We start from the raw sequence: 222,962 nt of genomic DNA, 5'->3' as shown, positions 1-222,962 counted from the left end.
CTTTCAGCCTGTGTTCCACTCAGACAGCCACCTTCACAGTTAGAAGTATTTCCATTTGTGTTGATGTTGAGCTTGTGGGTTTTTAGACTGCATTCATGATGATCTATTCATGTCTTATACAGTAAAGTCTTTTTCTAGAGCAGTACTTTAAGCTTGACTACAGTCTGGCTGTTCCAGCACCATTTGGCCAGCAGCAGCAGTGCATGGCAAAGTGAGAAAGAGTTCCATTCCAATCATTTTTTGAACTATTTAAAAAGCGTTCCTAGTGATCTTTTGATTGTGATTATGTTGTTTTTAGCCAAACAGAAAACTAGTTTTCTAGGAAACAGTCTCTGCAGAGTGGCTGTAGTTCATTAGAAATTCCCCTCCGAGTTGTCGGTGGGACTGTTTGCGTGTAGTAAACCTACCCTTATTTCCCATTATCCCTTACTTTACACCCTCTCCTGCTCGCTTAGCCCTTGTGCTATCTTAGATGACCCCACCCTTACATTGACGTGTTCTCCCTACCATGACAAAGGTGGATAAAGGTGGAAAGATTTCATGTAATCCATGGACACCAGTGAAGATCACAAATCATTGAAGAAAAAAGGTTCAGTGCACTGTCTGTTAAAGTACCTAGGATAGCACAAGGGTTACAGCCCCTTACAACTTACAACTCCAAGTTAACATTACCGGTGCAACAACAATGTTGAGCAATATTGGAGCATTCCAGCCGTGCAGTTTTGTGCCAAAATCTAACTCAGACGAGGAAAACCAAGACGTACGTGGATCTAGTCATATAAAAGTGGATGCATCGGAACGGAGCGGAGCAGGAAGCTTTGGCTTGTCGTTGTAGATTCTACGTCACAGCTAAAAGCTTTTTCCAACAGCATTTATACGTTTTCTCCTGATTTACGACAATTTGAATGAAGAAATACTCAGAAATGCCATTTTACATGGTGCTGTACTACCTTCTCACAAGGGCTTTGCAGTCACAGTCCCAATCCCCCCAATCACACACTGATGGCTGCTCTGCTGCCTAACACTGGCGCCAACCTATAACCACCAGGAGCAATGTGGGGTTTAGTGATACGTCCTCCATCATGAGAGAAGTGCAACAAGAACATGTTAAAAACATCATTTTCTTCAGAGTGGACCATTTGAAGACTTGAACTGCAGTTCTTGTCACATGATTGCCAACATTTTTCACATGATGTGGGTGTTTTTTTTTTAAAGTACTGTGGAAAATCTACACACTTGTATAAAAAAGCATTTAGGCCACATATTTGGAAAAATGTTCTGAAATAGAAGCAAATAAGTTTGTGCTTCAACTGCTGCAAAGAAAGCATCATGTTTTTGAAATTATTTATATCCTCCCTTTCTCCAGAGTGAGACTTGCAGTCTCCTCTTAGTCCTCTCCTTCCACACTCATTGAGAGCTTAAAGTTTGTAGTTCCTCCTCCTTACAAGAAGAATGTAATTCCTTTAGAATATCCACAGTTTTTCTGTGGCCTACTCCACTAAACGCGTTGTGACCCTTGAGTTTAAAGGGAGGAGTGTGTTCCTCCTCAACTCCTTTCAAGCTTTTGCTGTTAGGCGTTGGAAGAGTGTCAACCCTTTTGGCTCTTGAAGAGGCGGCACAGGAGGGCAAATGGCAGATAAGCTGGTGCCGCTCGCCTTTTCGTCTGTACTTGTATATGAAGAATGTGACAGGAGCAAGGCAGGGCTCAACAACGGAAGGCTTTGGCTGTCACGCTCAGGCAGATTATTGTCAGACTCCGTGACCCCTGAGGATTTTTTGCGGCCAAAAGGCAAAACAGCAGCCGGAGTATGTGTTTGGCTTGCAAGAACTGATTTAATGGGCCTTCAAAACAAAATCTTTAAGGCAAAATACTGACTGGAAAGGAAGAAACTGGCATTATCTGATGGAGAAAACACGCTTGGTCTGATTTCTGCATTATCAATTTAACTAAAAAGTACAAACAAAATATGTTTGAACTAAAAAAGGAAACCTTTGCTGTTACTTTATTTCATTTCTTTTTAAATATCCAATTTTTACAAGGTAATCATTAATAAAAAAACACGGTGGAAAAGACACATTTTGCTTTTAATTTGAGGATGTTGGCCAAGCTAACATCCATCATGGACAACACCTCTCACCCACTACATCAGACAGTGGAGGCGCTGAGCAGCTCCTTCAGTTGCAGACTTCTACACCCCCCATGCAGGAAGGAACAGTTCCACAAGTCATTCATCCCAACAGCTATAAGATTGTACAATGCCACACTTTAACCCTTGTGCTATCTTAGATGACCCCACCCTTACATTGACGTGTTCTCCCTACCATGACAAAGGTGGATAAAGGTGGAAAGATTTCATGTAATCCATGGACACCAGTGAGGTTCACAAATCATTGAAGAAAAAAGGTTCAGGGCACTGTCTAGTGGGTCTAGATGACCCCACTCCCAATGTTCAAGTGCCTAGGATAGCACAAGGGTTACATATGCATGTACAAACCGGTTATCATACATCCATAGCCCATCTGTATATTCTGTGTTTTTACTTTATTTATTTAATTTTATTATTAAGCATAACATAAGTTATGTCGTAATAGTGTACATAGGCTATTACTATTTCGATTTTTGCACATTTTGAATTTGTATTTTTGCACATTTTGTATTTTATATTTTTGCACATTTTGAACACCCTCCATTTTTTGCACATTGATGTCATTCTTCTTTGCTTTTTGAAGTGCTGTAGCAATTGAATTTCCCCAATGTGGGATCAATAAAGAATATCTCTATATAATTTGGGAAAATTATTATTGAATTACAGAAATGACACTTCATTCTTCATTTCTTTTTTGTGGAATGTTACTGGAAATAATTGAGTTTGTGTTCTCATTTTGCACACAACTGACATAATGCTGAGGAAAAAGTCTTGCCCTCTTCAGTGTTCTATTGCAAAGTAATGGAAACTGACAGTCAAAGCCAGAAACTTGTTGAAAGCTTCACAGAAGTTCTGGACTTTGTCAAACAGTAACTTAACCATCAAAGCTTGACTGAACACTGGAAGTCTCAGTCATGTCAGGGACTCTCAGGGGGGCCAAAATAACGTCATAGATGTGATTTACCTGGTAATTTTGTGCAAATAAATATTTTACAAACCTTTTGGGTTATTGTCTAAAGGAGTAGAAAATAAAAACTCATTTATTTTTCCCCAAATCGGCCACGTGCCTCGTCTCCTGACTGCACGTTTTTAGGAGAGATTGGATCAATGCACAATGCAATTTTCTGCTTCTAACAAATCACAAGCAGGACTGATCTGATTACTGGGTACCAAAGCAACATTTATGGCTTCAGGAAGGCCAGAAAGTTCAAACACCAGGTAAACAAAAACATAAAATGGCAAAAAAAAAAAAATCCTTTGGACTGCATTTAGTATTGTACTTTTAGAATATTTTTAAAGTATTTTTTTTTTGCAAAAAAACTTCTGAGAAGAACTAAAACAGAATGAGGATTTTTAATGATAATGAACTCCACTGTTATTTCAGATCCTGTAAGAGGGGTTTTTGGTTGTTTTTTCTATAATGGTTTCTTAAAACTGCTTGATTCCTTTTTCACTTCCTCTTACGAGAAATGTAATCAACTGTTTTAGTCAGTTATGGGGGAATTTTGGTGAATGTTCAGAGTTTTGGAGTCATTACCGCAATTATAATTACAAAAAAATGGCTAAAAAGGAAAAAAACAAGGATTGACTTGGTTGTTTTTTATTAACCAAATCAAACCTTTACCAGTTTGTAATGCACTCAAATGTAATCTCTTTCTGCTGAAGTTAAAGATAGTTATAAAACTTAGAAAAGGAGAAAAAAAATCAGCTAAAATGTTAATACAGTTTTTGTTTAACGTAACAAAAAAAGGCAAAGAATAGAAACGCATCTCTACTATATTTCTACAATTGCATTGACTTCACTGTGTGATATTGAAATTTTCATCCCACTTTAAGCACATGTATGACAGCGCTGTACAAACATGAATGCTCAGCTGTCACAGAGCAGGAAGCACAGAAATGTAAAGCAGGAAATGCAAATTGCACAGATGCTGCATCGAATTCCCTTGCTGCCATTTGGGAAAACCATTGCTTTAACTTTGAATCCAGACAAATTGCAAAGAAGATATTACTGGGAAATAGACATTGTGGAGGAGTGAGTTTATTTAATAGATTTAGTAAGGCTATAACTGATCAGGATGCTCAAGGCTGCCTCTGTGATGACCGATGGAGATTGTCCATTAAACTGCATCCATTTTCTGTTTCCACTTCACCCTCGGACCTAACCATCACAGTTTTGGGGGGGTAAACCCTGTAGAAGACCAAATCAGATCGTATTTCATACACAAAGATTTACTGTGAGATGTTTTCAATAAAATCCACCAGGAATGGTAAAGAAAACTGCAAATTCCTGCTTGGAAACAACAGGAAATGTTGATAACTTATAAATAAATGAAAGTTGGGGATGCCAAGGGCTGTGTAATGTATTTTTAAATTTGGGGCTAAATGAGTTTGGATGAAATCTAAAGGAGGTTTCTTACAGAAAAAGTTTTAAAGAAGTGGCAAATATCCATGCCATTTTTGCAGTGACCACCAGCTTTGCTACTGACTGGTCAATTTTCACCCGTCTAGTAAACCGAAGCACTGGGGCGCTGGCGGCATCAACTCCAGAAACTATTGTCACACCACTGACGGCGTAAAAGCTGCACGAACATCCAGCAACAAGCAGCAAAGGGGTTTTTCTTTGCAGAAATGTTTCAACCTCCTGAGTTTCTGTGTCTGATAGGATCAGATTATGGACATGTTGTTGGTGGGGCTGGGTCGGCTGGATGGAACCCATTGTCAGAGTCTCCATCAAAGACATAATTTGACACATTCAATTCCTTTTGCTCTTGTCTTTTATTTATGTAAATAAATAGTCTGCATCTCATCACCAAAAATGTCTTTCTTCACTGCCAATCAGGTCTGGACTCTTACAGGCTTTGTCTAATAAAGTATACGCATGGGGGGTCTGGAATGTGTGGACTGTAAAACAAATGGCGGTCTCCACGAGCTTTTCGGTGAATGGGCTATTACTAAAAACGTGTTAACTGCTCAAAAATGCCAAGTATCCCTTCAGCCGCGCCCTTTTGCCTTTGCTCAGCTCTCCCACAAAGACTTATCGGACCTCCTGCAGAGCTCTGCTGCTCAGCAGCTTTCCTGAACTGTACACACTGTAACTGCGGCCGATACCCCCTCCTGTCTGCGGGGAGAGTAAGTTCAAAGTTCAACAGCACGTCTGCCCTTCAGTGTTAACATTTAACGATTCGTCTGCATGAAGTGTCAAGAAACAGCATATTAGCGTCCAAAATTTGCTGTAAATCCCACTCCCTCTTTTGTTTTGAGCTAACCTGTGACGCTGCTGGATAGATTTGATTTCTTTTGTTATAATAAATCACAGACGAGTAAATTCAATCTTTTCAACTCTCAAAATCCACACCAGGTGGTAATTTCTGGAGTTTAAAGATGCCCTGATGAAATAAGATGCTGGCAGAAGCGCTTCCTCTCATGTGAGGCGTTCACTTGAAAGGAAATTAAAACTAAATTTAGCAAATAAGCCAGGAAACAACATCAGGCGCAGAGTTTGCATGACTCATCCCAGTGTTATAGGTTTTGATTAGCAGAATAGGGGCTCCTTGGTGACGAATAGCATCTGCGACTTCTGCATTTGCCCCTGATAGCTGCTCCCTAATTGCGATCCTCTGTATTCTTACATTTAATTTGCTTCATGACACAGCTAATAATACAAACTCGACAAATGTTCGTCTGCTAATTATATCAAAGTCTTCTCTGTTTTTTTCCCTCTACATCCCATCATTCTTTTGTGGCTTGGCTTCATTGAGTATATCTGTTCTTCTTTCAAATCTCTTCCTGCTCTCCTCCTTCTGTCTCGTCTCTTCCTTGTATTCTGACCTTGCCTTTTCAAAGGTTACCTGTGTTTTGCTAAAGCCTTATCTCTGGTAGATGCTGATAATGTGACTTCTTTGTACCGGTCCGTTTGATTGACCTTTAGATTTGTTAGCTTTGTATGGATTGATGACCTGTGAGGCGATCACCTCCTGCCTGATGTGTCGTTTTAATCGGTGTGTCGCGGAGAACATCTCTCACCTGTAACCCCCGTTTCTATTCAGTCATTGTTACAGATCAGCTGCAGGGTTTTGGAACTATTGTTTCGCTGCACAATTCAGTTTTCACCAAACGTCACCTCTCAATAGACTTTGAATTATATAAAGAAAAGGCTCTACTGTTGTGCTTAAAGGTCGAGTCAGTGTTTTTGGCGTTTTTAACATGCTTCTGTGGCACTTTTCTGATGATGAAGGACATACAGCATATAAAGAAAATTAAGCTTAAAATCGCATTTCTTGCACTCATGTTTTAATAAGCTCTTTCAAAAATAATATGCAATGTTTTTATAATTAAGTATTAACTAAAGCCTGTCGATTTCTTTGCCCCTCTTTTTTAAATAATTTGCGCCTAAAGTTTCTTTGGAACGTCAGAATTCTTCCGAGTGACATTTTTCCTGCCTGGAATTGTGTTTTCACATAGAGTGTAATCTAACTTTAAGACCTGGAAGTGATCACACTAACCCATTTCCAAAGGCAGCAAAGAAAAACATACTGTTCTTCTGTCAAGCTGAAGGACAAGGATATGTCTGGAGTTCAACATCCATGTGCAGACATTAAGTTAACAGGACTTGTCTCACTGCCAGCTACACCTCTGCAGGGGTCTGCTTTTTATGTAATATTCCTCATAAATCACACCAGAAAGAGGGTCACTGCAGAGTTAATGCGCTTAGCGTATTATGAAATGATTAACTTAAAGGCTGCATTAGGGTCACACAGCAACAAATTATTATGGAATTTTCTATTTAAGTCTACAAACTCTTTCCAAAAATGTAGAACATCATGTAAATGTACATTCGTTTCCATAATTCAATTAAAAAATTTAAACTTTCATAGAATATATACTTATATATTTAGGGCCCACTGTTCAATTGATTTAAAATATTTTGACTTTTAAAAATTATTATCTTTTACATAAATTGGAGTTCCAACCCCAAACCTACTTAAACAGGATTTTAGAAAATTAGAATAGTTTGGAGAAATCCCATTTTACCTCTCAGTTCTGGCAAAAAGATAATTACAGATTATGATTAGATCAAATCAATCAAAATAAAGTATTTTCAAAATGACATGAACATCTTCAATAGTCTGGGCAGGGGCCAGTTCCTGCTTAAAGATCTGCATCTCCATCCAGATCCTCAGCAGCAGGAATCATGAAGTCCTCAAGAACATTCTGCTGGACTGTTGCAGTGATTTTGGATTGAAGAAAGCAGAGTTTACCAACATTAGCACTAGACATTGTGGCCCAAATCATGACTGGCTGTGGAGATTTAACACTGGACCTTCAGCAGCTTGGGTCCTGCTCCTGACCAGTCTTCCCCCAAACTCTTGTAGATTGTCCAAATTTGGAATTGAAGGCCAGAAATACTAAAAAAAAAATCAGCTTCTTCAACATGCATATGCTCAAAGAGTGGAGAGTAAAAAAATAGTATTGCTTCTTTCAAACACTAAAACTTATAAATGTTAGAAAAAGCAATTGATCCTTTTCCATTGACATAACAACAGCATTTCCATTTCAAAGCAAACGTTTCAAAAGAAAAACAGCATAAATAGCTGGTTTTAATTACAAGGTTGTTGAATGAACTTCTGGCTTCACAGTTGGGGAGGATCTGATTCTTCAGCTCTGTATGGTTCTCAATTTGGCTCGTGGGGAAAAATAGAAAGCACCTGGAGGAAGCCCACCTAATTACAGAGTGGAAAAAAGGAACGTGGAAATTTTCCTGCAGCGTGCTAACAGCACGAACCCAACAAGGTAATTCAACGTGAGCTGCTTTCAGTTACATTTAAAACCATTTGAAAAATCACTTTTCATTAAAGTAAATGACGATCATAAACTATAATTTTAACATACTAGAAAACTGTTGACAGGAGTTAATAGAATACATAAATGATGAAGTCCAGCCATATAAAAAAGTGACAAATGAAATATGCTTAAAAGCCAAAAAAAAGAGGTTATCCTTGTATGTATACCATCTATAACTATTTTTAGTCAATGCTCATGCAAAAATATGATTGGGTTTTATTATCTTTGTAAGGATGTCTTTTTAAAGTTTTGCAAAAAAAAATAAACCACATTTGACCTTAAAACTCTCAAACACATCTCTACAAAATATTGAATACGCAATTTTAATAGTGACCACTAGAGGGAAGTTTTGTGCAAAAAACACCTCTGTGTTCTTTTCTTTTGCTGTATTTTTCTTTCCAAGCTTTTCTTTTTCTGCCTTTCCTTTGCCTCTCCTAGAATCCATTTTGACATCATTTTAGACCAGCGCTCGCTTAGGCAGCTCATTTAGCTGTAGTCATTATTTGAACAGTGTGAAAATACAACAACCTAAACAATTTCAGATGGCCACCACCAACAACAGAGTTCATGTGTGAGCAGCACACAGTTAAATTGCGTGGTTTTGTTGGAGAAAAACAAATTAAGGTCGGTGCATTTCCGTGGTGCTCGTGTGCGGGTCTGGAGAGAAGCTGCCGCATGCGGCAGAAAAAATTGACCTGCTGAATGTGGCAGAGAGCAGTGGAAAGCTGACAGCAGTGGCAAAGGAGGGTTGGCATTGGGTCTGTATTCAAACAAATGCTGCACTGCAGAGTGTACATTCTGAAAGCTAACGACTCTCTGCGAGAGTTCAAGTCCATGGCATGGCACATTGAGTGACATTCATAGTGGAGGTCAGGGAGGCCAGATGAGAGCCTCACTCTGTCAGCATAGTCATACTTTCAATGACATTTATAGCCTGAGGAGAGAAGCCTTTAGATATAGAATTGACAGAGACATGTCAAAGGCTTTCAGGTTGACAGTCTGTGTTTTATAATGACCTAGTTACCTGGTCAGAAGTCGTCATTCTGTATCTGTTTTTTCTATTAAAAAAAGGTTTGAATCCCTATAAAATATATATTAACCTTTTAAAATATTCAAATTCTCAAGTCCTAAAGTTCAAATATCTGCATTTCTTAAAGTTTACTGCTTTGTAGTTTTACAAATAATGTAATTTTACATGTAGATACACATTAGTGCAAGAAAACGTTTCCGATCTTTATGTTTTTTTGGCCAACCTGCCTGTTTAAATATTGTCATGTATAATAAAGCAGATATTTGAATTTTTGCAAATGCTTTCAGCACAAACATAGTGAGAAAGGTTTTTAGGTTCACATGACAAGAGGACCCACTGCAAAAACTTGCAAAGATTATGCAAAGTGTGTTCTTTCTTTAGTTGCTATATGGAAGTTTAATCATATCAATCATATTAAAATGTCTGCCATGAGTTTGTACTCCTCTTAGAGGAGTCATGCAGCGATTTGCCTTCTGAATTGCTGGTTTAATCTGATTGCATTAAGTGTAAACAAAGGAGTTCATGAAGCACAGAATAGCCTGAAACTTATGCGAAAAAATAAGAACAATGAAGTCTTCTGCTGTGATGCCCCATCACTAATGCGTAAATTGTCTTTAAAGAGATACTTTCACGTATAAATACAGTGTTTATAGAGTCATTTTTGTTTTGTTAGATTAGAAGTGTTTTTTCTCTTTTTTAAAGGTTAACATGACACTGGTTTTGTTTTTTTTCACATCACATTATGCAGAATCTGCTGCTATGTGTTCCCTTCAGTTTGCAACCATCACTGCTTGCTGATCTTTTGCTCAGTTACTGCAAAAATTGAATATTAAGAAAGTAAAAAAAAGCCTTGAAAGAAAAATAAATACAAATAAATACAAATACAAATACAAAAATTATCTTAACAAGATATCAAGAAAGTTTTTCAAAAGCAACGTCATCTCAGTTTAGAAAATATTTATTAGAATTCTTAAATTTTCTACCATATTAGCAGTTTTAAGCAAATGTAAAGATTTATTTTTAATCACAAGAACATTTTGACTTGTTTCTAGGGAGCTTTTTTTGTAGTATTACTTCTGTCAGTTGGATCCTGATGTGTGATGGTCTGTTATCTACGTATAATTTTTCAGTCAGATGAGGGTTTATTTATTTATTTTTGATTATTATCTAACTAATAAACAGTTTTAAGTTGCTTCTCTCCTGTCTGTGATGTCCTGCACATGGATCGTTAGGTTCTAACAACACACAAGCTTGTGATAATGAGATGAAAACCAATCAACGCCTTCACCAAAAACTTCATACCAGCCATTGTCACTTGTGAATTCATCTCCACCTTGTGGCCACATTTTGTATTGCAGGCAAAAGAACAAATCTTCCTGTCCTGCTCTGTTCTGTTCTACTCCCCTGTGTTTTGTCATAAATCAATAATAGACGCTTTGGCATGTCCACGTTCTCTTAAACAAGTCTTTGTTGTTCTGATGTAAATATTTTTTTTACCTTTCATTCAATTCGAATGAGAGAGCAGCTTTTTAAAGGATTTTTTAAAAATAGAAATGAGTGACACAGGTGGGAAACCTTACACGGCAAAAAAATTGAAACAGGCAGTCATTTGCTGCAGCATCTGTGTCTATTTCTGCTTTCTCCTTTATGCCACATCATCAACAATTTGAAATCTGGCTCTCTGAAGGTTTTCAGCAGTGTGACTTTCAGGAAAATGTTCCCTGCCAAACAAAACCGTATTTATTCTGTCATTCTTTATTTAGTGGGATATCGCAGCAAGCCATGGCTCCAGTTTGTTAGAAATCCACATGTCTGCTGTAACTCTAACTGCCTCAGCCTGCTGTATGTCTCCTTTTGCCTTTTCCTTTATTTTTTTTTCTTTATTTTGTCTTGGAGAGCCTAAAAAAACCCAAAACGAAACCAGATGCACTTCTCCAACACACATTTGATTGAACCCAATCAATTTGGAGGTCACATGACTCCAACAAAACAAAGTCCTCTGTAGCACTCGTCAATGTCAAGCTTGTTTTTCCAAGTCCTCCTCAGTCGCCCCATTCTGTTCTGAGCTCTCTGGATGCTCCTTAACCTTCTTGAAGGATCTTCTGCTCAGCCTACCTTAGTTAAGTCAATTAGGTCTGCTCCCTACCAAGCTCATTTCTAAGGGACATCGGGGAGCTGGCCCTTTTACGGCTTTACTTCTGTTTTGCATATCTGTTGACAATGTAAAATGACAAACCTTGGTCCTTGAAAGATCCATTGTGATTTTCATACAATGACAGCCGTTCCTATCAGAAGAATTAATAGTTTTCTACTGTGCGTTTGCAGGAGCTTATAGGGTTTTTGTTGGGGAGAACCTCAATGCAGAACTCCGGAGGAAGGCAGCAGAGGGTAAACTTCATTTCCAGCCAAACATGCAAAAGAAAAGTCTGGATAAACTTCAGCTGAACATGGAAATCAGGAAAAACAGAGTGTGAAAGAAGAGAAAACATCAGGATAAAGGCCCGATTCCATGTGTGTTTGGACCTCTGCACACAGGAACTGAAAAGAGGAGGAACTCTAGTAACTCTCTAGTAAACCCAAAGGGTTCAATAAGATCCAGTGGATCCTGCCAGGATTGACCCTCCACTCTGCTACGCAGGAAGAGGCTCTGAGCCACTGGGAGCCTCTACGGGTAGAACTAGCTGCAGCAAGTCAAACACAAGAATGGTCCACAGAATCTGCATGATTTAGAAGAAAAAATGGTATGAACCTTAGTCTGCAGCATCAACTTTACTTCAAGGTGGACAAATACAAGAGTTAAGAGCATCTGAGTATTTTCCATAGTTGAGCATTAGTTTGGTATTATTATTTCTGTTCTCAGCGAGTTGGGATTTTAAGTGTCTTGAAACCTTTGGGTACATTAGAAGTCCGGGTTAATGTCTGCTCCGAAACGCTCTTAGTGACTCTGCTGAGCAGAAGTCCACGACAGCGATGGCATTTTATTCCACAGAAATCGAGAGACGGCGCGTCTCCTGAGCAGGTGGGCGTCACACATTTTATTAATTAGTTGGGTCTGCAGTTATTGCGTGAGGCAACCTCACCATCTGACACCTGCTCTGTGCAAGATTGAGCAGCTGGGACATGATTCAGCTTGCAGACGGAAAAACCACTTTAGCGTGGCTCTCCTCGTGTTCTTTTCCTCTTCTGCTGCTTTTGTTTAACACTGAAAGGGATGTGAAGAGCATTGTGCGACTCCATTTGTAATGCATTACAGATTACTGATAACTAAGTAATCCATTTTCAGAATTATTGTCACAGATTTGTAATACATGAATAATGCACTAATTGTAATTTACCGGTACTTTTTTTTGAGACCTGGCGAAGCAAAAAATCATTTAAAATGACAAATAAAGTTAAAAAAAAAGTATTTTACATTTAAATGAACTATGGGGTATTTATACCCCATTATATTTGAATATTATTTTTTATCCTGGTAAAACAAAGACATCAGACAAATAAATGGAAGTCCATAAAAAAGGAACTACCCACTACCTCAAAGAATTGAAAGAAATTTATTTTATTTTTTTAACTAAGATATTATTTAAACCCTTTGAAATCCGCAAAAAGAATTTGTCATATGACATTCCAGAATTTGTTGTGTGGATTTCATCCAACATATCTCGTTTTTTAATTAGATATATGTCATATTTTCAATTAGATTAAAATTAGATTATAAAATGTTGAATGATTTGGTAAATGCTCACACAATATTTGTTTAAGATACAAAAGTATTGACATGAATGTTCAGGAAAAAAACAACTTATTTACCCATTGCCTCAAGTCTGCTAATGGTGTAACTGTAAAGATAAAGGGTTCAGTCAAATTTTTTTAAATCCACCCAAACTACAATTCCCAGAATCCCACCCTACCCATTTGGTATCATTGAAAAGCCCCAAATGTCCTATAGATACCAAAATGAGTTCATTTAGTAGTTTGCAGTGGTTGGGACATCCGCAGATTTAGAAATGTCCTCTACAGAGGATGCATTTGCATTAGTGAGGAGCAGAAATGACTCCGATCTGATTGTGACATTGATCCACTGCATGTAACTGTTAAGTGAATGAACATGTTTACTTGATCTTTTATTCTTGACAGATAAACTAATTAGGATTAAAATAATTTCATAAATGAAATAAACAAAAACAGCGTAAATAAAATATAAAAGGGGACAAATTTTTCTCTTTTTTTGGGAGAACTGGGATTTTCTATCAGAGCGCTGCAATAAAAGGTCAACTGATTAAACCAAAGTGAAGGATTTAATCATTCCTGTAATGTTTTTCATCATTCAGGCACGTTTGAGACTTCAGTTCTACTCATTTTCTATTTGACTTTCTCCTAAACAGGAGCATGAGAGTACAAAAGCTTTGATAGGAGGGCAGATACCGGTTCACCACAAAGATCCCCCACTGCTGAGAGAAATCTGAGCTGACGCGCTGTTCACAGAGTGTGTGGTTTAAAATTGCACGTCAGAGTTTATAAAGAAAATCTGTCTCCTCTATCTGGGTTCACATCAAAGAAATGGACTGCAGTTTTCTGAGGATTTTCCCTTTTTTTGTGATTTTCTTTTCCCCTCAGCGAATAATCTATTCATCTTCAAAAGTAGATTTGCAGAAACATTTTTTTTTAATAACCCAAAATTATCTTTATTTTCTTTCGTCCATGCAGGTTAATAAAATCTATTCAAGTGATCTGACATTTAAGGTAGAAAAAAAAACTGCACTGCCCCAATTCTTGATTGTAGTTAATGGACTGAACACACATTCAAATCTTTAAACAAGTAAAACAAAAGCGGGGTAGAGTGAAGTTTCTCTTCTTCAAAGAAATAATTAACAATGGAGATCTGATAGCAATATGTGTGGGTGGTTTTATTTCAGTTTTGGAATATGTCGTGTCTAATTGAAGTTGTCTCTGCAGTTCCTTTAAAAGAAGAAGAAAAAGGAAAAACAAGAATACTGCAGCGTTTCCACACTTCAGTATTAAAAATGGGAACACATTTTACTTTTTGGATGCTTAGTGAAATGTTTTAGTGTTGGTTTGATTTTGCTTTATCCCAGGTACCAAATCCTATTTTGCTTAAGATAATCACTTAGTAAATAAAATTAACAAAAATAAACAAATTTTTGCCATTAAAACCAAGGTAAACCATAGTCTGTTGTACTTGATGCTCATTTCTCAGTGAGTCTTTGGACTGCACCTTCCTGCTCCCACCTCTGTGGTTAAAAAAAAAGGTGTTTACTTAGTAATAATCACACAAAGGTAACATCAAACTGACACTGTTTTATGTACGTTTTTCCTAGAATTTGTCCAACTACATTTTCAGGAAACTGTCAGTCTGTCAGAGCAGGACTGAACTGTCATTTCAGGTCTGTCTCTTTGCTCCATCTCTTCACATTCTTTACCGCAGGCTAAGCAGATTTTTCTGCTTGCAAACTGCGAGAAGATGAGTCAGACAGTGATGAGGAGCTGAAAACTACATGTGTCCGTTAAGCCACAAACCTTTATTTCAACTCATCCAAAAACATACCCTAAAACTAAAAATAAACAGTCCCAGTATTTTTGTGTTTTGTGATTAATAGGAATTCCCAGTTCTGAATAAAACAAGACAAATACAGGTTTGGTGCAATTTTCCTTTTGGCTGTATTTATCTCTGGTGTAACTATATGTGATTTACTGTGCAGAACTCTGGAGCAACACAAAACAAAGGGAAGCAGGAACCAAACACAATGGTTTTCAAATTATGTACTGTACAACTATGGAATGTGATTAGATTATAAAGTCCAGGAAAGAAATCGAATAAAACACTTTTTGTCCAAAGATTTAAAGTTTTATGCATCTGTGTGTGGGTTGGGCTAATGCTGGACTAAATGACTGACACAATGGGCTTGTGTACGAGGTCAATGGTGCAAAAACTGTTAATATTGAGATTGTATTTTATGTTACACAGTTGTACTTAATTTGCCAATATTTCCTTGCTCCCAGTACCCCATTCAAAATCTGATTTATCAGGAAACTTCATTGTTTTGTGAGATTACAAGCTGTAGTCCAATTAAACATTGCAGTACGCTGGTCTTGTCGAACAATTTGTTGTTGTACATAGTATACATGGAAATCATGTACATTTTATGGTTCTTTTTTATGTAGCAGCAACTGAGACTGAGTCCTACTTGTTAGTTCTGTTTTGTGCAGGCTGGTTTTTCCGTTTTCTTATGAATGTGATGGTGAGCTATCCTCTAGACCTCCAGAAGAAGATCACAGTCCATTAGTTGAACTCTCAACATCACTGTGTGTTCTTACCCAGATACTTTTTTATGATCATCAAGTTGTGCGTTTGTAAATGATACATTATTTTTGTTGAGCTGGTGTTGTTGGTTGTGTTTTACCATCACCTTGTTCTTTCAACCATGGAAGCGTAATTGAAGGGTGTTATGAAAATCCCAAATGCAGTGGTGGTGGTGGAAAGCATTACAGTAACAGACAGCAATGATGAAGTGATTGATTTTTTATGCATGGTAAATCTAACAAGGACAAAATAATTACCTGTTTGACAGTTTGATATCAGTGTGCCGGGCTCACCCAAGTCAGGTATCAATCTAGGACCTGTGCCACATCAACCATAATTTCCTATTTCACAACCACCTCTTCCACCACCACCAGCCGGGATCTTCATATACTCGAAGTTCAGTGCTATGTTGTGGAGCACATTGTAACCAGTGAGGACACTCCAACACATCATCAAAGACTCAGTCTGTTTTTAGGAAAAGACCCCAACAAAATCACTGAGCAAACTTTGAAACCTAAACATCTCATGTAGATCTATTATTAAAAGATTCACCGTTGTCTGATTTACACTACTCCAGAAAAATAGTGGACAGTCTCTTAGCAGTTGACATTGTGGGGCACTTAAATCTAGACACACTGCCAGCTGTGTATTTAGACACACTTGATTCTGCTTATGGCATTGTGCAAGATGGTGAAGAATTGTTTGATAAATTTATGGACACTTTTAGAACGCTGGGTGGAAACCATCGTCTGTCCTTTCCTGTTCAGTTCATGCATGTTTACGTTGCATGGCAACTACAAAGGTTTTATACATTTTGAGCTTTCTGCTGCAGAGGCATGATTAAGTGCCTCGGTGCAGGCATTAGAGACACCCTGAAACAATGTTTGAACAACAGGAATGAGTGGGTTACCTAGCACCGAATATTTGAGTCTGCTCAATAGCTTGTGTTGCGAAGTACAGCATCTGAGTGCTGCTTCAGTATCAAAGGGTTTATTAGGGTTAGAGTTGACTACCTCCATGGATGATTTAGATTGATTAGGCTCAGGATCTTCAACCCCGTGCTCTAGAGACAACCCAATAGCTGGTAAGTCTTCAGAAACATTGGCGAGTATTTCTTATTTCACATATTGTTCTGATGGATGGCGATGCATCTTCATCTATGGACAACGTTCTGGACTCCTCCACCTCGTGTAAGCATTTCTGGTAATTTCACAGATGAAGAATCTGTGGTTAGAAGTGATGACATTTGAAACTAGAGTCAGTGTCAATGATGACAAACTCCCCACTTTTATGGGACTTGCAGTGGTTATGGTTGGCAGGCTCTTTCTTCAAACCATTTTGCTGGATAACCTCCTGAAAATAAAACTATTAAATATCTTCTTCCTCCAGAATAGTTGCAAGGTCAGAGTTTCTCTGATTTTGGGAAATAGTCTTTGACGGGAGCATCTGCAGTAAGATGGTTGATTGGACTGACTGGGAGGAAGCTACAATGCAGCTTCAAGTCTCATTCAAGTGTGCAGGTTGGCCCATGGCTAGTCTCAGGTTTGATAAAGTAGACGGGGCAGTCGCCTGCTATGTAGACCTCTTGCTCTCATTTATCCTGCTGCTTGTGTTTTCCACCAAGTCAAATGTTATCAAGAGTGGGAACGACTGGATAACTGTCAGGAAGCACTTTGACAGCAGTCAACAGAGACCCAACTAGAATGACAAAGCGAGAAGAGTCTAATAACAAGTTTGTTCTCTTCAGGCAGCCTTTGTAGATTGCATCCACAACACCAGGTGAGATCTCTTCCTCATTGTCAAGCTCAACCAGCTGCTTGGTAATATGACAAAGCAGGAATAGTCCTTTTCAAACACTTCCTTGTGTGAGTGTTTTGAACGGGCATCAGTGCTGATGTTCTGATGACCAGCAGGGTACTGGAATCTGAAAGAATTGGTGGAAAGATCAGCCCCCCATCGATGACTGGTGACATCAAGCCTTGCTGAGGTCAGGACATCTAGAAGGGGATTATTGTTGGCAATGACAGTGAACTGACACCATAGAGATACCCAAAGAATGTTTCTATCACATTCCACTTCAAGGCCAGAAATTCCAGTTTGCAAGCTGGGTACCGGTATCTCACTCCCTCTGAGACAGGTCATGGCTGGCATGGGCAATTACTCAAAGTTCACCTTTCTGCTCTTGGTACAACACAATAGCTAGTTCATCAAGGCTTGCATCTGTTTGCAGAATGCAAGGCAACATGGGATAGGGAAGTTGGCAGGATGATTGCACACAAGTTTGGAAAAACCTGGATTTTTCAGGCGATAGTTTTAATCCAAAGTCTTATTAGCACTCATAATATACGTCTTTTATGTTCTTCAAGAGAGGCAGAAAAAACTGTTAGGTTATTAATGAACACAAGTACTTAATTGAAGTGTAAATCTAAAATACATTTCTTCATCAACGTATAAAAGTCCTAATGGGGTAACAAATGCGATTTTCCCCATCTTTATCTCTATCTAGTAATACTCAGGATTGTACTCTAACACACTCAACCATTCGGATCCATTTGATTCTTCCAGGTTTCGTAGAGTGAATGCATCCTCAATTGTCTGGAGATGTAATTTTCTGCAGTGGATGCATAGACTTAAGTTGCCATTTTGGAGAGGCAAAAGATGACTAATGCACTTACGATTCTAGCTTCAACCAGATCATGTAGATATTTCCAAACAGATTCCAGTTCCAGGTGAATTGGTCCTGGGCAGTGTTTAACCCTTGTGCTATCTTAGATGACCCCACCCTTACTTTGACGTGTTATTCCTACCATGACAAAGGTGGATAAAGGTGGAAAGATTTCATGTAATCCATGGACACCAGTGAAGATCACAAATCATTGAAGAAAACGGGTTTAGCGCACTGTCTAGTGGGTCTAGATGACCCAACTCCCAATGTCAAAGTGCCTAGGATAGTACAAGGGTTACAGGGAGGCTAGAACTAAAAAGAACCATCCAATGTACATACATTTCCATTTAAAATATGCACTGCAACACTGATGACTCAGCAAAAGTATAGCTAACATATTTCTAATTATAGCAGTCTTACTAAATACAAATCTGGTTCAACGCCATCTTATTCCCAAACAAGGCACATTGTAACATTATAGTTCAGTGCAAACCACTGTCATAAAGCAAAATTAACAAGTGCGGCAGAGTTATATCACACATGAATGAGTAAGATTAGAGCCAGGTAAATGGTGTATACTTGTATAGCTCTTTTTTACCTTCTACGAAGGCCCAAAGCGCTTTACAGTCACAGTCCATTCACACACGCATTCAGACACTTATGGCAACCTCCGCTAGCGCCAACCTTCCACCAGAGGCAAGGTGGGTTTCAGGCTCTTGCATGAACTACTGCTGCTCTGCAGAAACTATGTCCTGGAAAAAGACAGGCATTTTGATTCAGATGCAAAATAGTATAATTATAATTAAAAGAAATGCTTTTAAAATAGATCCAAAAATGACAGGAGTAAGACTTTAAAGATGATTTAGCCACTGTGTCAGGTGATCGGTGCATTGCAGCAACATGTATTTCTTCTCAGTGTGTGTCTGACACAGCTTTTGTCAAAGCAATAACCACCCTGACCTAATAATTGCAGATGCTCCCAACCAGGAGCATTATGAAGGACCTGAGTACAAGTTGTCTTATTCCAAGAAATTATTGAAAAGCTACAGTACAACTGACGTCACTTGACGCTATGCCTCCACGGGGGTCCTTGGATGCAAAGGGGGCTCCTGAGAATGGAACATACCATCTGCAACAGTATGTTCTGTCCAGCTGAACATTTAAAGAAGTCTTGTGAATTCTTGTGTATTCTTAAACACCCCTCAGACGCATGCATTTTGCAAAAAATACACTATAAAAAGATGCAACATCTAAAAAACCTGGGATAGAAAATATTGATTTAAGCGGCGTCAGATATGACTGAATTATGAAAAAGCATGAAAAAGCAACCTTGTGTAAAATTGTTCAAAAAACAGTAATCAAGTCAAAAAGAAAATAAAAATCCCTCCAGGGGGTACTTGAACCTGAGGAGGAGAGGTGAGAGGTACCCCAGGGCTTAATATTTCTTTTGATGATCTATACTCAACTGACCACCAGAAACCCCGAAAGGCCCTTTCCCTTCATGCTTTTTTTTCCACACAAACATTAGATGTCCTTATAAGATGTTGGAAGAGCTGCCAGAGCAAAATCAGGCGTCTAAAAAAAAGAAGTCTTAAGATGGATCATTTCTTCTCAAGTTGTCTTTTCTTTGTTTTATTAAGGACCCACAATGAAAATGGTGTTTTTAACACGTTATTGGGACATTTTTCTCATAAATGAGGACAATATTAAAGACCATTAAGCAAAAAATTGCATTTGTAGTTTTTTTTCTATTGTTGTGAATCAGAAGCAGATACAAAATGCCATTTAAAAAATAGCGTATTTTATTTATTACGCTGGAAGGGCCACAAGCTCCCAGCTTTGAGATCTTAGTAATGGGGAGGGGATGAGGGGGTGTCGTTGCTCCGCACCAACAGAGGAACTATACAGGAACTATGTCCTAGAAACCAACCGTTTTTGTGGTTTGGTCTAAAAACAGCATAATCATAATCAAACCTACTGGGAACTATTTTACAAGAAAATATGATTGGAGTGGGTCTTTAAGAAAAGAAAGGTGTTTTTTGCATTTCAACCATGCGTTTTAATTTTTGATCTTAGTTTGAGTATGTTTTAGAGTGGATGTTGTGCATTCCACAAGTCTATTTATTTCTGTGACTTCTTTGCACTTTGTTCAACTGAAATGAAAGTCAGGAAATCCTTGCATATTGCCTGGGTCACACAGGGACTTGGGCTCATAAACCTTTGGAAGTGCGTCTGAATACAGAATATCATATCTCTGATGATTGCTTTTTCTGCTTTTAGACATAGGCAGACAATAAAGAACATAATCAGGAGATCAATGCCGAGTCACTTCAGGAACACACTCAAGGTTGATTATGGTGCATCTGATTACAACCATACTGATGCATGACAGCGCTGACTTGTGGACTTGGTGAAGAAGAAAACGTCAATTCTAATTCCTTCTAAAACCTATTTCTATTCATGTTCCTCTATAAAAGAACAGTAACTTAAGGAATGACGTCTGACTTTCATGAACTTTAAAGTGAAAGAGCGCTTCAACTTTGGGGTCATCTTTGAAAAGAACCCCCCCCCCCCCATTTATAAATGTTCTGTTCAGACATGTCAATATAAAAACACTTTTTAATGGCTTTACTTTTTACACTTTGATGTTTTATTAACATTTCTCTCTTTTTCTCTTAAAAACATTACTTCCTGACACGTTAGTGCTGTTGATTTGCATATTGCTAAGTACAACTGCATTTACATCTGCGCTTAAGAAAGCAAATCACGAATTTCGAAACATTCTATAGAAGATGCAATTATCCTGAACAGAAGCACTTTTGAACGGCTAAGAAATAGAAAAATTGTGGTATTAAGACAACTCTGGTTGGAGGAGAGAGAACAGCGGCTAAGTGAATCATTCTCCACACGAAACATTTACATGATTCTAGGTGAATACAAACATTCAAATGTATCTGCCACTGAGTCAAGACACGAATCACAATGGCCTCTATGAACAAACATCTCTTCTTTTTTTTTTGTTGTTGTTTTTTTTTGTTTTGTGCATCTTTCCCCCCATGCTGACCCCCTGCTTCCCCCAAAAACATAATCTTTCAACTGAATGTGTGAGGTTGTCATCTGCAGAAAACAGATACTGAGCAATCCATTTTAGCAAGATGTGTAGAAGCAGAAAATCCCCAAGAACATCCGACCAATGGATAGTCTTATTATATAAAAAAAGCAAAACAGACAAGACACAAGTGGTTGGGTAGCTTCTTTGTGGTTGAAAGTGTGCAAAATAAGGTGAGGTAACCATGGAGAGCATTTGTGTCCCTGGTACTTAATGCTTTTACAACAATTGTGACAGCACCGGTGATACTCAAACCTCTTTTCTGTGCTTCATTTTCCTGCCACCAAATGAAAAGTGAGCCACAGCCGCTTTTTCATCTCAAGACGTGTCTGCTGGTTAGCAACAAATAAAGTTATTTTCTCTCACAGATGCAGCAAAAATAATAGTTTACAAAGAGACCAAAAAAAAAAAAAGGAAAAGTAGCACTCAAGCACTCAAACTAGTGTGCGCTCTCTGATGAGACACACGAGTAATACTGCCGAGAGCCTGATTTCTGAAGCCATCGTCATGCAAGAGGCAAGGTGCGCTGTGGGTTTAGTCCGTGCTGGTTTTTATCACTTAAAGGCCCGTACACACCGGGACGAACTTCGCGCGCGATATTCGCCGACGTTTAATGCCTCGTGACTAAACAAAGGGCACCAATGTGAGAGTGCACACCGACGCGAAAAACGCCACGCGTAAAAGCGTCATTTTTTAAAAAACGCCTCGGGTTCGTTTTTTTGGTTTGACGTGCCGCGTCAAAAACTATACGACCAATGAGAATGGCGCTTTTGTCTGGAGCTTCTGAAGTTACAGTAAAACACAACTTGGGGGCGCTCAAACAAAAAACTGTCTTGCTGAGCACACATACGTCACGGCGAAGAAGACATATGCCAAGTAGCGTCTACACTGCCGCGAAGAAATAAGACGAAGAAGATGCACTCACTGACGGACATTCTAAAATATCCCCAAAAACGCTCATGATACATTTTCAGCTCTTGTACCAGTCGATAAAACTCCCCATGTTCTTCTCTTCTCGTAACTATGGGATGTACCCAAAATCGGCGTCTTTTCCGGCGTCTTTCATCATCCAACAGAACAATAATTTCTTCATCGCTGGAACTGGAGCTGGAGCTACTGGTGCTGGAAGTATTCATGTTTTCTTTGTATGATTCTGACAAGCGCGTAAATACTTGCTCTCTTCTTCTGTGTGAAAAGCGACTTTAAGAAGCGTAAAGTTGCACACGCCACCTTGTGTACAGGGGGTATTTCTGTTTTACATTAAGCGCCATCTAACGTCATGGAATGAAATTGCATGTTCGCTTGGCTCATCGTCAGCGAAAATCGCCTGGGTGTGAACACAAAAAACGTGGCGAAAAACGCTGGCGAGTATTCGTCCCGGTGTGTATGGGCCTTTAGATTTGTAAATTACTTCTGCTGTGCAAAAATAGCTTTCCTAAATTGCATAAATGTTTCAGTTAATTACCTGAAGTGCGAATCTTACCAACAAATCACTCGATGCAAAAACATTTTAGAGATCACAAGTTAAAAAAAGCAGTAAAACCAGAACACAGTTCCAAAAAAAAAAAAGAATGAAATAAAAACGCAACATTTCGTAAACAAACGTAATTTCCAGAAATTAAAATAAAATGTTAAAAAAATGAAACAAAAGATGAAACCGAAAGAACCCGAGTGATTTGTTGGTGGGATTTGCACATCAGGGTCACCGTGGCTTAGCTTGTTGCTATTAATTATGGAAAACTGTCAGCACCGTAAGAGATGAACACTCTTCATAAACTAACAAAAATGCTGCCCAGAAGAGTGGTCAAACATCAAATCAATCCTGTAAAGCTCGCTTCAGCTCCTTTTAGGCTCAAGGAGGACGGCTGGAGCATAATCCATCAGTCAATCAGGAAAAAAGGTGTGCACACTAATAGACATATTGACATCTATTGTGAGACCACATCTAAAGAAACAATCGAGCTCTCTCCTTGGGGATTTTTAAAAATCACTTTATATGATGTTGGGCTGTGGGAGGAAGGAGGATCACAGCTCTGAGTCGATGGCAGAAGTCTGAAATTCAATTCAGCCTTGGTAATGGGTATTGATGCAACCAAAAAAGCTCAACTTTTAAAGCAGTCTTTAATTGTTTAATAACCTGTCGTGTAGCTGTCACTCTTATTATGGAACATCTAAGTGCACCAGACACAACCTCTGAGACACTCTTGAATTAGGTGCAACAAAGTGATTAAAAATATGAAACTGTGAAATGGATGAAACAAGAAGTGAAAAGAGAGTTTGATCAAGAGGAACGGGATATACAGAAGTAAAAATAAACAGACAGAAACATCTATGGTGATAACAAACCCAACCTGTGTGAGAGAAAAGGCTCTTCAACTGAACACGATAACCTGAACTCCCAACCAAACCAGATCAAATGAAAGCTATAAGGAAATGAGTCAATTTTTTGACTCATTTAACATTTAAAGTGGTAAATATACAAATGTCCTTGTGTCTTAATAAACAAGTTTGTGAATCACAGTCAGGTGTTGGAGTGCAGGTGGCAAAGACAATGAAGGCATGTAGCATTACAGATCATGATGATGAGGATTAGAGGGATGATTCATACGATATCTAAAATGAGAACAGGAGAAAATATCAGAACAGATTAAGTTCAAACGAGCCATTTGTTACTTGAGTTACCACTATTAGCAAACAAAACCAAAATGGTCCTATTGTATCATAAGAACACAGAACTGATTGTTTTATCCTTTTTTAACACAAAACCTGAAAGAGGAGCATATGAGAAACTATAAAAATACAAAATGGCTCTCTTTTTTTTTTAACTCAGAACTATGAGCTGGAAGTCCACAGATGAATTGTAAGCTGAATAATTCTCCAATCATTATGTTCTTTTCTTGAGGCCCAGCAGCTAAGGATTTTCACAGCATCAAAAAATAAATAAATAGATAAATAAAACAGCTGTTAAACTGTATTTAATGTAATTCATATGTAGACTACATAGGTTACATGCAGCCATAACCTGTAATCATGGATGGACTAATTCAATTCAGTTTACATAAAGGAATGCTTAAAAGTTACACAGAAAGTACAAACTAACAGTTCCTTTAAATTCAATTCAATTTAATTTTATTTGTAAAGCCCAAATTCACAACAACAGTCTTCTCAATGGGCTTCGTACCGGTAATTGTAAGGTAAACATTCAATCAAAAAGGATCAAAGGATAAATGTCATCAATTATGTTTTGTTCACTTTATTTTACTGATGTCATCATAGTTGATGCCCTTTGGCAAGATGGATCCCTGAAAGCTGTCAAACTTTAAAGTCCCACTCCGATCAACTTTTGATCTGTTGTAAAAGTGTTCCCAGTGTTTTTTTTTTAAATTATGATTATGCTGTTTTTAGCCAAAAACAAAAGACCTGTTGTTTGCTAGTCTATTGTTCATTTACTTTTACTTTATATTTGCATGATATATTTTCTAAGGTTCAAGTTATAAACTGGACAATAAGATGCCTCAATAAAAGTTTGTCTCACGTCCAACGTTTAAAATGTTACACAGGTTCTCCCGAGTGGTAGGGGTGTGAACTTCCAGCAAGCTCACACCTGATTGGGAAGAGTGGTTACCATAGAAATTATATAACTCAGACCGACTTGGACGAAACACTGCTAACTGACAATTTCTGGTTCCAACACGGCGGCATCCATATCACAAAAACGTGTCGACTGAATTCATTTAATTTGGTTGGAGCTGGAAGTAAGTCATTTTCTGTGGGTGATGTCTCTCTGTCCAGTTCTCATATACAGTTGATGGGCTGTCCTCATTTTTATTACGTCACCATTCAGAGAGCATCTTTGATGCTTCAGTGGAGAACGCTGTTTATCGTCCTAGCCTCTGTGTCTCTGGTGAACCTCTTCACCTGTGCAGGTGACGCCGTTTGGTCTTGATTGGGTGTTTCCAATACCAGAGCGTTAAGCTACCAAGCTGTTTTGATGTCATCACGATGTCAAAACGAGCCATCAGGATTGTACATAAAGCCGGATATCTTGATCTTACAAACATTTTATTTTCTCAATCCAGACTTTTAAAATTGTATGACCTTGTTGATTTTTACTCCGTGAAACTTCTATACAGAAGTTCTATACAGAGCTACCATTCAATATCCAAAAACAGTTCTTAGAAAATGAAGGCGGCCACAAACTAAGGGGATGTAGGAACTTCAAGATCAAATTGATAAGAACCACAAAGAAGAGTTTCTGTGTGTCGGTGTGTGGCACTAAACTTTGGAACGGGTTAAGTAATGAGCTCAAATATTAAAATATCCACATATTCAAGAAAACGTATAAAGAAACTCTGTTTTTACAATATAAAGATATGGGGAGTTAAGGATCAACTGGTGTTTGAATTATTCCAAATACATGTGTAAACTTGATTGTGGTGAAGTAATCAAAACTCTTAATTAAAACCAATGAGTATTACATTATGTAATGTGCAGTACCGATTACTGAAATGTTTAAATTACAATCAATAAGCTATTGATTTTCTTTACTTGATCTGCAATGTGTAGCAATAATTACTGGTTTAATTTGAGAATGTGTTCTAATGATAATCAATGATTATAATATAATTACCGTTACTTTTTACTGAAATCATGAATGAATGTTTTCTGAAGATAATCAATCATTACTAGGCATTGGATTTTGTGACTTGAAAAGAATCTGATCAGAACCGGATTACAAAAACTATGTGAAACTATGAAATGAAGTGAGTCAGTAGGGGTGGGATTATATAAACTCCCTTCTTCCCACTCCTTTTTAAGCAATAAATCAACTACAATACTACAATACTTGTACTTTAGTTAATGTTCACTGTTTTTAATTAAGCATGAGATTTACGTGTCTTTTTTTGTTTTATTTTCTGTCTTTTTACTCTATGCGTTTGATCATTTCTGTAATGAGTTTGATAAATCTGTGTAAATTCTTTATTGCTTTGATCACAATGCTTGAAATAAATCAAATCAAATCAATCAAATCACATTCTACTGGGAAAACTACCAGGATTCAGGTGTTCCAGATGAAAGAGCCAAATCCTACTGCTACCACACATTTGTGAAGAAAAACTTATTTAACAGTATTTGCAAATAGTTTTAAATCTACAAAAAAAAAACAACAACAACTGGATGTTGTGCAATATTTCATCAGTTTTTTTTTCATTATGGGGTCATTCAAAGAAATAAACATGAAAGCGTTTTTCCAACTTTCTTTGATCTTTCTGTGCATTTTGCTTTCATTCTCGTGACACAAAACTCGCCCAATACACATTTGGAGCATACATATGACAAAAAATACATTTAAAAAAATCTCGTCTAACTTTGTTTTGGCTGAAATGACATTTCACCGTCCCACCCCCCTGCTTTATGTATGGGAGAATCAAGCTTGCAGTCACAGTGCCAGTCGTTACGCTGTGCGTCAGAGCGCATGGATGAACTGAAAGAACAGCGGCACTCACCGTGGAGGAAATGCGCCCGGAAGATCCTAGAGACAACACTTGTTCCTGTTTCCAGGTGAGCTCTTTATTTGTATGTTGCTTTCCAATTTATTTTTTCATAAAAGCAAAAGCAGTTAGCAGTCGACGTGAAATTGCCTTGCAGGGAAATTAGAGGGAATGATAAAGTACAATTAGTCTGATGACAGATGGATTTTCTGACACTCTATTCTGCTATTTTCCAGCTTTATTGATTGAATAATGAACTTTTGGAGTGGCACAAGTCGATGTTTTCTGTTGAAAAATAGAAAAAGGATTTAGACAAACATGTGCGAAGGAGACATTTGTCTGGTGTAATGAAGTGAAGACACACAGTCATATGTTTGAGACTGAGAGAAGTAAAGTTGCTCTATTGATTTTCACAGTTTGAGATGGATGAAAAGGACGGAGTGTAGGTGTCGCCGCGTGCGTCTTTCTCTTGCGCGTTCCCCCCGGGGGAAGTCTGGGCTTCATTATGTTCCACCACCTGACGGATCAAACGGTGAATGGCAGCTGCCTGGGAGCCTCCACAGACTGTAACAAGAGCGCTGACGGAGACGCGCTGCAACTGCCCACCTTCTCCACGGCCGCCAAAGTCCGCGTAATCATCACCTTCACCCTGTGCGCAGTGTCCGCCGTCTGCAATTTGCTGGTGCTGTGGGCCGCCGGGAAAGGTGGCAAGCGCAAGTCCCACGTCAGGATCTTGATCATGAACCTGACCGTGGCGGACCTGCTGGTCACTTTCATCGTGATGCCCGTGGACGCGGCGTGGAACATCACAGTGCAGTGGCAGGCGGGGGACCTCGCCTGCAGGCTGCTGATGTTCATGAAGCTGGTGGCCATGTACTCGTGCGCCTTTGTAACTGTGGTCATTAGTCTGGACAGACAGTCAGCCATTCTGAACCCGCTGGGGATCAGCGAGGCCAAACGGAAAAGCAAAATCATGCTGACGGTGGCGTGGACCACGAGCGTCATCCTCTCTCTCCCCCAGGTAGGAACTGTCCACTTTCTCCTCACCTTTAACTCACTTTGTTTTGCACTTTTGCTGCACCTTAGCAGCAACATTTACCAAAAATAATCTAATTTGGCACAAAAAGAATCTATAAACTCTTTGCTCTTTTAAAAGCTTATTTAAAAAATAATAATTTTAATTTTAGACATTAAGTGAGTGTATATCGGGCAGTTCTCCTGTTAAACACAGCATCTTATTGTTTTCAGAAACATTAAAGGTCACCCTTTATAGTCTGGAGTAGATGGGTTCATTTTCTGTCACAGGATCTGAAGGTCAGGCTGTGTTGCATTGCTGCTGCAGTGTTCCTGAAAACGGCTGCATCTGCTCTTTTTGCAGGGTCAGACCTGAGTTTAATGCAACAACACACGTGTTAAACTCCTGCTTTGGTGATGAAATCTAACATTTTTGCAAGGCCATGGATATTTCTGAGATTTGAATGCTAATTGAGGCAAATATTCAAAACCTTTGCTTTAAAGGGGGCATTCTTCCAAACATTTTATAAAGATTTATTTTCATTCAACAAGACTCTGAATACTGAAAAATCGTTAAAGGGTTTGAAACCTACTGTCACTTACTTATTTCCTCATATACAATGAAGAGACAAGAAGAGTCCAAATGCAATCACAATCTGCTGGGGGTATAACAAATAAACAACTTAATTGATGAATCGATTTATATTCCTATGATCCAACCAGTTCAATCTGTCTGAGGCAAGTTGTTAATCGAATTAACCTATACCATCATAAAATCATTTCAGGATTAAATAAATCAATTAAATTGTTAATGGATTTGGTCATCACAGCAGACAACACACATGTGATGTCAGCATAAAATGATTAGTCCATCATTTCAGTCCAATGTGTGGAAACCCTTAGAATTTGACAAAGTCGTGACCATACAGTGTGGTAGAGTGTTTTAATAAAGTTCCATTTGGATCCTTTTGATGTGGAAAAACAACAGTGGGCTGAACTTTATAAACTAAAATGTGAATGAATTTGACATTCATTCTTGTTTACTTGTTTGTTTGTCCGTATATCTGATTTACACTTGATTATCTTGCAAGAAATGAAATAAATCTGGAAAACTTCCCTGTTTTTTAGATAATTTAGAGTTGATAAACCTTTTATTCTCACATCATTAGATGTCCACCATTACACAGAGTCATATGTTTTTCTGTTACGCCCCTTTGCTGGCATAACAGAGCAGACAGAACACTGTTTAAGTATGAATGAAGCCCATCATCCCGAAAAGACAGTCATCACTCAGATAAGACACTTTATTCATCACAGTAGGGGACAGTCTGTGTTTTGTTTCTGTGATGTCCACTAGTTGATTGTTAGGAGGACACAATCACGATGCACTTCTGAATGAGGGATAAAAGCAGGGGGCGATATTCTTTCCTTGATTTAGGGCTGAAGACATCTTTAGAAAACAACAGAGTGAATTTAGCTTAGAATGTAAAATAAACCCTGTAGTTTTTGGTTCTGGTGGTTCAAACTTCCATTAGTAACACATAAGTTGATAATTTCTCAGCTTTTTCCAAGGCTTATGTGGTAAACACAAAAATAAGCCTGTTGGTTTTAAATGCACAACTTAAATTTAAGTATCTAAAAAAATATATATATATTTTTTATTAAATGTGAAACGCACAATTTTGTCTTATGTTTAATTTTGGAATTTAACAAATGCAGAACGGAAGGAACAAAACTGATGCGGACAGTTGTGTGCTGGGTTGTTTCTGACGGTGGGTTTGTGCATGAGCACCTCAGACGCAATCTGGACGACGACAGAGAAGCATCCTGTGTTCATTGCTGTGGCATTTTCTTCTGTTCTCAACAGGTTGGTGTACCATAAATATGTTCTTTTGATCACTTGATTTGACATAAAATTAGTATATATTATTTATGAGTACTTTGAAAGAAAAAGGGAAATATAAAGAAACTTTACGGAGCGGACGGCAACTTGAAAGACATCTGGCTTAACTGCCGCTGCGAAACCGTTACGCTGTGATTCTGGCGCGTCTTTGCCCTGAGCGCTGCCTGGCAGGCACCGTGTTTTGCTAACAACGTATTTTGCTAACAATATGCCCCGTGTAAGAACTTGCAGGCAAAATGTTAAAACACAGATTTTCAAGGATTTTGATGTGGTTTGAGTTTATGTGAAGAATGTTTATTGAGTTTAAATCAGAAAAGTATTATATTGAAATTGATTTAAGCTGTCCAGACTGAACATGTTAATGTTATTGAATGCAGAATGTTGCTTCTAATTTTGTGCATCATAAAATGATGGGACTCAATGGTCAGACACTGGCTGATAAGGTGTATTTGTATATATGTTTATGTAAAGATTAGAGATAATACACCTGGAGAATTGAAAGATTTTATTTAATATTGAACTGGTATGTAATGATTGTATAAAGACTGCAGTTTTGAAAATGCTGAATGAAAACTTGGTGCATATGAACAAAGGGTTTTATGTTAAGTGACTGTAAATAAACAGACGCAATCTGGACGACGACAGAGAAGCATCCTGTGTTCATTGCTGTGGCATTTTCTTCTGTTCTCAACAGAAAATCTATTTTGTTGCTTTGACGCCACTCCTGGTGTCGGTAACAAATTGTGGGGGCTCGTCCGGGATCTCTCTCCGGCGCCACTCAAGTGTCCAGGGGAGCAGATCCAGTAACAAAAGAACCAAAGCTGAGGTGCCGCAACGTGACTACAGCCGAAGTGACAGCAAGTGAACGTCCACGAGGGAAGATTGAAGCCAGAAAGGACCCTTTCTTCCAAGGGAGCCGCACTGCTGTTAACCAAGAGCAAAAGAAGTCATGTCTGCGCCACGTAAAGAACTCACATGGAGCATCAAGAAGAGCCTGTACCAGCTCACCTGTGATGAAGTTTACCAGCTTGCTATGGAGGTGTCCAGAGACTTCCAGGAAGCAGTTAACTTTGATTCATCTGATGAAGAAGGATGTGTTGAGTATATCCTTCAATATATGAAGTCCAATGCATTGCTTGACACTGAAGATGAAGGGATGAGTCATTTGTTAGCACTAAATGATCTTGTAAGCAACATTATTGAGAATCGTGACTTGATGGTTATCAGGGGTAGTTTAACGCAAGGGGAAGAGAATGTCACAGCTGCATCAGCTAGGACATTAGCTCAGGCTGATGGTAATGTGACAAAACCAGCTTCACTACCCACTGTCTCCATACCAAGAGTGACTCCACCAACCAACAACACAAATTCTTCCACTCAAGACATAGAACAGCTGCAAGCAATACATGAAGAATTAGGGAAAAAGCTGCAAAGTTACAAACATGGAGCCAGACAGTACGATCCACAGGAGACATCAGTTCCTCATCTGAGAAACCAAGTTACAGCACAAGGTGACACAGAGAAGGTGGTATGCTTGAAGGATCTGCCCTTCCTCCAGCGCAGAGAATTCAAAGTGCATGGTGGGCAGATAGGAGACCAGAACTCTGATATCACCTACAATAACATATGTAAACAACTGGATGAGGGGATCAAAGAGGGCTTCACAGAGACTGAAGTGATTCGGGGGGCTTTGAGAATAGTCAAGCCAGGAGCCTTTAGGGACATGCTAACCAACAAAGAGGAAATGGCGCTTTGTGAGCTCAAGGGGTTCCTTAGATCGCATCTTGGTGAAAAGGCAAGCACAGAATTATTTCAGGAGCTTGTATGTGCAAAACAACATGAGCATGAACCTCCTCAGCAATTCCTATACCGCATGATTGGGCTCAAACAAAAAATACTGTTCCAGTCCAAACAAGGCAACTCAGATATATGCTATGATCCAAAAACAATCCAGGGAGTTTTTCTGCACACAGTCTACCAGGGCTTAGGTTCAAAACACACAGACATAAGACAGCAACTGAGACAACTCCTTTCTAGGAGTCAAGTGACTGATGAAGAAATTCTTTCACAAGTAATGAAAATTATTGCAGATGAAAATGAACATCAGCGTAGATTGGGCTACACTTCCAGACAAAAGCCTGCACACATGCACAGTGTAAGGGTAGGTGATGAGAATCATGCCATGATGGAAAAAGACCACCAGGCCATCCAAAAACTCAGTGCACAGGTTGAAGCACTAACAACCATGGTTGCTGCTTTAATGGACCAGAAAACAACAAAAAACCATGCAGCCTCTGCACAGGGCCTATCTTCCCAAACGCTGGGCCAACCCCACACACAGTGCCCTCCTTCAGCCAGTAGAACAGCTGTCTCTCAAAATCTTCTTCCTCCCCAAAGAAAGGAAAAGCCCTTCTGCTGTATGAACTGTATACAACAAGGTTTAGAAGATTGCAGTCACTGTTTTGTTTGTGGAGAGCCAGGCCACAGGGCTATTGGTTGCCTAAAAAGAACAAAGAAGCCTTTAAACTAGGAGCGGTCTCCGTGGAGGGACAACAAGAGGCCGTTTCACAACACAAGTCCCACAGTACCACCCCAAGAAGTAACCGCACTCACTCAAGCAGAAAAAAAGAAAGTAAAAGACTAGGCAGAGGCAACCCCTCAGAAGAAGCTAAAACTCTTCAGAACTTCTCTCGCACAGTACCACTCATTGGAAAAAAATGCCTGCTCACTTGTTTCATCAATGGCTTTGCAACAACTACACTATTTGATTCTGGATCTCAAGTAAGCATAATAGATGGGGCTTGGAGAGAGATGTTTGTTCCAAACCACTTTGTGCGGCCACTAAAAGAGCTTCTCGATCCAGGTGACAGCCTTGACCTGGTTGCTGCAAATGGACAATCAATCCCCTATGATGGATGGGTGGAGCTTACAGTCAACCTTATGGGGAATGAAAATCCAAACCTTGCTATACAGGTCCCCTTTTTGGTCAGTCAGCTCCCTCTGCCCCAGCCTCTATTAGGTGCTAATGTTCTCCAAGCTATGATTAACTTACAAGAGTCTCCTGCTGAAGCACATGCTATGGTTTTTGAGCTGCTCAGAAAAACATTGGGTGCTGAAGAAGAACAAGTTGAAGCAATGGTGAACTTTATTCAGCTGAAAGAGACACCAGACTCCATGGCAACAGTGAGAGTTGGAAAAGATGACGTTATCATAGCAGCTGGAAGAACTGTATATGTAAAGTGCAGGGTACCTCCCAACTTTGACACCTCTGATCCTTTTGTTCTGTATGAACCAACAGACAATGACACAACACTGGATCAACTGAGTGTCGGAGAGAGCCTTTTAAAAGTCAACGAAAGTAAAACCCCTCTTCTTTTTGTGCCAGTCTCCAACCACACCAAACAGGATATCACTCTTCCTAGAAGACACCCAATAGGATTCATCCAACACATCAGCAAAGTTATTGAGACAGGAGATGCAAAGGCACAACAAGTTGAAATATCAAAACCAACAAGCCCGGCTGAAGTCAACAATGTCAACGCCCCTGTCACATCCTTATTTGAGCTATGGCAACCACCTGTTGACCTCAGTCACCTCAACCCAGAACAGCAACAGATTGTTGAGAAAATGCTGTATGAAGAGAGTACGGCTTTCGCCAAAGACAGCACTGATATTGGGTGCATTCCATCCCTCCAAATGCCCATTAGACTCACAGATGACATCCCCGTGCAAAGAGCGTACTCTTCAGTCCCAAAACCACTCTATAAAGAGGTAAAAGAATACATCCAGGAACTGCTATTGAAAGGGTGGATTATTAAGTCACAGTCTCCATATGCTGCACCTATTGTATGTGTCAGAAAAAAGGATGGATCGTTGCGACTCTGCATTGACTACCGTCTCCTCAACAAAAAGACAGTGCCAGACAAACACCCTCTTCCACGCATACAAGACTTGATCGATTCACTCGGAGGCTTTAGCTGGTTTTCTATCTTAGATCAAGTCAAAGCTTATCATCAAGGTTTCATCTCCGAAGGCTCAAGACATCTGACTGCCTTCACTACACCCTGGGGATTATACGAGTGGATCAGGATCCCATTTGGATTATCAAACGCACCAGCAGCATTTCAGAGAAGCATGGAAGAGATGCTACAAGACCTGAGGGACGAATGTTGCATTCCTTATTTAGATGATGTTCTTTGCTTTTCCAGATCATTTGAGGAACATGTTGAGTCTCTGCGCCATGTACTCCGAGCATTGAAACGTCATGGGGTAAAGCTGAGACCGGAAAAGTGTGAGTTTTTCCGCAAAGAAGTCAGGTATGTGGGTCGCCTTGTTTCCTCAGATGGGGTGAGAGTGGATCCAAAGGACATTGAAGCAGTGCAGGCCTTGAAAGAGAAGGCGCCACAAACAGTAGGAGATGTTAGAAGACTGTTGGGCTTCCTTAGCTATTACAGGTCATATGTCCAAGATTTTTCTAGAATAGCAAGACCGCTGTATGAATTGCTACAGAAAAACCCCAGTGTCCTGCAAACAAAGTCTCAGAGAAAGAACAACAAAGGTCCGCAATTATCCTCTTCTACCCCAGTGGAATGGAAGATTGAACACCAACAGATCCTTGAACATCTAATCAATATCCTGACCAATCCACCTGTCTTAGCCTACCCAGACTTTGACCAACCTTTCACACTTCATACAGATGCCTCTCAAAATGGCCTTGGAGCTGTGCTTTACCAAAACCAAAATGGGAAAATGAGAGTGATTGGGTATGGGTCCCGTACATTAACACCAGCAGAGCAGAGCTACCACCTTCACAGTGGTAAGCTTGAGTTTTTAGCTTTGAAGTGGGCAGTGTGTGAGAAATTTAGAGACTACCTCTTTTATGCCCCCCATTTCACTGTCTATACTGACAACAACCCTTTGACATATGTGATGGGCACCGCCAAACTTAATGCAGTTGGTCATAGGTGGGTGGGGCAATTAGCAGATTTTAACTTTGACATACGCTACAAACCAGGAAAGCTGAATGTTGATGCTGATGTTCTCTCACGCTGTCCTCTAGATATTAACACCTATATGAGTCAGTGTTCGGAGAGACTTTCTGAGGAGGCAGTGGGTGCCAGCTGGGATGGTAGCAGGACAGCCCAGCAGAATGATGTGGCATGGGTGGCCTCCCTTAGCATCACATCCGAACAACCAACTCACACAAAGTCTTTTCCTGTGATAGACCATGAGGAACTGGTGAGAGAACAACAGAGGGACCCTGTAATCAGAAAGATTCTGGAGTTGAAGAAAAATTTCACCGAACTAACAGAGGAAAAACGCAGATCTTTGGACACAAACACAAGAAAGCTCTCTAGAGAGTGGAGCAAGCTCCATGTGGAAAATGATCTGTTGTACAGGAAAACCCAAGGACGGAAACAGTTAGTGTTGCCAGACACCTACAAGCAGGTTGCACTGACACACTTGCACGACAATATGGGACATATTGGCGTAGAGAGGGTTTTAAGCCTGGTAAGAGAGCGATTCTTCTGGCCATTTATGAAAAGGGATGTGGAAGATTATGTAACTCGCAGATGTCGCTGCATTAAACAGAAGAAACCCGCTGTCCCTGAAAGAGCACCCATGGGGAGCATCACATCTAGCTCGCCACTAGAGCTAGTGTGTATTGATTTTCTACACTTAGAGGCCAGTCGAGGCGGATATGAGTATGTCCTGGTAGTAGTTGATCATTTCACCAGGTTTGCCCAAGCCTATCCCACTAAAAACAAGGCTGGGAAAACTGCTGCCGACAAGATTTTCAATGACTTTGTCCCCCGTTTTGGATATCCACATAAACTCCACCATGACCAGGGTAGAGAGTTTGAGAATGAACTCTTTAGAACTCTCAGACAGTTTGCTGGTGTGAACCACTCAAGAACCTCACCTTACCACCCCCAGGGTAATCCTGCTGAGAGGTTTAATCAAACTTTATTGCAGATGCTCCGCACACTGGGTGAGAAAGAAAAAGAAAATTGGAAAGATCACTTACCCCACATTGTGCATGCATACAATTGCTCCAAACATGAATCAACAGGGTTCTCCCCATACTATCTGCTTTACGGCCGACACCCTCGACTCCCAGTGGACCTCATTTTTGGATTGGTTGGAGAAGACAAAGCCCAAACAGGCACAGACTATGCAGACAAGTGGGCAGAGAAGATGATTGAAGCATATAAAATAGCCAGCACTAATAGCCAACAATCGAGTGCCAAAGGAAAGCGCTATTATGACAAGAAAAATAGAGGTGTTACTCTTCAGCCAGGGGACAGAGTACTTGTACGCAATGTAGCACAACGTGGAGGACCATGTAAGTTGAAGCCCTACTGGGAGAAGACCATTTATGTTGTCAGAGAACAACTAGGTGACAACCCAGTCTATAAAGTAAGTCCTGAAACAAACAGCCATCCCATTCGAACTCTACACCGAAATCTGTTGCTCCAGGTGAACGACTTACCTGTTGAACAACCACCACCACAAAAAGCCCATGCTAAGGCGAAAAGGTCAACAAGGCTCTTGTTAACACCAACACAGTTCCAGTCACATAACTCAAATGAGTCTGATGAGGAAGAAGAGGAACCGACTTACTGGCTGAGATTTCCAAGGGAAACACAGAGGACAGCTGATTGTTTGGTTGATCAACCAGCTTACTACAATGAACCAATATTGTGTGAAAATGATAACGCTGACTTTGAAGAATCGGAACCAGCTGAACTTGTATCTGAGAGGAATAGTTTCACTGTAGGAGAACAGACGAGGCAGAATGAAAGTCTGCCATTCATAGACCAGCCTTTGCAACAAGATGACAATGTTCCTCAGATCGATGAGGAAGAAGATATCCAAAGTCACTCATCACCCGTCTTGAGGAAATCTACCAGAAATAGGCGCCCTGGTCAGATATTCACCTACAACACCCTTGGCCAGCCATCCTATCAACCTTGTGCTGTCATCAATGCAGTAGCAACTCAACTAACACCCTACAATTACCATTTCCCACAAACACATTTCTATTCAGTTCAGCCTAGTACTTTCACCTCACAAACATACCCAACGTTTTACCATCCAGTCTACTGCTTTTAGTTTGAATATACATGCTTTTTTTTTTTATTATTTTGAATGTTTCATGGTTCTAAAGAGTTTTGAAAAAAAAGTTAATCCAAGTTGAGGCCATGTGCAAGTGTCGGGAGCCACTTTTGTTTGTAGGGGAGTGTGTGGTAAACACAAAAATAAGCCTGTTGGTTTTAAATGCACAACTTAAATTTAAGTATCTAAAAAAATATATATATATTTTTTATTAAATGTGAAACGCACAATTTTGTCTTATGTTTAATTTTGGAATTTAACAAATGCAGAACGGAAGGAACAAAACTGATGCGGACAGTTGTGTGCTGGGTTGTTTCTGACGGTGGGTTTGTGCATGAGCACCTCAGACGCAATCTGGACGACGACAGAGAAGCATCCTGTGTTCATTGCTGTGGCATTTTCTTCTGTTCTCAACAGGTTGGTGTACCATAAATATGTTCTTTTGATCACTTGATTTGACATAAAATTAGTATATATTATTTATGAGTACTTTGAAAGAAAAAGGGAAATATAAAGAAACTTTACGGAGCGGACGGCAACTTGAAAGACATCTGGCTTAACTGCCGCTGCGAAACCGTTACGCTGTGATTCTGGCGCGTCTTTGCCCTGAGCGCTGCCTGGCAGGCACCGTGTTTTGCTAACAACGTATTTTGCTAACAATATGCCCCGTGTAAGAACTTGCAGGCAAAATGTTAAAACACAGATTTTCAAGGATTTTGATGTGGTTTGAGTTTATGTGAAGAATGTTTATTGAGTTTAAATCAGAAAAGTATTATATTGAAATTGATTTAAGCTGTCCAGACTGAACATGTTAATGTTATTGAATGCAGAATGTTGCTTCTAATTTTGTGCATCATAAAATGATGGGACTCAATGGTCAGACACTGGCTGATAAGGTGTATTTGTATATATGTTTATGTAAAGATTAGAGATAATACACCTGGAGAATTGAAAGATTTTATTTAATATTGAACTGGTATGTAATGATTGTATAAAGACTGCAGTTTTGAAAATGCTGAATGAAAACTTGGTGCATATGAACAAAGGGTTTTATGTTAAGTGACTGTAAATAAACAGACGCAATCTGGACGACGACAGAGAAGCATCCTGTGTTCATTGCTGTGGCATTTTCTTCTGTTCTCAACAGAAAATCTATTTTGTTGCTTTGACGCCACTCCTGGTGTCGGTAACACTTACCTACAAAATTTACTTAAAAACCTATACGTTTCCTAGGGTTTTGAAGAGTCAGATTTTCTTTTTTGGTTTTTTTGTGGGCCACCACTCTGCAAGTTTTTGACTCGTATCTAAAAAATGGATGAATGAATCCTCTTCACAAAGCTTTTGTGTGGGAAAAAAGACTCAATAGGTCCCCTGCTTTCACTCCCCTGATGATGATGAAACATGTCAGTAAATGTACAATAAATATGTAATCTGTTAGTTTACTAAATCAATTTATTTTATTTTTGTGATTTGCAATTGCCTATTTAAATTAGTAGCTACTGTATAACCATTTGATTGTCCTACCTTATCAGATATTCCTACCAATATGAACGAGCCCACCGTTTGGATGTTAGCTCGTAAACACAGCAGGGTAGGAAAGATTCATTGCGGTGTTATGTTGTCCACACAGGGGTGTCGTGTGCAGGTGGAAAGTGTAAAAAATGTGTGTGGCTGGAAAGCAAGTGTATTACAGTGTGAACATCTTATTTATTTAAAATGACGCTGGAACTAAACCACTCAGCCAAGGTTTAGTTCAGATTCAGCACCGGGCTGAATATAGCGCCGTTTGATTCGAAAGACCTCTGGGATTTTTAAAACGTTCATTGCGAGAACAGAACGGTTCTGTAGACACGGATCTGCCGCAGACTTATGGTGCGGTGTGAACACAACTTAGAGTCCCAGAATTCAAAAAGTGAGCCAGCCTTGAAAGAGGTAGCACTGATGTATGGGCGGTCTGCCAGAACAGAAAATTATAACATAATTTCGGTCTGCGCATGCGCATTGAATGTGGGTAGGAGCATTTCCCAGTATAAGAATAAACAAAACAGTGCACAAAATGAAAAAAAAAAAGAATTAATTGAGTTGTGGATGTAAAAGCTGTGACCAAATTAAGTGGGTGCATTCGCCACAGTTGGCAAACACCTCTACTCTGACATTTCAAACCGATGTGCTTTCTGTTAAACAAGCCAGTCTGGCTGCACTGCAAAGAGCTTGTTTGAACTGTTAGTTTTATTAAACCTTTTCCTTTGTTTATTTCTTAACCTAGGATCAAAAGAAAGCAAACCCCTGTGACTGTTTAATGCATTTGGATATTACAGCAGCAAGTCTTCAGACTCCCATCTCAGTCTGAAGAAAATGAACACCAGGAGGTAGTACATATATAAAATTAAGATTTCCAGACGTGACTTTGTAGTTTTACACATGTAATTATTTCAAGTTCCTTTTATAGCAAAATATTGACATTTGAGAGCTTTCTTAACAACAGGTTTAATAGGTTTTCTGAACTTTTGTTCTTATCGCCTGACAAAGTTCCTCCTGTGGAAGGTCATCGTTTTACTCTTATTTTACAAGTGTAACGACACAACATTCAACAAAAGGTCAGGAAAAAAAGAATGAAACAAAAACCAATGGTTGTGTTTGATGTGGTATTTTGAATTATTGTAATTTCTACAGGGTTGATAGGAACTAATCAAAAAAAGTTCTCCAAAAAAAGTGGTCAAATCAGAAAAACTTTGTTGTTTCGTAGCTTCCGTGTATTTTCTCTCCAGCTGCTGGATCTGAGTGCAGGAGGTGTGCTAAAGTTGTCAGTAGCTACATTTCCATTGGCTATGACATTGCATAAATTGGATTTGCCACAATAAATTTGCCTAATGGAAACAACACTTTTGAAAAGACTCGCGTTTATTGAAAAAAAAAGTTTTTTGCGTTTGGTGGTTTTTGAAAAGTATCGAATACGACATATTTGTCAAAACTGTAATGGAAACTCTTTTCTTTTTTAATTAAATGAGTCAGATAGCAATGGCAATGCACTTCTTGGTAGGAACTGGCTCCCCTGTGCACTGGACAGCGGGTGCCATAAGAGGTCCCACAGCTCACCAAAAGTACAGCATGTCATGTTGAATTGTTGAATCCACAGTTCCTTAGTAAAATCACCAAGCAGGATTTCCACAAATTGCTTCACCTGTAGCTGCTCCCACGCCGCTCCAAGGCCTGAATTAGACGCAGATGTCTCCTTTGATAGATGATGATAAGCGCTAGTGCTGTGGCAGAAATCTGAATGTACTGTATCTGCTGTAAATGAGAGTATTGTTCAGATTCCTCACCAAATTTTTGAATGACTTGTTGCGCGAGCAGTGGTTCTACACTGAATTACCCTCCGGGTGAGACTCCCCAATGCTCAAGATGCACCGCTACTGTGCATGAGTTGGTTTGTGTTTATTCACATAATTATGATTAAATGAAAAAAGTGCAATCGCCAAAATTTTGTTTTTTTCGACATTTCTAGAATTTCGATGAAGTTTCGCGCACATGTGTAATAGAAACACAGCTGGTGGTGCTTTAAGACTGTGAATGCCACATTTAACTGATCTGTGCAGAGCTTGTTCAAAAGAAAAAACTTTAGGCAGCTGATCTGGATAAACTGAACACTGTTTGGAGCGAGTCATAGCTCGAAAAAAGTACTTAAGTAAAAGTAATGTTATAGTTTTCAAAACAAACCCCAAATACATCAAAAATTTAGTAGTAAAAAGTCCTCAAAGACTGCTCAAAGTATGTGAGTAGTTACTTTTTCTTCAATGAGTTTTTTTTCCCTCATTGTAATACATTTTTTTTAAAAGAGTTAATATTTAATTCTTTTTAAATTAAGAAAAATAGCTTTTTAATTCATTCAACCAGTTTTACCAAATCTCCATAACAAAAGTGACCTGCGATACATCAATAAACCCATAAAAAGGAATTTGTATATTCGTAAAACACAAAAGTGAATATCGGTATTTGTTTTTAAAAGCAAGCTTGGTGAAGTTTGATACAACCAAATAAACAGAGGCTGCTAATTGCATGATTTTGGCTGCATGGTGGTCCTCACAGCAAGGGGTTACTGGTTCAAATCCCAGCTGGGACCTTTCTGTGAGGAGTTTGCATGTTCTTCCTGTGCATGCGTGTGTTTTCTACAGGCACTCCGGCTTCCTCCCACGGTCCAAAAACATGCATCTTAGGTCAACTGACGTCTCTAAATTGTCCCTATGGGTGTGAAAGTGTGTGTGTGTGGTTGTCTGTTTCTGTGTGGTCCTTTGATGGACTTGTAAAATGTCCAGGACGTACTTAGTCTTCACCTTGCAGTGGCTTTAGTGACCCTGAAAGGGTTTCAGTGGGTGTGGAAAATGGAACGATCTGGTCATTGTGATCATATTCAAGATTTCCAGTCCTCTTTGAATGTTTAAGGATGCAGCTGCTGAAATTCCCTAAACCTTTTTTTGGGGTCTTTTTTTACTTTTTTGGAACTAGCATCTTAAACTCATGATGTATAATTTTTCAATTCATTTCAGTAATTTATAAATTTTTCAGATTGCCACAGACATGTATCATTCTCTGCCAATATAGTAGACATGAGATCAAACTTTTTTAAAGTCAAAACAAAAATCAGGGATTCAGTGAAATAAATGTGAAATACCTGCGTAAAACTTTAACTATAAAATTTACTTTAAATATATTACCTGCCACTTGACTTTGGAAAACTTGTGTATATCAAAAAACAGTAAATGGCATAAAATAATATTTTATTGTTGTTAATGTTTATATTATACACATAAATGTATTTATTATGAATAATAAAACATATATTGTAAATAAGTAGCTTGTTTTTAAATATTTTTTGAAGAACACCTATCTTAATTCAATATTTAAAAAAAAGTCAGCTCTTAAATACTATTTAAATAACACTAAAAGTCTTGGTTTGTCAAAAAAATTATCATAATAATCTCATTTTTCAGTGGATGAATGTGATTTAAGTTGTACTTAAAGTTTTGAGTATGAATAAATTGTAGCAACAAGGACCAAATGACAGACATTTAAACCAAATAATTCAACTGTTAACGGAATTTTCAACCATTCTGTGTCGTGGACGTAATGTGGAAGTAATATTTGCAGATTTTACAGTATTTTGTCACATTTAAACATATTTTAGTATTACCCTATGAGGCCAAGTGCCTGTCAGTGTAATAAAAAAAGCCTTAACCAACTTCTGATTTATTTTGTAAACATAAAAGAAAAGATTCATAACAACCCCAATGCATCAGTTAGAACTAATAAACAGACTTCCAACAGGTTTTTTCTTGGAAGAGGAACTAGACAGGGTTGCCCACTCTCCCCCTCTCTTTTTGCAATATTTATCGAGCCTCTAGCTGCAGCAATAAGACAGAATGAGAGTATTAAAGGAATTAAAACCAAACACAGCCATCATAAAATTAGTCTCTATGCAGATGACATATTACTGTTTTTAAGTAATATACATTCTATAAATGAAACGGCAACAATCATTAATGAATTCTCTTCTATATCAGACTATTCCATTAATTGGAATAAATCTGTTTTATTACCACTGAACAGTAATGCGGAGCAAGGACTCACAATACCAGTTAAATCAGGCAATATAAAATATCTAGGTATTTATTTTTCCCCCAAAATATCAGAACTGGTGCAGCTAAACTACACCCCATTACTGAAAAACATACAGGACGATCTAACACGCTGGACCAACCTGCCTTTGTCCCTTATGGGCAAGGTAGCCACGGTAAAAATGAAAATCTTACCCAAAGTTAATTATCTCTTCTCAATGATTCCCACACAACCGCCATTAAAATGGTTCAAAACATTAGACTCATCCATATCAAGCTTTCTATGGAACAACAAACCTGCAAGAATTAGTCTAAAAACTTTAAAATCTGCAAAAAGCTGTGGAGGATTAGAATTACCTAACTTCCACAATTACTTTCTTGCAAATAGATTACAATACATCTTAAAATGGTTAAAAAATAATCCAGAAACCAACTCATGGTTAGACTTGGAACAGGCGTTATGTGGAAAGATCAACCTGTCAGATCTTCCATTTATTAGCCAAATAGTTAAAAAACAGGATTGTTTCAAAAGTATTAATATAAATGCCACTTTAACAGCCTGGTGGGAATTTCTCAAAATATCAAAATCATCAATTCATCCGTGCAAAATGACACCCATCTGGAACAACCCAGACATCCTCATAAACAAAAAAATTATCCACTTCCCAGCTTGGCAAGCAGGGGGCATAAAACAACTAGAGCACATAATTATTGATAGAAGATTCATAACTCCCCAGGAACTTCAAGACAAACATGGAATATATAACTTCTTGGAATATCAGCAACTTAAATCAATTTTTACTAAAAAGTTTAAATACAGAGACAACGATTTAAAGCTACCAGATGTAGTTACCACTCTGATCAATTTCTCAATGAATAAAACTCTCTCCAAAATATACAAACTTTTATGTAATTTAGATAACAATATTTCACTTCCGACAACAAAATGGGATGCGGATTTGAGCATCAGCACAGATGAAAGTTTTTGGTCAGAACTTTGTCTAAACACCTTTAAAATGACAAAAAGTCCAAATCTGCAGCTAATCCATTTTAAAACTCTTCACAGAATTTACTACACTGGACAGAGGATGTTCAAGATGGGTCTCAGTAACTCAGACATTTGTCAGCACTGTGACAGTAATCTACCCGACAGTTACATGCATGCACTATGGTTCTGCACGCCTGTCCAGGCTCTCTGGCAGCAGGTATGTGCCGATCTATCAGTCTGGCTTAAGGTTTCAATCACAGCTTCACCGTCACTTTGTGTGCTTGGTGACATGAGTGCCATCGATGTAGAAGGAGGATTAGGCTCTATCATCTTCATAACTCTTTGCATTGCTAAAAAAACTATTTTAATAAATTGGAAAAGCAAAAAATATATAAATATAAGTCAACACAGAAATCTGCTGCTTGATCATATCAGCTTGGAAAAAATGTCAGCCCAAAGTTCAAGTAACTTTGAAAGAATTTGGTCTCTCTGGTCTCCCATAGCTAACTCCATGACTTAGGGGGTGGGGGGGGCCTGGTCGTCGCTGCTCCTTGCCCTTCTGCCGTGGGCCGGGGGTGGGGGTCGGGGCCTCCGGTGCCTGGCGGGGGGTGGTGGGGGCTCCGTTGGTCGGGGGGTCAGGTCCGGCGCCTGGGTGGGGCGGGCTGGGGCGCTGCGTGGTTCTCTGGGCTTGGGTGTGGGGGTGCGTGGTGGTGGGTGGGGGGGGGGGCGGTCTGGCTTGGCTTGGGGGGGTGGTCCCTTTGCCTGTGCTGGGGGGGGGGGTTGGCGGGGTCGTGCTCGGGGGGGGGGGGGCCCAGCGGCGCTGGATGGGCTTCCCATCTACACCTGGGGCTGGGATCGGCCCTTCCCTGGCTCTGGGGCGGGACGGGACAACCCTCTTGGGGCCCCTGGTCGCTCTGGGTGTCATCCGCTTCGGCTGCGGGGTCTGGGGTGGGGTGGGGTGGGGGGTCTTGTCGGCCCTGTCCTGTGGGGGGGCATTCTGGGGGAGGGGGGGGGCACTATTGGTACGGGGCAGGGGGGGTTGATGGGTCGGGGTCTCCGCTGAGGCCATCGGCGGTTTCCCCGGCCGGTTGGCTGCCTCGGTCCCGTCGAGGCCTGACCAGAGCTCTTCTAGGGCCGGCGTTTGGGGGTGGGGGCCTGGGCTTGCTCTGGGGGGGGCCGGCGCTTTCTGGCTCCTCTCTCTCTGTGTGGGGGGGTGGTGCTGGGCCTGGGGTGTCGGCGCCTCTGTGGGTGGGGCCCCTGGGCTGGGTGGGCCTGGCCCCCTTGCTGGGGGGGGGGGGGGGCGGGGGACAGCTGTTTGACCACCGGGGGACAGTCTATCAGCTGTCCCCAACTTACCCCCTTCCTCATATAACCTCATAATAGGGTGAGGGGGTGGGGGGCTTAGCCTGCGATGAGCCTTGGGGGGGGGGTTTACTAGGCAGTGGCCCCGCTCCTGTGGTTGCCGTATGGAGTGGGCCCCCCCTCTTTCGGTTTTATTTGCACCTTAGACATGTAGGGCCCTTGGTAGGGGGGGTGCTTGGACATCACTGTCAGCAAGCAGCGGATGTCCTCCTAGCACCCTACCCGCCAATTTTAACCGCACCTTAGACATTTAGGGCCCCTTGGTGGGGAGGGTGAGGGGACGTCACTGTAAGTAATCAAGAGATGTCCCCTTAGTGCCCTACCCGCCAATATTAACTGCACCCCCCTTAGTACACACACCCCTCCCCCCTTAATATATACATCCCAACATAAACACACACACATGCACACACACCCCTTCTCAAACACACATACACGCACACACATGTTGCAAGGAAGGTGGGACCTGGGTCCATCTGTCCCCTGCCTTTTCCCTGGTGGGGGGTACGGGCCCCTTTGCAACGGGGGCCGTGTCCCCGGGGTGCCGGCTTCATGGGCCCGGCGGTGCTCTCTCCGCGCGGTGGGGGGGTTCACATTACATCTGAGTCGGGGGTGTCTGGTCCCTGGGGGGTGGGTTCTGGTCCTTGCTCCTGGGTGCTGGGCCCCGGCAAATTTCCAACTGTGGCCGAGCCTGGTCGGGCCATATTTACAACACCCCTTGTGGGCCCTCTTTTTTTCCCGGGGTTCCCCCCTCCTGGGCGGGGGCGGCGGGCCCCCTGCCTCGCTCCTCCCTGGACCAACCGTGGGCCGGGCGGGTGGCTGCCTGGAGTGCGGGGCGGGTCTCCCTTGGGGGGTCCTGGCTCGTAGCTGGGGTTGGGGCGGGGGGATGCCCGAAACTCCTGGGTGGTGGTGGGGTGCTCGTTTGGGGCTGTGGGCGTCCTTCTCCGGTGGGGTCCTGCGTTGGGTTCTCCCGGCGCGGCGGGGGGGCTGCTCTCCTGGTTGGGCTGGGGCGGCGCTCTCTTTCCCTCCGCGCCTCCCTGGCCTCTGGCTCTGGGGGCCTTGCGGCGGCCCTGCTGGCCCTGGCCTGGGTGGCGGGCTTGGTCGCCCGGGCGGCGGTTGTTCCCTGCCGGTTCCCGTGTGGCGTTGGGGGGATTCCGGCTGCCGCTGCTGCTGCGGTGGGGGTCTTGGGGTGGGGATGGCTGGGCACTCTCCCACCTTCTTTTCACGTTCCACCATCCATTTTAGAAGAACATAAACACTCACCTGAGCACTGGTGTTAGCTCACCTTTGCATTAACAGTTTGCATGACTGAATGACTGAAATATTTCACACTAGTTGGTTTTAAGGCATAAGTATGCGTGTGAACACTATCTGTTTTGTGTACATGTCGACAGGTGGACATTTTTTCAGCTAGCAGGTGTGTTTATAACATTTGAGTGTGTGTGTGGACAGGCCCCGCCCTTTTTGTACTACATTTAAACCTTACCATAATGATTAACAACCAGTAAACTTGTTGCTTTATGCTGATTCATGGTCTTACCCCCCTTCCCCTCCTATTATCACCCCTACCCCCCCTCTCTCTAACGTCCCTCTCTCTTCTTCCCCTCTTTCCTTTCTCTTTCCGGTCCAACACCAAAGATTTTCAGACATGATTGAAATCAATAAAGTTTGGCCTCAATTACAAAAGGGTATAACCCCTCTTGTTAAAGTAAAATATGTCCAACACAAGAGGCCCTCAGCTCTCATCTGTCTGCCCAGCTGTTGGACAGGACAAGTAGAAAAAAAAAAAAAAAAAAAAGAAAAGATTCATAAAACGGTGGCATTAACTAATGGCTTTTTTTTCCTGCAATGCAGTCAGAGCAAAAATACAGCACTTCAGTATGACGCAAATGACATGCAGGACTAAAAGACATTAGATTTCAATTATTCCACCAAGAAATACCTGTCAAACGTGTGAAAAGTTCACAGCAAAAAGAAAAAAAAAAAAGAAAGGGTTTTGACATTTTCTAGTCCTGTAGGTCAGTTTCCTCTCCAAAATCCACCAAATCCATATATATTTGTTCAAAAACACGTATCCAAACATTCAGACTACAATGAGTCAGACTCATTTAAAGAAGTCTGAAGCCAAACAGGGCTGCTTGAATCACATCAGACAGCAGCATATTGAAAAACAGAAGCTGTTAAAGTAAGAGAATTTCTTTAAACTCTATACTGTCATTGGTCTGCAGATGAGTTCCTGCCTCTGTGCTCTTCAAAGAATCACAGCAGTCTCAAACCGTTTAAAATATCACGGTCTTTGTTCCTCCATGACCTGTTTTGCATTACAAACTGTTTTAGAGAATGTTTGGATTATTGAAGGCTGAATAAATTTGTCTTCCAACTATTAAACCTCCACTTTGATGGTTAAGGGAAATGTTAGGAGGGAAATTACATTTCTTGGTGTGGGGATGGCTGGGCACTCTCCTTCCTTCTTTTCACATTCCACCGTCCATTTTAGAAGAACATAAACACTCACCTGAGCACAGGTGTTAGCTCACCTTTGCACTAACAGTTTGCATGATTGAATGACTGAAATATTTCACACTAGTTGGTTTAAAGGCATAAGTATACGTGTGTGAACACTATCGGTTTTGTGTACATGTTGACATGTGGACATTTTTTTTCAGCCAGCAGGTGTGTTGATAACATTTCAGTGTGTGTGTGGACAGGCCCCGCCCTTTTTGTACTACATTTGAACCTTACCGTAATGATAAACAACCAGTAAACTTGTTGCTTTATGCTGCTTCATGGTCTTACCCCCCCCCCTCCTATTATCACCCTCTTACCCCCCCCCCCCCCCCTCTCTCTAACATCCCTCTCTCTTCTTCCCTTCTTTCCTTTTCCGTCCGGTCCAACACCAAAGATTTTCAAACATGATTGAAATTACAAACAAGGTTTATTAAAGGGGTTTATTCGGACATACCTTTGGTTTGTCTGAAGATTAATAACCCCTCTTGTTAAAGTAAAATATGTCCAACACAAGAGGCCCTCAGCTCTCATCTGGCTGCCTAGCTGTTGGACAGGACAAGTAAAAAAAAAAAAAAAAAAAAAAAAGGAGGGAAATTACATTATAAAAATTCTAAACAAAAGGTACAGTAGAGTAAAAAGGTTGTTCATTAAAGAAACATTTTTTTGTTTTTTACCTCGCAAGTCTAAACTGTCATCTTAATCCTATGAGAAAGCTACAGTATTGTGACAACTTTACTAAGTTCTAGATCATCATGCATGAAAAACAATAAGAAAACTGATCTGTGAAGGTTCCTTCTGATTTATGAAAACTTGATAAAGTGTCAAAGAATTTTCTTAAAAGATTATGAAATGTTAGCTCTGAAAATATTTCTTTGTGATAAAGATAAAAATGTATTGGCTCAGTATTTAATAAAAAAAGGATCAAAATATAAAACCTTTATTGTTTTCTTTCTTACATAAAACCCAAACTGTAGGATATCGCTCTCAAGAAATAGCTTCATTCACTGTTGCTTTCCTGTATTTGAATCCATTAACAGAACCGTGATAAGTTGAAGCATGTTTTCTGTATGTGTAATCCTATCTTTATTTTTAATAAACAATTCTACCTGCATGAATAGTTATGTACTGGTACAACAAAAATGCATTTTTATTTTGCCTATTAGAACTTTTAGTTAAGCTTTAGTGTTATGTTCACATTATTTAAATTTAATTTTTAAAATTGAATCTGTGTCTTTAATACACAGTATTTAATCATGTTTTTACAAATCAGAAAAAAACTTTCATGTATCAGAAAGTGTTTAATAATTTCCATGCTCTGCAACACAACGTGAGGTTGGATTGAGTTGTCTCAATGCTGTAGTTTTCTCCCAGATACCATCCAATATCTGTTTGTCCACCTATCAATACATACATCCAATGATCCGTCAATCATCTAAACCCGCAAAATCCTATTTGGAGTTGCTGGAGCTTATCCCAGTTACTATCGGGGTAGATTGTCGGAAGGTCGCCAGTGTGTTGCCACAGTGTGTTATGATACCATTCAATGAAAAAAAAATGGTTTCACCTTGGATAAGTTGTCGCGAATGACCAACTCTGTTTTATTGAATCTTCATCATTTGAAAAACTATTTAAACTATCTTTACTAGATTTGGCACTGGACAGATTCCACCTTCTAAAGCCTTTCCCTTACCTTTTCCATTAATTGTCGTGGGAAGAAAAAAAAAAAAAAAAAATCAACTTTAGCCTCATGTGACCTGAATGGAATTCAAAATAAAATGATTCAACCAGCATAAAAACTGGTATTTTCTAATATTAATTAGTGTGAATCCATATTTAACTCCTAGTTTCGTCTGTAAAATGCGGCTTTGTTTTCTTTGAATCAGTAGGTTTGGGGTTTCCAATCATCGGTAATGTATAATATGTTGCTGGCTGAAGTGGCCTTTTTGAGAAGGTAGTTGATGTAGGTGAGACACATAGGGCTGCATGATATGAGGAAAACTCAGGATTTGAGATATTAGTGATCAATATTGCGATGACTGTATAACTTGCGATACATGAACCAATAGCTAAAGAACAACACACATAATTTCCATTTCCCTGCAACAGTTTAATTTAAATAGGAGTCAACATAATTTAAATTATACTCTAAATTACCCTCGTGTTCATAGGAGGTGAGCATCTAACATAAAAGGGTTCCATCCGATTGGTCAAAAACGTGAAGGGGTCCATCCAATTGGTCAAATGCAAAAAGGGATTTATTGATTTGTCAAATACTTCAAGCTGCCATGAGATTCTTTTAGCACATTTATCGCAAGTTTCGCTGTCTTTTGCTATATGCGTATTGCAGAGTTTGATATCGCGATACCGATGCATTTGCGATTTATTGTGCAGGCTTACACGTGACTGAAGCAAACATCTTGGCATTCATGAAGAGTGAGTCACAGACAGATGTGGTGGAGAGAATCTAGTAATTTTTCCAAAATAAAACATCAGTTAGAATTAGATGATAAATAAAATAGACATTAAGTGAGTCATTTCTGTATGTATCTGTGTGGCCCGGTACCAAATAACCTACAGACCGGTGCTGGTTTGAGGCCCAGGTGTTGAAGTACTCTACATAATCATTGATATCAGCTGATCTTTTCATAGATACAGTCTGTGTTCTAGTAAAGCTTTGATGTTGTAAATGAAAAACACCCAGAACTTGGTGAAGGCTACAAAAGTCTGCCTGGTAAATAGAGGTGATTTCAGTGTAACAAAGAAAATCTTTACATCAGCTTTGTGCACAAGTAAAAGTGCAACCTTATAACTATATGGAAAAATTATAACGACTGAAAAAAGCTGTCTTTATTACAACAATGTGAGTATATGTAATGCTTCTGTCCACCCCTGCTAATATCATCTACTGTACAAACTCAAGGCCAAGTTCCAACAGGCGATGTCAGAGACAGGCCACAACGCCCCCTGAAAACCATTTTCTCTGCCTGTCAGCACTTAAGCACAGGACAGTATCTTCTACACATTTACAGTTGAAGTTTGCAGCTCTGCCTCGAGGAGGCAGAACAGACTCCACACAGCCAGTCCCTGGTTTCTTAGACTCATCATGACTGTTCTTTATCTTCAGGTTCATTTGTACTGCTGTTTGAAACAACTGGAACCTGAACCTGTTCAGTGATAAGTCCAGTTTCTACCTACAGTTAAATCAAAGGGTCAATGTGTGGAAAAAGGCATACAGATCATTATGCAGACTGCTGCACATTTTTACCAGTAAGGAAGTCCCGTGGTGCAGAATTTAGCTCTTTAATAGTTCTTTTATTCTGGTGTTGCCTGTCTTAAGTTTAAGGACTGAGATTTGCCTTACTTTACTATTGGAGAATGATCATGCCAGTGGGGATTTAAAATTTTGGTGGAAAAAACGAAAGCCATGGTTTATAGTAGGTGGAGAAGAAGTGTAAAAGTTACTCTAAAGGAGGTAAACATATTTTTTTATTGTTTTGGAATTGCAATTAAAATTGAAATGGAAATAGTATATTTATTAAAGAGACAAAATATGTTAAAAAATCATTAATGACGAGCCTGAGAGGTTCTGAGTTGAGAGCCATCATCCAGGCATTAACGCAAATATATGCAGCAATGATAAAATCAGTTGAAGATTCTGGATGTACTTTCTACAATTAAGAAAAAAATGGAAGTTTTAAAAAGTTTGGCTTTAAATTCCCACTCCAATCATTAATCCATTTTAAAAGTGTTACCAGTGGTCTTTAATTATGATTAGGATTTTGCCATTTTTAGCCACCTCGACCTAAAATTAGTGGTGGAACAAAAAATGTTGAACAATATTGGAGCTATCTAGCTACGATTTTTATCCAGATGCCAGCTCGGACAAGGAAAGCGAAGACATACATGGATCTATTTGCCTACGAGTGGATTCATCAGAATGAAGCAGAGAAGGGAGTTTGTGGCCTAATATATTATCTACCGTACTTAACAAATACAAACTTTTTCAAATGGAATTTTTTTGTCTGCTCCTGATTCATAAGGATCTGAGTAAAGAAATATTCATGAATGCAATTTTCAGCTTCATTTTCTTAATGTATGTCCTTCTTTATCAGAAAAATGCCACACAAACATGTTAAAAATACAAAAACTACAATTTTTATCAAGGTGGGTCTTTAAAAGCATGTTGTGGTGCAAGTTGATCCACTCCAACAGTACCCATTCAAGTAAAACTGGGAGAAATCCCACTACACTTCAGACACAAATGGTTAGTTTTAAATAGTTGGGCAACTGTGGAAAGATGCAGAGATGAAGATCATCTTGTCATAAAAGCTTTCAATCCCTGCTTGGGGACTGACAGAAAAACAAAGGTGTGGGTGGAAAGTTGAAAGTTTTTGTTCAAAAGTACCTGTGTTCGCCCACTCCATTCTGGTTCTTCCCAACAGTATGCATTGATTTCTATATCCATGACAGAATGGAAGATGGCAGAAGAAAAGAAAACTGGGACAAGGCAGCGTAGATTAGGAACTGTTAAATGTCCTTTCACTCCAATTTCCACAGATGGGTCAAAGGGTTTTCCTTCAGCATACCTCAACTAGGAAAATATGTAAGGACCAAACCAGTTTACACAGTTGAAATGTTGGCAACATAAATGAATTTACAATGGTTAGAATAGAAAAGACACAAGAAAAGTTTCACGGGTTCTCATGTTCTCCCAGCTTTCCTACCAGTGAAGTTAATGTCGACAAGCAGCAGATTAGACATATGAAATATCTGAAAGTATCTTTTGATTGCATCAATCTGAAATTAAAATCATATTTCTTTGGGTTCCAGCTCACAAGGGAATAGAGGGAAAAGGGATGGCAAATTATCATGCAAAAAAATCCTCAGAACAGAGAATAATAACAGAAGTTTCACACAGTTATACTGAAATTAATGATAATAAAAAGGGAGACGAGTAGGAGAAGGAAAGAAAGGGACATCCTCTGTTTCCGACTTAAGGAAAGAATAATATAGTTTAAACGCATAATGGAGACTGTAGCATCAAGGAGAACGGTGCTCATGGGACTTAACAATACAATATATTCAATATTGGATTTGTGTGATTGTGGCAAAAAGAAGAGATGAGTAAAAAGTCATTGTCATAAAAACTAAGCTTTGTGGTGACACTGATAGCTGTGTTTTAGGTCCACAGACTGTAAGCATTACTACACATCAGCTGCCAGTAAAGCCTTTGTCACTGATGCACCCATACAGGAACCGATCCGTACAGGTGCAGTGATGAGGAGACGTCGGGTATGAAGGTTAAGCCGATAAGAGGTTGTGACGTTCAGATTGTTGGGGAAAACAGTGAGAAGCAATGTGTTTAAAGATTTTTATTAAAGAGCCTGCATTCATCCGACCACACTTCGATGAGTTGCCATGTCTAATCGTTGTGGTGTTATGGCATTGTTTTTAAGATAATTCTGTTAAGGAAACTACAAGGTAGCTTTTAGGATGACATCACAGTGGCGCAGAGCGGCTACAGTGGACCTTTTGGTTCAGTTGCTCCGCTCCGGGAACGGATTGGGTTCAGACTGAGGAATCTCAGAGCGAACCGAAGCTCAATCCGATTGGAAAGGAACCGAGACCACCTCCAAAGATGGGTCAGAGAGCGGTTCCTGTTCCCGGATCAGGGTCTGACTAAGTCTATTTGGACTGAAAACATTTTCTGGGTTATCGAGGGAAACGAACTCTGGTTCACTCTAAGCAAACCAAATGTGTTCAGTCTGAATGCCAAAAGTCGGAATAGTCATTTAAAAAAATTGAATGAACGGAGCCAAAAGCTTTGGCTCTGTTCATTCAAGTTTTTTTAAATGGAAACACTGAATCAGCTGTTAAATATCAATTTGCAGATTTAAAATAATAGCTCCTGAGGCAGAATAATGTGATAATATTAAATAAAGGAGCCCTTTTGTCCCTTAAGCAGGTGTTAAAAATAGCTATTCGAACAATTTATAGAAAATCTGACACAGGGGTTAAAAAGTTTTGACTTGTTTCTAAGGGACCTGTTTTTGCAGTGTAGCTATGTAAGCTTGTACTACCTAAACAAGAGTGATGGAATAAAATGTAATTTAATTTAAGTCTTTTTAAGCAGGATTTGGCACACTTCAGCATCTATAAAAGTTTTATATATAGTATATTCACTTTATCATACATATCTGCTGTGACAATAGCATACATCCGGGTGAGGTTAACATGCATTCATTTTCATTCTTTATTTTGATAAAGAGAAGTACTTTGTTATTAGAACGCTTCCACTTCAGTGAAAGCGCAGGGATTATTTCAACCGGCTTTGAAGGACACCGCCGTCTTTTTTTAGATAAAAAGGATAATTGTGTTTGGCGAAACCTTTATAGTCCCTCACCATCTTTTTCAGCTGAGTCGTTTGAAGAAAATGTGGTTTGTTTGTGGATTTTAATGAAGTCCAGCATGCAACACCGAACATGAATTATTGTCAGAACAATATGAGAATATTTGTTCTCTCCTTTTTTCTTCTGTTTTTAAATAAAAAATAATAATATTTTTTGTTACAAGTACAGTTTGGACAGAATTCACTTGGCTCTTAAGCACGAATAACCACCTTGACAGAAACTGCCCACTTACCTCTATTTATAGGAGTGCAGAGGATTTCTTTTTTCACTGTGAGCCCCTCAAACAATCTGCAGTGAGTGTCTTAATACATCCGCCTGCAGGTATACAGCTGCTGTCTCTATTTTCTCCCCTCAAAGACTGCCAGGTATTCAAATTCAACTCACATTCTGGCTGTAGGGTTCAACTTTTACTCAAGGTCTCTGTGAAGTTTGCCCTCAGTTTTAATAATTTCTTCTCATATGCATATATATGAGGTGCTATATATCTTCAGGACATGCTGGAAAGATTGTATCTCTTGGCTGACCCCAGAACATCCTCGTACCTTTCCAAATGAGCCATTGGAGGCAGGACCCCCTTTGAAAGCTTGCAGTTCCTAGTTAAGCTAATCAATACTTATATATTATATTTATTTCTTTTGGAAAATTAAGCCAAAGGCCACCATTAGTAGCAGTATCTTTGGCGTAAAAATAATCTCATATACAGCACATTTTCCACAACACCCTTGGTGTTTTTTTTCTGATTTTTTAAGATTGTTTCTTCCCTTCAAAGAGTTTTGAGATCAAACGCTGGTCAGGAAGATCTCTTCTTTCCCCAATGATCTCTTAAGCAGCTGTGGAGAACAAGCAGGTGCCTTTAAACAAATGTGGAAAGGGGAAAAAAACTGACAAAAAATAATAATAAAGTAAAAAAAAAAAAGATAAATCCAAGAAGTGATGGAGGAAAAAATAGTGAAACTAGATGGCAGCAATTATAGTAGAAATACTCCTAGAAAACTTGAGTTAGTAGGAGGAAGTTTTAGGTTTATTCCTAAAAACTGATAGATTGTCTTCCTCTAAGGCCCATAGGGGTAATAATAACTGAAGCAAGGAGGGTGAAGGGTGAATGCCGTGCCTTTCTTCCTACTTTTTTCCTGCCCAGACTACAGTAACAAAAAGAAAAAAATTGCATGTAAAATTATACACCCCGGGCATGTGACGCGTTCTTGAACATTTTTTGAGCCCATGGTGCTGACACGGGAGGGAGGGGCTTCTTTTTCTACTGTTTAGCCCCGTGTGTTCCGCACCTACAGTTGGAAAGGACTTGGTACAAAATGTTCAAGCGGTGTGAAACTTGCAAATCTTTCCTTTCACAGCTCTATTCCAATAAATGAAAAAATTGGTGTGATGTAATTCCGGCCACGAACAAACCACAATTATTCATTTCTCTAAGAAATCTTAGATTGTTCTTGAAACAAAAACAGGAAACAAACAAAATATTTTTTTGAGGAATGTAAGAAACATTATTTACAAGACATAGTTTTGTGTGCAACAATGGTTGTCGGGCTTGCTGGGAATGGAGGACACGAGTGCAGGAGACCAGAAACAGGTTGATGACATGAAGTGGAACAAGAAGTGTAACCCTGAACCTTTGTGACCAAACTAAAATGAGTCAAAACAAAAAAAACAAAGGAAAACAAAAAAAGGACTATCTGACCAGGAGAAACTTCTCCCCCTCCCCAAGTAAGTAAGTAAGTAACTAAGTTAGTAAGTAAATAAATAAAAGACAGCGAAGCAGTGTAATAAGTGGTGCAAAAAAGATTGCAAACATAAAAAAACCTCAGCAAAAAGTGAAGCCCAACTTCATCCAAACATCCTAAAAAGGCCTGAAAATGCAACAGAAAAGCCACTAATCCTCACAGGGAAAACTAAATATTTATGTTCTTGTATGGAATAGTCATCATGCTTAACCCTTGCAACATACTTTTACTGTCTAACACGTCTAAACATGTCTGCTGTATCTGTTCCTTTACATTAGGCATTTTCTTAACCAGCGTGGAACAAACATCCCTCAGATAAAAACAAAGGCCAAAAATAAAATATAGAATTTAACAATAACATTTTTAAAAAGTACAACTGGCTTGGTTTGTCTAAAGAGAGAATTTTCTAAGCTGTTCCTGTCTTAAATGTGACACTGATAATAGCTGAAACATTTAAGCAAAAAATAAAATAAAAAATCCCTCCCCCAGTGACTAAAATTAAAATTCAAGTTTGCTTGACATTTTTATTCCTTGCTTCGTAATGACCAAGGATAAGTGCAATTTAGAAAAAATAGTTTTGACATTTTTGCACCTTTCAACACATCTCTTCAGTGAATCAGCTTTCACAGATTCACACAGGTGGTTTGGCATTGATGATCACGTTACCCTAACCCTGACACAGCCCTGTGAAACAAATGTAGACAGATATAAATGTATATAACGACAATCAAAAAACGATGGTAGATTGTTTTAAACATTGAAGTTTAGAACCCATTTTATGGATTTATGGATTTTTAACCTTTTTCCACTCGTTTGCTCGTTATTTTGGAGCTGTTGATGTACATGAGCCATTTAAAAGTACAAACACAAGTTCTATAGTATTTGCGCACTACGACAACACATACGGAGACCTCTGAAGAACACTTTGAAATTCTGTCAACGAGTTGATTCTTCATTGTTTCTACACGCCATCAAAAACCAGCACAGACATTGTGGGACATGTTCAGCAGGGTTACCAGAATTGGATTTAGATTTTAAAAAAAAGTATGGTATGTGTGCCAGAAAAGTATCAAGTTTATCAGTTTTAAAAGGAAAGTGCACTTCAGTAGAAGTTGACTTCTTTGTCTTTTTTGGATGCTCCAATAAAGGGTCACCACAACGAATCATCTACTTCCATCTGACCCCTCCTCTGCATCCTCGTCACTCACACCAATCACCCTCATCTCGTTTTTAGCCTTCCTCTTCATCTCCTTCCCAGTCTCCCTTTCTCTCAGAAGCATTTTGCATCTGTTATCTCTGTTTGAGATTCAAATATTCAATTTACTTTTGATTTGACATCAATTCATTTCTGACAAAACTCTTTACATTTACCCAGATTTGGAATTGCCATACAAAACAGATGGAATAACTTGGGATCCTTCTTTAAAAAAAATAATTCCTCATTCTTGCAAATATGTCAAAACTAAACCAAATAAAACGCTAATTATTAATTTAGAGACATTAAAGTTTGTCCTGCATTTTTTTAACCCATTTTCCTTTATTTTACTTATTCAGATGTTTATATTTCACAACGTGACCATCACAGTCCCAGAGAACTTCACCCAGTGCACCACCCACGGCAGCTTCGTCCAGCGCTGGCAGGAGACGCTCTACAACATGTTCACTTTTGTGTGCCTCTTTCTGCTGCCTCTAGTCATCATGATTTTCTGCTACACTCGAATACTTGTTGAGATATCAAGCCGCATCGCTCGGAATAACAGTAAGGTTCCTCGTTCATTAAATGTCGGTTTGAAATATGTTTTTTCTGGAAGGAATACATAACGTCAGTGTTTTCTTCTTTTCCAGTGGTGTCCAGAGATATTCATCTTCGTCGCTCTCACAACAACATCCCCAAAGCTCGGATGAGGACTCTAAAGATGAGTATCGTTATTGTGACTTCATTCATCATCTGCTGGACTCCGTACTACCTGCTCGGTCTGTGGTATTGGCTTTTTCCGGAGAAAATGGAGGAGACCGTCTCTCATTCACTCACCCACATGCTGTTTATCTTTGGCCTCTTCAATGCATGTCTGGACCCCATCACCTATGGCCTGTTTACCATCCACCTGCGTCAGGGCGCGAGGAGACGGCGGCAGATTTCGAACGCACAGACCGAACTTGAAAACAACTCCTGTCTTATGCAAATGTCTTGTTTGTCAGCTCATAGGCAGAATGTGTCAAGTGGCCTCAGTAAACACACAGAGGAGATAAATGACAACAGCAGCACAAAAAACGCCTCAAGCCCTTCCATTTCAGTCAGCAGAATTTAAAAGCTTAAAGAATTTTAATAGGATAAAAAAAAAAAAACTATCCTGTCCGTTTTCGTTCTCTGGAGTGGATTTTGTGACAATGATGCCTAGGAAAACTTAAACCTTTGATTCATTTTTCAGCTGAGCTTTGTTTTTTATCATGAATGTAAAAATAAGATACTATTTTCTACATGAGTAGCTCTTATATGCTCTCTAATAGACATGTTAAAGGAAGCCATGTCTGCAGAATAACAAACGGGAAACCACAAAACGCATCTTTTTCACAATTTTGAGAGAAAAAAAAGGCAATTATCCACAGAAGACGTGTGAATTTTGAACGCGGAAGTTTGAAACATACATGGACTTTTCATTGGAAGCGACCGGGAGATCTTTGTTCTAATACTCATTGATGGTCATGAGCTCAGGGTCATGACCGAAAGAATGAGGTCCCGAATACAAAATGAACTTCCTCCGTAGGGTGGCTGGACACTCCCTTAGAGAAGCTCGGCCACCCAGAGAGAGCTCGGAGTAGAGCCGCTGCTCCTTCACTTCCAGAGGAGCCAGTTGAGGTGGCTCGGTCATCTGGTCTGGATGCCTCCTGGACACCTCCCTGGGGAGGTTTTCCAGGCATGTCCCACTAGGGAAGGCCCTGGGGAAGACCCAGGACACGCTGGAGAGACAACGACTCTTGGCTGGCCTGGGAACACCTTGGGGTCCCCCCAGAGGAGCTGGAGGAAGTGGCCAGCGAGAGGGAAGTCTGGGCATCTTTGCTTAAACTGCTGCCCCCACGACCCGGTCCCGGTTGAGCGGAAGAAAATGGATGGATGGATGGTGATCGCTTGAACAGCCATTGCAGAGGGCGATGTGAACGTAGCTTCAGTTGTGTGCGCGTTTGTTGACGCAGACCACTTCTACTCCCAGATGCTGGGAGCTTGGAGCAGGAAGCTCAATTTCAGCATAATTTCTTTATCACAAATACCATTGTTTTCAAAATGCATTTTCCTGATTTACAATAATTTGAAAAAGAAATACTCAGAAAGGCAACTTTAAGCTGATCATCAAAAAAATGCCACAAGAACATGTTAAAACCACCAAAAACACCATTTTCATCAAAGTGGGTCTTTAAGAGGATTTGTTGAGCACACACATATCGCTGCCATTCTTTAGTTTTGCAGCAGACTGAGCTTGAAAATGATCAATATTGAACGCTTGACAGGTACAATGTTTAACCCCTGAGGAAAGTTAACCTTTAAGGAATAAAACTCAGCCCAGGGGGACAGCCTGTTTCATTGCTAAATGGGTAACAACAGCAAACTTCATTTTATTCTTCAACAATTTCTGTTACCTTACGTTTCTTTTTTTTTATTTATCAGAATCTCAGAGGCTCCCCTTTATTATGAAGGTCACATGCCAACTAAAACCTTCATAACAGAATTCTTTTAGAACAATTTTGAAGAACATTCTGAAGAAGTTAGAAAAATACTTTTTTCAATCAGTTTGTTATAATTTTTTTTCTATGTCATTAGTGGGATAGTTTGTTCTTCTAGGCACAAGTTGCAGCTGGGATGATTTGTTAAAATGTCCATCTCATCTTCACTAAGATCAAATGGGTGTAAAATCTAAAAATTGAGACAGGAAAGCAAAGCTCATTGCCTTCAGAGACAAAATCTTATTTTCCTCTTGGGTTCAAGCATCCTTGGATTTTCACAGATTTCTTTTTTTCTGTGCCAGCTTAGGAAAAAATACTGAAAGCTGTCATCACTTTTCCCGTTACAACTAAATTCTGTTTTTCCCCCTTTGGAGCTCAAAAGAGGCTTATTGCTGCCACTTTGATGTCTGTGCATGACTTTTGCCGTGTGATACGTATGCATGCATATTCTTTCATGCCATTTCATGGAGGACATATACATCAGGATCCAGCTGTAGTATTTTGAAAAAGCTCCCGTTGGATGTTCTGACTTGTCGGTCCTCGGACAGAAACACTGTTGGTTTGAAGCAGATGGCGATGCCCTTCACTGGCGGGGATCCCCCCCGCTGTCTGTCCCAGAGGTGCACGCTGAACTGGGATAATTGACATTCAAAGTTGCTGCTTTCTCAGCTTGAAAAGAGAAAAAGAAAAAAATCACCAAATGAGCTGCAGCTTAAGGAGCTGGTCTCTGTGGACACTTTCTGAGTCATTTTAAATGACCTGAAAGCAAAGACTCACACCTGCCGATACTTTTACTATTTTAGTTTTGTTGCAGAGGTTGACTATTCTCCTGCTTTTTCTGAGTTTTAATGTGGTTTGATATGTATTTGTGTTGCTTGTGTACATGTCTTTGTGTACAATCTGTTCGTGTGTGAACTGTGTTTAGTTGCCTGTTTAAGCCTAAAGCCCCTGACAGAGTTTCTTGATGTATATTTTTGAGAAAAGAGACAAAAAAGTGAAAGAAGCACATAAGGTTTAAAAAGATTTTGCTTTATTATTTCCTACAAAGCTATAATTAAAAAGCTGTAACTGTCTACGACTAAAAACAGGTGTATCAAACATGATATGATGAATGTTAAAACATTTTCCATCTGTGATTGTAGTCACAACTACCAGGATCTCACTTTCTTTCTCCTTCTTATTTTTTTAATCCAAATCTTTAATTCCTGCAAGGTTGACCAAAATATTGAAACATTTGCTAACCTTGTTTTTTTATGTAAACAAAAACAATTTCCTTCATTTCAAAGCAACACAAAATTGATTTTCCCATGAACTCAACAGAATTCACACTAAAAACACTAAAAATCCTTTAAATACTGTCTTGTGTTGTTTTGTTTGGTGGATTATATCAGAAGTGGTAAGAGGTTATAAAAAATGTATTATTGTGCATCGACTACATGAATGAAATCTATGATAAATAAAAATACAAAACTATTGGTCCAATTTGAGTTGTTTTTATTTATCTAATAAGAACATTTTTTAGTTCAAATACATTTTTTTTTAGTTGTGTAACTTTTTTTTTAATTGTTTAGATTTAGAGTATTATAAGCGCTTCCCTTAGGATACTGAGAGCCTCATGAGAGGGTCAGTCAGGTCTTCGTCTGATTGTCAGGACTTTTTGGATGGGTTCCATTTAGGATCAACTTAAAGTTAAAAGAAAATAAATTGATTGTAAATTTGCAAACAATTTATATTGTTTAATTACATTTTTCCCAATATATTTTCTCAATACAAACTATAGATTTGTGTATTTCATTGTAATTATGTGCAAGTTCCTGTAAAACTTTCATCCTTTCATTGATGGGCCATTCTTGTCAAGGTCACCGATTTAATTTCTCTTCACACAAAGATTTATTTGGGAACAAGAACATTTTCTTCAACTTTTCATCAAAAAGCATAATCTCTTTTTTTAAATGGTAATTATTGATGATCCTTCTGAGGTTTGTATGTTTTTCATATCTTAACCCTGATCAGAAATTCATTTCATTACCTAAAACAAATACTCAAATTGAAAAAAATTGTTGACAGCACTAATTACAATATTAGAACCTGTTTTTCAGAGAAATGAGTGATCTCATAAATGAAATTTCACATTGACATTTAATTTATAATTATAGAGGATTGGAAAAAAAGTGTGGCTCATTTCCAACACTCTTAAACTCATATCCAAGATATAATTTAGTTGAAGAAGTGTCTTTCAAACCAACTAACAAAAACAAGTGTTAAAGATAAATTCAAAAATAGACATGTTAAATGTTCCATCAATGAAAACACAACTGGGTGTGTGAAATTTGTTCTCCGCAATTGACCCATCGGCTCGAGGAGAAATGAGGTGTAAACACAGTACTTGTGAGCCATTTTAACATCCAAAAATCCAGCCCCTTAATTCTGATCAGGAAGTCATTGAACATTTTTTCTTTATTTGGTATGAACCAATTGTGAATTTGAGCGCACAAGGTATTGATCCCAGGTTGGACACTCTTCCACTGGGCCACTGATCGTGATGAATTCATACATTTGAATATTAAACAAAGTTTTAGTTTATTTTGAAGGGATGTGTTTGGTTTCATGTGCCATTGGGGACGGACCTAAAACTGTAGGAGACAGGCAAAACACAAACTGTGATAAAAAAAGATCAAAATGAAAAATCCTATTAAAAACAGATGATCTGACTAGGCTGAACTGCAGAGCAGACACTGAGGATGATTAACCTAAATGAAGACAGCTGTGGATAATTAACAAATGTAACCAGGAGAGGCTGACAGACAAAAAACAAACCTGAAAAAGGAACCAAGAAAACAAATTAAAGGGCAACATTCCTCACAGTTTGTGGTCATGAAAACGAATAAAGCAACAGAAGTATTTTTTTTTTTTTGTAGACCATGCCATATTTAGTAACCACAAATGCCCTTTTTTGGGACAAAAGCCAATCAAGTTTAGCAACAATCAAACAGTCAAAACTTTTTTAACCTGCTTACAAATTATTAATCACTTCAAAAAGTATTTTTTATGTCAGATTCATATTTCTCTTCTTCTACTTTGCTTTTAATATGGAAATATACTTCATTGTAATATATCTGTGAATGAAGCTTTGATAACAAAAAAAAAGGAAAGAGCAAATTGTTTCTAAATCAAAATAGATTTAATAAATTTTATTCTTATTTGTAAATAACGGATCATGTAGGTTTTGTTTTAACATATGGCCAAGAAACCTAAACAGCAATGACCACTTTAAAAAAAAAGAAAAATTTATTTAAAATGACACACGAATTAGTCCTGACATTTCTGACCCTCCTTTTGCTCTTTGTTCCTATTCATCCAAACATCGCTTGATGGAGTTTCTTGTTGAGGAAAATTATTAGCACAATAAAAAGGAAAAGAATCCTGAATATCTGAGCGCAACAGTCACTGATTTGATGTGTTTGGAAAATTTGTTTTGAAGTGGAACTTGTTTTAGTCATCAGAATATTTTTCATGAAAGTGGAACTTTCTAGTTTTCTAATCACAAAGAAAAAACAGTTTTTTAAAATAACGTTGTGGGTACCTTAACCATTCGGCCTGCAAGAACCCCTAACGGTTGTTGCAGGCTGAATGGTTATGGTACCTACAACGGTTCAAATGGACAACTGTCAATTCAGGCAAAAATTTCTATTTTTCTATTTTCATTAAATTTTTCTAAAAACTGTTCTCCTCTGAAGATTTACTTGGATTTGACAGTCTGCTCAAATATCTGGAAATTTTTTAAAAAATATCTTGCAGAAAACTTTTTTTCTTTTACAACTTTTAACTGTTCTGACTGCATTCTAACACATTTGCTGTGTTACATTGGGAAGGCTATTCTGCAACTTCAAACTTATAGCTACAATAACTTGTGCAAAGTTTTAGGCCAAAAAGAATGTACGTATTCAATCTTTTTTCTTAAATAAAAATTCAGATTATTTTGTTTACAATTTTGTTATTTAAGCAAAAAAAAAAAGCAACGATCTTCAGCCAAAATTATGCAAACAAGCATATCTCTGCAGGAAATGCAATTGATCTAGTTCAGTTTTCTTTAAGAACGGTACTCTTCTGATGATATATTTTTTTATTGACAGTCTATTTGAAAAGTTGGAAATGTTTTAAAAAATATACTTTCCTTGAGTGACAAAACACTCCCAATAAAATAAAAAGTCTTTGCAAGTTGAAATTTTAAGAGCCGATTTAGATTTAAAAAAAATTTTTAACAGAAAAATCTCCCTGTGATGCTGTGACCAAAAGTCCAACGCTTTCCTCTCAGCAGTGCTCACTGAACTGGGAAAAATGGACATGATGAAAGGCACATCCTTGAGATAGATGCTCATCAGTGACCTGGAGCTCTCGAGTTATTCTAAAGCAAATGACAAGGTCACGAAGGCGGGCAGATCCTCCTGAAATGAATCTGAGCGCTTACTGACACTTTCAGACAAATTCATTGTAAGACATGAGCTCCTGTCGCAGGAAGATTGGTTTGAAAATTTGCTTCTGCTTGACTGGCCATGCTGACAGACCCAACAGCTGACAATGAATTTTAATCACGTTCTATCATGGTGGACTTGCGTTGCATGGAAAAGGCTCCAGTTTAGTGGAGCTGACAGGAAGTTATGAGGACAATAAATCAATTAAAGATTTATTCATCAAACAGAGCTGAACAGAATTTTCACCAAAAAGGAGGTTATTTTAGAGAAGCTACTTCACTGAAAATGAACTTTAAAAAAAAGAAAATGGCTTTTTTTGGTTTCCAAACCAAATATTTATGTTTATCTATCATTTACCCATTTTCTTTATCTAAAATTTAAAAGTTCAGACAAGAAGGCATCCTTGTCTGAATCGAACTTGGATTTTGAAATCTAAAAAGACACAAATGTATAAGTCGCTAATAACCAACCAATGATGTGACATCTTGAGGAAGGGAGACGGCAAGCCTCAATTTCCCCTCTCTCATGACCTCAGTAAATAAATGAAGTCCTGAAATTTCACAAAATGATAGAAATGGTTTGTGACCGGAAGTCTTAAAAGCATAGATGCCTTTCCATTTTAAAATCTCTTGAAGATAAATGCTGAAGTAAATCCATTTGAAAACACAACCTTGTGTGCCATTGCTATTGTGCTGCTGCACATCAACAGATGCTCAACATAGATTTACAGTAACAAAGACCTCTTCAGGATATTTTAAGCTGAAATAAATTCAAATAACTTCCACTCTAACAAAAGCATTGTCCTTCTGTAACTCTGAGGGACACTAAAGTACACATTTATGGCTGGTTCTGGGCATTGAATTCCCAAGGAGAGTACAGTTTTTCTTTACTGTATTTTCAGCTTAAGTCTGACCCAACTGATTTAAAGTTCTCGTAAAGCTCAAATCAGGAGAAACATGTTATTATTCCCTATTTGGGATTTACTTCTAACATAAAACATTACAAAACACATTCAACATAATTTTTTTTCGACATGTTTAGTTTTAACTTAATTTTGAGTGCTATTTGCAAAAATTAATGTATTATTACAGCTTAACTGCCTCATCAAGAAGCGCTTGAATTCAGCATCTGTCTTCTCAACAGACGTTCATTTTCCTAACCAGCCTTCACCGAAGCCACTTGTGGTCAAACCAAAGCTGCTACTTTGTCAATAAAATCCAGTATACTGAAATTAAAACAAATGCATTCAATAATAAAAAAGTAGAAATGAAATGTGTAATAGAACAAAAATAAAAGCAGCCCACGGGATGATTTAGTCTCCAGTCTGACCTCAATCATGATTATATTTTACCGCTTGCATGCGTTTGTTAATGTGTCTCTCTGTAGTACGGTGACGTTTGAAGGTTTTCCATTGCATGAGAATGACTAAGCCCGAGCATAGGATGGAGTAGAAATAAATGCAGCTTTCTTTTTGTTTTCACCTCTTTTATGTTGCACAGATCAATTTGATGAAGGCCAGGTTATTATTATTATCTAGGCTTTGCAGCACGGAGGCAAATGTCATTTCAACATTTTTTTTTATAAAGAAACCCTTCAATGGGTTGATATGTTACTGGTTGTGTTTTCTGTAGTTTAATGTAAATACCAACATACATGTAACAGATTAAGTGACTTGTGTTGATTTAAACACATTTTAGGTTCTCACAAACACCATTCTTACATTTTTCTACACTTTTCTGTCTAGACAAAACCTATAAACTAGTGGACCAAATTGATGTGTTACGATTGACAGGGATTCCAGTCCCAAGAAAAGTATGTAAAAGCAATGAAAAAATAAAAATAAAAACATCAGGAGGCAGCAGGATTATAAGAACAAGTGTTCTAACTTGTGTTTTAACATAATGATGGAAAGAACAAGTTAGAGAAAGATTTAAAAACTTGCAATTCCAGAGTTTATCCCTGTGGGAAAATGATAAAAACAGAACAAAAGAAAGGTTGATAAAGATAAAGGCTGTAATAATTCGGAAAAAGGGCTTTGCTTTCTTGCAGCACAGTGATTTAGTCCAGGCGTTTCTTCAGAGAAGCCACCTTGACATATTACAGAGCTACATCATTATCAGAGAATCCATTGACAGAACTCAATATCTGAAATGTTAAAGGTTTGAAGGAAGGGTATTTCAGAGAAAAACTATCCAGCAATACATTTCTATAAAAAACATCAGAAAATGTTTTTTTTTATCATTTCCTAGTAAAATCCTAAGGGGACTTTGATGTCAACTTCTGTGATTTACTTTAAGAAGAGGGGCTGCATGAATACTGACTGAATTCTTTATCATTCCTGCCATCAGTCGAGATACTACACACAAAAACATCCGTATGTTTGACAGAAAACGCAAGATTTCAAGAGCTTCACATATCAGTGGAGACCTAAAGCTGCCCTAAAACATCTTAGTAAAGATTTTCTCCACTTCAACATCTCTGTTGTGACAGGTATCATGTAGAAAGCGCTGTGAAGTTTTTCAAACTGATCATATGTGCTCATATGTCTGTCAGAACCACACAGATAAAATCCATGGGATTCCCCTGAACTTTGTTTTTCACCCCAACCAACAGGGTAATGTGAGGATGCCAGGACGATGCACTCTGTGACATGTAAATTTGCGTGTGAATGATCCGTGCCGGCACTCTGCGACACCTCCTGACACAGCCCCATCACACGAGAGGAGCTTTTCTGCTGTACAGCTGGGAAAATAAACAAACACCAGAGATCCACGGTGTGGCAAAGAAGATTTACGTGACAGACACTGATGTGAACTCAACATGATGGACGACCTTGTTTTTACTGAGGCCAACGCAGCTAAGTAGACCTGTTTAAAATTGAAAAGTATAGTTTTAAAGAAGAAACAATGAATCCAATTTTCTGCCTGGCGTTTGCATTTATAGGCTTAACTGTATGAGGCGGACAAATGATGACGGCAAATGAAAGACCTGATAACACAGGAGCCAGGTCCAGTTCGAGCTTATCTTGACCCCCAAAAAGAGTTACGTCTCCAAGTAGATGCTAACATGGCAAACCAGTTGCAAACCTATGCGTCAAAATCCCTCAACAAGACAGAACAAAACTATGTGCCGATTGAAAAACTTGTATGCAGTGCTTTTTCGGCTGCAAGCGCTTTCATGACTCCATCTATGTCAGAAAAGTCACTGTAAAATCAGATCACAAGTCCTTGGAGTGCCGGTACCTAGGCAGGTATTTTTTGTTGGAAAGACTTTACAGTTATACCTCTGCAGCTGTGATTGCCAGACTCAAAGCAGCAATGGCAAGACACGGAATTCCCCAGATCGTCATAAGTGACAACAGACCATGCTACAGATCAAAAGAGTTCAATCATTTTGCAGAAACACGACCATCCCACACTATCCACAGAGCAATGGACTTGCAGAAAAGACCGTCCATACAGAAAGAGATGAAGGAAAAGATTCATATCCAAGTTTGCTTGAATAGAGAAATACCCCAGTTTACAACCTTTACTCACCAGCACAGCTACTCATGAGCCACAGATTATGTTCAATACTCCCAAACACACCTGAGCAGCTAAAGCCACAGGTTTCCTCTCAGCAAATGTGCGTGTCAAGAGAGAAGTCTGTCTGCAGCGTCAGGCATTCTTTAACAAATGTGCCAAACCTCTTACCCCACTAGCTGCAGGTACACCCATTACTTACCAGCAAGAAAATGACACCTGGAAACCAGCAACAGTTGCCCAACCAGCAGATGCAAACATACATTATCACATCACAACAATGGAAGGACAAACATTAAGATGGAACAGGCGTCATCTAAGAGAGAGACATTCTGACAGCAAAGTCAAGAGCACAGAAGAAGTTCAGCAACCTGAGCCCAGCAATAAGGAACCGACAAATTCTCAGTCAACATCTGCTGAATCTGAAAGCAAGGTGAAAGACACTTTGTCAAATGACCAACCGCCTGGATGACACAAAGTCAGGACGGGTCGTTAAACCAAAACAAGTTCTCTATATGCAAGATAGTTTAATATTTGTCATAGTTAAAGTTCTGTATTTTGCACTAATGTTGCTTAAAAGTATAAACAATTTTCAAAGAGTTTTGTTCATTTAAGGGTACATAGAAGTGCAGTGCATATTTTTAGTTCAAGGGGGATGTGGTACTCTGACCACTAGGTGTCACTGATTTACAAAACGTGCCTACCTGTTGTGTTGTGAAGTCTCACGGGACCTGATGAGACAGATTTGGGCTTTAGGCGCCCCTCTCCCTCCGACGATGAAGAAGATGAATTGGGTGGCACAGATTCGGAGGTCTCACCCTGGTGTGGAGTGGCTTGTAGATCTCCTTCCACCAGTTTCTCCTGGGTACAAAGTTCACTCCTCCATTTTGCAGTGTTTACCTCCACGACTGGCCATCTTGTCTCACTTCTGACGCCACGTGTGACGTGATTCTTCTTAGCAGTGAAAAAAATAAAACACTTGGAAATAAGATGACTGAGCAAGCAGACTCCAAAGATCAAACAATTGGATTTTATTTTTCAAAAAATAAAAATCAAAGAAAGAATACAAGTGATTCTGGGAGAGCCTGTTGCCACTACTAACACCAAGACTGCTTTCTCTCAACTGGGAAAAGTTCACCCCTTATAAAGGCTTAGCCCCTCCCACAGGCCAATTAACCACACACTTCTTTGAAAGAAATTCCTGCTTTGCAACCAGGAGGATTCTTAAACATGACCCCAAAATTACAGATATAATTTTTAACAAATTAAATATAGAATACATTTGAAACAAAATCAATCAGTCAGAAAGGGAAATAAAGCAAAAAAAATATATATATATATTTTGACATATGAAGTCACTTCCTTTTTCCTGTAACTGTAATCTGTATGCTGTTGTGTACAATGGTCTGGTTTGGCTGTTTGTGAAGGTAACTTAGATGTGAGTGAGATTCTATTTCAAACCAAGAGTGCACCCTTAGAATTAAACAGAATTGGACTATTAAGCTGTGGTAAAATGTGAATGATTTGTTTGCCTGGGTGTGTATATATCCTGTGAAAACCATAAACTGCTACTGGGCTTATAGAAAAGAGACTAACAGGCAATTGAGGCTGGTGTTCAAGCGCTGTCCTGCAACCTGTGACGGTACTTCGTCACAGAGTCGAAGAGAAAAGATTCCAGTATGAACAGGTTGGAATATAGTTTATCCATACATTGTTGATTACTTTAAGTAGTGATTAACTGTAGTGGCAAAAATCCCTCTTTCTGTATCTCTCACAAAACCATATATATTTCTACAGAGGGTTTTGCAACTGGATGCAATGGAAAGACCCCATGAATACATCTACATTGATGAAGCTGGATTTAATCTCACCAAAAGGAGAGGAGAGGCCATAATGTGACTGGCCATTGGGCCATTGTTGGTGTTCCTGGGCAGTGCCACAGTATGTGCTGCCATCCACCACCATGCCAACCTGGGGCCTAACAACACTCACCAGCTCCTCATTTTCCTCAATCACATGGAAGATCCTCTGTTAGGCCAGCAGGATGATCACAGAGCACTCCAGGTTAGAGAGTGATTCAATATGAACCAAGGTTTTATCAATCTTCTGCCTTCCACCGTTCTCCCCTTTCCTAAACCCTATTGAGGAATTCTTCTCCCCATGGCGGTGGAAGGTATGAACGCCAACTTTACACCAGGGCAAATCTCTGGCAAGCCATGGAACTTGCCTGTGGTGACATAGGTGTGGAGGCATGCCAAGCCTGGATACGCCATGTCAGGGGTTTTTTACCCTGTTGTCTGGCCAGACAAAATCTGGCTTGTGATGTGCATGAAGTCCTGTGGCCTGACCCAGTGCACGGACATCATGTTTTGGCTGGATAATGCAGGTATTTGTATATTTTTGTACTTTATTTTTACTTGTACCCAAGTGACAAACGCTTGTTCGTTTTTACAAGTGCTACCTGTTTTTGTTGTTATACAAGCCCTAGATGCACAGGTTTTCTGCAGCATGCATTTAGCCCACAGTCAACAATAAACTTTTATTTCTCCAGCTGCATGTCCTGAGCATTGTTTTTTATTTTTCTATGTATTGTTTGGTGACTGTTCAATGTTCCTTTTAATTTTCACTGACTTAGGGCTCATTTTCACAACAAAGTTCAGGTTTGAGCTGTTTTGGACTGTTTTGAGGTGAAAATTTGCTTTTGCAAAAAGAATCTAAGGTTTTGTGACTATAGCTTGAAAATTGGGTTTTGTGTTCCAAATCCTGAGTCCCTGATTGGTCAAAGTTTAACTGGTTTAACTTCCAACATGCATATAATAGTCACATGTTTTATACTAAAAACAGAAAATGGTCGTAAAAATTTGTGTGGTTATGCTCAAACGTGAGAGTTTTAATTGGGAAGTCTGAAGCGTGCATTACACAGGCTTTATATTGGAAGTGGCCACTTGAACCCGCTTCGCTGAGCACGGTGTGAGCTTAGCTAAAGAAGCAGCTAATGAGAACTATCTTAACTTATAAAACTTTAATAAAATTTTCCATTGAGGAATCAAAAAACCTGGGCAAAATTCTTAATAGAAAGAAATCTACAAGTAAAACAGGAAGTTCAATAAAATTTGTATTTTTTTTTTTTTTTTACGCATAAAATCTGAACATCTGAGATGCATAACATTTTCTTTTGACAGTTTCCCTTTTGAGACTTTAAAAAAGTGAGAAGAATGTCCAGGGACAGTGGCTTTATTAAAGGATGCGTTTTCAGTCAGACAACTCTTGCAGTAAGAAATATTTATTTGACATTTTTCCACATTCTTTAAGTTGGCATTCACATATTTTCGTTTTGGCATAAGGCTCCGTTCAATTCCATAAAACTTCCATAAAATTCCATAACATTTCCATAAAACTTTTCGGGTAACAAAACCCCCCTTTACGGAGCCCACAGGTGGAAGCCGGGGAGGAGGGTGGGGCGAAGAATGAGCTCTGAAGGTAAGAAAGAATGAACAACTGCGCACCTGGCTTAAATAGGACGCTGAGCAGGTGAGTTAATTAACTGAACCGCCCTAGAGTATTTACCTGTAAAACACTGCAGCGAGTATCTGCCCGAAATACGATAAATCGTCATTTCATGACTAATTTACAATTCATTTCAATCACAGACAGATTGAAAAAAGCTGATTCACGACAATTTTTATGCATATTTGAAAAAGCTTAAAAGATCAAATTGATGTACACTGATTAGTAAATTTATTATGATGCTTTCATATTTCTGAAAAGTTTTCTTTCACAGCTGAACACCTTTCAGTTAGTCCCGACTTTGCTGTGGTTTGTCTTTCTGATCTCATGTGTTTTCACAAAATGAGTTCTGTGTTTGAAGGTCTCTGCATTCATCACCACACTGAAAGGTCAGAAGGCTGGCAATACAAAGCGCAGTAAAAACACAAAATGACGGCCTTTTGCAAAGACTCCCACTAATTCCCCGGACTTGTTTAACGCCATTCGTCCAATCCAGAGCAGGAAATCAATTCACATTAAATTTCCTCTCCAAAATGTGCAGAAAATGGCAAAAGAAAACAGACTTTTAATCAGACTAAAGTGAAAGTGCAGGGGTTCATTTTTTGTTTGGCTCCCTTATATTACAGTCTCACTCCAATAATCTTTTCCTCTATTTGTAAAAGCATTTCTAGTGGTCTTTTTATTATGAATATGCAATTTTTTGCCAAAATCAAAAAACCTTTGTCATGTTCTAGGACACATGTGTAACTCAATGCCCAGGGGCCAAATGTGGCCCGCCATGTTATTTTATGTGGCTCGCAAGAGCATAAATGTTTTTATTAAAAGAAAATTTTTGTTTGGTTGATTACATATTATTTATCAGTAGCTGCAGTTGTAATTATTCAATGTTTGCAGGTCTTATGTGTGCATGCAGACAAATAGTTGTCATCAAACCATCAGTTGGATGCAAGGCTGTGTGCAACCTTTTTTTGTAAAATGCAACACAAGTAATGCATGCTCTTTCTAGCTCATTTGTATGTTATTTTCCTGAATTCAATTAGACAGTTTGATCCTTCATTAATGGAGTTATGTGGGTTTTAATAAGCGGTCAAAATTTAAAAGGATTTATGTTAGAGTAACAAGCAAACATATGTTTTCTATGCAACTGTAATTGTCACTTTAAAAAGTTATAATAAATAAATATATAATGAGTTTTTTAACATTTAGGAGTACCGTAGTTGCATCTATTTTTCATTACATTTAGTTACATGTATAAGTTATATCTGGCCCTTTGAGGACAACCACTATGCTGATGTGGCCCTCAGTGAAAATGAGTTAGACCCCCTTTTTCTAGAACATAGTTTCTGCAGAGCAGCAGGAGTTCATTTGATAGAAATCGACCAATGAGTTGTGGGCAGGACTCTTGGTCCGCTTCCGCTTGCTACAACTTCCCATCAACCCTTTTCAACCCTTTCCTTACGTGCTCTCCTGCAAGTTTACAGCCCCTCAAAACCCCAACCTTACAGTACCGGTGAAGCAAAACTGAAATATTCGAGCTATCCAGCCGTACAGTTTTGATCCAGATTCCAGCTCAGACAAGGAAAACTAAGACGTGTACGGATCTATTTGTCTGCAAGTGGATGCATTAAAATGGAGCAGAGCAGGGAGCCTACGTCGTTCTACGTCACACCTACAAGCTTTTTCTTAATGTTTTGTCTGCTGCTGATTCACAACAATTCAGAAATGCAATTTCAAGCCTAATTTTCCTATGTATGATTCATGGGATTTGAGATTCAAGATAAAAGAACATGTCAAAAAAACACAAAAAACATTTAAAGGACACATTTCATTCAAGTTTCATTATTCACAGCAAATCACAATCACTTTCTTCCCTGTTACATTAATTGAAGATTGTTTATCCGCATTCCAGACATTTTACCGGCCCACCTCCACCCCTCCGGGCTTTTCGATTTGGCGCGTTCTGGCCTGAACCACTATCAGCGCCTGAGCTTTGGGGTCTCTTCACTTGGTCTGAGGTCATCACAAACATGCAAGATGTCACCATCCCAGAGCCCAACATCCAAAGACTACTGACTGACTATTCATGCTTTACTTTTAAATCCTTCTATCACACTTTTAAGATCAATACAATGTATTTCCAAAAAATATATACAAATTTGGGAGTTAACAGAATAGCAATTAGTTACTAAAAATTGGTAGAAATTAACATAACAAAAATCCCTTCTTACCTAATTTCAAAAGTCATAAAATGGTGGTTACGGAAAGTGACATCTATCCATTAGAATCACACAGTACAGCCAGCAAACAGATTTGTTTATTCAGCCATGAAACAAAGTTTTACTCATTTCACATATCATTCTGGTTTTATCAAAATTCCAATATCAATTCCAAATTCCAAGCTTGACTTAGCTATCAGTTCTAATGCATATTCAAAGATTAGCTTTAAATATTTTAATATTTTGGGTTAAACAAACAGAAAAATGGAGGACTTTCCATGGCTTTACATTGAAAAAGCCAGTGCATGCCAGTCGTTCACCTTTCTATTACAATAATTGATGCATGCAAAATTAAAGATTGTTTCTGTATGAACATGTTTGCAAGAGAAATAAACCAATTATATTTTACCGAGTTTTTATAGCAATATTATTATTGACTGTAAAGCCATTATTGTCAAAATTCAATATGAATTATTCCCTGGTTAAAATCTCACTATGTAATGATACACCAGAGGTCGGATCTAAACACGTGGCATCTTTTTTATGAGCAATATGCGATTTTGATTCATTTCCGTTGTGTACTGTTGTGCATCGCTGATGTTGTTGTAGATCCCTGAAACACGGTAACTGTAAGGTTTAGTCGGATGCTGGCCTGTGGAGGCAGGTGCTGATCCTGGTCGGCTGCCAACTCTGTTCTCCCCACTTAACTGCCTCAGATGTTGCCATTTCACATGTTCCCTAATGCCTAAATCTTTCTGACATACATGATGCAGACTTGCTTTGCAAAATTCAGCTCGAGTTCATTCGAGATGAAAATAGTTCCTATAGATCCCAAAAAGGGGATTAGGCATGCCAAATTTGACTAAATCAACAAGAAATTGTGCACAAAATAAATAAATAAATGAATTAATATCAGAGCAGATGGTTTGACGCTGAAAAATTCATTTCACCTTTAGAATGGAGTTCTTCCCAGAACCCCCTTTTATTCTCTGAATTATTTTGCCTCCCTGCTTGCAGCCATGCTTGCTATGTAGCAGTTAGTCTTTACTTTGTGCATGACTTTCATGCTGATCTGCTTATCCCCATAAATATATTACCATCTGTGCTATTCTTACTTTGCATTTCATTTTCCATCACAAAACAGAAGAAAATGATCTTCCATAGCCCACACAAGTCAAAATAAATGCTTGGTTTCATGCTTAAATACTCAAGACAAACCTGGATATTTGGTGCTATTCTTTTTAGCAGGAGCTCAGTTTATTAAAAAACAAAACAATTAATTTAATAAATAGTATGAACTATTAATTTATTCAGAAAACAACAAAAAAATTACTTTTCAAGACATTTATGTCTAAACTGTGCAACGAACCATAGATTCTTCTGTTTTCCTTTCAATTAGGTCCATAGGGTTAATATATAATCATTATATTAATTAAAATAAATCTATACTGCAAGTGGTGCAAAAATGTGCAGCAATAACAATGAAGCTCCTTCCCTTGTGGGTGGATTGTCAAATGTGTCAAATGAATTATGAATTTTTACCACCTCTTGCTCTGTAATTTTCAGCCCACATGACTTTAAAGTTCATGGAATAATAATGAGGTAATCTAAATTACAGCCCAATTTATGTGGAACTAAACTTGGACTTTTTTTTTCTTGCTGAGAAAAACAAACATGATTTTTGTTATTTTTTTAAATGGAGAGACAATCGGAACCAAGTTATTTTCAGATTTAATGTTGCTTAATTGAGAATTGTAAACTTCGGCAAAGAAGTTAAGCAGACAATTTAAGCTCTGTCTGGCAGGTTTTATCACATCATCAGAAGACTTACTCTTTATTAGCTGTAATAACCATTTTAACTTAAATCAAACGAAAAATAAGTTTCTCCAAAACCACAAAACAAAAGCCAGATCCCAATTGGCATGAAAAACATTCTGTGGTCTGACTAAATGTTAACCATTGAGCATGTGGGAGGTGGCAGTTATTTTTGTTTATTTGGCTGGTTTTTCATATATGCCTCTATGAAAACAAGAAATCTTCTATTATTTCTGTATGTGTAACAGAAATATTGTCAAAAGGTTCATTTCCTTTTTCAGACAACAATAAAATGTCAGTTTTTACGCATAATAGGTTTGCATTTGTGAAACTTGTCCACCAACTTGTCCTTTATCAGCAAAGGTTAAAGGTCAAGGAAAGTAAAGCATAGAGTGTGTAAAGTATGATTTCCATGATGCATATCTTTATGACTTTTAACAATAAATCAATAAAAATGTGGTTATTGCACAAACACACTGATCAAATTCACAGCAAATTATTGACCGATACTTCAAATTAATTTGCTTAAGGGAGCTGGCAGAAATGTATTATGGGTAAAAATGTGTTTTTCTTGATACATGGGTATTTTTGTGTAGCAATGGATGAGAAAAGACTAATATTTAATGCCTTTGCTATGTGAATAAGTCATTGTATGTGGTTGTTACATATTAAAATATTTAAGAAGGACATCATCTGTCAGAGGTTAACGCCACAAAGATTGAGTTCCAAAAATCATCTAACATTTTTAGTGTACTTGTTGTTTTTCATCATTTTGGATGCATAATCAAATCAATACATTAGATTTGAAGATAATAACAAAATGAGGGGTTTATCCATTCATTCTTGTGCAGTTTGGAGCTTGACGTCTTGCATTTACTAAAACATGATGTCTCTGTGTGTTTTTTCAAAGTTTTTTTTCAAGTCTGTTGTGTGTTTAGTGATTTGTATTTGTTTCGTTCCTTCGGAAGCCAGTAACTCTTCTTTAATGAACCACATCTGAGGATTTGTTGTAATGTTGACACAAACTGTTATGTTTTTCCAATGAAGCCCAAGAAAAACATGAGTATTTCTTTGCAACTGCCTCACTTCTGTCTTTTGTAACTTTAAATATGTGTTTTCTTCATTTGTCCTTGGGTTTTTGTTTTTGTTTTGTTTATCTATTATCTTTTTTGGCAGTTATCTTGAGAGAACTTCTTCTTTTTAATGTCTGGTTATTGTTGATTGCATGAACAGCCTCTAAAGGCCATTCTTTTAGCAGGGTTTTAGAATAGGCTGTTAGATCGCATTTTTAGGCCTACAAAGCTCATCCATGTTAACTTAATATAGCTAAAGGCTTTCAGACTGGGCACAAACATTGGATCTTATCTAATGGTACAGAAAAAAATTCAATCAGCTAAGGTTTTCATTAATAGATCAAAATCTTAACTTAATAATGAAACTAACCTCCTCCTGGCACTCTGCATAAATCACTGAAAACAAACAAAATGAAAACCTTCACTGTAAAATTACAACAAAAGAACAAGATATCAAAGAATCGCTCCTTATCTGCCGCCGCACATTACTTCCTGTGCGAGCAAAAAAACACGCTTTTGTGTGTGAAACATTTCTACCTCAGTCCATAGGGTGGACTAACAACAACCGGCAGTCTAGTATAATTAGTTAAAAGCTCATGGGGCTGATTTCATCCAGGATTAGACCGGTGAGACTTGCTGCTAGATCATTTTGTTCACAACCAACTCTGTGGCAGGTCCAGCAGAAGTGCAGGGACTCAAAGTGGGAGCTCTAAGTGCTCCATCTGTGTTTATTTTCTACAGGCGACAATTTGAGGAGGTACTGAATACGCAGCCTACACTCCTTACATACTTTCACTTACTTGCACAAAATGGGATGAGGAGATTATGACCCAACAGCCCACCTACACGACCACACGTATGGAAAACGGCAGGTTAATAATTACTGCAGAAGGAAGCAAAAGCAGTTATTTGTCAGCCAATCTTAAAGAATTTAAGGATCAAAAATTAAGGCATTTTTTTTTACTATATTATGATAGGACAAATGTGATTTTTGTTGTATATTATCACACACAAGAAATGTATTTTTGAGTAAGTGAAATACTCTCATTTTAATATAAAACACCAAAAAATAATATGTAAATGAAAAATGCGCTAGTGCAGAAATACTGGGAAAAAAAAATTCCCACAAGTTCATGGACATGACTTAAGTATTTTATTCCTTTTGGATGTTCTTATGTATCATGTCATATATAAATGACAAGTAAGTTATTAAAGGAGGAATTCTTGAATGTCAGAGATCACTCACTATTACCTAAAGCTGCAGAGTTGCTCTTTTCCCTTTACTGAAAAGTAACCCCTTCAAACCCCTTTCCATGTTTTTGCCGTTCCTGTCTCACACGCGACTGCATTAATCAAGACCACGTCCCCAAGTAGAGGTCACCTCCTGTTATAAAGTAGACAAATTCAAAAACTTACAACCATTTCTCAGGCGAATGTCCACTCAATGGTGCATCACTTTTGGGTTTTGACACCACCTCATGCCGTCTAATTAAATGTGTTTACAAAACTCGCTTTGATATCCAGTTAATTTGTACTGACATAAAGCTTTACAACAGTTCTAAAAGGGAATTTTGTTTTGTACATCCAAATGGCTTGCAGGGTCACTGCATTGGCTTTTCCATGTTTCCACTCTTTTTTCCATTTTACTCCTTCATCCATGCACTTTCTAAGCCTTCTTTCTACTGGTAAAGGTAATGGGTTGCTGGAGCCTAACCAGTTTTCCAGTCCACCAACAGGGACAATTTAGTTAACACACGAAGCATGTTTTTGAAGTGTGGGAAGAAGCTGGAGTGCCTAAACCAGCACATACATGAGGAGAACATGCACACTCGATACAGAAGGGACCCAGTTGGGATTTAAACCTCCTTGCTCTGAAGGTGAGAGTGATAGCCACTACACCACCATACAGCAACCTTTCACTCCTCCTGACATTTTTTTAATTTTCTCTGCATTTAATCCAGCAATTTTTGATGATTTCTTAGAAATGTATGCAGTTTGATTAAGAAAGAAACCATTTTAAACAAATTATAACTGTTAGAGAATTTTATATATATATAAAGATATAAAATATTCTTCTGTCTACTAGTGGAAAAGATGTTTTCCAGCCATCACTTCTTTCAATTACTTTTAAATAAATAAAAACTACAATTCCCAGATCCCCACCCTTTCACGCTTATATTATTGAAAACTCCCAAAGGAGTTCCTTCATTGTATAATGTGTTTGAGATTGAAGACAAATTTGCATTGCTGCTAGTTAGGATATAAAATAAATAGAATTATAAAACATAACTAAATGTTAATATTTTTGTTTATTTTTATTGTTTAGTGATTAAGTGATTTAATTTCATATGTAAAAAAAAGATGACTTCTGTCTCAATTTTTCTTAACATCTCTTTCAAGTTGTTAATCAATATTTCATTTTTATGCTATATAACATTTTGATAATTTATCTGGCTTATAAATATATTGAAAGCAGGCTCTGTGCTTATCATTTTTCCACTTTTACTGTTTTTTTCTTTTTTTAATAACTATTAAAATACTATTATTGTTATTTTAATAAATAAAATTAATATTTTACTACTACTAATAATAATGTTTTTGTAACAATATTTCATAATATTAGAGTAACTTTTTTCTCCTTCATTCGTATGAGCCCAAAATGAAAAGAAAAACAATTTGTTCCGCCTCCTAAACTGTCCGTAGTGAAACAAGGACATTTGAATCAGCTGCCTGTCATGAATTAGACGTAAGTCCAGGAGGCTCGTGCCGATGAAAAGTTTTGACATTTACATAACCCTCTTTTGCTTTTTGTTTACAACAATCTTTGAAATTTAAATAATAGTTTTTATTGATTTAAAGCAGAAATTAAAGAACTTCATGCTCCTTTTTTTCTACCTGGGAGAAACTTCACAGTATTAGCTAGTAAGTGGAACAGCTTGTGTGGTGGGTTAGCCATGGACGCCGTGATAAAACTAACAAGCCAAAGCCAAGGAAGAGACCGCATATTCAGGTGAGCTATCTAAACTTCACTATTTATTTTATTATAAGTTTTATTTTTCATGGCAACAATTTCAGAAATTTGCGCTAGTCTGCGATTGTTTTAGGCTATTTGTCGGGATTGCAGGGCAACCCAGTACGCATGCGCACTGACTGTGTATTTGCTTCGCAACAACTCTGAGAGAAGAGACTTGGTGGACAAACTTAAAAGTTTGGAGAAGAACATGAGCGCTGGTCGAAAATGTGAGTATATAAAGTGACTTCTTGTATTTTAAGGTAGGTGTTTGTACCACTGATGAATAACAACTCCACATTCTGTAAAACCTTATGACGCACACAAGTGTTCAGGATTCTTCGCATCAGCTCCACATCCTTTGTTGCTGTGTTGATGGACATTCCTCGTGTTTAATCTCTTTTGTATTCCATTTCACTAAAACCTACCTTGACAAATTATAGATTAGCTCCAGGCTTAATATTTCACTTGGGTGAAGTTCAATCATCTGCAGTGTTGGCATGAATGACTATTTTTTGCAGAGACTGGCTTGTGATGAGCCTGACTTATTGAAGGGCAGAGAGATGCCTTGAAGCAGCGAGTCAATAAAGGTCTAGTCCCCGTCAATGCAGTCGCAGTTGGAGCTTTTAGAGGCAAAGCCTGCATCACTGAACGGGCTTTCCTTTGGGGTCAGAGCTGCAATCAGGAGTCTTGCTTCCTTCACGCTTGGACAGACGGACCTGTTCATCTTCAGGCTTTCATATTTTTAAATACAGAGACATGTCTTATGGTAGTTTTTTTAGGGCAGGATGTCCCTGTCAAACTACTGATTTGATTTGACTTTACAACTTTAACAGTCAATTCAATTTCTAATTAAACACAACTCTATAAGATATCCAATTATTTTTTAAATTTGTGCCCAATAGCATTTGATTTGGTTAGAAAATGTTCAATTCACCAAACTAGTGTTTTAAACTGAATATAAATGCAGAAAAGCTGTTTTGTCTGAAAAAAAAAAGACTTTTGAAATATGTATTTCTAGATAGAAATGATTGATTTAAAAAATAAAATCCGCTCTAGCATTATTAAAATGAAGCCATGACTTATTAAATGACTCAAAGGTGAAGACTTTGACTTCTGTCAGAGGGCCAGGCTAGATAAGCTCACCCGCAGGTTTTCTGTTGCTTAATGGAGTTTTGTTAATGAGTGTGGACTGTTGCTAGGAAGTTGGTATTGAAAAGGTTCCCGCTTTGACACATTTCTTTGTTTTTTTGTCAGTGTTCAGGCTGGGAAATGCAGTAAATTCCATTGAGGCTGCAAAGCGAAGCATCCAGCTCTCTGACAGAGTGCTGTGCCTGTGCCTCACTGCGGCCAACATCAACCGCACGCTCTACTTTATCTGTGACAACTTGGTCTGGGCCAGAAGCGTTGGTCTCCTCCGCAGCATCGACAAAGATCGCTGGAACCTAAACGCCTCTCGCTGCTATTTTTACTCGTTGACGATGAATCTGATCAGGGACGTGTATGTCATCCTCCAGCTGATGGTCCAGAGAAGAAAAGACGCACACTTTAAACAGAAGATAGAGCGCCATCTGAATGAGAGCACAGAGACCGCTGAGGTTATCATTCCACAGCTGGATGCTTTTGTTTTTGTGCTTTTGGAAACTCTAAGATCACATCCCACGGTTGCCTTGGACACCGTGAAAAACATCTGTGATCTCTTCATTCCCTTAGACAAGCTAGGTATTTATAAGTTCAACGCGGGGGTGGTTGGATTTTGTGGCTTTATATCCTCCCTGATAGGGATCGCAACACTGGCGCAACCCAGTTTAAGGATCAAACCCTGATAAGAACTACACTCACAACAACTCAAAAACCTAGATTTCAAAATAAAAGTTCTTAACACAATATATTTTTGAAACAAAATGATGTAATTTTGTATAACTTTACTAATTTACTTGATTCAATGGTAGATTTTTTTTTATTCCTTCACCATATTGGCTTCATAGATATTGCCAAATAAAAAGGCATGTTTATTGATGCTGGTTTTTGTTTCTGCGCCTGAACAGCTTTGGGGTGGTGGTCGTCACACAGGAATCTTCTCATCTTTGTTTGCATTGATGTAATAAGATGCTGCTAAAGGTTTGTGCTTGGAAGAAGCTGCTTTCCAGCTCCATGTGAAAAGGAAAATGTTCCTTACTTAGGTTAGGCTGGATAAACAACACTTAGGAAACGTTGGACCTTAACTAAAAGGATGCATATCCTTGTATTTCAGATCAAAGATGCAAGAAATGTTTTTGAATCTCTCGTTTAAGGGAAGTGAACTTTTTTCAACTTGAAGTTGGATTCTTAAAGCTTCCAGACACAATGAATTGAATAAATGACCTCAAATGTTTTCAGTCATTTTGTATGTCCAGTTCCTGTTTACATCTGTTCAGAAAGAGAGACGCTGCCCTCTGGTGGACACAACACCGAATCAAGGAGTTTTCATTTTATTTCACTGTGACAAACTCTTAGAAAACTTTCTCCAAAGGATGACACAACACAAACACACCAATAATATATTCCTTTTCATAATACTCAAGGGTTTTGCTGGAATTTGGATGAATTCCAATATAAGTAGATGTACACAGACATGGATTTGTTCTTAGTAATCAAAAAGCCATTTTATTTGAATGATAAATGCTTTATTTCACATTTTCACTGGTGTTGGTAATCCAGTACAAACAAACACTAATTTATCCAAAAGGTTTTCTGAAACCTAAAAATGTTGATTCAAATGTGCAGATAAGCAAATATTTAGGATAATTTCCTTAAAGTTTAGGAAAAGTTTAAAGAAAATCTAGATAACTGGACACAAACATTTTTCGCACATCAGTGCCTTGACTATTGAGCAGGCAGCTGAGAGGGAACTTTTGAAACAGTGTTTAACTACAAGTTTGTAAAGTTTGCTTGTTCTTGGTTTTCTTTTTGCAAACCAGTGATGGTTAAATGATAAGAACCTGGGTTTCTGAATGTAAAGGCACCTTCAGTAGTTGGCTTCTGCTTTTCTGAAACAATAATGAAAAAAGCAATAAACTGACGGTAATAATCCTAATATCCTATTCTCCCTTAAACCCTTCTTCTTGATAGTTGGGGAAAAACTAGCTGGTTTAAAAATGGTTGTAAACTTTACACGAATTCCTGCTTGATCAGAAATACCAGGTTTTCCATAAGAAAAAGTGAACTAATAAATTAATGAGTGAACGTCTGACAAACGTGCATTCAATTTTTTGATACAACAGAATTCTCTCCGTGAACAGACTTTCCTTTTCATTCCTCATTTCCACTAAGCTGAAGATGGGAAACATTTCTTTTGGCATAGCACAGCTTTGAGATCCTTTTCGTTGTACTTTGGCAACATCTAACACTTAAAACATCCTAAAATATGTCTCTCTTTTTTATTTTTGGGATCAGTGCCAGTCACCGTCACATGAGCTCAAACAAACGCGTTCCTGTCTAAACCTTGAAACACACCCGAGTACCAACAATAGTATTTAGTGTTAATCTGAAGAGTGGCTGGATATGAGCCGACAAAGGTTTTTGGGTTGTCGTTCCAAGGCTGGAATGAATAAAGCTAATTTTGAATGGATTCCTGCCAGGATTTGATAGGAGGTCTGGACAGAAACGAACAGTTAATTGAATTTCAGGAGATGATGACAAACAAAAGCACAAAACTACAGGTAAAAGGATTAAGACACATAAAATAAAATACAAAAATTAAGACAGATGCGTCTATTGTTGCATTACTACTCAGTAACTGAACTGTCCTTCAAAATAAAAACAAAATGATCGAAAAGTGTTTTTAAATGGACTAAACCAGGAGAATTTAGGAACGGGAACAGCAGATTCATGGAAATGTGTGACATACAGTAATCACTTCATTCTCTCATATTAGGCCATCAGTAAGACAGTAGTCGGCAATTCTGCTACAATAAATGGATTTTTCTACATCATGGTCACAGCTAAAGAAAGGGGAAATAAACATGGAGGGTCTGGTTAATCAGATGTTCCACTCCTGAGGTCACACTGCTCCTTCCTTCACGGTGACAAAGCGGTCTGACATGAATGAGCTCTACCAGTCCTCACGCTCCCTGCTGGACTTTATAAAACACAATTGTGAAAGGCATTTGTTTTTGTCGCATTCACCCCCAAAAAATATGAAAATTTATGATCTCCAACCAAATCCATGATAAAAAGCAGTAGCCACTTCAACCAGAGTTTAACAAATCTAATAGGAAAAACACTTGATTTTTAAAAATAAATACCCTGTACACTATTTTTCCTTTCAAATAGCAACTTTTAAAATCGATAGTTTACTAAAAAAAAGAAAGAAAAAGGCGGCAGAAGTGCCGTTATTAGTAAACATGAGAGCTAAAGGCTTTAGAGACGAGTTGAGAGAAGGCAGTTCATGGTTCTGTAGGCTACACTTGGGTAAAAGTGATGCAAAGTGTGCACAAACATCAGCATCGCTGGACCAGGAAAAGTGGTTTTGTGGTGAACCGACGGTGTGGAAATGAAATAGGACATAAACGGGGAAACTCAGGGATTCAATCAAAGACCACTGATCTACCTTCAGACTCCGACTTCCCCACAAAGCCACGCGCCCGAGTCACAAGTTCCGAAGGATTGTGGGCGTCTTAAATGTACGTTTAATCAACGTGAACACATGAAGAGTTTCGTCCATTTGGATCTGGTTTGAAAGACGTAACACTGTTAAAATAAATAAGAGCTAATCTTACCATAGGAAAAGAAGAACTGATGCATCAGAGCGTGCTGTACGCAAAAGTGAATAAACTCTTTTTTTTTTTGCTGTTGCATTTAAATATAAAGATTTTTCATACCCTTATGATTGATTGTACCACCACTTCAATTTTTCATAATTAATACTTTAAATTTCTCATAAGATATAGTTAAAGGATGCAGTTAGGCAGGAAGGATCTCATCTGTTGGCATTTGCCGCCTCAGCGTTTTACAGCAGAACAGAATCTAGCTATGATCAGAGCTGAAAGCCAGAATCTCACACGGTAACATTTGATCACAAGTTGGCGGTCTCAGCCCACTTCTGAAAAAAGAAGGAAAACAAAACAAAACCCACACTTCTCAATTCCATTAACACTCTGAGAAGTGATGTGAATAGTGTCTCAGTGACTTCTGGACCCAATTAAGCAGTCCTTGGGTCCATTTGGAGTCTTTTGGTCCAGTTGTGTTTCACCCAGCTAAAAAAAAGTTAGAGGCCGGCTCCTAGGACAGTCCCTGTGCTTGGTCATACTCTGCGATCAGACCTTTGATGTGAGACAGCTTCTTATGGAGATACTCGCATCGCTTCTTTTCTTCCTGGTACCCAGGAAACTTCTAAAAAAAGAAAGAAAAGAGACTCTTAGATTATCAGCAAAGACATTTTATTCTTTAACATTTGAATGGAGTCCCTGTCCTTCATAGATCATGTACAAACACATAACTATCCTTAGAAATAAAAGAGTACTTCTTTCATACATCTTTGACATGTTCTTGATTGAAACAACAGGAGAACTTACCTTCTTAAACTTCTGATACTTTTGTAAAATTTGCTCCTCCATGAGCTGAAAGAAAATAGGACAAAGGGTGTCAAGTGTGCTGTGTTCGCTCCCTTTGTGGCGGTGGGGGCAGCTCTAGCAGTGTCTTAGCACAGACAGTACCTTGTACTCTTGCGTTCCCGGGGAGAGGGTGTTGATCTTTGAGCCCAACTGAACAAACATCTCTGTGATGGCTCCAATCCTATCATGAAGGGCTCTGTATTCGTCATACTCTGCGCAGAAGTCGCTGCTGTACTGTTGACGCAGATCCAGTGAGGTTATGCTGCTATATTTTCTGAAACAGAAAATTATCATTAAAAAATATATACATATATTTTAAAAATGGAGCGAAAGTGAGGTGTTTCCAAACTCTCCACTAGATGGCACTGCGTGTCAGAAAAGCTTGTTGTGTCTCTCCTGTAACAGCATGATGTGCTGAGCAGATGTATGAGTGGAAGAAATAAGATCATTTGTTTTCAGAGTCATTCTAAGTGAAGCTAGGCAGCAGCTTATTTATCCAGATCTTCCACTCGCCTCCGTTTCACTGAATATTTGAGGTTGAAGCTCCTCACCAACAGGTGACACCAGCACTTTTTCAAACTCTGTTTCTTGGAATTTGATCTAAATAAAGATGTGAACTTACATTAAATAATCAGGCACTTCTTCTGCTGAAGTTCCATTAACAGGTGTTTTCTCCCTCTGGTGGTCTGTATAAAAAGAACAACAAAATCCCCCCCACACCACACGGGTTAATGCCATCTGTGTAATAAAGCCTCCAACATGTGAGCCATTAACACCGTCAGATAAGAAATGCGCTTCTGCGGGCCGTGACGTGTGCAGCAGAGAGGCCGTACGGCTGCCTGCTGAACTGCTTGACCATAGGTCACCCAGCTGTTCTCCAGTCAATCATCAACAAGCTGCCGGGTGGGAGGGAGAAACCCAACTGCTGTCACACAAGAAATATAGGAACTGCTCCAACTTATAACTTCATGTTGGTGGATTGTTTTTTTTTTTTTGTGCGTTTTTTTGGAACTGGTTGAAAACAAAACAAAAAGATAATTCATACACTTCCAGGGTTGATTTCGCTGTTTAACATCACATTTAGGTTAAAAGAAGTGAGAAGTTTTCTGGAGGTTTACCTTTAAGGTTTTCTTGATTCTGCTTAAGGTCTGGACTCGTCTCTATCCACCCTGGTTTTAGACGCTCCCGCTCCTTGTCTTTGTGTTTTTTGGACCTTTTCTTTTTATGCTGGCCGTTTGCTAACTGCTGGTCCGTGCAGATAGAGCTGTCATTTAGTTGGGGCTTGGGGCTGGGTGCAGGAGGAGCTGCCTCAGTCCTCTCCAGTTTAGAGACGGTGGGCGACTGAGTGAGTTTTTGCGGCGAGTACAGATCATCGGGGATCCCCATGAGATGATTGTTGGTTTTGTCGAGTCCGGCTTTGATCTGTGCGTTAGAGTTTGCTTGAGTGGAGGAGCTGCGAGACCTGTCGAGGCCGCAGTCCGTGTGGGAAGGCGAGTTCAGGGGCTGACACTGCTCTGACAGCTTTTGTCTTTTCGGGGATTGGATGTTGGACGTCTCCAAGGTCAGAGGGCGTTTCTACAGGGAAGTAGCAAACAAAGCAAGAGTGAGAAGGATGAAATGTGCCAAAAACAAGAACATAAATAGACTTCCTGCATTTAATTGTCTCAAGTTTAGATTCTTCTTAAGATCAATGATAGACAAGCTCTAAAAATATACACCCTAAAATTTGTAGAAAACTGGAAAAAAGGTCAATTTATACCATGGTCCTGGTGAATACTCGATTCTGATTGGCTGCTGGGTGTGCATTAAAAAGTGATATACCACAGGATAACCACACACCTAAAAAAGAAGTTCCGGTCACATGGCTAAAATGTTCTGTATCACTGCGCTTGCTTCTTCAAAACAAACTTTAGCTTCATCATCTGGACAAAAACAAGCAGTAAGAGGTGAACTTTCTCTACCAGCATACAGTGGTGGACAAAACTGTTGGTACCCCTCAGTTCAAGAAAGAAAGTCCACAATGCTTTTCAATAAATTTTAATGTATTGTTACTTTTGAACGTTTCAAGTCATTTCAGTGAGCATTGTGGACTTTCTATCTTTAACTGAGGGGTACCAACAATTTTGTCCACCACTATATTGCTTTCCTTTGCCGCTGCAGTTGAAGTTGGTGGCTCAGCCAAACAGTCCACTTTTTGTGAAAAAAACAATCTAAACTGAAAAATAACAAGAAATAAGTACTTAAAACGGATTAAATATTAATTTCTTTTGTAAGTGACCATGGTATAAGCGGGATAATGGCCTTCGAAGTGTGTATTATCAGAAATGAACGCACTTCGCGTCCCTTACTTGTTTTTTGGGTTTCTTGGCACAGACAGGCTAAACTGCATTATAACCTGCTGAAGAGATTTAATCTACATACAAATTTACAGTACATGCCTTTGTAGTCTTATCATCCTTCTCATCAGAAGCCTAAATTTAGACTTCTTCTCACAGAGAGGAAATATCTCTTTAGTTTCAGTAAAAGCTAAAAGAAAGTTTCCAGCTACTGTCAAACAAAACTATAAAAATTTAATGCTCGCTGCGACAAACACGCCCAAGTGTCAGTGTGGGAATGAGGGAAGTTCAAATGAAAAATTACCACGGAGAGGTTTTTGGCAGGACTGAGGTGCAACGGAGAGTCCCCGGGAGATTTGTGGAATGAATGGTTGGACTGGGGACTCCTCAGCTGGTTACTGTGCGACGGCTGAAGTTTCCTAAGGAAAGATTAAGACACACAGCACCTTCAGTTGCACACAGGCCTTCAGATTAATGACCCATGAAGCCAAACAGGAAGAGACGGTATGCCATGTCATAACGCTCGCCCAGGCAGATTCACGAAGAAGAGGATGAACGATCACTAAAAGAAAAACTCGAGGAGGAAGAGGCAATGATTACTGAAATTACTGCAGCTGTCAGTCTTGGCGAAACGGGGACGACGACACAAAGACGGAACATAATCCAGAAGTAACAACAATAAGAAGGAGACTATAACCCCTGCCAGGCCCCACCCACTTTCCTGGTAATCTGCTTCCTACAGCTCCTTCCTCAAACAGATGACATTACAGAAACCCACAGTGGGGATCCTTTTCATTTACTCTAGGGTGTTGCCAGAGCACATAAATATGACATCAAAAAGCACTAAATGGATTTGAATGAAAAAAAAAAGAGAGAGATATTTCCAAGCTTTCACAGCTTTGTCACTTTTGGCAAATTATTATTATTATTGTAAGCTTTATACACTTGGGAGGGGCAGTGAAATCTTCCAGCAGGATTTACAGCACCGACACAAATCATACAAACCATGTGTTCCGCCATGTTTTTCCCCCAAAAGTGTGGTCAGCACATGGCCCACATGCTTGCTGGCAGGCAGATGAAAGGTATGAGAGCAGAAAAGTCACTCTCAAAGCTCGTCCTTGCAACTCCTGCCATTTGGCAAAAAAGGATGCCGGGATGTTTTCTTCGGCTTTAATGCGTCTATTGAGATTTTAATCGGCGATGGGAAGTAATGAGTGGAGGCGAACCTTCCATGTTCCTTTTTCTGTTTTTTTGTTTACAAAAACACTATCTATCCTTCCTCCCAAAGACAGCGGTCTGTGACACTTTTAGAAATGTAAATAATTGCTTTAGCCCTATGAATTTTATTTCAAAGAAATCGAACACCAAGCCGTCCTTTGTGCACTAAATGAGGAGCTGAAGTCACATCATGTCACCTCATCCAAGCTCCTCTGAAGATGGGTTTTTATGGACTGAATAAATACAAAAAAAGCGGAATCTGGGATGTTTTTAAAACTGTGTAAACTTGTTTTTTTTACGCTAAACTAAGCTAGCCTCTTTTTGGTTGTGAAGAGCACAGAGAAAGCACTAAAACACTTCAATCTTCTTACTAGAGTCTACATCAGAGCAGGTTTTGTTTCTCACCTGATCAGGAGTCTGTGAATGAGCTGCTTCTCCTCTTCCAGGTAACCAGCCCAATCTTTCTGGACACATCTGTAGAACTCATCCTTTAGAGAATAGCTTTGGTCTTTAGGATTCAGTTTACCAACCTGAAAGTAAATAAATCCACAATGCACAAAAAGATGATAGAAAGTGTCAACAGTAGTTTGACTACCACATCAAGTAATCCAACTGCTGCAAAACTACCCCGTTCAAGCTTGTCCATTTTTTTTTTTACCTGCAGACAGCCCGTTTCCACCCGAAAGGGCAGTTGTGACTAAGGCTTTAGATGCCAGCAGCAGTGACACCATGTTTTTCAAAAGATAATTAAAGAGCTGTTCTTACTACAGCGACATATTGCAAGATCACCAACAGTTGTGAACAGAAAATGCCCCGGATATACAGTTCTCAGCTGTGGGAAACAAGTGTGTGGAAACAAGCAGGGTACAAGCAAACAACCATGTTAGGAACCGTTTATTTCTTAAAATCGTGCTAAACGTTTGCTGTCGAACAGTTGTAGTTGCATCAGAGAACAAGTGCGGCTCACCTCTTCCAGTACTGGCATCAGCTCAGCCTTGTCCTTTAGGCTAGCCCGCTCCCTCTCTAACCAGAGTAGTACTTCAGGTTTTCTGTAGGGCTTCAAGGCTAGGAGATGAATGATGCGCTCCTTCAGGGGTCGGTGTGCCACAGGGCTCGGGAGCAGGCCCCTCTTGTTGTTGGGGGAGTGCTTACTGCTGATATCTGGTCCTGACATCAGCCCATGCTTCCTCTGGACTTTGACACACCTGCCTTGAATCCAAACAATACCACAGGGGTTTCAAACGGTAGAAGAAGCGGCTTTGATTAAAGCAGCCGAATCCTGTCTTGATTTAGAAAGCTTTACTGCATGCACCGCGCTTCCAGCTTATCTGACTGAACATGTCATTTATGATTCAACCCTGAGGCTGCACACGCATATCATGCAAAAAACCCTCAAGAGGCAGGCCCGCACAAGACAATTCACAGGCAATAAAACTTTATTCCATCTCTTAATTGCAACGCCGTCAGATTCGTGCAAGCAGTACCGATAACAATGTTTACTGAAAAGGCTGTTTATTATCTGTGATTGCGTGGACCGACCTCACATAAGTCTGTCTAAAGAGGAAGCTTTGTCGCATGTATGTAAGGCAGAGACAGCATGTAAACAAAGGAGCCGGGAAGCCACACCAACCGAGTCCCTTTCTTCCTGTTGCTGAGTTAATTTAGCTGAACTCGCTTGTTTTGGGGGAATCTGTAGGCTTTAATCTCGTTATAACTGTTTAGCCAGACAAACAAACTACATTTTGCTTTCAGTGGTGGAGGTATTTAAGACAAACGCAGGGGTCCCACAAGTAAAGACTTCCCAACACAGCCTTCTTACTGAACAACCTGCAGTGCAACATTTCAGACAAGCAACAACAAGAAGCAACACTTTCCAGTTAGAAAAAACATTAAAAACAGCTTCAGGAGTTGTGATACTTTCTAGAATCATTTAGTTACCAGCATCTCCTGAGGTTCTCGAGACACATTTATGAGCTCAAATAAAAAAAGTGGGCTCTGTTAGTGGTGTGGAGATTCTACAAAAAAGAAAAAAGTTTAATTTATGTGTTGTCACGTGTTCTAGCACGAGGTGCCAGCAAATGTCCTACTTACATCTTTCTACATCTTACGCAAATGACACACAATTATCTAAATTATGGACATTTTTCTAAAGCAGGCTATAATTGTGAGTTGACATTTATTTATCTTTTTTCTTGATAGGTATAACATTGCGGTACCACAAAAAAAGACAGAAAAGTGCTGCAAAACAACGACCGGGTAGCTCAAACTGTAAGCAGTCAGCCGTTCATTTCACTGACAGCATATAGGAAGAAATGTTTGGGTAAAAACAGGAAATGTGGAAGTACACATCTTTTGCAAAGCCGCTTCATCTGGTTTCCAACATTTTGCAGGTAACTTTCAAAGCAAAATGTATGACAAAAATCTCTGCTAGTTTAGCTATATTTGATATTTTTTATTAAAAAGAAATAAATGAGGCTCCAGTCCGTGTAGCTGCATTTCAGTCAAAACGGCGTTCATTTGTGTCGTGTTCAGGCAAGTGTCTGGCAAATGTTAATTAATGTGATGCTGTTAGGAAAACTGGACAAGTGCCTAAAACAATCCAGTTCAAAATAATGCAAGAGTAAAAAAACTGCATGACTGGGGGGGGAAAAGGTGTAACAAGTCAATTACACCATAACTTTCCTCTTAGGCAACTACCCGCTAGAAAAATCCTGATTGGTTAGAAACCTAAACTTTATTCTGAGGGGACTGACGGATGGAACATGGCAAAAGCTTACTTGGCCCTGGCTTGATCTCAATTGCTGTGCGGCTCCAGATGTCCTTCTCCACCTGAGACATGCGTTCCCGGGTCGTCTGGTAGGAGTCGTCTGTAGCACAAACTGTGATCTTATCCTGTATGCTGCCCTGGCCCTCCAGGTGATCCCTGCCCTCCCTGGATAGAGGAAAACGTTTAAGTGACCCACCTCACTGAACATTGCTACAAACAGTGTGCTGTTTTTATTTTTTTTCTATCAGCACACACAACAGACTCGGCAGCCTCTAGTCTTGTGAATCGTAACCCTTTGAGAGAAAATGCAAAGCTCCCCACCTGACATATAACAGCATTGCACTAATGTAACCCGCTAACCAGTTTTGTGAGCCTACGCAGCTAAAAACACGGGCCCTTTGTTCTCAATCATTACTTAACACACCTTTGAGGTCAATTGTGGCATGACAACCTCTAGCCATAATTGCAGTTGTCAATAGCTTGGCAGTGGCGCTGCCTCCTGTGGCGTTGATGAGAGAAGCCACTTGTCATCAGGTCCTTTCTTCGCTTTACTTTTGAGTTGGGAAAGTAAAAATGTGGGATTTGTCACTTACCCTGAGACATACTGGTGAATGCAGTCAAAGCTGGACTGAGGCTTGTCTTTGCTGTCACTGGATAAGTAGAAGGAGAAGACTCTGAATCCATCTGGAGATTCTGGACTCGGAGCTGGGATCTTTACATACTGCACCAGAAAAACACACAAACGGCTTTTAAATCTTTTAATACTAAAATCTGAGAAGTTTAAAAAGAGGTTTATTTGCTAACAATAAATCATAACTTTAGCGTTTTGTCCTCTTGAAGTGACAGAGTCAATAGTACCATAATCTGTATAAAAAGGGAATCTACATTGAAATCTCAGATAAACACTGTAGCACAAAAAAAAGACTGACACTAATCTATAGAATGGCTAAAATAAGAGAAAACAGTGTTGCAATGGTCCAGTCAAAGTCTAGACCTCAGAGCAAATAAAACACCATCATGTCAACAGAGCTGTGAGTGAACAGTTGTCTGCAAACCCCAACAAACTGAAGCACTTCTGTGAAAGAGTGGACAAAAATGCCAACAATCATGTCCTAAATTCAATTGTACTTTTTCCCCTTTCAAAAAGAAAACATAAGCATTAACCATTAATAATATTAATAATAATATTTTCTTTATATACATTTGTTGTTTTGTGTATGTTGTCATATTTTTATATAATTGATTTAGCGTCTAAATCCCAGTTTAAAGTTTCATATGTACCCCAGCAGGGATATGCTTATACGTAACCTTCAGTGCTTGTCCAGTGTTCTCTGCCATGCATTGTTTTCATTGTTTAGTGAGTTATGTAATAAGCCCCTTTTATCTCTCCAAGAAGCAAACCATGTTAAAAGTCATCTAAAAAAAAAACTGATATCGGCAAGATGACAAAGCCGTTTATTTGATTGGAACCCATAGACACATCATTGCATTTTTTTAACGTTTGGCTTTGTTTGTGCAAAGGACGTGACCTAAATAATTGATCGCTCAAGTCTCTTAACATGCCTTGGTTAAAACTGCAACTAGTAATGAACAGAAAAGAGAGTAAAACAAAAGCATAACAGCTGTTTCTCTCATACCTGATGACTTCTACTGTTCCAACAAACAAGCCAGGTGGGTAAAGTCTACCTCTGCAAAGGAGCTGTTACATAAAATGACCTAAAAACCCATTTCCACAAAAAGGTTACTTCAACATAGAAAGTCATTAACCAACAGGTAAAATGTCCTTCAAAGTACATGAGGTGCTAATGTAAGTCTGTAAGTCTCTCTTTGTTTGAAAAATCAATAAATATTTCTTTCAACAATTTCAGGAGATCAGATAAATATTTCTCTCTACTTTCAGTCATATATCAAGGAGGCTTCTCCATCTAAACTGTTTGGGTGGAATCAGACAGAAAATATTCCCTTTTACTTCTGATTGGCGACGAGCCGTGTGGCTGAGAGCACGGCCACCCTGGCAAATGTGTCAGGCAGGACTTTAGCTGTCACAAATACCCAGTCATGCGGCAAACCCACAAGCATTTTTTTTTTCCTTTTTAAACAGCACAGAGCCAATGAACAGCTCCTGTCCTGGGCTCCCCTCCTCCTTTTCTAAAACCCTATGAATCCCACTTACCCTGCCCCCCAACCGCCTCCAGCTTTCCCTCAAGTGCACAAGTCCCCCCATGTCAACACAAAATGCAAAGCCACCCACAAGGGCAGGGATACTTAAGGCACAGCTGACCCTTAAATTTGACCTATTTACGTCTGAGTGTTAACATGATGAGCAGAAGTACTGTGCATGTGTCTGCCGTTCCTTTATGCTAATAAGCATATCATTATATCTATAATATCAACAACAACAAAGAACAAGAACACGTCCTTAGGAAACCATTTATAAAATGGCACAACAGAAGTCACCAAAGCAGACAGGAAAGGTATGCAGAGAAACTGCATTTTAATTATTTTTTTAATGAGGCCAAGGCATGTAGCGTATACACAATCACCACTGCAATACTGCCAGAGCCACCATGTCCTTTTTGTTTTTGTTTTAAGTCAAAGGCAGTCCCCCTCCACCATGGGTTGGGTTTGTCTGTCACCCCTATCATGCATGGCACCGTGCACACTTCACATTCTAATCAGTGTCACTCGGGTCAGACTGTTCAGAGGTCGCCCCGACTTTATTCCCAGCCTCCTTCTCAGGCTTTTTAAGCATTTGTTATTTAACCCGTTAGTTCCCAGCCCCTCATTCCTCAAGTAGGGCCTCTCGAGCTAATCGCAAAACCACAAGTTCAGCTCTCATTCTACTGTATAGCAGGTGACTGTACGCCTGTGTGACATCAGAAGCAACACAGCTGCTGTGTGTTCTGCCACAACCAGATTTAGAAAATATATGGTCATCTGAGACCACACTAACTAGCTTCTCGGGAGTATAATAAGATAAGAGGGTTGATGCAAACTGTCTACATTCAACTGACCTTTGCGTGCATTGTGTGCTCACTTTTAAACAAAGAGTCTGTCATGTGTGTAAGAGTACAGGTCATGAGGAGAGTTGTTAAGTTAACAGTAGAAAAATCCTGGGAAAACAGGTGGATTTGGGGGAGAACTATAGAGACTTGGGTGTTCAGATGTCAAATAAACGGAACTGGAAAAAGCTCAATTGAGGCAGTTTACAAAAGAAAAAGCATAATATTCTTTTCCAGGAATTCCAAGTTCTTTAATGTGTCCAAATGTTTGGGTTTTAAAGGCTGTCATCTGTTGGGAGCAGCAGCATCAGAGGCAGTGAGTGGAAAAAAGCTGAACAAGCTAATAAAAGCAGTCTGGTTCAGGGCTGGTATGAGTCTGGAAATGCTGGAACTGATTGTGGTGAGAGGAATGTTGCATGAGGTGCATAACATAATGAACACCACAGCACATCCTCTAAGTGGTGTTCTGGTAAACAACAAAGTATCTTCAGTCGGAGGCTTCTTCAGATCTGCTGCAACACTAATATGTGGAGTATTCCTGTTTGACACAATGTTTTTTTATTGAATTTGTACCCATATGCACATGATAATGGTACTGGTGTATTTGGAAAATAATTAATTAACACTATATACGGGTTAGATTGCACACCTGGACAAAGGGGAAAGTTTGAATAAATAGCCAGATAACCGCAATTCAACAAGTCCACTGGGGTCATTTTTACATCACCCCTGCAGCGAGCCAGCAAGTGTACTGTTGAGCGTCACCAACGCAAACTGACAGCACAGCAGAATACATTCATTATCTCCAACCAACGTTATTATGTCATTCATCACCCTCATGCAATCTGCTCGGACTTTTAAAGATTTTAATCAACGACGCATCTTGTGCAAACAGGTTTGTTATCCCCGAGCTTCTGTCAGTCAAGATGTAGGTGTAGATTTACATAGACGCTGAGTCATTGGCATCTCCATATGGAGCTGTGGCCTGATCCCCTGTGGCTGTGTAAGTATGTGTCTGTTATTATTTGGCCGAGGAAACCTTATGTTCTCAAAGGTCGCACGAAGACCTGAGGACAGATATCAAGATGTCAAATTACAAAATGTCAACAGAGAAATCAGACTTTGTAAAAAAATCTCCACATGACATTGGCAATGAGTAAGCAAAAAAAATCGTATTAAATGTACAAACGCACAACAAAGTTATAGGGTAAATGGAAATAAAAACAGCTTTGGTTTTAGATACTAAAGCTTAGAATCTGAAGCTTGAAGAGGAAAAAAATTGTAGCTCCTCCAATTTTTGGATAAATGTTGCCGAGTCATGTTAGAAGCTCTGTTATGGGTCAAATGTAACCCATTTCATCTTGAACAGTGGCAGCACTTACCTATATACACACACAAAAAAACAGCTAATTGTTAAACTTATGTATAAATAAAATGGGCTTCACAAAAATGTGGAAATCATACAAAGAAGATTCAGCTAACATTCCTTTAGATTATGATACTTAAGCAATTTATTCTGATTAGGACTTAATCAGGGGGATCCTGTCCTATTCAGATCCAAGCCAAATGATAATTTTTGACAATTAACTACATATGAGAACTGGACCAAGTGAGGACAACATCATCCATTAAAAATGGTTTACTTCCAGCTCCAACCAAATGAAGTCCAGTCAGGCTCCATTTTTTCACAGTATGAATCCTGAGGACACTGGTAAGCATTGATTGGTCAGGGTCAGTGTTTCTATGGCAACCATTAGCGTCATTCAGGAGTGAGCTTGTTGGACGTTTACACCCTTACCACTTGAAAGTGGGGTACAAAACATCTGCCAAAGGTTTCTGATCGTGCGACATGGGGGCCAGTAGGCATGGCATTTTATCCTGAGGCATGTGATTGGTCAGTTTTGAACTTGAAAAGCTTACAATGAAGAAAAAATATAAAGAAACAAACATTAGGATTAGCAAGAACATGTTAAAAAAATAGAGCAAGAATGGTTATTCTCTCAAATGAAATGACCAATAAACTAGCTGTGTATTGCTCAATTGAAGTCTATGGGACATTGGCATCTTGGAACCAGCAGGTACTTCCTATTTGGAACGTGAGGGGTTATCTATTCCAGTTGTCATAGACAGCCAATGCTTGTGACACTTTAATCAAATTTAGATGTAAACAAAATGAGAAGTGTATGCATGTAAGTGTAGGCTTTTGAGTTTCTTTCTACAGTTACAGTCGACATCACCCAAATGGCAATCACAAACTCCTTGTCAGCCCCCCCTTCCCACAAGGAACTGCGCAGACTAATACAATAACTGCCTGTGTGGCTGCATCCCTGCTACATCTGCTAATCCCAGCCCGTGTGTTTGGAGATGTCAAATACTTTCAAGCTGTTTTAAGGTGTGAATTGGACTGGAACAGAAAAAAAAAACTTTGCAGGGGGCTCAGCAGTTGAACAAGGACAAAGGGCACCGTTGGTGGTTCTTCTTGTAAAATTTCTCTCTTTTTTAAAATTTTTTTTTAAGTCTAACCCTGTTTTAACAGTTCGCCTTCGATGAGGTTAACCAAAGTTGAACAGAGTTAATGGTCCTAGCTCTGAGGAAAGGGAGAGAATGTTTGAGACTTGTTGCCCTGCGTTGTCCTAACTGAATACCTGCAGAAAAAGATGAGTTAATGGCTCCTCTTTGTCTTTCATTTTTCTGCAGAGGAGGGCAACAAGGATAGCTGTGGTATCTGGCATGGAAGCACTGAGACGGGAGCAGGAGCCTGGATATGGGATTTCATCTGAAGCCTCATGCCGCTGTCTGTACTGACACTAGTTACTATTGTCTTCTCATCTGAACCTACTCAACCATAGCTGCTCTGGGAGCTGTCCGTCTTTTGTTCTAGCTTCTTCCCCCACAAAGCTGAGTGCAATTGCCTGTCAGGCTGCCTGGATTATTCATGAACAGCAGGGACGTGTAGCTGTGTGTCGCTGCGTGGTAAAAGGGAGGGATTGGGAGTTTTGGTCTGTGCGTGGAGGGGATGGGGGTGGCAATAACTCCCAGAAGAGCCGGCGCATGAACGATGGCCCTAAATGCTCTTCGTCTAGGAATGTGTAGCTCTGTAGAGGGAGGGGGGTGGATGTTGACAAAGGCAAGTGTCGTATAATCCCTTTTCTTCTTGTTTTGATAGATGGGTTTCCCCAACATTTAAAATTGATAGAAGATTGTTTTGACAAAAGAAAATATTACATTTTTTACATGAAACTACCAAAATCAGTGTATGATTTCTTATCACCGGCCTTAGGATTTGTATACTAGAATTATTCTTTTTTTTGTCATCAGCCAAATAGAACAATTTAGATTTCTCAGAGTTTGAACTTTGATTGATATAAAGATGATGCTTGAGAGTCTTCATGAAAGGGGGTTGGTAGTTACAGGAAAAGCCAAAGCAAGAGGGGGGGCACACAGGAGTTAGGGCTGGGATATGGGGATGGGCAACTGTCGCACAACCCCCAAGGTACTGTCTGTTATGCCAAGCAGAATCCGTCATATTCCAAGAAGCAATGACTAATCTGTCAGCTTCAACAAATGCTGGCCATTTCTTCCTTCTCGACAGCCCATAACCTTCTTTGAAAGCACCTTCCCTTTTTAGACAAAACAGATACAGATGGCAATTATATTGACATTTGTTTTGTGTTGACTTTGGTCACTTTTTAAAAATAACAAATTGGACATTACTAGAATGTATTCTTTGATCAGCAAGTTTGTACTCATTTGTATTTCAATGTTTACAAGTGAAAATGTTTCTTATAACAATCTTTACCTTGGATACATCATCAGTATGGTATTTCACTTAAGCAGTTCTACAAACCACTAAGTCACCAGAACGACTACTCCCTTCAAAGATCATACATTAGAAGACAAACCTGATAAAGAGACTTTAATGGGGAAAAGAATTGAACATTGGACCTAAATGAACTGACAAATAACATTTGGTGGAGCCAAATTACTATTAAGCACCCATGGGAGTGTCTGGTTAAAAAAAAAGAAAAAAAAAACTCCACCAGTCCCCAAAACAGCTGTAGTCATCTCATTGTAATACTGACTCAAGATGTGTATCAGGAGCAGCTGAGATTAACTCTGAGCTGGGAACAAGCTCACTTGTTGATGATCAGCAGTGTTACTTGTAGCCACAAGCCCCACCAGCATGAACCTGTTTAACTAAAAACACTTGATGGATGTTTATTGGCAATCTGGTTTGCTAAACAACAGGAGCAAGGAAAAAATGATCTGGTAATTATTACCTCTGCCACTAATAGCAGAATTAAAAAAATGATTAAAGAAAGACAGTAACTATTGATTCCAAAACCTTCAAAGCCTGTCTGCTAAATTTGATTGCATCAGACTTTATTTATATTCTGTATTATCTTTTTAATGATACACTAAACCTATTGGTCTTTTCTTGTAAACAACAGCTTTTCTTCTTTCTCCTTTATGTTTGATTACTTTTCCGATTTTAGACCTTTCGTTCGATTATTATCCAATGTTGATTTGATGAGTTTAGAGAAAATCCTCCTGCACCAAAGGATCTCATGAGATTTGTTCCTAAAATATCCTGTATGATCCAAAACCTCCTCAGCACAACAGCCTCTGCATAAACACAGGTGAGCAGGGAACATTTTTGCTTTGCTTGACACATCTGGATGAATGGAGTGGCGTGTGCCCTTTCAGGAACACGTGGGACAGCTCTCCTTGTCGCTCCTTTGCCACTGGGAGAAAACAACTCGAAAACTGCATTCCTGTTATTGTTATTCTAATTACTTTTCAGGAAAAAAAAAAAGCGTGAGCATGCACACGTACACACCGACAGTGCAAGTGCTTGCTCTCATTGCCAGCATGAGGCAAAGTGGGGGTAGAGTCAGAGCAGCCATGTGTGAGATAGAGGCCCTGACGTCTCCTAAGGATGCAGCCAAGGCATGGGGTGAAATGGCACAATAATCAAGAGGGCAGGCAGGAGGGAGCCCACGGAGAGCTCTGCCCTTACACAGAGTCACCATGAGAATATCCTTAAAAGCACCTCTACATTCCCCTCATCCCCACGCCGCTGCACTCATGTGGCAGCTGGGCACATAAAAACAGACAGGGCTATAAACAAAAACAAGTACCGTAGCAACAGCAATTCAACATTTATGAACCAAGAAGGAAATTAAAGCAATAAAACAACTGAAACAAAGTGACACCGTTTATATGCAATGTCCCCGTCTGTCATTATCTTGAACCAAAAGATGGTATAGAACATTTTAACCATGAAACGGGAGCGATTTAACATTAAACTAAGTTGTATTGTGGTGAATTATAAAACTATGAAGAAATGACCAATATGAACAATTGTGAGCATAAGTAATACATATCATGAAAAAAAAGTCACCAACAGCTGACATCTAAGTGGTGGTCCAGATGCCCAAAAGAAAATAGGCACTACGATGTGAAATTCCAGGCCATGGGAACCCAGACCAGCCCTGAATGCATTTTTTAATCCTCTGTGATTTCAAAGTAATCCAGAATTTCTTTTTTCCCCCTCAATGCTTCAAACCCGTTCAGTAGAAATTCCTCTGATGCTGGTTTAAAGTTGGTTTGCCCTACTGCATGTAAAAGTGATTGTTTTTTCTTTTGTACTTTTATTGCCACGTTCAGAGGCCTTAGAGCTTGTGTCCTTCTTTGCATGATTACAAGCTCGGAAAGGCAGTTTAAAATAGTGGGTCAAAAGGATGTAGGGGCAGAAGAAAAAAAATTCAGCTGAAAACCTCTGTGTGCTATTTCTTGATAGGAGCTCTGGCCCCTCGACGCCGCCAAGTCCTGGACTGGCGCCAGGACAGTGATTTGAAGAATTCCTCTGGTTTTTGTGGCTTTGCAAGTTCCCTTTACAGGAAATGTGACATGAGCCAACGAGGATAGGGATCAAAAAGAAGGAGTTGTGGTTTTTTGTGATCAGGCTCTATGGTTGGCAGCTGTCAGTGGACACATGACCTATTGAACCTTGTGCAGTTTGTTGAGATGCTCCACAAACTGGTAGAAGCGCTACATTTCCCAACCTAAGCACCAACACTGGATGTCCTCTTGATCTTTTTATATGCCAGGGGGAAGATGTTCCACTGCATCCTCCCCCCACTAACAGCTTAATATGGCCTCCCCTACCACCAATGGCTGCGGCTCCCTCATTAATGCCCACTCGTCCAGCTTTGGGACCGTTGTTGCATGGGGAACGGGATAATGCGTCAATTCTGTGAAGCAATTTGAATATGTAATGGCTCTACCAAGATATAATCACCAAATCCTATCCAGTGGTTAAAGCCCACTTAAATTAGTCACTCTGTTGTTTTTGTGGGAACATTTCTAAACAGCTTAATCTGCTGTTCATTTCACAGATGTCCGCGCGTGTTTACATCCATTATTTGTGGCGATACATATGCATTACCAGGATGAGAATTCCATCGCTTGTATGCCACTCCAGCGTTTCAGACCTTTCATGTCTGCACAGAGACAACAGGCACAGAGACGTGGGGGCTCCCCTGGGTTTGCCAACTCCCCTCCCCCCCCCCACCACCACCAGAACAAAGCCTCCCCAGTTGAGAGCTTGACCCAGTAACCTGTCTAGCAGCCAGAGGGTAAAGCATACCCAATCTTTGGGCTCCCGGGGTTCGTGTGAGCACACTGAGCTGGCATTTATGTACAGACCAAAGTCACTTTCTTCAATTCAGTCGGCTCTTGGAGGCATTACAGCGCTGCTTATAGACATGATCATGAATGCAAAGATGGCTATACTAAAAAAGCTAATTTAGCCAGACATATACGGTTTTAAATCCAGCCACTCTAAGAAATATTACATTTTACCATAAGATTTTTAAAAATGTTATTTAGAGCATAAACATCTTTTGGACAAATATATTAAAATAATAAAGCAGCTTGTTTAATGCACTTTAACCCACCCATTATGATAGCAGCATCTCACAATAAGGAACATTTTTAAATAATTTCTATGTGTCTTTTAGAGTTCTAATTCTTCCACTTTCGGCTTCTCCCATCAGGGGTCGCCACAGCGAACAAGTCGCATGGTAAATTTGGCAATGTTTTACGCCGGATGCCCTTCCTGACGCAACCTTCTCAAACCGGGCTTGGAACCGGCAGAGGTAGAGAAGGGAACAGGGAGCAGCCCGGAGTCGAACCCAGGTTTCACGGATGGAAGGCGCCGCAAACCAGCACGAGCTAGTTCTAATTGATGTTTAAAAATGAAATATGTCTAAAATAAGGAGATGGAGCACAGTAAAAGTTGCAATTCTGAAGCGTAAAGAAGAGCATGCAAAGCATCTTACCCCTTGGTTTCCCTTGAAGCAAATTGCCGGTTGATTTGTTAGTGATGCCTGAAGAGAGAGAGAAGCAAAAACACAAAATGTCAATTACCTACCCCATACATCTCTTGTGTTGCAGATGAAAGTGCATCCGAATTTTTCAAGCCTCTGTGCGTTTCCTTCCCAAGTAACAGCAGTGTATCACACAAAGCTCGATAGAGTTTGACCATCAAATGAAATGGAGCTGCCATTCCCCACTAAGTCTTTTGATTTAGGGCTGATTATAAATTAAAGATAATTCTGCATAATTAATCACTCTATAAGCTATAATCACATCCTGTTTGTATGTTGGTCTGCTTTTTCTCCTCAAAATATATAGAACATGTTAAACCACAGGGGGAACACTTGAAATTAATTTATTTTAAACTAAATGCAACTTTTGTGAGCCAAATGACGCACACCAGGCTCTAAATTGTTAGTACACCTTCACCGAACACCCGCCCATCCCCATCCCTGTGTTATAAAGCTTTTTCTCTTCCTGCTCTTGATTTATTGTTAATATTTCTGGAAAATTTTATCTCTATCAATGATAGTTTTGTTTTAATATTGAATGGAATAATAAATATTAGCGAATATCATGTTAATTACGTCTAAATATTTTTCTTTTTAAATCTGATATGTTTGTCAATTTTTATAATAAGGAGAGTATTTTCCTAGCATAAAAATAACATTGTTTTTATAAGATCATTGAAACAAGTACCGTAGATGCTTTCCCAAAGAAAAAAACCCACCACTTGATATTTTACATTGCTTATCTGAAAGGTATCATCACACTGATTGGATTTACTTCATTTCACATAATTCCAAAACATAAACGACTGGAATGTCAAAATACAAATTTTGTTTATTGGTTCACATGGATTTGTACATTTAAGGTTACGGTCAGGTTGAGCTGAAAAACAATGAAATATGTTATGATGTCATTATGTGTTGTTTCTATACTATTTATTGATTTACAATAAATATTATTTTCTGTCTCCAAGGCAGCCTTTGTGTATTCACTTTGGAACTGATTCCTGCATGTGTGAATATTACTGTTTCTGAGTTTTCCAGTTATTTTAGGAAAAATCCCACAGAAACACCTGCACAAACATGTGGAAGTCATAAGAAACAAACAGATAAAAGCATGAATTAAGATCCCTTATTTTTAAGTTTTAAACACAGTTCTGGCATTGGTGGCTGATGAATTCACAAACCTTTTTCTTTTTTGGAAATATCATTGTTCAGACAGAAATTTGAAAAAATGATCTACGACCAAAGTTATTTGAAAAGTGGGGGATAAAAGTGTCTAATGCTTTCTGAAATAGCTAATCATCCCCTTTCAGGAAATTACAGTATTGAAAAAATGAACCTAAAAAACAACTGAATTAGATTCACTAGTTTTCACTAAAATAATTGGTTGAGTTTCGTTCACAATTTGAATAAACCTAAGTTTCAGTTAAAATATTTGTTCATTGTTTCTATGAAAACATTTATACATGAATATGAACTGATATAAGGGGCAACAGCAGGCATTCTAGGCAATGCAGACAGACAGACAGACAGACAGACAGACAAACGAATGTAAACATAAAGCCTATTGAGGAACATAGTTTAAATCATATTAAAAAGAGACATTAAAACAATTCATGGAATTCTGCCATTTGAAATAATCCTCATATTAGGCCTGCACAATAAATCGCAGATTTATCGTTATCGCGATTTCAAGCTGCACACTATGCATGTTGCATAAGACAGCGAAAATGGCAATACTTGGTTACTTTAAATGTGCTAAAACGATCTTATGGCAGCTCTAAGTATTTAGCTAATCAAATAAATCCATTTATGCATTTGACCGATCAGATGATGGCCTTTTATGTTAGATGCTGGCCTCCCATGTAGACTAGTTTCATCTGGAGTATAATTTAATGTATGTTGACTCTTGTTTAAATTGAACTGCAGTGAAATGGAAATAATGTTTTCGGTTGTTTTGCTATTTGTTCGTATATTGCAAGTTATGTCGTCATTGCAATATTGATCACTAATATTGCATATCGCGAGTTTTCCTCATCGTGCAGGTCTAACTTATACCCTGCTAGGTTAGCAAAGTTATAGCCAAGTCATTTTAAACTTTATTAGAAATTTCTCTGGCTTTATCTTAAAAGTCTAGCTATTTAGGTTGTTCTTCTCTACAATCCATTCTGTGGCTGCAGTATCAGTTATTGTCCGACTTTATTTAGCATGATGTGCAGCGGGGGGGTCCAGGGTTTGATGGACTCCTCTCCAAAAATAATGAAATCTCAGTTGTTGCTTAAACTGTTCAGCTGAGAGCTCGTGCGAGTCGAGCGGTCTGAACCGGTATTTTTCAGGGGGTGGTCTCTGACATGGAAAACTTTGGCAGCAGCCCCCCCCCCCCCCCCCCCCTGTCCTGCCCTGTCCCGTCCTGCTCTGCTCTGCTCTGCCTGCTGAGGGGCTGGAGGAAGCTGTCAGACTGCGGGAGTCTCCGGAGTTCACCCCGCTTCACGGACCAATGAGCTGCGCAGAGGGGCGGGCTTCCAGGCAAATGAAGGGGCAGAAAACAACAATACACGAGGGCCCAGCAACAACTTGGAGAGCGGTGCCACCAAAACCCACTGTTTACTACACAGCTAAACCACCAAAGTCCAACTTTAGCATGGCGCAGGACTGCGTCCCCCCCCACCCCCTCCAAATAAAAAGAACTATTTGTTTTGACAGCGCGGAAGAAGAAAAAAACAACAACAACAAAAAGACAAGTCTCATTTTGGTTCGTCATAGCTGGGACTAACTTATCAGGCTCTGAAGAAGGACTTGTACATTTGTGGAGGCAACATTATTTCAGTCTATTTTAAGAGCCATACAGGCGGTAAGCAAGTCTAACGTTTCACTTGCCAGAAGCTTCTTCATAAGCTAGCCCGAGAAAAAAAAAGCAGACGAAAGTCTTTATAAACATTTTTTTAAACAGATTAAATAATGCGCGTCAAAAATCACAAAACATTCTTCAAGCTAATGGAAACAGACCAGATTGCAACGCCAAAGAAACTCGGTTTTATTTGACATTTCGATCTTTCTAAAAACACGAATTGAGTCGTTAAACGTGACTTTTTTTTCACTCAGAAGCTAATGAATGCGACTTATTAGAAACCTTCCCCCATTGGACATAAAGTCAACCCACTAACATGTTTCGACAGAAAGAAATGTAAGCTTGACATCATAACAGCTACAAAACTAAAGCAGTCTACGTGTTTGCTGTCGATAACGCCCCAACTCACAACCGGTTCTATCAAGTGTTTCAACTTTACTTTTCCTCCGTTTTAATGTAAAGAACAAGCTACACTTCCAGCGGAGTCAGTAAGGAGACGAGGGGGGTGGAAAAAAAGGACGAACAATTTTTATGCGGGGAAAAGCAAAGAAAGAGAAGAGGGACAATCTCTTACCTTTAAGTTCTGGTAGGCTTCGAGGGTTCGGATGGCGGTGTCAGTGAGTTTGACGTGATAAAGTGTTCGGTTCGGGGTGTTTTTGTTGATTTTGCCGCAGGAGAGTCCATACCGATGCTCCTGCCTCAGCGCTGCCATTTCTACAACTAAAGCCTTTTGGCGACATTCTGACTGAGACGTCACGAAGGAGACGAATGTGGGCGGGGCCGAGACACACGCACGCACGCACGTATGGCACGCTCCCTTTTAAAGATAGAGTGGGGTTTTAGAGAAAGAAATGTTATTAAATGTCAACCTGCTGGTGAGTCATGCTGGCCACCCCGTGTCGTTTGTGACAGAGCTGGTCAAGCATGACTCACAATTTTATTTTTTTACTATCAACACATCTAATTTATAAAATATCTATAAATTTTCCAAGATAGTAAAACAATAGTAGCAAAGTTGTAATAATCCATATGGTTTTAAAGCTACAAATATGTGGCAGAACAATGTATCCTTGCATTTTTAGAGTTCAGTTCCAACTCAGACATGGCCATGATTAGGATGAGTCATTGTGGAGGACACGAAAACCTTCAAGTTGCACTTATCACATTAATTTGAACAGAAATGCTGTTGTTGTGTGTCTGATGATAAGTAATTGTAACTTGTAGTTTTGAAAACTATCTTATCTTATAGTCAAAAAGACTAAATGCAGTGTAAATATAGACTATTAAATGTATGCAAAAATTTTCAAATATTTTTGAACACAATATTATGAAAAAGTAGGGAATTGTGTTGTTTATTTGGTCAAGCAACACATTTTGTACAGATTATGTTATTTTGTCATATGTCAGACTACAGTCTGAAGAAACAAGTTTTGTTATTGTTTTGTTCATTCAACCAAAAAGAAATTTCTAAGGCTAAAATAGTTTAAAATTATGATCAGTTCAAAATATTTGACACTTTTCTTTTATGCCATATATTTACACAACGTAGTGGACTAAATCACCTAAAAACATCATGCAGATGTTCATTTAGAGTTGTATAAAATAAAATAAAAATTATCTTGATATCTATGCTAACTTGAGGACGTTTTTGAACTTTTTTATGATTTATGCTTCATGCTGTTTTTTTTTGTTTTTCACCTAAAATACATGGCCCTCATGTTACTTACTGTTTCTGTTTCACTTCCTTTCTTTGGTCTGGACTGTTGATTTGGAATGAAACTGTTTGTTAACCATGCCAAAGCTTGTTTGCTAGTGAACAGATGTCCTTGTTTTAGCTGAAAGGGTCAGAGCCCTGTTATCTGTTCACAGAATCTCATCCTAATGTATTCCCATTAAAAATACTCTCAACAATGACAAACTCTGTTTTTACAGCCTTGCAATGGGCTTTCCCACACCATGATACTGCCTCGACACATAGTGTTTTTGTGTCAAAATGGTGTTTTTCCTTTACTTTGACCTGAGACTTCTTTCTGAATGTAATGTGTTATCACTTTGTCAGGTTCTAGTGAGTATGTAAGTAACCAGGATCAAATGAGCCTAATAAAGCAGGGTCATCACAGCAGGTCATCCTATCAGCCCTATTAAATGTTTTTAGAATGCATCTTGCTTTGTTGTTAATCTGTAGAAGACTGTCCTTGGTTTTCTAACAGCTGACAGGATGAGGAAACAGCCTTCATGGGGGCTGCTATCTTTGGACGTCCACTTCGCACCATCTTTCTGGAATTTCCCGTGTTGTTTTTGTCATCAATAGTCATCAATACTGACAGAGGAGATTGGGCAACCCTTTTGAGAGGTTGTGTTATTCGTCTGTTATTTTTGAGGTTCTAGCTCCACGAATGTGTCTGTTCACAGAGTCTCATCCTAATATATTTCCATTAAAATGCTTTCTATAAACAACACATATTGTTTTTACAGCCTTACAGGAGCCTTTCCCAAACCATGATTCTGCCTCCACCCAAAAGCAGTGTTCTTGTATCCATGTGGGAAATGGGGTGTTCAATCTGCTGTTCTCACACATTGTCTCATGTTTTATTCAGTTTCATACATTTTTTACTTTACTGCATACAGGAGGACTGTAAAATGACTTTGTGTTGGTGTAAGATGCTCCCCTTTAGACACCACAAAATGACCAATTTACTACTACTTCTACTTTATGAGGTTTACTGGACAGGGGCCAAATATGGCTACCACCTTACAGGTCCAATACAGTGTCCACTTCTCCCTAGCCCACCAGCCTTTAGACGGATTTATGATGACATTTCATTTTAGCATATTATTCTAATTGGAAAACTACATTTTAAAGAAATATGACTTTTTTAAAAGCAATTCTTAACACCATAATTCCATAATTAGCAGAAAGTTCTAATACTAGTTTTACTTTGACGTCGCTGTCAGATTTCATCCCTGCTCAAAAAAGAAAGTTTGCTTTGCTTTTTCAGGCTTTACTAAAAATGTGATTTTATGAATAAAGTAATCTGGGAAGTGTTCAACTTTTCTGGTAATTATGCCTGCTCATTATGTTATGTTGAGCTCAAAATAAAATGGTAATTTCTTGTTAGATTTAAGGTGGAGCTAATGTCTCCTGAGATTTTAGATGTTATAATATTGCATACGTGGAAGCAGTGTTATGGGGCACAACAGTGAAGTCATTAAGAAGCTTACAGACGTTCTGGGAGATTAGGTTTTTCCCCCTCTAATCCTATAGATTACCACTGCACAAGCTTGCTGGGTGTGAGTGTTTCATTGCGCTGGAAAAGATTCTTTACACTGATCACTTTTTGTTGCTGCTCTATCATTGAATGTAGACCAGGATGGATTCAAGCAGTTAGGGGAGGAAGTCACTGTGCGATAAAGCTACATAATCCTGAGTTGCAGGCAAGAAAAAGCTTGGAAAAACATCAGAGATGACGCCAGGATTCTGACATGCATTCTGACTGGATTTACTGAAATGGTACAAGGACTTTTGCTAAAATTACAACATGAAGATATGCTTTTTTCAAACAGTATAAGTGCTCGACAGAACTGCTAACCCGCACCTCATTGAATCACTGCTCAGGCAAAGAGGATCATCTCTTTTTGAAACTAATGCAGATGGTGTCCACAGGTCTCTGTAGCAAAATGGAGACAGAGGCACATTGCGAAGAGCAGATAGTCCCTGTAACTGGACTTATGGAGGTTGAGGTAAGAGCAGCTATTTCTGAGACGGATGATGCAGACTGTCCGGATAAACTGCCATTTGGATCTGTAGAAGCAAGTGATAACCCCTGTGAAAAAGTGGAGAACTGTGAAGAGGGCAGTGAAGGATTTGAGACAAAAGAGTCCCCTGATGCAAAGCAGGAGACTGAAGAGACTAAATGCAAGGGAGAGAAGAAATTGAGGAAAACAAACAGTTGGAAGATGGTACGATTTCAGGATCCATCCACAGACGAGGATGTGTTGGAGAGGGACAGCTCTGCCGAAATTCTGTTTCCAGAATATGCTGTAGAGGAGTGGACTTCTACATCCTTTGAGCAGCTGTTTGTGGCAGACGATTGGGAAAACATAACAGGTGAAACTACAGCCCATCTCACTCGTTATAAACTAGGTATTTATGAATAAGCAAACCAGAAGAAAACCATTATTGCACCTCAGATCATGCTATGCATGCGCTTTAATTTTTTTTCTTTTCCCAGAGGACCATTTGTTAAGAAAGAAGGTGCTGAAATCTGGGGATGTGCAGATTCCGCACCCCACATGGGGACAGGAAGTGACTGTGATGATGCAGGGTGTTCTTGAAGACCGCACTGTGGTGGAGAAGGACTGCAAGCTTGTCTTTGTGATTGGGGAGGGAGATGTAAACCAGGTAGAAATCATTTTGATTTCCCGCTCTTTTTCAGTGTGTGGCGTTGCATATTTGAGTTCATGTGGATTTACACAGTTGCTATTGTTGAAATACTTTGGCGAGTTGTAATAGCCATCACATTTTTATCTGTTACTTAAAATGATAAATCATCAAAGTCCAAGCCACATATTTCTCAGTAAATATAGAAGTGCATGATGACATACAAACAAAGTTTTGGGGTTTTCCCTGATAAAATTAGAGTAAAGATTTTGACAAATTTCCCAAAAGATGTATCTTTAAAACTGCCCAATCATTTAAAGACTTAACTTTGAGGTTTTATTTATTTATTTTTGTTCATTGCTTTAGAGCAAAGCAGAAAATACACTTTTTTTAATTGTAGAAAAACACAATTCTTTTCTAATTAGTAATCTTTCTTTGATAATTGTAGGCCTTGGAGGAGTGTGTCTTGTCCATGCAGATGGGTGAAATCACATTACTGCTGGCAGATTCTCAGTATGCCTATGGACTTCTAGGAAGGTAAGGACTTTCCAGTCAGTGCTAATTTAAAAAAAAACACACGGAAATGAGCTGAAGCAGAAACAACACTCTGGCAACTATCCTTTCTTCCTTCTTCCACATTAATGACATCTGAATATCATTTTAGGCCTTTACAACCTGTTGCTGTGGGGGTAGAGTGGTTACATTCAGGGCTTGCAGGGTTAATGAACCATAAACAGAGGCAGATGGCTTCCTCCTAACACTATTTAGACTTGGCCTATCAGCTGTGTGCTTATAGCCTTTCAGCCTATGGGAGAACAGCGACTACATTGTAGCCAAAAGCTTGGATTTATAACCTTTGCACTATAAAAAAGCCAAAATAAACACAGAGAAGATTGGTGTGTTGCAGTTGACCCCCCCCCCCCCCCCCACACACACACACACAACACACAGCAGAGCTTTTCTATGGATATATATATATATATTTTTATATATGTATATATTTTTTTTTCCTTTTTTTTTAAAAAAAAACAATATTGCTAATAAGGGAATTACACATGATGCTTAAATATCTAAGTTAAGAAAGATGCCTTTGAATGTTTAGAAATTAGTTTTTAAAATAGACAAATACATCCCCCAAAATGGATTTTGCTCCACTCGACACTTTTTTTCCAACAAAACATTTTGCTAAAGTCAAAAAGAAAATGCCACATTGGATTCTGGTTAAGTGTGAGTTAGAGTAAGGACATCTGATGTGTTCTTTATAGTTGACAGGTATGCTAGTGTGGCACTTTTATTTTGAAAAGTTAAAAGATAAACACTTCTTTTCTTCTTCATCTGTGGATTGACATTTATTTTTGCCTGTTCCTAATAAACCAGTGGATGTAGAAGAAAAAATACCTACTTGTCTGCATTCATGGACCAAAGACATGAGGGAAATTCTGCACTGATGTTTAATGCATATACATTTCTCAGCATTGTTTTGTTGTGATTGTGCTCTGGGCCACTCAGTGTTGCTCCTTGACCACATGTGGCCTGCGGCTTTTACTTTGATAGCCCTGCATTAAAGCAACCTGAAGCCAGGTGTTTACCGTAAGTTGAAAGTATGTTTCCAAAATGCTAAAATGTTACAATAAAAGGCAGACAAGTGCCAAACGCATCTGTGTCTTGTCAGATATGTGATACAGAAATACCATTTACAGACAAGCTGCATCAAATCCCATCTGTGTACCCCGAATATTATCAACCAGCAGTAAAGTAAAAGCCTGAAAAAGCAGCAGCATACAATCTTACATTTATGACCCTCCTTGATTTTAATGGCTCAGACTGCAATGCGGGGCACAGATAACACAAAATATAGATGCACTAAACATTAAGTGGTGACAGCATGCTTTGTTTTACGTTTGCAAACTGGTTTTTCCCATTCTGAGTGATGTGTATGAGGTCTAGTTTGTTATGTGGAACTTTGGTAAATGTGAAGGGTTGAGGAGGAAGAGTCTCTGAGGTGTCGTGTGTGGCAACAGGAGGTGGGTTAATAATTGTTTTGATGCAGCTGATTAGAGTCATATGCTGTGTAGACCATCTTATTTAAACCACCAGGCCAGGAATCAAAGCCCTGATTAATAGTCATTCCTCTGAATCTGAATTTCTTTACTCTCTGGAGTAAAGGACATTAATTTTTTTTGTGAAAAAATCAATGTAAGCCTATGTTTTCAGACGTAGAATAGGTTTTAGTTATTAAAAACTGGTTTGTTCTACATCTGGGGGTTAAAAAAACAATACTATGTATGCTGCACTGTATAATCAAGTCCTACAAGTAATTATTGCAATTTTAGAACCATTTAATAATTATGTTTATAAAAAGTAATTTTTCGCAAGGAAAGAAAAATTACGTTTCTTTTTACATATTTAAAGTGCCACTCCGATCATCTTTTGATCTGTTGTAAGTGTTCAGTGTGGTCTTTTAATTATGATCACGCTGTTTTTAGCCAAAAAAAATAAAACGGTGTTGTTTTCTAGGACATAGTTTCCACTGAGTGTCAGGAGTTAATTGGAAATGTGTCTCTAAGTTATGGGTGGCACTTTTGGCATAGAGTAAGTCCACCTCCCTTTCCCATCATCCGGCTACACACAATGTGGCTATCTATCTTGCAGCCCTTCACAAACCCCAGCCTAACATTATCGGTGCAACAAACATGACGAGGAGTATTGAAGCTATCTTTTTAGGAGCAACAACAAAATGTTAAACAGCTTGTAAAAAAAATAATAACTGTAAGCAAGGCCTATCTATGGAAATAAATCAAAACCTTTGGGAATTCAAAAGAAAGGAGCAGGGAAGAGTGGCCTATCTGTTTCCTGCTGAGTGACGCTAACTCAGTAACATAAACTTGATACCTCCAGTGATCAGACTGGAGACGGCTATCCTAGGCACTTTAACATTGGGAGTTGGGTCATCTAGACCTACTAGACAGTGTGCTGAACCTTTTTTGTTCAATGATTTGTGATCGTCACTGGTGTCCATGGATTACATGAAATTTTTCCACCTTTATCCACCTTTGTCATGGTAGGAATAACACGTCAATGTAAAGGTGGGGTCATCTAAGATAGCACAAGGGCTAAACACTACCCTAATGTCACAATTTATGGTAAAAGTGTTCATAGTTGGTTCACTTTTTGGAAAAAAAAATCAACTTTAAGAAGAAACAAGTTGTACTTTAAATTAGCTTGAGGTAAAATATTCACAGAATCTGCATTGTGAAGTTGTCACTTGAAAGCTGAAACGCAAAACTGGCTGAAAAAGGTGTTGACACGTTTTAGTGTTTAAGGTGTGTTTTAATGTGTTACAGGTAAAGCTCATTTCACCACTGGGAGACATTAGAGTCTAATCTCCAGATATAAACATCATCAGTCAGGTTGTCAAACTGGTTTTAAATGAATCTGTTAAAAGATGATTGCACGTTATATGAAAATTTTTACTCTTCAGCTCTTTGGGGCTGTTGAAGTTACTTTAGAAAAAAAATCAAGTGTAATCTTTGCGCCAAATAAAAAGTGAACCACAATTGTGCAAATTTCATACACACTCACAGTCCAACAAATGTGGCGTAAATTCACTTTGATGTAATTAAAATATGTTTTTCAACTACGGTGTATTTACATAAAGAGTAAATGTGAAATTATTATGGATGCACCGCCTCTTTTTTCCCTCGTGCCTCATTCCTGCTGTGCCTTCACCCAGTAATCCCATAATTTGGAAAATCCACCATGTTTCCCCTAAAAATCCACAAAGACAAAAGAAGCTGTTAGCCACACGTTTAATATGTTCAGTTCTTCCTGTTGCTCTGCATACTCCCTAGTTAAAAATAGGTCAACACTGTAAAATAAAAAGAAAAGCAATACAAATTAAATATTTTAAGGCTTTTTTTAAATCTTGGTGATGGTGTACCTTTACCTTTACCAGCAGATTTCATAAGTCTAGTCGTTAAGCCATTATAAACATTTGGGCCAACATATCACACACTTTGCTGGAAGGATCTGTATTTATTTAACACATAAAACAAAATCCTGTTTTTTCTAGAGTGACCATATCTGTAAAAATAATAAACTTTATCAAGAACAAAGATCATGTTGTTTCAGAGGGTAAGCTCTGGAGTTCTGGGCCATGTTTTGCAGAATACTATAAATGTCTATCTAATGGCTGGTTGCTTGTTAAAGAGGACATCACACTGTGAAGTGGAGGAGTAAAATTACCCCGTGACCCTGAAAGAGGAACTGCAGGAACCTTGATTACAACACGCTTAAGTTTACACTCTGGCAACCATTTTTCTAAGGAAAATTTACAGTTGAAAGCATCTTGTTGATTGATGGTAATTGCGTAATGCCACAAAAGTGGCTCTCAATGAGTAGAAATGGTTGCTTTGACCCTAACTGAAGTCTCTATTGGAAAGCAAAGGTGAAGCTAATGTAGAGGTGATTAATTTAGCAGCCGTATAGCAGTGAGACATATAGCAGAGGAAACCCTCTTCTTTTTTATGGTTTTAAAGTAATGATGTTTTCACCTACCACCATAAAGTCTACCATCACGAGTGAAGGAGCCATCCAGTCTGTACCACATTTACCAGGTTTAAGTGTCATACGAGTCTGGGAAGAGTGGTCTTGGATCATGTTTGACATACTATATATCAAACATACAGTATGTAGACAATAACAACCCTGCAAAAACATCTTCCTGGGCCTGTACTCTTTGTTGAGACACTTGCAGATGTCAGTGAGTGTGGAAACCTTCAACCAGCTGAGGCACACCCATATCCAGCAGGGAGAGCAGCTGAAAAACGTTGATATTTCTCAGAGCCAGAGGCACGTATACCGGTGCATTCACAGAGCAACAGTGGGGCTCTATGGGGTTTTCCAACAGAGACGAGTTAAAACAGTGGCACATCTGCTCAGAAGCAACAAACTGTCACTTAATAAAAGCATGACTTCTATTTTGTTAAAAAAAAAATTCTCATTCGCAAACAAAGAAACATGTCCAGCAGGTACAGTTTATCTAAACAAACAAGCAAATGATCAGTAAGTTGTTGCATAAATTTAGAATCTATGGCAAAATTACTGTAAAGAAGATTCTGTAATTCTATTAACAGAGGTAGAAACGTCATTATTATCCTTTAAATCAAAAGCAACAATGAACAATGCACTTCAAACTCTTTCCAGTGGATCTGGCAAGATGGCATCCGTACATTATTATCAGGAAGTGGAAGTCTTCGACCGGAACCGGAAGTTCATATTTTCCACCCTAATTTATAGTCTAAATCTTCGGCCAGGTCCCCGTCACTACCCAATCTGTAACGGCTACCCGATCTGTAACGGCTACCCGGCTACCCGATCTGTAGCGGCTACCCGATCTGTAGCGGCTATCCGATCTGTAGCGGCTACCTGATCTGTAATGGCTACCTGATCTGTAATGGCTACCTGATCTGTAACGGCTACCTGATCTGTAATGGCTACCTGACAGTGGCGGTTCTACCCTGAATTACTCCCCGGGCGAGACCCTCCCCAGCCGCCCCCCCCCCCCCCCCCCCCCCATAGTCACAACAGAACTTTTTTTGTCTTTGTCAACTGACATGTTATATTGTCATTGAAATTAAGAAGTGGATACAAAAGATGTCAGAATTCTGAACAGCATTATAATAGTTATCAGAACACAAAAAATAAAAGACCATAAGCATGGCAAAAATACAGTTAGCTAAGAAATATTAAATCAATATTAAATAAATAATATAAAATAAATATTTTAAAAACATTTATGAATTGGAAATTTAAATTGTCATGTTCTATATCGATCTCTACTTCAGAGAAGAAAAATTAGCTCATGTTTTCCGTCTTCAATCCTTTGATTGGAAAATTTTCAGTTATGACCTGTTGAATTATGTTTTGTCCCCATAGATTTGCAGTAAATGGTAAATATTCATTTTTAAAACTACCTACAGGTTTATAGAAATTCTATTGGCTAAAAATATAATCCCACATTTGTAAAACAAATAAAAAATAAACTTCATATGCAGGCTCAAAATTAACCCCTAAATCCCCAGTTAAATGTCAAAAAAACATTGGGAAAACGTTTAGGCTGCCACAAACGATTATTAAATTTAAGACCAATCTCAAATTATTTGCCCCATTAGCATCTTATGGCAGCAGCTTTATGCTGTGTAACCATCACAGCTTTTTTAACATTATGAACTAGTATACAACAGCAAAACCCAACAAAACCTTTGTGTTACAGCAGAGCAGACACAGACACATGAATCATAACTAATGTTACAAGTTAAGGCAGAGCAAATTTTTAAGAATAAAATCTAAAAAAAAAAAAAAAAAATGACGCTATTTGCAACATTTGGGCCTACTTCAGTGTTGGTCATCGACCAAAATAAAGTTTTCATCGGTAACGTTGTTGTAGGGCAGGTAGCATTAGAATTTAGAAAAAACATGCATCAAGCTGTGAGGACTTACCCTTTTCTTTATCTCTTTTCTCCTCTTCTTCTTTTCTTTTCTTTCTAAATTGGGCACCAGATGGCTTTGACCTTTTTTTCTCCATATTTTAGATGTTTTTGGCGTTTGTTTGGCATAAATGTCCTCACGTCACGAAGAAGACATCAAGTCCGTCGACTGAACCAACTGTCACCTTAGTGACAGCATTGTTTTGTGTTGCCATTTTTTCATTTGGGCATTTAACACAAAATTAACCCAAAAAAAGCAGAATATATTTTCTATACCTTTATTAAAGTGTAGGTTATAGAATGTCACCTTATGACTGACTTATAAAAAGGTTTTATGAAGTAGATTCAAACCCCCGCCCTTGTCCCCACCTAGCCACTTAATTTGGAAGCGTCCCACAATTGAACTGATTCCCCGCAGCCCCCCCCCCCCCCCCCCTTTCTTCACACATTTCCAGCAGGAGCGCGTGCAGCTATAGCCAGGGGCGCTGATTCGCTACATGACGGCGCAGTCGCAGTTTTTACTTTTATTTTTTTCATCAAGCCCGCGACCGTCGCCTCCCCTGAAAGATGAGCCCGTCAGGTTTTGCGCATGCGCAAACGCGGTGGTGCTCCGTGCTCCCCCCGCGCCCCCTCCCTTCTTCTTCACACACATTTGTGTCTACTTCTCAAAGACAGGAGAGCGCACAGCTGCGGGGCGAGGGCGGCGGCGCGGCCAGGTTCAGGCTGTTACAAACTCACAAACTGTGACATAAGTAAACCAATAGTGGTGCATATAATATTTTACAAGGGCTGAGCCGCCGGTGCCGCCCCCCTTCAGTTTTCCGCCCCAGGCCACCGCCCGGACGGCCCGTGCCTAGAACCGCTACTGTTACCTGATCAGTAATGGCTACCTGATCTGTAATGGCTACCTGATCTGTAACGGCTACTTGATCTGTAATGGCTACCTGATCTGTAATGGCTACCTGATCAGTAATGGCTACCTGATCTGTAACGGCTACCTGATCTGTAACGGCTACTTGATCTGTAATGGCTACCTGATCAGTAATGGCTACCTGATCTGTAATGGCTACCTGATCTGTAACGGCTACTTGATCTGTAACGGCTACCTGATCTGTAACGGCTACCCGATCTGTAGCGGCTACCTGATCTGTAACGGCTACCTGATCTGTAATGGCTACCTGATCTGTAACGGCTACCTGATCTGTAACGGCTACCCGATCTGTAGCGGCTATCCGATCTGTAACGGCTACCCGATCTGTATCGGATTTTCAGTGTCTGAAATGACAACAAGTTACGATTGTACAGTCTTGCAGTCGACCAACGTTCTTTTATTTTTTGGAGCTGTAAGTCAGTTGGGGAAGATCTCTGTTGTTGAGGAAAACATAAATTCCTGTGATCATGGTGTTATCCACTGTTTAAACGGATCAGGAAATGTAACCTGGAGCTGATCTTTTTAATACTTTTTAAAAATTGTATTAATTTAACAATGAATTACAAGGTTTACAGTCTTGGAACAACAAGCATACAAAAAATATACAAAATACGGGAGCAAATAAAATAAATTAGTTAAATAAATAGCTTAACTGTTGCAATGCTGGCCACAATGAGGAAGTGATGATATCTTTGCACATGCGGGGAATGATCGGGTAGTTGTTACAGATGGGTAGTGGGTGTCTCCCTCACTCTTAGGGCATTTTCAGAACAGGAAATTTTGCAGGCCTAGTTGGAATCGCTTTCACACTGCACTCTTGAGAGTGGACGGAAACTATCAGGAAATAAGCAGCAATAATAATAATGCTTGTTTGGTGATAGTATTGCCCCAAACAAGCTCTTTTTTTCTTTTTCTTTTTTTTAAAGAATCAAAACATGGAATTCCAGCTGGCCTTATAGACTCTCATCAGGAGGAACAGAGTTTTGTTGTTTGGTCCATAATTTGTAGTTTTGTGATCTTTTATTGAATAATCCAAAGCAAAAACTCTGGCCTGCACCCTAGAGCTCTTGCGTCAATACACCATTACTTCCTCTTTACTGCTACTTTTTACAAGATTCAAAAGCTGCTTTAACAAAACCTGTTCAGGCACTTTCTCTGGGCAAAGGTGCTTGGTTTGAAGGTAATGAAAGGTGCTTTTTGCTGCAGAGGAACTCACAGGTCTAAATTATCTTGTGCATTTAAAAAAAAACAGGTGTGATTCAATTATTAGTCACTGTTACCTTTCTCACCTGCTCGGCTGTGGTGGAATTTTGGAATGTGACAGCTGCTGGGTTTGGACTTAAAATATTTGGATACAGAAGAAATTTAGTTGCTTATCATGCAACTAATGACTCGTGTCAGGTATGCACTGGGAAATTTCAAACCAAGAAAGTGATGCAAAGTCAGTCTGTAAGAGCATTAAACTCTAATCCCCTTTTGAACTGTTCTAAAAGCATTTATAGCGGTCTTTTAATTATGATTATGCAATATTTAGCCAAAAATTTTAAAAATTGTCAATTTCTAGGACATAGTTTCTGCAGGGCAACAGTAGTTCAACAGGAATTCACCTTTGAGTTGTGGGAGGGACTATTGGCATGGAGCAACCCCACCCCCCTTCCCCTCCCTGTTGCTGAGCTCTCACTGTTTCCCAATAACTTACAGCAGAAACGGAATTTCTAGCCTAATTTTCTTCATATATGTTCTCAATCATGAGAAAAAAGGCCACAAGAGCATGTTAAAAAAACAATTTTCATCAGAGTAGGTCTTTAAAGGGCATCTGTGGAGAAAGACCCCCAGGCAGATTTACCAGTTCAAGCCCTCCTCCTTGGAATAAGGAGATCTTTGTTTATTATACTGTATTCGAGCAACCTTGAGAAATGTTGGGTTCATTTGAAGTGCTTTTTGTGTGATTAATACTTGCTGATGACTTGTGATGAGTGCATTCTTTGTTCCTCTTCTTGTAAACCATTCTCTTTTCTTATCTTCCCATGAAACATGACACAGCTAAGAACTGGCAGTTCTGCTTCTCATTACAGCGGGCACTTCCCAGTACACAGGTAGAGTGACTCACTGGCCACACAGCTGCGCCTGTCTGCGTCGATTTTACCACTTTTGTGCGCACTAGCTCTCCTTCTGTGTTCATGAGTGTGTCGACTGCTCAGAAAAGCCTGACAGGTCCCCTGTGTGCAGGGAGCAGTGACTCACTCTGCAGAAGCACCTGGGTCAAACGAATTATGTGACCTTTGAGACGTATTCTGTTTACCACTGAGGAGACATTCCTCAATGGAAAACATAATTATAAGTCTGAACTATTTCTTGGTGCCTGTGCTGCCTCGCAGCGACAAATAACTTAAGCAAACAATCTGCTGTAAGTGACACCGGCATGAAAACCATGTTTCTGTTTTGGTCTTTTTTTGTCGGGGAAAGATTCCAGACGCAGATGTTAACAGAGCGCCAGCTCAATCCCGAGCTGTGTTCTCGTGCAAACGTAAACATGTTTGACTGTAACTTTTTCTCTCCGTGTGTTTCTCCTTCCCGGCAGAGGCACAGCAGGGCGACTAGAAAGCCACACCCAGACCTCACACTACAGGAACAGGTCGGCATGCACTGACAGCTGTGGCACGCTCCAGATAAGATCACGCTCGAGTCCCAATAAGCATGCACTTCTCCGTTTGCTACAGCCTCTGCCACACAAGCTGACCCGCTTTAGCACAGCAATGTTAAGCTACAAAAACAAATGTAGAATTTAAATCTGGCCAGTGCAGATTTGTGATTTACGTGTGAAATCTATAGGATAGCTCATGTGGCGCCACAGTTGTGTTTTGCCTCGAATGCTACTGTTCTTTTGTGTGTGTGTCCTTCATCTAATGATCCTGGGTGTTTACCATCATCTTCTACAGCCCAGATTAGGCTTATCTTTAAAATCAACAGCGTCTGCTGTAACATGGAGCTGCTCCCTTTTATCCTATTTCTGCTGTTTGTTTTGAGGGAAAATAGGTAGGAAGTGGAATCCCTCAGATAAGCTTTTTTTTTTTAAATTTCAGACAGATTGTATAATTCCTAAGCAGTTAACCCTTAGATAACCCTTAAACTTATTCAAATGTAAAAAATGACAAATAGACTGAACAAGGCTAAGTTACTTCTATGTTTTATGGTATTCAGAAACTAAGTGTTGGCTGCTTTAGTCGCATATTTACACACAAACTCTTTGATCAGTAAAAATGTAATGACTTCTCCTCACGATGGCCATATCAGACTCAACTTTGCAGTTCATCATATTGAGCAAGAACTCTCAGACATGCAGAAACTTTAATGTGAGAAACAGAAAACTATGCTATTGATCTGTTTTCCACAGTAAAAAAAATTTTAAACCATATTTAGTATTTGTTGCATTCCTGTTTGACAAAAGAGTTAGATCTATCAGAACACTGAAATCTACAACAAACGTTTGAGATAAATTCCAGTTTGTTCACATAGCAATAACTTAACAATTATAGTGTATGCAGCATTTGTTGGAGATATTTGTTAGGTTTTATGGAGTTAAAACAGCCCTTTTCCCCAGCACAGTCATGCAGTTACTCTTTAAGTGCACACTTCAGAGAGAACTGACCTTGACTTTGGACACACACTGAGTATGTTTGATGTATAAGATCTCCTTTGAAATAGCAAAGATGGAGATGTGTGATTTTACGTAAGTGCAGAATACATGAGATTGATGACGGTTGTCTTTCAAATCTGGAGGAAACAAGGGGGCTAAACTGTGACAAAATACGTCACAGCTGATTTAACAAAATACACGTCTAACTAACAACACCGTCACATTCAAATATTCATTGGGTTAACCTGCTGTATCCCTTTCGTAGTCCCGGGGTTGTCGGAGCCTGTCCCGGGTTCTGTTGGGTGAAGGCGGGTTACACCCTTGACAGGCCGTCAGTGTAAGGACACATTAGCTGTGAAGCATGTTTTTGGACTGTGTGAGGTAGACGGTGTGGCCGAGAGAACCCACACATGCACGAGGAGAACATGCAAACTCCACACAGAAGGGTCCCACCTGTGATTTGAACCACGGCCGTCTTGCTCTGCTCTAACCGCGGCCCCGCCCTATTTCGAGTTACAACTTGCTAAATGTTATCTTTTGCCACAAATTCAAACCTCCAATCATGTTTTTTAGGGCTACTACACACCATGTCAGCATTCTACAACAATTAAATCAGAAGCTCTTCTCTGTTCTTCAGAGAAGAGCTTTGAAGCTCTTGTCTGTTCTTCAGAGGTTCTTCAGGGGCTTGTTAGCGAGCATGGAAAAAAATGACAACCACCAAAACATGTTAAAATAAGACATGGTAGATTTTGGAGGTGTCTTAAGTTGACGATCTCACTTCACACAGCGAATGGGCACATCCAGCGATGATGAGGATGGAGAACATTTTTGGTCTAACAAGCTCAGTTTCTAACTTTGGGTCTTGTTAGGTTTGAACTCTGTCTTTTAGAGGAAAACGTTGGTATGTCATAGTTTTAGATGACCCTTTTACTCCCATCCTCTAATGTTTTCAGGCATTAGTTTAGAGCTGATCAGCTTCATGTGTGCAGGGTATCAAGCAAAACCCTAAATCAGTTTCTGAATCCGAATATCTTTGTCCCACTAATGTCAAACTGAAGTTTTGATTTATTTTATTCAACAGTTGCGTAATCAAGCCCATGACAAATGACTGTTTTGCTGATGCTGAAAATATTCTCAAGTGCTTTTATTTTAGTTATATACTGCCTTAACTTAAGATTTTAAGTAAGAAAGTGTCGATTATTGATCCCCATCATTGTTCATGTTTCTCCTAAACTCTAATGCATTACAGATGACTTATTAATATTATTTAAAAGTAGTTCCTTTATTCACAATTTTTCTTAAAACAGCAATGCCTTGCGCTATATGGCTGTCGTAAAACTGCTGGATTAATTTCTTTAAAATACTTGCTACTGATAAAGTGACAAATGTATAGCAAATGATTTTACACGAGGAGAAATATGGGTTAATACTGACAACAAATGTTCTTTATTACGGAGAAAGTAAAAAGCACAAGAAACTCAATTGGAGGACCAACTCTCAGCGTAAGTCCTTTTAGACCATAAATATAAAGAATATAAGATTTCTACTTAGAAAAATAGAAAATACAGTACCGCCGGTCAACTTGGGGGTCTATGTGCATCAGGAACAAATGCTGCCTAATAATGCAATACAATTGTTCAGCTTAAGAGAGAGCCACTGCCTCTGTGAAAACAAGAATATACATACTTTTATGACCCAAGAAATAAATTAAAGAGTTTGAATCCAAAGTAATTTAGTTCCAAATGAATTTAATAAAAGCTCAAACAGTCTGACCGCAAGCAGAAAAAGATTTTGTTTGTGGGATGTTTTTCATCTACGGTACTCATGCCTCATTGTCTTGCTGCTTTGAACATTTTTTACTGTCCACAACCCAGTAGGAGCCACAAAATCTTATTTCAGTCTTTAGAAAATAAGACACTCATTTGTTGTTTTGTCATAGATACTATTATGATGAATATAAAGGAACTAGTGTTTTTTGGCCTAAATAAAACAAACATGAACAGAAAACAGCATTTTTAAGAACTCTCTTTAAAAATAAAAGACAACTATGTCACATTGGATCACCTTAATGCAGCAAACTCAGCAGGGATTTAAAAAACAAAAACAAAAAAACACGTTTATTTTACTAGCAGTAGTGCCTTTGGGCCAGAAATAAGGAAATCTAACAAACCAAAATGAAATCAGAGCAAACTAAGAGACCCTTACTGTATTTTTCTAACCGAAGGGCCCCCTTAAAATCCTTGAATTTGTTCAAAAATAGAAATTCTGCCTTATAATCTGGTGCCTTATAAGTACAAATTATGAATGTGCTTAGTGACCTACAATTGATTTTGTGTGGTACAAATATCTGTCAACCTGTTTTAGCTTGGCTTGTGAGACGTACTGTCTTTCAACTGTACGACTTCAACCTCCGACTCTTTCCTTCCTGTACAGTTAGTTTTTAAAACCAAAACTTATTTTAATATATATATATATATATATATATATATATATATATATATATATATATATATATATATATATATATATATATATATATATATATATATATATATATATATATATATATATATATATATATATATATATATCCTGTTTAACCAGAGAGCCACTATGGATGGGTAGAAGCCATGGCAGGGGTCTCAGTTTGCTGTCTGTTATAATACTCAAGATTCTGAACATGCAACAAATATAACTTTACTAAAAAAAATAAAAAACATGATTAGTAATGCCTCACACTACTTTGTTGAAGCAAAAAGTTAAATGTCTCTGTTATACATTACTTTAGCAATAAGTTGATTGCACACATGAATGCACCGGCAATTTGTACTTCAAAATGCCGTAGAAACTGGGATAAACAGCCCAGAAAAGTGTTGCATGCAGCCCAATGATTGCATTTTAGTAACACTACAAGCAGTGCCGGTAACCATGAAGCACATAGTGAATATTGCAAATTTGGTGATTCATGATTTTGATTTGTTCATAAACTGCCCGGTAGCTGTTTAAGTACTTCCTTTGGTTATCACCTGTGCAAATAGTTCAGAGACACCTTGGGGGAACTGCCCACTTGATAATCTCAGCTCCCTCGCCATCTGGAGCGTCAAACACTGTTTATATTGTTGGAATCCCCCACCATAAAAACTGCTTTTTTTTTTTAAAACGAGCTTGAAACTGGTGAGAAAAAAGAAAGATTTACTCATTGAAGCTTTTTTAATAATTCTCCTCAGAAGGAGAATGACGAATCAGATATTGTGACGTTTTTATACAAAGTTTTATTCAATATTTGGATATCAGGGAAGCTACCATAAACAATTATCATCATGTATTACCTTTCATATCTTTTGGAGATACTCCCACGCAGGAGATATTACCAACATCCAACTTCAAAATAAGAGTCCAATCAAAGTTAATATAATTGCAAACATTTTAATGCATCAAACTCCAGCTTTTTAACTTTAACGGTGCATCCATGCATGCACTATTACACACATATCTGCTGTCTCTATCCTCTGAGGAGCCACAGTCTGAAACCATGCTTTAATATCCCAGCCTGAAGAATTGTTATGTCTCCCCTCTTTCTTTGAATGCCAGCTTTTTAAACTGAAGGGTGACTGTTTGGAACAGCTATAAACTGACTTTCAGATGTGGCCGGACAACATGCCCAATACCAAAATTTGTTTTTAGTATCACTCTTTACTTTGCAAGCCAAAAAACACAAGCCCCTGCTTTTTATTCAAGCTGCCTTCAATTTTTCTTGTCACCACTCAAACACAGACTTGGCTTCTGGTGTTCCAGGACCACTGAGTCCCACTTTGGAACTGCTGCTCGAAGCTGTCACCGTTGCCAGTGATGATTTAATTTCTTGCACAGCTCAACATGTCAGCCAGAGAGAACTTTCCAAATAAGCCTCTGCAGACCGTCATGTTGATCGGGAAGTTACTACATTCATCTGAGCTCATTTGTAAGTGCAGCAGAATGGAAGCAGATGGCATTGTGGAAGGGAAAGCTGTTTCTAACTGTGACGCACGGTGTGCCCTCCAGCACACAATCGCACACACCAGCGCAGATAAGAGTGATACAGGTTTGTGTAGGCAGGTTGACATGCTGAATGTATCACTTTATACGGAGACAAAGAGGGCAGTGCATGTGAGCAAACAGACTTGGTGTTGGCTGTGTGGCATGGAGCTGCTACTGTGGTGGGATGTGAGTGGACAAATGCACCTGAGGAAAGGGGATCTGTGCATAACGGCGAGTGACGTGTGTGTGTGTCCACGTGTGTGTGTAATGGTGTCCGCAGTGGGAAAAAAGGAGCATGACTCATCACACGGAGACGTCAGCGCTCAGTTATCTGACGTCTACAGCATTGCGTCGCATGCAAACTAATGCTTACACACATCCATGCACACAAATGCCTTATTACAAATATTCATCTCAAAGTTAATGACTGGCAGATCCCTGCAAGATTTAAAGCAGACGTGTAATATTTAAGCTTCAGGGAGTAAACAAAACTCATTTGATTTTTTATAGAGTCATTATACTTGCTGGTGAATAGCTGCAGCAAAAACAGCCTTAGAAGTGAGTTTTGTCTTTTTGGTTTTTAAAGCTCCTCTGATGAGATTGACCTATGCAAGTGTCACTAGCTTGGGTTCAAAGCCACAGTTCGCTTCTTACAAACTGAAGATAATTAGCGTTCAAATATATTACGATATAGCAAACATATGCCGCTTACTCTGTGGCATTTGTCAAGTTAGTCAGGACTTGAAGGAATGGAAACGTCTGCTTCAAGGAAGCTGGATGTGTGTTGGATCACAAAAGCGGTCACCTAGATATCATAGAGATCACTTTTAAATGCCACATCTGCCTGTTGTACAAATCAATAAATCCAGACGAGTTGTCACCATCCTTTAAAGAACCACTCCGATCATTTTTTGATCTATTTTCAAAGTGTTCCCAGTGGTCTTTTAATTATGTTTATGCTGTTTTTATCAAAAAAATATTAAAAAAAAATGGCGGAGTTTTCTAGGAAAGCAGGACAGTGACAGGTCATAGGAAATTTGCTTCCTAGTTAGGGGGGGACTGCTTGCGTAAGCCCACCCCTACTTCCCGACATCCAGTAGATAATGTCCCGTCATACCCCAAGTTTAACATTAACAGTGCAACAAAAATGGCAAATATTGGAGGTATCCAGCCGTACGGTTTTGAGGCAGATGCCAGCTCCGACGAGGAAAACAAAGTCCAGTACAGGGCTCTAGTCGTCTACAAGTAGATGCATCAGATTGAAGTTGAGCAGGGAGCCTGTGGCTTGATGTAATGTCTTCTACGTCACACCTACAGCTTTTTGAAACAGCATTTTTTCATCTGCTCTTGATTCACAACAATTTGAATAAAGAAATATTCAGAAATACAATTTTGAGCTTAATTTTCTTTATATTTGTCCAACATCATCAGATGAATGCCACAAGAACATGTTAAAAACACCTAAAAACACACTTTTCTATCGAAGAGAAAAGTTTAAAATAAAGCTTTTACAGCCCAGGTGCCCAATTTCCATCTCATAAAAATAAAAGGTCCACAAGCACGATAACAGCTGTCCTTTTACTCTGCGATTAATTTTCAATGTGATAACCCAGAGATGATGACATTTTCTGCGGGGTTATCAGGTTTTAGCACGTGGATGTGTGACAGCTCAGGCTCAGGAGGGAAATTATTTTCTGATTAACATCTTATTTATGACATTTATTCCTTTAACAAAATGTCACTGGTGCAAACATTGGTATTCCCTACAATAACATGAAGGAAACATGTGCCGCCTCTGAAGGTAAAAAGACTTTTGTTTCGTGTCTTCAGTGAACTGAGCATGATTCCATGTGGGGTTTGTGTTGAAGCTGCAGGAGTGTCGTCTTTCAAGGAGCAGGGATGTTGGCTGGTTTGCTCAGAGAGTTACTTAGAGAGCTTTGAAGTTTTAAAGTGGATTTCAAAATGGACGGAGAGCTTGATTATATAATCAGCAGACACAGCGTCTGTGTGAAGTTAGAACTAGGCGGCTTCATATTAAACTGTCAGACAATCCAGTGAAACTAAAACTCAGTTCTCAGACTAAAAGGGAAACATGCATTTGATCAACTCATACAAACTTTAGAAGAGTCTGAATTATTAATTGATTATGGATTTAGAATGGTTAAAATCTCCAACAGTCTTCTCACTGGTTTATCACCTGAAAAAAGAAGACTTCTCTCAAAGTAAACATTTAAGTCAAAACATGAGAAATGATTGTGTTCATTCAGTGACTGAAACTCTGGGCTTTGACCCAACAACATGAACAAAATCCAATTGTGATGCTAGCCATTAGCAATTTTTATTGCAAATAACTACGGATTTTGACGGTATTTGCCATGTAGTGGATGTTTATTTATTTATTTGATATTTATTTGAACAGGGTCAGTGCACACTAATGAACACTTGTGTAAAGGAGCCAGTGTTAGCCGCAAAGCCAAATTTCAACTTAAGTCAAGGCAAGTTGTAGGTTAACCAACAAAAAACACTAAAAACACATAAAATCGATGCAAACTGCAGCTCTTCGGTGTTGGTTAAACGGTGTGCTTCTTCAGCTTTATGGAACAATGTGGGTGTAACCCACTGCAAACAGGACTATTTCCTGTGTCTTGACAAGTACAAGTTTGATGTTAAAATCAATGCACGGCATCTGTGGCTGAGCTCGTGTACGTAAAACTGGCCACAAGCAAAACATGCTATGGATTGTGTTTATGGTGGCTGACAGCTACAATAAAGAGGGTGGAAGCTACGAGTCGAATTTCATTGCTGACTTCAATTGGAAAGAATAAAAAAACAAAGAGGAGAGAGAAGCAGCTGAAAGGCCCTTCTTTCTTGATCTCTGACTGAAAGAGTCTGCTTTGCAGCAAATTAACTAGTTGCAGGCTAGTAAAAACAGCGGTGACGTCTCAGCAACGCCAGGATTATAGTTAAGCCTCTTTGCAGGGCTGCATAGATGCTGTGTGTCCATCCAAGAGTCAAAACAGTCACTTGACGGAACGACAGCAGCAGTATATGGTACCTCTTTTCATTGCTGTTGAAAAAAAGAAAAACCCCTCACAAATCCTCTGGGATGTTGTCTTCTCATCCAACGTAGGTGCTGCATTTATTACGGTATATTATGCACCGTCTGTGGCTGTAACCATAGAAACCAGGATGAGGCACACGGCTGGCCTTTCCATCAGTTATGTCCATGACGTCAAAGTTACCCGTGTTTATCTGCCAAGAGAGATTTGCACTTTTATTCAGATCTGTTAGAGGCCTGGGTAACAGATAACAGGGTCGGTCAAAGACACTAACATACACCTTCACAAGGAGGATTTTATCATTTGAGAGCCATACAAAACCCATTTAGAATGGATACAAACTCCTCCCATTGCACAGCAAAAACCTTGTTTTTATTGTACCTTTCATATGAATAGGAGAGGACTGGACACATCCATGATCTAATATGTAAAGTGAAGAACATTGCTTGAGGCTAAATGCAGATTAGGGTAGACTACGTGTTCGGTATATCTGAGTTGGGATTATTACTTAGCTCAAGGTTACAGGTGAGCTGCATTTTTGCTTGTGAATTATGTTTACTTAGCCCTTGTGCTATCTTAGATGACCCCACCCTTACATTGACGTGTTCTCCCTACTATGACAAAGGTGGATAAAGGTGGAAAGATTTCATGTAATCCATGGACACCAGTGAAGATCACAAATCATTGAAGAAAAAAGGTTCAGCACACTGTCTAGTGGGTCTAGGCAAGGCAAGGCAAGGCAAGTTTATTTGTATAGCACAATTCATACACAAAGTAATTCAAGGTGCTTCACAAAACAGAAAAATGCATTAAAATCACAATACATCATAGAAGTAATCAATGTAAAATTTACTTTAAAAGAAAAGAAAAAAATTGAAAATTCCTTTAAAAATAAAGGAAGGAAAGGAAAGAAAAGAAAAGTGCAGATAGGACCTTTCAGTCATATACACGGCTAAACAGAAATGTTTTAAGTCTAGATTTGTACATGAACACAGAAGAGGCCTGTCTTACGACTTCAGGGAGGCTGTTCCAGATTTTAGCTGCAGAATATTGAAACGCTGATTCCCCTTGTTTAGTTCTGACTCTGGGAATCAACAGGAGGCCGGTCCCTGAGGTCCTCAGAGTACGAGATGGTTCATATGGCACTAACATGTCAGAGAAGTACTTTGGTGCTCGGCCATGGAGAGACTTGTACACAAGCAGAGCTGCTTTGAAGTCTATTCTTTGAGGTACAGGGAGCCAGTGCAGAGACCTGAGCACAGGACTAATGTGATCATACTTCCTGGTTCTGGTCAGGACTCGAGCAGCAGCATTCTGGATGTACTGAAGCTGTTTTACAGCTCGTTTGGAGAGGCCGGTGAGCAGGCCGTTACAGTAGTCTAACCTACTGGAGACAAATGCATGAATAAGTATCTCCAGGTCTGGCTTTGACATTATGTTTTTGATTTTGGCAATGTTTTTCAGATGGTAAAATGCCGCTGATGTTACTGACTTGATATGGCTGTTAAAGTTTAGGTCAGAGTCCATGATTACCCCTAGATTTCTGACTTGGTTTGAGGGTTTAAGAGACAGAGAATGAAGGTAGCTGCTGACTCTTTCTCTTTGTTTCTGTGGGCCAAAAATAATAACTTCGGTCTTGTTTGAGTTTAGCTGGAGAAAGTTGTTCTGCATCCACGCGCTGATCTGTTGGAGGCAGTCGTTGAGTGAATCCACCGGCCCATATTCACCTGTTGTCAGTGACACATAGATCTGAGTATCATCTGCATAGTTGTGATAAGATATGTTATTACTGCGTATTAACTGCCCTAGTGGCAGCATGTAGAGGTTGAACAGAAGGGGTCCCAGGATCGATCCCTGGGGCACACCACAAGTCAAGGCCATGTAGTCTGAGACACAACTCCCAATTTCAACAAAATATTTCCTGTCTTCTAGATAAGACTTGAGCCAACTTAGGGCAGATCCAGAGATGCCAACCCAGTCTTGGAGTCTGTGCAAAAGGATCCCATGATCAACAGTATCAAAGGCAGCACTCAGGTCTAGCAGGATTAAGACAGTGACTTTGCCATCATCAGTGTTCAGGCGGATGTCGTTGGTTACCTTGATAAGAGCAGTTTCTGTGCTACGATGGGGTCTAAAACCTGACTGGAAAACATCAAATGAATTGGTCTAGATGACCCAACTCCCAACGTTAAAGTGCCTAGGATAGCACAAGGGTTACAATGAAGCCAAACTTTAGGAGGCAAATTACAGTTTCTCTGGATTATAAAGACATGTTTTGCAGGTTATTCTCTGTGTAACTTTCTGACCCACAAACCTTTCCCCAACAGCTGCATTTAAGGTTTCTTTAATTACACACATTTTCTGCAATAAGCTCACTCTTCATTCATGTAGATATTCTTATAAGGTTCACAGAGGGATGGGCATTACTTAAATGTATTTAACAGGGGGGGAATGGACGAGCACCCTGCAACAGGCTGGCATCTTGGGACGCTGGTGTACCCTGCCTTTGCCCAACAGTAGCCAGGTTAGGCTCTGGCAACCTTTGGCCCCGAAGGGGATAGAGTGGGGTGAGATGGTCAGAGGCGCGCACTGGCAGCCACGCCTCTGTCAATCTGCCCCAGAGCAGCAGTGGTTGCTTTGAGCGTAGGTAAAAGTGCAGAAAAAATCCAAACCATTAGGAAGATGGATGGGTTGAAAGCAAAGGCTGCAAATAAAATCGGTTTTTAGTGGAATAATCTTTCATATTTTTTTATGGCTGAGATTACATAGCCTACCCTAAAAGCAGCACAAGTGTTTTTGTTCAATAAATTTGTTTGTAGAGCTATTTTAATAAAATACCAAAAAAGGTTCTAATAATAAAAACCTTTGATAATTTAATATTGTGCTGCAAACCAGTAAAGAAGCTGAAATGTATTTGCAATTTAAAATCCTAAACTTCCAACACCGAATCCATCATAGTGCACAGCTTCCTCTGATATCAACTCATAATTGACTCAATAGCTGCCTATTGAGGCCTGTATAAATGTATCCAGACAGTTGTGTCTTGTTCTATAAAATAGTTACCGGTGCTTGGTCAATTCTGCATTAAGTTTTTCTTGTTATATTATCTCAGCCCTTTCTGATCCTATTAGACCTGAGTTATCAGTGTGATCTAGTCTGGCTTAAGGTTCACTGCCTCTACATTACTAACCGCACAGGGTTAACCTTCCTAAGCCACAAATCCTGCTTTAGTGCAAAGTCCAGTTAGTGAGCTACAGCTACAGGCTGCCTGGATCCAGTCTGGATTCTGAACCTGTGTCTTTAGTCCACTGAGCTGCAAACCACCGCTCACTTTTTAAAATTCTTTTTAGAAAATCTGTTTTTTATCTCTTCGAACATCAAGCTCAGTCTTTATTCTAAGTCCATCTTTGGCATGTTGGACTGTTTGATAAAAACTATTAAATAGGAAAAAATAAACTACAGTTTCAAATAAAACTAAAAACCCCTGCAAACATTTAAACAGTACAACATGAATTTATATTCAATCACTTTTTCAGCTTGCCATAAACCAGTCATAAGAAGTCTTAGGTATTTGCTCGACATGATTCAGGAAAGCCCTTCAAAGCTTATAAAGAAACAAATGCTGTGTTTACTCAAATAGGGGTTTTCTGCACCTGGTAGTCCCTTTGTCTCCAGTTTCCTGTTTTGAAGGACATCCCAACCACTGAGGGCATTTGTCAAGTCTTCAGCTATTGAAAATCCCTATAATAATTTGTTGATAATTGTGCTAATCTTTCAATATTTGCAAATATCAGGTCTTTATGAGAAGAAGGGTTTTTTTCTCCCTAAACAACTTTATGGTTGGTTGGATAAACTGATCTCCATGAGTTTAAAAAAATATAAAAAAAACGTTGAGGTTCATGGTCTCCAGAAGAACCATTTGTACCACGATTTAAGTTTTAAAAAAAGATACAAAGTTTTCTCAAAAAAACAAATGTAAAGAAGAAAGCCTTTGTGATGAAATATCTGCTACTTTTCCATAAGAAACCAAATGAGCTGAAACGTTTCAACAATCTCAGTTTCTCTTCTGGGATCAGAACAGTGAACAGAGGGTTGAGGGAGACAGACTGACTCTAACAGTGGTTTTCTGGACACTGACCAGCGCTGTGCTTGCAGGTTCAGGTTTCACGGGTTTTTGCAAACGGATCTGGCTGTGCTGACCAGCCACTGTTTCCTGTTTGCACTAATAAGACCCCAGGGGCTCATTGGCTGAGCAAAGTGCAGAAGCACAGTGGTGTTGGGCTTATCACCAGTGACCCGCATGACATCTTAACCCTTATAGAGGTGACTGCAAGCTGCCCTTTAAATTACCACTTGACAGCTCATCACTTTGATGTTATCTAACAGATAATGACAGTTAATTTCTCACTTTGATTTTTTGTCATTTAAGACATAAATCCCTCTGTTGAAGTTTTCACATGATCATGAGGACGTCATGCCAGCCTGGTTTTGAGAGTGCGTCTGCGTGAAGGGTAACACACCATTTGTGTGTATGATTGAAACTCAGGATGGGGATGTGGCACATTTACTTTATTTTGTTTGCACTTGAGCAGAAACAAGAGTGACTCATCTCTCCCCAGATGTGCCTCATTTTCTGTGAGTCACGAACAGCAAAGTGGATGTTTCCTCCAGCAGGAAAAGAATCGATACCCGATGAGATGACGAGTGAAAGGGTTAAAAGGGGCTGTTTGCAATCACTGACCACCTCTAAATGCTACTCAGATATTCCGTCTGACAGTAACTGGAGAAATAACACATATTTGTCCAATATTAAAGTGTTCATAATTGAAATTAAAAAACAAAACCAGCTCAATGTTCCGTAAATTGTACTATTGCCATAGACTTTATTCTGTCAGATTAAAAGGGCCAGGTTCCCTGTAGTCACCTGTTGGTACATAAATACATTTATTTAACCAGATTATCTGTAAAGACTGTTGAGACTTTAAAAGGTCGAATAAAGCTTCTAGTTGCAGAGAAATGCATTTGAAATATACTCTTAATTTGTTGGGTTGTTGCCTAATTTTATTTATTTAATCATGCAAACATATGTACTGAATTGAATGAACTTTTTGAGTTAAATCAGTTTTACTCCTTAAAATTGGCTCTTTTTATTGATTAACATTATTTTGAAGCTCATCATAAATACAAAATTTAAAGTTAATAAAGTCAGAGGGTAGGATTCTAACAAATTAGGCCTCATTGTACATATGTTTTCCTACAAAAGGGGCATTTGAACATGTTCAGCCATGGAGTGAACTCCACGTTTTCTTATGTTTGACAGCAGCAAGTCAAATAAAAATAGCACATCCAAAGCCTATTCAAATTTGAGGAAAATGCTTGTTGCAATGCAAAGCATTTATGCAGTCAAACATACCATCACACAATTAAATCCTAGAAAACACCAAAGGAAACCAAAAAGATGATAATTAAGGAAATAAAAAAATGTAAAACACTAAGTTAAAAAGGCAGCTTTCTTTCCACGCTACTTTAAAAACTGAACGCACACTGCTGTTTTTGTTTAAAGTCCCACTCCAGTCAACTTTTGATCTATTGTTAAAGCGTTCCCAGTGGTCTTTTAATTAGGATTTCTTCCAAAACCAAAAAATCTGTGTCGTTTTCTAGGACATAGTTTGTGCAGAACAGCAGTAGTTCATCAGAAAATTACCTCTGAGTTGTGGGTGGGACTGTTGGACTGTTGGTTCGCAATGGAGTAAGCCTGCCTCTACCTCCCGTCATCCATCTGTTTACAATACTCTCTCCCACTAGCTTACATTTCCCTCACATCCCCAACATAACAACAGAAACGGCAAGCAATATTGGAGCTATCCAGCTGTGCAGTTTTTAACCAAATGCCAGCTCAGACGAGGAAAACAAAGTCGAGTTCAAGTGGATGCATCAGAATGGAGCAGAGCAGGGCTCGTAGCTTGCTGTAGTAGTTTCTACGTCACATCTCCATGCTTTTTCCAACAGCATTTTATCTTCTGCTCCTGAGACCCAACAATTTGAATAAAGATATAGCTTAATTTTCTTTATATATGTCCTCCATCACGAGAAAAAGGCCACAAGATCATGTTAAAAACTCCCAAAACACAATATGCATGCAGTGGGTTTTTAAGTAATGTCTGATCACAAATGTACTGTACAGAGTTGATTTTTCACAAAAGTAGACACATCCGGGATAAATATTGGTGTAGCATCACCTATGAGTTGTTAAATCAACTACAAATATCATCTTAAGGTAGCCACACGGGTTAATTCTTAAGGCGTGTGTCAAGATTACAGGCCACTTGCATATTTGTGTGATATATTAAAAAAAATGGGCTGTTCCAGGAAGTTTGACCCTCAACAAGTTTATGTAAGAAGATCTGTTCATTCTTACATAACACACCTGAATATTGTTCAACACTTTCAGAATAAAGTGGCTAATGACACAAAATATACATTTTGAAAGTCACATTCAAACTGAGTTTGTGTGACTGGGTATAAAGATGTGTCGAGTCTGGTCTTAGGATCAGATGCTCTGCGTTTTCGCTGCCACCTTTACAGCAACAAGACAGACTCAAATCCACACCTTAGGATGAAATCATGCAGTAAATTTAAATGATCTGTGCAGAGCAGGGACCTGTCCCAGGTCTCTGAGGACTTGGATTATTTGTCAGTCATCTGCCTCAGATGATGGGCGGACGCCTGGTGGAGAAGGAGTAATCTGATCCCAGCTGCTGACAGAGCCGCATGCTAGCCGGGAATACAGCTAACTCTTAAAACAAACATAAATTGTGTCGCTGAAACAACCAGTTTGAATAATTCATGACTCGACACAGCTCCCAGTGCTTTTTTGTGCAGGAACCCCACCCCCCATAACGTACGGGACGCCGAACTTCCTTTTGTGTGATTTCACTTGTTTGCTTCTTTGTTGAAAAAAACAGGATCCATGAAAAGGTTTGCCCATTTGCATTGAATTGATGTTGCTGTTTTGATACTGAAACCGCCCTTTTTGTTACACACATTTATGTTTTTCAGAAAAATAGCCACGCAATTAAAATGTCAGGAATGAATTTATGCTTTTTATTTTGCCGTCTCCGCACACACAGCACAGTGAGCAGGGCCTCCTCAGAGAAGCTCATAACGGACTATTGTTTGGCAGAAGGAAACAGGAACATGATTGAAAAGAACATTATTTTTTCCTCTTATCTGCTTGTAAGCAAGCTGAACGTGTTTAGGTCATAAATTGTCACTAGGTTGGAATTTTTGTCTGAGCAAATAAAACAAAAACTCTAACATACCCACATGTGGTGACATTTTATCCATGCAAAAAGCACGGCCCCACAAAACACTGAGTTTCACAGAAAATGTAATAACAGTTTCAAATAAATAGATGAAAGAGCTCCCAATTGATGATTAGATTTAAAGAAATAACTGAAAACATAAAATAAAAAGAATCATCATTAAAAAGTGCTGTTTGCTAGTTTGAACTTTTTATCAAAATTTGTGAAAATCTAAACATTACATGCATATTTAAATGATCTACATCTAAAACCAAAAGGACCACAAATTATCAAGCTGAAAGTCGCATGCCGGAGAGTTTTTTAATGCTCGGGTATGAATAAGAGAGGCCTGGAGTATAGATGAACCCTTTGTGGCTTCCTTCATAAAAACAGTTTGTGATATTTCTGGATTGTTTTGACTTAATTTTGGCTGAAACAAATAAAACTTTTCATGTTTTGGAAGAAAAACATTTTTTTTTTCACATGAAAAAAAAGCAGCTTCGGTACATTATGACAGGGGAAGGAGTTTAGAAAATAATAATTATCAAATGGTTTCACTGTATTAATTTTACCATTAATTATGTCTAAATGTTTTTTTGTATTGCTATGTTTAGCTGTTCATGAACTAATTTACTATTAAATGAATAACTGCAAAAAATGTAGTTAGAAAAATGCAAATTTGACAAAATGAATCAATATTTTATTAAATCAGATTGAATTATTTCTAATATGTAGGAAGTGTCATAGCCAAATTCTGCAGCAGTGAAGACACACCCTATCCTTCCGCTAATATCCATGTCCTTTCCCAAATATCTAAAGAATCTGTTTTATCGGAACCACAGCCCAGAATTCTTTTTTTTTTTAATGCACTAAAGTGTAATTGTGGTGTGTTTTGATTCCATAGTTTGATGCCCAAAAGGAGTCAAGAAAATACTGGAAAAAATTAGAAAATGATATAATTTCCTAATAATTTTTCAGGAACAGTATTTGTTCCATCTGTGGCCCTAAAGTTTTACCATCTGCTGATGATGGTCTTCCAAAAGCTTTGCTTGGACTCTGAGAACTGACTGACTAAAGGAGTGATCACACATCATAATAAACATTCAAGGCCTCCTTTTTTTTTTCTTTGTTTTTCAGAGAGCCTGATATTCCAGCATGGGCTCCTACCCTCTACCAACTGCAGCTGCTGGACATCAGAGACAAACCAGACCCGCTGACTCTGCCCATAGCCGACCGCATCCGCATCGGCAACCAGAAACGAGAGCGAGGAAACTTTCATTTCCAGAGGGAGGAATACAGTTTGGCGGCCATGGCTTACTGTGTGGCTCTGGAGGTGCTGACTACTCGCAGCACAGGTATTCCAGCTTTAAAACAACCATAAATAGCTGAAACAAAGTTAAAAAAAATGACAATACAAGCCAAATTAAAGTGTCACAAAACAGTAAGCCCACATTTTCCTGCCATCCTTAGATGGAGTGACACAACAGGCACTCCACTCCATCTGTCTGACCCCATTTATCTCAGCATATCTGCTCTTTAGCATAATCAAAGCTTCAGTTTTCTCCCCCCAATTGCTTCAATCGGCGAGGAGGCAGAGAAGAACCGACGGACGATTGGGGCTGAACAAGTCGCTAAAGAGACAAACATGAACTGTTTCATAATGTATTAATGATGGCTGAGCAGTGCGTGACTCCAGAGGGGCACTCAAGAGGGGGGTTTGTCGGAGCATCCTGATCAGGTCATTAGAGGATGAGCAGCAGCAGAATATGGGGCAGACAGGCTCTCATTTGTTTTGTTTTTTTACAGTTACCGACTGACCAACCACAAGAAAAAAATACATACACCGAAAAAAAAAAAAAAATCTAAATCTAGCCAAACACATTTCTTTGCAAAGTGATAGAAAGTTCCTAAGTGATCCAGAGAGCTTGAGTACCCAAAAGTAAAAATAACAAGTATATTATCTTATATTTGAGTTTCCTAATGTTGTTCTATTGATGCATCAAACCTGTTAAATAGAAAAAAAAACATGACTTCTGCTTTGATTTGCCATCACGAAGCATGTTGTTTTTAACCTTTTTTCTGTGGAATTAAGCAAAAATACCAAAAAAAAAACCCTGCATCTTCTAAATATAAAACCTTTTCCAATGAAAGAAAATGTGATCATGAGTTGGTGTTAAACGGCCTGTTCTGATACTTAAAGTCCTAATTTGAAAACCTGTTTCAACAAGATCTATAGAAAAACAGGCTTAACCCATTGACGCCTATTGATGCAAATACGCATCAAAACACCTCTGTTCCATACTTAACCGTTTTAATTTCGAAACAGTTCAATTTTTCTTTTCATATCTGGAAATAAATCTGGGCATCAAGGGGTTAACTCAGATTTACAGTTTAACCTGGAGCATCAACACAGATGTGCTCTCTGGACTGCTGACACTCATTACCCAGCATGCTCCAGGTCACAGGCAGCATTCCCTCGTGCAAACAGGAGCTCATTAGTGTGGTCACAAGCTTTTTCAGAAGTACATTTTTTGGTAAAAACTTATCGAACATCAAAAATGAAACTGAAGTCCAGGATTTGAAGGTTAAGCGACTCCAAGATAAAATTTTCTGGTCACATTTTTTCTGCTGCAGAACCAAAACAAAATAAAAATGATGAGAGTTGTGCAGCACAGCACAGTGTGATGTTCGTCTTTGCAGATGGCGGACATGTCGGCACGAAGGCTGAGGACCAAGAGGTGCAGGAATATAGGGTGAAGTGTTTGAATAATCTGGCCACCACTCAGATGAAGCTGGAGCAGTTCAATGAGGCGCTGCACACCAGCCGAGACGTCCTGACCCTTGAGCCGAACAACGTCAAGGCCCTCTTTCGGGCAGGAAAGGTGGGGGGGTCCCTCATGTCGGGCTAAAACTAAAAAAAAACAATAACTCAGAAGATGTCATTTCCTTTTATCTGATTTTTGTGTTCAGTGTTTTCCCGTCCGTGTTGCATGAGTGCTCCAGCTGTGCTCTCCCTGCACTTCTTTCCATCTCTTTCAGCTGCTGTCAGACAAGGGTGAATACAAAGAGGCCATGGAGGTGCTAAAAAAAGCCTTGAAACTGGAGCCTGCCACCAAGGTGAGATTATGTGGGAGAGAAAGTTTCTCCCCTCAACAGGTTTCCTCCCAATCTGCTGTCACCCAGAGAGCTCCCAAACACACACACAAGCACACATTCTAGAGAAACAGAGAGCAGGCGCCACCACACGTTGTATGTAACCATTTCTTAGAAACACTTTATGGGAAAAGAAGAAAATTAGAGCCTAAAGGATGTGGCGGTTTAAAACACAGTCTATAGGGGAAACAAATATTTCTCACTTAAATTTGACTTTTTTTTCTCTCTTTTCTTTTCATGAATGAGCATTTGGTTAATGTCAACTGTTATTAATATACATATAAATAAAATAAGTTTTTATACATATAAGTCTGAGGAGACGTTACTGATCATGTTAAAAAAGTTTTTTCCCCAAGGCAAACATAAATGAGAGCCAAGTGGTGTTGTACATCAAAAATTGTATTTATCAGTTTAAACAACTCAATTTAACTTTTCCATAAAAAAACCCCCAAACATTCAATTTAAAGGACTTGGAGAGCAATATTTAATTTTGCTTTAGGACATCCATCCAAACATCTGTTTTTGACTTGTCTGTCAGGTTTGGATAAATCTGTTAAATCCTTTACAGTGAACAAACAGCTCTGAGCTTTCCAGTTAATACTTTTATTTTGAAAAGTCCAAGGAAAGTACAATGAAAAGTGAGTACAAGAAATTACAGAAAAAACAAACACAATGGACAAAAGGATAAACTTGGAAAAGTGTGTTAAGAACATAAAAGACAGAAACAATTTTATTTTAATCTGTGATACACTAGTGTGTGTGTTTGTGTGTGTGTACACACTGATCCTAACATTTAGCCAAAATTTAAATCTATAAAATATTAAAAAAAAAAAATAGAGCCCCAATTTGCATTGAAAACAAAGTAAAGGAGGTAGAGTGCCTTTGGAGGGCGACAAATAAAAAAAATGTATTCAGACACGTTTGTTATTATCAACAAATAATTCTAAAATGCGATCAATTTAAAGCTTTTATTTTCATGTAAAGCCTTTCATACTGTTCAGAACTTTCCATAAAATGTTTACAAGACATATCTGCTGCTATTGCTCAGACTAAAGATAAAGTGACACCTAGAAATGTCTGGGATTTTTGTAAAGTATATCTGATGATGTCGAAAATATTTGAGTAATTCATGTTTTTCCTTCATTATCCGCAAAATAAAAAAAGTGAAAGTTTAAAAAAAAAAAAAAATTGGGAAAATAGTTACAATTCAGGCCCCCCCAGAGGAATGCAGCGAGTCTGCATCAACTCATCAGACCCTACAATCTGAAGCAGTTGATGCTTTGCATTTAACATTAAAACTTAGATGTTTTTACGTTTGTAAAGGCTATCCACGCAGAGTTATCCAAACTCGTCAAAAGGCAATCAGAGGGCAAAGACACCCAGCAATGGAAAGCCAAACCCGCTGAGATACTGGGAGACAATATCACCCCTTTCCTGATTCCCTCCAAGAAGAAACCTTCTGTGAGTCACCACATTGCACACGCTCAGTGTTGTGTAGAGCCGCATGTAAGATCCGGACCCTCTGTGTTTTGTTTCAGGGAATTTCATGGAAGTTCATACTGGGAGCTCTAGTGGTGGCCTTGAGCAGCTTGGTGACATCCGTGATTCTGACTGCAAGAAACTGAAATCCACCACCTCCAATTCTGTTTCAAAGGATCTCCATTAGATAATCAACATAGCAGCACTAAAGCCTGAGGTTTTATTTTCTTTTTTATTGGGAGTTTCAGTGAGAGGTAAAAAGCCAAGTGTTGTTCACTAAAACATTGTCTTCAAGCATCAGACCGTTGTAAAAACCTTCATCAGTACCCGAGTGCAGCTCATAAAAAATGTACGAAAACCAAAGAAAGGATGAATGTATTTTTCTGAAAATATAAACATTTTTTAAAGAAATGTCATCTTGTCTAAAAAAAAAGCACAAAATCTCATCTATTGGGTTTGTTCTCTACTCATTAATATGACTTTATAAAAATCCTATTCTGAATAAATTTACAAGAGTTTATAAAACAATCTATAAATACAACTTTGCTTTAATGAAGTGCGTATATAACTATACTTCCATGTGCATTTATAAATCAGAGACCCTTCACACTGACCAAAGAATAAAACTTCATAAAGCTACATCTCAAGTTTAATAGTAAAAATGTATTAAAGTGTTTTTAAAGAAAGAACACCTCTGCTCTTCCTTTCAGATTAAAAGTGTGTAGCCCTTTGCTCTGTGTGCACAGACAGCAGCTCTACCGTCCACAGCAGCTGTTTACAGTCTTCTTTGAGTGGGTTTCCCCGAGCCTGACCTCAGATTCAGGTGTTTTCCTCAATTTGACGTTGAGTTTGACCTCTCTGTGGAAAAAGGCACAAAAACAGATGAAGATTGGGAAGATGAGGGGAAACACTTGAATAAGTGTTGGCCTATTACCTTGCAAGGTGCAGCACAGCTTCTACAATGTTGCTTCCCTCTTTGGCGCTTGTTTCACAGAACAAGGCACCGTACGCCTGCAAAACAAGCTAACTTTTAAAAGGCCAGCTGTGTGCGGATACAAATTTAGTGAACAGTTGAAATGAAGGCTCACCTTTGCCAACTTTTCCCCATCTAAACTCCTTACACAGCTACGATTTTCACACTGTTCCCGGAGGTCTACTTTGTTTCCAATAATGCAAATGGGGAGCTTCTCATCAGTAGAGTCCTTAAAAGAATAAAAAATAAAAAACCCTCATCAATGTTTTTTTTTTGTATTGTTTGGTTAAAATGATTCTCTAATGAAACCGTTTCTGGTCACCTGAATCTGGTCTACCCACGCTCGGACATTCAGGAAGCTGCGCTCTGAGGTCACATCGTACAGCAGCAAGACTCCGTGAGCTTTCCGGAAATATGACCTAGCAATACTCCGGAATCTGAGGGAGGGAAAAGCAAATTCATTTTGAACGTGTAAACATCAAAGGTGTTTACACATTCACACCGGAGAGATGTTTTCTACAAAACAGTTTCTTCTGAAACGCCCTTAAGGACAGACCTCACCTCTCCTGCCCCGCTGTGTCCCATATCTGCAGACTCGTCATCTCTCCATCCACCAGCATCTTTTTCAACTGGAAATCCACCCCTGACAGTGACAACAAAAACTGAATATTTATTGTCTAATCTTTTAAAATGTACGTTTTTATTTGTCTTTTTTTTCTTTTAACTAAAAGAAAAAGCGAAAATACATGTTACATGATTGTAAACAGCATTTTAAGAGCTTTTAAAAAAAATCTTTAATCTCTGTGGAATTTACACAAGTAAAAATGAAAAATCTTTCAAATTTAATGTGATCAATTCTTCTCCAAGGCTCAAAAACACCCCAGAAGCAGCAGCTTTGGTCATTTCTTACAGATTAAAATGTCAGCTTTCAATAAAATGTCCTTGTTGCTCAGTGCCCATCTATGGAACCCACCGAGTGTGCTCTGAAGGTCCTCTCTGAACTCGTTGAGGGTCAACCTCAGAAGGAAGCTTGATTTTCCCGCTCCTGCATCTCCTGCTAGAACTAGGCGGTACATCGGAGCCGGTTCTGAACCATCTACCATGCTGTCTTCAAAGGGCTGCAGAAATATAACAAAAAGAGATTCATTAAAACAAAAGGTGTCTCTAAAACACAAAATTACATATTTTTGGGTGGTATTTTTCAAAATAAAGCTTAAATTATGTGTGATTACTAGTGAAGAGAAGGCAGGCAGTGGTCTTCGCACGGAGGAGGCAAATGAGCTCGCTCTGCTGGGAGCCACCGACACCGCAGCTTCAGATTTCACGTCTGATAACTGCAACAGAGCAGAAAAACAACACAGAGTTCCTAAAGGAGGCGTGGTGCTTTACATAGCTCTCTCCCACTATCATGTACTGCTCAGTTTGTCTGACCTCCACCTCAGAGTAGCTGGCATGCACAGTTTCCATAGAGCATCTGCCGTCGTCACTGTCATAGTCGCTGCCCAAGCTCTCCGTTATGTCCATCTGCATTGAGACCCCACTGTCCAGGTACCTTTCAGCCCAGTCGGCCACGTGGGAGTTCTGCTCGGAGCTGCACTCAAGCACCACAAAAGTCGGTGAAATGAACTGGCAGAGATCAACCTGCAAAGGGCTTTCAGGCAGGAAGAGGACGCTGGGTGTACCTTCTGTCGATGATGAGCGTGCTCTGTTGCAGAGGCTTCATTTTTCGGGCAGGCATGTCGTTTTCAGGAGACAGCTGTTGAAGGGCAACATTCACTTAGAAAATGTGTGAGCAGCAATAAAACAACAACAACAAAAAACCTACCCTCCTCTTAGATGTTGTCACTTTATTGGCCAAAGCTGAACGCAGCTCATCATTACTGTCATACAGCTTCTTATTGACATCCCTGATGAGGCAAATATGGTCAAAAAGTTAGATAGAAATGGGATTTTCTTAAACACTGGACATCATCAGCTGAAGGGCAGACTCACTGCAGGGTCTGGATTTGACTGGAGTAGGACTCATATTCCATCATCATCCCCTTCAAATCCTCCTTTTCTCTGTGAAAAACCCAAACTCCTATTGAAATGGATGTCCTTTGCTGATTTCTGTCAAACATAAACTGAACTCGGGTTTCACCTTTCATGATGGGCTTTCAGGTCGGCGTTGATGTTCTTCAGCTTGTCCAGCTCCGAGTGCAGGATGGACACCTCTGTGTTTGCTTGCAGCAGAGAGCATCGGAGCTGCTCGTTTTCCTGTTGAGAAGACGTTGCTGCTGAAAACTCTGTCCACCCCGATTAGGAGTCATGACCGCACATCCTGCACACTCGCCTACCTGTGACAGTTGGTTGATCTTTATTCTGAGTGCAAACGTGTCCTCTTTTGTCTTGTGCAGATCAGAGGCCTCTTGACTCTTTAAAAAAAAAAAAAACGACACATTTATGTTCAGTTTTAGTTTTTAATCACCCATTAGTGTCTTTACACCTGCAGATTTAAAGATTTCAGTCATATCACAACTCCTGCAGTGGTTTGGGATAAAAAAAAACGAAGCAATGAAAGAATTAATTAAAGAATTTTCCACAAAGCTGTAAAATGATTTATTTTTAAACTTTTTAGATTGCTGTCACATTTCTTTTACCCTCAGCATTGCTGCACTAAAGTTTCTTGTAATTTTGCCTCTAAGGACTCTAATAATGGAGATAAAACAATTTCACTGGTCAATTGTGTTCTATCCCATCAGCCAAGCTTTGCTAAATGTCCCCATCTAGAGGACAGAGACGACAACTGCCACCAAACTTTACACCTAGAAGAAATTCTTTTGGAACAGCACTCCTCGTTTGTGTGGTATATCAAATCCTTCAAGCTAATTATTCTTAGCAGAAAACTAACTAACAAACTAAAACTAAAATAGAAAAAAATATATAAATTCGCACATTTATGCCTTTCTCCTGTATGTTTGAGCATTTGCTTTAACTTTTTTATTGATGGGAAGACATAGTGTAAACAGTGTTATAACACTACAGAATTACACTGAACAATAACCTGAACCGTGACCAAAAAGAGTCGCATTTGATCATCACGGACATGTGAAGGAAGCTGTTTCTAAAGAGTTCAGTGTTTTACAGGACCGGATGAAAAATGAATGTACAGCAGTGGAAGTTACAAACGGCATAACAGCAAAGCAACATGTGCGACAGGTTGTACAGCTTTGGAACTGGCAGCTCGTCTCAAGCAGTGACGTGTTGTTGCTATTTTTTTTGTGCCATGATATGCAGACCTGCTAAGTAAAGGTTTTTGTTGAACAAAAATTGTAAAGGCTGAGTAACTTCTGGAATAAAAGCAATATTTATAATTTCATGAGTGAGGTTCACATTAAAATAAAGTAAATAAGTAAGTAAATAAAGATGAAATTTGTTGCAAGTCTAATTTATATCCATTTCAAGTATCATCATTGTTTAATAGTTATTTCAATTTTTAAAAAAGTCTCTTAGCCAAACTGAAAAAAGAAAACAATTTAAAAGTTTTTGATTTTATCTCATAGTTTTTCCCCACTGAGTCCCAGCTGCACATGATGCAGGAGAGCTCGTTATTCAAGGAATTGAGGCAAACGCTGAGAACAATTACCGTATTTTCCGGACTATAAGTCGCACCGGAGTATAAGTCGCACCAGCCCAAAAATGCATTATAAAGTAGAAAAAAACACAGATAAGTCGCACTGGACTATAAGTCGCATTTTAACTTTCACAACCTTATATGACACAATCATAGCAGACTGTTTATCTAATAATTTCACAGTAATTTTTTCTCAAACTTATTTATTTATTCTTTTCATGAAGCATCATTGGCCAACTAATACTCTGTTTTCATCCTGTATTTGTAGAAACAGTTTTCACTTTTATTGCATTTCTGAATCTATGAAATCATTGGAAAATAGAATATTATGTTGTTAGCCTTCAAGATCTTACTGTAAAAAAAAGGTTTTCTGATTCTCTGAGTCACTTAACATACTCTTAACACTTAACATACCTCATACATCAGATTGACCCAGGAACATCATCTCTGTTCCTCACAAATGAACATAACAGGAGGGCTAACAATGTATTTATTTCAATTATTTCTAATATAAGTCGCTGCGGAGTATAAGTCGCACCCCTTGCCAAACTATGAAAAAAAGGGCGACTTATAGTCCGGAAAATATGGTAGAAATCTTACTTTTAACAGTCTGTTGACTGTGGCATGAAGGTCCGCAATCTCTTCTTCATGCTTCGCCTTCATGGTTGCCATAGCTGCATCCAATTTGTTTTGTTCCTACAAACCGTGAAAAACAAAAAGATGAGGAGGGTGCAAACCTGCACTGAAGCTCATTTAATTTCCAGAGACTCTGTGTGAAGAAAGGCAGGCCGGATTATCCAAACCATAAGGTGCACCGAATTACAGGGCGCATTCAAAACAGTTATATGTTGTATTATGACTACACTACCCAGAATGCAAAGAGCTATGCAACTGATTAGAGGGATTGATTGGAGCAAACTATTTGCCTCATTCATCTGTCAAAAACAGGCTTTACAGAGGGATTAAGACGACAGATAAGTCAAACTTTATCTACAATAATTCTCAATTTTTTAACAAAATATAAAAACGACATTTCTGTTCATTATGTTGAGGCACGATACACATCACTCCCCCAGACTCCTAACTACGGTATTCTTAATACTAAAAAAAAAAAGAAAAGAAAAAAAGAATATACGCTTTTTTAGTTTACAAAAGTCGTACTAAAACATTTTGACGGATTTCTCGTACCACAGAAAATCTGTTTCAGATAAGTGAACACAACCTGAATTCATACATAAGGAGTGCTGTTATGGGACTTGAACTGCATTTTTATGGTTCAAAACATACTTTCAGCTGCTTTAGTTTCTATAAACTTAACATGTGTACTCTGATGGAGTAGAAACTCTCATCTGTAATAGGAGTTCTTAGCCTTTTCCAAAAAAAACAAAACACTGTGAATTCTACAGGTGATGCACTCACCTCGTCTCGCACCCGCTCCTCTGTTTTTTCAAGCTGCTGCTGGATATCCTCCTCCATTTCTGCGAGCTGACTGTTGTTCAGCCCTTCAGTTCTGATGATAAAGAAAAGGCTAAATCAGATTTTTGCTCGCAGTCTCTCCTGTTAACCCAAAAAGGAAAATTCTCCCTTTGAAAAAATACAACAGGAGAAAGAATGCGTCCACACTGTCATTATTTCAAAATCACATTTCCCTGAACAAGAAGCAGTCACCTCTATCTGCTCGCATCAGACAAAGAATGAACCAAAACTCGGAGCTCGTGGGGGAGTTCATTGTGAAGAAGGTGACACAAATGTCCCACATCTTTGAAAAAAGAAAATTCTGTTTCACACATGTTCCTATATTACAAAAGCTAAAGGAAATTGAAAAAAGTTGTAACATAAAAAGAGTAAATAGACAGTAAAAAAAAAAAAACAATACAAAGATAACCCCATTTGAAAATGGCATCAAATGAAAGGGTGGAGCAGCTCATTTTTAAGTCTTCCAACTTCCTCAAAGGAGGAATGTCACCTTCCAATAGTGGGAGCCAGCTGAAGCGAAGAGAGCTGGCATGCATAAACAGCACAGCCTCACAATTCTTCTTTCTCTTTCGGCTTTTCCCATCAGGGGTCGCCACAGCGAATCATCCTTTTCCACCTCACTCTATCATGGACATCTTCTACCCTAACATTAGCCAACTTCATGTCCTCTGTTAAGACATCCATGTATCTCCTCTTTGGCCGTCCTCTTGCCCTCCTGCCAGGCAGCTCCATCTCCAACATCCTTCTACCAATATATCCACTATCCCTCCTCTGAACATGTCCAAACCATCTCAGTCTGGCTTCTCTGACTTTGTCGCTAACACAGGCAACATGAGCCGTCCCTCTGATGTACTCGTTCCTCATCCTGTCTAACCTGGTCACTCCTAAGGAGAACCTCAACATCTTCATCTCCGCTACCTCCATCTCAGCCTCTTGTCTCTGTCTCACTGCTACCGTCTCTAACCCATAGAGCAGAGCTGGTCTCACCACTGTCTTGTACACCTTTCCTTTGAGTCTTGCTGGCACTCTTCTGTCACACAACACTCCTGACACTTTCCTCCAACCGCTCCAACCTGCCTGCACTCGCCTCTTCACCTCTTTTCCACAATCCCCATCACACTGAACTGTTGACCCCAAGTACTTAAACTCCTGCACCTTCTTCACCTCAGTCCCCTGTAACCTAACGCTTCTACCTTGATCCCTCTCGTTCAGACACATGTATTCTGTCTTACTACGACTGACCTTCATGCCTCTTCTTTCCAGAGCAAACCTCCACCTCTCTAGCTGTTCCTCCACCTGCTCTCTACTCTCACTGCAAATTACAATGTCATCCGCAAACATCATTGTCCAGGGAGATTCCTGTCTTACCTCGTCTGTCAGCCTGTCCATCAGCATAGCAAACAAAAAAGGACTCAAAGCTGATCCTTGGTGTAGTCCCATCTCCACCTTGAACTCCTCTGTCTGACCTACAGCACATCTCACCACCGTCATACTTCTCTCATACATGTCCTGAACTACTCTGACATACTTCTCTGCCACTCCAGACGACCTCATACAGTACCACAGCTCCTCCCTCGGCACCCTGTCATACGCCTTCTCTAAATCTACGAACACACAATGCAGCTCCTTCTGACCTTCTCTGTACTTTTCCATCAACATTCTCAAAGCAAAAATGGCATCAGTGGTGCTCTTACGGGGCATGAAACCATACTGCTGCTCACAAATCTCCACCTTCTTCCTAAGCCTGGCTTCCACTACTCTTTCCCACAGCTTCATTGTGTGGCTCATCAACTTTATTCCTCTATAGTTGCTGCAGTTCTGCGTGTCACCCTTGTTCTTAAAGATCGGGACCAGAACGCTTCTCCTCCATTCCTCAGGCATCTTCTCACTCTCTAAAAACCTATTGAACAACCTTGTTAGAAATTCCACTGCTGTCTCTCCTAGGCACTTCCATACCTCCACAGGTACGTCATCAGGACCAACGGCCTTTCCGCTCTTCATCCTTTTCAGAGCCTTCCTAACCTCATCCTTTCCAATCTCTGCTACTTCCTGCTCCACACCAACCACATCTTCCTCCCTTCTTTCCCTGTCATTTTCCTCGTTCATCAGCTCCTCAAAATACTCCTTCCATCTTTTCTGTACACTCTCCTGGGTTGTTAGCACCTTTCCATCTCTGTCCTTAATCACCCTTATCTGTTGCGCGTCCTTCCCATCTCTGTCTCTCTGTCTGGCTAGCCTGTACAAGTCCTTTTCTCCTTCCTTTGTGTCTAACCTGTCATATAGCTCATCGTAAGCTTTCTGTTTGGCCTTTGCCACCTCTCTTTTCACTCTACGCTGCGCTTCCTTGTACTCCTGTCTACCTTCCTCAGTCCTTTCTACATCCCACTTCCTTTTAGCCAACCTCTTCCTCTGGACGCAGTCCTGTATTTCCTCATTCCACCACCAAGTCTCTTTACCGTCTTTCCTCTTTCCAGATGACACACCTAGCACCTTCCTACCTGTTTCCCTGATAATCTCTGCTGTAGTTTCCCAGTCCTCTGGAAGCTCATCCTGACCACCCAGGACCTGCCTCAACTTCTGCCTAAATTCCTCACAAGTTTCTTTATTCTGTAGCTTCCACCACTTGGTCTTCTTTTCTGTTTTCCCTCTCTTCTTCTTCCTGACCTCCAGAGTCATCTTACACACCACCATGCGGTGCTGTCTGGCTACACTCTCTCCTACCACCACTTTGCAGTCAATAACCTCTCTCAAATGACCTCGTCTGCATAGGAAGTAGTCCACCTGAGTACTCCTACCTCCACTTCTGTATGTCACTCTATGTTCCTCTCTCTTCTGGAAGTAAGTGTTGACTACAGCCATTTCCATCCTCTTCGCAAAGTCCACCACCATCTGTCCCTCCAGATTCCTTTCCTTCACACCAAACCTGCCCATCACCTCCTCATCACCTCTGTTGCCCTCACCAACATGCCCATTAAAGTCTGCTCCAATAACAACTCTCTCTCCTCTGGGAAAACTCTCTATGACCTCATCCAACTCACTCCAGAATCTCTCCTTCACTTCTAACTCACAGCCAACCTGTGGCGCATACCCACTGACTACATTCACCATCACCCCTTCAATTTCTAACTTTAGGCTCATCATCCTGTCTGAGACTCTTTTCACCTCTAGAACACTGTTTACAAACTCCCCCTTCAGAATCACTCCTACCCCGTTTCTCTTCCTATCAACACCATGATAGAACAGTTTGTATCCTCCTCCAATACTACGTGCCTTGCTGCCCTTCCACCTTGTCTCCTGCACACACAGTACATCTACCTTCCTTCTCTCCATCATGTCTGCCAGCTCTCTGCCTTTCCCTGTCATTGTGCCAACGTTAAGAGTCCCTATTCTCAAACCTATGTTCCTGCCTTTTCCCTTCTCTCTCTGGCCACGGACCCTTCTGCCTCCCCTCTTTCTTCCACCAACAGTAGTCCACAGCCTCACAATTAAACGGACAAAATGCACCTAATGAGAAATATCTTAAATTTGGTGACCCGTGCATATGTTTGCATGAATGTCGTGAGAAAGTCTGAGAGAAAAACAATAATACTGTGTGAGAGAAACTATTTTCATCAGTACATATAGAATATTTAAAAATAAGTGTTCTTCTCAAATTCAAAGCTTCGGTACTAATAATAATGCCTCTGCTTTATTTATTTTAATACAGTTTATTTATAAAAAGGGAACAATTCACAACAGTTTCTCAAAGTGCAACACAATCACCCCCATAAATTCAAGCGATTGGTATGATCCAGGTCATTTGAAACTTTTCAATTTAGTCAAGATCATTCCAATGAGGCCAGTGTCTTCAATGTCTTATAATAATGTTAAATGTAAGGTAAATCCAGATGACAGAGGCTTTTCCATACTGAGTAAGCAATGGACGACAAAGGAAGGAAACCTCCAGCAGCACCAGACTCAGTAAGGGTGACCATCTGCTGCCGTGGGTTTGGGGTCATGAGAAGACAGGAAACAGAATAAAGGAACAAAGGTTAGAGGACAAAAGAGAAGTGTTGGAAACTGAAGCAGCGAAAGAATAAAATCTGTTATAGACTAAAGGAAAATGTAATAATTTAGAAATACAAAAGAGAGCAGACTCCAATGTAAAAGAAAAAATAAGAGAGCGGGCACGTGATTTTGTGAGAGGAATCACTGTCACCATCAAAACAAGAATGTACAGCTTTCTTAGTGTTCAATTCTTTGGTCGTTCTGCTAAAACTCAGGGCTTAAAACTCCCAGCAATGCAGCTTCACAAGACTTCTGTAAGGGATAATGCCTGACGAAGTGTACATTATCAGAAATTAAAGCCTGAACGTCAAAGCTTCCTCAAAAAAGTGTTTAGCTCATGGACACATAAATGTTTCTGACAGTCGAGCACACTTTTTTGTTTTGTTCCTTGATGGACATGCAGGATTAACACAGAAGATAGTCCACATTCTTTTTCTTAATAATGAAACAAAAGTACACAGATGAGCAGCAAAGGAGCCGCCTCTTCTTACAGCAAAGGTTTCCCGTCAGGGTGAACTTAAAGAATGCATAAACCAGGAAGAATGATCTGGGTTTTTTTTTTTCTTTTGACCTCGCAAATGAAACAGTTACCTGATATTGCACAATCTGAAATAAAACATTATAATAAAAGCACAGACTTTTTTTTAGCTATTTCATTTTGTATTGTCTTCTATTTCTGTCAGTCAAAAACAGAAATCGCAAGTTCTTACATAAGAAACGAGAAAACAACATTTGAAGATCACTATCCTTTCACTATCCAGTCATTCAAGTATGCCAGAGTTATTGTGATCACATAAGAAGCTTGTAGTTAATCATCCATAAGTTTGATTTTTAGAAATTGACTAAGCAAAAGATTATATATTTTTTCCACAATACTTTTATTTTGGATGATTTTGCTGCATTTGGTGCATTTGGTGAATGTTCTGAACCACAATAGGTCAATACCTTTTCTCTTTCCTCCTTCCTGTTCATGTGAAAGTCAAATCATTTTTAAGCAGATTTTACACTTTACTTCATTCAACCAATTTAACATAATTGCTATGACTTACACGAGTTTAGCTTTCCAGAGTAAAAAAAAAACAAAAACACCTTAAAAGGTTGTCAGTTTTAAAATGGAGCTGTACATATCTAACTAAATGGTGGCGCAGTGGTTAGCACTCTTGCCTCACAGCAAGAAGGCCCCCGGGGTCAAGAAACAGACACCAATGGGGGACCTTACTGCGCATGCCTGGGATTTCTCTGTGGGACTCCGACTTCCTCCCACCGTCCAAAAAAATGCTTCATAGGTTCATTGGTTACTCGAAATTGTCAATAGGTGTGAATGTGAGTGCATGGGTGTGTGATTGTGGCCCTGCGACACACTGGTGACATGTCCAGGGTGTCCCCTCCCTTTGCCCACATGTGGTTAGGATAGGCTCCAGCAGCCCCGTGACCCCAAAAGGGATAAAACGGCTTAGAAGATGAATGAATGAATATCTAACTTTAAAGTAAAATGAATGCTCAGAATTAAAAGAATGTGTATCTTTAATGGAGCATTAAAGGTCTATTATTCTAGAACCCATCTGCACAGAGGACTGTGGGCTGCAGCCTGCCGTCCACCACTGACATCTATACGACCAGATGCAGGAAACGGGCCTCTCGCATCCTGAAAGACCCCACCCACCCCTCACACCCTCTGTTCTCCCTGCTCCCCTCAGGCAGGAGGCTGAGGAGCATAAAGAGCAGGACCACCAGACTGAGGAACAGTTTCTTTCCTGAAGCAGTCAGACTGCTTAACTCCGGTTGATCACTGCACCCCCCCCCCCCCCCCCCCCCTCTATGGACAACAAGCTAATTCCCAAGTGCAATATCACAGGGCTGTGCAATACTTAACATAAAATACTGTGCAATTTGAAAAATACTTCTGTGCAATACTCATCAGGAACCACACCATAACAGACTGATATTTTACTGACATTATTATTGATATATATTATTTATGTCTGAATGTAAACGGCTGGCCCGGGACCAGAGAGCCTAATTTCGTTTTATCATGATAAAATGACAATAAAGTTTCCTGATTCCTCCTGATTCCTGATTCCTTTTCTTCCACATGGCAGAGCTCTGAGTTTTGAAGAGGGAGAGTGTTTTTTTCTTCCTTACAGCTTCAAACTGGTCTCCAGGCGTTCACACTGCTGTTTGGTTTCCAGGCCTTGGCTGATGACGGCCTGGATGACTTCCTCGAAAGCTCTCAGAAGAGTCATGTTTGCAGAGGCGTGGATGGCTCGGTGAAGATCAGCCAGCTGCTCCCTGAGACTAAAAAGACAAGAACAAATAATCATCATCAGTGTTGAACATGTGTTAATAAGCAATGTCACGTTCGCATGCTGCTGCAAACTCCAAAGAAGATATTAAATGTAAAACAATAAAAACAAGCAAAAAAAATACAGAAACTTTATGTTAACCGTTTTTTTAAGAATCAAGTTAAATAGAATCCTTTAAAATGAAATGCATTAGACTTTTTCTAAGCATTGAGGTTGAGTTTAACAGTAAATATTTTACAGGTGGCACTGTGAACATCTTGATTGGAAACAGGATCTACTATTAAATACTCTTAATGAAACTCATTACAACATAAATGAAAAGAATAGCTTAATCCATTTGACCAAGACTTCCCCAAAACAGATAATAAATGTAAACAAATTGAAAGCGAATTACAACATAGTGTACCATCTGTGAGTAAATATTTGCTTGTGAGATTACTAGGTTTACTTAGGCAAAACTAACAAAACATTGTAATTATTTTTTTCCTTAATGTGGGCAGTAAAGCGATTACAGCCTTTTTGGAGTCTGCATGTAAACATTAATTTCTAAAACTTTATTAAATGTCCAGTGTGGAACACAAATAATGTAAGAAATTAAGAAGGTATTTGCTGATCTTCAACTTACTGTTTTTTAAAGAAATAAACACCAATTATGTAGACATTTTTCTAAGAGGATGAATCTTCCAGAGTGTGTGGTGCAGCAACAACGGGGAAAAAATCCATCCATCCACGGAATGTTTGGGATTCTGAAGAGTTTTCTACTGAATTCATCAGAGTAGAAGTTACTGAATAAGCTTAATCTGCAGGAAGAAACTGGACCTCTACAACCACCAAAATAACAAAACATAAAAAACTACACTCTTTGGAGAAACTAAAAAGACACATGAGCACTTAAATCTGCTACTCACACACCAGTGTGATGAACCAGGACTCTAGGTGCAACAGTATTATGAAGAAGAAAAATAAAATAAACCAACAATCTCAACCATAATAAATTCCAAAGATATCTTCAATCTTCCAGGCTTATCAACCAAATACATCACTGCTGAGGTTTCAACTTCATTGGTTTCCTTAATTGTGCAGACAGACTACCTGTTTGACCAGTTACCTCACTTACCTGGCTCCCAGGAGGAAAAGGAGGAAGTACAATCCACTTCCTGCTTCTACAAACCAAATGACATCAGTGATGATGACACAGAAATGACTTCTTTAAAATGTGTTTGTACATTATTAAGGTATCCTTTTGATTTTTTATTGTCACCTGTACCACCTTTAAACAAACATTATTCATTAGAAACAAAAGACAAACCATCCTTTTTCAGTAACCACCTCTAAACTTCAACTAATGGTTACACCACTACATGTTAATGTGACACGGCAACAGGTGTCCCTGAGTTCTATATCTGCACCTCAGAGACAAAGCACTACATCTCATTTGACAACAAAATATTTATAACCCAAGTGCATCAAATAATGTTTTCAAATTCAAATCCTGCAGTGCTCCAACTGTCCTCCAGCTTAAGACAGAACATGTCCAGGTCCATCTAAAGTTTGTCAGAGACGATTGGGAGAATCTCATATAGTCAGATGAGACTGAAAAGAAATTCTTTGTTATAAAAGCCACTCGCTGTGTTAGGAAGGGAAAGAATGCAGAGTTGTATCCCAAAGACAGCATCGCCACTGTGAAGCACGGGGGTGGTAACATAATGCTTTGGAGCTGCTTTACAGCAAAGACCTACAAGAAACGATTGATATCCGTCAATAGCAGCTAAGTTTACATTACAAAGTATTGGGTTGCACTTTAGTTATTGACAAATAAATGACTTAAAATGATGCAATGCGATTTCCTGGATTCGTTTTTACACCCTGTCTCTTATTATTGTATCTACAATGAACATTACATCATAAATATACGCTTAAGTGTACACAAATATTTATTATCCCCACACTGCAGATTACTCACTCAGTGTGACACTTTTCAAGTGTTTATGCGAAGAAAAAATGATCAAACCAAAACCAAAAAATAACACGACTTACCTTTGTTGTTTATCAACAGTATTATTTTTTCTAAGTTATGTTTAAAAGTGTTGTGTCATTTCTATGATTATGGATACCATTATCATAGAAATTGAAACTTAAAAATGTGAGACTTTTTCAAAGAATTTAGTAAATCCATTGTATAGGTTAGAAATAATATTTTTCCCTTGAGAGTCTAAGACAGACAAACTCTTAATCTATATTGCTTCAAATAAACATAGATTGAATTTTTAAATTTTCATTCTCAAACCAATACTGTTTGGGTTTTTATTTCTTTAAAACAGTTGTCACATACACTTTAGAAAAAAGATGGAAATATTCTTAACCAACATATAAAATCGGACGTGTCTAAATGATGTTACACTTTATTGTGCTTTAAAGGGAAACTGATTTCTGCACATGGCTAACTGATGCTGCTTAAAGACCTACTCCAATGATGATTGTATTTTTTAGTGTTTTTAACATGTTCTTGTAGTTCTTTTCTCATGACAGAGGACAGATAAGAAAAAATTTAGATTGAAGGTGTGTTTCTGAGCGTTTCTTCAAATCGTGGTGAATCAGACGAAATAACTGCCATTTGAAAAAGCTAGTACAGTATTTGTTGCTTACAAACTACAATCTGTAGGCCCCAGCCTCCCTGCTCCGCCCTATTCTGATACATCCACCTGTGGACGACTAGATTCACGTATGTCTGCGTTTTCCTCGTCCGAGCTGGCATCTGACTGGATAGCTCCAACAGCGCTCGCCATTTTTGTTGCACCGCTAACATTAGCTTAGGGTTGTGAGGGACTGTAAGCTAAAAAGAGAGAGTGTGAATAGAGGGATGATGGGAAAGAAGTACTGGTTAACATCCCCACCCCCCACCCAGTCATCAGTCTCACCCACAACTCTGTGGCGAATTTCTACTAAACTCCTGGTCCTAGGCAGAAACTATGGCTGTGACCAAATTAGAAGGCTGCGTTCTTCTTGGGCAGCATTTGTAGGCGGTTTATGTCACGGCGCCGTGACAAGTGCCTACCAAATTCAACAACTCTTAGTTAATTAGAATAATAGTAATATAGTTATGATTGGGACTTAACATTCATTAGAATAAATCAATAACTTGTTATTCATTTTATTTTTAAAATGTAACTTGGATGGATACTATTCATTTTAAGAAGTGTGGGGGTGGGGGCTCTTCCATGCATTCGAGCCCATGGCTTTGTTAAATTTTAGTGCAGCCGTGTCAAGTTAGTTTATAACCAGGATTAAACCCATTTGTAAGGTTGACAATGAAGGAGCGCATCACTGTTTGATTAACAGGTGTGGTACTTTATAAAATAACTTTTTAAAAAATTATTTTTTGTGCCAACTTTTTAGTTTAATTTCCTAAATTCAATCATGAATTTATTTATTTAATGTATTGCTGTCAGCTAAAAAAAAAAAAAAGCTAATTTTATTTTTCTCTTAACATTCGGACTTTTTCTGATAGATTTTAAACAATAACTAATTACATTATTTACTTATTTTTTAAAAACGTAAACATGTATGCTTCCGATAAACTTCTTCCAGGTTTTTCGAGCTAACGTGAAGATGCTAGCAGCAGCCGTTGCATGCGAGTTTCGCTTTACCTGTCAGAGAGCAGCACCTCCGCGCCCATCTTCTCCTCAAACTCTTCCCACACCGCCTGTGATGCACCTGCGTCAAACGAGGCCAGGTCCAGAATCTCAGAAACCTCCTGGAAGCTGGAGGAAAACCTGTCGTAGTCGATGAATCCATCCTCGGACGCCCCGAACTTGTCGAACAAAGTTCTAGCGTCTCTCTCGGGGACGTTGAGCTCCCGGCAGACGACGGTGAAGTCCTCGAACTCGATATGACCAGACTTGTTCACATCACACGCAGAGAAGAGTCTCCGAAGGTTGGGACGGTTCATGTTTAGCAGCAGGACACGCGCAGAATGGACAATTCTAAGCGTCTGAACCCGACCGCAGCTGCGGGGAACTACTCGCTCCGCACTCTATTGCGGGATCAGAAATACCGAGGAGCCATGGACTGGTCCGGTTCTAAGGGAAGGCCGGTATCTGTCTGTATAGAGACGGGTTCAACGTGTGACCAACCTCCGTCAGTTACCGCAGCAGCTCCAGTTTGGAACTGTTTGTTTTAGAAAGTGCATCACGCATGCGCGCAAAGTTAAGTTAGGAATCACCAGCTCGCGTCTATTTACCTTTCAGGTGTGTGATATCTGTCAACGTTTAATTATCTTTCTTCTCTGTATTCCACTGTTTGAGGAAATGCGTCAAACCAAGATAAAAAAATGGATGAAGAATGTCAACATGAGTGTTTATGTGTGTAATGGGATAGGAGTGTCCTGTTGTAAAGGAATGCAAAGCAGTTTCTCTCTGCCCGAAGCAAAAATTAGTATACTTAAGCCGGTTTATTTTATGAAGTAAGTTTACAATATATAGATAGCATATAAAAATTAAACTTCAAATATACTGTCACACTTTTAGAACAGACGAAGTATTTATAGGTGCCCTAACAAAAGATTGGCAAAATTTATTTCAGCTTTTGGATGATCAATAATTGAATCAATTAATTAAAACTTGTGAATTAAAAATAAAGAAATACTTTTTAACTAGAAAATAGAATGTACATAAGAATAACTTTTGTAATTCCATGTTGTGAAATGTGTTTTAAAAGAATAAAAGGATCGTACTTTATTAATTGCTTGATGCAATTATAACATTGTTTACAAAAATATTTAAAATTGCATTTGTAAATACTTATTCTTAAAGAAGAACCAAATCGCATAAATCCTTCATTTTATTAGAAAAATTATTTTCATTTTACAGATAAAAACAGGAGGTTACTTTTTCTATTTTTGTTATGTGCAAATCCTATTTGCTGAACTTTTTATCCTCTCAATTTTTGTGACCTTTTTTTGTAAACCCATTTGCAAATCAACCAATTAATAAGGAACAATATGATTCCTCTTTTAATGTGAAATGTGAATTTATTCTTACGTTTTAAGAGACTCTTGTGGTCCTCTGTAGTTTTAAATTTAAAGGTTAGGCTTAACCATCTACTAGGTAAGTGAGTTATAGTGCTTTGGGTTTGGGTAAATGGGATAAAATCGAATATTTTGATGGAAAAGCTGCAGGGATCACCAAGTGTGAACCAATAGAAATGTACCTGAAGTCATGGTTCATTCAAATACAAAATATTGTCCATTTGATCTTTATTTGAAAAATTAAAATAAAGTGGTTTTTTTTATATTTATATATTTATATATGTATATACAATACAAAAGAAAAACAGTGATGTATGGTACAAAAAATACAATTTACAATATCTTTTTACATTGGCAGCTGAATTTACAAACAAATTTACATAAAACTAGCTCACTTGCTGTACAATAAGTGTCAACTCCCCAGAGCATCTTGGTATGGTCACTAATAAAGGCCTGTCTGTAGTGGTTCATCAAGAGAGAGCAAAAGACAATACTTTCACCGTGGCGTAGATAGTTATTTTATTCAAAGTACCTGCACGTATTTGACTAACACACCACTTAACTTCATTAGTTTTGCAAACTGAAGATTATTGTGACGATAGCCACTTCACCAAAAGCTGCCGTTTGTGTAGGTTATTGATAACAGTCATAGATCAATATTTTAAACTGCAAGATTACATCTGATGAGTCTTTAAACTCGGTTTTTGCCGTGTCATTTACAGAAAATGTCATGTCATAGTTATGCATGTTTTTTTTTTAAGTGGTTTATTTGTGGTCTCCAGTTTAAGGAATACAATTTAGTCCCTGATTGTGAAGCAATCCAATACTGAAATTAAAACAATAAATACCTGCTGAAGGCATCCTGAACACTGACAGTACTTGGTTGCATGGAATCACTGTTTTCATTGGTTTTCAAGCATGGTCAGAACTGGCACACACGTAGAGTTGCATCTGATTTTGCAGGACAACCTGGTTTACGATCTCAGTAGGCACATCACCTGATTCTACTTTTCAGAAAGGCGTCATCTGTTGCCAGATCTGTGGTCAAAACAAAAACCCTGCCCCTCACTAAGGCTTGTAAAATAATGCGCAAATCCCTCATGTTCTGCACCAATTTGTGTCTTTTGTTTGTGAATTTCAATTTCTATGTATGTGAAAACCTTATAGAGATTGACAATAAAGTTCACTTTGACGTTTATGTTTTAGGAAAATCCCAATTTTGTCACAATACTAAACCTATAGGTTTCTGTAATATTCTGTTGTGTAAAAAACGTGTTTTTGAAAATTTGGCGGGTCATTGTTTTATTGTAATTTTTTACAATTTATTTTTAAGGAAACTAAAGGTACAGTTTATGTTAATTGGTGGAGGATGAAAGTTATTGCTTTGGCCTTTAAACTCTTAAAGCAACAAGAAGCTTATTTTTATTAACTACACTCACCAGATTTATTATGATGAAAGGTTAGCCCATACATTGATTTATTTTATAGAGATGTAAGATTTCTTTTTTTTTTTTACTATAACTTGTTATTTTTAAGAAAACATTTCCTTAGGTACAACACCAATGAGTTGATTGTGAATAATTACTATTTGTAGCTTAAACTTTGGGCCAAAACTAAAAAAATAAATCTTTTTAAGGTGTTTTAATGCTGATAAAAGTCGTTCACCACATATTTATATCATAGACAAGACTTTTCTTTATCTACCTTGAGTTGTCTCAGTCTCTCGTGGTTTCAGTTCTATAAAACTTTAAAACTGGCAAAAAAAAAACTGTCCCATACCTGCAGCTGGAATAATAAATATGCCATTTTTCTAGACAGTGCTATTATTTTTGTGCTTATTCAGTCTACAGGTGAGGCTTTTTTCTTGACGTTGACCTCACTTCACATTATGTGCTTGCATAGACCGACTTTCTCATGACTATCTGGAATGAGCTTTTTTCTTTTTACCACATTTAGAAAAACAAAAAACGGTGTCTTAACGGTGTAACAAGGCAAACATTTAAAAATGTATTGATTTGTCTTATTTTTGGGTGACACAGATGGGAGTTTCTGGAATAGATTGATTGAGATCCACTGCTTGCTAGTTAAAAAAATAAACAAAAAAAAGGTCTAAATTCAAAACCCTACATATTTTGAAACTGTTTAACTCTGTATTGTTTTTGCACATTCATATTGGCAGACCTGCATGAAAGCACAGACAATATCTAGGAAATAGTGTGGTTCTTGAATGTTTGGGACTTTTTGACATTTTTCTTGGGTTTCCTTGCTACATTACATAGTGCATAGCTTTAGCCAAGAGTGAACTCCCCCCATGTAGCAGAAATAATAATAATAATAAAAAAACATTAGACTCCATGTGAGTGTTAGTGGCAACACGTGGAATAAAAGTCTCCCTTTTGGAGCAGAACTTCTATATTACATGGACGGAAATGAATGGCAGTGCTCCTAAATTCAGTCTCTAAATCGTGACGCCGTTGTAGGTACCGGATGTTCTCGGGTTGCCGGATGTTCTCGGGGTCCTTCAGGGTCCTTCAAATGAGTTATATCACTAGAGGAGACATCACGTGGTTCCTCATGGGAAGTGAGCACCGCCATCTTGGTGAGGTCAAGTTTTGAAGACCAAACCACTTTTATAACATTTAATAAAGAGCTCTGTTTTTGCTTTCAATCACTTCATGATATGAAAAAGAAGAATGGCTTGAAATTGCTTAGTTTTGTTCAGAAATACAAACTTCACGAGTACCCCTAACTACTTAGATTTTTTCTATGTTCCTTTATTTTATTTTACTTATGTTTTTATTTATTTGTGTGTTATGTTCATTGTTTCTTTTTTTCCCCTCTATTCTTTATTTTCTATGTCAATATGTTATATTTGGCAATGGTGACTGATCTTCGAGGCAATATTGATTACATCGTTATTGTTCGTTGTTAACGTTAATGTCATTGTTAATGTATGATACCGCAATTGTCAATAAAGTTTTTAAAAAAAACTTAGCGACGTTAACTCATTGGTCGTGGCAACTTACAGCCAATCAAATAGTGTGACGTCATCATTGGTCGAAGGACCCCGAAGGACCCCGAGAACATCCGGCAACCCGAGAACATCCGGTACCCACACCGTCTCTATGCAGGTTACATTCCTGTGAACTGTGTGTGACAGAAGTCCAAAGGCAAACTGGAGCTTCTTCGGTGTGCTTCAAAATGCACTTAAATTCGGGGGATAGAGGGGAAAAAAGTAAAACAACAAGCACATTGGACCACAGGAATCGGACAAAAGAAGTCAAAGTGCAAAATCTGTGTGATGAAATGTCGAGTGCTTCTGTTCCTCCTTTTATGGGTTTGTCCTTCCAAACAAGTGCACTCCTTATTTCGAGTTCTTTAAAACCAAGCCAGCCTCACACTATCGAGTCTTTAATCTCAGAGCCGAGTCTGACTCGTGGGCGTGGGCATGCGGCAGAAATCTCCACGTGACTCTCTCTCAAGTTCAGTGGCCTCTTCTCGGGTTCTGTTAAGCTCTTATTGTTGTCAGGCGACGAGCACTCGTGGGGGGGAGTGCTGCAGATGTAGTTGTCGTTTAGAGTCTGGTATCCTTTGTGATCTGAAGCAGAGGGCGGGACTGTGCTGCCGTTGAGCGGCAGGTTCTCCGCTGTTTTCACCACTATTTTGGGCTTCTTCTGCTGCATGCTGGGGCACTCCCCTTTTTTGAGCATGGACTTCATGTGGTCAAGGTTCCTGTACACCACAAACAGGAAGAAGACCAGCAGGGAAAACACCAGGAGGGCACAAACCACAATCAGCTCATTCCAGTAGGTCTTGGAGTTGATCTGCTGTGAGGGGCTCTCTCCCGGCAGGTTGATGTCTTCCCGCTCTAAGGTGGCTGGAACCCGGGAGCGACCCGTCAGAGTGGTGCTTTCCTGCCTGGCTTCGCCCTTCACACAGTAATTTGCCAGCAGCTGCCTGAAACCTTCTTCCACTGACCAGCATTGGTACGTTTCCTGCTTGTCAGCTTGAGCCACCACCACCAGCCCCCCCTCAGGGCTGGGGTAATGGAAGTGACCCGCTCTGTCGCTGAACTCCCACTTCCTCTCAGCCAAATTAGAGCGCAGCTTGCAAGGCAGCACTTTGAATGTGTTTGCTGGGATAATGATCACCTGGCACACCGAGGTACCTGTGGGAAGCCAAAGCAGTGACAGGTGGAGTCATGATCTCATGCCGTGAAGAGTTTAGAATAATAAAAGTTGACACCAAGAGTTGACAGTCTTGAGGAGAGAAGTGCTCATACGTGTAGGCGAAGGTTTAGCAGCTCGTGGGCTCGGAACTGTCTTGTTGCAAATCGCTGACGTGTCTGCTTCCTCGATATCCTGCAGAATCCTGCTGAAACACAGACATTTAAACCACTAAGACTGCTTCTAAAACACAATTTTCAGCTGTCTAATAGCTGCTAAGCTTTTTGTAAATGAGTTTCCGGGCAGGGAGGGGGGTTCATACTTGCTTGCCGGAGCTCGTCTGATATCTGTGCACTGCCTCCCATTCCAGGTGCAGTAAGGATCCCTGGAGAGGACGCACTCCCCACAGCTCTGATAATTAGTGCAGTTAGCCACCGGGACCTCCACCAGTTCAGAGAGAGAGGAGACATAAAGACGGCCCTGTGGAGAGGAGGCGCAAAGATGGGTCAGTTCATCTGAACACATTGCAGAGCTAAGAAGTGTTTAAGCTCCAGTTCTCAACAGATTCCTTTTAGAGAGAAATTGCTTGAAGTCATTCAATAAATTTAGGGTTTATTCATTAGACTCAAAATCTTAATTAATTGTGGACACTGCCTATAACTCCCTTTATAGAGCTTATAGGTTTAAGTGAGAGAAAACTATAACTGAAGTACTTTACCTTGATTGCGTCCAGCTCAATGTTTTGCACTGGTTGAGAATCTCGAAAGAGCACCATCTCCTCGATGATGTGCATTTTGTTTTTCACATTAATGGCTTTATGAAGCCTGCCATCATCTAGAAGGGACAGAGTTCAGTTTGAAACAACACTGACTTCCTAAGAGGTCTGATTAAATGTTGCAGGTGATCAAAGTCAAACCTGTCCCGATGAAGAGGACGTGGTGCACCTTTTCAGACACTTGGACTTGGTGGACAGCAATCTGTGTGTAGCGCACGTTACGTTTCAGCAGAAGAGGCTGGCTGCGGATCATGCTGTCCATTAGGAAGTGGTCTTTGACAAAATTCAGGACTTTATCTGGGACATGCAGTGAGGAGGAGATCCCTTGCTCTCTGGATTCATTTGTGATACACTGTGGAACACACCAAATCCATTTTAATCATCTATGTACCTGCACTGGACAATAATAAGAATTTCTAATAAGAAATTACTCTTTATTGTTTTTTATTCTTTGGTTGAACTAAAAGCAATTCTTTTTGGAGAGTACATTTTTCTGCAGCATAACACATCCTCTCACCCCCTTCTGGTGACACAAAGCTAATTTAAACACTCATCATCTGGACACCATCATGCTTTTTTTCTCTTTCCTCATATATTTGTATATTTTTACTAAAACTCCTTTATTTCTAAATTGGATCTTTGCAATCATTCTTTTGAACACTGATGTCTTCTGTTTCTTTATACCTCCTAGTCTTATTCTGCTCTAATTTTGTTGCAATTTGCTGTTGTAATGACAATAAATGATTCTGATTCTGATTTGATCTTTAACATATGCCTAGATTTGTCTGCAGAGGGCAGCAATCGCACACTTACCGCCCCTGGCCTAGGCTCCGGGACTGGGTGGTTGTAGGTGTACCACTGCTGAGTCTCTCTGTTGACCTCCCGATAACGCCCATTGAAAGCTGCTTCTACCTGGTCCATTGTGAAGGAACACACTGCAGAACTTCCAGATGCCCCTTTGTACCTGCAAAACAAGATGGTTCACAAACTGGTCAGAGCTTCCTTTAATTGTAAAATTTGTGATTTGAGAATGAGCAAATCATTATATAGCACAGAGTTAAAACCAACTTTTTGAACAATTCATACACAAATATGCATATAATTTGAAAAACTATATGCACAACTGTTGTTAGAAATGCTAGGACTAACCACTGAGACGTAAATACTCCATAAAACACAGTGTTCTTCCAGTCCTCAGGGGTGGACGTGAGCACAAACATATCTTGGATTATGTTGAAGGGGAAGCCATCATCAGGAAGGGAGCACAGGAGCTGAGCCTTCAAGAATGTGGTCCACTTCTTCTGCAACACTCTCTCACCTCCGATGTCACCCTGCAACACAGTTTTGGAGGATCCATGTATTATTAGAAACTGTCCAGCAGAGGGCGCTTTAAAACAAGGAACACTGGAGTTTGACATATTACATGCAAACTGATAGCATCTTGAAAAGATGATGACATACCGTAAATGTAAAAAAAAACCACAAAAACACACAAATTGGTGAAAAAAAAATCTGAAACAGGAAAACAGTGCAACTCTAGTTGAGAGCACTGAAAACGTTTTATGGTAAAACAATGACTAGCACAATCAGTTTAGTCTGCTTCATAGATGTGCCCTGAGGCGAAACACACCTGGGTCATAAAAACAGTAAACTGCATCATCACAGCGACACAGATCAAACACACCCAGCCCTTACAGGAGTCTTTCTAAACGAAAAGGAAATATTGCCTCCAACGGTCCCTGCTCCCTGATGCTGCTGCTGTGATTCAGCGCCTCTGGCACGAGCCTTCAAAGGGCCACGAGTGGCACGGAACCTCCTCAACACCAGACCTAATTTAGCCATACACCGGATCTAAGGCAGGTGCACATTAGACAAAAACTAAATCTTTGACCTTCGCATGTGAAACCGATTGGGTGCAATCTATTCAAAAGTGTTCAGCAGATTTTGTTCCATGGAGAGTTAAGGTCTCAAAAGGGGAATTATGGGTAAACACAGGATGACCTCACAGAGTATTTCACCACAAAAACCAGCTGTTCTCAGCAATTTCTTTAAGATAGATTGATTGGAGAATTAAAAAATTAAAGTAAAGCCGCAAGCAGCGTTGTATGGCCAGCAGGCGCATCCCCCCCCCGTCGCCTTCCCATTACCCCCTTTTTACATGCCCATGCTGGCTGAGCAGTTGCCTCAGACCCCTCACTCTCCCCCTTTGCTCCACCTGGTCAGAGCTGCGTGTGACTTTTTCAAAATAGAAACTTTTCTGTTTGGTTTTGCTCCGTAGCAACCATTTTTTTTTGTTCACCTGGGGATGAGGAACAGGTCTAATTAATTTTTAGAAGAATCGCCAAAAGTAATCTTTGGATTTCCCTGGCAACTGACATTTTTTGTTTGACCATGCACACATTTCTAGTATGTTAACATGTCAGAGTGTTTCGTTTAGCTTGAGCCAACGATTCATGTATTAAATGTGGGTAGATTTCAGGTAATAAATGTGCGAGAAACAGGGAAACGTCACTTTTGCAAGCTCGCCTCGCAAACGCCGTTTAAAATCTACAACTTGTAATTACAATATCTTGTACCAAGTAGCTTGTTAATGATAATGTTAATGACGTGTTGAGATGATAGATCAAAATCCGAAGGAGGAGTTTAGATTTATAGCTATTACAAAGTGAGTTTTTGGGGGGAAAATTCAAAATGGTGGCTTCTTCTTAAGGTCAAAGGTCAACAAAACTTCGGTTGTGGTTGTAAACTTAAATTGGTGGCGTGTTTTACATATCATGAATATCACTCAAACAACATTTTTTTTCCTGAAAATGTGAAAATCGCCAAATTTCACACTTTGCCACAAAATGACCACCAACCTGTGGGTCCTGTGGCCATGTCATAATAATTTCAAAACTTCCTCTGGACATCACCGACACATGAGGTTTGAGTATTGAATGTTCAATTATATTTTTCGAGTCCCTTAAGAGATTTGGAATTCATTTTCACTGGGTACTGTGGATGCAAATTTTGGTCAGTGTTTAAGTTCGTGGTGTGAAATTTTTGCTCAAACTTGCCGCTAGAAAGATGAAATGCTAAAACAATATGGCTCTTGCAGTCCAGCACTGCTGTGGGCTATAATGAGAATAAAAGCTTAGTTGCATCTACTTTATATCAACTTCATTAATGTTTTAATCAGAGGAAACAATCAAATTAGTTTGAGTAGGAGATAACAAATGACCAGAACTAAACCACTAAAGCAATTACTTACTATTGCAGCGTGGGCAGGATGATCATGAGCAACATACATATTCTCTTCTTCTTCCGGCAGAGCTTAGTTCTATAATTTAATGCCACTCTGAGTTTAAACTGACCACTAAATAATTGAAACAAATGCTTCCCTTTCATTAAACCCTTGTAAAAGCATCCCTCGTTTGAAAGCCTGCTCAAAATGCCTTAAACATGATGTTTTATCTGCAGAACTGAGCAGTCCTGCAACTGTGATCATCTTTGTTCTGTTTATTTCAGGCAGAAAATTGCACATTGTCTTGATTAGGATGCTCTCTGGGTGCCAAACACCTGCATTGTGCACAACAAAGTAGGAGGAGGCCGCCAATGCGATAAGCCAAAATGATTTAGAGAAAAAAAGATCAAAAATAGACATTGATATTAATCAAACTAGAATCTGCTTACAGTGCCATTTACAGCGAGTAAATCCTCTCTTTTATGTCTAATTTAACCAATTTAAAGCTGTGCCAGGCGTGACATTTCTTTTGTTTTTGTCTTACATTTAATCCTTAATACCTTCTTTCGCAGTTAATCTTGCCAAGAAGGATGTAGGCTGAATTTAAAAGAAAAACATAAATATATGCAGAAACTTGACACTGGCAAACTCCTCCTGGTTTGAAATAATTCAAGAGGAGGAAAAAAAGTATTTTAGCATGATCCTTGCCCTTTGGCATCACTCACCTTGCACACACGAGCAATGCGTGACACAATGGTGTTGTCAAAGAAATCAAACTCCTTTCCTGCCTCGCTGAAGAAGAAGTAAATCTTATCGTCATCGCCCACCAGGTTGCCTTTAGGCAGGCTCTCCTGTATGTAGGCAGAGCCAACAAAGGCTGGGTCTGAAAGGAGAGCAGCAACACCGTCACATAAAGATTTAGAGGCAGATATTCCACACGGAGTCCAGAGATGACAGCCAGACTCTTCCAGTATCCCGGTACATAATCTCTCATGATGCTACGTTGCACCAAATCTGGAACAAATATTTCATGCTATGTCAGATATACTGTTAATTCACATTGAGAATTTGTATTGTTTAAAGACAACATAACAAGCATTGAATTTGCTGCAAAGCTGCCGTACCTTGAAGCCAGTTGAGAGAGTTTTCTGTTTTTAGAAAGGCTCCTTGGCTCAGACTTTTGTAAATGATGGGCTCATTTCCTTGGAAATTACTGACGGTGCCGGCGTACAACTCTCCATCTACAATGCAGTAAAGAAAACCATCAAAATTCCTAAATTTCACAGCAGGTGGGGGAAAACTCCTTCTGCAAAAGGGAAATTAGAAGCTGTGCACCTATGTTCATTAAAAATAGAATCACAATGTTTGGTTGTTACCAAGAGCTGGTGATGAAACCATGGCTCCTTGGCTTACCTCTGGCTCCATCTAAAAGAAGTCAATTCATGCCAATTTTTGGAGAAATGTATGTCGCCATATTGGAGCCAGACGACGTCACGTTGGAGCCAATCACTACTTATTGACATCATCTGCCTCCAATATTGGAGCCAGACGACGTCAGTAAGTAGTGATTGGTCTGAGTCGGTCTAAGTCATCCATAGAAATATGACAACCACTCTTGCCAATCAGGAGTGAGCTTCTTGGAAGTCCACACCCCTACCACTTGAAATTGGGCTCGGGAGAATCTGTCAGTCAAATGTTTTGACCTCTCTACATGGAGCCAGCGGGCACCACATACTTTTATTGAGCTATCTGATTGGTCAGTTTCTAACTTGAATAATTGGCAACATAGAAAAAAAATCATTACAAAATTAGGATTAGTGAGAACATGCTAAGAACAGGTACTAGAACAAGTGTGGCTGTTTAGACAAACAGAATGACTGCGTGATGGGTGAGACTTACCAGCCATGATTGCCGTAGACTTGTATTCAGGGTTGAATGGGCAGCGGCTACGTCCATCCTCTGAAACAATCTCACCGGTTTCAGTCTTGACAAAGGAGAAGTCGGCCGTACTCTGAAGGAAACACGCATAAAGAACATGTGAAGTTGAAAAGCGGAAGCTGACATTGACTGCTGTCCTTTTTATCTCAAACAGGAAAAGAGGGAGTCTGCCAGCCTTGGCTCATCTATGTTTGTTTGTTATGGATTGTTGTAAAAGGCCTAAGAAGATTTGGAGAAAACGGCTGAAAAACCGGATCGATTTTTATGTAATATTATTCTGTGCATTAAATATTTTTATCTATCTCTCTTGGGGACAGGAGGCGATTGAATAATGCACTTCTGTTATATCTTGCCTCACAGAGCCTCGGACTGTCTGCTAAGTGAGTTGGGAGGAAGGAAGCAGTGTGTGTCAGATTTTAGATGCTCTTCCTGTGGAGCTGAATGAATCCATCATGCCAAGTCCAACTTCAAGGTTATTACATTTTCTGGAATAATCTTTGTCCATCTGCACAAAACAGGATAAGCATGTTTGCATAGGAGGGGACTTACTATGTAAGCACAGATCGGGCTGAAGGCATAGGTCCCACACGTATACAGGTGAGTGCTGTTCACATGGAGCAGAATCTTGATGTAGTTGAGACAGTCCGTCTGAAACACAAAGTATCAAAAAAATCAACAAAAAAGTCTGGAAATTAGGTTTTCTGGGTTCCCACGGATAAATATCTTGCGGTATGATTTACTTCCCGACTCCAGTTGTTGCAATTTTCAAAAAATATTCAGGATGAACGTAAAAAAAAAGGCAAATTTTTGGAAACAAATTTTAAGAAAATAAAATGATTATATCTGTTAGTCTTTTGTATTCACAGTTAACTTTTGTTCATGTGGTTAATGTAATTTCTGAGCTAAGGTGGAAAGAAAGATTTGTTACAAAATTAAAGACCTCCTTTGATCTAATTTAAAGCAGTTCCCAGTGGTCTTTTAATTATGATTATACAGTTTTCAGCCAACATCAAAAGATCTGTGTCGTTTTCTAGGATATAGTTTTTGCAGAGCGGCAGGAGTTCATTCAAACATTTTCCTCTAAGTTGTGGGCAGGACCACTGACACAGAAAAACCCTTTCCTCCCTTCTCCTCCCTATTATGGGGTGGAGCTTGTAGCCCACCCAGCATATTTTTTATGTCACAAATATACTCTTTTTCCAACAGCATTCTTTTGTCTGCTTCTGATTCTTAATGATTTTAACGAAGAAATACCCATTAGTGCAAATTTTTAAATTTAATTTTCTTTCCGTCATCATAAAAATGCCAAAAGTACATTTTAAAAACACCAAAAACACGACTTTCGTTGGATTGGGTCTTCAAGGAAAAAAGTTACAGAAAAAGCCAAAACAATTTGATGTGAAGTTTTAAGCAAACAGTGGACTTACCTTCAGGTCTTTGCCTTTGAAACTACATTCATCTCGCTTTTGATCCGCAGTTTTCCACGTAAGCTGAGAGAGAAAGTCTCTGTCACACATTCATTGAACTCCATTACATTTCCTTTGGATTTCTGACTGCAATTCTGACATCTCAGCTTTATGCAGATTTTCATTATAAAGCGGATTTAAGGCATCGTTACGTTGCTCTTACATTCTTTTGTAGATTCGTTGCAGAGATGTCAGAGAGGTTGAGGGCGAAGAGGATCTCTCGGGCGCCAATGTACAACGTGTTGTTTTCACTACTGAGGAGGACGGATGTGAAGTTGAGGACTCCACTGGCAGAAAAGCTTTTAGTTGTCCTCTCCTTTGCATCTACACCAAAGGGGACAGAAAATATAAAAAAAAAATTTAATTCTTTTGAAAAGAAGTCATCCTATTGTTTTCTGGTAGATAAGTTATAATCACTTTTTATACAAATAAATGCATGAAAAATCTCAAAAAGAGAAATCCTGAAAAAAAAGGCTGTTTTCCACTAAGGAGCAGAAACAAAGAGAAACTTTACTTTCTGGAAAACTACACCTTCAGTAGAAAATTACAGCTTTTAGAAACTCACACGTGCACTAGTGCTTCAAATTTCATATAAGCCTTTAACCAAAAGGTAGAAAAGCTCATTTGTTTTTGACAGGTAAATGTCTTTTATTTCGTGACTGAGAAGAGAGGAGCAAAGGTTAAACCATCAGCTCTTCTAAGCACCTCAGCAGTTTTGCAGGCCGTATCTGTGATTTGCAGCAGTTTGGAGGCTTTCGGTGCCAGCCCAACTCCAACAAGACTGCATGCCAAAACAAACAGAACAAGCCCGCTGATGGAAACTTTAAGAAAAGCTCTGATACTGACATGTGAGGAATGAGGAAAAAAAAAAAACAACAAACCAAAGAGCTGCTGGTATTTTCCCTAAGAAAAAAGAAAAATCTTCAGCAATGTTACGACTTAGATGTGATTTCATGTTGTGTACGAGTATTTCTGATTTGAGGGACTGAATTCACTGAAGGAGTGAGCTGCAGCTGAATCAAGACATGCTGAAATAATTATTCCTCACATGGACTTACAACAGCTGCACAGTTTTCATCTACAGTAAAAAAAAATTAGCTAAAATGTTTAGGATGCAATTTGCGGTTTGTAAAAAGAAACTTCATTCCTCAGTTAATCTAATATTGAGAACTAAATTAGCCTGTGGTCCAGTAGAAAAAAAAATTAGCACATGTTTTTAGGAGCAAACACTAAATAGAAAATAAAAAAAATTGTTTTTAAATAATTTTTTGATACGGTGATGGATTTAGTCCAGATAAAATGCCACATAAGTTATAAATGTATATAAAGTGTTTGATGTTTGCGAGTGAAAAAACACATTAGTAAGTGCTTTTTAGATTCTAGATAAGGCTGAAAGGCCCAACATGTCATCATCACCCAAATTACAGGCTGACAGGCAGAAAGCCTTTCACAATTTGCTCCCGAAATTACAAATATGTGATCAGACTTTCTCAATACAGAACGTGGTGTGCACTCAACATTTTCATATACAAGAAGAAGTGCTGATGGCAACACTTAGAAGTACAGAAGCTTCATGCATGGAATTAATCCAGTCCGGATAGAGTCATTAAGTTTTAGTGATAATAAGCTCACAGACCCGTCAGTAAGTGTGACCTAATATAACTTCATTGCAGTGCTGCAGGAGACAGAGACACTTCCTCTCCTCTGGGAAAACAACATGCTAATAGCAGTCCATTGCCAGGGCAACAGCCAGCCATATTGTAGTTAAAGCTGTCCATAAAACCACAAGGGTCTCTGCTGAGTGTAGTGTACAAGCCCCCACTGGGACCACTTACCCCCACTCTCACCCTCCAGACAGCATTTAGTAATATTCACCTGTGATTCCTAAACACACAAGAAGTCAAATCTGGAACCAAAGCAAAAGCTTTTTGTTTTTCAAAGCAGGATTTATTTACAATTATTCTCTGCAGTCAGATCACTGCTGTCATTGTTAGAAACCACAGACTAACACTGAGAAACCAAAAGGTCCTGAACTGAGTATCATTAAAGAGATTCAGGGGGGTTTTAGTGAGTTTGCAGAGCTTTTCAGTCATTATTTCAGAAAAACAATCATCTTTCTGGGGAGACAGAGAGCTGCTTTCAACTGGGATTTCAATGTCATTTACAGGAAAGCTGGCTGATGTTTGATTTGATTGTCTAGACCTCTTTGTAGAAGCTAAAATAAGAAAATTATATCATCAGATTCTATTAACCCATTTGACTTTTTTTTCTGCTATTTTTATTTTTTAAAACTTTTAGATGTTTACATCATTTTTGATTGTAAAGCCTTTCTTTAAAGATTCAAGCTATTTCATGTGTCAAAATGAAATAAGTTTTGTGCTCAGAATGGGTCAAAAGTTAAACTAATATTTCTAAAATAAATTATTAGCGCAACATGCCACACCACAGTGATTAAGAAATCAATTGTTTTGAAGTTAGCTACCAAAAACTAATGAACAAAGACTATAAAATGTGTTTGGGAAAGAAGCTGCATGCTTTCAACAGTGAAGAGTGTGGCAAGTGGAGTGCACGTCTTTGTTCAGCCATAACAAACTCCTCTACTAGACAAATGAAAGATCACACAGACTTGGACAACCTTTGCAAAGGAAGATTGATGCCTTTTGGGAAGTAAACACCTCACTGAACCCATGTCTGTTTTCCAGGAAGATTTCACATTTTATTCTTCTCCAGAAATCTAAAAATAACACTACTGAGCAAGAGCATTACCTACTTTTTGCAAACCTTTCAAAGACTAAATAATCTCCCCCCCATTCCTGTACAATGAAAGTAAACTGCTATTAGTATATCACATGTACTTTTCTAGGTTTTGGGTTTTGACCAGCTCAATGAAACATTTTTTTTAAATCATCCAAATCCTTTTTTTAGAGATTTCTAATCTGATGATGTCATTTTTGTCCATCCATTGGTGCTGCAACTAACACTTTGCAGCATCAAAGCAGTTGTTGATAATCATCCTACTGTCATTTCTGAGGCTTGTATCCTCTGAGATGGGTGGGTGGGGGGGTCTCTTTGAACATTTCACAGTCTGACTTCAGGTTAAACATGCAAGGACACCTTTAGGGGGAACTGGCAACTGTTTTTCCTGTGAACACTTTCCCCCTGAACCATAATGGAAGTGACCCTTTAACCCTTCACAGATGTCATAATTGCTTTTCTAAGATCAAAGTCTTTTCTTCATGGTTACTTTGGGCGTTTCTTATTGACAAACTGTCCTTTTTTAAGGCTGATGATGAAATATTTTTCTGTTCACAACAAGATGGTTGCTTGTCTAAAAAACAGACATATCACCGAAATCTAAAACTAACTGTTTAAACGACCACTTTTAGCCTCGATAGTGACTCATGTTCAACAAAGCATCCTTTCAGGAAGCCTTTTGCAGTGACAATTTTGTTCCCTTCCACTGTTTTTCTTTTTTTTCCCCAACATTTTTTTGCCTTGTGACCTTGTGCTGGTGGTGGAGGAGTCAGTCAAAGATCCTCTCTGTGGAGCTTTAGACTTTTTTTTGTTCATCTTTTACACATCTTACCATCTTTTTAGTGTCTCATAGGAATAAAAAAAATTAATAGGTATATTTTTATATACCTGAGAAAATTTTTATTTGCAAAATGTCTAATACATTATTACACTTGTCTATACAGGTAAAAAGAACAGTTTTTGCTGGTTTTGTGTTTAATTATCTTGTTGAGGAAACATCTTACAAACTGTAAGAAAAGCTGGTGAAAGAAGACATTTACTGCAGCGGGAACTTCACAAATTACTCCATAAGAAGTCGGCAGGTATCACTGCAGGGCTTTGCACCTCATCATGTCTCTGATAACAGATCTCTGATCCTTGAGCGTGCAGTCTGGTGGGCTTCAAAGAGTTCATCCGTGACCCTTTCTACAAGTGCATGAGCGGCACAGGTCATTGTTTGACCCCTGGCAGCTGTGAGCAATACGCCATTATTGCTGTCATTATGTAATTAAAAGTCATTTTGGTAAATAGTGCTGCCAAATGGACCAAACTACTTTCTCAGACATTAGTTCTAATTTATTTAGAGAACAAATTCATCACATTGAATATGAATAAATTCTAGTTTTATAAAGGAAAAAATGCTTTTAAATGAAATATCGTCACTGGGAGGAAACAAGATTAATCTGTCCTCTGCTGACAGAGATCTGAGGGCTTTTATGTTTGTAGGGCTGCAAATATAAAAGGCCAATTCAGCCAGTACCCTCCCTTCTGAGGGGGCTGCCTTTATCAACTCTTACAGCTGTACGCTCAGCAGATCAAGAGATTGCATACCTCATTTAAAGCACTTGTTCTTGTTTACTCTCGGCAGAACATTATCCGAAACAAAAGCACACTGTATATGAGTGTAAAAAGCCTGCAATAAAGCCTCCTTACTGCTGGATCTGCCCCTGCTTAATATTAAACCTGCACCTGAAAGCAGTGTGCTTAAACCTGGATAGTTTTTTTTTTTTTTTTTTTTTTTACTTCCTCAAAGACAGAAAACTTACTAAACTTTGCTATGTAGACTAGTAAATGTGCTGGTCATATGGATCCAAGCAGTTGTAACATCAATATGCGTACTGTCAGCAAGCCACACATTTATGACGGATCATCTTTAAGGGTTATCGTGCCTCTTTTTCAGTCTTCTGACGGTAAACATGACCTACATCTCTCGTGGAAGGGCGAAGCTGGACTGTAATTGTTGCACAGGAACAAAACTCACATTTTATACATGGTTGAATGAACAGAAACAAAAGGCACTATCCAAAAGTGGATGAGGTACATCACTTTTGTTTAGGAAATACTCACAAAGACACAACATGATCTCAAGTTTACCTCTACTTCACCCTCAGAACAACAAATACTTTTTTTGTTCCAAACAAATACTTGAATCCAACCTGGTAAATGGGGATCATTGCCCTGCTGAAAGCAGAGCAACCAACGGCTGCTGCATCAGGAGGCAAGTCCCACTGCATCAGTGTTGCATTGTGTGGTAATAACTAGAGAAAAACAGTCCGTGGAGAAGCTCTAACAAAATTATCCCAAGTAATTTTAAACTAGCGATTAAGAGCTGCTGTTGAATGGGTAATTGTGTGGTAGAGCAGACATGGGAAGCTGAAGGACAAAGACTGAAGCATCTGGAGTGCATTAAGATGGCACTCCAAGAGGGTCAATTCACTTGAGGATTGGCTGGAAGAGCTGTAATCCTGCTGTTTGCAATAATGCAATGTGGGGCTGAATGGCAGAAGATGGTCTCCATCACATCATGCAGACTTACAGCTTCACAAAGTCATCCAAGGTACTTCAAGAGTGTAGAAGAGATGAGCATTCACAAAACATTTTGCATTTTTATTGTGAAACAGAAACAGTAGTAAAGAGGAAGGCCAATTAGTCTGCTTCTGCACATTTCTCTTATATCATTCAGGGATTTGTTTTTCCTTGGAAAAATGTTGATAGGGCAGTCTCCCACTCAGGAACAACAAAAGCTGACCCTGGACTAACCACAATAATGTTAACCAGCTGCTGGTTCATCAGGAACTCACCATGACCCCCGTCCTCTGATGTGAACATTGCTGTAGAGCGAAGAAGAAAGAAACTGTACACGAGGTCCTGACATGTTTCTAACGACACCACGGTCCTCTGACCTGAGCAGCCTGACTCCAGGCTGTGTAATTACACTCCCAGATTGTGCCCAACACCCTGAAAATTAATGTTCTTAAGATAGCAACTTTTTCCTTTTTTGTTTCGTGATAATTAGATGTTGTGGCTTTTAAGGGTATAAGCAACTTTTAGGGATGAAACTCTATATATTTACAAATGATTTTAATGCAAAATGGTTTTGGTCTTAAACAAATGTTGTTTTACTACAGAAAATATTTAACTAAAAAGTTTTTCTCTTACTTCTGCTGTCTTTGAATTGATTTAAAGTGCCCTAACCTCTGCTTCGGAATTCCTCCATGCGGACAGCAGGTTTGAGTTTGCGATCACCACAACATTTAAAAGACAATGGGATAAGACAGCCTCACCAACACACAGTCTGTCAGCAAACATACGGGATGGAAGTGCTAAATTGTAAATGAGGAACTCAGAAAGAACTTTGTAGAGCCGAAACAATCCAAAGTTATCCAATCTATTTTTTAAATCAGTTTTATCTTATAGATTAGTTTTATTGTCCTATATTTCACTTGGATACATTGTCCTCTCGAATATGACTAAATTGAGTTGAAGGAATATGTATGAATCACCACAACTGCTTTCTGTTAGTTTGTTTTGTGATTAAAACAAAAGTTTTATCTGTTTGCTGTTTAACTTTTTGACTTGTCTTTGTGTTTTGCATTCGTAAAGTCACATTTAAATTACGTTATGTAGCAACTAAAGCCATGTCTCAGTTGATTCATTCAATCATTTTCATTTTTGTCAGCTTTCCCCAAAGTCTTTGGAGCTCTCTCCACCAGTATTGTCAAAAACCGATGGACTGATAATGCATTTGGCAGCAAAAATGAAAACATCTTTCATTATCATCTCAATGAATGAAAACAAAACAGGACTAATGCAGTTAAGGAGAACTTAATCCATGTTGATGTTTGCAAATCCTGAGCATGAACAAAAATATCAGCAAACTTAAAAGTTCTTCTATATATCACCTAAAATAGATGGTAATTAAAAGTAATATAAATCAATTTTAGTATATTTGAATGATATTGTTAATCAATTGTCAATTGTAATGTCAATCAATTTTGAAATACAAATGTCATTCATTTTTTACATTATCAGTCTACTACGGTAATCAATATTAGGAATAACTCATCTTCACAACACTCACACTCATCAGTTTTCTGTTGCATTCACGTGTTACACAATTTCTACGGCAATGAAAGGCTCTTGCATAAGTTGTCACCACTCATTTCAGAGTTGCTAAGTCAGCAAGTCTAAACATGACATCCACTAAATAATTAAAAACGCCTCACTCCCCGTGTGGCCATGGGCAGGTCCCCTAAACCAAATTAACAGATGACAGTCACCTAATGTGCAACAGAGGTGCCAGCAGACCAGCAGGGGAGAATAAGCCACATGAACACTTTCAGAGTAAGACGTGTTCCAAAATCTAAAACTGTTCAAAAGAGTTTTATTAACGTCTGGAACAGATCAAAGTGTGCAGCCTTAACCTGTGATCTTCACTGATGGGGACATAAAATAATTCCAACAAGTACTCACAACAAAACAGGTACAAATCCTGTTTCATTATTCATGGCGGATTACTCTTCGTTAAAGCAGAGGAAGAAGGCGGGGGACAAAGGAAGGGAAGCAGGTGTGCGAGATCGCAGTGGATGAAGATCAGGAAGGCCCAATTCTAAAGGTTTGAGAATGCTTTTTGTCAAGCTAAATGGCAAATGGACAAAACAGAGGGCACCCAAAACCTTGATGAGGCCAGACACTTCCTGCTGTACAAAGTTCATGTCCCAGTGGCCTGCAGCTCTGGATCCTGCCCCGCACACTGTACACACAAGCTGCAACATATTACTGTCACAGAAGAGGCGTAACAACAGCCGTAGCACATTTATCAGCAGGCAATGCTGACCTTCATCAGCAGCGTTAGCTTGATCTTTACGACATAACACTCTCCGAAACTTTAGAACAACATGCCCACATCGAGAACCCTGGTGTTTAGTGCGCCTGTGAAAGCCAATAAAATGATCACTTCCAAGTTTCATGGAACATTCCGACGACATCTGTGGTTACTTCCTGTTCCCCATGAAAAGGACAGACTTTATCAGCGAGATAACATCAAAAGAAATGACATAATTAAACAAACTGCGACAGGTGGCTCTACAATTACCAAGGATAGATACTGTATTTTCCACCTTTTTTGTTGCTTACATTGTGATCATTTTTACTGTCTTTTCCTAATATTTTCATGTAAAATAATGATGTGGTTTATGTGAAATAGCCGTTCTTTATCAAGGAGAAGTGACTCCTAAGTGCTGCTCAGAAGGCCCATGCACACTGGATTAATTGTTTTACACAGAACTGTGACATGGGGGTTCGTGCTTGAGCAGGTAAGTGTGAAGCATCTTTTCAGCGAGTGACTGATGATGTGTGCTGTTGTGGAAAACGGCAGCAGGGGAAAAGCTGTGGGCTTTACTCAGGCTGCAAGTAGAGAGATTATCTGTTTAGGTAAGAGGTCCAATATGGGGGATGTTACGAGTTCAGACAGGCCTCATGGTACAGTGCCTTGAGTGCGCAGATGGCTCAAAAATAACTCCAAACTTTGGAGTCAATGGCTATAAAAGGTGACTAAACAAGATTTACCAAAACAATCTTTCAGAGATTTCTGATGGTGAGTCTCTGAGCCTTTCAGTCCCTCAATCCCATGATTCCTCTCTGTGTTTACTTCCACAAAAATGCAGGTAATGTTTAAACGCAACCTGTCAGTGATAAAGAAGTCACTTCTCGGTACGTGTGGTTATGCTAATATTTATGAATCATCGCTATGGGCTACTGTAACTGCAAATTACTGTACTCTGTCATTGAAACACGACAGCTTTATTTTCTAAGCTCAAAGCAATTTTGCAAGCCCAGACGTGGACAAAAAGAGCAATAAATCTCTGCGCTTTCAAAAAAATGTATTCTGTGAGTCACAACACAATAGGTCTGAACTTTTTGCAATAAAGCCTGACCTGTCGGAGATCAACCTGGCTTCTATTCACTGTGGGTTTACATGGAATTTAAATCTTTGTGATGTCAACAAACACCATTTCCTCTGTCTGAATGTGTCTATTTCTAATAAAGAGCACATTATAAAAGGTGTTAAAGTTTTAGAACACCAACGACAGAAAGGCAACATTTTAAATTATCAAGTAGAAGAATTTTCTTCAGGTTATGCATTAGTCTAAATTATTACCTTTGGTGAGCTTTGAACTACAATAAATAAATAAATAAACAAAAGAGGCTGTGTTTGACTGTAATGTTTAGACACGCGCTGCAATTCATGTGAAAGGATCTGACAAAACCTCAACTGCTGCTCCGGGCACCTTAACAGCTCAAACACGAAAGGGGTAAAAAATAACCTGGTGAGTGTGAAGCTGTGCTCCCCTGTGGTTTATAGATGAGTTCAGTTAGTGTCAACAATGTGACAATTCAACATTTCACTTAATTTGGCTGAAAGTTTTTCAAGTATTTTATGATGTAGTAATAAATGACACAGATACCGTGTTGTGGAGAAGTTGTAGGACTTACTGTAGGGGAAGCTGAGCCGTGGAGTGACATCATTCTCTGTGACAGCTGTTTGAAAGCAACCAACAAGGAGAGCAGTGTAGACTGGGAGACAGAGCCAAGCCATACTCATCACCGAATGCCTCCTCAGGACCACCAGTCAACTTGCAGTATTTTCCTTTCAGGATTTAGAAGAATTCATGAAGTTTTTTTTTTTCCTTCTTTTCTATAGCCCGAGTTTATATTCCTTCAATGTCTCTCTCGTCAGCTCCAGGCGCCTTGGATGGAATTGTTGTGTACGTTTGTGAAGTTGGGGCACTCCTTCAAAGTTGCACACAAAGATTCTGCTTTGAGATGACAATGTGTGGCCTCAGAGCAAGACAGAGCCTCCTCCAATCAGCCTCCATGAACATGCAACGAAGACAGGTTTCAGCTGAGTCCTGTAAAGAATGAAAAACATTAAAATTAGCTGTAATACCACAAAAATATGAAATGTGTTCAACTAAAAAATGGTTGAAAAAGATTATTCGGGGTTATAATTTGCAGAAAAATTAAACGTTTAAGCAAAATCAAGGTTAAAAAACATTCATTTGAAGAATTCCAACTTTAACCTTTATTAAATATTCTACTTTACATTTAACATTAAGTGTTTAGTAATATAGACTTTACACTATTTTGTTATTTATTCTTACAATTTTTGAGTCAGTGATCAAATTTTACTTAAGTTTTTTTTTTTTTATGCTATGATGAGCCACAGAATGTTGACCAAACCTGTGTGATACATCCTGTTTTTAAAAAAAAACATTCATATTCAAGGACGCAAAAATCATCTGCTATGGTCGTTAAAGGTTACAGGCGACTGAACATATGAATTAGCTTCTTAGATGAATTAACAAAGCTGTTACACTGAGAAACAGAGCTTCAAGAATTATCTTTGGATCTGGGCGTGGTAGCATGCCTGCAGTACTCCAGACAGGTTCACTTCGCAGCAGCCGCCACAAATAATAACTTTGGACTCATGAAGCTATAATCACTAGAATGAAAGAAAGCGGAGACTTCTCATGAATCTTTGTTAAAAATGAAAAGGTGGAACACCCAGATAACAGCTCATGTAACAGGAATTACAGGTGTTTCTGCCCCACAGCTTTTCTTTGTTGCGTTGAAAGAAATAGCGTGTACACATAATGAACCCTCACCCTCTGAATGTAACCCTAAAGGACATAAAGAGCTTAACCTCAGCAAGTTCAAGGTGGTGACAAGTTGTTTATGAAGACAAAAGTATCCAGGAAATACGATTACAGCCACTTGCTTAAAGTATTCAAAGTGTATCGTTTTTATTTCTAATGTAAAATCAGATGTAGCCGCTATTTAAATCATTCAGAAAAATGTATCACAGTAGAACAACAACATTTATTATTCCATTAATAAAGTAATTCAAATAAGATGGCTGGCTGAATGTAATGAGGTGTAAAAGGGAAACTTGGTCTGATCACCCCGCTTAAAACTCCAAAGACTCAGATTTCATCCACCTCAACGAGGTCCTCGAATGCAACCATGAGGAGATTCAATTTCATGTGAGGCGTAGCGATCGATAGCAACAACTGAAGCTATTCCTGGTTTCTTTTCAAAGGGATCCTGAGTCTGTCAATGGAGCAGCCGGGTGCTCATTACAAACACAGATGTCCTCCACATGTGTGGCTGAACTGCAAAAGTGCTCACACAGACTTAACCCTGTAAAACCATTTGTACCTTATTTGTACACACATTTCTTCTGAAACCACTGTCTCAGTGGCATGATCAAAACTTTCTTTAAAAACCCATTGTTTGTAACTTGATCCATGTTTTTTGCCTTGTAGTTCATCATCATTCCACTAGGGGCAGCAGAAGGGATTTTTCTGCTTTTCTGCATTTAAAAATGGCTGCCTCCATTAAAACTTAAAAAAACTTTTTGCGCGACAAGGTTTTGTTAATTATCAAAACTTTATGATGAGAATAACTCATCTATTGATATTTGTTTATTAAAACGACTACTTGCTGTACTCAAATAATGCAAAATTTGTTGATAATTAATTATTTGCAATACAAATATAGCATGCTAAAAATGTGTGATAAAACATGAGACACTTTCTGCCTTCTTTTTTTTAACACTTTTTTTAATACTCTTTGTATTTTAAACTAACACTGTTGGGGGGAGGGGGGACTCACGATCACCCATTCAATAATTGATACTATCAATATTTCATCATAAAAATCATATTTGCAACTTTTTTTTTTGTTCATCGAAAGAATTTATAAATGTTTTGTGAATATATCTCGTGTATAACTAACATTATTGGGAGGGAAAAGTTACCAAATCTGAAACTAAATAATAATCCAATAAAATATAACATTGCAAACAAAATTTTTATGGATTTCATAAAAGGTTTCAAAAAGCATCTTGATTCTAAAAAATGAATTATTCCCCGTGGTTAGTTTTATCGGGTTAAATAGATCAAATTAAAAACACAGCTGATGAATAACACTTATTCATCGTAAAGAAGAAAAATGAAGTTTACTCGTCCAAGATCTGAATTTTTTACGTTTTTATAGGTGCTCAGTTCTAAGAGTAATAATTAAAATAAATAAGTCTGAGAGTTTAAGAATTTAAATGTGAGCTAATTTACCAGTAAAAAAAATGTTCTGACACAGCAGTGAGTGTGAAGCATGTAATGCAACAGCAGGCTGAACACAGGCGTCATTTGCATCCTTTGTGTGGAACAATCCAGCATAAAACACTTGTTGACCACAAGACAGCTGAGAAGACAATCGTTTTGGGTTCGCGTAACACTTAATGAAAGAGACCCAAATTAATCTGGGAGAAGTTTCCGAAACGATTTAGAGAGCAGGAGAACAAGGGAGCCTCTGACACGCTGGAAATCTATATGCAGCCCCGCACCTCACCGCTCTCTCCTGCATGATGCATAACCTGAATCATCCCTTTCACTTGCTACACAGATGTGATAGTGTTCTCCCGCTCTGGACGATCAGTCTCAGTGTCCAGGAGCTCCTCTTAACTTCCCCTCTTATGTCTTCACACAGACCCTCCAGCAGCACATGAACTGATCCAACTCAACTAAAGCCTTACTGATCGGTTGCATTGTATGGCACAATCCTTTCTCATTCAAGACAGGTTTTGTTGATTCTGTATTGCTGTCAGGTTATACAGTATTTGATATCAAATCAGATCACTAAAGAAACAAAACAGCTAGTGAATTAAACTTATTGCATTTGAATGAACAAGACTGTTTGAAGCTAATTGAAGCCTTTTAAAAATCCCGTCTTTGCCTTATTCACAGTATAGCTTATGCCACCCATCAATAATAATGAGTGTCTTCTTATTAGTCGGCCAACGCTTGATTTGACTTTGTTTTTGCTGGATGTCTTTCCTGACTCAACTCCACGTTTACCCATCATATGAAAATGCCAGATTTATCCCCGTTCTGGTTACAGTAACTATACTCAAAATATTGGAAAACATAATAAAAGCATGGGTTGTGTGCATTACTCTTTCAAGACAGTAAGCAGCAGAAAGGATTGTTTTCAAATGAATTTGTCTTGGCTGGGTAGTTAAAGGGTTAAACGCATGTTGATACTTGGTCAATTTGCACACCTCTATTCACAGATTAAACAGTTTATTGTACATGTTTTAACGCAGCAGATCCAAATATTTAAGGAGAATCAACATCACCGATTTTATATATAGGAGAGTAAACAAGCTGGGAGGAGATGAAACGGAAAAAAACACACAAAAAAACTTTTTTTTTGGCAGCAATTTGGTGTCAGTTGTAAAATATGAGGGACGGATTCATTCAAATGTATACAAATGAAATAAAGTCTTTTGAAAATACAACTTCTTTTTATTTGTGAAACAAAATAGATCAAAAGTAGAAATTAAAATAAAAGATGAAATAAAGTATGAAATAAAAACATGTCAATTTAGTTTTTCTGGCATTGCGAGAAACAATGAATGACAGTGTTTAAGAAAAGAGGAAATAACTTTTTTAGTTTACTAAACAGGGGCTTTCCTGGTACCCAACGCCTTGTCATTTCCTGATAAAAAGCTCCTGGAATACAGTTATTATATCTTTATATTTATATCACTGTCTGACAAAGCTGGCCTGCTGCCAAAGAGTCACATAAATAGCAGCACTGCAGAAACAGGTGGCACAGCCATTAGCTTAGGGTAGACTCCAGTCTCCACGCACAATCCGAACTGCTGAATGATAAATGCGCCCCCTTCGTTTGCCTGTCATCTCAAGAAACCACCTGTACTTGAACACATGTGGGTCACTGGTGTCACGCCCCTGACTTAAGCCAGGTCACATGTTTCCACATGAGGCCTTTAAGCTGAGGTGAACGCCTCCCTGCCATGACACGTCAACGACCTCACGTCAGATGTGACGGAGCGGATGGGACTGAGAAGGGAGGTGTGTGCCTGCACGATTTTACAGGGCAGCTGACTGTTGACCTTTTGAACAGAATCTTCCCCCTTAAAGACCTTGTAGTCTCTCTCAGAGGGAACTACTTTGTTAAAACTGAAGATAAAAGTCCCAGTTGAAACCTGTTTGTGTTAACACTTTCTGGATTCTGGTGTCAGAGTTTGAAAACTGATTTAATCTGAAAAATTCTTCCAGATCCACCCAATAAAATAAATTTAAAATACGACCCCATTGCCAGATTATCTTTAAATAGTGTTGTGTAAGAAAATTTGTCTCATCAAGAATTCTTATTGTAAGAAGAGATTTCTAGTCACCTAGACATGTTTTCTCTAAACTGAGGCTATTTTGCCATAGAAACACCTTCTTGGTAAGAGTATTTTTCTTGGAAGACGAAAAAGATCATTTCTTTTTTACTTTCTTCTGATTCGGTTTTTGCAGTGGCTTTGTCAGGGTAAAGGTAGGGTACGCTCTAGACCTGTGAGTCTCAACCTCCAGGCAGTGGACCGATACTGGTCCTTGCCCTGGGACAGTTGGTATGGGGCCTCAGAAAATACAAACACAACCTACATTTTTCCATAAAAAAAAAGAAAATCTGATTCTGAAGGAAGTTTTATTTTGGAATACGACTGGATTTTCATCACTATATCCAATTCATTCTAGATACATGTTAAGTCGCTCAGTCACGTGACAAAAATACAGTCACTACTTTCTCAAAGCAGCTGAGCTGACTGCTAAATTGGAACCCTGAAAGCTAACAAAGTTGGCAAAAAAACAAACATATTTGGAAATTTTCTTTTCGCAGAAAAGATCCAGTGAGGAAACAGAAGAAGGGCCTTGGACTTTAAAATAAAAGAAAGTTGCATTTAACAGACACAATCCAGGAGGAATTGGTTTATGGCGAGTCGATTTGTGGCATAATAGCAATGCATTATATTCAGCAACCAGCTTTCTAATGTTACGAGGCTGCTGCTAATAAAATTGCTCAAATGTTTTTTTATTTATAATATAAATAAAAAATACCTTTTTTAAGGTTTTCTTATTTTTTATTTATTGCACCCTAAAAGTTAGACGAGGCTGATGTTGGCGTCTGAATTTGTAGCTTCCACTTTGACAGTTTTGTGTTAAGGGAAAATCCAGATTAAATTTTTTTATTTTCTACATGATTGTGTACGAATAAAGTTGAAGATAAACTTTACCCTCACAGGTTAGAGGAAACTGTAAGCTTAAAAAAAAAAAGAACATCGACCACCTACTTAAACTCAACTTACTCATAAAGGCTGGCCCATGAAAAACTTTGTCTGACAAAAAAGTTGGGGACCGCTGCTTTGGAAAGTCCACCCCAGGACCACACAAAGATAGACAACCACACACACACACACACACACCAAAGGGACAATTTAGAATCACTAATCAACTTATGAAGCATGTTTGTGGTCTGTGGGGAGAAGCTGGAGTGCCTGGAGAAACCTCATATAAAAAGGATCTCACCGGGATTTGAACCACTGCTTTCTCACTCTGGGGTTAGAGTTCTAACCACCACATGCCACCGTGCAGCCCATTTTTTCCATATTTATTGGCAAAAAATAAGAGGTAAAACAATCTGCGAAGGACTTCAACTAGTTTAATCAAAATCTGCATAGTTGGTGCAACACAATTCAATTTCCAGTTGATGTGATAATCCCATCTGCTGAAGCGATTATGTCTACAGAAGGAAACATGTTTTTACGGCTTGACCCATTTAATCCCCAGACACAGCTAAGAATAATTATTCATCTCAGAGTGAACCAAACGGCAATCATTGCGACCATGTGCAAAGATGTTTAATTGCCTAATTAAAATCTTATTAAAGAATTTAACAAAGATAAGGGACTTTTTGAACTTGAGTTTCAGGGGAATTTACTTCATCAAGCAGACTTATGTACTGTGTTAAATATTTTGAGATTCACTAATCAAACTTAATTCTTAAAACAATGTTTTTTTCCAAAAACAAACAGGCAAATTAGCAAAATATCAATTATCACATGTTTTTAATGGCCTTCACAAGAGATCGGCACTGTCTCTGAGGGGAGCATATATGAAGTGATATTCCATTTCATTCAATTTCCCAAATTTCCATAGCAGATGTGGAGCCAGAAGAAGCAGCTCGCTGATGAGACTTGAAGTGGTGGAGCTACTGGGTCTGCTGCCAGCACTGCTATGACTGTTAACTCCAAAGTGCGTGACAGGAGAGCAACTGCGGCTCTGAGACAGACAGAAAAGTTCATTAAAAATGAGACCAGAAAATGAGAAGGACAAGATGACGCTTGCAATGGAAGTAAAAAATGACAAAGGGAATCATCTCAGCTGAAACCCCTGTTCTTTATTTCTTCCAAAATCCCCTCCCTGACAGGCGTCAACCTGGCACAAAACGTCCAACTTTTGTCATTAATCACTATGAGGGATGGAGGGAAAGCACCTGGACGCGTGTAACTTTTCTCTTATTACATTGTTTTTTCAGCTTTCAGCAACTTCTGTAAGCTGATCCACTTTCGGTGAGGAGCCTGTGCTGTTCTGGCTGTAATGGCCTACTTCTTTTCTGGTCCATTTTCCCATTGTCACACCCTTTAGCAAGAAACGGATCACCAACGTGTTTTTCCTCTGGTTTTCGGATCCACTTTTTGCCGCTGTCATGCTGATCTGACACAACCTCATTTCTAGTTATCGACGGATACAAAGATACAATCTGATCCTCCTTTTCCTATCGTGTTTACTAATTTTTTTGCATTGAACAACACGGCAGCTATTATGTTCCATTTCTCTGCATTTAGTCAGAAACAAAATCGGATACAGGTGTTGAAGATATCTTGTTGATATTCTGAAAAAGGACCTAAATGTGCAGTGCATGCATTGTCTGTGGATTCATACTTTCAGTAGAAACGGGTCTTCAAATAAATCCAAAAAATGTATGAAATACAATCTTTAAAGAAGTCTATTTTAAGTGTAAAGCCTAATCCAGTTAAAACCATAAACTTATTAACGAATGTGCTTTGGCAGAAATCAAAAACACGCCCACTTGCAGATTTCTGGGGTCTGGTTTTTATGGCTTTGTGGCTGCTGTCAAACACAGGTAAAGTACTGTTTCAGCCTTAGCTGCCTTATGTAGGTCAGGCCTGTTGAAACATTCAGCTCCATTTGAAATGTCTCTTCTTGTTTACTATAAAAGTCGGTCTGCATCTCTAGGAAACACATTGACTACAATAGTGCAACTCCCAAAATGAGTCTGAGGTCATTTCTTCTGTTTATTTTTCCTGAATCCTGTGATTCTAAAGGTTGGATGATGCACAGCACAATAGTTTGCGCAGGTTGTTGTTCAAAACAGAGTTCTTTGTGTGCACATGAACTTAAAAATTAGTTTTACAACTGTAAAATAAAAACTTTCTTGGGTGTTTTTAAGAGACAAATGAAGGCTGAAGGCTTTCGACACATGTACTTTTACTTTTTCTGTATTCATTTAAATGTGCAAAAGCAAAGTTTTTGGAATGTTTTACTTTAAAGTAGAAAAAAATGGGTTCATAAATATTCAAAAGGCTTCATGTACTGTTTTTATGAAGTAATTGTTGCTTTTGATCACAGAGGATTTCGTAGATAATATTTGATTATTTTAGTAACACAGGAGTGAAATACTTTGACCAACTTACAAAGGCCACTAAAAAAGTTCAGTTTTTTTTCTTCCTTTTTTTTCTAGACAATTTGTGAATGCACTTTTCAGTTTATTACAAAAATGACTAAAAACAAAGTACATGGTTAACTAAAAAACACAGTTTAAATAGGTGAATAAAGCTGTTGTAGCTCAGCTGATTCACTGGGATGCAAAGGTGTTTCTACCACTCTGTGCACTATTAAAAAAGGAAGTTATTTTTTAACTGTTTTACATTGAATGGTATTAATTCAGACTGATGGAAATTAATTTAATATTTTCAGTAATGTCCTCATTATTTTTTAGTTGACAGTGATTGTCATAAAAAAATCAATAAACACTAAATACAAAACTTCTATATTTTAAAAATCAGTTTTCCTTATGTATGAAAAGAGTAATACATTTATAAAAACTGTGAATAATCTTAAATGTAAAGAGACAGTTTTTCAAATTCTTATTTGAACTTTACATATATCTGCAGGTTCTTTTTGGAAATCAGAGAAATTAATGGGCAAGTCTGCCTTTAAAACAAGATAACCATAAAAGTAATTTTAAAGTTATGTGCTGAATAGCTATGCTGTATAAATGGACACCATTTAAGAAAGAAACAAATACTATGAAGGACCTACTTATATCTATAGCGTTTAAGGTTGAAGCTGACAATTTTACAAGTTTGTTTCCACAATATGCTTATGTGCAAAAACAGGATCAATGTGCCGAAAGACACTTGATGCCCACGTCAATTTATTGATCATTTCATCAAGCGAAAGCCAGCGACACATTTATCCACGTTGAAATTGATTAGCTTGGCATGACCTCCATGAAACGCTGCAAACAAAGCGAGTGGTTGCATCCCCTTGATGTTCACATCAAGAAGCTGCAGGCATTCCAATGATGGAGGCTTGAACAGAAGCTCAGGCTACAGGCCACTGGGTAAAAAGCTCCACACATCCATCCATCACTGTGCAAGACTGATAAAAGGCTCAGAGAGTTCACTTGTTTGTATTCTCTAGAGACAAATTTTCATCAAAATGCTAAAGTTTGGACTTTACAAAGTGCACGGTGACCCTGAAACCAGCAGGTGTCACGCTGCATCATGCTTTTGCCAGACTTCAGCTTTTCTAAACCTTTTTTTTTTTTTACAAATAAATTACCTCACTTTGAAATCTATTTACATTCATGCAACACTGATGACTTTGCAAAAACCTAAGTAGTTTAGATGTATGATGGGATCATGAAGAAGACACAACATAAATGTTAGCTGCAGGAGGAAGGCTGGTTTGTTCAAGCTCTGGGGATCAAGTTCATGTTTATGCTCCTCAGTCGTCGTCTGTCTGACATGTTACCACTGTGAATAATGTCTGTTTGCAGCTCAGATTTGGGATGCACAAAATTATCTAAAAACCAAGAAGAGGGAAAAATTAAAATGTTCTTCTGCTTTATACTCAATTTTCCCATTTAAAATTCTTTTAAATTCTAAAGCTACTTTATATCACTAAAAATTTATTAAGAGAGGACGACATCCTGGGAAACTAACACATTGCCGATGACACCCCTGCTCACTTTAACAAGGAGATAAATTACGAGTCTTCAAACAATTAACAATAAAAAAATGAAAAGCTTTTAGTCTTATTTTTTGCGGTTCAAGTAGGTCGTTTGTTCCCCAGAAAGGCTTTGTGTTATCATACTCAGAAGTCAAATTCTTTCTCTTGAACATTCTCGCTTTGCATTTTGACCACATTAGAGTGTCTTCATGGAGGCTATTCTGTCCCCTTTTTTGGGGGGGGGTCAGACAGCTGCCCCAACGTGCGGTGACCTCACTTAGCAAAGATCAATAGCAAGCTGCACATTCTTCCCTCGGAGCCCTCAGCAGCCACTGACGCCTTGGTATCCCAGCCATCCAAGTCATTTTGTGAATTCTTTAGGACAAAGATTTTTGCGGTAAATTCCAATTATTGACACCCCAAATCCTAGACGACGGGATGTGACCTGGGGTGGTGGTCTGTGTGTGGATGTCTTTGGGGGGAGTGATATAAGTATTTTAATAGATATAAGCCATAGACAAACTTCTGTCAATCATTAGTTTTCTGCCTTCAGGGCAGTCACTTAGTGAGTCTCAGTTTAAGAACTACACGCTTGTGCCTCACATTTTTACACAACCTTGTACCCAGTAAAAGATGGGCCCCACACTTATCCCTAGGCTACATATTTAACAGCTGACTGATGAGCAAAATATGAGGATTAACAAGCTATCAGACGACAGATGAAAGTTCAGTGACTGCAGGTTTACAGAGAAATATTTTACAGCTGTGCGTTTAGGTAATCTTTGTGCTGATGGTGCAAACTACTGTGTTTTTAAGATGATTCGTACATTCAGAGTTTAGGGGCCTCTAGAGTTCAGGTTCCTCAATGTCTTCAATCCCAACCCACATTGGTGAGTGCTCAAGATTGCCATCAAACCCCCGTACATGTCCAAACGACACCCATGCTACTGATGCAGGCAAGGGGGGAACTGATGTCACAAAGAGATAAAGATGAAGCCAAGCATTAATGGAAAACAAAGTTTCAGAGCTCTGCTTCCTTGGAGATCCACAAGTATGCTCCAAGACTCTGTTTTTCTTTTTCAAATGCGTGTGAAGCAGAAGAAGGATGTTATCTCCAGAGAAGAGTTGTTTTCCAGTGAACCAAAATAGCTTCATACCCTCGTTTGCTATTAATGATATCAGCTATAAATGGACTAAGTGGTTACAAAAGCGTTAAACCGTCTCCAAAACCATTCATTTTTTAGGAAACCTAAGAGGGGGCTCTCCAGTTCTGATCTAATCTACCGAGTGGTTCATCTGGTATATAAAAACTGTAAAGACCCACTCCAATGAAAACTGTCTTTTTGGTGTTTTCAACATGTTTTTGTGGCATTTTTCTCCTGATAGAGGACATATTTAAAAAAAAAAGAAGGTTAAAATTGCATTTCTGAGTATTTCTTTTTTCAAATTGGTGTGAATCAGGAGCAGACAAAAAATGCTGTTGGAAAACACTTGTATCAGAGACCTAGAAACTACAATCAGCACGTCACAAGCTCCCTGCTTCGCTCCATTCCGATGCATCCACTTACAGACAAACAGCTCCACGTACGTCTTTGTTTCTTCATCTGAACTGGTATTTATGTTAAAACTGTACAGCTGTATAGCTCGGATATTGCTCACCATTTTTATTAAACCAGTAATGTGAGGTTGGTGTTTGAAAAGGCTTTAAGCTAGCGGGAGACTGTGTAAACAGAGGGATGCTCTGCAGAAACTATGTCCTAAAAATCAACTCTTTTTTTATTTATTTTTTCTAGGGGGGGCTAAAAATCAGAAATAAGTTTGCTGACAAAAGATGCTGACATTGCGTGAAATAAAGAAATGTTTTCATATGTTTTACTGGAAAACTTTCTGTCATCAAAACTTGTGAGACTAGCTGATTGAAGTAAGAAAAAATATGAAGAGTTTAGCCTCCTGTGGGGTAAACTGCACCTCCGTGCTGTACAGCTTCCCACCCTCCTCAAGCGAGTGCGTCTATAACTATCTCAACTGGCTCTGCTCTTGTGGATGACTGCCAAAAAGAAAGCAGAGCTGCGGGGTGATCTGAGCCCTGCAGCTACTCATGCTGCACAAAAAGTGCTGAAAGCCGCCATAAGATGGCTTGGGTTCTGTGTCTTAATATATCACATCTTCAGTCCAGGCTGATGAATTATTCAGACTGTGCTATCCACTGTCCCTCTCACCTACAGGGAAACATCTGCCCTGCCAGCCTGTCTGCCAGGCCTGACTTACACGCCGCTTTGCCACAGGAAGCTTTAAGTGTGCCATTGTCCTGAGGTCTCTGCTCCTTTTGACCCCCTTTGCTCCACCTCTGCATCCAAATGTTGGACATCTGCTATAAAGCATGCAGGTGGAGGTTAAATTTAAGGTAATGAAAACAGATCTGTTCAACAACTTTAAAAAAAAAAAAAAAGGAAAACAAGATCTGCAGAATCTGGGACGGAAAAGTTCACAAGGGGACACAAAAAACAAACTGGCATGACCCCATTACCTCAGCAAGAAAACCACACAGGCAGATAACACGCTGAGTATGAAATGATATCCAATGATGCCCCAGTGAGCTGTCTGTAAATTCATATGTCAATGTTAAACTCCAAAGATACTTTTGTTAATAAGAAAAGGCTTTTAAAAGATTGGCAAAAAAAGGGGATCTAGCTGGTTATTTTATGTGTGATATATTATACAAAAAGTGGGTTTGGAAAGATCTATTAGAAATAAAAATGTGTTATTTCAGCTTCTGAAAACGTTTTCTTTTAGGTCGGACACTATAAACACATAAATCGACAATATTCTCATGACTAGCATTTTCAAAAATTCAATATCACGCGATATTCACTGTGAGTGAAGATGGATTACTATTCAGAGATAAAGCACATTTGTTAAAGGATTTTGGTGCGTCATTAAGACATGGACGGAGATAAGAAAATCAAATTGTACAATATCAGAATTATTATAGGTTTTCTGCTTGTTTTTTATGAAAAGACATCTATCAATGGCACAATCAGAGTACCTTTGTCTTTCTTTGTCAGCTCTGTTTTCTTGTCTTTCTATAAAGTGCCTCTCAGTGAAGAACATTAACATCTGACATCAGCGCCGTTTGTTGGCATTAAAGCAATTAGAGGTCTGTGATCAGAGAGCTACGGCAGGGGTGTCTTTAAGGGTCAGTGGCACCATTAACAGAGTGAAGGGCACAACCTGGAATGCTTAGAGATATCAGATCACGGTGGTGGGGGAGGATCTGGATGCTAAACAAGGCCTGTTTAAAGGCCCATTTGATCATTTGAGCTGCTCCTGCACTCCTGTCAGGAAGGACACAAATACATTGACCACTAACAACATAAACCTCATGTCCATTTGCTGCATGTGATCCTCCCACAGCTCAAGTCTGCAGTCAAAACACTTAAAAAATGTTATTACTATTATACACACTAAGAGAACACGTGTGAGGTAAAAGGCAGTGCATCCGCTAGCAAAACTTGTAGTAAATGCTGATGCATGTGAAAACTAGACTCCTCCCACAAAACAGTTTGTTCCGTTAAACCGTTCAACAAGCTCCCAGAACATGACATGTTTTATGTTTTGGGTTAAAAGGCATTTCTGAAAAACAGAGATCTGGCCAAGTTCCACGTCCCCAGTCATTTCCCACATCATGGCACGGCACTAGACTGGGAATAAACAGAGGAGCCCACTGCGCTCCCAGAATGCTTGTTTGCAGAGTTCCCATCAGTGAGTACACAGTAACAGGACTCCCTGAAGGCCTGCATTTTAACCTTTAGGTTACAAGTGAGTGGCCACTTCATGGTCCACCCCTCCTCCCCCTAGCCATTAACCCTCACCGCGGTTCTCTGTGACTGTAAACAAAAATAAAGAGGAAATCACGAAGAAATGTAAATAGAATTCAGCTTTTGTTGCAAAAAAAAGTCCATTAACAGGAGATTCAACGCAAATGAGAGATTATTCAAGAAAGTTTTGAAAGAATGATGAAACTAATGCAGGAAAATCTAGCTGAGGCTTTCCAAGCAAAATAAGAATTTAAACAGCAAGTTGATGGTTTTGCGAGCATCAATTTAAACTGATTTCAACATCAGCTTTTTGGAAACAAGCTCATTTGTGGAGCAGTTATGGTGCAATGTTGCGTTAATATAATTTAGAAACAAAAAAAGCAAGTTGTAATTCAATGGGATAGATGAAAAAAAGAACAAAAAGCAAAATAATTTTAAAAAGTTTTAAACAAGAAAACAATACAGGAGGAAAGAGATGAGACCGAAAGACAGAGTATTTCCTGAGACAGGAAAAAAATACAAATCTGCAAGCTATTTTGTGCACCATATATGTTTCTAAAATGCAAATTTGAAGCATGATGCCGTTTTCTGAAACTAACCATCACTGTGACCTTAACTGTAAGTCATATGTGTGCGTTAGAGCCCCCGATACAGCAAGCAACGTGTTTAACAAGAAGCTGGAGCTCCTCTGAAAGCGTCATACAGGCAGCTCATTGTCACGACTGCCAGTAGCCAGAATGCAACTGCCAGCTGTTTTCTTTGTGAATCAAACCAAAAGAAAACAGCAAAGCCAAGGTCAGAGCAAACCAGCTTTTTTCCTGCAGCAGGCGGATGAATCTCCATGAGCAGGGCCATGGCGGAAAAAAACACACACAAAAACTGATAACACGCCTGATTATATTCCACCCCCTTGTAGAATAATTAGCCGTTCAGAAAAATTCATGAAAGCTTCCATTTCTTCCGTGTCTGCAGAGCGTTGATCACTTAAGAATCTGTGTGAAAACGGTCCCACTTCTGCTTTGACAGATCTGCACTTTTAAAGAGGATGTCAAGTTTTTCTTAAGATTTACGTGGGACTAACTTTCCTCTGGGAAAACTTAGAGAAGCTGAGAAATAGTTCAGTCTCTGTGCTGCTCAGAAAGTGATTTGACTTTTGTTCAATCTTTTTTAATAATTCCACTATTCCGGCTCAGGTTGACGTGTGCAGAGTTGGGTCAAAAAGGGTCTGTTTTCAATTAATGTGGAGAAAAAGATCCCACGTGCTCAGTATTTATCACAAAGTGATCAAAAATGCAGCTTCTGAAACCGTTGCTGGACTTATATATTCATACACTGACGTTAAGGTAAAAAGCTGATTTTTATTTAGCTGACAAGTTATTTAATCAACATAAAAAGAACAAGCAAAACCACACAGAGTTTTAAACCAATGGTTGACAGCATTAGATGCTCAAAAATGAGCAAATCTCTAGCTGGCCCTACTTTGTTTAAATGCCTCTATTTATGCTTTCCTACCATTAACTACCACCTACTTCTGACAACTCTGGCAGCGCTGTTGTCTGTGCTGCCGGCAGTGTGTGGGTGACACATTTCTATTCCACACAGTAACACCTGATGCTTCTGTGTTGTTCCAGCATCACGTAATGAACCTTTACCTTGTTCTAAATAGCAGAATTTTCACTGAGCTTACACTCACTGTTGAAGGAAACAGACGTGGATATTTATAATCTGATTTGCTCTGGTCCTGCAGATGTTCCACACTCCTCCATTGCTCATGTGGTAAAGTTTCCTAGCAGGGAAAAGATGTGGGAGCACTTGCTGTATACACCGTCTATGGCTATAAGGTTATCTTAAAGACCTATAACACACCCACTTTATTGGGATTTCCAATAAAGTGGGCAAAACGCATAAACACTGCTTAATGAATAGGTATTTTGTCCCTCACACACATGCAGACGCTCTTAAATGACTCCTCTTGCTCAGCTATCACCTTACTAAAGACCTACTGTAGAAAGCAGCAGGCTACTAATCACAAGCTTGCTTCCTAAAAAGAAGCAAAATCAGGCTTCTCAATAAAAAATTTGATTTATTCTGTCACTTCACCTGCATTTCAGCTGCAATGTGCTTACATGCGTGAAGCGTGCAGCTCCACACAGTTAATAGACAGAAGGGCAATGTCTATGTTACTTACGGTCTGTGTGAGCCAGGAGGGAAGTCGAAACCCACTTCAAATCAAACCCAGCTTTCCTACAGGAGACACAAAAACACCAGCCAGCTCCTCCTCTAAGACGTTTAAGACAAATTCCACAGATAAAGGAGAGCCGAAGCTCCACGAGATGACAGCTCATGCGCCCACAGGTCCACACTGCCTGTCTGTGACACAGTGAGCTACTACAGCCTGCCTGAGGCCACTCAACGCTCCACCCATTGCAAAGAGGGAGGGTCATATGAGCTGCAGGAGGACTGAGGAGGTCTCTTATAGCATGATCTTGACTGACTTGAGTAGATTTTCATTTATTCTTTCAATTTAGAGTAGCACCCAGCAACAAAAGGATAAGGAAAAACTACAAAAAGATGTTTAAATAATTATCCATATCAAGTGTTTTCTTTTTGCTGTCCAGGGCAGAGGACTTTCCTTTTTTTTTACTTTGCAATATTCGGCTAGAAACTTCAGGCCAGTGTTTCCCATGTCAGTGTTGCGTTTTGACACATCCCACCCACATAAACATTGTCTCAGACCGTCCACACTCCCCAATGGTCACAGCACTCCCCCAGGAGGTCGCTGTGTTCAACCGCACCACATCTTTGTCAGAGAAGTCCAAAAGAACAATAAAAAAAGGACGGCTAAAAGTGTTGATGACAGGTTATATATGGCCCATCCACAGAGACTCCAAAACAAAGGCTGTTCTGCCAAAGGCCACTGCTCTGAATCCACGCCAACATGAGATAACACAGGAATCTTCAAAGATCTTCTGGATCTTTTCTATTCTTTAGTTCAAATCAGTTCCAAAAGGAGAAAAAATAAAGTTTCACCTTAATTTTGGTCACAAGATCTTTAACAGGGTAGTTTTTTTCTGCTTAAGGCAAAAACAAAAACACACACCAGCGATCAGAGAAAAACTGAGACAGTGTCACTTTTTATGTTCAGGAAAACAAGATCATGAGATCATAGCAGTTTTACAGAGCTTGAAGTGAAAGACTATTTATAAGAGTGACACACAGTTTATTTCATAACTACTAAATGAGCAAAAAGCTGGAATCTCCTGAACGCTCTCATTCCTGTTGTTTTATCCTTTTCCTCTCCTGGAAGGTCGATCTGACTGCAGGTGTTTGCTTCTCATCCAGATGTTTGTTTCATGTTAAAGCTGAATCTCAAGTACTGTAATTACCTTCAAACGAACGATGCATCTAACTGCTCATGAGATCAGTGACAAGAAAAGCATCTCGACAGCTGAGACAAAAGGTCTAAAGAATCTTCAGGCTGATACTATTCAAGGTTTTCAACGTTTTTTTCTCGTTTGCAAACTTGCAAACCCAACAGCGTTTAATTTTTCTATGATTTTCAACAATAAAAAAAATGAATTTCTAAAAAGGAAAAAAAAACTTGAAAGACCCACTCCAATGAAATTGTGTTTTTTTGGGGGTGTTTTTAACATGTACCAGAATTTTTCTTTTTCTTTTTTCTAACTTGTTCTGTCCAACAACTGAGCAAACAGACTAGAGCTGAAGGACTTTTGTGTTGGACAGGTTTTACTATCACAAGAAGAGGTTATATAACTTTGAAAAACCAGAGTGTAAATTTGTATAATCCCCTTTTTGTTACTTTATTATTTTTATTTCTTTGTTACATTTAGTGTGTGTGGGGAGGGAGTGGGGAAGAATGTGAAGGGGGGGTGGGGGTGGAAGAGAATAAAAGGAAGAAAGGTGGAGAATGTGGGGAATCAAGTGCTGATTTGAACAAGTTAATATTTTAAGCTGTGCAACAATTATACCAGATCTGCTGGAAACACAAATGTTACATCCAAAGGTGATATTCTGACACGAAGATGAGCGGAAGACATCTGTCCATCAATACACTGTGGGTTAGGAGGAATGAAGCAGACAGGGAGCAGTGTGGCAGTGTGCATGTGGGGAAGGAGATACATGCAGGCTGCCAGAGTGAACAGTGTGTTCATAAGGGGAACCAGATCCTTCCCAGCCGGACCAGCCGGACCAGCCAGACCAGGAGAGGGGGGGGGGGGGGACTCCCAGGCCGGGAGCACCCCAGGCGACGGGACCCAAACAGCCCGAGAGAGGGGGAGGAGCTGGACCGTCCACCCACCCAGCCAGGCATAGGCGCCGAGAGGCATAGGCGAACCCGGCGTCTGGGCCCTCAGGCCACAGGACAGGCGTGCTTGGCTGTACCAGGCCGCAGCCTTAGGGGCCACCAGGCACCGGCCACCGGGCGCCGGCCACCGGGCGCCGGCCACCGAGACACGGGCCACGGACGAAGCCAGGTCCCCGAGAACCCATGAGCCGCCCAACACCCAGGCGGAGCCCGGTCTTCGCAAGCCAGCCCCGGTACACGACCCGACCCAAGCAACCCAGAGATCACCGCGCAACCACAGCTCCATCCCCCTCCCCCCACTACTCTACCCTCTACAACCCTCCTCACCCGCCATATTATCCGACCCCTCCTTCCATACCCCCCCAATGCCCTCCCCAATCTGCGATGGGGAGGGAGAGCCCCAGAGGAACTGTGGGAGCAGCCCCAAGGTCTTTTCCACCCATGCATTCACGCACACATGCTCACAATCTTCTGGATGCCCCCCACCCCCCGTCGCCACGCAGTAACCCTTTCCGGCCGATCGACCCCCCAGCGCCGCACGCTTGACCACAACTGCAGTCGACAGGATACCCACAGGCCTGGCCGCCCTGAGATGACCAGGCGGGTCAAGACCGGCCGCCCCTCCCCGACCCCACCGATGTATGGTGGTGTGGGTGAACTGTGTGTGTGCTGCAAGTAAAATAGGAGGTCTCAGTGTGGCGGGCCCCACCTCTGCCAAGCAGTAAAGCCCCCCTACTCCAGGATCCCTCTGCGATTGGTGTGTATTTGCTGTGTGTGTGGTGCTTACATGCAGTGTGTGTGTCTAAAGTGGAAGTTAAAATTGTGTGGCGGACCAGTGAAAGATGAGCACAGATGTTTCACCAGACCATCCCCACAATTCCCTAGATGAATCAAGATGCCTACTATGCGAGTAAAAGTGGAATGGAGGGCAGGCGCCGACGCGACCCCGGAGAGAGACACGCCAGTGAGCCCCGCCACCGTGTCTCACCCATCCAGTTCCCGGAGCCCAATGTGCCTGTGTGCAACGTTTGTTTGGGTGGGCTGCGGGGAGGGGCAGGCGGATGTCCACAACTGGGGGAAGAAGGCTCCCCCAAGGGACCGGCCCCCCACCCGGCCGCGGTAGGCGCCCCCCCTCCCAGGTCGGCCAGGCAGTCAGGAGGCGGCAAGCCAGCCGCAGATAGAGGCCAGAGCCGCCCCAGCACCGAGAGACAGTCAGCAAGGAAGGGGCCCGAGGGGCAGGAGGTCCAGCCCCACCATTCATGCCCTGACTTCCCTCTGGGACTAGCACACCGCCCCCCCAGGGCGCCCCCCCCCCCCCCCACCTAAAAAGAAAATAAATACCAATGGAGAACCAAAAATAGCCAGTACCAGCATTTTTCTGATGATAGGGGGGCAAAACAATGCTTAAATTGCATTTGTTCAAATTACTGTTAATCAGGAACAGACACAAAAAAGCTGTTAGAAAAATCCTCTAGCAGTGATGTAGAAGCCACAGTCGGTGGGCCACAAGCTTCCTGCCCCTCTCCATTCCCATGCATCCACTTAAAGACCACTAGATCCATGTTTGTTTTAATTTTCCTCATCCAAGCTGGCATCTGGGACAAAACTGTACGGCTGGACGGCTCTAAAATTGCTTGACATTTATGTTGGGGGTAGTAAAGTGCTGTAAGCCAGTGGGAGTGCTTGTAAACAAAGCGATGATGGGGAATTAGGCCAGGCTTACTCAGCAGCCACAACTCAGAGGTAAATTTCTGATGAACTCCTGCCGCTCTGTAGAAACTATGTCCTAGAAAATGACAAAGTGTTTTTTTTTTTTATTTAGCTAAAAACTATATAATCCCGATTAAAAGACCACTGTGATTTTTTTTTAAAATAGATCAAAAGATGATCGTAGTGGGACTTTTAAAAATGGTGGGTTTTTCTCGGTGCCTCCTATCTTGGACGGAAAATCAAAGCAAATCTTTTCTTTGTGAACCCAGAAAAGTCCTTTTAAAGCACATCTGGACCGTGAACAACCATACAGCCGTCAACAAAAACACGCCCTCTGCACAGGTAAGATTCCTTTCATCCTAAAACTAAAGGGGCAAAAACAACGATTCTGGAGCTGATTACAACTTTATCCTGGACTCACAACATCTTTATCAACTCAAAAATGTTTTCTTTGACTTCACTGGATCTGTAACTGGATCTTTGACACTAAATGTCATTTGACTAAATGTAAAGCAAGGACACTTCTTCAGCTGTGGGAAGGCCCATGATGCAGCAAGTGCTCCGCATGAAGTTTGGTCATGAAGATAGTCTAAAATAACACCAGCAAGGACAATGTTTTCAGGCCATGACAATGAAAAAACAGTCTCAGAGGACAATGTTTCATTTGTGAAGGACACAGTGTTCTCCTTTGGTTTCTTGAAGAAAAATAAGAGGTGAAGTTTTTTAGTAATAAAAAAAAGTATTTCTCATGAACTCAATTACATCCTGGGAAAGAATTAGATGTGCAGATTGTTGAACACATGTTAATTATTACACGGCTGAGTGGGTTAAAAAAAAAATCTTGTTAAAGTGTTACCAAATAACTTCACGCGCTGCAAACTTATTTCCAGAGTAAACACAGAGAAGTGTAAGATAGCGAGGTGTTGTGACAGGGACGCCTGTTTCTAAAATAGCATACGCTAATTATACACTTTAGGCAGCTGCTAAGGAGGGAGGCATGAAGCCAAGTTTGAGGCGCTGGGAATGTGAACGCCGGCTCGGAGTTTCTGTGCAAAGTCAGGCTTCCGCACAGCTACCTGGGACTTTCTGAAGCCACAGCAAGAACGCGCGCTGGTGTTTCCCTTGCAAACAAAACTCTGTTTTGGGGGAATACTGACGCCCCAGACTGAAACTTTTTTTGACCACTACAAAAGAAAGTTTTCACTAGACTATTCATCAAATAAAGTTCTTTCTGATAGATATTATCCTAAAAAGTGAAACGTTTTTTCAACACCCTAATGTGAGCATTAGCCTCAGTCACAACTGCTCTCACGGGTGGATATGGGCTGTCTGCAAGAGAAAATTGGGGAAATTTCTACGAAGCACGCAAGTGACCCGCAAAAAAATCAGGGGGGCCCATAGAATAGAAACACTCAAGCATATTTTTTTCTGCTGGGATGTAACAGGCGACACGCTCTTAAACAACATGCAAGGATAAGAAAGGATAAAGTAGATGAGATGCAGGCGTGTTGTACAGATTTTTCATTCATTTCAAAACCCTCCCCCAAACCCTGCGCACTGCGCAAGGTGCTGTTTTAAGAGATAAGTACGCACTCCTGCAGCCTGTTTGACATCATGGAATTAGACAGGCGTCCACACAGGCCCTTACATATCACATGCACACCTCGTGTGTCGAATATTTGTGTGTGGTCAGTAGGGGTCACTACGCACTCCTTACTTAAGACCAGAGTTTGGCGTAAGGGCATCGTAGAGCAGCATCACCTGTACGTCATAAGTCCGTGTAACTTACATTATCCTTACAAATACTTCACAATACTCTTACCACACCCAAAATGGTACTTTCCATGTTCCATGATGTCCTTTAAGGTGTGTCTATGAGCTTCAGGGGAACTGCAAGACACACTTGCGCTCCCTTTAAGATGTGGTCGCTCCTGTCTGTGATCCTCCATGGGCCCGGACAACCCAAAAACCAGCAGCACCCAAACAGGTCATTTCCCTGTATGGGTGCATGTGACAAATTCCATTAGTTGACGAAGAATCAGAAGGAATAATTTGAGCTTTAGTTTGTTTATTTTTTCTTATCTTTTTTTTTCAGCTATAGAGCAAAAGATTGACAGAAACTCAGGACATATCAAGAAAACACCTCAAAGTGATGTTTCAAATTCTCGTCAGTGATCAAAGTGGTTTGACTGTGACACAAGAACAAATTCCAGTCTTGCATTAGCTGTAAATACAGCTAATGCAAGACTGGAATTTGTTCCTGTTTGTTAAAACAGGAACATCTGGTGTGCTGAAGGGCTGGGATTTCATGTTGCATGTGATAGAATAATGTGACAATTCATTCCCGAATCATTTCTTTTTGCCCTAATCTGTAAGTTGTTGAAATGATTGGCTCAACAGTCCTTCTTTTTACACCAAAGTTCAGCCTTGGGGGAATCAAATGCAGCTCTGGCAGGAATCCACTTCTCTTCGTTCAGTGTTAAGAAGGAAAAACAAAGCTAGTGGTGTTAAGTGCTTTTCTTTTACTTAAAAATAATCATTAATCATTAGTCTGAGATTTTTTGGGGCATGCTGCAAGAGAAATCTAATTTTATGAAACTTTATTTTTGATCCTGTCCATATTACACCAAAGTACAGACATTACTATCCGTCAAAATTTCAGCCAGAATGGCTGAGATAGACCAGTCGAGCAGTATAGTATTCAGCATTCTGCAAGTTGTCTCTCTCAAAAAAGACGAGAGGTCTATAATGTTCACAAACACTTCAACTATGAGAATCAATAATTTACATCACATTTTTTAAAAGATTCCTTTGCATAATGGTGAAGAAAATAAGTATTTGGTCAATAACTAAAGTTCAACTTAACATTTCTTAGTCTAACTTTCATCACAGTGACAGATGTCAAATGTTTCCAGTAGGTCTTCACTATGTTTGTACACAATGTAGCTGCTGTTATGGTTTATTGGTTTATTTCAAGCACTAAAAAAAAAAACGACAAAAAATGAACATGGACATATAAAACCTAACTAAATTATTTACTGTATTTTTAAAGTACAAGTTCCGTTTTTTTGTGTGTGCATAGTTTGGCCAGTGGTGCGACTTATGTTATGGAGCAACTTATATGGGATTTTGTTTAAACATAAATAGGCTCATAAATTCGTTTTACCTCAAACAACCAGTTGCCCTTTAGCAGTTGTTTCCCACTAACAACCGCTAGAGGGCACTGTAGATGTGTGTTTCAGTAGTTGCTGCTGACAGAAACACAGAAGAAGAAGCGCCATTCAAAACAAAAGGAGAATGATAAACAAGCCTGATCTCCCAAAATCATCCATGTCTTCCATGCATTGTAAATGAGATGTACAGTCAATCCGTCCATGTAGCAATGACGCTATAATCTTGGCGGTAGCATCTAGTTTATGACAACATGTCGGGGCGACAGTGGCTCAGGTGGTTGAGCGGGTCGTCCAATGACCGAAGGGTTGGCGGTTCGATCCCCGCTCCCACCAGCCAAAATGTAGTTGTGTCCTTGGGCAAGACACTTCACCCTCCTTGCCTCCAGTGTGGCTCCACTGGTGTGTGAATGTGCATGAATGTTCCCAGTGATGGTCAGAGGGGCCATAGGCACGAAATGGCAGCCACGCCTCTGTCAGTCTGCCCCAGGGCAGCTGTGGCTACAACCATAGCTTACCATCACCAAGTATGAATGAGGAGTGAATGAATAATGGTTACAATGTAAGCGCTTTGAGTGTCATGAAAAGCGCAGATAAATCCAATCCATTATTATTATTGTAGCCCCGAGAAGAAAAAAGAGGAGGATTAAACAAATTAATCCCATAAATGATCAATATTATTATTAATATTGATATTACAAAGTTACTAAAAGGAATATGTTTGAATAAGTCTAGAAGATGACACAGATTTAACCAGAAGGAAATGGGTTAAGTGTAAATAACAAGGTTATTGTTGTTTATTGAATGATGTTGATTATGGGTTTACTGTAAATAACAATGTTATTGTTGTTTATTGATTTGTTTTGGATTATGTAACCTCATCAGCGTCAGTTCACAGGACTATATCTTATTTTGAAGAAATGCGGAGTGTTCTGTGGAGTGTTCTTTGGTTTTGATTGGACTAAGCTGATTGGCTGAGGAGAGGATCGAAGAAAAAAGAAGAGAAAAAAAGGTCTGGACGTGGAAGCACGCGGGGAGGTGGAGAAGAAGACGGGAAAAAAATAAACTTTCTGCAGGCCAAAGTCAGGAGGAAAACTTGAGAGTGGTTTCCCGTGACAGAAAAGGTGACAGAAAGTTTCCCGTTTTGGAGTTTCTCACTGGAACGTGAACCGGAGTCCACGGAGCGGAGCTGCAGCGCTGAGGACGTTGGATTTTTCCCGCGACGGACGACAGGTGCTGTGGAAGGGCGGAGCAACGGCTAAAGCTGCACGGAGAACGCAGGAAGGCTTTGCACGGAAGGCTAAGGAAGTCGGTGATTTTTTTTCAGGCCTGCAACGAGGGTTTTTCCCCCGGGGGTAATAACTGACTGTGTGAATGAGTGAGTGAGTATGGGCCCAGTTTGTTATTTTTCATGACGTGGTGAAGTATTGCAATATCTGTGTTTGAAACAAACTTTTGAAACGAACTTTTAAAACCAGTTTATGAATGTTCAGTTAAGTTGTGAAATTTACATTTACTCAAGGTTCATATTTTTTTTTCCCGTTTAAGAGGAAGAGTATAAAAACCAGATATATTGACCAATATTTTTGTTTGTTTTGAGGGTCAACTCTTTATTTTATTAAACCTGAAACGGTGTTCAGTTTAAATGGTTGTCTGGTGTCATACTTTTTAGGAAGACGTACTTGTCTACTGTGAGTTCTGTGACGTTGTAACTCTTTAGATTTAAATAGGTAACCCGATTGGGAGCTACCATAGCTCAACGAACCCAATCCCCCCATCACGACTCCGTAGGTTACCATTTTGTTAAAGTATTGCTGAGTGATGGGGCTACATAAATGGAGGCACCGCTGGGATAAATTTTGAGTTGTTATAGTTTGCCTGACCCAGACAACCAGTAGGCCAGAGAAAGTCAACACAAAGAAATAGCTTCAAGTCTACTTTCTCAACATTGGGGTTGTTTTATATTAACTCAAGTTTGGGTTATTATTCAAATTCAAATTAAGCATTGTGTGTAAACATCAGAGGTATCATTTACCTTAGTGATCATTAAAAGCAAATAAAATGTCTCAGTTATTACATTGGTGTAAAGGTGAGGGTATTGACCCTATACATGCCATTTTAGTCAAAGACGTCCCAGAGGACACCGATGTTGGTGTTATTGAAGAAACCTTGCAGAGCATTAAAGCTCTTGGACGTGTGAAAGTCAGAGGCAGGATGTTTGATCCTAAGAGCCAACGTTTAACGGTTTTATGTGAGTGTAGAGAACCAGTAAACACTAAAGCTATCCCCTTGGATGTGTTGGCAGGTGGTAGTGAGTCCCCTTGGAGGATTTTCGGGCATTCTGAGGTTGAGAGTAACCGTACCGACCAGGTAGACAGTGATGAGTTACAGAGTCAACCACCCGACCTTAATCTCTCCTCCCCCCTTCAAGCATCCAGTCCGGAAGCTATCATTAGAGCGGTAGGGGATGTGTTGCAGCTGGCATCGAGGCCAGGCAGTGATGCGGGTACTTTTAGGAGGTTGCGCACATTCTCAGGGGTGGTTCCAACACCACTTGGAGAGGAACATTTAGAGAACTGGCTGGAACAGGCTAGGCTGATGATAGAAGAGTATGATCGGCCAGACAAAGAAAAGAAAATTAGAATAATGGAAAGTGTAAAGGGTCCGGCATTGGAGATCCTGCAAGCGGTCAGGTTCAATAACCCTGATGCTACGTCACAAGACTATCTTGATGTGGTGGAAAACACTTTCGGCACACCAGAAACTGGGGAAGAACTCTACTTTTCATTCAGAATGTTGGGACAGCAGTCTGGCGAAAAGCTTTCAGAATTTCTTCGAAGGATGGAGAGGGTTCTCAATAAAGTGGTCCAGAAAGGGGGCCTGCAACCAGCTGTCAAAGACAGGACACGTCTTGACCAGCTCATTAAAGGTGCCACTAGGGCCGACATGATGATTTTAACTCTAAGGTTAAGAGAGCGACGAAGCAATCCACCTACTTTTGTGCAGTTGTTAAATGAGATACGCATTGAGGAGGAGCATGAAGCTTCTCGGCGTAGACTGAACCCCACCAAATCAGTGCATGTCAGAAGTGCTGCGGTAACAGCAGATAAGGGAGTTGAAGACCTTAATGCCGAGGTTGAAAACCTTAAGAGGCAAGTGAATGAGCTCACTGTAAGGTCAGCCATGCCATGTTCCCCGTCCACTGATGTGTCAGAGATGGCTATTGAGCCATCAGGAGGAGACAAAGGCCTCCAGGCCCTCAAGAAAGAAGTGGTTAGATTACGAAAGCAGGTTTCTGTGTTATCTGTCAAGCCTACAGTAGCTGAAGCAACCCCACCAAGCCAAGAGACTTCCTTTCGGCCTTCGCGACCTAGATCCACATCACAGCGAGAGTCCAGAGATTTTTTTTGTTATCGTTGTGGGGAAGATGGGCATTTTTCCAGCAAGTGTTCTGCTCCAGAAAATTATCCCCTGGTAATACAAAAACTGATCAGTGCTCAACGTAAGGGCAAGGCAAACCAAAGGGGCCCCAAAACTACTGCTGAGGGGAGTACCACCAATGCACATGTTAAAAGAAATGCTGTGAGCGTGCATAGTAATAGTTTGCCAGAAGGACTAGTAGGTCCACAATCTACCACTAGGGTGAAGGTTAATGGCACTCCTTGCGTTGCCCTTCTAGATAGTGGTTCACAGGTAACTGTGGTGTTTGACAGTTGGTATGCTAAGCACCTGTCACATGTACCCCTACATCCAGTGTCTGGATTAGCCATTTGGGGGCTAAGCGAGTCGGAGAGTAGTTATCCGTTTAAGGGCTACATCCAAGTTGAGTTGGAGTGTTTTGAAAAGACAAAAGGGAGGGGCACGCCTATTCAGGTGCTGGCCCTAGTGTGCCCTGACCCACGGTGCTCAGATACACTACCAATGTTGATAGGCACCAATGTAACCAGAGTATGGCCACCACCCGCAAACTGTGAAAATGAGAGCTCACATAATGTTAACACAACAAGCATTTGTGTGACAGGGCCAAAGTTGAAAGCCCAAGACACATTAAATCTGCTTCCAGCCGAGGTGAGTGACAACCCTGTGGCTGAAGTAAGGTGGGTGGGACCAGGTCCGCTGGTCATTCCAGCAGGTAAAGACCATCTAGCTGTCTGTAAGGTCACAGAGAGGTACGCGGTGGGAGACACCATTTTAATAACTGAACGGGCGTCTTCCCCAGCCCTCCCTCCAGGGGTGTTGGTGCAGCCAACTGTATTATTCTCTAAGAAGCTGGATAAAGACAAATTTCTTGTTTTATTACGCAATGAGTCCCTAAAAGACACTGCTATTCCAAAAGGCACCGTGCTGGCACGGCTGTGTGTAGCTGACACAGTGACTGAGGTCCTGGGTGAAAAAAACAGTACGTCGCGCCAGATTAACCCAGCCTTGTTTCACTTTGGTGACTCACCGATCCCAAATGAATGGAAAGAAAGGCTAAGACAGAAGCTGTCTGAACGGTCAAATGTTTTTTCAACTGATGAGTGGGATGTGGGTTTAGCTACAGGTGTGGAACATTGTATAAGACTGAAAGATGAAACCCCATTCAGGGAACGGTCTCGTCGCATAGCGCCTGCTGATCTAGAGGACATGCGCCGCCACCTGCAAGGGCTTTTGGCGGCAGGTATAATAAAGGAATCCAGAAGTCCATATGCGTCACCGATTGTTTTGGCGCGGAAGAAAAGTGGGCAGCTGCGCATGTGTGTGGACTACCGAACGCTGAATCGTAGGACAATACCCAATCAGTACACGGTGCCACGGATTGATGACGCATTGGATTGTCTATCCGGAAGCAAGTGGTTTTCTGTGCTTGATTTGCGAAACGGTTATTACCAAATACCCATGGCAGAAAATGATAAAGAAAAGACTGCTTTCATATGTCCCCTTGGGTTTTATCAATTTGAAAGAATGCCCCAAGGGATCACTGGAGCTCCTTCAACGTTCCAGCGACTAATGGAAAAAGCAGTAGGAGATATGCACATGCTGGAAGTCATTGTGTATCTGGATGATTTGATTGTATTTGGCAAAACCCTGGAGGAACATGAACAAAGGCTTCTCAAAGTTATTGACCGTCTGGAAGAGACTGGCCTTAAGCTGTCTCTAGACAAATGTCAATTTTGTCGTCCCCAAGTCACCTATGTGGGACATGTTGTCTCTGAAAAGGGCATTTCCACAGATCCAGCCAAGGTGGAAGCTGTGGCTAAATGGAAGCAGCCCACTGATCTCCCTTCATTGCAGTCCTTTTTAGGATTCTGTGGGTATTACCGTCGCTTCATTAAAGGCTACTCCATCGTTGTCCGGCCACTGACAGAGTTGTGTAAAGGTTACCCGCCAACCCAGAAAAAAAACAAATCTGGGAAAACACCGGTGAAGTTTTATCATAAGGTTAATGAACCTTTTGGGGAAAGGTGGGATGAATCTTGTACAGAGGCTTTTCAGCAGATTCTGCAGTGCTTAACAAATGCGCCGGTCTTGGCATTTGCTGATCCCTCCAAGCCGTATGTCCTGCACGTGGATGCCAGTTTTCATGGTTTGGGGGCTGTATTAAACCAGGAGCACCCTGAAGGGTTGAGACCAGTGGCTTTTGCTAGTCGGAAGCTCAGTTCGGCTGAACGGAATTACCCGGTGCACCAGCTCGAATTTCTGGCTTTGAAATGGGCGGTGGTGGATAAATTCCACGATTACTTGGACGGGGCACAGTTTGTGGTGAGGACTGACAACAATCCGCTCACCTATGTTCTTACCACAGCAAAACTAAATGCGACGGGTCACCGGTGGCTCGCCGCTCTTTCCACATACAATTTCACTCTTCAGTACCGACCAGGGTCCAGTAACATTGATGCTGACTCGCTGTCTCGCAATCCTGTTGTGGAGACTGAGAATGAGTGGCAAACCATGTCACCCGACAATGTTAGAGCTCTCTGTAAACAGATTAAATGTGAGAGGACCATGGGAGAGGGTACCAGCTATGCAGAGTCATTAGGGGTTTCCCCTCAAGCCATCCCAGAATGCTATGCTTTTCCTACCAGGCTAGACCTGGGTTCTTTGGTTCAGCTAAGCAGAGCAGACCTGATTAAGGCTCAAGATGAAGACCCAATGATTGCGCCCGTGAAAAAGTCACTCTGTGATGGACAAGCTTTTCTCACAGAAAAATGCACTAACTCAGGAGCATTGTTGTTGCAACGGGAGGCTAGTAAGTTGGTGTTGGTTGATGGATTGCTGTACAGAAAAGTGGAGAAACCACTCGGCACAGAAGTACATCAGCTAGTCTTACCCAAAGAGCATGTTGCCAGAGTGCTTAAGTCCATACATGATGAGTCAGGCCATCTGGGGGTAGACAAAACAGTTGAGCTTTTCCGAAATAGGTTTTACTGGCCGAAGATGGGAGCAGAGGTGGAACAATATGTAAAGACATGTGGGAGGTGTATCACACGCAAAGCTCTACCACAGAGAGCAGCACCGTTGAAACAGATTACTAGCAAGGGGCCATTGGATTTGGTGTGTATTGATTTTCTGTCCCTTGAGCCTGATTCGCAGGGATATGCTAATATCTTGGTGGTGACAGATCATTTCACGCGGTATGCGCAAGCATTCCCAGCCAAAGACCAGCGGGCATCCACGGTAGCTAAGATTCTCTGGGACCGGTACTTTGTCCATTATGGACTTCCTGCACGAATCCATTCCGACCAGGGACGGGATTTCGAAAGCAAGCTGATTAAAGATCTGCTTAAAATGCTCGGGATTCGTAAGTCCAGAACATCACCATACCATCCTCAAGGTGACCCTCAACCTGAGAGATTTAATCGTACACTGTTGTCAATGTTGGGTACCCTGGAGTTGAAGCATAGGCGACAGTGGAGTCGACATGTCAGTCAGTTGGTGCATGCCTACAATTGCACCCAAAATGAAACCACGGGGTACTCTCCATACCGTTTGATGTTTGGGAGGGAAGCTCGACTGCCAGTCGATATCTGTTTTGGGGTGCCTGAGGAAAGGGGGCAGGGTTTAACTTACACTCAGTATGTTACCAAACTGAGAACAGATCTGCAGCAGGCCTACAATCTAGCTACAGAAGCAGCAGACAAAAAACAGCAGAGAAACAAGCAAGCCCATGACAAGCATGTTAAAGAGCAGACCTTGGAGAAAGGAGACCGGGTGTTGCTTAGAAACTTTGGTCTCACAGGTAAACACAAACTAAAGGAGAAATGGAAGACAATGCCATACATTGTTATTGAGAGGTTACCACACTTGCCAGTCTACAGAGTGAAACCAGAGAGGGGACTGGGGGTGGAAAAAACGGTACACCGCAACCATTTGCTACCTATTGGTAGCCTAGTCCGGCTGCCTGTTGAGGATGAAACAGACTCTGTGCAAAGACCAGTCACAAGAGGTAGGCTGAAGTTGTCTCAGAAACCAGTACAGCCAGTCAATGATGATGCACTATCTTCCTCAGATTCTGAGGTTGAGGAGGTAACCACCACATTAACCCGTCCAGTAACGTTAGGAGAGTTCTTTAGACAACCGGAGTTGTTATCAAAAGACCGCACTCCTGCCAGCCAAGAGATGCCTACGACCTCATCCAAGGAGAATTTGGATGAAGCTGAGTTATTCCCAGCCACTCCGGACATTTCTGATGTTTGTCTAGGCCCTGACCTTGGGTTAGATGGGGAAGACCAGGGAAGTAGCGACCTTCCAGTGGGAAGAGAGGAGGTGGCTGTAGAACGCTCCAAGAGGCTCAAAAAACCAGTTGTTAGACTTAGTTACGATGTACTAGGTCAACCTTCCAACCAGCCTGTGACGATTTTAAGTTGTGGAGTGCTGGTTGGCAGTGGAACTTATGGAGACTCAAGAACTCATACTTGTAACACCTCGTGGTGCCATCCGATGGCATTGTGTTCCTACTGTGTTAACATCTGTCAGCTTACACTCTAAACTGTGTTTAGGTTAGCTGGACCTAACTGTTTGATAGGGACATCAAACATTTTAGAAGGGGGTGAGTGTAGCCCCGAGAAGAAAAAAGAGGAGGATTAAACAAATTAATCCCATAAATGATCAATATTATTATTAATATTGATATTACAAAGTTACTAAAAGGAATATGTTTGAATAAGTCTAGAAGATGACACAGATTTAACCAGAAGGAAATGGGTTAAGTGTAAATAACAAGGTTATTGTTGTTTATTGAATGATGTTGATTATGGGTTTACTGTAAATAACAATGTTATTGTTGTTTATTGATTTGTTTTGGATTATGTAACCTCATCAGTGTCAGTTCACAGGACTATATCTTATTTTGAAGAAATGCGGAGTGTTCTGTGGAGTGTTCTTTGGTTTTGATTGGACTAAGCTGATTGGCTGAGGAGAGGATCGAAGAAAAAAGAAGAGAAAAAAAGGTCTGGACGTGGAAGCACGCGGGGAGGTGGAGAAGAAGACGGGAAAAAAATAAACTTTCTGCAGGCCAAAGTCAGGAGGAAAACTTGAGAGTGGTTTCCCGTGACAGAAAAGGTGACAGAAAGTTTCCCGTTTTGGAGTTTCTCACTGGAACGTGAACCGGAGTCCACGGAGCGGAGCTGCAGCGCTGAGGACGTTGGATTTTCCCCGCGACGGACGACAGGTGCTGTGGAAGGGCGGAGCAACGGCTAAAGCTGCACGGAGAACGCAGGAAGGCTTTGCACGGAAGGCTAAGGAAGTCGGTGATTTTTTTTCAGGCCTGCAACGAGGGTTTTTCCCCCGGGGGTAATAACTGACTGTGTGAATGAGTGAGTGAGTATGGGCCCAGTTTGTTATTTTTCATGACGTGGTGAAGTATTGCAATATCTGTGTTTGAAACAAACTTTTGAAACGAACCTTTAAAACCAGTTTATGAATGTTCAGTTAAGTTGTGAAATTTACATTTACTCAAGGTTCATATTTTTTTTTCCCGTTTAAGAGGAAGAGTATAAAAACCAGATATATTGACCAATATTTTTGTTTGTTTTGAGGGTCAACTCTTTATTTTATTAAACCTGAAACGGTGTTTAGTTTAAATGGTTGTCTGGTGTCATACTTTTTAGGAAGACGTACTTGTCTACTGTGAGTTCTGTGACGTTGTAACTCTTTAGATTTAAATAGGTAACCCGATTGGGAGCTACCATAGCTCAACGAACCCAATCCCCCCATCACGACTCCGTAGGTTACCATTTTGTTAAAGTATTGCTGAGTGATGGGGCTACATTATTATTATTATTAACATTTCTGGACAAACGTTAAGCATCGAGTTTAATGTGTGTAGAAAAAGAGGCAGTGGACGTGATTTTGGCGTGTGAATCGTGTTCAATGTGAACGCAGCTTGATGCCGGGCAGTTTGCTCAGAAGTGTTGCACTTTCTTCCCAATAGTGAGACATACTCCAGAGACATCTTTTATTCTCTAATCTGCATATTTTGGCTCCTGCGACTTTTACTCTAGTGCGACATAAACTCCAGAAAACATGGTATTCATTGATTGGAAAATAAAGAATTAAAAGAAGAAAGACATTTTGGACCTGGACCTGGACATACATGGGTTTGCGCAGGGTCTGGGCTGCTTTCCCAACGTTCCCAAGATCATTTGTACCCAACCAGGTGGAGGGAGATCATCAGTGATTGCTAGCCATGGTGGAGAGATTTGAGTTTTACTGTTAAAGGTTGTAGACAGTTGTGTTTTATACAGATGACCAGTTCAAACTGTTATCACTGATACAGATAACGAGCCGAGGATAAGAGGAGCTTCTTGAAGAAGAACTAACAGGTCTGTAAGGGACAGAATTCTTCTTGTTTGCAGGAGCTAAATACTTTTTTTCTGCACTTTTAAACAAATAAATTCTTTTAAAAATAATTCAGTTGGTTTCCTGGTTTCTCTTTTTTTTTACATTCCGTCTCCAAATGTTTACGTGTATTTATGGGGAACATTACAGGTCTCTCATCTTTTTAAGTGCAACATCTTGAAAAGAAAAGAAAAATTTCAAAGTTGAATTTATGCAGTTTGGGACAAAAGTCACTTGTAGATCATCAGCCTGCAGTGGAATTAAATAAAACCTGTCAAAGACCAACGACAGGTTCAACACCATTTCAAACTGGACAATAAAAATGAAAAACTGAAAAGGACAAATGTGTTGAGGACATGTGAGTCCCAGTTTTAGGTCTTCTAAACCCTAATGTAATATCATTGCACCAGCAGGAAGGAGACTTTCAAGCCAGTACATCTAGTTGGAAATGCTCCAGGACCCCTGGAGAACGATTTCAATGGAAAAGATGACAGATATAAAGCTCAACGTTTTCTAACCTGTATTTGCTGCTTGGATATATTTTTGTTAAATTTTGAAGAATGCAATTAATAATGCATCGTGTTTTTCTAACAGTCACAAAAATTTAAAAGAAATTTGCTCAAAACATGTATAAACATGACTGTTATTGAACTTTCATGTGATAATTGATATATTAAAATTCAAATTGTAAAAAAAAAATAGTAAACAACAAAAAAACTGAATAATAATTTTGTATTTTCAAGGGAGAAAACTTACATTTTAGGCCTTAAAAGATAGACTTTTTGGAACTTAAGACAAACAGTGTAGGCAAAGGTGGAAAAGAATGACATACAACTGAGAGAAATGAGTCACTTCAGCAGGATGTGTGATGGAAGTTGGAATGAACTCGTAAGGCGCGTGATCAATCATCCTCCCTTTGGGCACACTGGTGTTGGGGTTGCAGCTTTTCTTCACCCTGTGTTTCGTCTGTTGGATGAAGGAATGAACCCGGGCTGGCTCGGCACGACACAACCAAAGGAATTAATCCACATCCTCTCACAGCAGAGAGGGGTTGTGGGACGGGTGCCCTCTGGCAAGGAGGTGATGCCAGTGAGCAAACCCCTACAGAGGTTGGTGTTTGTGTGTGACTGCTTTGCAGCCCTATGAATCACACAAGGTCGTTTTATTAAGCTGCTGCTCCGTTTCCCTTTGTCATCCTTCTGTAAATGACTCATTGTCTAAAAAAATGCCACTGAAGTTCCCAGCATTCCAAGTCATATGTTCACACATTTTGTGTGACTTCCCACATCATGCTCTCTTCCACAATGTGTTGCATTCCACCCTCAGTTTTTATTAAAAGACATTAACTCATATGGTTCTTCTGAGAAGCAACATATCACCAAAACTGTTTGCAATTCAGCAGAGCAAGCAGAACAGCTCGAGCGCTCTTCAGGTGGCCTGCATGTCTGTGGCAGCGGCTCAACTCTCCTGTTGTTTCCACCTCTCCTTGCTCATGCACAGATACCCCATCACTTACACTAATAACCAGAGGTGGGCAAAAGATTAATATACCAAGTTACTTTTACTTAAATAACATTTAAGTAGAAAGTGATCTCCAAAAAGTAGTTTTTCTGCTTTACTTGGGTAGATTTGAGATATAAAGTCCTCCTACTGAGCTAAAGTGGGATAACATGTTTTTTACACGACCAAAAATCTAAATGGGTCTTGAAGTGCAAATCCCAAAAACAAATCACTCGATGGATAAACCTTTTAAAGTTCCCAATTAAAAAAGCAATACAAAAGTTAAAACATGACAGTTTTGGAAATGACAACAAAATTACAGAAACCGAAAAATAATTTCTAAAAAAATGAAACGTTTTGGAAATAGAAGGTAATTTCCAGAAATCAAAACTAAATGTTAAAAAATGAAACACAGTATGAAAGTGGAATAAGTAGGTGCTATGGAACGTCACTGATTGGATGATGACGTTTGATTTTTGACATTTAAGGTTTCAAATCTGTATTTAATGTCTGCATACTATGAAGGTTTTATGATTAGTATGAAGCATATCCAGTATTGCTGATGCCAAATAACCTTCAGTTGAATTGATGGACAAACATCATCCAATCGGCGATGTCCCATTGTACCTATCTTTTTTTTTTTTACATTTCATTTTGATTACTGGAAATAACTTTTGTTTTCCAAAATGCATGTTTCTTTCTTATGGAAACTGGATGTTAGTGCCATATGATTAACATTAAATATTGCTATTAAATATTTCAAATCTTAGTTTTAAAAAATTACATGATTATGATACATGACTAGAAAATTACATTTCTGTGGCAAAGAAAGACTTTAAATCAGTTTTAAGCTAAAATAGTTTAATGGTTTAGTCCACGCCGACAACATTGAAGATAAAAATAAACTAGGCTTTAATTTTGCTTTCTTATTTGGTTTCCTCATGAAAATGTTGCTAAATGAGATTTCAAGCATATACGATTAAAAGAAATTCCTGTCCATCCAACATTTCCTTTAAACTTAATTTTATTAACTTTCAAAATTACAATCACATTTTTTTTTCTTGAAATAATCTAATAAGAAAATTATTCTCCAAACATTGTCCCAATCCCGAAGAGCTGCTAAAACTGTGATTGAGAGACCTGTTAGTTCATTAAACCAATTAGCACTGAGAAACATTTACTTCTTTGTGCACTGTTGTACTCTGGGATATGAGAAAAACGGACAATTACAGACAAAAGCAGAAGAGTGATGATTCAAGCAGGGAAAATCCTCAGAATGAATTAGTTATAAGGCAATCTACATGTGGGGCAGACAAGACATAAAAATTTAACTTAGCAGGGAGGAAGGGTTTTTTTCAACCTAAAAATAATCAGAAGCGGAACTCCCGATGACACAATCTGCAGAATCACACGTTTTTCAAAGACAGGGACAGTAAGGGGAAACTGTTTGACTTAGCATCTTTTCAATGCGCTGTTAAATCTCCGTTCATCTGGAGGAGTCAGAGATTTTGCATGCAGATAGCAGTCACTTCAGCTTTATTACGCTCACTGTACACGCCCAGTTTTGTAGAGCAGACAGGTCAAAGTGAAGCGTGTCATTTCCAAAAAGTAAGACAACAAATTTACATCTTTTAATAAATAATCTTGAAACATATGACATCACTACACAGGAATTGCAGCTCCTCAGTACATGCTCTGAATTACCACACAGACCTGTCTCCTCTTTACCATGGAAACCAACACCATACTACATCCACGCACACCGAGAGCGCTCTGAGGCTACTAGAAGCTTTTAGCCATCAAACAGATTTTCTCAGCAGGTAACTGGTCACCACAACTCAACCCTGCACCTGTCATTCCTTTCATTTCTCTTCTCCTCATTTTCTCTCTTTTTTTCTACTAAATTCCCTCATTCAGAAAGCAATAAATTTTACCTTCAATGAGCAGAGGACAAGGTCATGCACTGCTTAGTCGTGGCATCTCTCATGCAGTTGGTGACAGAGGAAAAGAACCTCTTTGGAATCCCAAGAGATGCCCAAGGATGCCGCTGAGCCGGCATTGCACGCACGCATCCGCTGCTACTACCACCGCCAGTGAGGAGCAGCAGCGGCAGCAGCACCAGCAGAAGCAAATCGGAAGGGGAGAGGAGAATAAAAAAAATAAAAAAGCAAGAGAGGGGGTTGCTCTATCAGCAGCAGGAACATTACATCATAGGCTGCTTCTGTGGAAGGGTGGGAGAGGCGCGGACTGAGGAAGGGAGGTGCTCCTTGCTGCACACTCCCTGTCACTGTTTCAGTGCATGCACAAATCCAAATTTAATATTTATAGTCTGGTGTCTGCAAAATGTTTGTGATGGTTAGACACAGACCTATGAAATAATTTAATGAAGTGCTTCTAATTGAGTACCATGGCTGGGGTTTGTTGTCAGAATAGATGATGTACCCAACTGTGCGCTTCATCCCTTCAGGGGCAAAGACTGTACATGTGTGTGTGTGCATGCGTGTGTCTGCTGTGTGTTGTAATTAGATTGCGTGACCATTCCCTGCTTACCAGTGCTCAAAAAGCATGCAGATATTCAACCTCAGAAGGGGTCATCTGTGATTTCTTCAGGCAGTTTAGAAAGGTTAGGTGCAGCTGTGGTTAATGGGAAATTGCTTGTCACAACAACTTTGTCAGATGTTGCAGCACAAAGACAAGGAAGAATTTGAGATTTTTTTTTTTTGTCCTCAGGTCATATTGTTAACCAGTTAACCTATATATTGCTTCACAAAGTGGCAGTACTCACTGTGTAGTCATAACAAAACATTTCCTCTTCATCCAAACAGATATGATATACACGAATGAAGATTAAATTATTAAAAAGATGAATAAAGTCACACATTTATTGCAAGGATGTAAATTAATAGCATCACAAACAGTTGTGGACAACTGTACTTGCACATGTTTTAAAACATTTGATTTATATTCAATTGTGGCTGCCAAAAGAAACATGACGCTTTTTTTGTGGGTTTTTCTACCAAGTTTTGAGGGTGTCTGCATTTATGAACACTTTGTGAAACCATCAAAAGTTGCTTTAAAAATACAAACACCAGTTTATGGAAGTACCATCCACAAAACTACACATTAAAGTTCTATCATTTCATCATCATTTTGATCTATTATCAAAGTGTTCCCAGTGGTCTTTTAATTATAATTATGCTGTTTTAAGCCAAAAAAAATAACTGTGTTGCCTTGTAGGAGAAAGTTTGTGCATAGCAGCAGGAGTTTTCCCATCATCCCTCTCCCGCTTACAGCCCCTCACACACTCAGCCTAACATTACCCATTCGACAAAAAATGGTGAGCAATATTGGAGCTATCCAGCTGTACAGTTTTTAGCCAGATACCATCTCAGACGAGGAAAACAAAGATCTACATTTAATCGTCTGCACATGCATGCATCGGAATGGAGCGGAGCAGGGAGCTTGTGGGCTGCCAATTGTAGCTCAATTACAATTGGCACAACTTTCCAACATCCAATGCCATCTGCTCTTAATTAACAGTGATATGAATAAAGACATACTCAAAAACAAAATTTGAAGCTTAATTTTCGTAATTGATGTCCTCCATCATGTTATAACATGTTAAAAACACCTAAAACAGGATAGTCATAGGAGTGGTCCTTAAACACAAGGTTGTGTGTGTAACCATTTGTAACTTGAGATTGTGTACAATTCTTTAGGACCAGATTGTTGTTTAAATCTTGGACTCATGGTTGTTTTCGTGCAGCATAAATGCAGTCTAAACATTCACGTTTTGCTGAGTTCTTGTTACGCAGAGTGTGGTTCTGTGTCAAACCAGAGACACTACAACACCTGAAAGAACACTGAGTTACACGTGTCACAACACAGAGCTGCTTTTCCTTATAAATCTTTTTGTTTAAAGGATTGCCTAACGGATGATCTCTAAGCTCCCTAAAACTGGTTTGCAGAGGAAAGCAAACAAAACGGTTGGTATTCACAGTCTGTTTTGGCAGGGAAGTACAAATGAAGGTTAGTTGCTGTGAAGATGACACAGCTTGTTCTAAAGGGGCAGCAATGAGAGAACACAGACTCTTTTTAATTTGAGACCCGATTGCAAGTCAAAGAATGACGCCTGGCTCGTAATGCTTAAGTACCGTCTGTTCTCTGCGCTGACAAAAGCCAACAATGCTGAGAATGACATCAGGTTTGTGTAGCCTTCTGACAGGAAAAAAATGTACAATATCATGGTTCATGAAGGGGCCATCCAATCTGGTGTAAACTAAAAAGGAACTGGAGTAGCAGTGTGATAAAACAAACATAAAAACCAATCCAACTGCTCTTCTGTCCATCTCATTCATTTTTAATGGAGCCAACAAAATTCCTCGCATGCCGATTATTGTAGGTTGGTTGGAATGCAGACTCCACTACAGCAGGGCTGTGTGACTTGTACTGTGTGTGACACTGCTCAGTTCATCTTGTCTAAAGAAAGAGGTGACCCCAGAATATAAACAGCACTCCAGATGGACCTGACCTTTGCCAATTCGAATTGACTAAATCCTCTCATGACCGCAGGGAACGACAGCTTTGAATTATTGTTGCAGGAGCACACAGACTTGCATTCAAATGTCCCGATGAATGGCTTCTTTGCTAAGAAACGATTCTGTTTCGCAGCTGCAAACAGTTTCCAGAAGCCTTTTCTAAACTGGGACAAAAACAGAAAATTGTGACCGTAATTCATAAGGAAGTGACATCAACATGTTTGTGCTAAACTAAGAGATCTGTGGTGCTTTCAGGAAGAAATCCCCAAATATTCACTTAGAACAAATAAAAAATTTACAAATCATGTGCATTACGTGAGCTTTTTCCCAGGAATTGATGTTTAGCTCACTTTTTCTGCGTCCTTTTTTATCTTGTCTGCACTTTGGGCAAGGCATGTTTAGTTCTTTAGCACAAGTCATTAAATAAGTATTTCAAAGTGCTTTACATAAAAAAGGAATTCAAAGCAGAGAGACCAAAATTACAGATAAACAGTTTCATCACATTAAAACTGTTGAAATATATAATTTACCTTTACTTTTACCTTGAAAATTGGTTAGTCTAGACCTGCTGCTTCCCTCACAGTTTCTCACAACTCTTGTAAAGAGTAAAAGTAAAAAAGATTAAAGAGATAAATATGAAGGAGCTGTTTGATTTACCTTTCAGCTTCCTTGTGATTATTGTTACTGTTGACGATGAACGTCTCAGTCCAGTTTCCTTCTGTCAAACCCCTCTCCACTAAATATTTTGAGCTGCGATTATTTACTTAAAACCTTTATTAGTTCAGCTTTGGTTGTTCAGAATCTGCTGTTAGGTAAAAATGAATGCTTTGTACATTTAACTCTAAGATTCTCTTCAGATAAGAAATAAAATGTAATCAAAGTTCTTCATAAGTTAATTAATGGTTTTCCCTTCGCAGTTTGAGACTCCAGGGTCAGCTCCAATAAACATCGTACCAAACAGGAGGCCACAAGACGAAGTACAGATACGTTCTCTGCTGTGGCACAACTGAATTACAAATTCACAGAGGAGTTAATCGTATTACATTTTGCTGAAACATTTAAAAGTCATGCAGACATTCAAAACTTCCCAAGACCAAAACACTACTGAGAGGAAAAACCTCCTTCGATGTTTAATCTGTGCAGCTTTTACTTATTATTTAGTGCTTTCTATGGAAGGTGGCAATTATAATTTGCTATGTCAGATACAATGCAGTTACTTTGTCTTTATATTTAAAGACTAAGTTGTCTGCAAGAAAAACTTGGGCAATGTGAATTTGGCTTATTGGGTAATTCCAGGCAGTTCGGATTGTCTAACAACTGCAATTCCACACACAAAATTGTTTAGCTTGTGAAATACAGAAAATTTTCAAATGAAACACAAAGTGCATCACTGTTTGCCGATGAGCGTTGCTACTGATATTTTAGCTGAGTAGTAAGTGAATAGGTGTGTGCGATATATAATTCCATGTTTTCTATCTTGACATCTATCAGATTTAACTTTTAAAAGCAATGTACAATATTTACCTAACTGCTGCAGAGAGCACATCTCTTATACAGATCATGTGTTTTATCATGTATCCGTCTACAGATCAGGAACACATTAGGGTTTGAAGGAAGATGTGAAGTGCTGGCATGATCTCCTTGTTTTCTAAATTTTAATCCAAGCAAGCTTCTATAATAGTCCATCAGGAATCCATCAATGGAGCTCCTCACAGTTCCAATGACCCAAGGGGTCTGCTCATGAAGTCCTCATGGGACACTCCAAGAAGTCATTCATAATTTGTGTTACTGTGGATTAAAGGTAGTCAGGCAGCAGCAGAGCGGGGATACCACATGTGCAGAAGGTGATTTTAATTTTTTTGCTGGTGGGTCTTAACTGTTTTAAGCAGACAAGGTTTCTGTTTTCATAACATTCTGGTAGAATTCTCGAGAGAAATAGGAGTCAATAAAATGTTAAGATTTTACACACATGAAGCAAAGGGTGTTGATTGATCTCTCTTAGCAGTGCCGTATTAAGTCCCCCCCCCCCCTTTAATTGGACCCCAAAGGCGACTTCATAATGGAAAAGGTCAAAGGTGAAATGCTAAAGCTTATGAACAGCAGCAGCTGAGTTTAATCACAGTACCACGCACAGGACAACCATTGACTGTAGGCCTATGTGAGACTGAGTGACCTCTCTGTTGTGTTCCAAACAGGAAGTACCGGTACCCGCTGGTCCCAAAAAGCCAAAATCCTATGCACGTCTATTAAGAAATAAGCAGCTGTTACTCAATCACAAGGAAAATGGAAATAAGATCAGAAACTCTTGCGTTTACTTTGTGTGTTCTTCTACTACAAGCAGAAACTCTTTCTTTTGATGTTGCAGCCGTATTACTTTTTTGATGGTCTTATAATCTTCATACGCCGTCATTAATCTCCCACTCTGTCTCGCTGAAGTATAGGGCTCTCTTTTTTTCTCCGCGCGTGTCCATGGTGACTTCGGAAATCGGCGATCCATTAAGAATGTCTTTATGTACCGGTACTTGACGAGCACGTGCATTAACACAGGGTTACCAAGTCGAGCGTAATTACGCTAACTCATATCCAGTCTTTTGGAACCGACATACCCAGAGTAAGCAAGTTCAGGCGGATTTCAGCCAGAGTTCAGGGTTAAAGTCAGGGTAGTTTAAACATGCTTCCTGGAATATCCCCCTGGTTACAACATAGCAAATAGACATGTAGCGGAAAAATTGCGACTGAATTGAGCTCATGTGGTTGGAACCGGAAGCCATGTCACACTTGTTCAACCCAGTTCTTATATACATTCAATGGTCTGAACTCATCAGTACCAAGGCAGAACTGTATAAGTTACTACTATCAGATCAAACATTCAGAAAATGTAGCACCTGTATATATTTGATTAACTTTAATAATATTTATTATGTTTTCCTTGGTACATCTAATTTTGGGAACATGTGATTATTTATCACCCAAACCATTTTTTTGTCATCCACTTTTTCCACTTTGGCAGTTTCGGTAATTGTTTTTAAAATATATGTCTTTGTGTTATTTATTTATTTATTTATTGTGTGTGTGTGTGGGGGGGGGGGGGGGGGGCGTTTTGCTCAATTTTCAGGTGTAAACTGAGGCAAAAACACTGCTTCCTGTTTGTTTCAGGAACCAGTGCATGGAGGACCCCAGACAACAGGAGACAGGGTTTGAGGCAGGAACTTAAAAGTTTAAGAAGTCAATTTAAAACATAAATAAACTCAAAAACAAGGAAGAAATAAAAGGATAACAATGCAGATCAAGTGAAAACAAGACTCCTAAATACACTAAGGATAATTAACCTAAATGAAAACAGCTGAACCTGATGTGAACCTGATGTAACTGTGACAGAACATTACAAGAACAGAGAAATCATAGCTTCAAAAAAAATTAAATTAAAGGGTACAATCTCTCATAGTTTGTTAGATCAGTTTTATGGGCTTCCACTTGAGGGCAAATAAACCAAATTGGATTTTAGTGAATATCCAGTCCTGCTTTTAGCCACCCTTTGGGTGTGTGTGAGGCATTGACTTGCTTTTTCAGGAAATTGTCAAGAAGTTTCGGTTAGTATTCCCATTTACTGGGAACCATGATGATGATTTTCAATACAAAGTGTAGAGTGGTGATTATCACATGAAGTTATGAAAGTTATGAAGACAATAAGGGAAAAAAATTGTCAATGCACCCAAAGGAAGTAGTAAAAGGCTAGTGAGCTCTCCTCACCCAGAAGGAAAAAAAAATTCAAAAGAAACCTAAACCAAGTTCTAAACAAACCAAGCTTGGCTCCTACAAGGATGATAAAACCGAAGCTAATATCTCACCTCACAATGTGGCTAGCAGTTTCTGTATCCCACATCAGCTGTTTGTTGAGTAATTAAAATCTCTCTGAAGTGATTTCATTTCCTGTCTGGGTCACACATGGATCCAAATTCTGGAGGAATGGGCCTTTCATTTTACCAGTGTAAATTACTCACTTGTCTGCGGTAGATGAACATTTATGTTGATAAATTTCATTGCTAATGGTAATTAATAATTGTTACTGTTCATTTCAATTGTATTCTATTTCTAATGTACTGTTTTAACTGTATGTTTTTATTGTGATGATGTCTTTCGGCCCAGGTCTCCCTTGAAAAAGAGAACTTATCTCAATGGGATGTCCTGCTAAAAATAAAGCAAATTAAAAAATCAACATGCCCATAAGATTTAGCAAAAACAGACTGAGGGGTGCTTTTGAACCTTACCAACTCCTAACTTGTGATCATCTGTTAAGTTTAACTTCAGTATTTTTCTCAAGCTAAAAAACAATGCATATGTTGCGTTGCTTTTTTCTGCTGTGGACAAAAAGAACTGCCTTGCATGTCTTCATGCTTGAAGTGACACTGGCAGAAGATGACAAATGAACACTGTGAGTTTTTCAAACAGTGGCAGCACCTCACATAATAGATTCATTTTATATGCACAGCTGAACACCAAATGTAGGGAGCAGAAAAGTGAGTGCAGAGCGCCGAAAACAAATGAAGTCAGTGAACTGACGGGATCCAGTGAGTCAGGGGGAAGTTTGAGAATACTTGAACCTGGTGGTTGAAATGGTCCTGCTATGAGTTATTTATCCCCATGTGGTGCATTTTGGCAAGTGACAGAAAATACTTTGTACAGAGATGTTTCTCTTTAGTTATTTTCTAAATACTTAACACAAATAAATCTGACAAACCTTACTAAATAATGTAATTTGAAGCCATCAATAAAATTACTGTATAACAGTAAAGGCATGCACTGAAAAATCTTTGGAAAACTTTTGGCTTTTTATGAAAAATAAAATAAAATCTTGGTCGTGCCAATAGCAGAATCCAGTTTCAACCTCCAATTTTTTCCAAAGATCAAAACTCCTTACAAACTGTTTTCTATTTCAAAAGTTAACATAATTATTATAATTTTTAAACTAAACACAAATCTACAGGGCACTTTGACATATATGATGTCAAATATGTCAAAGCACATGCACGGGTCACTGACAAAACAAATCTTTTCCAAAGCATCTGTGAATACACCTCACATTACAATATAAAAAAATATAAAAAATTCTGCCCTGAACACATTGACACTTTGCAGATTGCCCCAGCTCAAACAATTCTGCAACTGCCTTGAAAGTTTTATTGGAGGTATATAAAGAGCAGTTCTCAGGACTGTCTTCACAGATGCACCCATCAGTACAGTGATGTAGAGCAGTACAATCTTGTGTCTGTGTCTTAAATTAGTGATGTTAATCCTCAGCAAAGAACACACAGACTCTCCCATGGCACATTCCTGCAGGGTCTCAGAGGTTTTGGTACAGCTGCTCACATTAAGTTCCGCCACTATGTGTGGTATTTCCCAGTTTTGCAACATCCAATTTCGCTTTATGGTCATGTGTTTTATTTTAGAAGTCTAGGGAAGACAAAGAGTGAGGAGTTTTGGTCTTTTGGAACCATAAATTGGCAAGGATAAAAAATGGCATTGCTGCTGATCAAATTCACGAGTCCATCCACTTGACTGCTGGGCTAAGAGCCTTCTGATAAGTAGCTTGAGAGCTACTGTTACATCAGTACCTGAGAAGTTCCCTCATTTAGTAATTCTTTCTACTGTGTCATGTTTTTGTTTCCATAGCAACACAGCTATTAAGTTCACCTCCCTATTTCTGCTTTACTTTCGTCTTCAGGTCTAGCTTAGCCTGTCACTAGACTTGGGTGACGAATAAAAAAAACAAACAACAAAAAGCAGTGACAGGTTGAGCAAAAGAAATCCCCAGCATCCTTTGGTATGGTACAGATCAAAGAAGATAAATCCATAATCGCAGTTTTTCCATCCAGTAATCAACAGAGTATTGCAGAAACAGTGAGCAGATAGGTGAAAAACAGATTGAAGTGTTTTTTTGTTTGTTTGAAAACCCTACATTACAGTTTTTAAAATCATAAATTTATTGGTTACAAAACTATTACTGAACATGCAAAAGAACATGGTTTTGTCTTCTGATTGTGTTGTATAACATCAGAGGAGCACCTGTAAGTACTGAGTTAAACATTAACCAAAAACACTTTGTTTCTACTGGAAACCTGTCTGCCCTTGACTTCTCAAAGACATGTGATGTCTAAGGTGAGCCACTTAAGGGCTCCGCTTAAAATGCAGGTGCGCCGGGAGCACAGTAATCTGTGGACACATGACTATGTATTTTTCTGCTGTAAGTGCCTGTTTGAAGCACTGCTAATGACAGGCTGTGAATCCAATAAAAATGATGACTCAGTCTGAAGTTTGAGATCCTTGTGAGGATACTTCTGTTCAATGATGGTCAGAGACGATTTAGAATCATAAATAATGTGATGTGCTAAAACCCCACTCTGATGAAAAATGAAAATTGACCATGTTCTAGATGCAATTTTCTCATGCACATGCATGCACAAGCTCCCTGCTCCATTCTGAGGTATGCTTGTAGATGACTAAATCCATTTTGTTGTCCTTGTATGAGCTGGTATCTGGCTCAAAACTGTAAAGCTGGATTGCTCCAATATTGCTCACCATTTTTGTTGGGCTGGTAATGTTTGGTTGGGGTTGTGAGGGGCTGTCAAGTAGCAAGAGAGCAGGCAAACAGAGAGCTTTCAGCAGTGGGAAGGGAAAGGGGGGCGGGGTTGCCCTGCCTCAACAATCCCACCCATAACTCCCATCAATTTCTAATGAACTCCTTCCGCTCTACAGAAACTATGTTCAAGAAAATTTTCAATAAAAACGACATAATCATAACAAAAAGTTTTGAGTTATTTGAAATGGATCAAAAGCTGATCGGAGCGGGTTTTTAAGAAGCAACACAAGGTCTTGTTTTTTGGCTGTTGGGGAAACAGCAACGTGATGGAACTTATTAACACTGTAGTTGTTTAAAAATAGGTTAGAATTTCTTAAAAAGTAACCGAAATATAAAATTTCTGGCAACATCTAAAAATGAATGGACACTTTTTTTATTCTGACAAGTGTGGTTCAGTTGAGGTGCATTATTTGAACGATAATTGTCTGCAATCTGATTGGTTGTTGAGTGGCAGCACATTAATTGGACAGATGCATGCATTGACAGAACCTAAAAAACAAATCAGAGTATATTCAAGCAAAGCCCTTTGTTCTGCCTGTGGTTGACAGTAGCTTCCAGGAAATTGATGAAACAAATGTTAGTCCAAAGGGTCTTGGAGGAATCTCAGGTGGGCACCAACTGCCTGAAAAAATATCTAGAAAACATAAAATTCTCTGTGATGCTGGTCAGGGGGGGAGCCTATACCGAACAAGACCTGAAGGAACTGCAGGAGATGTCTCAACTGCCAGGTCAGAGCGATCAACTGGCAGTGGCAGACAACAAAACCTTTGAGAGAGAGAGAACTACAAAGCCTCTTTAAGAGTTTGAAGAGCCTTAAAAAGAAAACACCAACCTGCGTCATCGGACAGGAAATTTAAGGCTCACACTGAACAAACCTTTGGCTGAAAGGGAAATTCGTCACCTTTCAATGAATCATGTGTTTCAATTTGACAAGTTGACTCTGAAACAGGAGAAAAACAGTGCACAATTACATATTAGAAAAACTGCCAAAGGGAAACAACTAGGCAATTTAAAAATGAACAAAAAGTAAAAAGTTCAGCAGAAATACTGAAAACATGTATTAGAGAAAAGCAGCAGAAAATAGCGACTCGTCGCATTTCGGGCAGACACTCGGCAGAATTGCATGTTACTCCCCTAGGGCGGGTCAGTTAATTAACCCACCTGCTTAGCGTCCTATTTAAGTCAGGTGTACAATTGTTCATTCTCTCTTACCTTCAGCGCTCATTCTTTGCCCCTCCCTCCTCCCCGGCTTCCACCTGTGGGCTCCGTTACGGGGGTTGT

The 222,962-nt window shown here is 39.5% G+C and overlaps 6 protein-coding genes and 1 long non-coding RNA gene across 18 annotated transcripts; 4 read left to right on the top strand and 3 right to left on the bottom strand.

Moving 5' to 3' along the window:
• Positions 1-26,553: 26,553 nt before the first annotated feature.
• On the top strand, positions 26,554-60,455 carry gnrhr4 (gonadotropin releasing hormone receptor 4). The gene is given in 4 exon segments (NM_001104923.1): positions 26,554-26,676; positions 27,023-27,627; positions 56,813-57,017; positions 57,104-60,455. Coding segments are annotated over 3 exon segments (1,185 nt in total). The 5' UTR covers positions 26,554-26,676; positions 27,023-27,111; the 3' UTR covers positions 57,568-60,455.
• A 17,819-nt stretch (positions 60,456-78,274) lies between these two features.
• On the top strand, positions 78,275-80,963 carry pex11a (peroxisomal biogenesis factor 11 alpha). The gene is made up of 3 exons (XM_023955831.2): positions 78,275-78,589; positions 78,704-78,819; positions 79,847-80,963. The coding sequence occupies exons 1-3, from the start codon at positions 78,534-78,536 to the stop codon at positions 80,413-80,415; spliced, it is 741 nt and encodes a 246-aa protein (XP_023811599.1). The 5' UTR covers positions 78,275-78,533; the 3' UTR covers positions 80,416-80,963.
• A 270-nt stretch (positions 80,964-81,233) lies between these two features.
• LOC101159914 (RNA polymerase II elongation factor ELL) lies at positions 81,234-105,206 on the bottom strand. Its single transcript, XM_004070024.5, has 12 exons — positions 104,323-105,206; positions 100,853-100,900; positions 91,098-91,225; positions 90,515-90,669; positions 88,705-88,946; positions 88,143-88,267; positions 86,824-86,938; positions 85,302-85,758; positions 84,806-84,869; positions 84,286-84,457; positions 84,145-84,189; positions 81,234-83,962 (listed from the first exon to the last, which is right to left on the bottom strand). The coding sequence occupies exons 1-12, from the start codon at positions 104,458-104,460 to the stop codon at positions 83,852-83,854; spliced, it is 1,800 nt and encodes a 599-aa protein (XP_004070072.1). The 5' UTR covers positions 104,461-105,206; the 3' UTR covers positions 81,234-83,851.
• fkbp16 (FKBP prolyl isomerase 16) lies at positions 103,517-138,886 on the top strand. Of its 7 annotated transcripts, none has more exons than XM_078948752.1 (9): positions 103,517-103,751; positions 107,114-107,259; positions 107,413-107,892; positions 107,981-108,150; positions 108,578-108,666; positions 134,703-134,920; positions 136,266-136,447; positions 136,605-136,682; positions 138,042-138,326. In XM_078948752.1, exons 3-9 carry the CDS (start codon positions 107,427-107,429, stop codon positions 138,288-138,290), a joined length of 1,452 nt encoding a protein of 483 aa, XP_078804878.1. In that variant the 5' UTR covers positions 103,517-103,751; positions 107,114-107,259; positions 107,413-107,426; the 3' UTR covers positions 138,291-138,326. The 7 variants fall into 7 exon arrangements, with proteins under 7 accessions (XP_078804878.1, XP_023811597.1, XP_078804879.1 ...); XM_078948755.1 differs by lacking the exon at positions 103,517-103,751 and having other exon boundaries at positions 107,078-107,259; positions 107,413-107,489; positions 107,721-107,892; XM_023955829.2 differs by lacking the exon at positions 103,517-103,751 and having other exon boundaries at positions 105,385-107,856; positions 138,042-138,179; positions 138,257-138,886.
• On the bottom strand, positions 137,306-154,862 carry rasef2 (RAS and EF-hand domain containing 2). Of its 3 annotated transcripts, none has more exons than XR_013656418.1 (17): positions 154,257-154,806; positions 150,449-150,601; positions 144,203-144,293; positions 143,384-143,479; positions 141,507-141,584; positions 141,311-141,426; positions 141,163-141,231; positions 140,996-141,077; positions 140,853-140,926; positions 140,602-140,761; positions 140,403-140,504; positions 140,144-140,288; positions 139,727-139,813; positions 139,493-139,607; positions 139,286-139,399; positions 139,132-139,208; positions 137,306-139,055 (listed from the first exon to the last, which is right to left on the bottom strand). XR_013656418.1 is itself a non-coding variant. In XM_023955824.2 (17 exons), exons 1-17 carry the CDS (start codon positions 154,556-154,558, stop codon positions 138,953-138,955), a joined length of 1,959 nt encoding a protein of 652 aa, XP_023811592.1. In that variant the 5' UTR covers positions 154,559-154,862; the 3' UTR covers positions 137,306-138,952. The 3 variants fall into 3 exon arrangements, 2 of the variants coding, with proteins under 2 accessions (XP_023811592.1, XP_078804870.1); XM_023955824.2 differs by having other exon boundaries at positions 139,732-139,813; positions 154,257-154,862; XM_078948744.1 differs by having other exon boundaries at positions 139,732-139,813; positions 140,608-140,761.
• A 2,271-nt stretch (positions 154,863-157,133) lies between these two features.
• On the bottom strand, positions 157,134-212,673 carry sema4ba (sema domain, immunoglobulin domain (Ig), transmembrane domain (TM) and short cytoplasmic domain, (semaphorin) 4Ba). 4 transcript variants are annotated; one of them, XM_020704066.3, is made up of 15 exons: positions 212,441-212,673; positions 176,492-176,907; positions 167,367-167,527; positions 167,165-167,227; positions 166,287-166,385; positions 165,699-165,810; positions 164,924-165,040; positions 164,525-164,682; positions 161,726-161,907; positions 161,390-161,540; positions 160,718-160,928; positions 160,520-160,635; positions 160,124-160,281; positions 159,918-160,009; positions 157,134-159,803 (listed from the first exon to the last, which is right to left on the bottom strand). In XM_020704066.3, exons 2-15 carry the CDS (start codon positions 176,598-176,600, stop codon positions 159,031-159,033), a joined length of 2,502 nt encoding a protein of 833 aa, XP_020559725.1. In that variant the 5' UTR covers positions 176,601-176,907; positions 212,441-212,673; the 3' UTR covers positions 157,134-159,030. The 4 variants fall into 4 exon arrangements, with proteins under 4 accessions (XP_020559725.1, XP_078804868.1, XP_011474432.1 ...); XM_078948742.1 differs by having other exon boundaries at positions 159,918-160,006; XM_011476130.4 differs by lacking the exon at positions 212,441-212,673 and adding an exon at positions 192,172-192,378.
• Positions 160,171-161,507, top strand: LOC144992452 (uncharacterized). The gene is made up of 2 exons (XR_013656421.1): positions 160,171-160,306; positions 161,356-161,507. It is a non-coding gene; the product is annotated as an uncharacterized LOC144992452 (long non-coding RNA).
• Positions 212,674-222,962: the final 10,289 nt, after the last annotated feature.

This window comes from Oryzias latipes, chromosome 6 (assembly GCF_053564925.1).
Source record: "Oryzias latipes strain Hd-rR chromosome 6, Olatipes_Hd-rR_3.1".
In the NCBI taxonomy this organism is placed as follows: domain Eukaryota; kingdom Metazoa; phylum Chordata; class Actinopteri; order Beloniformes; family Adrianichthyidae; genus Oryzias; species Oryzias latipes.
This window is presented reverse-complemented; position numbering and strand designations above follow the sequence as displayed.

Coding starts and splice junctions, on each gene's coding strand:
- pex11a (XM_023955831.2), top strand. CDS start 78,534: ATGGACGCCGTGATAAAACTAACAAGCCAAAGCCAAGGAAGAGACCGC. Junction 78,590..78,703: donor GGAAGAGACCGCATATTCAG/GTGAGCTATCTA, acceptor TCGGGATTGCAG/GGCAACCCAGTACGCATGCG. Junction 78,820..79,846: donor CATGAGCGCTGGTCGAAAAT/GTGAGTATATAA, acceptor TTTTTTTGTCAG/TGTTCAGGCTGGGAAATGCA.
- LOC101159914 (XM_004070024.5), bottom strand. CDS start 104,460: ATGGCAGCGCTGAGGCAGGAGCATCGGTATGGACTCTCCTGCGGCAAA. Junction 88,268..88,704: donor TGATGCCAGTACTGGAAGAG/GTGAGCCGCACT, acceptor ATTTACTTTCAG/GTTGGTAAACTGAATCCTAA. Junction 84,458..84,805: donor GAAGTGCCTGATTATTTAAT/GTAAGTTCACAT, acceptor TTTCTGTTTCAG/AAAATATAGCAGCATAACCT.
- fkbp16 (XM_078948751.1), top strand. CDS start 107,394: ATGCAGATGGTGTCCACAGGTCTCTGTAGCAAAATGGAGACAGAGGCA. Junction 108,151..108,577: donor GGGAGGGAGATGTAAACCAG/GTAGAAATCATT, acceptor TGATAATTGTAG/GCCTTGGAGGAGTGTGTCTT. Junction 136,683..138,041: donor AACTGGAGCCTGCCACCAAG/GTGAGATTATGT, acceptor ACGTTTGTAAAG/GCTATCCACGCAGAGTTATC.
- rasef2 (XM_023955824.2), bottom strand. CDS start 154,558: ATGAACCGTCCCAACCTTCGGAGACTCTTCTCTGCGTGTGATGTGAAC. Junction 141,078..141,162: donor AGTCAAATCCAGACCCTGCA/GTGAGTCTGCCC, acceptor TTGCCTCATCAG/GGATGTCAATAAGAAGCTGT. Junction 140,289..140,402: donor TGCCTGCCTTCTCTTCACTA/GTAATCACACAT, acceptor ATATTTCTGCAG/CCCTTTGAAGACAGCATGGT.
- sema4ba (XM_020704066.3), bottom strand. CDS start 176,600: ATGAGTATGGCTTGGCTCTGTCTCCCAGTCTACACTGCTCTCCTTGTT. Junction 167,228..167,366: donor CAACGAATCTACAAAAGAAT/GTAAGAGCAACG, acceptor TTTCTCTCTCAG/CTTACGTGGAAAACTGCGGA. Junction 160,636..160,717: donor CGTCCTCTTCATCGGGACAG/GTTTGACTTTGA, acceptor TGTCCCTTCTAG/ATGATGGCAGGCTTCATAAA.